Here is a 288358-nt window from a genome sequence, read left to right on the forward strand (position 1 = left end):
CTACAGTTTCTTGGCCATGTCATTTCAGCTCAAGGTTTGCTTCCAAATGAGGATTACCTCAAAGTGATCACAGAAGCTCCGGCGCCTACCGACTCCACTACTCTACGCTGATTCCTGGGCCTCACAGCATGGTATGCTAAATTTGTGGAAAATTATGCATCACTGGTTGAGCCGATGAGAGAATGCCTGCATGATGACACCTTCAGGTGGACTGCATCTGCACAGGTGAGCTTTATTTATTTTTATTTATTTATTCAGTTCATTTCCGACATGGTTGCATTCACAGGAATTCATTTGACATTCAGAGCATCATTGTTTTTTTTTTTTTTTTTTTTTTTTTTTTTTTGTCCTTTTTCATGCCGGAAAGGGCGACGGAAAAAAGCATTATGCTTATCTAGATCCGTCCCCTAATTTGAACACAGATAATTTTACATCCAACCTCGTTTCTTCCCTTTTCCTTTTTTTTTTTTTTTTTTTTTTTTGTGATGAGTTGTCGTCTGCAATTGAAATCTCACCACCATCGGACCAACCTTTAACACAGTAAAGTCTCGCATTGTAAACAGTCCAGCGCTAGCCGTTTTTGACCCTAGCCTCCCTAACATTGTTCCTACTGATGCTTCAGAATATGGTCTGGGTGCTATACTGACTCAGGTGCATCATGATAAGACATAATGCACAGTTGCTTTTGCTTCACGTTCACTCACACCAGCAGAGCAGAAATACTCTGTTGTAGAAAAGGAAGCATTGGCCTGTGTGTGGGCCACTGAAAAATGAAGGACTTTTCTGTGAGCGACAAGATTCACACAGATCACCAGGCCCTGACCATAGTGCTAGCTACAAAAAGACTTGGACGTGCAGGAATGCGTATTACACGGTGGTCTGCCAGACTCCTGTGTTTCACTTATGATGTGGTGCATCATGCTGGTGCACAAATTTTTGCTGCTGACTGGCTTTCTTGGTTTCTTGGCGTGTGTCGTTGTGAGGAGCTTCATTAAATTTGAGTTGCTTACAACGGATGTTGACAAAGTCTTCTCTCCTGGATATAATGAACACTTCACATGTACGTTCTTGCCTTTGACCACAATGAATTTAAAGAAGTGTTTGTATCGCCACCTTAAAAATGCCAACTTTTCATCAGACTGCTCCACACTCGCCATCTCTGCTGCTTCATCAAATCTGTAGTGTGTGTGTGTGTGTGTGACGTGTGTGCTGTGTAAAAACACTGGCTCTGATTGGCTACCATGAAACATGATGCCGCCTTAGCCATTCATAATCGCTCACCTTGTTTTTAACCCACCTCCTCAATACAGCTGCGTATGAAGCCAAAGGTGCTTTCGGATAACAGTTTTTTCAATCAATGCATGTAACGTACCGCATTTAATGTTCAGTAGCGTGAACAGCATTGTAGCGGCGTAAAAAGTAATGAGTTAGATTACTCCGTTACCTAACACCGTTATTTTAAACACCGTTATTCCAAACACTGCTGTTCAATGATGCTGTGTTGCTGATTGTTAGAGAGAAGAAGAAGAAAGTAAAAAGTCCACGTTTCATTCACGAGTCTGCTGCCTGTCTTTTAATATTCCTAACCACGTACATAGCAAAGCGTCACCTGCCAGCGACAGCAACACGCAATAGTCAAGGTGCACGGTGTACCCAGATGCTAGCAGTGGTACACTACTGGACAGCTGAGCTTTTAGCATGGCCATAGACAGCAGCAAGTAGTCAAAGTCAGAGCCCCCTCATGTAGCCTCACACAGAGAAACAGTGTCAACAAATAAGTGCAAATATGAAATTCAGCCACTGCAGAGTTCTGTGCATCCTCTCAACATCACCCTTCTCATTAAAGTAGTAGTGAGTTATAATTCACAGTTTCAGGGTAATTAATATGTTCTATTAATGCTATATATTCAATCAACAAATATTTATTAGATTTCTTTTTACAAAAATAGAGATTTGTTTCTCACTGAAAATGCCAGTAGGCTAATTAATTAAATAAAGCAAACAAGTTATAATACTGAATAAGATTTATTCTTGTGCGCTTACAGATTATTGCTCTTTTTTTTTTTTTATCACATATTGTTTCTCAACAGAATAGGTATCATTCAGAGACAAATTTCACTGTAGGGCTACATTGCATATGACATTACATTTTTATGTTTTTTTAAGTGTGCAGGAGTACAGGGTACATGGATTCACATTAAATATCTGAAGGGGTATGTGACTGTGAAAAGTTTGTGAACCACTGGGATAAAAGGGTTTATAATTGTTATATCAAGAATATTCTAAATGTCAGAATTAAATTAACTTCAAAAACATAAATTATTCGTACATGGCAGACTTTGGCATTGTTTTCCATATCTTGGTATATATTGTGTCTCAACAATAGCCTATAGAGGGTCTCTTTACCGTGTAATCTGCATACATTAGTAATCAGGATGACTACTAAATGTGGCTAACATGATTCTTATTTTATCTTTGTTGTCATAAAAGAGCTGCATATGGATGTAGACCCTGTTGTAAATTCCCCAAATGAATAAACTGCTTCCCACATCACTTGCTCTATATCAGCGAGGCCCATTACATAATCACAGCACAGAGTCCCCTACTCACAGAGCAATTACCCAAGCTTGGTCATTATCACCTCATATCATCATCTGCTTTCTCTACATATCAGCACACACACCACAACTACATATTATTCAGTGTTAGGTCACAGGGTGCATGTGATGCACTAATGATATAAGAACCTATTCATTATAAGTGTAAACGTAATTGGTGTAAGCACTAATAAGCACATCATTGCACCAATCAACAATTGCTGAAGGTTTATGTGATGAAGAGTTCATGTTGATTTGTTTCAGATAAATAAAAAGGAATCTTTAAAAAGCAAAAGAATGTGCATTTAATAATGGAATAAATAAAGTATCTATCTATCTATCTATCTATCTATCTATCTATCTATCTATCTATCTATCTATCTATCTATCTATCTATCTATCTATCTATCTATCTATCTATCTATCTATCTATCTATCTATCTATCTATCTATCTATCATTGTGCATGTGTTTGCAGACAAAGAGGATGGGGAGGGAGGTGATTCAGGGAGGGACTCTGTGGGTGATTGATTGCAGGTGTAATGCATGTGATTAATCACACCTGGTTGTTGACTGGCAGTCTGCAGCAGGCAAACCGAACACATGCCTGCAGAGGAGCTAACCAAAAATCAGTCTAAACTGGGCAATAAAACACTAGCAAAAAGTATTGGGTGTCTTGAACCTTGACCCGAGGGGGCAGTCGGGCTAGAATGATACAGTTTATTGTGGTTTAAGTTGCATTTTGTTAACTGTAGTATATAGAGTTCAGATTAAATTTCACCATTTAGAATCTATAGCATATTGACAAAATACAACTCACAATATTATATATGTATATATATATATATATATATATATTATTTTTTTATAACAGTAAAAAAAAAATTGGTGGGATTTTTAAACTATTTTTGAACATACATTTTTACATGCCAAGCACATTTCTTGTTGTCTTTTCCACTATGAGTATATTTGCACTTTTAGTATCGACTCTCATTTTCTTAGATTAGAATATCTCCGTAAGACTTCCCCTGATCCCCTTACCTTTAAAGTGTCTATTCACAAATTCTTAACTGAGTAGCACAGATGTTGTTTGACACCGTTGATGAATGATATTGATGTTCTTGTGCCAAAAGGATAGTTACGCACTATTACATTAACCCAATCAGCAGTGACACAGCAGCGTTAAATAGCCTGTTGTTCAATTAAAGCTAACATACTGCATGTTTAGATTTTAGTGTATCAGCTGAATTAATTCTATTCAAGCTATTATTTGGTTATGTGAAGCTATAGTGTTGTTAAGGTATTAGAATAAACTGAAGTGTAAAACTTACTAAAACTGGACTTGGTTAGTGAAACCACAGCTTGCCCAATGCCCACTCTCCTTCTTCACCCTCAGAGCTTCAAACAAATGCACAGACTACTCCTGCAGCCTGCCCCCATGTAATGTGGTGCTTTTATTGTGGCGTCTGTCACTATTCTCCGCTCCGTGGTTGGCATCCCACACGTCCAAAAAAAGAATTTCATGCTGGTGGTTCAGTCGCAGATAAAGACCTTCTCATTAGAAAATAAATAAAGGAGAGGAATGATATGTCAACATGTTATTGACACAACTCTGATTCTTTCTCTTTTTTCTTTCACTAATTACTATTCCTCTGCTGTTGGTTGGCTTTAAAGCGTCAGATGCAAAAGTGCTTGTAAACTCAATTAAAAGTTCAATCACACATGGTAACACTAGTTTACAACTGCTGGCAAACTCAGCAGCGTATGAAGGCTCACACCCACCCACATATATAATATATTTATGTACAGTAAAGAATGAGGGTACGACGAGTCGGGAAGGCACATCGTAATGTGCAACTGGATTGTTTTTCAGCATTTGTGTGTCATCAGAGAAAAATTAGTGACGTTTTTAGAACCTCAAGGTGGGTCATTATGTAAAGGGACATCTGAACTGAAAGTCAGGGGTTTTTTAAGGCTGGGTTGAGTATTTACTGATGGAACAGCGAGAGGAATCTAAGTTTCTGTGCTTATCTGCTGAAAGGAGGAAAGTGGGGTACTTTCTTACCTTCATTTTTTTTTCTCCATCTCTGGCAGCAAACTTATCAAAATAATGTGCAGGAAGATCATTTCTGAGGGAACGAAAACTCCAAAAACTGATAAGTTTTCTGACTCCAGGGGGAAGTTTTCATTTTGCCAAGAGTGCAGACAGAGCAGAAGAGAATGTGTGTTTGTGTACTGTACTTGTGTTCTGCTTAAAATGTGACCGCGTAAAGGAGAAGGAAGGAAGATGGAAAAGAATTTTGATTTTCAACGACATTTAGCAAAACCAAAAAGGTTAACGCAGGGGTTTCCAACTTCAAATTACAGATTAAGTATTCATTTTGCACTTTAACTGTGCGACTGTTTTAGCACAATTAAATATAACACACATCACAGAAATAGACATACAGTGCAAGAAGAGATAGAAAGCTCAAAGAGCTTAAATATTGATTATTCTTTTTCTAATTAAAACACCACACACAATCTGAAACAACTGTATTCCATACTTTCACTTTCTCAAATATAAATATAGTTCAAATAAAATGCAGTATAAAAATATTTGAGCTGGTGCTCCTTATCTCACAGTATCAACAGTATGATAAAAAAAAAATTTAAAAAAACACACACACACATTTTAGAAGAAAAAAAAGTATCTGGGGTCACCAGAAATGTTTCATATAAAAAAAGGTTGGGAACCACTGGGTAAACAACTCAACTGTAAAATCAGAGAATGTAGGTTTATCTTTGCCTTGGATATTAATCATTTGTGGGTGTCCATTTAAAGATGACAGATACAACCCTTCCTTAGCATTGGCACCCTGTTCTGGTTTGGCACAGGCTTTAAGAGCAGGAATCTTGCACCCTCATTACACCTCAGCCACTCTAATTACAACCTGCTCAATCCTCTGTTATACTACACCTCACTGTGACAATGACAGCACGTCCTCTTAGAGGCCTGGCCGGTTTTCTGAAACGCAACACAACACCCCTTTAAATAAATGACACTCTGGCTGGAAAGAACATGCAGAAATCATCGGCTAAACCCTGTGATGTGTTGAAGACAAATGTGTCATAATTCAGGTATTTTTGAAAGCATAAATGCCATTTTGGCTTGAATATTTCATGATGAGGGATGCTAAGGATTGCTTAATGTATTCAAATAAACGATGATGAAACTGAGCAGCATTCTTTCTTTCTGGCCCTTCGCTCGGCTCCATGCAGCAGAAATCCATTTAGAAAACATCCAGTGAATTGGTCTGTGAATGTGTTCCATGGTGTCCTATCACACAAACATTATTGTTTGAGATCCTGTGTTATGCTGACAAATCCTCTCGTGGCAGCAATCACCTAAGCGTCTTCCATGAAAGGGATGTACATATTCCTCCACTTATTTCAGAATTTATTGTGTTCGTCACTAATCCAAAGATGGGTTCCACATGTAATACCCACCTTCTAATCATTCTAAGCACTCCCAGGGCTTGTTAAACAAGATCCTGCAGACTGTAATTGTTTTGTCAATTGATGGCATAGAAAAGCAAAGATAGATTAAAGAGCAAGAGGCAGACAAACATTATTTTTGAATAAATCACATCATAAATACCTACAAATACTTAAATGCAAACCTGATGCAACGTAAAAGGGGTATATTTGTATATGTTGCCTTTGCTCCATAGTGAACACCTTGCTGAATGCGGCGTGCTCATTGTCGGGATAACACGCCTGACTTTAGAGCCTCTGTGACAGCCAGCAGCAGCTGCCTACTGTATGTCCTCACTGAACCTAAACATATTACACAGCATAATGCTTTTATGGGACTCCATATTAGGCTGCGCACATGTTAAAGGGTTTATGACGACCATTTAGCATCGCGAGAGCAAAGCTTAACATGGCCATGTCAAGATAACATGCAAGCATCTGTGTTGTTTTCATTGGCTGTCAGCACAGATTTTACAGTGGCTGTGTAAGTGGGAGAAGGGGGTATGTGTGCTTAAGATGCTCCTGAGGATGTCAACTGCACGGGGAGCTTTCAGTGGGGGGGGGGGTGTAGAAACTAGAACAAGAGAGATGCCGAGCTCTCATGTCTTAAGAGATGATTGGAAAGAATAGAGCACGGTGGATAATTTGACTGAAGCAGAAGGGGGGGGGGGATAATGTGAGAGCGACAGCAGATCCTTTCATTTAGTTGGTGTCTGCTAATCAGGAAAAAAAGGAGTGCAGGGGTAAGAGTGGTGTAGCAGAAACTAGGTGGAGCTATTGCTCACATCTGCATCCAGGGCTGAGAAATCAGGGCCAGGAGAAAGGAGGAGGAGGAATAGAAGGGAGGGGTAGGGGTGGTGGGGGGAGACAATGTTGAGGAAATGAATGCAGTGCAGCACTAGGTCAGAGCCTGGGATAAGACCTTGGGGTGGGGGGGAGAAGAGGAAGAGTAGCAGTATGAACTGTGCACCTGTCACACAAGATCTGGAGGGTCTCAGACTTGCTTGCTTATTGCCCAGAAAAAATGTGCAAAAAAAAAAAAAAAACTGTCTGCGTGGTTCATTCTTTATCAAACTGGTGCTCCCTCCCACCCCACCCCACCCTACACCCCTAAAGATGACAACCAACAGAAATTAATCTATAGGGAGATTGTGTTGCTTTAATGCTGAGTTGAAAATTTGCAAACTAAATTGCTCTGTTGGTTTTATATCTCTGCCATCACCCATGTATCATAAAAGCAGAGGTTTTAGTGGGAGATGAGTAATCTGGCTCCAGCACGCCTCTCTGCTGCTGCTCCCCCTCACACCAGCATCGTCAGAAGGCGAGCCAGCTTAGTCAACCCTGTGCTACAGGCCACCAGCATAATTGCTGCATTAATTGGTGTTGTCCAGGCTAGACGGAATATAAGAGATCCCACTGGGGCTAATAATTAATGTTTTTACCCTCTCTTTCTCTCCCTCTGTTCTACCTCCACACACATGCACACACACACACACACACACACACACACACACACACACACACACACACACACACACACACACACACACACACACACACACACACACACACACACACACACACACACACACACACACACACACACACACACACACACACACACTTGGTCCCTCCTAACCTGCCCTCATTTGCTGTGTCATTAGGAAAGAGATTCACTGCCTCGACCAATCCAAGTAGTGATGATAACATCTCACAGGAGTATTTCAGATAAGACTTTGAACAACAATCAGAGGTGAAAGTAACGGATTACAACAAGTACTCACGTTACTGTTATTGAGAAGTTTTTATGAGTATTTTTGTGGGTGTTTTTGTACTTAAGTACATTTTACAAGAAGTAAAGTAATTATTTATATTTCTACAACCATTAAGGAGTAAATTTTATATATATATATATATATAATTTTTTTTTTTTTTTTTTTTTTAATGATCAACGGACATTGTGAAACTACAAAAAAAATGTAGTTTGTTAGTTTGGTTATTTCAGACAACCAGATTGTTGTCTGGTTATCTGATATGACCAGACAACAACCAAATTCATCACATCATAGCCGACCAACCAAATTAAACATAATGCACGATGCAAAAACTGCATTGAATGAAGGTTATTTTCTCAGTTTTAGAGTTCATAAATGTAGCTTAGAGCCTGAGAATTTTTATAATTTTTTTTTTTTTTTAATTTATTGGTGTTATTTAATTTTTTTAAACAATTGTACAATTCGGCTAACCTTATTTATACAAATGCCTTGGTGGAAAATAAATTAAGTTACAATTGTGCAAGATTTCATCTTTTCCTTTTTAAGTTTATACATGAAATGTTTACTGTATGCAAGGGAAGCGTGACAAAATTTAAATGTAGGGGGTTAAACTTTTTACTACTATTTACTATTAAAATCACTATTTAATTTAATTACTTTTTACTTGTACAGTACTTGAGTACAATTCCAATCAAGTAACAGTACTTCTACTTGAGTATAGGATACGTCAGTACTCATTATGTTTATTTAAGGTCTTTAATCTCACTTGTCATGTATTCCTGGATCTTCCATCCAGGCAGACATTGGTCTCTGGCAGGATTGGGGTCAATTGTAATTGCACAATTCATAATTAATTACAATGATGTTGTAATTATAATTGTATTTGTACTTTTAAAAATATGTTGCTGTTGAAATAGCAATTAAATTGTCATTGAGTTTAGATATTTGTAATAGAAATTCTATCAAAATTGGGGAACCATGTTACAGTTCTATGTACAGTTCTACACATATTTATCAAAATATGTTTCACATCAAGCTTTCCCACATTTTAGCATATTAAAAAAAATAATAATCTAGAAATATACTGAAAAAAAAAAAAGGGACAGACGCCCTTACCAAAAATATTAAAACCTGTATTTTCATTGATTAGGAAGCCTAACAAGGTATAACCAATAGATAGGGTAGAAATTAGATGATATGTATTTGTTTTAAGTGTATATTACAGCTGAGTATTAGCACCTGTTATCATAAGATGTGCTAACAGAAAGCTAACACGAGAGGAAAGTTCACTTTTATTAGGTTATTTATTTCAGGCTTAGTGATTGTGATTAATTGTAGTTGAACTTTAGTAGTTGAGAATGTAATTGTAATTAACTTTCTGAGGATCAAAAAATAAATGTAATTGAATTACAATTCAAGCTGGTCAATGTAATTGTAATTAAATATGGGTAATAGAAAATGTAATTGTAACTAACTGAAAAATGTAATACGTCCTCTGTGGAGATGCATGAATGGATAAAACTGTCTGAAAAGTCTGATGGTCATCCTGGCCGTGACAGTTACATATACATAAGTCTTTCTCTCAGGTGAGTAAATCAATAGTGTGGATAGGAGTATGTCAGTATTCACTATATTTTACTTAGGCTTTGTTCTCTAAGCAGATGGCTGCTGTGCTACAGCCCCTCCTGGTGTGAACCTGCTTAAGTTCCTTGTTGTAACCCATAGTGAGTGAGTCTGTGCAAGTGATTTGCCAAAGAGGAGAAAAGCAGTTTTATGAAAGAAGCTCATGGCAGGTTTGCGCAGCTCTCCACTTTCAGGAAACAGATAATTACAGGCTGCATTATGTGCTGCAGTATCATGTAAGAAAGCACAAGTCTGTTATAGCATGTGTTCCTATGGTAAAATGATGATTATACGCTATGATCCTTTCAATGACAGATATGGAGATTTTTTTATTTATTTTTTCTCAGCTGGTAATTAGCACATATCTCTGTGAGGTGCATTTAAACACCATTTAAGAGGGACGGAACGCACATTTGGAAATAGAACGAACAAAACAAACACAAACTGCCATTAAACCTGCGGATTTGTCGTGGCATGAATTCAGTGACCTCCCAGGGTGTTTTTTTTACACTTTGTAATTTACATGGTCTGCCTTTCATTCTGTGCAGGATTAAACACGTTTAGAAGAGGGTTTTTCTTTCTCCTTTTTGTCAGAGTGGTTGATTATAAGTCACTTTACTGTCATTACCTGTGTGGTGCGTATTTGTCATCAGAATGGAAGAAAAATGGAATATAAAGGCTTAATTCATGTCATTTAGGCCATGTAAGAGAAGCTGTTGTGTAAATGTCATCTAATCATCTTACTACACCCTAATTGCAGCTTTATTAAGACCTAAACCATGCGAGGCAAAGGAAAACAACTCCTCAGTAATGACATGCAGGGGAATTGGCCCCAGCATAGCGTTGGACTCACATGCAGCCTGGGATTCAGGACCTTGTAGGCCTCACTTTGTTAACAGTCCTGACAGGCTTTTATTGACCATCTGCTTTAATTACAGGTACCTACACACTCACAGGCTAATGTTGGAGTGTCACATGTGCAAAGGTGCAAATTAGTTTCTACTCCACAAATCCAGCTAATGACAATTAGTGAGCTAACAAGCAGAGTCAGTTTGAATGCTTCAGTCTGTTCTGGAGTGAATTTCATGATTAGATCAGGGAATACAGTTTAGTACATATTACTTTTACCTTTATATGCCTTTCTGAACGTCAATGAAGACGCTCTGCCCCCAAAGCACTACGTTGAGTTAATGATGTGACAAATGTAATAATTATTTTTGGTACAACATTTACCAGTAACGTGTATATATGGTATAAATAAAGACAATACTTTTGTGTGTAACAGGTTTATCTCAGTATTCAGTGGCTATTTACATTGTGCGATTGAAAAATACTAATTATTGCAGTGTTTGTAAATGTAAAGCAGTTTATACAAAAATATACAGCAGAACACAGTTGTTGAGAAATGCATTTACTTTGTTGTTTCCCTCATTTTTGTACATTTTGGTTTTAAAATGAAATCAGTATTATTTAATTTACTAAAGTAAGGCAAGGCAAAAGTAAAGAGCAATTCATGTAATGCACGTTTAATCAATTAAGATTTTAAAACATTAAACAAAGTTTGAAATCAACAATAAAGTGATTAAAAATCTCCCTCTCAGTAGAGAAAAAGAGCTTTTACTTTAGATCTAAAAATGTTCACATTAGATGCTGACCTCAGCTCTGCTGCCAGTTTGTTTCACTTCTTTGCAGCATAACAACTAAAAGCAGCATCACCATATTTGATGTGAATTCTGGGCTCCACTGACCTGTGTCCATAGATCTGAGAGACCTGCTGGGTTCATACCTGACTAACATGTCACTGATGTATTCTGGACCAAACCCATTCACAGATTTATACATCAGCAGCAGAACTTTAAAGTCTATTCTGAGGCTGACTGGGAGCCAGTGTAAAGACTTTAAAACTGTAGTAATGTGTTCTGACCTCTTTGTTCTGGTTAAGACCTGAGCTACAGCATACAGTTGCCTTGACTCACCACTGACCCTGTTTTACAGACATGTCCAAATTATTTTTGGTTTGGTTTTTGATACATATTGATTTATTTGAGTGAGGATTACCAGTACTTGTCGTGAGCTCATCCTGTTGCTAAAGCTTTAGTTTTCTGAATGTGCCAATAATTACATTACCTTACATGTGAATACATGTAGACTTTTGGACTGTCTGCTGCCACCATCATTGGGATGTCAATGGCAAAGTTTTATGAAGCCTGCGAGGCAAATCAAGGCTCTGCATTCCCAGCATGCCTTGTTTTGTATCTCACTGGCAGGTAAATGGGACTGAATGGGGGATTTGTATTTGATTGTGCAAATTCAAGCCACTTTCCACTTTCTGTCAGACCTTTTGAGGTCTCAGAGATATTACATCCAGCCAGAGCTGACAACCTCAGCCCCATAATGCACTTCTCCAACATTTTCCTTCAACATCTGCAGCAGCCCAATACCTCGACACAAGGGAAACCTACAGTATTACTTTTCACATTTCACCCGTGCTCACCTCTGACTCATGGGTGTTACCGGAGCGTACTATAAACTAATCAGCTTTCGGCCCAATATCTTTCCAGTGCGGACAGTTTGCCTGTAATTGTGTGAATGTGGGGCGCGAACACAATGTGATCTCTGTGGTGCTTAAATCAAGCCGTCATTAGTAGCAGAACAGATTGTCTTTTCTTCCATTGGCTCCCCGACAGATAAACAGGCCTGATCGCTGACACATGATCCTTTCGACTAACACTTCCCATCCTGACCAGCTGATGGGAGGAATAGCAATCAGGCTGGAGGTCATGTGCATGACTCCCATAGGCTGGCTGCAAGATGCAAACTTTAAAATACTTAACAGTACTTACTTCGCAATATCGTAAGCCCAGCTTAAGTTGCCAAGAGAATCAGTAGTAAAGAGTTTTATATGTTATATGTTCTTGAATACAAATTTAATTTAATTTAATTTAATTTAATTTAATTTAATGTATTTACATTTAAATTCATTTCATTTAATCAATAAATAACCCTGAAATGGACTGGCGCCCTGTCCAGGGCGTACCCCCGACTAGCATCCAATGAGAGCTGGAGATAGGCACCAGCAGACCCCCACATCCCTGATACATGCAGGTCAGAAAATGGATGGATGAATGGATGGATTGATGAATAAATAAATAAATAAACTTACAACAATTAAAAATAAAATAAAAATAAATAAAAAATGCCTTTAAAAAAAAGTTGTTTTGAGCTACTTTAATTCTTTATTTAGAGCTACTTTAATTCTTTATTTCAATCCTGTATTTATTCCAGCGTCACGTCTCTCCGTGTGATCTCTTCCAGCACGATGCTGGCTCTCCGTCAGGCACCCAACCCAACTGTCATTAATTAGTCTGATAAATTACTTCCAAAACAATGACATGTTTAAATGGCCCAATTTGGCTAAATGAGATATTACATCAAACGCCTGCCGTTTTCCTTCTTTTAGCCCGTTTAAAGAGCCGCTCTGCCTTCCTGAAAGCGTTTTAAAGGTTGCGATTGCCTCCGATGATAAAGCTGTACCTTTTAATGAAATTCTAATTAGTAATTTCATGGACTTTGTTACCAGCCGTATCTGATTAGTGCACATTTTCACAGCCCACTTTAATTAAGCACACTTACAGTATAGTTTCAAACATTCGCCACTTGAAAATGGAGCTCAGCATGTCACAAGAATGACTCTGTAAAGACCAATACTTGCCTTTCCCTTTGTACGTGGCTTAAATACAAAGTCAATGTGTTTGTTGTATCTTTTAATGACACTGCGTGCCTTACCTCTCGTTTCAGTATCAACATGCTTATAATCATGTAATAAGAGCTTGTGATAAGGTTTTCTCTACTATATATATGTTGTTTTTTTTTTTTTCATCGTCCCCCGGTTTTATTTAATATCTAATTTTTGGAAACTCATCTTATTCATTTATTGTTGTTTCAACAGTTATCGTGTCCGCTACTGCTTATTAGACTTTACCGCATTTATAGCCAAAATTCACAGCATAATCATATTACTTTTTTCTTAAAGTAACTAGGCTGCATGTCTCATACATTCCGTTTTGTCACAGCCAATTACACACTGTTCATGTGCTGTTTAGCTTGGGGATTGCTGACCCCTGAGACATAATCTGATTTCACTTTTTCAAATCGCTTTCCACTTTGAGATCTAATCCTGGTTTCACAATACGACCTCTGACCCGAAATATCAATCGGACCTCGGTTGGTATTTAATGCTCATCAGAGCTTGATGTGGAAGTCTTCCCTTCACAGTGGAGTGCTTTTGACAAAGCCTTGGCCCATTTGCCCTGCAGTGGGCCCCTGTGGACCCCAGCGGGTCCCTAACCACACAAGTGTTTCCACAGTGGTGAGACAGTTTCAGACGTACTGACATCCCTATGTTAGGGAACACGGTTATAAAAGAGCACAAAGCGTGACGGACCACCTTGGTCCTACCTCCTCGCCCCATCTCTCGTTTTTAAACATGGAGTCTACCCTGTCAAGTCACATGCCGGAGCTGTAATTTAGGCTAATAATTACCAGACATCACCACAATGAAACATCAGTGTCTGAACTTCTTTGGACCAAACTGAATTTTAATACATTTGGAAAAGGTTGGCCGGAGGCAGGAACCCCGTGCACTGGGAAAGGCGAGCGCACATGTGGAAGCACTTTGGGAAGTGATAAATGATTTGAAATCCACAGCGTCCCCGAAAATGGAAATTAGGGCGAACAGGTGTTAAATGGGAACCACTGGTGAATTTTGAACAGGGGGGAAAGAAACGTCCTAGGCCTTCAGAACCAGATGTGACAAGGCCAGGCCTCGGCATGAGGAGGGCGATGGGTGAGTGGCCATTGCCCGAGGAGTGTGTGTGTGTGTGTGTGTGCGTTTGTGTGTGTGTCTATGTGTGTGTGTGTGTGTGTGTGTGTGCGGAGGCCCTGTGTGACCTCCCCTCCATGAAATAACCAATCACTTGTGTCAGCTGTGCAGCACTTTTACTCTCTGTTGCCACAAATACACGGCTAACTTCACGGTGCATAAATAGAAACAACATCAATGTGGCTATAGCATATCTCGCCTTATAGATAACATGTGTGAAGCCATTGGCTGCTGCGATCTGCTGTACACAGGAGGTGCTCCAGTGAAAGACTTCGATAACAGAAGCCTCAGCTTGCACATTCTCACCACCTCTGGCATTATTTCTAATTTGTATGGGTGTCGTCTTTATCATGGATAATTGCCATAAATTGGAGCTTTATTCACAGTGGGTCAGCAAATGGCCAAGTATAACAGCCACCAAATCAAGTGAGGATTGGAAGACTTATTTTCCCTGCATTCTGCCTTGTTCCCTCTGTGGAAGGGGAACGGGGCAGGAACCTAAATACCTGTGATTTCATTCACATCATGCTGGATCCTGTTCACCTCAGGGAGTCTGTTTAAATGTGATGAGTCATTTACATTGTCAGAGGAATAACAAAATGCCCAATGTTACCGGTGTGACAGAAAACAACCTCAGTGGATCGTATAAGAATGCAGTGTTTTATTTTATTTCACCGTATATATTCTCCAGGTGAACAATAAAGTGTAAGAAAGTGGGCAAAATCTGTTTTTTTTAGGTGAGAGGTGCAAAATTTCAATGTATAGCATCCATAAGTAGAACCATAAATAATGACGGTGTTTTTATTTGTTCGTTTGGTGTTTATTTTTGGTAATATTTAGTTAACCATTAACAAAAGGGATTTCATTCAGTGGGAACAGTTTTTATGACCAGGCAGCAAATCATGTTCAGTCTTGTTCATTTATTTCACTTTGCTTTCACTTTTTTGTGCTATAATGGTGTTAGAAGTGCTTTTAAAAAAAAACAAAAAAAAACAATTTTGATTGTTTTATTAAAAAAAAGGAAAAGACGAAAATTCCATTTTATCATGTACTTACATTCCCTCACACTGTTTGCTCAACGTTCCTAATAAAATGTTTTTGCTCCATTAAAATTGTCAGTCTCACGTTCCCTGATGATTTCATGGAAACTTCCTCACTCTGTGATTTTGTCCACTTGTTTCAGCCCTAAAATCCCCAATAGTTTTTCTCCAGCTGTCAAAACAAAAAGGCATCAACACTGAGTCATTTTACAGAATCTGCGATGCAATATACTGTACATATCACTTCAGCTTGTCTCACATTGACTGGCTTTGCTGAAGATGCTGCTCCACGTCTAAAAATGGACAGCTGTATGAACTGTGAGGGGTATAGACTCCATAGTAATAGAGTGGCATGTTGCCCAGATGGAAGCTAATCCTATCAATACATCTACATAAGCTCACCATTCCAGTAGCTGTGCTGTGCTAAGCACTGCTGTGAGGTGGCAGTAGAGAAACATTGTTTTGCCATGACACTAATATATGGCACTTTAATGGGCTATTGCATTAATGACACCGACAAACTAATTTAGTAGAACCTGTCCTCTGTAAAGCAAGGGAACAAAGAGTAGGAGGGTGGAAATCAATCTGGGCTTTGTGCCTGAGCCACTGACCCGTTCATGCTTTGAAGATTGCTGATGTAAAAAAAAAAAAAAAAAAAAAAAAAAAAAAAAAAAAGGCTGCATCTGAGAAGTTATTTAACTACAAACAGGGCCTACCTTCCTCATTCCAGCTGCATAATCAGGCATAATAAGTGACTGCAAAGGTCCACTTAATGTATTTCTAACACTGGAGACCTGCTAATCCTGTCAGGGGGAATGAAAAAGAGGGAGGAGGGGGGTCGTGTAGAAGCCCAGCCATGGAGCTGAGCATTTAACTCCATAACCATGCAGGCAAATGCCTGGGCGCCTTTCACACAAAAAGAGAAAGAGAGGGAGAGTAAGCCCAGCTTCATATTTCAACCCAAAATGGGGATCCATTTTTCCGCTTTACTGGCCATCGAGGAACAGTGTGAATAACAACTCACTGGGCTGAATCCTCATAAACCTGTGCCATTATCACTGTCTTTATGGGCCTTTAAATATATCAGTGTGGCTCACCTTGGTCATCGTCAGTCATTTAACAACACCTTAATAACCCATTAGTGACATATTGTTTGCATTCTGTTTATTCCATGCAGGCTCTTAATTACAGCAATAAGTGTATTTCATTTAAATTCAACATTGATTGATGGAACAACAAGTTTTACTCCTGTTCAAATACCATTGTGTTGTCAAATGGTAAAAAGCATTATTGCGCGTAACCAGAGGAAACGTGGAGCCTTCAAGCACGGATGCTCTGTGAAAATTGGGAGGCAGAAAACAAACAAGGAGTCCCAAATCAACACACGCACAGAGGCTCATCAGATATCACATTTTCCCCAGCTCTGTTTGTCAAAACACCTTTTATGGTGGTCTTTGAAATTCAGGCGCCCCATTAACAGTTGAAGCATATAATCACGTCTCCGTAATGAGGTATTAATTAAGCGAGGGATATCTATTGGCTCACTAAACAGCCTCATAAACAATTGACAGGAGATTTGTGATTTTTGACTCTGTGACACCATTAAACAAATCAATATTGGGTTTCGCAGACATGCTCTCAGGCTAGCTCTCGCCGCTCTTTGCCAATCAGCTGCTTTGAATACTAATGAGGGAATTAACTGCCTCGTATTCTGCATGTGTCCCATCAAACAGATCCTTATCAAGTGAGTCTCATTTGCATGGAAGAAGACTCTGCTTTGTAGGTAAAGATTTCACAATATGTCACTCATTATGGCAGCCCAACCTACCCCAATTCAATCTGCCATCTTTTCTTTTGTCTCTTATTTAGAAACAGATCCTTAAGCACTGGCGTGATCAACAGCCAAACACACACACACACACACACACACACACAGGCACACACTGTACATTTTCCAGCTCTATTTATATATTTAGTCCTGCAAAGAGGTGCTGATATAACCTAACAACAGTATATTATAGTCACTATTTCTGTTCAGGTTCCCTTCCACCACGCTCACAGCCATACGTCTTTGAAATGACTGCGTGTTTGTTGTCGGCTGGCATCGCGCTCTTCAAGTGCTGCATTAATCTTGTTTGATGAACGTTGTGCTCAGACTTCTTAATGGTGTTTGCTATTCAAATCGCAATGACGTGTTGTTCAGACCTTCAATTCCATTCAGTGTTACATGTCAAAAATGTTGTCAGATATGACGGCTGCCTTTTGTCTAACAGAACACAGCACTTGTGTTCAGAATGGGAGAAGTATTTAGTCTGCTGGGCATTTCTGTTGCTGTAGATAGAGTTTCTTTGACTTATTTTTCGTCATCCTGTAAAATCATGGTTACGATAATAACACATGGCATCCATAGCATGTATTTAAGTACACATTTTTAGGCCGGGCTACCGGACTCAAAACGCCACTCAATTTGTTGTTGTTGTTGTTGTTGTTGTTCTTCTTCTTCTTCTTCTTCTTCTTCTTCTTCTTCTTCTTCTTCTTCTTCTTCTTCTTCTTCTTCTTCTTCTTCTTCTTCTTCTTCTTCTTCTTCTTCTTCTTGTGGTGTACACTAGTTAAAATCGCCACTCCTCTGTTGTTTGTGAAACTTGGTACGTATAATCTATGGATATGTACGCATCGACGCTCAGAGCCCGATTTTCGATTTGGGGCCAAGGAAAGTTGATTTCTCATTCATTTGCGAGTCAAGTATTACGACGGTAACTGGTACCAAATCATTGGCACATACCAATACTGTATATAAATAGGGCCCATTACCTCATAATTGTTACCGGGGGCGCCAGGGAGCCCCCGGAGCCCCCATTTTTCAAATGACTACTCCTCTGTTAATGCTCGTTGAATCGGGCTGTAATTTGACATGGACATTCTATGAGTGGATGCCTCTCGAAGACCTCTTTTTACTCAGTGGAAGGGAGTCATTTGACTGAATTCTCAGGAACATGGTACGTGCTATGTGGCGCGGAGTTGTTCCGCGGGCCTGGCCGTAATTCATCCAAACATGTTTTTATGTAGTTTGGCTTAGATTAGAAATATTATATCCTTTAGTTTGTTTTCATGCAAAGTAAATGCCTTTTCCAAACACCACATGTCATGTCTTATGATTGTCCTGCTCTGTCATTATTAACAACCTTTAACATGAAGCATCTAGCTCAGTTTTTCAACCTTGGGGTCGGGATCCCATTTGGGTTCGCCTGGAGTTTAAATGGAGTTGCCTGAAATGTCTAGTAATTGATTTGAAAAAATATGGATTTTTAAATTATCATTCTTTTTCAAAACACAATCTTAAACAACTGTATTTTATACTTTGACTTTGCCAAATATTACTGGTTCAAATAAAATAGAGTCAAACTAAATACTAATCCTGTCAACTCTGTATTTGTAATAAAGAATAACAAACGCAATGAAAAACTAATTCTAGAAGAAGAAAAAAGTCTTTGGGGTCACCAGAAACTCTTGATATCAAATTGGGGTCATGATCCAAAAAAGGTTGGGGAACCACTGATATAGCTCCTGTAGTTTAATATGTAGTTATCTTATCCACAGCTAATGTGTGTAAAGAAATAAACTATATAAGGAGTTGAAAAAGAGGGTTTGTGGCAGTTTAAATAATGCATTTTGTCTTCTTGGCTGGTATTAATGAAGTAATGTGGATTTAAAACACTGCTAACCCATGAAAGCAAAAGGTGGAACAACATCAAATTCAACCCAAAGTGTCTCTGTCGAGTATGTGTTCACATAAATATGAAGACACTATACAAATCTAAATAAAGCTGGCTTATTTATATGTGCCATTTTACTGTTTTTCTTTTAATGTTAACATTTATTTCTCTTTTTTACAGCTACAAAAATGCTTTACCTAAAAACATGTTATTATTCCTAAAATTTTTGTCCAAACTTTTTTTTTTTTTTTTCTAAATTAATGTCCTGTTTAATGGATAGGTTTTAATTTGTAGACCATCTAACAGAAGAAAAAACATACAGATAATCATTTTCAATATGGGTTGATGATTCTCCACCCTCATTGGATGCTAACGGTTGGTCTTTAGTGATGACTGTAGTAGAATAAAAAGTGCTTTTTTTTTGTTAACCTATCTCTTCAATCACAGGCCAACATGCTGGCTTTGATAAGCTCTTGGGTGCACCATTGTATTGCCTGTGATTCTCAGGGACTCGACACTAAAATGATCAGTAAGCACGATCAAATGTCAAACAGAGCATGAGCTGCTTTCATTGCTGTTCTCTGCAGCATTACATTCTCCAAGTTTAGGTTTCAGCAGGTGAGCCCATGAGGACAGAGCATCTAATTTAATCTATCCAGGGAGCGCTCCCTGCACGGCTCGCCCTGGGAAGATGAGTGACAGGGGATGGCCTGTTGTCTTTGTGCTGTGTGTGTGGCCGGGGGGGGCGGTGAGTTAATGCAGGAGATTGACTCTTAATTGCAGTGAGGAACGCTCATCTTTTCTCATTAATGAAACGGAGCTGAAGCCTGGAGATTTTCTCATTGCACAAACACACTCCTCCAGCGGCCAGGTTAAGTGCTGTTTAGATTATTGGTTCCCCTACAAGCAAACGATGATACGGGAGTTAAAGGATACCTCTGTTTGTGTGTGTGTGTGTGTGTGTGTGTGTGTGTGTGTGTGTGTGTGTGTGTGTGTGTGTGTGTGTGTGTGTGTGTGTGTGTGTGTGTGTGTGTGTGTGTGTGTGTGTGTGCGTGTGTGTGTGTGCGTGTGTGCGTGGCCAGGGGACTGAGAGGGTGTCTCTGAAGTGAGGCAGTCACATGTGTGATGCAGGTCCAGGAGAGGTGGGGCCCTGTCCGAGGGGGTTGGCGATGCCTCTTCACAGAGCCTAACGAGGCAGATGAGAAGGCCATTTATGGGATCATGTTTCATTTGCATTTTGTCCAACCTCCAGATCAAAAGACAGCCTTAATTTGAGGGCCGCACCAGTAGAAGTGTTTCCTGATGGATACAGATGTTGTGGGTGAAACAGAGTGGAGGAGGACTGAAGGGGTCCGTCTGTCTGCTTGTCTGTGAGTCAGGATGGGGGGTTAACCTCCTTTTAAAGAACGACCACCGGCTCCCCATGATGCATAACCGTGAGGGATTAGAGAGCATAAAGCAGCAGACTGTTTGGTGAAGCACTAAAATGTGCTCCTCTGGGGCTCATTGAAAAATGATTGCCGATTAAGTGTTTGAAGTCTGCCAAAGACGAGTGTACGTCTTTAGTGGGAAGACGATGAAACTCTATCTTTCCTGCTTATGCAGACAATTTTTCCTCTCTTTTTCCACTAACTGTACCACGATGTGTGTTCTCTTGTCACGTCTGGAGTTGAGGTTGCCAAACTCATTTCACCTCTTGGACCCCAGCTTGACTGGAAGCCAGACAACCTAAAGTGATAAGAGTGTATTAAGCTGTTACTCTCCAGCGGGAATGTTATTATACTGCCAGAGAGAGGCATTGATTTCCTTATGAGAACAACAGGTTGTAGAAAATAACTTGCAGTCTGCTTAAATGACAGGTAAAACTGAGTTTAGGAAAATGAAATTAGGTTTATGGGAGTAGGCGATAACTCTATTCACACATGATTAAGTGGGTCAGGTCTGTAATAAAAAAAATTTGGAGCACCATATTACTCATCATCTCACAATTTGACTTCCAAGAAAAAACAGGAAAAGCTCAAATGCAAATGCAGCTTTTTGTGTTGTTTTTTTGTGTGTGTGTTTCTTTTGAGTGTAAAGCAGGATCTATAGCACTAGAAAAAAGAGATGTATGACTGCAAGTCATCCATGAAGCTAAGGTCAGTCTACGTGGCCTGCACAAGCATATGGAACTGTGCTTTCTTTGATTAATTGAACCTCTAAGAAGACTAATACTCTGAAGTGGACTGGAGGAAATAATTTGTGCGAGAGACAATGTCGAGAGTGATGACAAACATAGCTTAGTGTTTCCCTGGTTGCACCTCAATTCCCCACAATGTCAGCTTTGAAACTGCGGCACTACCCAGTACATTATCATGTTACACTCATTTGTTTTCATTATCTCATCAAAGCGGATCTGGTAATGCAGCAGTCATTTTCAGCTGTAAGGAGGCCTAGAGAACAAATGTGACTTTGGAGTCACTTTGAGGTTATGCAAACAGTGAGGAATCTGCAGTTTAATAAAAGGTCAGGCTCACATTCTTCTGTTTCTACCTAAAGAAAGCAGCGGCTGAACACCAGAGTGGAAACTATGTTGCCTCATTCGAAACTATTAGTTAAAGCTGCAACACATGATCATTTTTGATTAAACAAATCATTAGTGTACGCCTCATAGATCAATGAATTAACATCATTTACTCCAAAAAAAAAAAAGGAAAAAGGTTGAAATTGCCACTTGAAAGCTTGTTTTGGTCTCTACAAAAAACACGTCTATGCATCTGTTTACCTCGTAAACAGATGCATAGACAGGTTTTTACTTCATTCTTACCCTGATTTCGTTGTTTCTAAGCCAGACAGTGAAGACAGTGATTCTCTAGTTCCTGGTATTATCTGTGATATCAGAATGAAGTAAAAACACTTCCATGCACTCGTCTCCACGACTCCACTTCCCACAATGCAATGTGCGAAAATGTCAACAAACGTAGTGTTTATGATGGAAATGAAAACAAACTTTCAAGCAACAATTTCAACCTTTTACTTCTTGATACACTTGATTTATGAAAAAAAATAGTGTCAAGCAGCTATAAGATTCTTTGTTTTCAGCTTAATTTATAACTACAATGATGTATTTTAATTCCCTATTAAAAAAGTAATCACGTAAATAGCACTTTTTTTATTTTCAGCTGTTGCAAGTTTATTATGGACAAAAACTAGAATTAGTTCAAAAATATATACATTTTAATTAAATGTGCAATATTTATGCAACACACATGTTAAATCATTAATCTATTACCTACTAATGCAACATTAGTGTAAAATTGGTGTATAATAGATATAATATTTATCTTGTCTTCTGATCCTTCAAAGAAAAGTTGGCAGTATAATCCCATTTAATGTGCAAAAGATAATGTCCATATTTAGATCACATTTTTAAAAAAAAAAATATTAGCACAAACACTTGCCATATAAGTACCACTACCAGTTGAGTGCCATGATTAGCAAGAGTCTTATCCTTATCCCATCTTGTCTTTTTATTCGCCAAAATACTGTTAATGTAAAACTGCTTTATTTTATTTATTAAATTGCACAGTGGCGCTACTAAATAAATTTGCTGTACACACAAAAATCAAAGACGTACACAAAATCGAAGTTACAAAATGAATATTCTTCGAGAAAGTCCTAAATCTTGTCCAAAGTTCGTGAGAAAAAATGTGCCTGTGTTATGGATGCTGTAACATTGATTGGCCAAGCACATGCACACACACACACACACACACACACACACACACACACACACACACACACACACACACATGCTGACAATCTGAAATTAAAAGCAGTGTATTTACAAAGCCAACCTTTAGATACAGAGCTAATTTGGATAGAAAGCTGAATGTAGCATGTTAAGTAGCCTCTCATAGAAGCCTGAGGGTGAAGGGTGATGTGAGAAGCTTGCCATTGTGGACAGGTGGAGGTAAACTGAGAGCTGTACCACCCAAGGGGAAGATGAACTTAAGACGTGTCCCTCACTGTCCTGCAGAGGTGGAGGTCAGCAGACAGCCCATGCTGATCGTTCACGATGCCCTAGACAACTGACATGAGGGAGCGGACGCTTCTTTCCTCTGATGAAATGAAGCCACCGTGTAGGCCAGGTCAGACACAATTAGGACTCATAAAGTATAATCAAAATCTCAGATGCTTGCTGCTGTTCTCAGGTGGTCAGGGCAGAACAGAGCGTATCTTTGTGCTGGCAGAGGTTTAACTATTGGATGAAACAGACACCTTGTCCCACTAACTCAGATGTATCTTTGAGTTAAGCTCTTTCACAAGTTAGAGCAACTTAGACCCCAAAACTCCAAAGTAATTAATCTTTCTTCATTTAAAAGTAATTAACTTTCAGAAAAGATGTTTTCTCATTAACTTACAATTGAAGTAATTTCTGCAGTATATGTGACTTTATGTTAATCCCTCTAAATCATCAGAATATTGTGCCTACAAGCCCAGAGGTTGTTTGTTTTGCTCCAGTATTTCTATCTAAGGCAGATTCATTGTTTGTTTATGAAAGTCACTAATTAAGGCAGCTGCTAATTGGTATTTCTGTCATACGAGGCCTCGGGCCAGGATTAACAGCATTTAGCATTGTAGAGTGTTCCTCTTTCAAACAGCTCAGATTAAAAATAAAGACTTTGAAAGATGAGTTCGTGTTAACTCACGTTATGTTTGACATGATTATGTCATTGTTTCAAATTAGTCAGTCATAAGTACTTTGTTAACTTACATCCCTCAGAGAAAAGCCTGTTGCTAACAGTTAGCATGCTAGCAACCAAACACAGAGGCTGTTGTTTTGTTTTATCCTAGGTTTATCTTTTTGTATTTGATGGACAGATGTGCTTTTATCATGAAAACGTTAATATGGAGATGACTAATGTTGTTTCCTGTTCTTCGAGGCTCAAGGCTGACATACATCACTTCTTCTTCTTCTTCTTCTTCAGCGGAACAATTACTTTTCAATCGTCCTTTTGACACAAAAGTTACGGATGATGCCAAAAGGTATTTAAAATGGCCATCGCTTTCTGACACTCATTACTGCAGAATTACATGAACGCGTCAAGCATGAACATATTTCCTGTTTCTGACTTGAACAAAGAGCTACACTATAGCAGAGGAATCCTGGCTTGAGCTTGTATTCGCCTCTGGCTGCACCCATGGGTGACATCTCCACTCCCTGGCTTATTACACCTGCCTGTCAAAGCTGTGGCGGTCAGCCTTTTTACTCACTGAGAAAGTTGATTTGAGCTGTCACCGGGTGCGAAGCTTTGCACAGACTTGCTGACTGAGAGGAAGTTTTCAGTTAAAGATAGAGCTTTTTGAAGTAGATCAAGATAATAAGCCAGACTGAGCAGGTAATAAGTCATTTCAACTGATTCATCATCTCACTCGCCCTGACGTCCTGATATTCACTCTGATAATATCTGCTACAAATTATAGGCTGTGAAAAGATCAACTTTTCAACTGATGTTACAGTAAATGATTTTGCTTATCAATGCTTTTGCTTTATTTTCAACTTCTCCTTATTTTTGATCATTTCAAATGAAGACGATGCTTTCCATTTCAACCATTTTTTAAATAATTGTATTCGTATTTTTAATGAATGGACAAAATAGAGGAAACAAAGTTATGTATTATAGCAAGTTGTCAATTTGAAAAAGTTTAACTTTTCTTAATGGAATAAAACAGTAAAATCGACTAACTAAAATGTATGTGTATTTTAGGGGAGCTTAAAGCTGATATCCAGAGCTTCTGAGAAATCTATGTTTATGTATCATTCTTTTGAAATGCGAAAAAATACCTAACAAGTCTTTTTATTATGGTCTACTGCCGGTGAGCATTTATATACGTTAATGTATATAAGTCCCGCCTTCGTCCATAGACCCCTATACAAATGCAAGAAAGCGCAGACTTTGCCCAGCCAATAGGCTTCGACTTACTGGAGCTGGCCACTGTCAATCAAAGTGAACGCATCATCACAACAGCAAACAGCACTCTGAGCGCGTCATGGAGAAGCACTCCGAAGCCACAGGTAACCATTCCACAATTGCCAAAGTATAAAACTTCAACCAAATACAAAAAAAAAGTCCAGGTACAAAGCTTGTGGATAAACGTCGTCATGACCGCAACCGAATTTATCTCAGAGCTGCTTTTCAAAGGTGGAGGGACTTGTTGCTTTTAAAAGGATTCCGAACGGTAATAAACATGTTTTAATCAAAAGTTATGGCACTCTAACAATAATTGTGTAGTTTTTGTAGTTATGCGACTTTGTTATGTTTTGTAGTGCACCTGCACAAACGTAGAAGCGTAGCTTCTGGTAGATTAGCAGAGGCAGGGGAGGAAGTAGAGCTGTTGAGGGCGGGACGTCGAGATGTTCTCTTAGAAACTCCAGATATCAGCTTTAAGTTTGAAGTGATTGATGTCATTGTATTTCTGTTTCCTGCAGTGAAAGCAGTGGTGTCTTAAAAAGAATTACCTTTGTGTTTTACCTAAAATTTTGTTGCTTTGAATGTAGCCACACTTAACCATACTCTAGTTATTGCCCCCCGCGACCCTGGCTATTAATGCAGCACTAATGACACGTGTGTCATCTCATAGGGGCAGTATCAAGAATGAGCAGTCAACCTTTTTTAGAGCCAAAATGTTAAGGTCAAGGTCAAGGTTGCGTCAAGTGTCAAAAACCAACAAGTTTCATATCTCGAATATTTATCGTACAAGTTCGATGCTTACATTTCTGAAAAGTTCATCTCAAGTGGAGTATTTTATTTGGTTGGAGAGAAGCTGTATGACCTACCAGTAAAAAGATAGGTAAGGGTCAAAGTTCATGACGTCACAACCAAAACAAAAAAAAACTTTTTTCCCTATGACTTGGCCACAAATTGAGATACAGAGCTCAGACTGGTACCATTGATTGAACAACATTTCCTTTCAATGTGTTACCTTGGCCTTTGTTGAAGGTCATATTTAAGGTCAAGGTCAGTCTTCTGTTTTTCCTGCATTATTACTTTCAATTTAATTAGTAAAAAATACTAATTTCTCAACAAATCCAGATACAGGTTGTCATTTTTTCAATTTTCAATTGCCAAGTCTATTTTTGACTTGTTCTAGCAGTAGCTTGGAATGACCAAACATTCACTTTTACCAGACAAACCTGGGTAGTGTAGAGCAGACAGCACCTACTGTAGTGTCCATGGATCAAAGTACTTCCCTGTTATTCATGAGACCAGGGTTTAAACCTTATTTACAGCAGCCAGGACAATTATTGTCAAAATAGTTTTGATATTACTACTATGCTGGTAATATATAAAATATTTTTCTTTAAGTTATTTATTTTTTACTATATAGACTTCAACAGTTAGGCCATTTGATTATGCCTAATCAGCAACAGATCTATTAATGCAACTCCAGCAATTCATCCAAGGTCATTTTTAAGTTTTTCACAGATTATGAAATTGTAGATTACAAACTTTAAAATTATGTAAATATGAGAAATATATGAAAGGATATGTTAATCTGAATGTTTGCTACAGGTTTCTGCAGCTACTGGCAAAAGCATCCTCCAGATTTCACACGTTTACTTTTCCGCTGTGCATTTTAAAAGACAAAATGAATGTTTTTAAATCTCACATATGAGTCTCATTGTGGGTAGTGGGTAGTTTAAAAGTTGGACTTTCATAATGCAAGAAGAAAAAAGTTTTCTCCTCAACGGAAAGGATCGACTTGAATGAACTTTTGACACATTGGTCATGTTACATACAAACACTATGTGGACAGAAGTATTTGGCCACGCCTGTTTTTCAGGTTTGGAGTCACTTATCTCAGTGAAGGACAATCTTAATGCTTCAGCATTCCAAGACATTTTAGACAATGCTATGCTTTCAACTTTGTGTGAACAGTTTGAGGCCCTTTGTTATTCCAACATAAAACACCAGTACCGTACAGACTTGGTTTGACTGGCCCATACAGAGCCCAGGCATCAACCCCTTTAAGATTGTTTGGGATTAACTAGAACACAGGTTGCAGGCCAGGGATTCTCATTCAACATCAGTGCCTGATCTCATAAATATTCTACTTATTGAATGGGCACAAATTCCCAAAGAAGCACTCTGACATCTTCTAGAAAGCCTTTAAAGAAGAGGGAGACCAACGCCATATTGAAGTACATTTGAAGACATTGTCATTACACTTATTCATTTCAGTTATTTTTCAATACAAATATGATAGGTATTTTTTAAACACATTAATAACAAAGACATCATAAAGCAAACTTTGAGTAATGTTTATTTATCAAGTTCCTGTCTCATTTTTCTTTAAATTGAAACAATGTTTTAACTCGTGCTTTGTGAGGTTAATGTGTGCAAAACAAAAACCAAAAAAAGAAGAAAAAAAAACAAATCAGTCTTAGCTTTTGTTTTTTTTTAAGTTGTATGATTTAGTGCAGTCTTCACAAAGCTGTTTTCAGGTCGGACATGTTCACACGTCCCAAAGGAAATCTGTGGATGAATGCATTGTGTGTCTGCAAAGATGGAAAGTGCGCAGAGAGAAAACTTTATTTTTGTTCTCATGCATTCCTCCACCTTTGCTATGTCGTGAGCTATTTTCTGCTCTGCTGCAAACACTAATTGATCGACTTCAATCTCAGCTTTACATTACATGGGCAGATGACATCATTTGATACCAATATCTGGCACTGCTTGCCCAAGCTAATGTTGTTTTGTCAGGTTCACAGCAATGCACTGTCTAGACAAAGGCATATGCACACAGAAATCCAGTGTATAAATGTTTAACCAATCATTATTTTAATTTAAAGATTTTAAGGTTGACTTACCTTTGCATGGATGGTGCCAGTAACTGTTGGATAATGACAGCACAAGTGTTTTTCTAAGGCCTCTGGTGCTTTGGTGTCTTTCAGGATCACATGCTTCAGAGAGCTAAGTCAAGAATAAAGTGAGAATAGTGCGATTGATTAGACAGCTGAAGATCAGGTTTTGCTGTCAGCCCTGGCTTTTCTCGGAGGCTATACTTTGCACTTTGTATTGTTTCAGTTATGAAGCAATGATGGAAGTAATTTTGTGTGCCTTCATCTGTGTGTGTCTGCTCTGACAGTCAGCTCTCTGAGTGAATAATCCTCTCCTAATCCTTCCCCTTTAAAGGAACAACAACAGAATAAATGGTGGATTGTAGCTAGAATTTATTAGCTTTCCTATGTTTTGTAATTTGTTTTGTATTGCAACCTCAAAACTTTTTTACGTTTCAATTCATCTATCATTTATTCGTAGTTTTTGTCATCTGAAATTATAGTTCAAGAACTTTTAAAAACAAAGAATGTATGTTTTCCAACATACCGAAGTCTTTTATTTGAACAAGACAATTAAGGCGCTTTAAAACATCAGTCACTGCTGGTTTTATTGGCATTCATTTCTCCAGGGTAGTACAGCAGCCCCCCAGAGGGGCAACTAAATCAACCTTAAGACCTGAGACGAGTGCTTTAACCCTTTGACTACCTCTCTCTGAACTCCTCCACTCCCCCCTCCCCTCAAAGCTTGTCCTTTGGACATTTACTAATAAACAGCAGGTCAGCACCTGCAGTGGCAGGTGATTTATTTGACCCTGAAGAGCCATGGCGAGCACGCAAGTGGGAAGGGCAGAAAGGTGGGGGTGAAGGAGGGGAAGATCCTCAGCAGAGAAGCAGCTCCTCAGCCCAGAGGCCTGGAAGTTGACGCCCCCACTGTAAAGCACTTACTCCTCATTTCGTTCTGCTTCTCATCTCACTGTTTTCTTTATCCCGCCATAAAGGATGGCAGAATCGTTCCAGTTTATCACCATGAGCTCATAAAAAGCCTGAAGGATATAATAATGACCTGTCTCGCAGGTAAAGTGGGCCTCTGGGACACGTCACTGCGTATGACATCACTAAGTCTGACCACATTGTTCAATAAACTCTTGGGTAAAAACCTGCGTTACCAGTCCCACTTGGTTACCATGTTACTCACCAACGATACATGTATGTTTTCTCACATATGTCCAACAGTTCAAAAATAGCCGACAATGTACAGCACAGGATGTTGTCCATGGACCCAAATGAAGTTGAATTATTGAGTAACAGGAAATTAAAAAATTCCTGCAATGCTGATCCACCACTCAAAGTTTGTCCTTTGCAATCTGGCATGCCCTCTCTGTGAACTCCAACCATTGGTGGTTCTCCTCATTGTTCCACTTGCACCTGAATTACATCAAAGTACAAGAAACCAGAACACCAAAGTATCACCGCTTCACTAAAGCATGAGAAGATTAACAAAACTAAATGACAACTTGTGCATAGTTTAATGAAAGCAATTTGTAAGAATCCTGGTTGTCTGCTTCATCCATTTAAGGTATTTATTTGAGACCATCTTGCCAGAAGCAGATAGCTATCTTGCTGCTAATGCTGCAAATAATACATGGTATAAAGGTCTAAGTGTCCCACTGCTTTAAATCTCTTTTGAATAATTACCCAGAAGTTACATTCAAGATTTGTGCCTCTTAGAAACAGATCCTTTTCAGGAATTACAGGAAAGGAAACAAATCAAATCAAGCCTTCATTTCACTATGTGGGCAGTTTCCTTTACACTGTGAAAACAGCACATGACTAAAATATACTGTTATTGCATGCATGCTTAAGTAGCATAAAGTAAAGGCTTCTATCAGTTTAACAGATGTTCCTTCTTTTCTTTAGTAAATCAGACAAATGGAAAGTTAAACAGCCTGACACAACCTCTGAGTTGGACTGTGTACTTTCATTTGAGTGTTAATATAAATCATATGAATGTATCACACATTCGTCAACAAGTTAGAACTGAGTGAAACTTTAATCAGGTCTGAATGAATGACAAGGAATCCAGGCTTGAACAGACTCAGTAACACCAAGCTTCAGTTTTTGGTGTAAAATATTAACGGAACCTTTTAAAAGTTTAGTTTAATCTCATTTTGAGATAATCCAACCCGTGTTTCCACCAATCAATAGCAAAAAGTGCTGTGAAACAAGGAGTTGTTTGTTCCAATAAAAAGCAGAAATGAGTTGTACAACCTGTCTGTTGTTTTTGGTAAACTTTTACAGCTTTTCCACTAAAGCACACGTCCTCTGTGCAAGTTGGAGGTACGACCCATTGAGAGGCAGATGAGGAGGAGGATGCAACTATTTCAGAGTTATTATCATCACATCATGACACAAAGATTTCTGTATACATGATGATAATGGAGGCCATTATGGAAAGCTCTGGATAAGGTCTGTGGTTTAAAGAAAACCAGTTTACACTCATGGCTAGTGTTGTACTCAAGACCACACTATCTGAGACCAAGACTTGACCAGAATGCACCAAGACCAAGTCAAGACCAAGACCTTTGGAAGTCAAGACCAAGACCATAGAAACTAATTTTACAAATCATGACATAGTTGAACAGTTTAACATAATTCTCCTTTTATTTTAATTTTTTAAATACATTTGACACACAAAAATAAAGTGTCTGCCACTTTTTTAAAACACAACAAAAAAAAAATCAACTAAATTTCTACGAAAATAAATCTGTGTATGTATTTAAAAGTCATTGATAATTACAGAATCTTATTTAAATGTCTGAAAATAAAACATTTATTTGTCAGGTGAATGAGGCCTAAAGTATTTGGAGGTTTCTGACACACAAGGCACTAGAAACCATTTCTAACAAAGTAGAAGTGAAATGTATTATCACATTAAAGGAGTAGAAAAATAGCAGATCAGAGATCAGTTCATGGAAAATCCAGAGTACAGCCAGGCCGAGATAGAGACAAGACCAAGATCGCCAAAATGTGGTCTTGAGATCGATCCTGAGTGCTTCAACACGACTAATGGCTTTACAGGAAATCCCAGTAGAAGATCAATAGGTTCTTTTTTTACTTTTTCATCAAATAATAATAAATATAATAATAATGATATCAAGCCAGTTGCCCTGCTTTTTTCCTAAATTGATGAAAATAGCCCACATCTACCCATGATGAGAAAATGGTGATCTACTTGTGAGGCATTGAAAAGTATTGCAGTGTTTTGACTGTTGTACACATTAGGCAACCTCAGCCTCATTCTGATTCAAGCAAACAATCATTTGCCTAATAAATGCAGTAGAAACAGAAACTCAACACCTCACCCTCTCAGAGCATCTGTGATTGTGTGTGTGTGTTTTGAAGCAAATGTGCACACTTGTATGTTTGCTCTCTGTCACAAACGCGAGGGCTTGAGTGGAGTGTGAGTTGTGTTTGAAAGGTAGTGAACCTGCTGAGGCTCTTTAATTCTCCCTCCTCTTCATCGGCATGAGGGATGGTTCAAAGGGTGACTTTCTGACAGGCCGTGCGATCGCTCTGCCGTCCTTTATCTGCTTCCCCACATTAGCACGTAAATGAGGCCGCACTTTGGGTTTGGGAAGCTGAAGTGTGCTCAATGTAAACAGGAGTTGTACTGTTATCATTATTGGACAGATTTCTGACATCCTAACACCTCTGATTCATTAACATTCAAAAGGCCTGGGATTTCGACACCGCCTCTGTTTATACAGGTTTTTGAATACTTTTGCAGAGCGGATTGTATACAAAGCACTGTATACATAGTATTTCCATCCTGGAGTGGAATTATATGTTCATATTAACATTCTGAGCATTTTGTACATAAATGGTTGTGTGCTTTTGTCATGAGTTTAAAGTGTGTGATTTGATCCTGAGGATGATTCCGAGGAACAGAGGAGAAAGTACAGTTTTAGGGCTTAAGGGACACCAACATGAGTGCAGTGGTGTATTTAATGTGGTTTATGTGTGTGTTGATGTGTAAGCTGGAGCATGCTTTCAGGCCTACAGTGGGGTGACTGCAGGGTCCCCAAACTCCATTGTGATTTGAGCAGCGCTTATCGCATGGGAGAGAACTGGCAGCCTCTTAAAAGGTATTATATGTGCTCTCGTTCTCCTTCCTTCTGTCTGACAGGAGCTCTTGGGATGAAAGGGAAAAGCAGTGGAAAAGGAGACATCGGTTCCCGACATGGGGATGCCTTTGTTTCTATTCTCTCCAACCCAAGTCTCTCCAGGAATCCTAATTTCCACCATTCACCTACCTATGGGCACATAAAAGGGGGGTGGGATTTCCTCAATTGAGACAGCTTGTAACCAGTCTGCAGAAGGGGGGAAGCCACACAAAGCTGGGGAAGGAGAGGATGTAGGAAAAACAGACTTCAAATTGCTTCGAGTGAGTTGTTTTCAAGAACATTATCTCAGAGGTTAATTGGAAACCTGGTTTCTGAATCTCTGAATGAAGGAGTTGAAATTGCAACGGTGATGCACACGACATGAGAAACTCCTCAAATTCAGAAAATTCCTGGGGAATGAAAGCATGCACACTGATGGTGCCTGTGAAAACGTCATAGCCTTGTTTCTCATTATGGTCTTCAAAAGCTGTTTTCTTTTCTGTGAGGGTGTGGTGGGGGTCGGTGATTAGATGCTGATGTCCAAGTTCAGGGAATGCCAGGCTTGGCAGCTGACATCCTTAAGGCGGCTGCTTGGCATCAGAATGAGGGAAGGGGAAAGTCCATGCCAGTCTCTGGGGACTGGGAGGTGTTAACGTCTAATGGCTTTCTCTGCCACAGTCCTGACACCTGCAGGGCTCCCAGGAAAAGGAGAGTGAGGCCTTTTTGAAAAATTAATGGAGCTGAATGCATCTCACAGCAAGGAAAGGGTCGTATTAATCAGCACATTAAGGGCTAGCTCCGGATTGGAAATAATTATTGGAGCAGAGGTGCTAGTGCCAGCTCCTTTCAGGAATGAATTTTAAAAAGGGGTTGAAAAAGCCCTCAGATGTTGGCATTATCTTGCGTGACCAAATTAGGAGCAAATGAGAAAAGTTTATCTGGCATTTTGGAGCATTCAAAGAGCTTAGGCGTCATAAATAATACACAGTGTGTGCGCGTGTGTGTTTGTGTGTGACTGCGTGCAAGCGAGTGTGTGCGGGGGGGTGCACATTGGGGTAAGGGATGCAGACAATGTTAATTATGAGTAAAAGGAATTGTGTCACAAATAGCACAACTTTTGGACTAAAAGTGGGTTTTTATTAATTTCATTTTTTTTTTTACTTCAAAACTAGGTAATTCAAATGGCTTCTTGAAACTATCACACTATTTGTGCAAATGAGAAAGAAACAGAGTGCAAACTGATTATTGTTGACCACCCATGAAAAGCATAAAACAGGAACGAAGGCAGAGAAATGATTGAATAAGGGCCGTGTTTTTCTTTCTTTCAGAAATAATCCTCCATAATTGTGCTCAGGGAGTGATTGATTGGGCATGTGCTCCAGCCTCCGTTAATGTTCTCTGTTCCAACATAATTTGACAGATAATAGCTGCATTCATTAGAACAGAACGGAGGTGACACAAGCCAAGTCTCAGATAACAACTACTCTATATACGGGTAAATATAAATTATGCAGGTTTTTTTTTGTTGTTACATTTTTTGTGCACAAAGGAAAACAATGAATCCCTCACATGGCAGTGAAATTGGTCAAAACTTCACGATAAAATCACTTTTTGATTGTTTTATAAACTTTGTGGTGTTTAAACTGCGTCCGTCATGTATGACTTTTGCAGCTTCTATTGATTAAACCAGTGGTTGCCAAACTGTGGGGTGTGACATCATGAGAACTGCTTTGCTGAATTGCATGCATTAAAAAAAAACAGGACTTCATTATTACAGTTCTAAAATATGTGATAGCACATGTTATTGTCATTATCGATTCTGTCACTGCGTTTGGGTCCTTCTCAACTCTGACATGTGACAAAAGGTTCCATTCTTTACCCATATTGTTGAAATTTTGAAGAATTTTCTAGAAGAAATTTGGGAACCAAACCAAAGTTAAGTTAAATTAAGTTAAGATAGATTAAGTTATGTCAAGTTAACTTAAAGCTTATATCTGGAGTTTCTGATGTTTCTGTTTATGTATGATCCTTTTGAAATGCGAAAAAGCACCTAACTAGTCTTTGATTATGGGCTATTGCCTGTGGTTATTCTTATACATTAATATATTTAAGTCCCTCCTTTGTCCCATAGACCCCTATACAAATGGAAACAATCGCTGAGTGTACCCAGCCAATAGGCTTTGACTTTCTGTTTTTGACACGGTCAATCAAAGTGAATGTGCGTGCTGCGTAAACTGCAGCGTGTCTCAAACAGGTATCACTCCGAGCAGCAGAGCGTCATGGAGGAGCACTTCAAAACTCCAAAATTACCCATTCCATGATTTCTAACGTATAAAACTTCTACTAAAAGACAAAATAAAAATCCAGGTACAAAGTTTGTGGATAAATGTCTTCGTGACCGCAACAGACTTTATCTCAGAGCTGCTTTTCAAAGGGGGAGGGACTTGTTGCTTTTAAAAGGATTCTGAACTAACCAGGATTTGGCGACATTTCTCATGGACAGGTAAAAAACATGTTTTAATCAAAAGTTATGGTTATGTGACTTTGTTATGTTTTGCAATGCGCATGCTCAAACATAGAGGCGTAGCTTCTGGTAGATTGGCAGAGGCAGGGGAGGAAGTAGAGTTGTTGAGATGTTCCTCCTGATAGCAGCTTTAAGTTTGGTTAGGTTAACACAGTTAATTTAAGTGACGTGCACAGGGAATTGTGCATTTGCTAAAGCCTCTACACAGCCACATTATTTACATGTCATATTCTAGTGATTCCAAGGATCCCACGGAGCAGCTATTTGGTGCTTGTGGCTTCTTCACAAGGACTTATGATGAATCATATCTGACTGAACCTCTAGTTAAGTACACAAGATCTTTGATAGAGCTCACAATTCAAGTTAGAATTTTGATTCATTTATCTGATTCTGATGAGAGGCTTCTACATTGAAGGATCCAATCAAACTTAGTGTAGTGTAAGTTCAATACTGCCCAATATCTTTAGAGAAACCTACAGCTTACAAAGAGAATGAGCTTGATAAACATTTACCATGTGTCCCTTATCCTGACTGTTGTCTAAATGGGTTCAAAAGTTTTATGGTCTTTAATTTGGTATATTGTAAAATTATTCCTCACATTGTTGTCCATCCATTCATCCCTCATCTATACACATGTATCCTTCCCTCCTGTGGCTGGACACACCCTGAACAAGTCACATGCCTCATTGTGAGGCAAACACACAATCACACACCCACATGTATGTGATAATATAGAATTAATAAAAGAAAACTATATAAAGCTGTAAAGAAACATGTATTATTTTTTCTTAATAAACATGATCAAATATTTGTGCACATCTTCATACCTACACTTTTTTTCAGCAAACTAAAAATGACCAAACAGATAAGCAGTTATATTTTGCTTCTTTTGTTGGTATGAAGAAAATCGCCTTTGAAGAGAGCTGCCCATCAGCCTCAAAAGCAGCACAGCTAGGAATGCCAAAAGTTTTCTTGACTGTTTGATCTTCAAAGCTCTTCCATCAGATATGCAACCTTTGAGTAGATATCTCAAGTATAGCTGTTATTCTCTTTTAACTACTACAACTAAGGGCCAAGCACTCAGTGGCTAAGTGGAGGGAGCTACGTGAGTGACATCTATCATTTGAACAATCTCTATTGTGCCACTACAACAACAATAGCAAACCTCAGGAGAAACTTCAACACTATCAATGAAGATTGCTTCAGCCTATGTTGATGTATTTTCCTGTTACTTGAACATCACCGTGGTCCCCTGCCATGTAATTACAGAAAGCATAACCAAAGTCAAACCAAAGAAAAACAGGTGCATTTGTAGATACAATCATGTTTGGAAAATAGCCAATTCAAGGGATACAAATTTGATTAAAATACCAGGGGTGATCTATGGAGATAGATATTACTGGAAAGGCCTATAAATTGAAAAAATAAATGGGAAAGAGATCATCCTAATACCCTTGAAATTACACTAATTTTCCACAGTGCTGCTATCACAGATTGACATAGGTTAGAGATTCTACTTGTTTATACCACAGATGAGGAGGTGATTGCCATGCATCGTGCGCCACACTTTGTCTTTTCAGATGGCGTATCAGTGAAATTGTGCTTGTTTAGAGATGTAATTGATAATTCAAAGGTGTAGGGGGAAAAAACAAAGCTGCTTTATACTGAATACTAAATCACTTCCAGCATAGACGTGTATACATGCACATGTGTGTCCTCCAGCCTCTGAGTGTAATGCTTCTACATTTATTAAGTCCAAAAGGATATTTACCACCTGTAAATGCTTACATTTATGCCAAATCCTAATTTGCCCTGATCTGTGTGTGTGATTGTAATTCCCAAACCTTAAACATGGCCCAGTCGCCTCCAGGGCCGAGACAAACCAGCTGGACTGACAGCACTGCTCCAACACACTTTGTTCTGCAGTGCTTTCCTGTATTTCTTATGATAGAAAAATCCAACAAATGTAAAACCATTTGAAAAGAGGACATCAACTGATAATAGAAATAATGGGATTCAAATGTGTAATCTGTAAAAGTGAATTATTGGACAATTTTGGTCAGTTTATAACATCTGGGGTTTGTGAACACATGTGATGCAGGACAGTCAGAGGAGGCGCATTGAGACAGTGTTTAGATGATGTTCACTGCTACTTCCTCTCACACCTTGCATCATCTCCTGGTTACCATATATTACAGTTTAGTTCTTCCATGAGGGCCTATCTATTTATAGGCAATGTGTTTTTGGCACATTATTCAATTCCATTAAAGGGGAGTAGAGCTGGGTGTCTGATTGGTTTAAAACATCTTGCAACCCAGAGCTGAGCTAACACATTGCCGTGGACCAAGCAGCCAAGGTACAGGAAATAGGTTTGAATTTAAAAAAATGTGGGTTTTATTTTCCCTAAAAAAGAAACTTGAACAGAGCATGGTGGTAACACAACCAACAAACCTCCCAACCAACACACAAGGGGAAACGTATGTATTAGGTGATCAGTCCATCAAACACACACACGGGAGAACATAATATACACTAATTAAAATCTAACATAAAGAATTCCCAATCCTCCCTATGAGATCAATAAGCTTGGTTTGGTCCGGTGGGCGTGGGCGTGGGCCTCAGCATAAAAACCAGCTCCGCCCTCTCCACCATCTTTTGCCAGACCAGGAAGACGTTCCACAGGTAACTCAAAGACAAAGAAAATAAGGTTTAACATACATTAACGCTTAACTTTAATGTGTGGCTGTGGCCATCATAGGAATTGGTGAGTAGATGACACTGCACAATAGAGAGAACCCAAACTAGTGTCCTTGGCATTGACTTTTGGGCCCTCTGTCTTAAAACTGATCTTTTTCATTTTTAAAAAAATAAAATAAATTAAGACATGTTTGGGAATGAGAATGAAATCCAAACATCTGCTAAATCTATATTCAAACCAAAAAGTACTTTTGTACCGCATGTGTCTAGTCCATCAATTGAAATGTTCTCTAGAGTTGGGGAACAAGAAATCCTTGAGACATCTCAGTCATTATCATATTATCGTCAAAAAACCTTAGCCAGGAAGACAGAAGGAAAATTGAAATCTCTTATTTGCATTGATCCAAGCGTGCAGATCTTTTTTTCACACAATAGAAATATAATATTAGTATCTGCTCTCCCACATAAAACTCTATTCTTCCTAAACTGGCATAAACAGTTTGTCCGGTAGCTGTTTTCTATCTTTATTTGGCGCTTTTAAACAACACAAACATTTCTATAAAAGATGTGAACAGTCCATAATCATTCATTCTGCTGCTGCTAAAGTTAATCAGAAAATGTTATTTATTACCAAATGGTGATGTGGTAAGTGACTGTTTCCACTCTGTTTGACCAACAACCATAACACAGCTAAATCAAAATGTAAACACACCAACATTTCAGCTCCTAGTTTAAGACCCTGAGTTGTTCCCAGGCCAACCTGGAGATGTCTTACCTGAACCAACTGAAGGGAATGTTTCCATTGCTGCGTCTATGGTTCACCTCCAAATAATGCCAAACAGGAGGCATTTGAATCAGAAGCCCTAATCTAATCTTTTAGCTCTACATAGGCCTTAGAAAGCCTATTTTTACCACATGCAAGGCTCACAAACACCATGGGCCAATGCTTAAGGACAAAGAGCTTGTAAGCTATTCTAAACAAGGAATAGAAGAGTTGACTATTTGACAGTATAAGCTTCTGATCACGTTTATCACTTGGCAAATTCTGGTGTCCACAATAAAGGCTCAAACTTACTAGGGCGGAACAAAGGCGGAGTGTACTCCATGCAGAATGTCAGCACTCATCAGAGTTTTTATTGTCAAACACACCTGGAGCGCACTGCCAGGTGCTTGCCAGTAGTTTCCCTGAAATGCCACATTTCCCACAATCCTTTGCGCTTCTCCGTATTGCTTTGACTTTTCATGGGACGTGTTGTTAAGACGTATTGGGTGAAATGCTGGTAGGTGTTACATTTAATGCAGGTAAATGTGAAAAATACATGCTGAGCAGTGTTTTTGTGACACCATGTATGCAGAGCGGAGTCTGGAAGGTCATAAAATTTGAGCTTTACGCTCACTGGCTTTGCGGACCTCCGCGGAGTCCGCTCCGCGTACGTTCTTACCGTGTATGTTTGAGTCTTTAGGAGTAACAACAGCTTTAAAATAATTTAAGGCTTCAGTGTCCAATGATCATGATCATGAGCAGACTTTCAAATATGGAAATACGGACACATATTTTGAACTTGTGTTTCCCGGGTATTCAAAGCCAAAACTGTTACACTGTTTTTAGTTTCAGCTTTAAATGTGCAATATATCTTTTTTTTTTTTGTAATGAAAAATAATAAGTATCCAGCTGAAGGGGTAAAAACTGTTGTCCTTGTCCAAGCCTGGAATTAAACTTTGTTATAGCAACCAAGGGAAAATCAGTGAGGCCAAGGGGTCTATGGCTGGCACTGCGGCTGCTCTGAGGGTGCTGATGGTGCTGATGGGGCAGAGCGGTGGCAGAGGAGAGCTGTGATAAAGGGCAGCTGCTGGTGATTTAATGAGGGCGCAGGGGGATGCAGACCCCCCCATCCCCCCCACACTGCAGCTCATCATCACCTAATTGCGCCACTATCTCTGCAGAGATTGTGCTATACAACACAATTGGTCTGCCCATCATGAAGCAAAATATCCACTTTTTACAGCAGTTAGTTGTCCACAATCCTGTTGGAAAAGGTGCCTGTTTCAGCTGTCACATGGTTATTTTGTGTGTTGTTTCCTGCTAGCACCACTACTTTGTCCAGTTAGAGCTGGAGGCGGGTTATCAGGTGCAAAGGCCCAGAGGGTGCAAAGATGTGACCAGACCATTATTTCTTTTTTCCCTGACTCTCCTGAGCATGACTGCTGTTCACCACATGCTGCTAAACTGAAGGCCAATGAGAACTCCCACTTTCCTTGTTGTAGTGTTAAGGGTTAAGACAGATCTGCCAGCTCCTTGTGTTATTTAAAGCAGTCCTAATTGGCCCTGGGTGTGAAATGTGATCTATGACTTGCTGGCTCACTTGTTGTTCACAACACTTAGCCATTATAAAGTGGATAGTCCTCGACCTGTTAGCATTACCAGAAATTCAGCTTTATATTTTACATTTAACAAGAGCTGGAAGGTGAATGCTGCACACACAGGCCTGTTCCAGTTTAAAACTCACAAACACTGTATAATTGACAAATAAGGGGGCGGATTCACTAATCGTTTAGGGGTATTAAAACGTGCAAACGTCACTCCACACGCTGATAAGGGGTACAAATCCCAGGGAATCAGGACTGCGCGTGTTCAGCGTGTCACAATGCGCCCACAATTCATTTAGTGCGTTTTCCTCTGATGAATATGTATTGTAGACAGGTCTCATAAGATGGGGGGGGAAATGCAAATAAATTAATGCAGTGGGTGCAATGCAATTTATCAAATCTGGAACTGTTTGCAGTGACTGTTTTCTGCGCTGAAAATAGTACGACCTGTGTCGATTTGCGAAAAAGTATGTTTCTTCTAGAATCCTCAAGGTGGTGCCTGTTTGCTGTGTGCACAGTCTAGCCATGACTTCCTGAAGCAGCCATTTTGTTTGTTGCGTGTTGAAAGAAGCACATGGTGCTCTACAGAATCTATGACCATACTTGCACGTTAACACCTAGCATTATCCTGTTCATTTCTGTGCGTGTATATTTTATCAGTTTGTACATTTACTGCAGTTCATTTTGATATAACTCAAGATGATGGCATTTGCTGTAGCTAGCCATATGAGACCGTCCTTATTCAAATAAGAATGTTGTATATACACCTTTTTGCGGTGACATCATTATCTGGGACATTTGCCGTAGCAACGCCCTGCGCCATTTTAAGAGGGGTTTACATTTGCCGCTAATTACACTATTTACCGCGGACAACACGAAGGATTTACTCAATGTTGTATGAATATTTCAGCTATTTAGAGTCAAAGGCCAAGCACCGATATGAAGGGAAGTTACATCTGGTTGGTTTGGAATCATGTCCATACCAAGCACCTCAAGGTTAAATGGTAAATGGACTTGATTTTATATAGCGCTTTATCCCCACACTGAAGCAGTCTCAAAGCGCTTTACATATCAGCTCATTCACCCAATCACTCTCACATTCACACACCAGTGGGACAGGACTGCCATGCAAGGTGCTTGTCGACCACTGGGAGCAACTTAGGGTTCAGTGTCTTGCCCAAGGACACTTCGACACATAGTCAGGTACTGGGATCTCCAATGGCCTGATATTTACGAGTACCTCATTAACAGCCCTGGAGTCTACACAATGAAGAAGATGGGGACTTACAAAAGCTTGGATGCATATATTTTCTTTAAGTTAGGCTTATCTGTGTTTTTGTGTCTATATAGGCCTGTGTCATCATGATAATTGGCTCATTACACAATGTGGCTATGCTAGGCTAGCGCCGCTAAAAACATAATAATAATAATACAGCCTAAATTAAAACATAAATGGTTATATGAAGCACATTTGTTTATTTAATATACTTACAGTTCATACAAGTCAACGCATTGCATATTTACTGTTAATTTCACGTTGCTTGTCTTCAAGTTAGACATACTAGCCATAAACATTTCAGTCATTACTGAATAAATTACATTTTAAATGTAGGCTAACATACGACCACTTTGATTTTGAGCTCCATCTACGTTTGTTCGCCTCAGTGCTTGGATCCATAATTTCTGTTTCTGGTCTTTTTCTGTCGGTATTCTGTAAAAGGCTATCCTTTCGGCGTGGTTATGACAGCCAAATACTACGCAGGATTTGGGCATTATACGAAAAAAATCAGCCAGACTGCAAAAACTCCACCGTGATATCAGCGGTAAATAGCGGTTGTCAGGCAAATGATTACCACTCTTAAAATGGCAGTGCCCTTTATTTCAGATCTTAGTGAATCTGCCCCTAAGTGTGTAAACGCATATTCATAGATCACCTATAGGCCATCATCCAAACTGAGGTTTATGCCACAGCTGCCCTAATTGAACAGCATTTTTATTAAAATATATTTTTTAATGTTTCTGCAGTGGTTAATACACTAATAATTAGAAGCCTTTTAACTGAAATTAACTTTTTATTGCTTAATTGAATTATTATTGTGAACCAAATTTACTGATTTACAAAAAAAGGAAAACATGAAAAAACACATGATGTCACCTGAACCAGTGATGAATGTAGTCAGGCGCGCTTCACTATCGTGCACGGTCTGCGTGACAAAAATTGCTAGGCTCTTAGGTTAGGATCCAGCCCCCATACGCAACACTCACACAAGCTTACGGACCTGCACGCACGTACACGCCTAAGCGCCTAGCAGTTTTTTCTAAGTGTTTACATGTCACGCAGACAGTGCTCAGTAGTGAAGCGCGCCTGACCACTGTAGCTTCACTCATGCCACACCTGCCACTACCTAACTACTTTAATTAGGTAAGTTTAGTGCAAGTTAGGCAGGCAGGTACACGTGCGATGGATTGGTGCGCATTAATTGGATCCACCCCCCATAACATGCGCACACACATGCACACCAGATTCTTCAGTAGTCTCTGGCAAAGGGGAGCACTTAGCAGCCTCACACATATGAACGCTTCCAGCAGGAACGTCAAAGAGAGCGTGTTTTGCTTGTCAAATATATCAATATGTTAACACAAGTGCACGATTAGCCTGAATTGTTTAGAATACGCACATGAAACAGTGCATTCCATTACATTCCCAGCTGGGAGCTCATTTTCTGAAGGAGAGATGCTTATTCCTCTTGTCTGGATAATAATTTACAGATTTTCTGTTTCACAGAATTTGCTGCTTCAACGACTTGAGCTGATACTCCGGGGGCAAACGAAACAAAATTTTTCCTCACAATATCATATGGTTTGCTTTATGAACAGGTACTTCTCTTTGGGGATTCACCATGTTAAGATATGCAGGCAACTTGGTGTTGTATTGGTTGGTGTTGCTACTCTGTTAGCCTTGAGTATAGGCGTTTCTGGCTATAGGCGCAAATTGCCTATTGCCCAATGTGCCAGCAGGGGGCCCAAAAGCTGAGACCTCAGCCTCATCTTAGGAGAATGAAACGTATGTCTTTATCTAAAATGTGCTTAAAAATATAATATACTGTTGTCATGAGCTGTGACTAGTGTGTTAGAGGTACAATAATCGTTGGACTCGCACATTGTATGACATCAGCTGACAAGCTGGACACTCACAGAAAACGACATAATACATAGAATGGGGGAGCAAAACTGAGTAAGACATATATAGAAAGGTAAGGTGTTTGTTTTTTTGGATTTAGCAGAGATGGAGATTTAAAGCAGAGCTATTCTGCTAGCTAGCATAGCTAGCCTTGTATAAACAGCATTAGTCAGTCCCTTCAAAAAATTTGCAATGTTGCGATTGCAACTATGAAAGAAATTTCAGCCAATCCCTGCACATTTTGCTCAGCCCCACAATTCTATCCAATCGCGTCAACTTTCCACTATTTTGACTAATTTGATTAAATCCATATCCTTCCTCCCAGGTACGTCTACACACCTGCTTTTTAGAATATTACAGATAAACATTTAGCAAGTCAGTTTCCTGATGTGTTGCAAGAAAGAGGAGGTCAATTGTTTAGCTTTACAGACATTTTTCTACATTAAATTTTTCAGGGAATTGCAAAGAAGCAATGATCACAGTCACAACAAATGACCATAACTGAAGCCGTGGCATTCAGAAATATGACCGGCGGTGATGAAAGAAACAGTTAATACTTGCACTACGTTAACACTGCAGGTTTTAATGCACAATTTGGATTTTTTCAAAAAATCTGATATTTTTGTGTGTGATCGTTCATATTACATATTAACCGTGTCTTAAATCAGTTTGGAGTATGAACAGAATGCGATCCTGAAGTGACACACACGCGCATGACCCCACAGGATCGTACGGTGTTCACGGAAGTAAATATGGAGGCGTCCAGTGTCGGACTGTGTGTCCAACAGAAACACTTCATAACTTTGAGGAGAGTGAAAAAGACAATCTTTAACAGATCAGATACGTCACATATGGGCAAAAAGAACAGATTTGGGTCACTTTTGTCTGCAGTGTGAACATAGCCTTAGTGTTAAAATCACCAACTTTTAGTATTACCTGTGTTGTGCGTGTGTGCGAGTGTAACCAGATAGAGAGAGTGAACAGGACTAAAAAATAATTTAAAAAAAATTGTTAAAAGAAAAATAAAGTAATTGTCAAATAAATAAAAGCATCTCTTCATCTATTAGTGGAGAAATTACAAGTTGGTTGTGAATTGTGTGTATTTGTCAAGTGTCTTGAGGTATTAGAATTTAAGACACTATAATCTCCAATAGTCTTTAATGTGGAAACTGATCCGTTTTTGACAGCTAATAATCCGTTTTTATTGCATCACATACAGAATTGTTTGTTTTATAATTTTTAACAGATCTGTGAGGATTGGGTTGTTACCTCTACTGCCGTAAACATTCCCTTTTAAAACTGGCAATCCTGCATTGAAAAGAATCTTACAGGATGAATAGCATCTCTCTATAAAAGCAAGGTGTGTGTGTATGTGTGCGTGTGCGTGTGCGTGTGCGTGTGCGTGCGTGCGTGCGTGCGTGCATGTGTGTGTGTTCCACAAATATCTCTGCGGATCAGGACTAGACTGACCTGAGAGTTTCAACATGGCTGCTGCTTGGTTCGAGGGTGTGCAATGTCGGATTTGTTTGGACGCCCGATCAGTGTTTGGAATAACGGCGTGTTTTTTTTTTTCTGTCACGGGATAATCTAACTCATTACTTTTCATGCCGTTACAACGCCGTTAACCCTACTGAACATTTAATGTGGTGCGGCAGCGTTACATGCATTGATTGAATAAACTGTTATCCGTAAGCACCCCTGGCTTCAAAGCTAATAACAGCTCTGTCCGTGAGATAGAATGTTGTCTTACACAGGGAAGTATTACCTGCCTTCCACTCTGTACCAGCAACCTTTTCAGCTTTGTATACAGAATAATCAGATTCAGAAGACAAGAAGATGAGACAAACACCAAGTTTTCACTCAGACATGCTGCACATATCTGCCCACTCAGGACATGAATTGGCACTTGGTGCCACTGCTACAGTATGTCCAGCATCAGCTGGCAGCCGTGGTGAGAGGAATGATGAGAAGAAGAAAAAAAAGGCAGACTGTGTTTGATTCTAAGTAGGACACTTAGATTACAGCCATTGGATGAGGATTAGGAGGGATGTGTTACAAAGACACCTCCTGAAACACAAAAGTTATGATGTATTGAATATAAAACTACTAGTTACCATTGGCCAATGTCAACTTACAAGATGGATTTTACTGTACAAAAATGAAGGAAGTTGTCATATGAAATATTTATACTTATATTTAATGAAAACAACATGGAGCATTGCCTTGCACTATAGGAACTGCTCTGTATTGCAATGGTTGGTGTCACAGAGCATCATGAATGCATCAACAGATTTCTCAGAGATTAGTCTTTTAAAAGTGTTGTGTTAAGAACTTTAGATCTGTGTGCGTTCATCTGCCTCTATCTGTTTACCCTGAGAAAGAGCGGCTGTTCAACATTAAAATAAAAGTGCTTCTTATGGAGAAACGTATTCATGCTGCAAGGTCAAAATTATAATATTCATGTCGTGACTTATTGTATCTGCTTCATATTATAAGCTTATGTTTCAAATTATGAGATCTTTTGTGTTTCATACATCGGCAAGTGATGCACATAAATGTCAAAATTGCTTACCCCGTTTTACATGCAGTACCAAGAACCACACGGTGAATATGTTTCTATTATGGAAATGTTGAGGGATTCCCTGAGTTGAAATCATTTTCTGTAATATAGTTTGCCTTCTTAAAATCCTCAATATTATTTATATGCCTTGCACTCAGTCACACTTATCCCAGTAATCTTAATTTTCCTGAAGGAACAATGGCATAATAATGCAATTCCTTATTTGGGTAACAGAAAATAACCAAATATGGCAGCTGATCAGCAGCAACTTGTAAAATGTCAGAATGTAATTTGTTTAGCTGATTGAATCCGCAGTAAGTTATTGTTGCAGTGGTGGCCTATTGTAGAAGAAGGTTGAGTGTTGGAGGTCTGACCACTACGGGGTTGCTGCATTTAGTGCTTTGAAATCAAGCCACTTCAAGAACTTCATACCACAGTAAAATCAATGTTTATAGTGTATTTGTGATGAATGTATGTATTACTAACAAGTAGCATATCTTTAAAATATAATAATTGAGATTGTGTAAGCAATATTTTCATTTTTTGGTGTCATTTGTCAAAAATTTTACAAAAACAAAGAATTGAATTTAAATAAATGTGGAGGTGTTGCTGCTCTTTTTGTGTAGGAAAGTTTTCGAGTTCATTTTTGTGTTTTGATCTAATCAATAAATTAATTTTTGTGACCTAAATTACTTTTACAGATTAGCCTTTACTTGTAATAACTGTTTTGGGATTAGTGTGTAGGTGACAATTCCAGTTCATATATTGAAAGCACAGAGACGATTAACTCAAAGCTTCTTCACAGCTCAACATTTGTTTTTGAGACCTTTGAGTTGTTTTCATTTGGAAAGGATGAGAAGACAAACCGGCCTCATCTCTATCCGGTGACTAAACGCGTGTGGTGAGGGACTAGTGAAAGCAGAAATGGAGTGAAGCTCCTGCTGCCGTGGCCCCCATCACTCCTCCTGACTAAAGGAGCAGTGAGTGAGTCGTAACTTCTGGCAGCTCCTCACAGGTGTGGGTGATCTTTCATCTTCACTCATCCTCCTCCTCTGCTTTGGAGTCCCTATCTCTGGCCTCCATCAAAAGTGAACGTGCTGCCCCAGGTTCAGATTAACAGAGCAAAGGTCCACCCCCTCCTCCTGCCCCTTTCCACCTCAACTCACACATCTACAACAGGGGAAATTAGGGCTAGTTTAGCAGATCTTAGAGCGCCACTAAACGCCGCCTCAGATTGCTCTGCACTTACCTTTGCCTTGGGCCAAACGCAGCTTCCCTACCCTAACCCAACTCCCCTTTCACACACATGCACACACATGCACACACACACACACAGTGTCTCCTCCCTTTAGTGTGTCCAGTGTAAATCTATAACTATTTGTGAACCGTTCTCTGCAGGCTCAATAGGTTATATTACTCCAGACTTTTGATATGTCACAATGTTTGTTTTCTAGTTTTCCTGTAAAATAAACTGAAAGTTAATGTTTCTTTTAATTATGAATGGAGACGGATAGCTTGTTGTGTTTACAATGAACAGTAAGAGCACCACTTAAAGCTTATTATCCTCAGTTCATCTTGAGCTAAAAGACTTGGTGACAGATTTACCAGGTAGGTCATTACAACGAAGTTACACCGGACGTACAAAGCAACAGTTTAAAGCCAAAGTTAGATCTCAGCAGACACCTAACCTTTAAAGATGTTACTCTCACGATAATTATGCGTGATCAACCATTGTGGCAACAGAGTGAAAGCCTATGTATGGGTGAGACCTGTCATTTGTCTTTCTTGTCAGTTTCCTGTTTTCCTGAGCAACTCCCTTGACCTGGATGGCAGCCCTGAAGAGCACTTTCCCTTTTCTTGTTCTGCACATGCAGGGCCAACAGAAAAGGAGGGAGGTTGGGTGGTGGAGGTGGCGTAGGTGGGGGTCTAACTTAATCTGACCCATTGCTCAGGTCAGTGAGCTGCTTACAGGGTCTATCCAAACATAGGAGCTTGTTTTGCTAAAGCTGTGGAAAGCAGAAGTACCCTCTTAAATCAATGCTTTACTTAGAGCTGTGCACATCCAAGGTTGTTATGCGTGAAACCACAGGAGGCACAGCTGGCACACAACCAGCAGTGTGCGCCTTATCCTGATACTCTCCCGGCCAAAAGAAGAAATGGTTTTCTTTGTGCAAGGCTAAAATATTTTATATATATATATATATATATATATATATATATATATTAAAAACTGTTTTGCTGCATTTCACTCCAACAACTCCCTCTGCAACAATCACTTTAAGTTCATTCAAATGCAACAGCATTATTTGGGTTTTCCACTATGTGAGCTCTTCCTATGACAGAAAAGAATGGTTGTCTAAAATGCATCCAGCTGTGTGTACTCTGTGTACTTATCTTTTTCTCTGGACATATTTTCACCCAAAAAAGTTCAGCCTCCTGATCTAATCATCAAGCTGCTGAGAGCGCAGACTTAGCGTGGATGTTTGCGGTGCTCATACAGTTAGACGTTTTTTAACTCGGCTGTTTTTTTTGGTATCACATGATCTAACTTGGAATGTTTGGAAACAGAGAGATTTATTGGTCCTCTACGACTGAGAATATTCAAAAGCACAACCTTTCCCCTTCGCTGCTGGATGTTTTTAATAGTGGGGGTTAGGCACACTTCAGAGGTGAATTGTTATTTAGGTTGAATTTTATGAGCCACCTAAAGGCGCTTCTGTTCTCAAACACACCCTCAGTGAGGTGGGGCGGCAACAAAGTCGTTGAGCCTGAATCTGTAAGGAAAAGAATCCACATTAACTGGCGTCTGCTCCGCAGGTGTAACGTAAACACCCCAATTAAGGTGTTCTCCACCTATGTAAAGTCACTCTGTCAACATTCATCGTGAAATCACATCAGTAGCACCATTGTTACATCATGCTGTAAATGTACAACAAAACTTTTTAGTCAATCTTTATACAGACTGAATTCAGCAGCATTTATCATACACACAATAGCTGTTACTGAGTTACTACACTGGGACGTTGTGAAAACACCAGAGAGAGTGCTAAAGTATTAAATGTTTATTACTGAAAATTGTAGCTCCCCAGCTGTAGGAGAGTATAACTCACAATGCATAAAACCTAAAAACAAAACTTGTGTTCTTCTGGATCAAGTTGGAAATGCAAGAAGCTTTTTATCTATGTTGATGCTTTTACTTTGAAAAACAGAGCAGCAGTGTTGACTTCCTCATCCTTTCCCTTCATGAACTCATGTTCATTTATGGTCCACCTTGATTATTAGCAGCTCATCTTCAGTCCAGTCTCCAAGCCTGAAATGTTCCAAATGACGACCCTTTCCTGTTAGAAGACTGAAATACACTGTTTTATCCTCTGTGTTCAATCCTACATGGTATTTAGCAATAACAAAGGTTTTGACAATATATCTCGACCACTACCACACCATTGTATTTACTGGTAAACGGCTCTTCTTGACTATAAACAAAGGCTTCAGTGCACCATAATTGTTCTTGGGGTCCAATGCAAAGTCCAGTCTCAGTAGCTTAATTATCTTTCTAATTTGTATGAGCACTAACTATATCCTCTAAGGGATAATTATATATCTTTTGTGTGAGCAAGCCTAATGAGGTTCGCTTAAGTCTTTATTTACATGCAGTAAGGCTTCAGACCCACTATTGAAAGGAACAAAACACCTGATGAAGAACTTGGTCCAAGGGATGGAGATCGGGTCACTGTAGCCGTGTTGTAAATGGCATACTAACATACTACTAATACTAACATTAGTACTGTATATAGTGCTTTCATATTAGATAGTATGCAAAGATTTAGTAAATGAAAGATACCCAGATGTATACTATATTGGGACAAGTCTGCACGGTGGGCACACTAGTCATACTCACCCGCCCCATGATGCATTGCGAGCAGACATTCAGTGAACGTAAAATCGTCCTTGAACGGACTTCAAGCTAAAAATCAAACATCCCTTTTTCAATACAAAAGCATCTTGTCTCCCATTAGTTTTTAGCTCTTTTGTCAATAGGGCTCTTGTTTTGAAGTTAAACAGAAGTTTCGTCACTAGCTTAATAGCGGGCAATATGGAATCTCCGAACAGTCGGAATGATATTTGTATACGCGAGTTTGATGGATAAAATGACCACATGTTTATATTGGTCACTTTCTGGCTTAAAAAACGCTTTCAGAACTTTCAACCCCGGGGAATCAATTGCGATATTTAGCCTCTGAGTGCTTCCGATTTTTGTTGTTGTGCATATATAGTATGTATAACATACTATATATGTATAACAACAAGACCAGGGGTGTCAAACTGTTTTTAGTTCAGGGGCCAAATACGGACCAGATTCCTCTCCAGTGAGCCACAGATTATAGGCGGTAAAACGAGCAATTTTATCACTCTTTTGCCCTAGTTAGCACTTCCACATATAATAGTATTTAAAGTATGTAAGGCACTGACAATATCCAAGTACCATAATAAGTGACAGATATCGGTCCCTGCGAGATCTTACATTTTCTGTATTTTGTCATCAATTTTTATTTAATTTAGGGAAATTCTGGGGAATCATTTGTGGAAAATGTATTTTGGAAAAGTTTAAAAGTACTTACAACAATTTGAGAATGGAAATGACTGCCATGATGTGATATAGGCATGGGCAAACTTTAAACCCTGTAAAAGAATTCTACAGTTCCATTGAATTTGTGTAATTGGAGGTACTGAGATGTATACATCTAAATTAGTTGATGATTTACACAATGAGTCATGTTTTTGCTGTCATTTTTACTTTCTCCTGCGGGCCAAATTGGGAGCTTTAAAGGGCCAGATTTGGCCCCCGGGCCTGAATCTGTGAAATGTGTGTAGTAGACAGTATATACTCATTGACTTTGTAGTGTATAGTATGTTAGTGTGGCATTTCGAACACAGCCTGTGACTCTAGCCACGAGGACAGAAAGGATGATGGTTAATCAGAATAGAGCGCTCATCAATGTCTACAAACTGACCTGTTTGAGATAGGAATCAAAGTGTGCTCTTATCAGATCAGTGTAGCCTCACTATCGTTCACCATGTTGCTTCTGGCATTCTGAAAGTCAGTGAAGTGAATCGTGTTCTGCAGGTATTGATAAGGCTGATTAGATCTTTGCTTGTCGTCAGAATTCCTTTACGTCCTGTGATCATTGGCTGTTTACCTTTCAATGAACCATTATTTCTTCTTCTTCTTCTTCTTCTTCTTCTTCTTCTTCTTCTTCTTCTTCTTCTTCTTCTTCTTCTTCTTCTTCTTCTTCTTCTTCTTCTTCTTCTTCTTCTTCTTCTTCTTCTTCTTCTTCTTCTTCTTCTTCTTCTTCTTCTTTTCTTCTTCTTCTTCTTCTTCTTCTTCTTCTTCTTCTTCTTCTTCTTCTTCTTCTTCTTCTTCTTCTTCTTCTTCTTCTTCTTCTTCTTCTTCTTCTTCTTCTTCTTCTTCTTCTTCAATAATCAAGTCTGCGTTGTTGGATTTAACCTCCACATTTTTCACTTGCTCAACACTTTGCTTGTTTTTACCACAGGTTAGGAAGGGAAACCATCTTCTGTGTCGTGAGGGATTTATTAGTGTGAAAAAAGATAATTGCTATGCATAGGTTATTTGGGCCTGATTTACAGCCACTAATATTTAAGATTCCTCAGGCCATTTTTCTGCTTTTTTCATCCTCAGCTCTGCCTGTGGCTTGAAGAGGAGGAGAGAGGTCATATTGAACGATGAAGGATGGGCTGGGCAAAGCCTCCACTCAGAGCAATCTAGCCGAAGACTAATGTGTGAGGAAGTAGCCCCACATAAAAAGACCTCATCCACGTACGGTTTGCCTGGAGCAGACAAACACCTGCTCTATTTAACCTGTAATGAGTCTGCAAGAGAGGGCAGTGTCGTCTGTTCATGTCCTGAAGAAAAAACAAACATAAAAAACCAGTAGAATCTGGCTCTAGAGAATCATTGCTTTGAATCTCTTCCTATACGTGTAAAAAAATTAAAAAAAAAAACATCTGCAATTAATGCAGCAAAAACGTACATTGTCCTAACAAAGGTCATACTTTAATAATATTTAGGATAATACTTAAAATAAAGGTAATTTTCTGGAAGGGAGTTGGTTGCAGGCAAAACAGGAAATGAAGGGTTCTAGGCCTGTCTCCCCAGGCTGATCCTGCAGCTAACCGGGAGGCAGCAGGGGCTTCATCACCAGCGTTTCAGATGTGAGGTCATGGGTTGAAAGCCCAGGTGTTGTGCCTGGACACTTCCCAGTCGAAACACTGTTAAAAAAAAAAAAGGCTTTGGAGAATGCAGAGGTTAATGTAAGATCAAAGAGATTTACCTTAGGATGGACTCGCTTCACTATACCTATCAAAACCCTTCAAACATCGCCTGATAGGGGATGTTACTCACTTATTTAGCATTACTCTGCTGGAAAAGAAGTTTTGAAAGAGTATTGTTGTGTCATTAGGTTATGCATTCCTGAGAAGAAAAGAAAGTCCCGGTATTTCCAATTTTTAGCAAGTGTATCATCAACATGTCAACCATTTGGGATTAATGTAAGCTTACTTAAAAGTAGCAAAACAGACATACAGCTGTGTGTACTGTGCACCATATGCATCCAGATGTTTCTGTTAGATTTAATCATTTACAAGATAAAAGTATAAACAAAGTTATTTGATAATTGTTCAAGCAATGAATGCACCCAATGGCAAAAATCCATTTTTGTGACTTCCTGTTTGCATTTACAAGTAAAAGCTTTCATTTCTAACTTAAAGCTCCAGAATACTTTATACACTGCAGCCATGGACGGTTTCTGGATCAATTTAATGTTACTAAATGTCAGGAATGTCAAATAAAGGTGAGTGGTTGATAGGACGTAGTTTAGGGCTCCGTCACAAAGATCAGACGGAGGCCAGATGTTGGCAGCTGAAAATCTAGTTTCAATCATTCCAAAATCCAACATGATAAAGAACAGACTCTACCAACACAATATCATTCTGTATTAAAAGAAACCCCAAACAGTTGCCTGAATTTGAAAAACCTAAAGAAGCAACAGCTATTGATGGTGATGGGATAAAAGGTAATGATGCAAACGGAGAATCTCACTCACAAAAAGCACTTACATTCTAAAGTAGGGATGAGCAATTTTTTTTTTTTTTTTAAGGATTTTTTTTGGCTCTAGTGGCCTTTATATGACAGTTGCTTGACAGGAAGGGGGTGAGAGAGAGCAGGGAATGACACGCAGGAAAGGGTCCCAGGCCGGGAATCGAACCTGGACCCAAAACAGCAAAACAGACATACAGCTGTGTGTACTGTGCACCATATGCATCCAGATGTTTCTGTTAGATTTAATCATTTACAAGATAAAAGTATAAACAAAGTTATTTGATAATTGTTCAAGCAATGAATGCACCCAATGGCAAAAATCCATTTTTGTGACTTCCTGTTTGCATTTACAAGTAAAAGCTTTCATTTCTAACTTAAAGCTCCAGAATACTTTATACACTGCAGCCATGGACGGTTTCTGGATCAATTTAATGTTACTAAATGTCAGGAATGTCAAATAAAGGTGAGTGGTTGATAGGACGTAGTTTAGGGCTCCGTCACAAAGATCAGACGGAGGCCAGATGTTGGCAGCTGAAAATCTAGTTTCAATCATTCCAAAATCCAACATGATAAAGAACAGACTCTACCAACACAATATCATTCTGTATTAAAAGAAACCCCAAACAGTTGCCTGAATTTGAAAAACCTAAAGAAGCAACAGCTATTGATGGTGATGGGATAAAAGGTAATGATGCAAACGGAGAATCTCACTCACAAAAAGCACTTACATTCTAAAGTAGGGATGAGCAATTTTTTTTTTTTTTTTAAGGATTTTTTTGGCTCTAGTGGCCTTTATATGACAGTTGCTTGACAGGAAGGGGGTGAGAGAGAGCAGGGAATGACACGCAGGAAAGGGTCCCAGGCCGGGAATCGAACCTGGACCCAAAACAGCAAAACAGACATACAGCTGTGTGTACTGTGCACCATATGCATCCAGATGTTTCTGTTAGATTTAATCATTTACAAGATAAAAGTATAAACAAAGTTATTTGATAATTGTTCAAGCAATGAATGCACCCAATGGCAAAAATCCATTTTTGTGACTTCCTGTTTGCATTTACAAGTAAAGCTTTCATTTCTAACTTAAAGCTCCAGAATACTTTATACACTGCAGCCATGGACGGTTTCTGGATCAATTTAATGTTACTAAATGTCAGGAATGTCAAATAAAGGTGAGTGGTTGATAGGACGTAGTTTAGGGCTCCGTCACAAAGATCAGACGGAGGCCAGATGTTGGCAGCTGAAAATCTAGTTTCAATCATTCCAAAATCCAACATGATAAAGAACAGACTCTACCAACACAATATCATTCTGTATTAAAAGAAACCCCAAACAGTTGCCTGAATTTGAAAAACCTAAAGAAGCAACAGCTATTGATGGTGATGGGATAAAAGGTAATGATGCAAACGGAGAATCTCACTCACAAAAAGCACTTACATTCTAAAGTAGGGATGAGCAATTTTTTTTTTTTTTTTAAGGATTTTTTTGGCTCTAGTGGCCTTTATATGACAGTTGCTTGACAGGAAGGGGGTGAGAGAGAGCAGGGAATGACACGCAGGAAAGGGTCCCAGGCCGGGAATCGAACCTGGACCCACTGCAGGTGAGGAACTACAGCCTCCGTACATGGGGCGGGCGCTCAACCCACTGAGCTACACACCGCCCTGGGATGAGCAATTTTATCACATTTAGAATAATGACCAAGCAAAAAAAAAAAACAAGGCTTTTGTCTTTGTTGTCCTCTTGCGTGTTTTGTTGTTGTTTCCTTAAAGCTGATGACCAGTATTTCTGAGAAATATGTTTTATGTATGGTTCTTTATACATTAATGTACATAAGTCCCTCCTTCGTCCTATAGACCCCTATACAAATGGAAACAATCACAGAGTGCACCCAGCCAATAGGCTTCAACTTCCTCTTTTTGAGAAAGTCAATCAAAGTGAATGTAGAACTGTGCACGGAAACAAGGTCGCGCGTCACAACAGCAAAAAGGTAAATATGATTTTGGCACTTACCTGACCCATAGACCTATATCAATGCGACCCGATGCGATCTTGTTAAGTTCCGCGACGTGCTTGCCGAAAAGTAGCGGCGTGGCCTCTGGTAGATTGGGAGAGGCAGGGGGAGGAAGTGAGGCTGTTGAGGGCGGGACATCGAGACCTTTCTCAGAAACTCCGTGTATCAGCTTTAATTTTCAGTTATTTTGCATGTTTTTTTGGAGTCATTTTGAATATTCATCTGTCTTTTTAGGAATTTATGTTGTCACTTAGTGTATTTCACTGGTCACTATTTGTATTTATGTTATTGTTTTGTTTGTTCTTGTTCCTTTATTGTTTTGTGTATTTATTTTTTTTGTCACTTGGTGTAATTCTTTTGCCATTTTGTGTGTCTTTGGAGTTATGTTGAGTGTTTTTGGAGTTATGTTGAATGTTTTTGTCGACATTTTGTACATTTTGTTGTCGTGGGAATTGCAATTTTTTCAGGAGATTTGTTTTTGTGCCTTGCTGAACATATGGAGCACGAATTATATTTATTTGTGTTTGTGTTTGCATAATGTGTCTTTTTTATGAGAAGAATAGTCACAATTTGTACCTTTTTTAATAATGGACCCATTTTGTTGTGATGAGGGTCCCTTCATTCTTCAAAGGGGGGGCACAACAGATAAAGTTTGGGATCCACTGACCTAATGGAGAATGAGCATCACATGAGAGAGCTGAGATGTGACCAAATAAAGCACTTGCTCAACCATTCACAGTGACAACACAGGAGGAAAGAAATCCCCAAGAATACAATGACAGGGCATGAAATAAATAACTTACACAGACTAAAAATAAATAAGAACACAAGGCAATAAACAGAACCCAATAGAAATTGTAGCATGACTCATTTATGTAGGGTAAATGAAGTGATACCACTGGACTCAAACCCACAACCTTTAAACTGTAAGTCTTCTTGTCCCTGCTTTCATCCACTGCTCAGTAAATAACTCAAATTTACAAATCCCGACCAAAATTCTACACAATACATTACACATACACTGTATAGTAAAAACAAAACACAGGTCAATGTAAGTGAATTAACTAAAAAAAGAACCTGCACGTTGGAACCCAAAATACGTGCTTCTGTTTGTCAGAACAGAGAACACACAGGCATTGTTTAGTCAGTGTTGAAAAATCAACAAAAAAGTGTGTCAAATGTACTGTGAAAACCAAAATAAACTGTGATCAGTGTTGATAGTGTTGTCTCTAGTTATAACTGCTGCCTGATCTCCTTTTGCTGTTTACAATTGAGCATAAAATATTATTCAAAACATTGTTAATATTTGTTGTATTGTGTTGCATTTTGGTGAGTGTAGCGCTATCCCCACTTTTACGTTTAAAGCTGATAAGGACCGCCATAACAAAAGTGTACTTAACATCAACACTTAGTCCAAACCACAAATCCTAACCACTAGGAGGTCCAAGGGTACCTTGTATACACAATCAACTTTTATATCTCTTCCACTTAGAGTCACATGTACCAGCCTCTGCACTGCCTTTAATTCTCCTCACCAAGCCAAACAGAAGCAGGCTTGTCTTGGGGAGTTCAATCAGGATAGAATTCCCAACCATAATTATACGTGAGATTTTGATTGACACATTGCCATGAATCTGACGATACGATACAATTCATGATTTGCACGTCACGATACGATACATCCCGATACTAAACAATACGATATACATCGCAATATCAATAATTACAAACTTCACCTTTACTAGCACGAATGGGTATAAATTACAATTTGTTTTTATTTTTCTAAACTTCCAAGAACAAGTAAATGGTAACTAACTGTAATTCAGCTGCCAATATTAAAAACAAGTGGTATGATTATCAAACCGTTAAATTCCATTTTTCAAAAAAGCGATCAACTTCCAGCTAAAATGCATTGAGGAAAGAGGTAGTTTAACAAGGTCTGATGTGGTTCACTGACACCTAGTGGCCGCGCGTTTACTTGCTATGCATGTTAGCGCCAATAAATATATTTTTTTCATTAAAAAACATGAATAAAATAATCTATTTGGACATTTTTTGGATTGATACGGTAATCGCGCTGTGAAATATTGCGATATATCGCCGAATCGATTTTTTCTCACACCCTTAATATGTATGGTGTTAAACTCTTGTAGTTTGAGCTAAGTTAAAGGTGCAGTCCGAAATGTTAGAAAGTTAGCATGATTTGAGCTTGTAAGACCTTCTCTAAGCCCCACCCCCTCCTCCCCCTCTCAAACGCTCCAGTCGGGGCTCAATGCCACACCCCCACACTTGAACGTGCATCTGATGTAAAAAATACATTTAAAAAATAGATACAGATACTGAGCTTTCCAACAGAAAGACAGCAGAAGAGGGACAGAGAAGGGCGTGGCCAGGGTGCGATTTGAGATGGCAGGGGTTGGTCAGAGTTTTTACAGGATTCCAGCTGCTGCAGAGGTCTGATTTATTTCCTTCTATTTTTTGAATATATAATGTATTAACTGCTCTAAAGATGGAAAGACCATTTCACCCAGAATGACAAAAAAAGGTTTCTGAACAGGATTGGGAACTCTGTCATTAATTTGCTGTGAAATAAAGAGCGCTCATCAGTGAAAGTGAACCAATATTAAGGGGATAGAAAAAATGTGTGTGCCTGGAGAATGGTTATGAACATGCTGCTGCGTCCTTTTCATTCCCAGTTCATTGATTTAATTTCTCATCCTTAAGAGATGTCACTTTGTCTGAAAATGTGCATATGTGACTCTTAATAATGCTAATCCCTTTGCCTGTGCAGAAATCTCATAGAGGGATAATCTGAGATAAATATTGTTAATTGAGGCCAGGTGAACTTTCTTTATCAGCCGCACAGTCAACCAATCTGAAGCAAATGTGATAATTAGAACGGAGATGTCTTCTCTGAGAACAGAGCGCGGTCCTGTCTCGCAGTCATTTGCCGGAAATTTTATCTGATTTCACAACGCATCAGGAATCTATGATAAATTAGCCAGGTTGGAAATGCACTACTGTGCCTTAAGAATGTGTGTAAACATAATCATTTGAGAGCATTCATAGCCGACATATTTTGAACATTTAGCTCATTTTTCTTTCATTTTAGACAAATTCATGTAAAACAGCACGTTATACGTATATCATTGCTAAAAATGTGTAAACATCTAAATGTAAAAGTGAAATGTTAAATCTGTCGCCAAGTGTAAACTAAATTATACAAAGTGGGCAGGTCAGCGCTTTGGGGTCTTTGGAATGTGGGTGGGACCTCATGATCGACAAGCTCTGACCTGCCCACTGTGTATTATTTCTAAACATTTAGCTTAACACTTGGCGACTGATTTAACATTTTGATATAAACTTAATATTTAAATTTAAGATTTAGATTTAACATTTAGATTTAGATTTAGATTTAGATTTAATATTTACATTTAGATTTATTTTTTATGTGTACAGATTTTTAACAACAATATAGAACATGCTGTCTTACATGAATTTCTTTCTCAAATGAAAGAAAAGTGAGCTAAATGTTCAAAATATGTCGGCTATGAAAAAGTGAGCGCGTTTTTACATGTCGTTCCTTGCCCGATGAGCTATGAAAGCGAGTTCTCTTTGGCCGTACATGCAGCCTGTGCTCCGCTAGCCTGACCACCATTAACACCCCTGAGAAACCACGTCCTAATTACTCATTCAGCCTGACAGAATCCCCTTAATTACAAACTTCATTAGCCTACAGGACTTTGTTTTTCTCCAGGAAAGGAGGGAGCGTGGGGACAGCTTAGGGCCAAGGTGCAGAAGAGGCCAGGGGATATGTGCTTTAGCACTTTATTCCTCCTTATTCTAAAAGAGACGTTAGGACCTCAGTCAGAGATCTAATTAGAATCATGGTGTGAATCAGACACCTTTTAACAAGCCTCTGGAGCCCCCCTAAAAGGACAGTGAGAGAGGCACAGAGAATTAAATGGACCAACTACTGCCTTTCATGTGTGAAGTGGTCTGATTTACCGTGTCCTCGCATCCAAATAGAAAATAACCTGCAGCACTATAACAAACCCCGCTTCCACTCTTCCTCCTTGCATATAAACACATAGAAAAGCCTCGGGGGGGGGGACAAAAGCTCCCGCAGTAATTGGACTTGAAAAGACATATACTGCCATTACTTTGTTTATATACTCCATATTCCACATTGTGTTGCACCTGTTTATTCAACCTGCTGAGAATCAGCAGGCTATAATAAAAAAAAAACGTGTCACATGGCTTCAAAGTCTAACTGCAACTCATTTCGGTGAGTTACATGCATTTAGACTTCATACGTTCAGACTGCATGTAATTACATGGTGGAAGGCGCTTCAGCCATGGCGAGCTTCAGCAGCAGGTGAAGCACGGGGCACTTCTCAGTGGTCGCAGTGCATAATGGGGTGCATTAGGAAGCCCTGGAACCTCCATGACAGCAGCTTGGACTTCAAAGTGTCACACTGTGTTCAGAGCATCTGCTGCATCTGAAGAAGTAATTACTTCACCGTAAGCTAATATAATTCATTAGTAATAAGTTTGGCTTGTTATCATTTAGAGGGTGGTTCAGGAAATCCACACGAGATGCTCAGACAGCGTTAGCATCCCTGCAATAGCTAAGCTGTGAGCTTTGGGGAGAAAAATGACTGAAGAGGAGTGAATGATCAGCAGGTGTAATGAACACGTTGGTTTCTCTGCGACGGTGAGAAGTTGTTCATTGGCCAAAAATAGATGTCACAACCTGAATTACAGCTACCAATCATTTACAGCGCCTGTCGAGCAGCGTGTCGAATGTGCAGGCACACTGAAACCAGAGTTTATGCTCACGAGAGAAAAAACTGACGGCCTTTTCTTGGCTCACAATGTTGCTTAAGCATGTCTGTGTTTGGATGTCAGACACTTCAGCACGCCGTATTTTTCCTAACACGTTTCCCGCACATGGCTGCACTGTTTTACGACAGAAGATTCACGGACATCTGCCAAGAGCGGAAAAAAAGAGCAACTGACAAAAAGCTTCTCATTTTCCAGCATCACTTTACTCGTAATGCTTTTTTTTAGATTGTGTTTACCCGTTATTCACATGCAGAAGAATTCAGCGAGGTGTTTGTGAAATACAATCAGACATGCAATCATAGAGATTCTAGACAACCAATGCCACAACCAGTTTATTTAAACTAACCGCAGACTGTTTTGTCCAACAGTAAAGAGAGGAGAGTGCTGACATACGCAGCAGCTGCCCACAAATACATATGCACACATACGAGAGCAATGCACACAAGCCTCATGGAAAATCTTGTTTGTGATTGTGAATAAGTCATCTTCTTCCCTCCACCGTCTGAGAGGTTTTCTGACAGCACTGACCAATGAGGAGCGACCCTGCGTGCACACGGGAAAAGTTCAGGGGAAGCTAATGAGAGTTGGCGGAAGAGTTGGATCACCACGCATGAAGATGGCGAGCAGCTGAAAGATTATGAAGACCACGAGTGTCAAATAATTCCCCCCTGTGTGTTATGAAAGCTGGCTGTTGTAAATTAGGCTTCACAGAGCAGAAAGTGGTCTGGTCAGTGTTACTTGTCATTCTCGAGTGAAAGATGGAGAGAAATCTCTGAAAAGTGCATATTCCAAGCTAAATCATTTAAAGCTGCGCTCTGTATATTAGGTTAGTGGGAGAGCTCCTTGGAATAGCTAAAAACCTGTGATTTGACATGTCTTATTCTAACTTTCTGGAACAAATGTTTTGGACACTGGACGTTTGCTTTTGATGTGAGAAATGATGCCAGCTGGCTCACTATTGGACCAAACGTCATCATGTGTCATGTGACCACCTTTCTGTGTAACCCTAAAAACATAAAGATCAGACGTTCTGACAGTGTGAACGTTAGAACCTTAACTAATCAAATAACCAAGAGAGTCATACCAAACGATGACGGCATATTAGGGCCACATTAAAAGAAAACTAAATCTGGCCTCTATGAGATTAAAGTGGTAAAGTTTCCAGGACAACGTTGTACTTTTATGAGAATAAAGTCGTATCTTAATAACATTGTGATTTTATGAGATTTAAGTCATAATATTTCAAGATTAGAGTCGTAATATTTAGAGAATAAAGTAGGAATCTTATTAGAATAAAATTGAATTTGATCTTGTCTGTATTTAGTGAGATTATTATATTCATCTTTAGGTTTCACTCATAGTGAAATACTGAAACTTTTGGCCCATCATCACCACACTGACAAAAGAACCTTTATTCTGGAGGAGGAACTGGCAGGAAGTGGTCGACTTGAGGGCTGGGAATTCTGAGCGTTATACCATTACCAGTTTTTTTAGATACGGCTTTATTCTCATAATATTACAACTTTAATCTTGTAGTACTTTTATTTTAATGCGGCCCTAGTACGTGTCATACCAAATAATCTGACAATTTCTGTACTACGGTATTTTTGCTTCTTATTCAGGTTTTTCATACTAGATTTTGTGAACTTGCTCAATTTCTTCAGAATCCATTCATATTTTTAGTGTAATTATCAGGTGTGTGAAGGTTTTCTTCCTACATTGAATGAGCTGGAACTTAATTGAGAAATTAGCCAACAATTGCCGTAGTTACATGTTGTGTTACTGCAGTTAGCGCCACGTCTCAGTTTGTAATGTCAATGACTGATTGCTGCTCTTTGGAAAATGCTGTTGAATGTCAACAATTTTTAACCATCTTATGCAACAAAGGCAACCATTTAAAAAAAATAAAAACTGATACTGATACTTAGGGTTAGACGTGGCTTTTTGTGTTATTTATAAAGTGTTATTTTTCACCATTATTTGCTTTTACATACTCTTATATAAGCCATTGTCATCATGATCAGAATAAATACATTCAATCATTTATTAATTTATTATTTCTCATGCTTATTTTAACCACTAATAAAATGAATTTATGGCTTTTCACAACTGATTTGTATTGATATTCTCAAATTAACTCCTTGTGTGCTTTGCTTGGAACAGCACTAAATTATAGATTTTCATTTGCTGTTGAGTATGTGGGGTTTTTGGGTCAAATCTTCCCTCTTTTTCATCAAATATCAAATCCCAAGAACTAACAAACTGATTATCATCATCAGACAAGGATTTGGTTTATCTTTGTGTTGAAAATGATCAATCAAATGTTGCCATAGTCAGCCATGGGAAACTTTATGCTTGTATTTTAGGTGGGGGCAGATTTTAATGTCCCACGAGCTACCAAAAGGGGGAGACACTAGGAATCCCAGAAGGTGCAAACCAGGTCCAATAGAGCAGGTGCCCAGAACTTCACCAGTATATTCATGAACCCACAAACCAGAGGTTATACAGTATATTGGATTTCATTTCTAACTGTAGCCACATTTCCCTCTTCTCAAATGCAGCCAATAAATATGAAAATAAATGAATGGAAAGCCTTGACAAAAAAGCCTTAGATCTAAAGTCAAACTCATTTTATTTGAGGGGCCAAATATGGACAACTTTGATCTAAAATGGGCCGCAGAGGTTGGGAATCAAACAATTTCAACATTAGTGCTCCGTGGAATTTCCATATATAAATGAATTAAAAACAGTAGAGTATATCAGGCACCTACAATATCCAAGCAATAGGTGACAGGTAGTGACTATATTTATTTAATTTGAGGAAAATATTGTCAAATAATTTTAGGATTGAGCAGAATTTTGGAAAAAATTAGGTTTCTTTCAACAGTTTGAGAGTAAAAAATTACTCCCATAATGTTGTAAAAGCATGGAAACACTTAAAAACCCTGCAAATATTGGAGAGTTTCACTGAATTTGTGACAAATTCAATGAAACGCCACTTGAATAAGTTCTACTTCGAAATGAATTGGTTGAAATGCATGTTTCATTTAAAGTGTATTATTTTTGCATGAATGCCAATATCTATGTTTGGATATGATACAACAATTTTAAATTACTCCAAATTTTTGCTTAATTTCAATAAAAAATTTTGCATGGAAATTTTCTATTTTTTTAATATTGCCAAAATTCCCCGATTTGACTTCCCGTGGAAACTTGCAGATATGTTACACCACTTTGCACCCTTACTGATACATCCACAACTAAATTATTTAGTAATTTACACGAAGAGTCAAGTTTTCGCAGTCATTTTATATTTTGTCCTGCGGGCCGATTAGGATGCTTTAAACGGCCGGATTTTGCCCCCAGGCCTTGAGTTTGACACGTGCTGTAAATCCATCCAACTGCTCTAAAGCAGGAGGTTTAAAATGTGGAAAACCGTCAGAAGTATCTGCACGTTGTGTCATGATACAGACCAGTGCTGATGATGATATGGGGGGGGAACACATGCAGCAGGTCAACAGACAAAATAAGTTCAACAGGCACATGTGATATATTTAGTGAGCGCTTTGTTTGTTTTATTTAGGGAGAGAATTGAAGATTTTCAAACTGCTGCAGGGAGCCCTGAGGTATTTTATCAGGTGTACAGTCCGCCATGTGTTACACATTAGTGTTGCTGGGAGAGGAACGATGGCTGCAGATACTACAACCTATAAAATGTTTGGAGCTTGAAACTTCAGACGATGGGAGGTCGACAATTGCTCTCTCCTGAGCTGCTGGATTTGAGGGAAACACTTATATGCAAATGAAACCATGTCAAATTGCAGCTTAAATTGCCTCCATGATAGAAAAGAAATGCTGGGAGTGAGTGGGATCCCAGCAACTCATATAAGGAACAATAATGCACTGGAAATTGCTGTTTACGACTGCAGCCAATGTAAGTAAAAGGAGGAAAAGTCCCTAAATGTGATGGACTTGCTAAAGCTTCCAAAGACTAAGATGCATAAGGTGTGTAAACACTGGGGATGAGGGATTATGGGATAGGAGAGGGCATGAGGTAAAAAAAGGGGGGGGGGGGCATCTGCATGTGCAGGTGGAAAAGTTTAGTGTTTCTAAATGGAGGAGCAGGATGAATATTTCATTGTGGGCCAGTCATTTGTCACTTGTAGGTCTGTGACATGTCTTGATCATATGATGTCCACGCGGTGGTGAGCCAATCCTGTGCTGTGTGAACCCTGGTTCTGTCAGAGCTGCTTGTAATGTGGCCCCTTCATCCATTAACATCACACTTTATTGCCATGCCTTCAGTCTGCCTGTACCGCAATCTGGCCTGGTTTTCAATATTTTCAAAGCAAAATTATAAAAGCAGAGAGTTTGGTGTTGTAATGGTTACCTTTTTTTCTGTTTGTCATAATCTTTGGGTTTGACCAATTTAGACTATTTGTATTAGCTAGAGCAGGGGTGTCAAACTCATTTTAGTTCAGGGGCCAAATATGGACCAATTTGAGCATATAAGTGGGCCACAAAATGTGTTTTTTGTGGGAAAAAATGCATATTCAACATTATTAATGCCTTGGTTTGCACTTTCACGATATATAAATGATAAAGTATTCGAGTATATCCCTGTAGGATCTTCACTTAAATATACCTGATTTTGGTCATTTATGGACATTTTGTGGAATAATTTGAGAAAATTCTGCAAGATTTTAAAAAAATTATGATTAAAAATGACGACCGTTGTGTGATATAAGAACTGGAAAACACTCTGCAAATAATTGAATTTTAGTATTTGGAAAGGCTGAGATATCTACAAATGAATTAGTTGGTAATTTACAAAATGTTTTATGTTTTTGTTTTTTTCTTTTTAACATTACTTTCTCGAGCAGACCAGATTTGGGCCCCGGGCCTTGAGTTTGACACACATTAGAGGGATTGGTTCGGTCAGCGTATAGGCCGAGTGGCCTTTAAGACAAGCTTGTAAAACTCCCATTTACCATAATTGACATTATTTTTACAATAATTGTAATTGTTGCTGATAGTTTTGGGTTAAATATATGCACAGTTATCTGTAAATAAACAAATCGGAAATGTATATACTTTTTTTTTAAACCAAATAATTCCTTCAAAAAAAATATCCAAAGTTTTTGAGTTTATTTTTTAAATTGTGTGTTGTCTTCAATTGCTTAAAAAAAAAATCATAAAATTTTTTAACGTTTATTACAAGAAGCTAGCAAAAAAAAATCTATTATACTCAGTATACCTCTACTAAAATATTTTAAATATATGTATTTGTATGCAAATAAAATGAGTATGGTTTGCGCTTTATTTATTTTTTTTGTTTGTTTTTTTTAAAACATTAATTCACAACTGAAAAATACACCCCATTACTACAGTGTACTGTGTATATATAATACTGTGTGTGTGTGTGTGTGTGTGTGTATATATATATATATAACGAACACCTAAAAAATGAATAAGTATTTAACCTAAGAAGTTTTTAAAATAAAGCCTCAAACGGATTAATTTAGAGGATTTTGTCGTGTTGCGTTCACGGCCCGGTGGGGGTGTGTGTGTGTGTGTGTGTGTGTGTGTGTGTGTGTGTGTGTGTGTGTGTGTGTGTGTGTGTGTGTGTGTGTGTGTGTGTGTGTGTGTGTGTGTGTGTGTGTGTGTGTGTGTGTGTGTGTGTGTGTGTGTGTACCCGGCGGCTGATTGCAATAATATGCTGCGTTTGGGAAACACAATCATCAGAGCATCAAGGCTGCAAACCGTCCTCATCGTTATTAATATTGAAGACAGAAACCGAATCCAAGGCTGAGATGTTTAATTTATTATTGTGTAATCTATTTGAAGTGTGATTGGATGGTAATTGCTCATTAGTGTTTGTATATTTATCGCTGCACCTTATGTCGAGGCCAAGGGAATTGTGAAGGCTTCATTCTCTCGTTTCAAGGATCAATTTCAGAGGCAATTTGGGAAACAGGGCAGATCAAATTAGGCCTGGGGTGGCTTTGGTGTCCCGGCCTGTGGGTGGGGGGGCACTGCCACCACACACACACACACACACACACACACACACACACACACACACACACACACACTTTACTTAAGCCACTTCTCCTAACTTAGGAAACAGCAGCTCGATCAATTATTGACTTTGTGCTTTAAACAGAAACCCATGTCCACCTCATCCCTCCCTCTGCTACTATTCACATTAGTGGTGTCAGCGGACGTAATTATAGCGACTAATGGCAGATTAGAGGTTTTGGGTCAGTGGGGTCATTTGATAGGACTCACTACTCTTTTCAGTGACGGATAATCATTTCACCTCGTACAATAAATGTTTAATGTATCGAACAATGTGTGAAAAACGGTATGTGAGGAATGTTAAGGTGGATACTTCAATTGTTCGTGTAAAGTGGACAGAGTAAGTTTTTTTTGTTTTTTTTTTACAAGGCCACAGTTTGTGCCTGGGGCCCATGGGTTCAGATCAGCGGGTCACCGAAAGGGCCCGCGGCAGGTCCTTGAACGCACCGTGTGAGGATTCGACACGTGCGGGCCTCAAAATGTTTGAAGTGCACATATATATTCATGGTACCTCTGCATTAAACTGTGCATTAAACTGTTAAAGAATGTAAAACAAATAAAATAAAATAAAAAAACACAATATCCATTTATTTAAAATGCGTGTCCTATAATTATCAATAAGGAGCATATTAAAATTAAATCATACAATTTCACTAAACGGTTTTTCAGTGCAAAATTTAAGGCAAACGAATAAAATCTAAATACTAATACATTGTTTTCAGAGCGTGTGTTGAATGCCTTACAAGCACTGAATTAAATTAAATTAACTTTAATTTAATTAGATAAAATAAATAAAAATGAAGTCTAAAAGTGTCACCAAAATCAACTGTGTTAAATGAGTTTTGTCCACAATGGCACACACTGAAAAACAGGGGCTGGGGGAGCAAACAGGGGGGGTTCGTGCGCCAAATTTGTTTGCAGCGGATCAAGGCTCACCGCCTCCACTGCACTTTCTTTATCTTAATTCCAACTTGAAAAGATATAATTATCTAGTTTGAACAGGACTGCTATCAAATCCTTCTTTATAGGCAGGGTGGGGAAAAGCTCGAGTGGATTGTGAAGCTCTGAGCCGCTCCGTGTTGCCCGAGATAGGGAGTAATGAAGTTGTGGAGTCCGGAGATACAAAGGGCATTAACCTCATTAGCATGAAACCTTTTCTTCTAACTATTGTGGGACCCTTTCATTCCTCTAATCCCCCCTATTTCAAAGCTGGGTTTGTAATAAAGCTTTTAGGTTTTTTTTTTTTTTCTTCTTTTTCAAAGCTAATAGTATTCTCTAAAGATTTTTATTGCTGTTATAATCTATGGACCGATTAGGAATTCCCTATATGACATGCCCTCCAACCTAAACCTGGAAAACTGCTTTCTGTACTTTAGGAAACAATTAAACACGCACCTGGCTCACACAAAGAGGATTTAAAATAAATAAATATACATTTATTTTTAAAAGAACTCTTGCCTTTTTATTTTGTCTGATTATTACTATTGTTATTTTTCATTTGTGTATTTGTTTGTTTGAAATGAGTAAATAGACTTCTTTCCCTCAGTCCAAAGCAGCAGCTTGCAGCAAAGATGGAGCCCACAAGACAAGATATGAAACAAAGATCCCATTTTGCAGCACATTGCAACCTTCTCTTATCGCAACGCGAGGGGTAGTCAGATTGTACTAAATTATGTCCAACCAAACCCCTTGGATCCGTGGATTAAGAGATTAAAGTGGACCACTGGGCAATGCATCCCCTTTCCCCCCCTCCCTCATATTACTCGCATGATAATTGCCCAGACTGATTTGCACTTTCACAAAAGCTTGTGGGGACTCTTTGTAGCAGAGGCTGCTGCTGCAGCCCCGGACCAATAAAGCCAGTGCAGCCTGAGACTGGGAGGACGACACATGACACGCTGCGGTGCGCATGCCCTGCGCTCTCCTCCATGCGTAAAACCTCTCTCTGTCACATTAAAGTCCAAAACCTTCCACATAAACAGCACAGAACAGGATCGCACATACCCAAAGGTCTCCATTTTGCAATTAAAACCCTGCACTACAGCGCGCAACATCGTGATAAAACTTTATTGACAAAATATTGACAAATACATACTTCTTGGAAGTATACTTTGTGTTAAAATTGTAGCAAACTTAACACAAACACAAAAAATTATTTACATTCTGTAAAAGAAGGTCGAGCAGAAACAATAGTTTTAGCATTTCTGTACATGGAATACGCTCAGTGCTTTTTCTCTGGTTTTTTTTTTTTTTTTTTTTTTTTTTTTTTTTTTAGTCCTTCGTGGAAACGTTCAGTGTTGAGTACAGCGACACAATTAGGTAAAGCTTTCTGGGTTAAGGGGACTCAGCCCTGATGACACCATGCCCCCCCTGGATGTAATTCAGATTTTTAAAAATGTTGGTTTTTCAGCCATCCAAATAATGCAACTTTTGTTTCCATTTTTTTTCTCTTCTTTTTTTAAAAACACTATAACGCAGCACTGCTACTTCAAATGTCGTCACGATCACTTTTACACGAGAATCATGAATTAAAGACTGCACAATCTGTAAAAAAAAAAAAAAAAAAAAAAAAAAAAAAAAACTTAAAAAAGAAAAAAGTACGACATCTCTAGGGTGGAAACTAGAGAGAAAAACGAAATTGATGTGTTTTTTCTTTCTTTCTTTCTTTCTTTCTTTCTTTCTTTCTTCTTCTTCTTGGTTTGTGGAAAAATAGTCAAATTAAATTAAAAAAAAAAAAAAAAAAACAGCTACCCAAAAACTATATCATGCATTTCAAGTTTTACAAAAGCAGTTTGGTGTTTTTTTGGTATTTGGAGAGGAAAGTTGTGTTTTTAGTTTTAAAAAGAAAGAAAGAAAAATGTCGAAGTGCAAAACGTCCAATGTGAATTTGGTGGTGGGTGGAGGGGTTCAGCTAAGCGGACTGAGCTTGTGTCAGCCTCATTTTCCTGGAGGTTTTTTTTTTTTTTTTTTTTTTTTTTTTTTTGGACTGACGGACCTCTGACAGACACACAGACAGCAGGTCCAGTCGGGTTTCTCTCACCCACAGCTGCCGATCTTCAGAGATGTGAAATGTGACATTGGCTTTGTTGTACCCTCACGGCCTCTCCACGTCCTCCTTCATCCAGACGCTCAAATATAGTCTTTGTCTCCGCGTTGCGCTTTTATTTTTTAATCGTCCGACGTGACGTCAATTTCCTCCGGACTCGACTGTTTCGTCGCAAGTCTCCACCGGTTTATGTGATGCGATCCTTTCTTCTTCTGCTGAGACTCCGAGCCCTCCTCCTCCAGCTTCTGTCGCTTAAACTTCGTCCTCCGGTTCTGAAACCACACTTTGACCTGAGTGAGATGAAGAAAAGACTGGTATCAGTATCACCAGAAAAAAACCAGTACATTTACCACAGTACAAAACACACTGCATGGGACAGCAGGTGGTCAGTGGGACAAAGGGTGCAAAAAAGGTTCAGCGCTCACAATTTGTCCCATAATCAAATGAAAATTAAAATAACAATAATGCACTAATTTTGCAACTTTTAAGAATAACACAATAAATCACAAGCTTTAATTTAGTAGGGTTAAGACAATTAAAAAGTCAATATAAAGTAAAGTGTTGGTTATGGAATGTATATTCTGAATAATAATAATAATAATAATAATAATAATAATAATAATAATAATAATAATAATAATAATAATCAACAAAAATAAATTTGCACAATTTGTATTTTTATTTTTAAGTCAACACTTCATTAATCGAGCGTCACGTCTGTTATTTATTTATTTATTTATTTATGGTGAGATTTTCTGACAACGTGTGTGTTACAGAAATAAAGCATGTGTCACATATCTGACATATCTGTAGCCTATATCGTCGCTCGGTATAATCGGTGCTGCTGTCGATAATAAATGATCAGCCCTTGCTTTGTCGCTCCTTTCAGCTCCTAAACAGCGACTGAGGTGCGTTTAATAAGCCTTCAGTGCGCTAATTGAAGTAGGTGATGGTTCATTTCTCCCTTTAGCTGCTCCAAAGGAGGCAGCGGACAAAAGACAGCGGCCGATGGGCTCAAACGGCACCTTTAAATATAGGATTCGGGGAACCCCCCCTCCTGCCTTTGTGCTGCCTGTCCCATAAAATTGTTAACTGGTTAATTTAGCCCCTGGTTTAAAAAGCACATCCCCCCCCCTTCCTGAAAACAAAGTAATTCAACCCCTCCTGAAACGAGGTTAGGCCTGTACAATGAGTGTGGATTTGATCCAACCTTAAGCCTCTGCCATTGAGCACAGTGTGAAGTATTTAAAGGCTGCTTATTTCGAATTATAGCGCAGTTATACGGTGCGTAAATACGCACGGTGGCACAAAACAAAGACAGGACTGAGGGAGGGGAAAACTGTACCCTACATGTAATAATATCAGCACCCACATGTGAAACTAAATATGGCCATTAATGAAAGACTTAAAGATAAAAACCCAACACCAGTGGAGTCAGAAAAGCGCAGGTGGAGTTCAGGTAAAAACTTCCTCACCTGAGTTTCTGTGAGGCTAAGGCTGTGTGCGAGCTGTTTCCTCTCGGCTCCCACCACGTAATGGTTTTTCTCAAAGGCGTGCTCAAGCCGCAGGAGCTGCGAGGGGGAGAAGGCTGTCCGGATCCGTTTGGGCTTTCTGGCCAGCGCGTTGTGCAAAAGGAAACTCTCTGGACTCGTTTCATTACCTGCAAAACGGACAGAACATGGATATCCTCAGTATTTAAATGATATATCACCTGTCAGGCCTTTACACACACACACACACACACACACACACACACACACACACACACACACACACACACACACACACACACACACACACACACACACACACACACACACACACCTGAGAAACAAAGAGGCCTGAGCACAACGATTAAAAACACAGTCTGCTGAGGCCGAGAATTAAAAAAAAAAAAAAAAAAAAAACAGTCTGAAGAGGCCATCATCAAAATCATTGCAAAAATATAATTAATTTTTTCCTTTTTATTATTTGTTATTTTCAGTGTCTCCGAATTAAAATGGGAATAAAACAAAGAAAATGATTGACCTTAAAATAATCATCTAATAATAACTATATCTAACTATTTTAATTTATCCCCTAAAATGTCATAAACTTAATTATGAATAACGTTTTTAACCATTTCATTATTTGAACTGACATTACACGAATTGAAACATTTTTTTTCATTCTTTTAAAAAAGTTTCAAGGCCAGAAAAAAAAAAAAAACTACTAAAAGCAGAATCGAAATAAACAACAAAAAAACATTTCAATTATAATTTAGGTTTGAGTCTCTAAATAAGCTTTGCATATTAGCACAGCGGAAAATTGCATTTTTGTGATTAAAAATACAATTTCTAGAAAGTTATAAAAATATTTATAGCTACAAATAACGCTTATTATTTAGGCTTATACCGGTAGGCCACAGCTTAACGGTCTACAAGCTTGTTAGAAACTAAATACTTCAAGGCTTTCAAATTATTTCATTATTTGAATTAAAGTAAAAATAATTCCCTTGAACATCAAAGTGAAATATTTATTGAAATAATAGTTTGGGTTTGGAATTTAAATGCGTTTATTTAGCTTTGTTTTGTTTTTTTCTGTCCATAATGAAAACCCCTGTGCGTAATGGCTGCCATGGAACTTACCTTGAAATCTGTGTCCCAAGTACCTATATCTGTGTAATAACCAGGGGTAGAACGACGACGGGTCTCTTTGCTGGCTGGCAAAAAGCGGGTGAGGACCGTGAGAAGAAGAAAGCGGGTGAGCGGCTAGCGCGTGCGGAGGGGCCACCGGGTGCACGGGGACGGCGGAGTTCTGCTGATGAGAGACCGCCTCAGCGAACACCAAGTCCGGGTTAGAGTAGACACCCCTGCCGCCGGAGTGGAAGCCGTTGAGAAACGGGTTCATCTGGCCCGAGTTTGCATAGCTGAGAGCGGCTGGCCTGATGGGCTCCTCGGAGCGGGACACCGGTACCGGATTATCCTTCGCCACTAAAGACTCTATCGTAAAACACCTCTTGGGTGTGGGTTGAAACATGGTCAGATATAGTCCAGATTCCCCCAGTTTAAGGTCAAAGTCGTCGCGTGCTCTTTTCTAAAAAATAAAAAATAGTCCACAGCCAAAAGTTAGTGCAGCGCTGTCACCCAAAAAAAAGTGGGTAATTTAAAAAAAAGTGTCTCTGCTACTCCCGGACTAATCCATGGATGTGATCGCTTTCCTCGGCGGGTTGGCGGGGTTATTGGCGCGGGCAGGTTTGTTAGTTCATGAGCCTTAATTAGCGCTGGAGCTCCACAAACAGCTTCCTCTGAAGAGTGGAATGGCACATGGTGATGTGATTGGCCGCCGCTGCTGCTGCTGCTAAAGCTGCTGCTGCTAAAGCTGGTGGAGAGCAAGACGCTTAAAAAGTGCGTCAATGGAGGGAATAAGGGGAGAGGCGGACTCAAACACACTCTCTCTCTCACACACACACGCACACACGCGGTGTGTGTGTGTGTGTGTGTGTGTGTGTGTGTGTGTGTGTGTGTGTGTGTGTGTGTGTGTGTGTGTGTGTGTGTGTGTGTGTGTGTGTTCTATAGCAGCAAATTACTTTTAATTAAGCACAATATTGTTGCGCAAACATGAAATCAGCGTTTTGGAGTCTTTACACACACCAATGTCACTTTACGCACACCATGATGTCACTTTACGCACACCATACTATCACTTTACGCACACCAAAATGTCACTTTACGCACACCAAAATGTCACTTTACGCACACAATAATGTCACTTTACGCACACCATAATATCACTTTACGCACACCATAATATCACTTTACGCACACCATAATATCACATTAATGTGTGCCTGGTGTATTCCTGTTTTTTCCACATTTTTCAGTTTTTGTGGGATAATTTAGTTTTGTTTTGTTTTTTGTTCAGAATTATTTCCCATACACATATTGTATAGATTCAGTGGTTTTTATTGGACACTTCAGTGCATGAGGTTACCCGCACAGTGCGCGCACAGGGGGCCTCCGACAGAGGAGCCACATGCAGTCACATCACATCCCTGTGCAGGGTTACAGTTTATAGAGGAATTTATTGATGCAGCCATGGAACGTGAAAATACCAGATTTTTAGTTTTACTGGTAATCTCTTCCTTTATAGCTGAAGTAGTTTTCTTGTTCTTTATTATTATTATTATTATTATTATTATTATTATTATTATTATTATTATTATTATTATTATTATTATTATTATGACAAAAGTTTTTATTTCGGTATTTCTCTGTAGAATTAAAAAAAACAAAAAAAAAACAGTTTAATATAAGAATTAGCCGTCTATTATATTATAACATATTAGGCTATGTTTTTTTTTATTTTATTGATGCCATTAGCCACGTCAAGTCATCAAGAATGTGGTATATTTTTAATGAATTTAAATGTAACAAGCAATGAGCATAAGTTATTAGTTATTACTAATAATAATAATCTCTATTATTACTTATAATAATAATAATAATAATAATAATAATAATAATAATAATAATAATAACCAGTTTCCCTTTTGCTTGTTGCACAGACTGATTTATTTCTAAGTTCACATTGACTTCAGTTTAATTTACGCGGACGTGTGTCTGTATTAAAAGCGTCCACAGGTCCACCAGCTGCTTTCTGTTTTTAACACTGAGTGCTTGTTTATGTCAGCCTGAGTTTAAACCCTCCCAACTCGTGAATTTGTCGTGGATTTTCGATCCTTTTGGTAATATTTTACTGACCTCTAGCGGCTGCTGAAGGAAGTGACAGACCGATGGATTCTCTGTGATTGGCTCGGAAATGTTTCCTGGAACAAATGTTCATTGTGATAGAATAACATTTACTGAAGTAAGGGTTTTTGCTGAATTTTGGAAGATGTTCCTGTGTGTGTGTGTTTCCCACAGTCCAAAACATGGGAAATTGATTGGAGTCTAAAATGCCTGTGGATGAATGGTGGTATGTTTGTGTTCACACTATAGCAGGGGTGTCAAATTTATTTTAGTTCAGGGGCCAAATACGAACAAATTTGATCTCAAGGAGACCACAGAGGTGGGGAATGGAACCATTTCCACACTAGTGCTACTTTACATTTCCATGTATAAATGATATAAATGTTGGGGACAGATTTCTGTCCCCAATCTAAATGTGTTCAATACAAAAAAAATTTAAAAAAAAAAAAAAACAGGCAAAATATTAGCCAATTCTATCATTGTATATGGGGTCTACCAAGCCAGTGAAAACACAAAACAATAACAAACAGGAAAAAATATGCATTATTTTGTTTTCCTGAAGAACATAAGAAAACAAAAATCATGCTAATTGTGTCAATGCCTTATTAAGCTTCATTATCCAAAGCAAAATATATAATTTATTCCAGCAAAAAAAAAAAAAAAAATTACCCAAATGCTTTATTAAATATAAAAATCACTGATAATGGGGCATATGTAAAAATGTCAACCTTGATGACGACCACATAAATATAAACTGATTTACCAATTATTTGGCAAGGCTCCCTATTTTATTCATTGCAACATTATTAGACTAAGGACAGATTGCAGGGTTTGATGCACCCTAGTATGTAGTATATAAGGCACCGACAATATCCAACCATTAGGTGACAGGTACGGACTATGTGTATTACATCTGGGGATATCTTGTCAAATATTTAGAGGATTGAGTAGGATTTCTTTAAAAATGAGGTTTTAGTTCTACTTCCAAATAAATCTGTTGAAATTTTTTTTTTCAGTATTATTTTGCAATGAAACCAATATTTGTTTTGATATAATAGTGATTTCAAATTACTCCCAAATTCTGCTTAATTTCAAGAAATAATTTCTATGAAAAGTTTATTTTTTTAAATATCCAAAGTCTAGAGGTTAAGCAACCATGGAAACGTACCAGATATTTTACACCAACAACTAAATTATTTGGTAATTTACCATTTTCTCAGCCACTTTTACTTTCCTCTGCAGGCCAATTTGGATAAAAGGCCATATTTGGCCCCCCGACCTTGACACGTGCACAATAAGTGACAGGAGTAGAGATCATTTTATATAATCTCAACTATGACCCCAGATCAGCCGAGTTACATTTCTTTCATCAAGCTCAAAAATACTTCCCAGTGGTCACTAATTCCACCAAATAAAATAACGTGAAAAAATAGTTTCCAACTTTTTTGGTTTTTAGATTTATTTTTGCAACGGCAAGTTAAAAAAAATAAATAAATAAAATTTTTAAAAAAAATCATTGTTATTTTTAAATCATGTGAACATAAACACTTAACCTTGAAATAAAGCTCCTCCTCCCTACAAACCAGTTTGCTAAGTATATTAGAAAAGGTCCATTTACTTTTGACATTTTTTATTGTATTTATGAATTTATGTACTGGTGAACATCAAATGAATGTACAACTGTTGAGCAACCAGCAATCTTTATTAATAAAGGCTTTATCTGTACACATGCAACCTGGGCTGATGCCTCGACTGCAGCAAGATAGAAGCACACTTAAGGAGATCAGGAGAGATCAATGAATACTCTAAGCATGCACATAAAATGAATCAGTAGGATGTTTGGATGGATGAAGAGCAGACATCACTGCTACAACACGAGGTGAGACTCATGTGCTGTGAGAACACGGAGCAGAAATATCAAAAGAGGCAGTTGGTGATACAGATTGCATTGAATGTTAGAGCAGGTTGATAGATCCTGATACAGCAACACTCCTGACCACTGGGGTGCAGCAGTACTGAGTGAGGGGGGGCTCTGTAGCCCACATGAGGTTATTGATGGTTTGGATTAGAGGATAAAAAGTGAAAGCTAGAGTTTTAGATGAAGATAAATGCAACAAGGGAATTTTCTTTCTTACAAATTAAATTTAAAGAAACAACACACAGGCATCCGAACGCATGTAGCCATAACAATAATGTTGAAAAGTGGCTGAACTTTTTAACCAATTTTAGGAGGGAAGAGATAGAGGTCAGCGGCGGACAGTGGTCCAGCCATCATCATCCGTCTCGTTCTTGCGTCGAGGAACTTCTTTGTCGGTGTTCCAAACCCTCTCTCTACCTCCATCCTGCTCTGAATCCCTGTCCCGTTCCTGGGGTCGCTCTCTTTCCCGCTCTTCACGTTTCTCTTCACCTCCAAAACGCCAAGAACTGCCTGCAATTAGCACAAGAATGAGGACGATAATATTGGAGATTTTACAGGCTTCATAAATGGGTACATTGATTTGGTAAATAATAATGTAGTAACACTGGCCCCTGGTGGCAAATGTAAAAACTGCAGAAAAAGCATCCAGATGAGGAAAAGCAGCAGCATGTATGCACATGTGATAGTGGGATAAAGTTCATCTAAATCAGGGGTGTCAAACTAATTTTAGTTCAGGGGCCGAATACGGATTGATTTGATCTTAAGTGGGCGATAAATTATAGGCGGAATAAACAATTGTATCTTCCTTGTGCCCCAGTGCACTTCCACGTATTTAAAGTATGTAAGGCACCGACAATATCAAGCAACAAGTGACAGATGGCCTATGCAGGATCCTAAATTTCCTTGATTTTGTGACCAATTTTTATGTAATTTAGGAAAAGTTTGGGGAATAATTTGAAGTAAATTGTAAGACTTTGAAAAAATTCAGAGTACTTGCAACAATTTCAAGTATAAAATGATTGTCAGCCTGTGATGTAGGTTTGAAAAACTGAGTTCTGGAAGAAAATAAATGTGCCAGTTCATTGAAATGTATATTTGGAGGTTCTGAAATATCTACATCTGAATGAGTTTATGATTTACTCATGTTTTTGCTGTCATTTTTTACTTTCTCCTACAGGCCAAATTGGGAGCTTTAAAGGGCCAGATTTGGCCCCCAGGCCTTGAGTTAGACACACTAAACCCTAATCTTTAAGATATATCTAAAACAAATTGCTTACCCTCATCTCGGTCTCTTGGTGGTGGTCTTTGTTCACGATCATCTCGACGCCGTTCGACGCCACGGTCTCTGCGTTCGTCCTCGCCACGATCACGTCGTGGGTCGCGGTCACGACGGTCGTCGCGGTCACGACGGTCGTCACGATCCGTGCTCTCTTTGCTGCGAGAATCCCGCCAGCCGGAGTCCGTACCTCCTCTCCTCCAGGGGTTCTCCTCTCTGTGAACAAGTGTAACAATAACCAGGATTCAGCCTCTGAGGTCATCGTTTAATCAGTAATTGTAGTCGGGACGATAAAACCCACTTGACTGGACGACGCTCCTTGAAACGGTCTCCAGATCTGTCGTCTTCCTCTCCATCGCTACCGTCCTGGGTGCCACCATGTGGGGGCCCCCAGCTGTCCTCTCTAGCCTTCTCTCGCTCACGCCAACCCCCTGCAACAGGACACAGTACAAAATAATATGAAATACACTATTACTTATGTTTTTTAAACTTGCAAAAACAAGTAAATGATAACTAACAAGTACCAATATAAAAAACAAGTGGTGTGTTTATCAAACTGTCAAATTACATTTTTCAATGTACACCTAGTGACCTTTACGTGCTATACTTAAGTTAATGCAATTAAATGGTTTTTAAAAAGACATGATTTAAAACATTAATTTAAAATTTTTTTGGATCAGTAAGATAATCTTGCAGTGGAATATTGTGATATATCTCCACATAGATTTTTTTTTTTCTTACAGGTCTGTCCTTCATGAGCTGCAGACTTACCAGGTCGGCCCAGAGGCTTCCAGGGCTTAGCGTCATCTCCGCCGCGGCGTGGCCCATCATCATCTCCTCCTCCTCTCCTTGGAAACCAGTCGTCATCAGCACCACGTCTGGAGCCCCTCGAATCATCCATGCCTCGGCGGGAACCTCTGTCGTCATCAAAGCCACGTCTGGGGCCGCGGTCATCATCAAAGCCTCGTCGTGGGCCACGATCTTCATCCATGCCCCTCCTTGGCCCGCGGTCACTGTCAAACCCTCTGCGTGGTCCACGATCATCTTCCAATCCTCTGCGTGGTCCACGATCGTCATCAAAGCCACGACGAGGAGCACGATCATCATCAAAGCCACGACGAGGGGCACGATCATCGTCAAAGCCACGACGAGGGGCACGATCATCGTCAAAGCCACGGCGAGGGGCCCTTTCATCTCCACCACGACGAGGGCCTTCTGAGCGTCTGACGGAACCATCTTTGTCCTCCTGCTCATCTTCTCTGCCTTCCTGTCGCCACTCCCTGTGAGGAGCAGCTTTAGGGTTAGAGAAGCCAAGCAAAAAGAGACAAAAACTAAAGACACTGCCACGCACTTGTCCGGCACTGCACGGCGCCATTCTGATTCTCCCTCTGTGCGCTTCCTCCATCCTCCTCCTCCTCCTCCCCCACCTCCTTCTTCTTTCTCAACAGGTTCCTGTAAAAGCAGAGCAAACTAAGGCACACGTCCTACATGCTTCAAATACTATACAGGCTGATTGACCCATTTTGTCTCAAAGTACCAAAAGAAAGAAGTAGACAAATCACCTACTCTAAATGGCCTCTAAGTATTTATTTATTTACAGGAGCCCCGACTGCATGTTAGGCTTTTTTAAAATTCCCTTCCACTCGCCATTAAAACTTAAGTCAACATATAAAGTTTTATGATGAGCAAGAATTTTCTGATTTTTTCTGTGAATAATTTTTATCCGACCCTCTCTCACAATAACATTCGTCCACTCAATAATACATCTTGTGACGTTTTAATGATGGGTTATCTTGTTGCACGATATGTCATCTCACCTTTACTCAATAATAACTCTTAGTTAAGAATTCGTGTCAGAAATTACTTTGAAAGCATTTATTTTAACTTCAATCTAATGTTTAGTTACACGTCATCAATTTCCTTGAACATTATTCCTAAAAAGACCAGCAACGTTACAGTGGACAGATTTCGACATTGCACTAACCGTATAACAAGAAATCAAACTCTGAAAATGCTTGTTGGTGTAGCATTAAGATGTCACTATTAGTAATTTTTACTACAAATCTGCACATGGCTTCAGCAGAACAAGGAAGAAACCTTCAAACAGGGAAATCGACGCTGCCATTTTAACAATTTTTAACCTCATAGAATCAGGAGGAGTTACGTGAATGGAACACTTCAGTAATCATTACGTTACAGTAGGTGAAACATGTCGCCCTCCACAAGCATGCGTTTAAAGTACTTTTTACATCGTTGGCAGCTTCCTCTCATTCCTACTAAAGGTTACATAAAGCAGTCTATCAGTTGAGTTCTTTGTCATGTGAGGTGAGTATCCCTTTAAATGGAAGAGACAAACCTTAATGTGACCACTTCAATCAGCCTCCTTCATACCTTGGGTTTTTCTTCAGGAGGAACTCTCCTCTCCTCCTCCCGGCGTCGTTCTCGCTCCTCGATCTCCTGCTGACGAGCACGCTGCTTTCTCTCCTGCTCCTCCAGCTTACGCAGGCGGTCCTGGTACTCCCTCTCTTCTTCTTCTCGCTGCTCTTGTTCCAAGCGCTCACGCTCTTCTCGCTCTGTGAAAGAAAGCATTTCTGTTCCATCAAATATTCCCATTCCTAATTGTGAACCACAGTCTTGAGACTCAGTGCTCATATGAAAATGGCTCCAAGAATCACACGTGGTCTCACTGCTTTACCCTGCTTCAGCTGCTCCTCATGGATGCGTTGGGCTTCCTCTTCTTTCTGGCGGTAGTAAGCGTTGCGCTTGTCCTCCTTGCGCTGCCTCTTCCTGTCTTCCAGGCGTTGCTTCCTCTCTTCAACCAGACGCTCCTGGAATGCTTTTAGTTTTTCCTGCAGGAAAAAAAACGAGCATGACTGTGCTGCTCCTCTGATGGCAGCAATAACTCTACTGAATGATCATACCTCATAGATGAAGCTACGGGCAGCGGTTATTTTAGAGAGGAAGTTTTCTTTGTCTTCCATCATCCTCGACATGCGCTTCTTATGCTCCAGAGCCTTCTCACGCTCCACTTTCATGTTGCTGATCTACAAGGACACAAAGTTACACTGAAACTGTGGACCTTCTGGAAGGCAAATGATTAGTTCTTGGTTTGTGTAACCTTTGAGTTTTCTTACCCTTTCCTCCTCCTGAAGCTCCCAGAGCTCCATATCTTTGACACGCTGTTCCTCATAAGCTTTTTTAATGAGAGGGATCTCCTCCAGACGCTTTGCCCTCTCAAAGTAATCGATCTGAAAGAAACAGAAGGAAAAAAAAATTAAATTTTGTTTAGTTTTCCATTTAGTTAGTATTGGAATATGAATCATTAACTCATTTACCTTTTTCTCTTGGTTCTTTAGACGTTCCTGAAGTTCTTTCTTCTCCTTCTCCAGCTGTTCCACCTGTTTCGCCATGATGAAGTCTGGATCCAGTTCCTCTAGATCCTACACAAAAAGCACTCCGAATTACATCCAGAATCAAGTATTAGCTCTGGTAACCCAGTTCAATGTTGGAGCCAAATTAAATATTACTAATTAAAAAATAAAAGATTCATGAGACTTTTAGTTTTTATAATTTGGCAAAGAATTTTTGTTAGGGAGACTTTTTTTAATCCCATTTATGCTAAAATACAACTATGGACAAATAGTTTTAACAGTACTTTGTATTTTATGCACATGTCAGCACATACTGAAGATGATTATGGATGTAGGTGATCCTGCATTATTTACTGGGCCAGGGGAGTGCAATGTGTCTCCCCTCCTGCAATTCCCTCACAAATAATAAAATACAAATACATAAAATCTGTGCTCATTATTAACATACATCGTTTTTGTAATAGAACGTTTTTATAACTTGCAATTATTTTGAAATTGTGTAAACAGTAGTGTATATGTAAATTAGTGTAGAAAACTTGAGTAAAGTAAAAGAGCCCTTGGAGGGAAAATATGAACTTGAACTCATTCGTCAGCAAGTCACACCTCAATATCGATATCCTTGAAAGCTTTGGCTCCAAGTTCAGTTTTCTTGATTTGTTCCAGTCGCTCACGGACCGTCTTCTTCTTGATTTGCTCGTGCTCCTGCATGATGCGCTCCTTCTCGCGCTCCTTGGCCTCGAGCTCCAGACGTTCCTGCTCTGCCTTGCGCACCTTCTGCATCTCAGCCTCCCGCTGCTCCATCTCCTCCTTCTCTCTCTGGATGTTCAGGCTCTCCAGGCGTTCCTTGCGCTCCTCGATGGTCTGTCTACGAGCCAGGATCCGCTGGTGATCCTTGCGGGCATTTTTCTGATAAGCAGCGATGGCCAACTGGCTCTGCTCCTCACGCTCTTGCTGAAAGGTTTAAAGAACATAAAGTGATGGTAACTTTAGCAAATGTCGAGATAAAAAATTGTTAAAGCCTGAAATGTATTACGTCTTGTTTAATTGTTAAAGTCAACATCAGGCAGAACTAACCAGTATGGAGGCAGGCCTGATGATGTGGATAGCTTTGGCCAGAGAAGCCGACATGGCAGTGAGCTGGTTCCTGATTTGCTCTGATGGCATGTTTTGCAGGAAGGGCCCAACAGGAGCATCCTCTTTGGTTGAGTAGTTTAGATCAGAACCAAAGCTTAGAGTTCGGGAGGAGTGATCAATTCGGACCTTAAAACAAAATCCAAATGTTAACTCACTGCAAAGACTGTTTCTTACTGTTTTAACTCACTCAGTGCCATTGACGAGATAACTCGTCATTTGCGTTTTTTTCACAGTTACTAGAAAACTCCCTGGTGGAGGTCCCTCATCAATATCTAAGCTGTAATGTCATGTAGTGACCAACTGGTGCCCTGAAGGTGGCAGCACTGCACCTTTAGATGAGAGATTAGCCACTGATGCCACCATTAGCTGGGGGGGAGAAGCAGGAACGAGTGGGATTTTGGCGCTACGGGGTGATATAGTGAAGTATCCAGCAGCTCACAGCACCACATACTAACGATTATTGATAATGTTGCAATCATGAGATAAAACCATCAACTAACCGAGCCAAAACCGTCATTGCTGCGTGTCGGGAGGAAGAGGAAATTACATCTGTGTGATCGACGGGGGGTGGGTGGGCCTCAACTGTGAGTCAGATAGCAAAATAATAGGTGACATGTAGGTGGTATCAGCGCACCTTTAGATGCAGAGCTCAGATGAAGAGGAAATGAGTTTACGAGACAAAAAATGGCGCCACGAGAGATGATATCGATGATCCCACCAGCGCACACCCGACCAGAGCATGTGTGGAACTTTAGTCGACTATTGGAGAGCGTGGCGATGAGATAAAACGATTAAAAAAACAGTGCAAGCAGTGACACTCGGCATGTATGGGAGGAAGAGGAAGTTGCGTGTATGCAGACTGATGGGAGAGAAACGCCAAAAAACAGTAAGAAATCCATTCAACTATGACCCAGATAGCAAAATAATAATAATTTTCTCAACAAAAGCCCTGTATCAGTGGGGTTTTTTTGTTTTATATAAGGAAACAATGAATTGTCAAAAAAAAAAAAAGCTTTAAAGTCACTGACAGGGTTTTCTCAGCTTTTTGCTCTGACACTGAGGATTTGTGTAAAACAAAAACTAAAATATGATGAAAGTAAAGGCTTCAATCTTTCAGAATCTGTTTTCAGATCTCATATTGTCATAATACAAAGTATTCTATGGGCCTTTAAAAATCAGTCAAAATGCTCAAAAACGGCTGGCACTGATGGGGGTAGAAATTCTGAAAATGGCTGGCACTGAATGAGTTAATTACCACTCGTTACTATAGAAACTACCTACCTGCAGGTCACAGTGCCGTGCGGCATCCACAATGGAGCGCTCCAGCTGGAAAGCATCCACGAACGGGACAAGGGAGGCCAAACGGCTAAACTCGATGCTTTGATAAATCTGAGCAACCTTCAACCAGAGAAGAATGTAGAAAGATTAGCAGTGAAATCATTACAAAGTAGAGAGGATCAATAAAAGTGAGAACTACCTGCTGTAGGAGCCTCAGGATGGTGTTACCCTGCAGGTGTGGAACGTATTGCTGCAGATCAGACTCCTTCTCAGCCTGATCTCGTACCCAGTTCAGCACCTAAAAACAAGAGATCATAGTTGAGTAAAATATTAGAAATAAGTATGATAATAACGCTTCCTTTTTCCAGTGTCACATCACCGGATCATTTACCTTCGTCACTCTTCCACTGAGCTTCAGAGGATGAAAGTCTACTTCAAGCCAGTTGTACAGTTCTTTCACTTCAGGGACAATATACTGCAGGAGGTTGAATCTCACCTAAAATGCAAATCAGGCAATAAAACCAATCACCGTCTTTACACCAGTACACTAACAGTGAAGCAGGCTTTCCCAACCACTGGCTCCCACTATCAGGCTTTGGAATGCTTCTGGGTTTAAAGTTTAGGTTTTCCAACATATTTTGTCATTAAAAAATGCATAAGCACAAAATCAAGCAATTATAATCAAATGAGACTGAAAATTAGTTTTCTATGAGAAATAGAAACTCGCTGCCACCACTGAGGGACTAAAAGATTGCAACTGAATTTTTTTTTTTAATCCCAAAGTAAAGTATTAATGTGTGATAAGATTAAATGTTCGCTTTCTTTAAACTACAAACATGTTAATAAACACCATGAGTCTGGAAAAGGTTGAATAAATACCATGTCATTGATGAGAGACTGGCGAGTCGGGGGCGATTGCAGACCCAAAAGTGTGGCCAGCCTGCGATGTTTCTCCACAATGATGCCGTCCATGTCAAGCAGGCGGGCAATGTCGGTACGCTCAGGGGTGATGGGAATAGACAGTGTTGCCAGTAGGACTCTAGTGGACATCCTGACCATCAAAAAAGAAACATGTTAATGATTTTATTTATTTTATGTAGTGCTTGATCCTGTTCAGGGTGTCAGCTCCAGCTCTCAGTGGGTGCTGTGTGGGGGGGTACACCCTGGACAGGATGCCAGTCCATTCCATGGTAAGCAAAGCACAAATACACAACCACCTACATTCCCATTCACTTCTACAGGCAATCTTGAGACTCCAATTAACTCAAAATACAGATTTTTGAATTGTGGAAGGATTCAGAGCACTCAGAAAACTGAAGAATGTTCTACCTCTGCATCTCATCTTGGGTCAGATTCTTTCTCATCTCCCTGGACAAATGGTAGAGTCGATGGAGAGTGCAGGCATGGAACAGAGCATTCCCAGATTTCCAGAACACAGTGGACACCTTGTTGTAGTAGTTGGCCATCAGCTGTGGTTTGGGGGGCTTCTTGGAAAGAGCAAACAGCCCATGGATGTCCTCGACGGCTTTGAAAGCCTCCTGATCAAACACATGACAAAAAGTGCATCAGTGCTGTGCTTGATTATCTTAATGCCAAAAAACAGAATACAAAAAGAAACATGCAAAATTATATTTCAGAATATACAGATTTAAAATGACTAATCCAGTATTTATATTTTCTTAGCGACTCAAGTCACTAACCTGCCAGAGCTCCATGCTGATGGCACTGTCCAGCTGCACCAGGCGTGTCTCCAGGTGCATGGACTGGCTCTCTGGGTTGTTGAGGTTTATGGCTGTGCTTTGGTTGTGGTGACGCTGAATCTGGCCCAGATGCATGCGCAGATTGTCGCACAGTTTACGGAATTCTGCCTTCCGGGTGTACTGGAGGCAAAACTTGAAAGCTGCAGAAACAGTGAATGTATATTTTCTCAGAATTGGATGGAACGCGTTTTGTCTTTGACTCCTGACTCAGAGCTCAAGTTGTTTTTTTCCTTCTCATCTAATCAAGAGTTTAACTGAAGCTTAAAACAAAAGTTCAGTTTCAATAATGCGTTGGGAGGTTTTGAAGCAAAGAAAAGTCATCTTAATTTGCAATAAACACAATACCTTCATACTGATTAAAACCTTAGTTCACTACCTTGTTGAGCAATGTCATGGTACAAGCGCTCCACTTTGGAGTTGTTCCTCAGCAGGTCCAGGCACTGACGATAGGATTCCCACAGGAACTTCACCCAGGGAGTGAGAAGCAGGCGATCAGTTCGATCCTGTGTGTCCTCTCCACTCACAGCGCTCAGCAGCACACTGAAGTTACAACAAACATGCTCAATCAATAACAGCTGTAAAACTTTGTCAATTTAAAAGTGTGAAAAAAAAAAACATTTCATCATTAAAAATGCAAATGCAGACTTACCTCTCTGGGGTCTGTATATTATCCAAATCCTCAATGTCTAATACCATCTGCTGGGATTCCCCCTTGGCCGTCTCTGTCTTCTCCTCCGCCAGCTTCAGGTAAGCCCTGACCACATCCTCTAGAGATTTGATGTTCACCTGCAATTACAATATTTTACATTAGTCTTTTCCTCAAAAACAGGTTATGATGTGCAGGCATCCAGATGTGACCAATCCACACCTGCTGACAGATGTTCTTGTACTGGTAGAGACCCTCTTTAGCCAGGTGGCTCTTGCGGAGGTCCACGCAAAGCTCCAGGTATTTGAGCATAATGGGTTCGTGGATCTTCTGCCATGTTCGATGCTTCTTACTCTTGATGACATCATAGAGGACATCCAGAGCTGGCTGCTTCTTGCCAACCTCCAGGAACTCTGCAAAGGTAAAGAGATCACAGGTCACCAGATTGTAAAAAAACAATAAGCGGTCCCCACCTTCTTCCAAAGGATGTTGACTTGTACATGGTTAAAGTCGACAGCTTTCTCATCGACAGAGCATTGAACAACATAATAAATCTGTTATTATTAATAATAATGTTGATGATTACATGGCTGCTCTGCATAATTAGGCAGTCAAACCTTCACTGCATTGTATTTAGAAAATCAATACTGGGAAGCAGAACCGCTAATTATAATCGGCACCCAAACAAAAATAAATTTGTTGGGCTCTCATTCAGTGATATTTTGTCTGCAGAATCATTTATAAGAATAAAATAGATGACACAAATATTAGAAATTGGGGAAAAGTATTATTTTTTACAGTTCTTTGTAGATCGTAATAAAATTTTAACTTCTTATAAAGAGAACTTTTAGAATATTTTAGTTTTTAACTTTAAAAATAGGGGAAATGCATCATTTTTATTGGTTTTAGAAGTGGAAATTTGTTGTTTATGCAACATTGGACAGAATCCTTGTCAGCTGTAGTTTACTGTTAGTCACCAGCCAATAACACATCATCTTTATATTTAGCCTAAATGACAGGAAACACTAATAAATGGAATAAGTTCTTTATTGCTGCAGACACACAATAGTAAGTCAACACATAAACTAGACATGCAACAATCCTCAATAATGTATTGAACCATTCAGTACAGCATCAACAGTACAATACTGACTTGTAAACTACATTTTTATTTTATTGTGTGCTTGACTAGGTTCCGCGCATTGTACTTCTCTCTAAATTGGCTTTGACTGCGTGCCTGAGTGTGCCTGTGAGTCAATGCTCAGGGAAGAAATAAAACACGCCAAGTGAGTTACTAGCCAATCACAATGAGCTTAAGTTTGGCGAGGCTGACAACGTTATTTATTTTCAGCATGGCCAATAGTGAGAAGCCACTACAGCTTGGGAAGCGTGAGAACATTTTGCTTTCTCTGTAAATATTGTTTGACACATACGGTCGATTTAAATAGAAACACTTCCAACATGACTTCACATCTGTGGCGCCATTGCCCAGCAACATCATTGAAGCAAGGCGATCAAACATCAACCAAAAAGCAACAGTCCTGCATCAGTGCCTTTGTTCATTATATATTCATCACCATAGATTTTCAGCCATTATTTGAAACGTTTAATTAAAAAATTCAATTTAAGTTTACTGAAGTACAGGTTTATTTATTGAAAGCGGTGAATTTTAGTTTATTTTAATTTTGAATTAATATTTCTCTAGTTTGTATATGGGCTGCAGGGGTTAAGCACTTATTCTTTGGAAGTGTCATTTTATTTTCTATGTATTTCATAAAGTTGTGTTTATTTTACAGTATATTGCACAATACACCACATTCAGGGATGTGTATTCATTTTGTTTTGCTTCAAATTAAAATAAAAGGTTTAAAAAGGAAAAAAACAACTATTTTTCTTAATCTCTTGCTGTTCTTTAAAATGTACTTAAAACACTTAACACTGGAAACACTTTACGGGACCAGGCCATCAGAACTGAACCATGACAAAAAAAACTTATTGAACTGGGGGCTGACTATTAGTGATAGACCGGCCGTGTATCTGCATCGGCTGATGCGGGCTGCTGCGTTCGCCGATCCGCATTATTTACAGAGAGCAGAAATATTTTTTACTTGTTCTACATCACCTGTTTTCACTATATGTTCAAAAAAATTCTTGTTGTTCTACCTCACCTTTGTTAATTTTTTAAAACTTTTTTTTTTTAATAAATTGAGACTTGTACCATTTGTTAGCATCATTGTGTAATTTTCATGATGTAAATTGAGCAAAAGTAGAAAACTGGAAGTCCGTATCGGACAACGGCTAAGGCTGATGGGGGGGGGGAAAAAAAAAGGTATCGGCATCAGCCCTAAAAATTGGTCTATCCCTAGATTGTATTGTTGCATCTCTAGAATAAAGTGAATGAAACAAAATAAATATTTATATCAGTATTCTCACCAGGAATTTTTCACAGCATACTGAAATCGTGTAGTGCACGAACAAGCACCACTGGCATGGAAAAATTAGAAATTTATAACTGTTTGAGGGCCAAATTTAGTGTAAAAGCCCCAATACGCTACTGAAAAAGAAGCGTACGGGGCGACATCACCTAATAGGGGAGCAAAATTACAAGTCGGGGCCTCTACGCTCAACAGCACTGGCGAGAACCCTGGATATTATAATATATATGGATATACTAATATTATATATTGATATACTAATATTATACACAAACATCTACGTGGTGAGCTTCCAAAGCAAAATGATCCAATAGTAACACATACACATGTTGTATATTTAGTGATTTAACCTTCTCCTTGTTTACTCACCTGGTTGATGATAAATACAAAGTTTTATTCTGTTTATTGATTTACTATTTGAATGTTTATGTTGTTGCTTTTCTATATTGAGCTGCCAATGGTGGAATTAGAGCATTCTCGCTCATAAATATTGTAGCAACAGCTCTTAAATACAGCAGTAAACTTTTGTGATGCTTTTTATCCGACAATGTGAGTCCTGCTGTGAGTGTTCCCAACATTCCCACTGCAGCTGAAAGTAAGTAAGATCCAGTAGCTACAGGTTAAAACAGGATGAGGTAGCAGCTGATAACTTTGATCAAACCCCCAGGTTCACTTATACTTAACATTCAAATGAAATGTTAGACATAACAGTTTAGGAAAACAACAAAACAGCATTTCAAGATCTGCCAAGTTAGATTATCACTACCCAGAAATTTAAAAGTAAGTCAAGATTAAACCAATACCATTTCTTTTACAGCTCTAAATTAAGGTTTCACAGGGTACCTTTAATTTGCAGTTATTTAGGAGATTAAAAAAACTCTGATGTGATTTTCTTGAAAACATTTTGTTTGCCTCAGTCCATGCAATACATTAAGTGCACGATTAGGCCCATTATTGAGCAGGTAAAACCCGGTTTCGAGCAGAGCTGGCTTAAGCCATGTATCTCTGCCCCAACACTACTGAATGTGATGAAGTGTCATCAAACATCTCTAGTCTGCTAACAGCCTCTCGTACGTGATAAATACGGACATATTACACATGCTGGATATGGTTTGAAGGCCCCAAAGTCCGGGTAAGGACAGCCCTGTTAAAGCGTGTAGTAGCCGAATAGATATCTAGACATTTACAGATCCCACTAAAGATCAAAACTTAAAAAAAAACTTAACGACAACACATGTTTTAAAAGAACAATACCCTATACATTTATAAGTGTACAAAGGCCCGGTCAATACATGCTAACATGCTAACAAGGCCTCCACGCCTTTCACATTAACCTAGCAGCTAATCTCCGCTAGCGGTTAGCATGCTTGTGAGACCGCTAAGATAACCCTAAGTGTTTTTCTACTCACCGTTCGCTCGTTTGAGAGCATTCTCTGGCCGCTGGAAGTACGCCGGCATGTTGGTGGCGTTTTATCACTTCTCCTTATGGGATGACTTTACAGAAAAGCTCCTGATTTTCACCAGTCCATCCACGCCACGCACTCTCCGCCGCTGAGAGACCTCGTGAGCGGCGCGAAGAGGGTTGCCAGGTCAGACAGGACTCCGTCATCCTCCAGCTGCGGTCACGTCATCAACAGACTGGGGGCGATATACCAGGGGTCTGCAACCTGCGGCTCTGGAGCCTCATGTGGCTCTTTGACTCTTTTGCAATGGCTCCCTAAAGCTTTCAAAAATATTGAAATCAATAATTATTTTCTTACAGAGGGTATTAATGATTAATGATTTTGAAACCAAATAAAATCACGATATAACGATTTGTCAACCTGCAAAAACTCACTTCACGTCCTGAAACATCTACAGACCATTAACTTTTTCCTGCACCTGTGGTTAACTTTAAGTTTTAAATCCCTGGCAAGATAACTAAATCTACTAAAAGTCTATCCTGGACGTAAATATACATTTGAATTGTGTGGGGACAGATTGATTTAACTGCCAACATGCCGGCTAAATATGCATGCTTGATATGTGGCAAGAAATTAGTAATCAGCATGTGTTGACTGACATGTGTTGTCAAATTCAAGTTATTTTTGTAGGCCTTCAAATACATTATCTAAAAAAAAATTAATTTGTTTTCAAAACATTATTCAATATAATTTTAACTGTATAGAAATGTATACACTGTTGTTTTCATTAGAAAGGTTTTTTTTTTTTTTTTTTCCGGCTCTGACAATATGACAAAATGGCTCTTTTGAGAGTAAAGGTTGCAGACCACCGCGATATACCAACGCAGCGTCTCTCCCAGCATTATTCATAACTGGGAAACAAAGTAAATCACAAAATGGATAACAAAAATAAAAATCATAAAAAGCAAATCACAATATGACTCCAGAAAAACACAATGGGCCTACAAAATACACAAAACTACAATAAAAACACACAAAGGATAACATAAATGCACAAAATGACTCCAGAAACACACAAAGCGTCTACAAAATATATAAAATTACAATAAAAACACACATAGGACAACATAAATGCATAAAATGACTCCAGAAACACTCAGGACGCCTACAAAATACACAAAACTACAATAAAACACAAAAAATACAACGTGAATGCACAAAATGACTGCAGAAACACACAAGATGCCTAAAAAAATACACAAAACGACAATAAAAACAGACAAAGGATAATATATATGCACAAAATGACACCAGAAACACACAAAATGACTCCAGAAACACACGAAGCACCCTACAAGACACACAACACTACAACAAAAACACATAAATGCATAAAATGACTCCAGAATCACACAAGGCACCCTACAAAATACACAAAGTGACAATAAAAACACACAAAGTACAACATAAATGCACAAAATGACACCAGAAACACATAAAATGACACCAGAAAAACACAAGGCGCCTACAAACTACACCAAACTACAATAAAAACACACAAAGAACAACATAATTGCACAAAATGACTCCAGAAATGCCTACAAAATACAAAAAGCGACATTAAAAACAACAAAGGACAACATAAATGCACAAAACATAAATGCACAAAATTACTCCAGAAACACACGACACCTACAAAGTACACAAAACTACAATATAATAGACAAAAGGATGACATAAATGCATAAAATGACTCATCAGACTCATACAAGAACACATAGCAGGACAGAAAAATACACAAAATGACAGAACAATATATAAGACAATAACAAAAATTACAGAAAAGGACTCGTACAGCAAACAGGAAAAAAAAAAATGCACAACATGACTCCAAAAAAACACATTACAAGAACAGCAGGAAAATATAAAAATGAAAGGGGAAAAAAAATAATACAAAATTACAACAAAAACTCAGAAATCCTTTATTGTTTCCTGTATTATGGTTCAGATTGGTCATTATTCTAAATGCTGTCATGAATGTTAATGATGTGGCCCTCGAATCAGACAATCACATTTTTGTGGCCCCGCTGTGTTAAAAGTTGCTTATCGCTGATTCAGCACAAGACAAACACAATATGAGACTTATTATTATTATTATTATTATTATTACTTTGACTGTGTATTTGGAGAGCACAACTTACTGTGCGACTAAAGGAAGTAGGTTGTTTCACAAAAACAGTTTTGTTAGTGGTTTTATGCTTTTTTATTTTATATTTTTTATTTTAAGTAAGCTGTGTTACAATGTCACAACATTAAAGTTTTAACATTATTGTTCCCCAATTTGAACACTTTCACATGTACACAATGAACTTTAAATTTCCCATGATGAAACATTCATTTCCACTTTGAGCGTTATTGTCACTCTGGAGGAATTTGATGCTCTGGCAGTTTGGGTTTGGCCCGTGTGCTTTGTGTTTGACATGTGTGAGTTAGATAAACAATGACTGTGTGAGTTCAAGCAGTGATGTTGAAAGAAAAGGCCCGTGTTACTCTGTGCAGGGTCAATTTACATCTGGGGTCCCACACTTTGTAGTGGCAGGAACCATCCTCCTCCTCATCACTGCTAACTTTAAATACAGCCTTTAGAATCCTCAAGCTCAATGCCTTCAGCTTTATTTTTCAGTTAAATTAGTACAAATGTAAATATTATTTTTAACAGATAAAGTGAAGAAAGTAAAAGAATGATAGACAGATATGGGACAGCTCTGTCACTATAATTGTATTGAATAGATGCAGTGAGTAAATACTTTGTTAAGATCTTTATTTTACATTATTAGACCATTTCATGAATTAAGTTAAAATACTTTGCTTTTACTCAACCATTTCCAGAATTGTTTATCACCTCTTTATGTTTCAACAGTGATTTAGTATGAAGGGAAAATTTCATGAATGCACACAGTTTAAAAATATAAAGTGTGGAAGGAGTATAAAATATTGAGAAAACATTCTAAGTACCTCATTCTTTACTGCGGTCAGTGAGTTCAAATGTGGATTTCTAACAAACCTGGCAACTCAGCTGCGTCACCGTTCCAGTACGCGCTTTTCCAATGGTGTGTTTAAGGACATCTCTTAAAAAAAGAAGAAAAAAAATTCATGTCACGAAATTTCAGTTCATTAGAGAAGAAAATATGCTATATGTTCACCTAGTAAAAATTAATTAAAGTTATCAATAACGTAAATCAGCCTAGTCAAAACTTTAGATAGAGTTGAATATATGTTGGACTCGAGTTTCAACAGGCAAAAGGACATTTCGCCTCGTCATCTTCTCCGTGGATGTTTAGAGCCTAACCAAACAGAGGGCGTAAGGCAATGTTAACCATAGATAATATCACGTTATCTATGGACAGATGTAACGTAATGTAATTCACACCAGTGTTACTCCAAAAGGACATTTCTTGAACCTTAAACTAGTTTAGTCAAAATGACGTTAAATATAACACAGTATTTGTATTGATGTACCCCAGAGACAATGATTGGAAAGTGATATATTTTTGCACGGGCAGAATTATGTTATTTTTCAAGGCGGAAATTAATTGCAGATATTTCTAACCAAACTAATTAGACTTTCTAAATTCCGATATATTGAATGCACCGGCATTTAGCGCAATGGAAGCGTGCTCTGATTGGCTGAGCCGGGCGTCTCCCAGACCCAGAACCCGGAAGAGACGAAAGACGACTGGAAGCTTGTTGACATCTGTCACACAGCTGGACTTGTGGCCACTTTTAATGTGTCAACTTTTTCCTGCTACACCTTTAGACGTCCACACATTCTGCGGGTGTTTCCACAGGTATTTATTCCTCTGCTGTTGGTTCTTTGGGGAAGCTGTCCGCACCTTGTCTCAACATTAACTCTGTAAGTGGGATCTGTTGCAGGTGATGGAAGATGGCATCTCCTGAGACACAGCTCATATCCAGTGTGGGGTTAATCGGTAAGTTTAGAGTGGTTATTTAGCTTTTGAGTTGTGTTTTTATGCAAAGCTGCATCTGAAGTGGCAGCTGCATCACATGACATTGCTGTGACTCGTAAAGTCTTCCTTATTGGTTGATCATCCTCAGTGTTTAACCTCATGATCAAGTGAAGCTAAAGTAGATATACAGAGATTAGAATGATACAGTGCCTACACTTTTTTAAAGGTGAAAACCAGCAAGTCAAACTGTCTAATAATAAAAATAAATAACAACAACCCCTAAGCCTTCATTAAAAACAAACTAACATATTATTTAGTTTGTGAAACACTAAATCAATGTAAACACTGGTCACAGATGTTTTCAGAATACCATTCTTACATTTTGAGTAGAAATAAAATAAATCAGTGCACACCTGATATCATTTAATGCATAATATAATTTTCCAATCAATGCTTTACGATATGACAGCCGTGAACAGAACAATTAGCTCCTATAGATGGTAATAGACCCCTTAATGACGTGGCTGGAGGCAAAAACAGTTAACGCCACTGGCTAAAGACTGTGGAGGCTAGTAATTTTAAAGCTTTGTTGTGTGTTTGTGTGCCATAATAGGAGAAATAACATTAGTGGACGTAAATTAAAGTTTTATAGGACTCCAGTGGATTCTCATGCTCAGAAAAAATGAACACAATTGTGGTTTTGCCTCCAGGCTAAGCCCCGCCCAACAAAATACTTCACAATGTTTACAAATAATCAAAGGGTCTATACAGCAGGTTCCTTGCTGATTATATCAACTGTGATGATGGTCATGGTCTAATATAAATCTACCTTTTTATTAATAAAACATGCGGTTCAGGGGTTATCTAGGACTGGAATAGATGAGCGCCTTTGACAAAATGAATAAAAACACAAAATGCCCTCAACTGGTTACAGTCTTATCTCACTAACAGAAAACAATTCATCTTCATTAACAACTGTTCCCCCTCCACTGCCCCCTTGTCCCAAGGAGTCCCCCATGGCTCTGTGCTTGGTCCTCTCCTCTTCACCATCTACCTCCTCCCCCTCGGTCAAATCATTTGTCGTCATGGTCTCTGTTTTCACTGTTACACCGATGATGTCCAATTATACATCTCCACCAAGTCTATCACCCCTGAAACCCACTCCACACTGTCAAATTGTCTATCTGATATCAAAACATGGCTCCAAGAAAACTTCCTGATCTTAAACAGTAACAAATCCAACATACATACATGGTCCAAACTCTCTCTGTGTCTTGAAAAGTGCTTTTAAATAAAATGTATTATTATTATTGTTATGATTATAAAATAAACCCTAATCAACAATGCTGCCAACATACACTTACACTGTTCAACTGTGTATTTGTGTTATGATCTGGGTCAGGTAAGTGCTGGGCCGACATCATCATGACTTGGGTCGGATTTCTTCTTCTGAAACCTGGTTTTGAGGGAGAATTCAATTTCCATTCCATTCATCTGTGTTTTCTCAAACTCACCTGTTTTCTGGAGTTTTAGCCCTCTGACAAGTCAATGTAATGACACTTCTAAAAACAGGCTGTTTTGGGGTCTTCTTGCATATACATGAGTGGGCGTGTCTGTAGACACAGACTTCATGCCTCGCTCTGAGAGGGTGATCACCAGAGCTATTTTTGTTGCTATCCACACACTCTTGTTATTGTTTTCACCCAAAAAACTGCACATTACAGTAAAACACATGGCTGTTTAAGAGGCTATTGTGATTGTGAGTCTGACAAACACTGCTCCTTGGTGTGTTTATCACATCAGCAGCGGAGTCAGTCATCTGTTTCAAACACTCACCAGAGCTGCTACGTTGCTTTCTTGTCATCCACAGGAATAGTCCATTTAAGACGATAATTCACCGTTTTGTTCTACCGCTGCGTCGCATTGGGTCACAAACACGTCAGATCATGTTAAAGCTTGATATGAGGCAATATAACCGCTACTAAAAATGGAACTGATTCTGAGCATTCATACTGCTACACTAGATAATCTATATACTGAACGTATAAATATATTATCTGTGGATAAAGGGACTAGTGGTTAAGGGGAGAAGGCTTGTAATCGTAGGCTCACTAGTTCTAATCTCCCTGGTCCATCACTGTGGGATGTTGATCAGTCCCTTATATTAACCCTAACTGCTCCCTGGGTGCTACACTGTGGCTGCCCACTGCTCCTCAGGGAGGGGTTAAATACAGAAAACACATTTTGTGTATATAGCTTCATATATACAGTATGACAATAAAGTATAACAAATTTTCTATATTAAATCGCAGTGTTTGTTTTAGCTGTGAGGTATAGTTTGAGAGGGAGGAGCTCACATTCTTATAGGGTAGGAGGAGCCAGGATTGTCAGGAGGAGGAGTTTCCATGGTGTGACGTCACAACGTGAGAAAATTCCAACTCACCCGTTTGGAGCTGACTTTTTACAAATTGTGGAATAACACGGGAGGGAGGAAACATAACTTTTGGAATGTATATCACTGTAGCAAAACCACTGCCCCTTTAAGAGCTAATATTCGTAAGGTGATGTTAATCTAAATGTTATATTATTTCCTTTAACCTTACAAAGCCATTGACATTTTACCAGAGGTCCAACCTGGTGGTATCTGCATCCCTATGGGTTGTGACCTATGCATGGTACTGTTTCTCTCTCTCTCTCCAGAGAAAGATGTGAATGGAGACACGCTGTGGGTCTGGTGCTATCCATCCGTCAGCTCTGAACTGAGGCAGGTTCTGCTCAGCAAGTGCTGCCTGACCCAGGAGGGGAAGGATTTCCACACCTTTGTGTTTGGGCAGTTCTGTCGGACCTGGTACTACATCACCACAGTGGAGGTACAGGAACCTACAGCTCTGAACAAGGTACCTAGATTTTTTTTTAATTTTTTGAAGGTTTCAAGAATAACATTTAATATTTCCAGGTTTTAGCTGCAGGTTTAGAATTAATCAGTTTTCTGAGACAATCAGTATTTATGTAAAAAAAGTTACTTATGAGCAAGAAAAACGTTTCGAGGCAAAACTTTGCAGTGCAGCAGAATCCGTGTCAGCATCCTCACAGTGACACTGAGGCATTTTTCAGATCCATTTGAATGGTTTGTTATCTGATCTGTTTGCCATGGAAGTGAACCAAAGCTTGCACATATCTTTTACCCTGGACTGATGTCCTATTGGTGACTTTAAGGGGTATGATAACAGAAATGTGTCCAAGTTTAAAAAGAGCTTTGTTTTGTTAATTCATTGAAAACATAATTTAATCACAGGTGTACCTCTTCCTTTCAAGGTGACTCATTTTTCAATAGTTGTTACTGCAAAAGATTTCAACCCTGAGAAGTACGCTGCACTGGGTCGGATACTCTGCAGGTAAGTATGTGAGCCCACTTCTACATGTAATAGATTACACCTCCAGCACTACTCATTGGCTTGGTTGATATACTTTTCAGGATGTACATCAAACATGGCAGCCCAGTGAAGATGATGGAGGCCTACATCACCGTCCTCACCAAAGGAGTCTGTCAGAGTGATGAAAATGGCTCGTTTGTCATTAAAGACTACGACGTACGGAAGGCCTACCTGGCCGGTTCGATCAAAGGTGAGCATTGTCAGCACATCGGCCTCAGTTCATACAGGGATGTTAAAGGGATGCTTTTTAACCTTTAAGACACTCATCTTTCATATACTAAAATGTGTCCATAGTTATTTTTCACGAGGGAAAGCAGAATGAGTTTAGGTTGAGTTTATAAGAAAGTATATTACCACGAGATCAGTTTTTATTGGTTTACAGATTTGACCCATTGGTCTAGTGTTTTTCAAGCTTGAGGTCAAATTAAAACAGCACATGCAATCTCAAACAACTATATTCTATACTTTCACTTTCCCAAATATAAATATAGTTAAAATATAATGCAGTAGGGATGGGCGATATAGAGTAAAAGAAATGTATCTCGATAAGTTCTGGTATTTATCACGGTAACGATAAAAATTACGATAAATAAAAAACAATGGGCTATATGCACGCTTACAAAGACCTACAAAGAACTTTTGGTTCTGTATTCTGACAAATGACTATAGTTTTCACATCAATCTTACACAATCTTACACAACTCAACAATAGCAGTGAATAGCAGAGGACATCTTAAACATTTGCATAAGCTTCTGGCCTTTCACTGACAAACTGTTTTTCCCGTTTATTCAGAGTTGCTCCTGTTGTATGTTTAGCTAGGTGCTAATGCGACAGCTATGTTTTGATAGCATTTGTTACCCTGTATAAATCTAATGTCCTCATCTGAGGCAGCAAACCGTTCCAAGCCAAACTTGTTGTTGATGGTCATCTCATTCATCTGTCTCCGGACCGCAGCGTTCTCCGTACGGAGCTCCTCTATAACTGAGGGCTGAGTCCAATGCACCCGGCTCAGCACAGGAACAGTAGTCGTGGTCAGGACATGGTACGTCCATTTCCTCCTCTGGGTTCTCAGAGAGAGTTAAGTCGCTTTCTTCACTCCAAATACCAGGACGAGGGGCAGGAAGGGAATAATTATTCCATTTAAAAAGAACAGGGACAGCTCCACCTCTTAAACGCCGACACCCTTGTGGATTTGACGGCTCCTTCATGTCAGCTGGCAAAAAATTACAACTACAGACCCGAGTGTGATTAGTTATCAAAAAATTATCTCTCCGGATGTTGATGACCCACTTTTTTTGCAGTTCATCCTCGTGTGGGATTGTTAAAAAACTGAAAGCAGAATTACATCTAGCTGAAGCTGTACACCTAGGGACGCAACAGTGGTATCTTGATATGCTGTCTTCTCTTGTTAGGAAGGTTAACTTTGTCCTTTAGGATGTCATTGTGTAGACACACAACCGCACAAACAGGCACAATAAAACTAAACTGTGAAAAACACGTTTCAAAAGTGTGACGGCTCAATGTTTTGACTGTCCAAAAGCTAGCGTGGCGGTAACAGGAAAGACGTAATCGGTCTTATTTTCAACCGGAAATATGTCACGTCTCACTGTGCATATATCCCATAAATACAAACATAATACAATTCCCAACTTAAAGTGTAAACAGGTTCCTTACAAACACAAATAAAATGTAATACATCAACACTAGAATCTGCATTTACAGCTACAATAGCTGCTGACTCAATGAGATCATTGGCTGCTAAGTTATGGAATATATTTGTGCATGTGGGTCACTGTATTAGTGTTATTGTATGCATATCATTTATTCCCTAATTTATAATGACTCTTTTAAGAACGAAGCACAGCGGAGCTCTAGTTAACAGCGCTCCAGAGAATAAGTTGTTAACTAAAAACTTTTGGGGGAATTCTTGGCTAAATTGAGGCCAAATCATCTCATATGACATTATTTTACCAGTGAGAATGTTTTTGATTAAACATTGTAAACGATAACGTATTGCATATTCTTATAAAGCAGTATAAAAATATCTGAGCTGGCGCATCTTGTCACTTTGTGCACTAATTCTTGCTTTTCTCAATTTGTAACACAGTGTAACTGACATGTTAAAATATAATTCTTGAGGAAAAGATGTCTCTGGGGTCACCAGAAATGTGTTTCCTAAAAATGGGTTCACGACCTAAAAAAGGTTGAGAACCACTGCATTAGTCCAACATGTGGTGTTTGAATGGGTTGATGTGATGTTGATGTAAACACATTTTCTTTCTCAGATGTGGTGTCTCAATTTGGGATGGAGACCATCATCCTGTACACGGCCCTGATGCTGAAGAAAAGGATAGTCGTTCATCATCCTCGTATTGAAGTGCTGTTAGAATTTACAAGGTGATGCCATGTTTGGTTTTAAAAAAAACAAATCCTATGAATATGTGTATTATGTGTAGTCTGTGATGGTAACTCCTCCTGTTTTCCTTCAGAGTTCTGCCAGCTCTAACGTGGCACAGGAAAGACTGGTCCATCCTGCACCCGTACGTTCACCTAACTGAGGTTGAAGAGGTGGATTTAAAGAAAAGTTCTGGTGAGGCTACATTATGGTTTGTTTGGTCAAAAACCAGAACACCTTTATGCACACACTCCATTGGAGATTAGTCACTATCTGTGCTGAATGAGCCAATCATGTATCAATATTTTTCTCTTTTCCACAGGGTACATTGCAGGATTCACAGATCCAGAAGTGAGCAATAGATCAGACTTGTTTGATGTGTTTGTGAACCTCCCAGAAAGCGTCATCACCATATCCCAGAATGCTAAAGGTAGAATGTGTTTAAAGAAAAAAAGATGTTTATTATAACACTTTGGCTGCGTTCGAAATCGCATACTAACATACTACACATTACAAACTCAATGGGTATATACTATATACTATATAATATAAGTATGGTTAGGATGATGAGCGTTTTCCACTAAAGTATACTTCCAAGTTTCCCAAGATGCATTTTGAACCTACAACAACAAAAATCTGAATGACACTGAGACTAAATATCTCTATTAATTCTCCATCTTTGAAAGTTCTGAAAGAATTTTAGGTGAGAAAGTGACCAAGTAGAATATCAACATGTGGTCATTTGATCCATAAAACTCACAGAAACACATTTTGAAGACTCGCCTTTGTGCTACTTCTGTGGAACTTCAAAACAAGAGCCCTATTTACAGAAGAAGAAGAATAGATGCTTTTGTTTTGAAAAGAGGATGTTTGATTTTTTTTTTTTTTTTCCTGAAGCTGGTTCAGGACAGTTTTACGTTCCACTCACAATGCATCATGAGGCCTTTGAGTATGAGTAGTGTGCCCACCATGCATACTTAAAAAAGGACCCGATATAGTATACATCTGGGTATACATACTATCTAATGTGAATGCACTACATATTCATTTTGACCGTAGACTTAGTATGAGTAGTACGAGTAGTATGTTAGTATGTGATTTCAAACACAGGCTTGGATTCCCACACACTGATGATTGGTGTATCACTGCAGAAGCCATGGCGATGGGCAAACTCCACAAGGACATTGGTCAACTCATCATCCAATCAGCAGAGGACTCTGAGCGGTCAGACAGTCAGGTAATCAAGGTGAGACCATTAACAGCTGTGTGTGTACAACAAACGGTCTGATATGTAACCACGTGTCGCGTTGATGTTTATTCCCAGGATTTATCCGTTAAAACCAGAGAGATCCTCACCAACCTGGTCGCTCTGGCAGACGAGTGCGAGGACTCCAAAATCACTCTGGAGTCTCTTAAGAAGCGTCATTTTCCCCCGGCAACGGAGAACTTCCTCTTTCATTTGGCTGCTGCGGAGCAGCTCCTACAGATATAAGCCTGTGTGCAGATGTTCAATGCTGCACATCAGGCAGGAAAAGATCCACAGTTGCCAAAAAATAACTAAGCACACGGTGATGGAAAAATGCCTTACTTCAGCAGAAATTCTTGCAGTAAATTTTTAATTATACACTGATCTTGCCTTATTTTTAACCCACGGCATAGTTATGCTCTCCTTACTCTATGGTGTATAGGTAGAATTAACATAAGTGTTTAAAATCGTTGCAGTCTTTGGAATGTTTTAATATGTTAGATTTCTAAATACAGGATTTTTTAAATTAAAACATTTGTGCAAGGTGATGAATTAAAGTATTTTATAGCTGCACAGGCATCAATCATTTATATCAAGGCAGGGACCTCACTCCATTACAAAGTTAACCCCCACTGCAATAGTCGATTGACAGAACTGTGAAAAACTCCTGCATGTTAAGTATTCCTCTAAAAATACAGCCTGTGTGTAAACTTGAGTCATCCAGCAGATGTATTGTCACTAAACTCTTTCCACTAAGCAGATGCTCTGTAATCAATAAAGATTTTGTGTTGGAATAAAAGCCAAGAAGAAATTAATTCTTTAATATCTACAGTCTTAAATAAGCTTTCTGAAACAATGAAGTCATCTCTGTGCTTTAGGTAAGAAATGTGGATACAGGATTAAACAATTGCAAACAAAGCCTCCTCACAGCTTCTAAGCTGCTTATAAATGTCCTATTCAGAATAAATGTGATTCATTTATTAAGTAAATAATGTGTTGCACGCTGATGAGTCAAAAATATGAAGCTGTGTTGATTCTGGTCCTTTCTGTGACTTAGAGCAGCAGTTCTCAACTTTTGGGGTTGCAAGATACTGGGAGGGGGTCGCCAGATGCCTTCAAGAAACAAAAAATATTTTTTGAACAATTTGAGCCCATTTTTGCTTATTTTTACCCTTTTTCTGCAACTACACCAAACTTGCCATATTTTAACTTATTTTCATCACTTTTTCTTGCTATATTGTTGCTTCTTTTAATGCATTTTGCTACATTAATCCCATTACTGCCACTTCATCAAATTTAAGCAGTTCTAGCTTCACGTTTCATAGGAAAACCTCCAAACATCCCAAACTGAGTGTGAAGCACTGAGCGGTCAGCATCAGTGAAGCTCACACCATAATATTATTCCACAGTTTGTCTAATCAAATAAATGGAATTTCATGTCTGTGCATTTTATGAATGAAATCAGCATTAATACAAACTAGGTGTGCTGTCTGGTTTTACAAATGTCTAACCCCTAAACCTTAGCAAATGATGAAAGAATGCTCACAACTCCACATGGCTCTTTATTACTTTGTGAGAAAAAAGTTGATCTAATTGAAGAAAAAAGTAGTTTAGTACTGGTTTGGAACAGGAAATCTGTCCTTTTATTGTGCTACATTCTTGCTGTCTATGATGTAGCTGTTGTGTTGCTGCTCGTCACAGTCCTCTGTGGTACAATAACTTTTCACCCAGAGCCCCGCCCTGCAGCTCCGCCTCTACGTTTTCTCTCTGGATCTGAAAGACAGGGTCAGGGTCAGCGGAGGTCATGGTAAAGACAACACCATCAGTGATGTGTGCAGCACAGAATCTCACCGTTCCTACTTGTGGAAACAGACTGAAGGAAACGGGGATCATCAGGCCCAGGACGAACGCTACAGTGATGTGACGGTAACTAGTCAAGTTCCTCTGGAAGGGCCTCCAACTGTGAACGAGACTCTTTAGGTTGGTGTTTGTTGCACAGAAATCAATGTATTTGTGTGTGACCTGTTTAAAAGCAGAAACATCAGGTTGGGAACAGCAGCAGTGGTACCAAACAGAACCGCTCTGGACAGCGCTGTGTTCTTCACGGCCTGTGGGAACAAACACACACTCAGCACTGCCACGTTTCAGTAAAGACAATGGCTGTGTACCAAATCACCTACTAACGTACTCCATACTCAATGAGTGTATACTGTCTACTATATACTATTAGTATGATTAGGATGATGAGTGTTCCCACTAAAATATACTTCCAAGTTTCCCAAGATGCATTTCGAACCTACAACGACAAAAACCTGAATCACACTGAGACTAATAATCTCCATTAATTCACCACCTTTAAAAGTTCTGATGTCATTTATAGCGAGAAAGTGACTAAGTAGAATATCAACATGTGGTCATTTGATCCATAAAACTCACGTAAACACATTTCCCGCTGACATTTCAGAGATTTTGGGAGATCCGACATTGTGCTACTGACTAAACTTACAGTTAACTTCAAAACAACAGCTCTATTTACAAAAGTGTTAAAAAAAAACTAATGAAAGTCAGGAAGAGAAGCTTTTGTTTTGAAACAGGGACGTTTGATTTTTAGTTTGAAGCTGGTCCCAGGACGATTTTACGTTCGGGTCTCAATGCATCATGGGGAGGTTGAGTATGACTAGTGTGCCCACCGTGCATACTTAAAAAAAACGTCCCGATATAGTATACATCTGGGTACTTCCTGCATACTCAATCTTTCCAGATACTATCTAATATGGATGCACTACATGCTCGTTTTGACGTCACACTTGGTTAGTATGACATTTTGAACACAGCCAATCAACCTTTGTCTCTCGTTTACCAACCTGCTCTCCTGCTGCTTTAGAGACCCCCACAGGTTTGCCATTGTCATCAAACACTTGGATCCCAGTGTCCATCTCCTCATGTCGGATGGTTAACAAGTTAAAGAATGCCAATCCAGCTGGAGAGATACAGGACAAATACAGCAACACAATGAATGTTTAAAAAAATCGATCCACTCTGTACTCGTTAAAGTTGTGTAGGGCTGAACCAAAACTCATATCGATATCTCTTCTCAAAATGGCGATATAAGATATAAATCTCGATAATTTTAATTCAAATAACCAGAAAGACAATTCTGGGTTAAATTTGCTGATGCAAAACAAACAGTTGTACAAAATGTGCCACTTTTGGCTTTTTCTCCTATAAAGGACAGCATGTGTGAGTGAGTTTTGTAGTGTGGCTTAGTTTAGGGGAGGGTCTGTGTTAGGACTCAGAAATCCATCGAACTGTGCTTCTAATGCTGTTCTGAGAAGTAGAGAAAGCAGTGACTCCTAAAACAAGTGTTTTAAAACAAAATAAGCTATAAAAAATATAAAAATATCTATAAAAGCGATATTGTATCTTTCTATATTATTATAATAGAAAACGCGATACATCTTGAATCTTGATATATCGCCCAGCTCTGAAATTGTGCACTTTATATTATATTCATACACTATAGCCTCCCTGTCCATCGATTTACCCCCAACTGACCCTGAACCTAGTCCCTGGACCACAGTTTGAGTATTAGTTCAGCCAGCGAACATCATAAGAAATTTACCTGAGAGAGGTATTGGCAATAAGAACCGACAGAAAGTCTTGATCGGTGGACTCGTCACCCGCAGCCGGTTAATAAATATTTGAGGAAGAGCCTGAAACAATAGATAGGAGACATTTTAGTCATACTGGGCTTATTGTGGTGGTTCTCAAACTGGGGGACGTGATGTCATGACAGGAGACGGTGCAGTGCTATAATGACCTGCTGAACCTTGATCATGAAAAATGAGCTTTATTACTGTTCTAAAATATGTGATTTGAAAAAGAAATGTCCTATGTTGGGTGCTGAGAGTTTTTCATTCTTCATAGGGGGGTAGACCACTGACCTGTTCCTATATTAATCACCACTTGAATAATTCTAAGGTGCTTTGTCAGCTACTTTGTGCCACTGACGTGTGTCACTCCATCTACATTAACTGTGATCAGCCACAGTGAGTGTGTGTACCCTATTACCCACCCCTGCACATGTGCTCACAGACACTGTTCCTGCCATCAGGAGCTGGTGATTCAGTGTTGTCCTTGGCCCTTCCTGAAAAAGCACACACGCACACGCGCACACGCACACACACTGAGAAAGGGAGAGCACAAGGTGAAGGATTCAGATGAACAACAAACATTACCTTCTCTAATGACCGGTTCCTGTTGATGTGGTTGAAACCTGCCATGTAACTCTGCACCAAAAACTGAAAACAGATGTTTCAGGGTTAAAGACTTTTATTTATTTATTTTTAACTTTGGTAAATCAATTTGTTTCTTACCTGCCAAAATAAAGCAGGTTTGACAGTTCTATGAGGCAAAAAGCTGGCAACAACCTATAAAAACCCACACAAAAAAAGAATGTAATTACTTAGTGAAGAAACAAATACACAAAAATGATTTAGAAGTAAAGAGGAAAAGTCCTACCAGGGTTCCTGAAACTGGAAAGACAGCTAGGAAGAAAAACAACAGACAGATTAATGAAAATTAACACACAAACAAACAGTCCTGCAGAAGTTCTCTGTCCTCCAGGTCAGGATAAATCAGCTATAGGGAAATAAATAATGGATGCAGGAATATAAATTTATCTTACGTCCTAAAATATTTATTTAGTTTTTTAATATATCTAACCTATTGTTGAATCCATCAAAAACTGACAAACAAAAAACATTTCAGTGAATGATCTTTTGAAACCAACTCCTGTGTAAAAGAAAGTGAGATTTGTAGGATAAAGGTTGAATAAAGCACTTGTAAATAAAATGCTCATTTTCAGTCCACAATAAGTCTAAGCTATTTAACCGGTAACTATCTTGGATACTTGTTGTTTCCCTAGATATTCTAAAAAATTATATATATACAGTATATATATATATTGTCTTTTTTTATTTTTATAAAAATGCTATTATATCAATTAAAACTCTAAATGATTTTACCTGGAGGACGAAAAGGAAGTGGGAGAACTTCACCAGAACCAGCATGGACAGATGACTGTAAACACAGAGTAGATAAGATGAGGACAATAACCCCCCCCCCCCCCCACACACACACACACACACACACACACAATTAAATCTAATCAGATGATCAACTTTACGAAGTAAAAAAGAAATAAAGAGTACGTGTGAAATGAAACCCCTCAAAAAAAAAAAAAAAAAAAATAGATGAATGCAGAGTTTTTAAAGCTGCGGTATGACAGTTTCTGTTCACAGTGCTGTAAGCAGGTGATCTCATTCATCTTTCAGCCTTAAAATAACTACAATTATCACATCTCACACACAGATTAAAGCCATTTGTGCTACATGTTCTCTGCTCAGCCTTTTCACTCAAGGATGAATGAGGTGTTAATACATGTGGTGTGATCTGAAGAAGGAATAGTTTGTGTGTTGTTTCTTACAAGTGAGAGGCTCAGAGCAGATGTATCCTAGGAAAGAAAGAAGGACAGAGAGACAAGATAAAGTGAAACACACTGAGGAACCTTTGTTTTACAGAATGATGAACGCTGAGCTACCAACACACACCTCCTCACTCAGCTTCTCTCCACTTCTAAGGAGAGTGTTGGCTTTTTGAATCTCAGCCTGGAGGAGAGCAGGATGACAGAGTAAATACAGGGCATTGATCTGATGGCTTCACAGCATCTGATAAGTTCATCTTACATCAGAGGAAAGCAACAGGGTTGGATCCAGGAGGTCCAACCAGATCTTCAGTCGCCTGAAGAAAGACTGTAAACATATAATCAATCGAGACGTTTTACCACAAAGCTACAAATATCATAATGGTAAATAAAGCATCAAAAAGAGAGTTACCTCCTCCTGGCTTTTCCAATGCAAAAGATTAGGATCCATTAGAATCAGCGGGTGTGTTTACAGCCTATAGATATAAATATATATAAAACATTTATATAAAACAAGATTGTATTATTGCATTCTGCTTTGCACTGTATCTCTACAATACGTGAATCCCATGCTTTTGAGGTCAAGTTGTATTCACTTCCGTTTACAACCACGTGTTCGGTGTAGGCGTGTCTGCTGCCTTTATGGACAAAAGATATGTCGTATTTTATAAAACTCTCCATCCTTGGTGTTTCATTTAGGCACGTGCGGCTTGGCTGAGCACTCGACATATTTTTGTGTTGTATTACACAATGACAATACAATTAGTATATAATCATACATTTCAAAATGGGCGAGTTTTCTCCTGTAAATAACTAAGTCTGTTTCCTTTAGAGAAAGGTTTAAAAGGAAAAAAAATCTGATATTAAGCCTAACACCTGAAGGCAGCGTCTAGGAAATTACGGCGTCACGTAGGGGAAAATTTAAGTGCTTTCGGTAATCTTTTTCTCTCTTAAAAACTATTTGTCACAATGTGTTACAAATTTCCTTAAAATATCTTATTCATAAGTAACTTTATTTTTTAGGCTCTGTCCGTGCGTCGTGTGTTTATGTAAATGACGCAGTGACGTGCTCCACCAAACACCAAAATGGCAGCCGCCGTTGGGAGAGCACTCAGGACCTCTGTAAGTGAAACTTCACCTCACACTCACTTACAATGGCTGTCTTCTGTTAATATTCTCAGTTTAGGGCTCCTTTACTTGTTTATAATGAATATTTAGCTGCAGGTGTTTGTTTTGTGGCGTCCGTAAACTAAACCCTGGTCATGTTTGTGCGCGTGTGCAAATTTGAAATAATTCCAACATCCGGTCCGTGACCTTTCTGTTCGACTCGAGACAAACACTATTATTTATAGAATTATAGCCCCTAAAGTTGTTATTATTATGCAAGGAGCATTTATTATTTACACTGTGCCTGTGTTAATCTAACTTATTTCTTAATGAAACTCAGAATTTGTAATCTTTATTTAAATTTGTACTGTTAACTGTTAAAGAAACTTGAATTGTTTAATCATATTTTTCAAAAAATAATTTGTACTTAACTATGTTACTATTAAGAATATTTTGTCATTCTATAGGCCAATTTTAAATTAGTTCAATAAAAAAAGAAACCATTGCAATGCTTAAATAGTAAATAAACTAAGTGAATGATGTATACGTGTTCCAAATAATAGATAATAGACAGTTTGTAGTTTGTCCACATGCAGGACAGGGCTTACATGAGCAATATTGAGTCATAATAATAACAACAAATGAAAGGGTCAGGTATGACATATTAAATACTCAGGTGTGCACTAGGGGTGAGTATTGGCAAGGTTGTTGCAATACGATACATATCACGATACTTGGGTCACAATACAATATTATTGCGATATGTTGCGATATTCTACCCAGTTAATATCAAAATTAAATGTAAAGATGAAAAATCAAGTTGCTGTATATGTTCATCAGAAGATATTGATCATTTTAACAGGTTATTTATTATTTATTAGTGTTTTTGTGCATTTTCACTGAAAAAAAGAAAATGAAGTGTTACACACTGCCATCATAAAATAAAGTGCAACAAGTTTATTTTCACTGAAGTGTGTGTGCGTGCGTGTGTGTCCTCCTAGTAGTTGGATAAAGACTGTGTGTTATCTCTATCAGGGTGTGGGGATTTTAGGTTCACTCCTAAACTGACGCACAATGTGCAACATTGGCTTCTTACTAGGGATGTCTCGATACAGCTTTTTCATTTACAATATGATACCAATATTGCAGCCTTGCGTATCGGCCGATACCGATATTGATCCGATATCAACATGAATCATACATACTTGTATGACTTTTTTTCAATTTATTTATTTTTATAAAAAATACAATTATTACTTATTTTGTAGTGTGGAATGTTAGAAAAGATTTTATCAAGTGATGTTACTCAAACAGAGAACAATAGTCAGCAACAGTAGGTATGAGAAAAACTGACCCATTTATTATTAACCAATTGGTTACATCATTTTTAACCTTCAACATAATATCTACAGTATTCCAAAATGTAATAAAATAAATAAAAAATGAATTGCAAAAGAAAAGAAATCGGATATTTGAATCCGATATGTTTTCAGGCTGATGTTGGACCGATATCTGATATCGGATCGGGACACCCCTACTTCTTACTAATCACTGAGGAGCTCTTTGGTGTTTCAGAGACATACTGTACTGGGTCACTTCCTAAAAGCAGCAAAATAAATGTTTAAAAGGTAAACATGATGGACTCGTATCATGTGTAGTCCCTGTGTCCAGGTATCAGTGTTAATCTTTATTATTTTATTTATAATAACCTATACTAACAGCTGTAACTGTCAGTGTTTGGTCAACACTTAAAGTTGTTTTCAGTGAATGAATAAATCCATCCTGTCCACTTGTCTTTTCTAGGCAACGTTTGCAGCAGCAGGACTGAAAGCTGCTACAGCCAATCAGAATGGAGCTTTGAAGGTCCTCAATGCTCCTGCACTTCAGAGATGCTGCTTCTCCACCAGTACGTGTTTCAGCCCATTTCAGTATCGCCCTCCTCTCGTTCTGCTTAAAGATTAACTAAATCCTTTTAGCTGACCTGTCTCTAGGGGAAATTAAAAAAGAAAAGGCTTTGATTGAAGGCAGGACTTCTGGAGCAGTTAAGACACGCCCAGTCTATACTATAGAATCTCCAAAGAATAAGACCTGCCTACTCAATACTCACTATATCTCTCTATTCACAATTCTCTCAATCCAACTTACTCACCACAGTCCACAGGTACTAGTTTTTATTAGAGGGGCGGGGCCCTCTGTGATGTAAGAAGCCACCTAAATGTTACAAACCACCATTCTAATGAAGTCATTTCCCCCTGGGATTATTAAAGTATTTCTGATTCTCAACCAATAGCAAAATGTAATTGTAATAGCCTGGTTTCAACCTATAGAGGGCAGTAATTCTGACACTCTTACAACAAAATACACCAAATTGAAATACTTGGACTAAAATGTCAAAAATTGGACTAGGATCAATCAGCAACTCTACATCATACCTCAAAACATGGGGTTTAGTTACTCTTTAAGTGGACACAGTTTCTCCTGGTCCTGTCATGTTTGAGGAGCAGACCCCAGACATCACTGCACATGAAGCAAGTTATTCATCAAAGTCTGTGGTCATCATTACAGATTGATCACAAAAACACATCATTAGTGCAACAGTTCTCAGGGATTCTCAGACATTTGGAGGAAATGAAGAAAAAGCCAGAGATTTTCACTACATTTGGTTGTTGAATAAAGAGGATTTCTATCAATTGGGAAATATATCAACATTTATTTTATTCTTGCTTTATTATTCAAGCAACAAAAACAATTTACTGTACCCAATGAATGAGTTATCACAGCCTGAACCCACCAGGGGTCAGACAGCACCCAGTACCCAGTGTGTTCACCATTGGCATCATGTGAAGCAGTACATCTCCAGTGAATAGAGTTAACCAGACTGTCAATAGGGACACGTTGTCCCATTCCTCCTGCTGCACAACTCGGACCTGACGCTCCTTTCTTGGAACCCCAACACATTGTTTGACCTGCTGATGCAGAACATCCCGAAGGTGTTCGTGACCATTCCCAGTACTGGCAGTCTCTCTGAAACCACTTCTAAACTGGCTGATGGTGGAATTATACACATTTAAGTGTGTTTATTTTACGTGGCCGTCACATATATCCCAGCTTCCATCATGCCACTGATACACTCCCTCATGACTTGTGAGAGCTGTGGCATTGTGACTAGTTTACAAAAGTGCACATTTTAGGGTGATCTTTTATTGACCCAGATGCAATAAGTGTCTGTGTATTGGTCACGCTGCTTGACCAACTCTGTGTTATGCTCTATGCAGCTCAGGGGTGGAATATTTAATAAGTGAGTAATCTCACAGGGAGTGGTCACTGGGAAGTGGGTCACCAGAATTGAGTACAACAAAGAATTCATTGCACCAATAAAACACTATTGAGTGTATTTCACTGTTGATCCATTTTTTTGGTTTGTTCGTTTATATTTGTGTTCAGTATGTGAAGGGATAGAAGAATGAGGGGCTACATTTAAAATGTCCCTCCTCCAAAATGAGTTTGCTGAGTATTTTTAAGTCTCTGATGTAAGAGATTCCCAAATATAAATGTTTTATTCTCCCTTTATCGCCACTAATAATGTGTGGAATGCGTGCCTTTACTGTACATTAGGGCTGTGCAAAAAATTGATTTAATCGAATCAAATTTGTACATAAAAAATTATTTTTTATTTTGCAGATTCGAGTTAAAAAAATGTAATTTTTTTTTTCCCACCAGTTTTTTCTGACTTTTTTGTGTTCCGTACTTGTGGGTTACCATAGCGCGATGTGAGCCAGAGACCTTTTTGTTTACATGTGTTTACCATTTGAGTAGGCTATATGTGTGCTACAGGCATGTTTAGTTTTTTATTCACACTATGCTGAGATGCTACATGAATAGTTAAGTTTTTTTTTTCCCGGCAAAATGGCCCAGCCCTACTTTACATATTCAGATTGTTTCTCTTTCTGCATCTTGGTAACTGTCTTATGTCACATAAGAATACAGCAACACAGATGTAAGGGGAGAACATGTGTGTACAGTATGAAAGTGAACTGTAATGTGTGCTTAATGATTCCATCAGGCTCTTCCAGATGGGCGGCCGCTGTCACACAACCTGCTCCTGCTTTCAAAGCTACTGCTGTCCTCAACGGAGAGTTCAAAGACGTGAGCCTGGACGACTTCAAGGGCAAATACCTCGTCCTTTTCTTTTACCCTCTGGATTTGTGCGTGTGCTTTCATCAGCATTCAAGTCCAAATGTGCCTTTACTCACCCTAACCTGTGGGTTTGTGTTGTTTGTGACCCTGCAGCACGTTCGTGTGTCCTACAGAGATCATCTCATTCAGTGACAAAGCCAGCGAGTTCCACGATATCAACTGTGAGGTGGTGGGGGTCTCTGTGGACTCTCACTTCACTCACCTCGCCTGGACTAACACTCCTCGCAAGGTTCTGCCCTCCTTTGCTTTCCTACATACACAGATGATGAGGTTCAGCTTCATTTGTGTTTGACTTTGTGGGTTACGTAAATGACTCCCTGAAAAGATTTTCTATGTTTCTTGTTTTTTTAAGAATGTCCAAATGTTTCCTTTGCTTGTGTTTATCCTTATTTAGTGTTTTTTTTTGTTTTCTTTTTCAGATTGGAGGATTAGGAAAGATCCACATCCCTCTTCTGTCAGACCTCACCAAGCAGATCTCCACAGACTATGGGGTGCTACTGGGGAATTCAGGCATCGCACTGAGGTGAGCTCATCATTTATAATACCTCAACTCTAGGGGTGTAAGATACACTCAAACGATTCCATTCTAATTCAGATATTTAAAAGAAACTCAAATCAAAGATTGTGATGGAATTAATGCACTTCTTTTCAGTTTGAATACATAGAGATCATATGTTGGAGAAAAAAAAAACTGGATTAGTCAAAATACAGATAGTTCTTCTTTTGTTTGTATAGTCAAGAATCTTTAAAACTAATTTCTTCCCATAATCTTCCTACAAACCATTTGAACTGTTTGAACTCTTAAACCAAAATAAACTGTACATGCCTTAATTTATCAGAATGCAAAGTTAAACAAGAATATATATTTAAAACAAAAAACATAAAACATTTTGAAATTATACATACAGTGAAAAAATATTATTTTTTTTCTTAAAGAGCAGCTTCTGTTCCTGGCTTGGAATTTACATATTTTTCTTACAGTGTGTCTCATGCAAACAAAAACTAGGTGAGAAAATACATAATGCTAAGAAGGTGCTACAAAATTGATGGAAGAAAAGTCACAATTACACCAGTATAATGCACCAAAAGCCACTATATAGCATAATTTTTGCAAAATTTTCCAGGGGGGGATATTGGCAGCAACTTGCCCTGAGTTTTAGCCTTCTACTGGTTTTTTTCCCTGGACATCTGAGGATATATCCTTATATTCCTACTAAAAACTATTAACATGGTAGAAATACAGTTTTCATTTGTTTTGTTCTTGGAGTCCTCCAACGTTTCTCCTAAGCTACACTCTGTCCTGGTGTGTTTCAGAGGTCTGTTCATCATTGATCCTCATAGTGTGGTGAAGCACATGAGTGTCAACGACCTTCCTGTGGGACGCTCTGTTGAAGAAACCCTTCGATTGGTGAAGGCTTTCCAGTTTGTAGAGACTCATGGAGAGGTTTGTCCAGCCAGCTGGACCCCAAAGTCCCCCACGGTGAATAGAACAACACTTCCTAAACTGCTGCCAGAGATTAAACGTATACAAAATAAGTGGAGTTAACTTTTTATATAAATGAGTTCAAGACATCGTGATGCATTGTTCACAATCAGGAAAATATTGTGTAATCTTTGTTCATGTCCAGCTGTATATTTGTATCAGCTTGAATGATATTCTACAAGTTTAGGGTGAATTACTAAGAGGCAGATTTTGTAGCTAAAACTAATCATCAAAAATGAGCTTGAATTGCTCCAGCTTTGACTCTTGTACTGAAATCTAAATGAATGTCACAGAAAGTTTACTTTCACAGGTAGTGAGTTCCTTTTTGGATTCTCATGCAGTTTGTGTTCACAGTGGAATGTCTGGGGAAAACGTTGCTCTAAAATGTGTTTATGCATCTGACATTTACAGGGAGGGAGGGGGGAGGCTGTTAGAAGTTGAAGTTGTATAACGGTTTATATTTTCAGATCAAACCGACTCCAGAGGGCTCCAAGGAGTACTTTGAAAAAGTCAACTGAGTTCAACTTCAGGCTGCGGCAATCAATAGTGCAACCCTCGAGAGGACTCTGCACTTATTTTACATCCTTGATGTCTTCTCACTTCAATTAAATCCAGTAAAATAATAAAATTGTTAAACAAAATGGGTGAATTATTACATTTTGTTTGCAATACACATTCATTAATTGTAATGTAGCAAACATGTTATTCAGTAATCAGGACCAGACGTATGAAACCCTGTACATAAACGTGTTTATTTTCTCTTTACAGCAAGTTAATATGCAGGTTCAAACTGTTGCTCAGACATTGGTACACAGCATGAGGTGCCAAAATCAACTTTAGTGGGGAAGTAAGGGGAGAAAGGCATCGCCACTTCTGATACAATTAAAGTACTGTATTTACAAAGAATGGAGGAGCGTGGGAAACACGTTGCAGCACTGTGTGGTCATGAAAACATCAAAAGTGCTTATGAGCTTCATTTTGTACAGTACGTTTGCCTCTGACATTCACACTGGATGCTTTAGGTCAGGCAACAGAATGCGAGTGGAACTGGCTTAACCAGGAGATGTGGAGCCTTTTTAAAGCTTTAAATCATAATTAATCAAAAATAAAACCAAAAAGTGAAGCATTTAATAGCAGGTCAAAATGTATATCTTACATTTGGTGCCTCAAAACCAAACCTGCCCACATTAAATGAAGACAGATTTGATAATAAGATGGTTTGGTAAAAACATGCAATTTCAGGCAAGCTGTAACAGCGCCAGCGACCCCAGCTCCAGCACCGAACAGAAAAAACAAAACAAAAACCCTTAAGCTTTAACTCAAAGATCTGCTTAAAAAAACATCCTGTAGTAAATCTGTACAAAGAAAATACATTTGGGATCTACATCTAAAGGTAGATTATTACGGTTATATACACTCCCCCCATCCATATATTATTTTTACAAGTAGACTTCATTCAAACCCAAACATTAAGAAAACCAAAGACAGAACAGGGACACGGGATTACGTCAAACATCCATTTAAAAATATGTTGTTGCACCTCACCTGTTCAGTCCCTCTGGTCTGTTCACTAAACCACAGCAGGACTAAAATCTCATGGACTGGATGGATTGCTACTGTAACAGGGAATTTAAATCAGCAAACTGGGGGAGGAGCTTTCTGTGATAACATCTTTTGTTGTAGAAGTCAAAGGGAAACTTGTTTAAGGATAATGATTAGTGGAATACAAAATAGAAACCAAGTCAGAACACAAACCCAAACCTCCAACATTCTGATGTGACAGAACAAAGCATTTCATCACTCAGGCCTCTTCACTGAAGAGAGCTACACTATTCCTTCAATGAACATTGATGATCTCAGGTCTTCAGTAGGACGGGGCCGGAAAAAAAGCAGCCATGCCACCCTTGAACAATAGCTCCAACGGCAGTTAGAAAACAACGGATAAAAACAGAACCTTGTGTGATTGAGATCACTCCCGCAGATTTCCTCCTGTTTGCTTTGAGTTGCAATGTTGAAATTCATTCAGAAAATGGAAAAAGAAACTACAGAGTAGAAAGTGAGATTTCTCTCAATCTCTTTGCAAGAAAGAAAAGTAATAAAGAATGACTTGTGCCCGCCCTCTGCCAAAGGTACACGGAGGTCAACACATTTGCATCCCTGTGTTGCTGCTGCGCTTCTTAGTCAATTTTCACATTTGTGTAGATCTTCCTCACAAAGGCACTAGTTCCCATGTATCCAACAGCACCTGGGGAGAATAAATGAGTTAGTAAAAGTAGGACAATATCTTTTTTCAATAGGTTGTCATGACGACCATATGTTGGCTGTGTAGTTTTATGCCGCATTCGATTGCACTCAGAACTCAGATAAATCTGACGGAACAAATCAAAGAAGTGCAATAAAACGGCCCTTGAGCTCAGAACCCCGACTCGGGAACTCGGGCAGGATCCAAGCACCTCGAGTCGGTCGGAATGACATTTTAGAGAAATGGCGGCGCCCACGTTGGTAAATGGACTTGACTTGATTTTATATAGCGCTTTATCACCACACTGAAGCAGTCTCAAAGCGCTTTACATATCAGCTCATTCACCCAATCACTCTCACATTCACACACCAGTGGGACAGGACTGCCATGCAAGGCGCTAGTCGACCACTGGGAGCAACTTAGGGTTCAGTGTCTTGCCCAAGGACACTTCGACACATAGTCAGGTACTGGGATCGAACCCCCAACCTCTCGATCAGAAGACGACCCACTACCACCTGAGCCATGGTCGCCACGTTAGATGTAAACGGTCACTTTCTCCTCCACTTTTACTTTTATGTGGCATTTAAACTGGCATGTGTTACTAAAAGTGCAGAAAAACTCTGTAGTGGTATTTCCATCCCTACTTTGTAGGGTAAGTAATGATACCTGTATAGTTCAATGCACTCTCTACAGCAGTGATTCTCAACTGGTGGGTCGCAGACAGCTGGTCAAAAATAAATAAATACTTAATGTCTCATGTTGGGTTGGACTTGTCTTTTATTTTGACAGGCCTCTTGTGAAATGCTTGTTGCAAAGGCAAATATATAGATTTATGTTTAAAAAAAAGATTATATGGATTAAGGAGATTAAATTTGGCTGGTTGAATTTTAAAAAAGAAAAGTGGGTCACCATTTAATGACAGTGGCAAAATTGGGTCGCAGGGTGGGACCAGTTGAGAACCACTGCTCTATAGTCTATGGTTCTATGAAGCATGCAGGATTCACCCAGCTGGTGCGTTCAAGTCTTACTTAAAGTGCAGGACGTTTCTCTCTCTCTCTTACACAAGGACGTAATATATTTCCCCAGCAAGCATTTTTGCTCCTCAAAAAATATAAAAACAAACAGCTTGCTATGGCCAGCCATATTTTCCGAGCTTACAGAATAAAATGCACTAATCTCGAAGTTCGGAACTAACGACCCAGATCTTTCTGGGTTCCAAGTGCAAATGAACGCAACATTAATCTGGCATAAATTGTCAGTCTGGCAGTAGGACTAGAATTGTTTTTAAGTTAAGTTTTACTTGAATGGTTTTTTAATATTCAGTTTGAAACTTCAAAAACTACAGTGCTCCAAGATTTTTTATTTCTTCAATAGGATAATAAATAAAATGATGTATTTTTTAACTATCATATTGATCTTGTGAACCCATTATCTTGCATCATATTCTGTTGTAAACTCAGTTTTTGTTTCACACCTCTCTATTAATGACCTGCACTGTGCAGATAAATAAACACAGGACACGAACATTGACTAATGAAAGCATAAGCAGCTCAGGAGTGAAGCTACTTAGTGCAGGTGAAGATTTTCTACTTTAGGGTTATTTTATCAAGCAAAAACACAAGGATTAAGTATCACACAGAACAAAATGCCTTGCATACAGGCTTAAATATATAGCATATTAGAGGTGAGCCATCTAAGGAACCTCACGATTCAATAAGATTCAGGGTGCTACGATTTAATGATTATCACAATATTTTATGCTTTTTTTTGTCTTACTTTGTGGCTACTTCATACTTTTAAACAAGAGATGTGTCAGTATCCATTGGGGTGTCTTCGAGGGCTGGTGATCCACCAGGTTTTCAATGTGTCCCAGTTCAAACACAACTAAGAGGCTCGTTAGCTGCTTCAGGAGTTCAGAAGTGTTGGAGCAGGGAGACACTGAAAGCCTAGTGGACATCCAGTCCTCAAGGACCCAAACACATGCATCTTCATTACATTTTATTTATGTCAAATCACCAAATTCAACAGTATTCACATTACAAAAGAAAAATAGGAGCTTTTTCAGCTAATTCAATCTGACTCTGTCTTACTCAGTAAAAATAAATAAAGACTTCCAAACATAATTATAAATCCCACAATAAACTAAACATGTTGCTATGCACAATCAAAGCAGCTTGAAAAATATAAAACCTACAACATCAGCTCTTAAGACACTTGTGGAATTTGGCGTTTTAAATAAAAGGTGGATGAATAAAGGAACACAATTAATTATTAAATCATACCACAGTATGTAAATGCAAATGTACATCTACTTATCATCAATACTGGCTTCAGTCTCAGGATTTTAAACTTTTAAGTTCTTGTTAGAAAAAGAGTTGGTCAACATGTTAACATGCTCCACTGTGCAGTTACTACATCTACTGTGGTAGAGAACACCCTTACCACTGAGACACTGGTGCCAGGAATGCACAGATACCTCTTTGCCAAATTTGAAATCATCGAATATATCACTTGATTCTCTCAAACACTTTAATCTGGATCAGTGAATCTCACACACAGTAACTGTAGCCAGAGGCTCAAACATACTGCGGTGGACAAGTCTGCACGGTCATAAAATCTAAGCTTTGCCCTTTAATGGGCTGCCGGGCACAGAGTGGAGTCTGCTCTTCTAATAAACTTAAGCAGTATTTAAACCTCAATAGTTAAGTCACTTAATATTAGGGATGAAACAATTCAGTCAGCCCACGGTTCAATACGTACCGAGAATTTTTGGTAACAGTTCATTGTTCGGTTGTGATGGCCCAGGCCGTTAAAGTGTTTTAAGTACATTTTAAAGAACAGCAAGTGATTACTATAAACTGTCCTATTTTACTTAAAAGCAAAACAAAATCCGTACACATTCCTATGTACAGGGTATTGTTTGATGTAATATAAAATAACACTTCCAAAGGACAAGTGCTTAACCCTGGGGGCCCATATACAAACTGGGGAAATATTCATTCAAGAATAAAATAAAAAGAAATCATTAATTTCCATAAATAAACCTATACTAAACTTAAACTGGCCATTTAATTTTTAACATTGATCCAGCATGTTAAAAGGATAACAGAAGTTCACTCCAAACACCGAAAACGGCTGCAATGTAATCAATGTTTACAGTAATTTTTTCATCCACTGTTTTATCTTCCTTGTCATTACACTGGACAATGGAAGTGAAATGTTCCCACGACACTGACTTTAAAGACAGCAGCGCTTCCTTGTAGCCGTTGCTGTCCCTCACTGCTAACCAAGCTAAAAGTATTCACTCACATGGCAGGGTTTCATAATCCCTGCGTGTTGACTCACAGGCACACAGAAAACACCAATTTAGAGAGAGACAAGCGCGGAGCCCATACGCCAAACCGTAAAAACCGTGCTTTACAAGTCAGTATTGAACCGTGGATGCCATACCGAGCGGTTCAATATAATATTGAAAATTGTTGCATGCCTACTTGATATTATATGTGACTTTGAGAAAATATCAGCATTATTAGTTTGACTTGAAGCCAGGACTCACCACACATGATTCCCAGAGCAGTGCTGAACACAGCCATGTACCCAAAATAGAAGGACGTCTGGAACAGGCCGTACATCCTGAAACACCACAAGAAACCACTTTAGTTTTCTAGAAATCAAAAGAAATTGGGAACCATGATGAGATTTTTCTTGCGACTCACTTAGTTTTGAAGAAATAGTAGTAAAAGGAGTACATGTAAACATAGACAGCAGTGGATGCAGCAGACAGGAAGCTCGTCCACTGCCTGAAAAACACAAATCAGCTAAACTTAAAAATCTCTCTACACACAATATAAATAAAATCTCGATGTGAAAATGTTTGCCTTTATGATATGTCAGACAAAAGGTCAGCTCACCATCTATAGTCCTCAGCATTGAGCAGGAAGTATGTACACACTATGGTGACGCACACAGTCACGATGCACAGGATCACCAGCACCAGCATCATAAAGCCGTACACATAGTAGATCTTATATGCCCAAAAAGACGTGAAGATGAAATACCTGAGAGGGAAAAACAACATGTTGTAGGCTGCACTGATGTTTTCCTACAACCAACCAGAGTATTGGTATCACTGCTTACATTTCTATGAAAATGGACCCAAATGGAAGGATTCCTCCGAGGCATACGATGACAGCCGGCTCCATGAACCTGACACGAACAACAACAGATTGCTATGAGTGCACCTGAACTGCTGCAGGGTAAAGGAAAGCATGGAGAACTGTGTGATGAATTACAAGGAGTGAAGACAAACAGCCTTCTACAATGACCTTCAGTCTAAAATAGCTGCTGCTGTTGGTAGCTGGCCATGGTGCTGGGCTGTAGGCAGCAATAAAACCAACACTTTATTGCTTTGCACATTTTCTACAGGCTGAAAAAGAACCTGAGATTTAACCCTGACACAAGGACCTGGAGCAGGAACTATTCAGATTTCATCTAATTCAGATTCATCATTGCTCCCCGATCAGTACTAAAGAAATGTTTCACACAAACTGCTGATTAGAAACAAGTTCATTAACAAAAAGAGGAAAAAAGGGCATCCAGCCACAGAAGGGAAAGAAACTTAATGAATATATGAGAATGCTTTGAAGTAGTCAAATTAAGAGGACGCCTTTATAGCAAATTACAATTTTAATGTAGTGCATCTTTTCTCACGTTGAATCTTAACAGATACAAAAATGTGACAACAGTTGGTACTGCTTACTGCTGCTACACTCACATGAGACTAGTAAACAACACATGCTTGATCAAAAATATCAGATGTTTTGTTTACTTCTCACATTTATGTGTGTGTATATATATAATTATTTTCTTTTAATTAGTTTCTTTGACTAAAACTACAACCTTTGGCCATTGGTTGACCGGCACGTCAAACTGTAATGCAGTTGTTCTCTACCTCTTTTGGATCATGATCCCATTTTGATATCACACATTACTGGCGACCCCAAAGACATCTTTTCTTTAATCCTAAAATTAGTTTATCATGTTTGTTATCAAAGAGTAGTGCATGACAAGAGACAAGATATGCCAGCTCATATCTTTATACTGCATTTTATTTGAACTATATATTTGAGAAAGTAAAATTATAGAACAGTTGAAAAGAGCTTTTAAAAACAAAAAATTCTGATCAGTATTTTATTTTATTTTTTTTTAATCAACTAATCGACATTCCAGGCAACCCAACAAGGTAGTTGGACGCTTGTCACCAGCGTCAAAATGCACTGGACGCGCGTCCAAACAAGTTGGGAAGAGAGCGCATATAGGGGGCTCCTCTGTTGCCGGTGGTGTTCATACAATAGATGATATTGTGGCGATCAGTTACGTTCATAATTCACCCAGTGACTGTGAAGTGGTGGGGAACATTGGGTTGAGAAGGTGGTGTTTCCGGTTGGATGTATTTTGGTGTGACTCATTGTGTGCACTGTGATGTCAGAAGGCTATAGAGAAGTGTGGTTGGAATAGAGAATAAAGTTTAGAGTTCCTTGCTGAACACACTGCCTTCGATTCTCGTTCATCGCTTCTACATTATCGAGAGAGTGGCTTGACTTTATTTGATAAATAAAGCCAGACAACGTCATCAAAGGGCGTCTCGGCGCCGTTTCTGGATTCACTAGAGCTGCGCACAGACGATAGTAGCTTTCAGCGCTACTTCTGTCTCTCCCGTGCCCAGTTTGACGACCTGCTGACCCACATCAGCGCTCGCATCTCCTACCAGGACACCAACTCAAGGCACTCTATTCCAGCAGAACACCTGTCCACCTGTCTTCGGTTAGTGTTTTTTATTCGCATTATTCTGAATACATCACGGTTGGGGAAAGCTCCTGATTGGTCGATGTGCCGCGATATGCCCCAAAAGTTCAACAATCCTAACTCAAGCGTTGGCCGCACGTCAAAAGCTTGAAATCTCAAAACGCACAGCACAAACTTAACCAGGAGTGCATGAAAATAAAAAAAAGGTAACAAAAGCGGTCAGCGTTCAGCCTCTGTCATGTTTACAGACGACTGCGACGCATCCATTTAGTGTTTCATTCATTCTGTCGCTGCAGTTTCTGAAATGTGACTCTGGGACATCAGAGTCGGTCGTAACAGACACAGACAGAACACGGAACATTCAGCCATGGGATGACGACTAGCCTACACTTTAAAGTGTAGCTGTGGGTCGGATAGCAGCTAATCACTACATTAAAAGAATCACGGAACGTGAATATTGTGTGATATTACAGCCAATATTGTGACGATTCTTTACAAAAACAAAGTGAATAGTCAGAGATTTGATTTCCTCCTATTTTACTTATTGATATATTGCTTCATTAGTCATTTTGTATGAACAACCAATATAGAGGAATTAGACTTATTTCCTTTAATACCGTTTTCCACAAAGCCAGAGAAGGCCACGGAACAACGGATCTTAAAAGCATATTATGCAGCACATTAATTGTGTTTGTCACTTAAAGTTTGATTACTAATGAAGGATTAGATAATTTAAGGATATTACACTGATTATTTTGTCCTCTTTGATCACTTATTTGAACAGCTCTCTGCTCTCTTGACCTAATGAAGCATTTTTTAGACCTTTATCTTTCAGTGTCAGCAGAATTTAAATAGATAACAAAATTGGGCAAAGGAGCTTTTAGCTTTGAATGGGCATAACTAAATAAAACCAATTACAATGCCTGAGAGTAATCATAAGATTCCAATATATTTTGCAAAACACATTTACAAATAGGACTATATTAATAGTATGTTCTTTTACTTTTTGTAAGTTGAACTTTCACTTCTGACTCGTTTTATTTACATTCAACCACCTGAGGAGGCTTGAACTGGTGCAGGTACGTCTGAGAAATGTGAGAGCATTTCAGTACAATAATGTGAACATAAAATTAATCTATGAACTATTGTTCAGAATAACTATTAATGACACCATGTACAGGAGAATTTAGTGATGGTATCAGCAGCTTTGGGAGTGTGATTTATATACAGTGATATGTCCCACTGCCCCTACCATACATACCATTTCTTCTCTGGGATGGGTCGGGGCACGGCGTTCACTCGGCAGGGAAAGTTTGGCTGGCCTGACAGATTCCTGCCCAGTATAGTCCCAACCAGGTTTAGTGGCAGAATGACAAAGAAACAAATACAGCAGACGGCGACCTGTAGAGAAGAAAGAGAAAGAACAAAGTCTGTTATAGTCACGTGGTTTACAATAAGAGATTTAACGCATCTAAACGGTCCTTTGCACTGTTCTTAGATAATCTTTAATAAATGTCTGCTAGAATCAGAGTGCTGAAGGTTTTATTTAGATGACTTCACTTCATACCTATGAATGATTGATCCCAAGTCCAGCAAAAACACAATTGATTATAATTTCACAAAATAAAGTTCCTATTCAACAGAATAAATACTATATGGCACAAAATATATCTGTGGTTGCCAATAACATCACACTTATTTGCTAATATATTTTAAATGTCCTTAATAGAAAACCAAGCCTAGTTACGTTAACCCCGTCTACACTTAGGTCTGTAAATCATGTTTTCATTTGCTGCTTTAAATAATGATAAACATTGTTAGAATCGCACAAAAACTCTAACTTTTTTATTGAGCAAAAATGCTATAATTAAGAATACAATGATGAAATCTATTCTATTTACTTAAGTTTTGTACTATGACAAATTGTCAATAATAACGACTTAATTATTTTTCTAAATTATAGGGGTATCCTGATCCGATATTGATATCGATCCAATATCAGTCAGAAAAAGAATATCGGATTTTATAGGAATGCATTTAAAATCTCCGATATATATTGTTTTTTTACGATTTATTTTTTTAATATCTTCTATTTTATTTTTTAATTTCTTTTAATCAATCATAGAATAGTTTATTCTAAACAAGCCTTAACATTCCACACTACAAAGTAAGTAATAAAAGTATGTATGATTCGTGCTGATATCGCATCGGATTGATATTGGTATCGGCCATTACCCAAGTCGGCAATATCGTATCGGAAGTGAAAAAGTTGTATCGCGACATCCCGAGTAAATGGGTAAAAAAAAGAAAAACTTATCTAATCAGTTTCGACTGTAATTCTAATAAATCCCTATATTCTATTGGAAGAGTGTTAAAAATAGGTAAAAACAACTGGTTAATGTATTTATTTGTAAAGAACAGTGGTTAATTGAGAGACGTTGAAGAAAGCCTCCTGAGGCATTAAACCTTCACTGCTTGGCAGACTTGTGCAAACAATAGCTATTACTTTCTTAATTTAGTTCAGACTTTCTTCTCTTTGTGGTTATGGACCATTAAAAGGACGAACATAAAAAAAAGTCTGCAGGCACATTAATTACAGAGATAAGGGAGCCGTTGCAGAGAAATGTCCCCATTTGCACGTCACTTTACCCAATTCTATTTTGTTTCTGTTTCATCGGCTTTTACTGATTTGAAGCCATCAAACGTCCTTAAATCGTGCTAAACATGTGGAATACATTTTCTTAAGGTCATTTTTAGTGAAAAATATCCTATAAATGTGCGATATTCAATTCAACTTTATTTGTATTGCACAAATTACAACAAAGTCATCTCAAAGCGTTTGACAAAATATAGTTTACATTAACAAGCATTTAGCGACAGTGGGAAGAAAAATCTCCCTCTTTTTTATAGGAAAAAATCTCCAGCGGAACCAGGTTAAGGAGCAGCCATCCGCTTCGACTGGTTGGGTTAGATATTGTCCCAAAACATTTCTGTGATGGTCCATCATCACTTTATATTCAGTTAGAATTATTTTACCTCCTATTTACAGGAAAAAAACATTGCATGTAAATGCATGATATGGTGACAGAACACGCAATATATATGGATATATTCCATGTCATTTTGCAATCTTCACTTGATTTTTTTTTAATAAATAAATAAATTTCCATTTCCTTCTATAATTTCCATCCAGTTTCCACAATCATGGAAATCAGAGCAAACCCATTCTGTCCCCTGAATTGCAGTTTTACAACACCAACTAATGTAACCGTATTTGACTATTAGAAAAAATGATTAATCTGATAATCTTATCACTTTATCTATCAAGAGTGCATGGCTTTATTCTGCCTGATGTCCTTCCTGCTGCAAGTTGGAAATCAAACCTAGACACGATATAACGCAGCGTGTGATTGTCTGGGCTATTATTACCTTTCCCCAGCAACACATACATGACACTTCTGACTGTCACCCAATGGAAGTCAGCCGTAGTTTAAAGCACTACCACTTATGAACTACTGACACCCTGGGACTGAGGCCTGGGCATTGCTAAAGAAGAAAGAAGCAGACGTTTTTGATTTCATGTGTTCACATGTGATGTGATGTCAGAGCCACAAAACAAATGGTTTCATTCAAAAACCATTTATTGTGCATTTTCATTGACAAAAAATCCATAAAACCATTAAACATTGTACTTAAAAAGTACATACCAGAAGCAAGTTTATTTTTTAAACAAGTTAAGATTTGTTTGCAAGAAATAAAACAATGTCTAATTCTTACATGTTATGCAAAATAAAAATACTATGACTAAAATGTCAAGAGTTTGACAAGAACCAATCAACAACACTACTTCAAACCCAAATATATATATTTTTTTCAGCAGAAAAAACTCACCATAGTACCAAAGGGGATGGCTCTGGAGGCGTGGTAGTAGATAGCTATGAAGTTGATGAAGAAAGCAGTGCCACACACCATGGCGGGGATCAGAAAGGCCCCAATAAACATCTGTTTGATCCATCTCCTTCCTGTATTCAGAACAACATTCACAATATGAAGTAGTGTGTTGTTTGGAACAGCCAATGAAGTGTTAAACAATTGTTCCTACCTCCTTGTTTTGCATACAAACTACCCCCAAAGTATCCATTGACAGGAGAGGTTGCAGCGTACACGAAAATGGCTGTGCTCAGCATGGATCCTCTCCTGGAGATGAAAAAATAAATAAAAGAACAATTAACTAGTTAAAACAGATGATTCTCGAAGCTTCAACTTTATTAGTTTTTTTATATATTTAATTAAAAATGATTCCTTCCAATTTGAGTACTGTTGCAAGCTGAATTTTTAAAGAATATAATTCAAACTAATGTTAACTTTCACTCACTCAGTGTACAGATCTTCCACCATTGCCACAATGATAACGATGAGGGAAACTGAGAAGATCTGGCAGCCGGAGCCAATGAGGGACGAGAAAATCAATGGGTGGCTTGATGGCCTGAACACATCTCCATGTACCTGCTTCCACCCATATTCATCTCCAAGGTCTCTGTCCTGTTGAGAAACACCAATAAAAGAACACTTAAAAAAATTGACCCAAGAGATCAATATTTTAGGGGGTGTGGGGGTACATTATCAATTGAAATGTGCTGCCAATTTAAGTTGGTCATTAAATCAATAATTTATTCGGGCTTATGTGTAGTGAACATTTGGACTTTAGGTACTCTGAAATCCAAACAGTAGGGCCTGGAAAATGTAACTGTGGCTGGTAAACAAAACGATTTCCTTTATTTAGTTTGACTCAAATACTGAACAATGATCAGAGGATGTTTTGGAGACAATTGAAACATTTGCAGATGTTTTGGACCAGGAAATTATCAGTTGCGTCCAGTAACTCTAGTCAAGAACTATGCACACAGGTGTGATGTCATAGCTTTCAGCTCTCAAAGCAGGAATGCTAAGAGGGTGATTGCTAGGAGATCAGAACAATTAAGATCTCATATTTTAAGAAAAAAGGGTTTTGTCTAGACAAGTTTCCCCAGTCAGAACACCTTTATCCATTAACTTACCATGTCATCCATCTCCTCTTCCTTGCTGTACCTTGCATAGTCCTTTCTGAGTGTTCTCATGAGGATCATGGACACAAGACCCACCAAGAAAATTACCATCATGAAAGAATTGAAAATCGAAAACCAGTGAATCTGAAAGAAAAAGTGTTAAACTATTAAAATCCATTTAAAACTACAACGTCTTTAGAGCTTCTCTCATTACAATTAGTTACTATAAAGTCGTTAAAGGCCACGAAAAAATAGTTCCAGTCAAAACTTGTCTCTGTTTTCAGAGAATCCACAGCCCCACAAAGAGCTGCGTCATGTGTAGATCAATGCACATACCATAAATCCAAATTAACTAATGACTTAGAAAATAAACTCCCCAAATTTGGTGTAAAAACATGCAATACACTTCATTTTAATACTAAGCATTATGCTGGCTTCGTGCCACAAATGTGAGCGGAGTAAACAAGTCAGTTTAATGTTATTGGAATGCTCAAGTACATTAAAACTACAAAAGCACAAAACTCAACTCACATTTTCAGAAAGTTAAAAAGAAAAAGAGTTGATAGTTAGAAAGCTATGTTATGGTTTCATTTATTCAGACAACCTTTTTTCAGGAAATTTGATCTCCTGACATTTTTCTACTGTCAGTCTTCCTGGCAGTAGAAAAACATGTCAAGAGATTAAATTTCCTGAAAAAAAGTTGTCTGAATAAATAAAACCATAACATATTGTTTCAAAAAAGATGACAAAATGAACTTGCTGGAATTCTTGTCAGACATTAACAGTAGCACAACCAACCAGCTCACCCTGTGCTGGAAAAAGGAAGGATCGAGGTACTTGTCAAATCTGTCCTCAAACTTTACATCCGACTTCTTCCACTTGACCTATGACAAAGAAATTTCTCATTTGTAAAAATAAACACAACAAAACAGCCATAATAAACCCAAGGAATTAACTTTATTAGAAAACTAGGTATTGATTATAACGCTCTACCGCAGGCGCCTGTGGGTACTTACTGAATAAGACATTGAGATTCTCGTGTTTGGCACAAGTCGAACTTTGCCTTCACTGGTCAGATTCACATCAACGATCCTATTGCCATTGAAGCCAATCTCCAGCTTCTTATAGGTCCACAGGTAATGATCTTCTCCATTTTCATCCGCCTCACCAACAATTCCTTCGATAAAAACATTGACATATTTTCAGGTTTTTATGTAAATACAGAAATGTGAACAACTAATACAAAGCCATGCAAAACCTTTGGTTTTGATTTGCTACTGAATAGTAGAAAATCTTGTGATGTGTGCATGATCAGTAAATCTGTGATCTACCTCACAGACTTCTGTGAGCATACAATTAACCTAAATGGTGATGGGTAGCTCATCTGAGCCACTGCTTTTCAGTCTAAACTAGTTTTAATGCAAAAGGAAAAGCCAGCGTAGTCAGAGAAGACTTGATCAAGGCAGGCATCATCCCGTTCCCCTGGATGTACCAATTCTACTCAAATGAGAAAAGACTCTTTTCTGCTTGAGTCATTTTTCAAAGAATTATAAAACAATAGAAACATTTTTTACAAACCATTTATATTCTTTATATCTTGCCATCTTTTCTTGGCTTCTTCTGAAAAGAAGGTATTGAAACCCTGAAGCCACCCACCGAATTTGGTTTTCCTAGCTTAAACTGTTTCTGAAAAAAGCTGACCCCCTTAACTCAGACAGATGGACGCACGGAGCTTAAACCTATATCCCCTTTTACATTTTGTGGCGGGCGATAATAACTCCAGGTTGCAACATTTGCTGTAATAACAAAATGTTTATTTGACTCTTCCACCAACACAAAATTCCATTTTACACGTTGCCCCTCTACCCATCCATTTTATTTTCCCCACTCAAGCTTGCGAGCGGAAATCTCTAATTTAAACAGGGCCGTCTTCACCACTTTTGCCCATCATCAACTGCATTGGCAAACTTTGTAAATCACGTGCAACAGGCCAACACAATGCGTGTGCAATATATTGACGTATGCACCCACATTTGCTGTTTTTATTTGTGATGTTAGAAAATCAGGCCCAGTTAGCACACTGAAGCAACTACAATACCAGCAAAGGTCAAAGTCCCCATTGATTCATTGTGATCAAACCAGTAAGTATTATACAGCTGAGTAAAGAGCATATTTGATTTCTATATTTAAGCAGCTGTGGGAGTGGTACCACTGTACACCTTTGGGACTGGTCATGCAAATAGTTTTTAAAGGACACTCCGTAATGGCCAAAACGCATTATTGGTGTTAAAAATCAAATATCATATGGTAAATTAAACAGTAGACGCTCCGTCAACCTAATAAGTTTTAAACACTAATGATCTAATAAATATTTAAAGGAAATGTTTCTAAAACATTTAAATAATAATAATTGTATTCTAGTGTGGCTTAATTGTACATAAAACAAGCTGACTCAGATACACAGTAAGATGATTCAATGAGTGCATATTGGTAAATAAACCAGCACATGATGAACAGATAAACCAGCGAAAAGACACTGGATTGACAGGGCTCGAGACTGCGACCAAAATGGTCGCATATGTGAGTATATTTTCAGTGTGTGCGAGTGAAAATTTTATCTGGTCGCATCCGTGCAAGTGCGTATGGGTGACTTTATTTTGGACGGAGCGGCTGAACGCTCCATCAGGTCCCTGTGTAGTCAGTGGTTAATTGATGCTGAGATTTCCCATGGCCAAGAAGGCATCATGGTTACGTGCAGTTTTCTCTGCCAATGTGTGTTTTTGTTTACATGTGTTCTGAGTGCTGATTGGCTGGGAGGCTGGGAAAAGGGCAGGCGAAAGCGGGGAAAAGAGTGAACTATTCTGTTCCCACGGTAGTGTGTGTATGACGGTGTAAGACAGTTCTTTGTGTGTTTGATTGTTTATTTTTGGCGTGTTACTATCATTACTATCATGTGGGGAGTGGTGGCCTAGTGGTTAAGGACGCTGGGCTTGTAATCGGAGGGTTGCCGGTTCAAGCCTCACCGGGGCTGTCACTGTGGGATGTTGAGCAAGTCTCTTAACCCCGAACTGCTCCCCAGGCGCCGCAAAATGGCTGCCGACTGCTCCTCAGGGATGGGTTAAGTGCAGAAGACAAATTCCAATAATGTACTAACATTGCATGGCCAATTAAAGGCGAAAGCCCGATTTAAAAAAAGAAAGCCCGATTTAAAGCCTGTAAAACTGGCTTTACAGGCTTTAACCATTGGTGGTTAATTTAACCACCAATGTGCAGGTTAAACGTGCATGTTTTATATGTGGCAAGAAATGAGCAATTAGCATGTGTTGACCACATGACCATGTGTTATCAAATTCAAGTTACTTTTCAAATACATTAACCCAAAAATTTTTTTCTTTGTATAACATTGTGTTCATGTAAACTGAGATGTATAAGAATTTGAAGATGATACTGTTTTATTTCTTGATGTCAATTTTTTTAATTTTATTTTAAACTGTTAAGTTTCTATTTACATGGTCAATATAAATCAAACATTATTCTATATATTTTTAACTGTATCTAATTTAAAACACTGTATTGTCTTCATTGAGAAGGTATTTTTCAGCTCCAAGATTATTTTAATCCAGGTGAGATGAGGTTAAATGGTTCCTTGTAGAGTAAAGGTTGCAGACTCCTGACCAGGGGAAGAGGATTAGGAGACCCCACTATAAGAGCTGGACCCTCTGAATTGAATTCCATGGGGTGAAGCAATGCCGATCTTAAGTTGGTTATGCTACTGTTAAGTTAATTCAAGTTTTCTGCAAAAATAAATAAACAGAATACATGTAACCTGTTGTTATGCTTTGCTGTTATTTAAAAAAAATAAATTACATCTTCTTTTAAAATTATATAAAATAAATGAACTGTTATTTCAGCCACTGCTTGTTGCAGAAAAACTTAATATTGACACAAAATTTTTTTTGCAAATATCTCAAGTCAGTGTCAATCTTTACTTCATACAAAACTACGGTACGCCAGTTAAGTCAACTATTCATCAGCATGCGTGGCTATGCTCTATGCCCGCCAGTTTTTACTGAAACCAGACTGATACACACCTCCCTCTGGAGCCATCACGTAGAGTCCGGGCAGTGTCTGAATACGGACACGATCACTTCTGTACAAACCCAACGTGGTTATTTGGCAATTTTATGCTGTTTATTGTTTCTATTCTATCACAAACGGGTTGATTTTTACTGTCCGGAGTGTTTCAGCGCACTCTGTGTGTTTTTGACACCTTTATACAATTTATTAATTCCTACTATTAAAAACTGGCTGAGATATCTTACATATTAAACCTTATTGTACCGTATATTCGCTTTTCCCCACCATAAATGCATACAAGCCAGCACCGCTCACCGCTCCACAAACTTCCATTTATTACCGGTATTTGATTTGTATATACAACAATAAATATATAAATAAATAACAAATATTCAACAGATGTATGACTTCTGCTGTCGCTCACCCCCAAGCAATTTCCCTCCACGATCAGACACTGTCCTGTATACGGACCATGACGACTCCGTCCTGAGTTATTAAAGCTGTAAGCTTTACCGTTCCACACATTAGCCAAAGCTTGTTTCTGTACGTTCAGTTCACCGTGATGTTCAGTGGCTGATACAGGTCAGTCATTGTGCTGTAGGTGTGACTGTCAGTAATATTCTGTCTCCCAACACCTGCTTTCACTGGACATGTGTGACTGACTGAAAAACCCACATAGAGTACACCACCACATTGGCCACATCCTCAAGTTTTCCTTTAAAGGAAAAAAACAGCATCATATACGCCGCAAAATACGTTACAAAGCCAACAATGATTGAACAAGCTCATTGCTGCATACATACAAAGTCTAATTTGTCCAACAATAGAATGAGCAAAGCCTGATGTAGCTGTTGTCAAAAACGTTTGTGATCAGAAGATTAGCGAAGGAATGTAATTGTTATTAAAGGATGCCTGCAGTGGAAATGAATAGAACATAAAATGTGTGAAACAAAATATTTGCACATTTATTACCAAAAATATTACTTATATATAAAACAAACAAACATGATAGTCCCTTAAAATAAAGTGCACATAGAACATAACAGAAAATTTCAGTGTCATGGAAAATGCTGAATAAGCCTGAAGTCATTCAGACAGAAAACTATTGCTCTAGTTTTCTAAACTACTCTTGTTTACTATTACCACAATCATCACTAGGCATGTCCCAATACAACTTTTCACTTCCGATACAATACCGATATTGTAGCCTTGAGGATTGGCTGATACCGATATTGATTAGGAAGTAGTGGCTCCAATCAAAAACTAAGAGAAAACCAAACAGACAGAAAACACCTTGGAGGAGGAATGAGATAATGCAGAATTTGAGCTAAAATGGAGATCAACCAAAACTCCAAATTCATCTAGAACTATACAAAATAAATCTGCGAAAAATTGAATGATGCAGCAATGTCAACAACTCTTGCACGTTGTTTTCTGTAATTGAAAAACTCACCCCCCCCCCCCAAGATCAGACAGCCCCCTGAAATACTGTCAGCTGGAAAATGCAATGACTTTGCTGTATATTTCAAATGAAAAAAATTAATCAATAACATCAGAACAAACCAGCAAAATAACAAAAAGCTTCAACCACTGAGGGATGAGTCAACTACAATGTTAGAGTTTATTACAGTGAAAACAAAAACAATAGAGGAAACTGAAGCTGAATTCATCAACGTGTTGCCTTGACACAATACCCTCAAACTTGTTTAAAACTGTTGTAAAGTCAATTGTCACTGATTTGTGTCAGATAATTAACTGCTCATTCCAATCAGGCACCGTACCGAAATCCTTGAAAGTAGCTGCTGTGAAACCTCTGTTAAAAAAGAGAAGACTGGATGCCTCTATACTGGCTAACTATAGACCAATCAGCAACCTTCCAAAAATGGCCAAGATCATTGAGAAGGTGGTCTTCAACCAATTAAGTCAATTCTTAACAATCAAAAAAATATTTGATAAATTTCAGTCAGGTTTTCGTTCTCATCACAGCACTGAAACTGTTCTTATCAAAGTGATCAATGACATAAGGTTGAACACTGATTCCGGAAAAGTATCTGTTCTCATTCCATTGGATATAAGTGCTGCATTTAACACTGTAGATCATACAATTTTGTTGTACAGATTGCAAACATGGGTTGTACTAAATGGAAAAGTAATGCAATGGTTTAAGTCCTACTTTGAGGAGCAAAGTTATTTTGTAAGCATTGGAAACTTTGAATTTGACAGATTATCAATGTCCTGTGGGGTTCCTCAGGGCTCTATTCTTGGACCCCTTCTGCTTAGCCTTTATATGCTTCCTTTAGGACACATTTTACACAACTGTAAGGTTGATTATCAGAGCTACACAGATGACACACAACTATATCTATCACTGAACCCAGATGACTATGGTCCCATTGAGGTGTTGTGTGACTGCTTAGAAAAAGTAAACTGCTGGATGAGTGAAAACGTCCAAGATGGTGAATGTCTTTGGCAACAAGAAAAAGAGGACTGCTATCAGTAAAGTATCTTGAGTCTCAATCTTTAAAAGCCGAAGACCAAGTCAAAAACCTTGGTGTTCTGATTGACTCAGATCTTACATTCTGCAGTCAGATCAAATCTATCACAAAAACAGCCTTCTACCACCTAAAGAACATCTCCAGAGTGAAAGGTTTAATGACTCAGAAAGATCAGGAAGAAACTGGTCCATGCTTTATCTCCAGCAGACTGGACTATTGTAATGGTCTTCTGACAGGAATCCCCCAAAAGTGCATCAACATCTACAGCTGGTTTCAGAACGCTGCAGCTCGGGTCTTAACCAGAACAAAGAGGTCAGAGCACATTACTCCAGTTTAAAGTCTTTACACTGGCTCCCAGTCAGCCTCAGAATAGACTTTAAAGTTCTGCTGCTGGTGTATAAATCTGTGAATGGGTTTGGTCCAGAATACATCAGTGACATGTTAGTCAGGCATGAACTTAGCAGGTCTCTCAAATCTATGGACAGTGGAGACCAGAGCTCATAGTAAACATGGTGATGCTGCTTTAGTGTTATGCTGCAAAGAAGTGGAACAAACTGCCAGCAGAGCTGAAGTCAGCATCTAATGTGAACATTTTTAAATCAAAATTAAAGGCACTTTTTTTTCTCTACTGCATATGATTGAGAGGGAGATTTTTTGGTCATGTTGTTGTGTTTTTTGATGATTCAAATGTTCTTATTGATTTTAACAGTTGAATGTTTATCATGTGAAGCACATTGAGTTGCCTTGTGTATGAAATGTGCTATATAAATAAATTTGCCCTGCCTTGCCTAGTGTAGACCGATTATCGGCTGATTTTTGCGTTTTTTGGCGTGTATCGGCATTGGCCGATGCAGGCTGCTGCGTTTGTCGTTCCACATTATTTACAGAGAGCAGAAAATATTTTTACTTGTACTCCATAACCTTTGTTAATTTCAATAAAGTGTTGGATGTGTTGCTGGTGGGCGGGGCTTGCCTCAGATGCACGTATTATGCGAATGGGGACATTTTTGATCCTGCGGACCCTGAGGTACGTTTCGTACAGCAGATGTGTCCGGTTGCCACAGAAGACGCATTCGATGTGAACACAGCATAAGGCTGATAGGAAAAATAAAAAATGTAAAAATCGGTATCGTTAAAGGCCCTAAAAAATTCATATCGTTCTATCGCTAATATTGATAAGTCAACACAAATCATACATACTTTTTTACTTACTTTTGTAGTGTGGAATGTTAGAAAATGCTTGATCAAGTGATGTTACTCAAACAGAGAACAATAGTCAACAATTCAAGTTCACTTCAGTTATTTTTACTGTCAGTATATGGTGGGAACGACTTCTGAGGGTGCGCTGAGCGGAGTGACCGGGGGAGAACATGCCGAGCAGGGTGATAAAGCCTACGCGCAGCGATTCCACCCAAAATCAGCTGCAGTCTGCGTGAGAGGCTTCTCTACACAAAATTGGATGAAGTCAGATATCAGGGCCTTATACTGTGGAAGACCTTATCAGAATTGGCATCGAGGGGCCAGAAATGATGCACTATGATGCCAGGCCAGATGTTCCAGCTGTGATTCTCCCAGGGGAAGAGGGTTTAGGAGACCCCACTATAAGAGCTAGCCCTTCTGAATTGAATTCCATGGGGTGTTGAAGCAATGCAGATGCGAAGTTGGTTTTGATACGGTTAAGTTAATTCAAGTGCAGCATTTCTGCAAAATAAAAAAACAGAATAAATGTAACCTGTTATGCTTTGCTTGTTATGTAAAACATTGTGTTACATCTTCTTTTAGAATTATATAAAAGAAATGACCTGTTATTTCAGCCACTGCTTGTGTTTTTTTAAATGCATTTAGAGAATAAAATTAAACAGGTTTCCAGCAACCCATCCACCCCAACCACTCCCCCATACATTCATACTATAATCACAACCACAACAATCCACACATTCATAGTGTTGTGACAGGAATGCAAAATAGAAATAAAAAAGTTACACAACGCAAACAAAAATCTATAACATAACAGAATAAAAAAACAATATAAAATCAATAACACTAATTAAAAATTAATAAACAAAATACAACACAATTACCAAAAACATTTATAACATAACAAAAGGCACACCTTTAAGAAAGTAAACCAAATAACTATATCTCTAAGTCAAGTAGGCAAACATTCCATTTCTTTTCATGCTCCGTTATTCTGTTGTTATTTGTTGCCATAACTGTTTCTAGCATAAACTGATGACCAACTCTATTCTTAAAGTGTTTTATACATACATTGATATAAGTTTTAGCTTTAAAATACACATTTTACCCAACAGGATAGTCATATTCAAAAAGTGTGTACATTTGCCTTCAAAAAACACAAAATATTCTGTGGTGTGATTCGCAAAACAATATCCGTAGACCTTAACCATGACTGTACACTGACCCAAAACTTAGCCAAACATAAAACAAATGCATCAGCCACTGCTTGTCGCAGAAAAACGTAATATTGCGAGTCACTGTCAATCTTTACTTCATACAAAACTAAGGTCCCCCCCCCCCAAAAAAAGAAAAAAATATTTTGCCTTTGCCTTGAAATGATGCTTGAATGCATACAATTGAACCAGAATAGCAATACTCAATTGGGGTTTCCCCTAATTATTATAGCATAGCGTACCTGTTAGTTTATTTTTCAGAGGCCAAACCCTGTAGTAAATTTTAAAAACTATTAATTTAATTAACCATTATTTTACAATATTTGAGGTAAATCAGTTAAAGCCACATGCAAATGTCACACAGGGACACTTTAAGTGTAGAGAACAATGTCATCATTTATAAAACAAATAATGTGCATTTGTGCACTTTTTAAAATAACAGCTGACCAAAGTGCTGTACAGTTTTTTTTTAAAATTATTACAATTACCTATCAATTATTTATTTATTGTTACTGACAATTGTGAATTTATCAGATACTATAATAATTTAACAGTTACCACTACTAACACACGCGCACTGTAAACGATGGCCTTCTGAGGACTGTCCCTTTAAGGGCCCCATGGTAACGTAAAGTCAGAGTTGAGTCAGATCTGCCTTCTTCCTGGGTTGTATTGAGCACATGGACAGAGTTTAATGTTACTTTTCTGTTACCGTCCCGTCTGAAACGACATATAAGCAGTGTTTGAACTTCTCCTGCACACAATAAATGTGCAGTGTGACGGTAATGAGTTGTTTTGAGTCCTGTTCACAACGTTATCGACCTGTGGACTCCTCCAGATCTCTATAGCGTGCGCGCACACGCAAATCATTTCCAAATTATTAAACAATTATTTTTATTTTTTTACTAAACTATTCGTTCAACTGTCTCATAATGTTTCTGCTGAGGTGAGTGAGAGGAGCAGGGGGGTGTTTTCGTCAGCGTGTGTGTGTTGAGTTTCACTCAGGGACAAAGCAGGAGACAGGTGGGGCGTGGTTAAGATAAAAAGAGGAGAAAAAGGCATACTGGTAACTCTACAGAAGAAACTTCTAATGTTACGTGAATTATATCAATATTACGATACAGTCCTATGCTATATCTCTTAAATAAATATATCGATAATTATAAAAAACTCAGTATATCGCCCAGCCTTAGTAGAGCCCTGCTACAGATAACACAAGGATGTGTGTTGGAAATACTTCAAACATGTTTGCCAATAGTCCGTAGTCAGCTGCTCTGTTTACAAATGTGACAGAGAAGGCACGGCACGACACAGGTGAATAGAAGAGAGTGAACTTATAGAGAAATTAGTCTGGGAGGACTCCATTGAAGCAATTTAGAGAAGGAAAATCTGCTAGAGAAATGTGGCCACCGTGTTATTTTCTACAAAGACTTTTAAAGACATTAGCCTGACTAATCCTCTATTTTATATACATTGACTACATGTACCTTTTATGTAAACATTGAGCCCGACATAGATAGGACACCATCTACCCTAATGATACAAACTAAAGTCTGAGTGTTATAATTATAGGATCCACAAAGCAATAACTTTGAGGGAAATATACTGTATTTTTTTCTCTATTTCAAATATGTGCTGTTTTAAACTAATTACACTCAACAAAATCATTTTGTCCTGGTGAATGTTTCAAACTTGAATTGCCTGGATAAATGCAGTGTCAGGTATCTCCTTATGAGAGGACCGCTTAACTGAATTTACAACATCTCTTTTCTTTGATCACCAATATAAATGTTCAGTTTCTAAACAGTATAACTTTAAATTTATGAGCCCTGTTCATGGCACTAATAACCCCTTATGTGTTTAAAACTGCTTTTTTTAATTGTTCAATACAAGAGCAGCTTTACTTACCCCAGATGGGCAGGTCATCAATGTACATTTGGTACCAGTAGTGGTTCTTGATGGCATAGACGAACGCATCACGCTTTGCCTTGTCCAAGTCTATTTCACAGTAAGTTGTCTGCATAACTTCTTCTGTATGGACCAAAAAAAAAGTATGTCTCAACAAATAAAAAATACTATTCAGATATTCATTTTAATGCAGCAGCTCATTAAGCAATGTCGTCATTGCTCTCAAATACCTTTGAACTTTATGTCTAGTCCGCTGAATTCCAGCTCCACTCCCTGCAGAGCCTCACCGAGGGTTTCATGGTAGTGACTGATTGTCTTTTTGGAGCCCGCACAAAAGGGCAATGAGAAATACTTGTAGGTCTCCTGTCGGTTGTGGTAAGGCCCCACCGTGTTCATCCATAAAACTACCTCCTCCTTATCTGTGTACTGCAGAGGATGGAAAGGAGAAACCGCTTTATTCAGTGAGAAAGCTTGCACTAGTTCTACAAGTCTGGCTGGTTCCATTCTAACACAGTGAAATTGTCCACAGAGGTATTTCAGTCACGGTGAAATTTCTTTCAACACAACAATGACTTTGTATTACTATTATTGACAGTGAAGGGGTAGCTGTTGTACCTTAAATGCTACAACTCACTCCATTGGATTTACATCTCCAATTCTATTTAATTTGGTAAAAAGCTTATGTTGTACTTTTTAAAACTGTAACATATCAGCAGGTTTAGAGCAGTATATACACTTCACACATTTCAGAGACAAAATAAGGAAGTGTCTATTGATACAGAAAGGTATCAATTGCCCCCGGGACTATGGGTACGTTTTCACTGTGTCAGGATGGCCGAGTGGGTTTGAATCCTGTTTTTGTCATATATATTTTTTCATTTTAACATTATTTAACACTGAAAATTCCACCTTTAAAAATACATATACAAAAAAAAAAAAGAAAAATTTTAGGGTATTTCCTGGGTTAGGGTTAAAATAAAAGGGTTAGCGGGGTAGATAAAAATAAATATGAGCTAAAATAAAACTGACGGAACTTTAAGTCACGTGGTGCACCTATCACTTAACCTAAACTGGCCAATAAGTATTCATACATTTGCCTATCAATAGCCACGGCCACAAAATAATCCCTAAACTGGAGTGAAAATAAATGAACAGCAAATTAAGTTGCACATCATAACTGTATTACCAGGTAACTAACAGATAGTGTGGGCGATAAGTCTACAAAAAGCGTACAGGTAGTCTTAAAATGAATTATGTAGTTAACATATCCAATCCTTACTGACGCCCTCAGTTTAGACAGTATTATCAATAACATTATAATTTGATAAACATCCCGATTTTAAAACAAACTGTCTTTAGTTAAACATCTTGTACTTTTCCTCAGATCTCGGCCTTCCTCACACTTAAACCTAATGTAGGTGAGGTCCACCCACTTTTAATGACAGGTGACTTATTACTACATTGCGACCTGACAGGATGTAGCTTAGCCCTCTGTGCACACATTAATGGGGCTCTGTCAGTTTAGCTTTAAAACACACAATGACTGAAGCCACTTTAATACCTCACTGTTGTCTTAATGATACTAAGGCCACCTCACATTGATGTGACTGTAGGAAAACTTGCGGATACCTCTGCTATTTAATAAAAAAACATTTGGTATCGTAACCTAACTCAAAGTTATCATTCATTAGCTCTGATTGTACAGTTTAGGATATAGCTAAATACCGCTAGCTAGCTGCTAAGTGCTGTGCTGCTTCCGCCGGTAACTAAACGCCGTGCTAACGAGCTAGCATGGTAACGTTAGCTACAACCACTGAGGCCGATAAAGCAGAGACACATTTTTGAGCTAATTCAGCTACTGTTATTTTGAAAGTTCGCCAAGTGTCAAATAATAAACCAAAAGACCGAACAGTTGTCTCTGTCATGTATCTGAATGTGCTTTGCAGCATGTAGCTAAAGTTAGCTGCAGGTTCGAGTGAGCTAAACGTCCATTATTTCCACGGCTCCTTTTTCATCATCGGCCTCTTTCGAACGTTGTCTTACCGTGTGGTCGTGCTCGTCTCCGCTGACAGGTGTTAAACAGCCCAGTATAACCAGAAGCGTCACCGCTGCCAACTTCCACCGAGGGGACCCCATCATTTTCGGTAAGAAGAAAGATTGGGGATGTTAGCTTCACAGGGCTATCCCACCTTCTTCCTGGTTGTGTGACAGAGGCAGTTTTAGGGATGCTCTCGTACGCATATGGCGTAAGGGCTTCGTAAGCGTCAATCGGACGCTCTCTGGATTGGTTGTTTGCGGTCACGTGTGCTATCCCGTCCAATCAGCATACAAAGCGATAGGCTCATCGGTGAACTCAACAACGGTGTCAGGGCAGCGTCCTGAAACCTTCAAGCCACGTCACCGACTACCACGACAGGAGTTTTAGTTTGAACAGAGGTGCAGCAGAAACACGATCACCGTGCAGAACAAGCTTTGTATTTACTGGATAAAGCCTCTATATACGCACAACTCCATCAGAACAAATTCATACTGAATACGCGAGAATAGGTAAAAGCAGCATCTCTTAAGGCCATTCATTGTTTAGTTTTTACCCTAAGGGTAATGTAGCTTACAGACACAATCTAGCATTAATTAAGTGATGTAATCTTTAAAGACAATGTAAATTATTTATTTAAAAGCTATGACTTTGTACTGTTACGGATACTTTGGTTAAATGATCAAACTTGTGATTATTTAAGTTCGGTTAAAAACAAGTCATGTGTAGTGTAAATTTTGTCGACTAACATTTTTTTTTGTCATAGTTTTTTCAACTACATTTTTTTTAGTGACAATTACTAATCAAACAAATAAATGTGAATTAAAACGAAATAAAAATGTATTGATATTTTCCTTAACTAATGAAAACGTATAATTTTGTCACATGGGACAAAATCCAATCAGAACTCATGTGATCTTATGCATTGATTACATCACTTATGTCTGTGTGTATTTGCAAACGTTATCATCCCATATCAGTTAATAAATGGCAATTGAATTTTATTTATTTTTCAAAATTGCATAAACTCGTCGACTTTATCTGTAACGGATTTAGGCGACAACAATCCTAATGTCATTTAGTTCAATTCAACTTTATTTATTTTGCACTAATTAAGTCATCTCAATTGCGCTATCAAAATATACAATTCATAATAAAGAGGACAAAAATCCCAACAAATCCACATGAACAAGCATAAGCGACAGGGGGAAGAAAAACCTCCCTTCTAACAGGTCTCTAAACTATAACCAAAACAGTCCTGATGACTACATTTTCACAAAAACAAAGTTGCATTTTAGTCAAAAGACAAAGACTAAATGACATTTCGCTGCTATCTTTAGATCTAATCCCAGTATGGACCATTAACTCTCTTTAAAACACACAAAATGATTATTTTCAAAAGACAATAAAATCTAAAAATTTGCACATTTGGCAACTTTGTAGCAAATATCTTTTTATTCTTTGAAACCGAACAACAGTCAATGTCTGAAAAGTATAAAAAAAAGTATAAAATCTGGAGTATAATTGTCAAACAATCAAAACTGGTTAGAGTAAAAATACTAATTTGTGCAATCAATGGAGTATAAAGTACAAATATCAGATTCATTACAATCAAAATTCTGCATTTAATAAAACAATCAAATATCAAGCAAAATCGTGCTTTAAGTGGTTCTTCTTCTTCTTGTTCTCTTCTCTCTTGTTCTTCTTCTTGTTCTTCTTCTTGTTCTTCTTCTTCTTCTTCTTCCACGTTTACAATGACATCACAAACTCCCTGTAGAAAAGACAGAGTTTGGAATGTTCAAAAAGATAAGACAGATCAGCCAAGTATCAGTTGGTTAATATTGGTCTAAAGCGTTCCTCACTTTATGATGCTAGGCAACCGGGGGTCTCTGTATAAACCATTGTGTATATATCCCAGGGATCCCATCAAATATTACCAGCTTCACTCGCTCAGCATTCTGGGCTTTCACTGCTACATCACGCATCTGAGAGGGGAAAGAAAGTTACTCAGACTGGAAACCTTGCCATAATGGATTTCTGTAAATCACATAAAAACTCAGCATTGATTAAAATATTGTTTCCTTCAGTTAATAGGTCTAATGCAATAGGTATACTTAGTATGTTTGTTTCTTTTTCATTTTTTGTGGTAAAGCTATTTTAAGTGTCATGATAGGGTTTATTAAACGCTTCATGCATGCAAATTAGGAGTGTGACAATATCTCGATACGGAGATATATCGCAATATTTTTTCGCAGAATTGATTATTGATATGCTCGCGCTAAATATCAATTTAAAAAATAACATTTTTTGGGGGGGATTTAAGATTTATTTTATTATTTTATTACGTTTTTCTGCTTTTTCACTAAAATGTGCAGGTAGGTCTTCACAGACATTTTGTCACTGTAACCATTTTTTTAGTTTACTGGAAAATTGCACTATAATGGTGTCACTGGTAAGAAAGACCCTATTTTTGGTTCATAGAAAGCACTATTAGAGATACTTATTCGTTTACATTGGTATGTTGACACTTATTTACAGAAATGTTGCACTAAAATAGTGTCACTGTTCATTATAGTCTTTCAGAGATATAAAATTAAAATTGTATTTTTTCACTTATTTTTTATTTTTTTTCTTGTTATGTCATAGATTATCGTAGATTGATTTCTGACCAATATATTGATAATCGCAGTATCGTCATATTGTGAGATAATCGTTATTGCGAGGTTTGTATCATGTATGGTATCGTGAGATAACCAGAGGTTCCCACCCCTAACGTAAATATGGATGTAGTGGTTTTTTTTTTTAAGTACACTATTCATTTTCTTAAGTAAAGATGTAAACTATTTTGAAAACTTAAGAAAATGGATGGATCAGTAGCTTAAACGGACCTATATTTAATCTTTAAATGCAAGCCGAAAAATATTCAAATTCTCAATTTCTTTGAATGACAAAATTGTGCAATTTAACCTGAGATAACGAAAGTTACACTTACAACTTGTTAACATTTTATTTAAATCCCAAACAAAAAGAAGACAGTGGTTTCATGCAACGGATGTAAAATATTTCAAACAAAAAGTGCATTTAAAAAAAAAAGTATATCAACAAACTTCGTGCATATACTGCCTTGAAAAAAATACAAGACTTTGACCAATTAAAATAAATAAATAATAAGATTAAAAAATATATATATGTTTTTTTTTTTTTTTTTGCGCAGGAAAATGACGACTTTCCAAAAATATGTTAGCGATTTGAGAACCTCTGTGACAGGTAGTTTCTCTTGAGATAAGAGTGACAAAATAAAAATGTAGCAGCTGGTATAATGTTAAATACATTACAATTAAATGCAATATTATAATCTGCAACAGTTAATATTTTATTTTCCCTTGCCGCATTTGGATTTGTGTTTGCCAGCAACTCTTGAAGGCGTCTGTTTAACCGAACACAGCTTATATTGGTATTTAATTACACAGTAAAGCACCCATAAGTCGTGGGTTCATATGGAGCGTGAATACGTGGGCAGTTTGGATTAAAAGCCTTTTGGTTCATCTATTTAATTTTGATAAGTTAAACTCCACCATGTATGTTTACACAAGGTCTTAAACTTGTTTTGGTCTTCCTCTAATTAGAGCATGTGTTAAAATCTCTGACACACACACACACACACACACACACACACACACACACACACACACACACACACACACACACACAATTGATGTTGAATCAGGATAAGCTGCAGAAATACCTGCTGAACAAAATGAAGAGGAGCGATGTAGTCATCCTCTGAATGGAGAAAAAGAATGGGGCTCTTCATCTTCTTCAGACTGTATAAAAACAACAAATCCAAAAGAATTAAGCGGTTTTTTTCACAATGATTGCCATCATTTACTAATGAACTGCTGTTTAAAACACACTTACTTTGCTTCAGTGGGAAAGACAACCTTATTTTCTGCCCAAGGCTCTCGGAAAACATAACCAATCCCTGGATATGTCCAGTAATACTGTACATAGAAGGAGACATAGAAAAAGAAAGTGACGTAGAATATGTAGAGGTGTGACATGCATTTAATACAGTAAAAGTAGAAAGTTTACCCAAATGAAAGGATGAATATTCAACTTTTGACGAGCACTGTTAAATGCACCCTCCAGGATGACACCATCGAAAACCTCACCTGAAAAAACAAGGTGAAATTTGGGTTAAAATAAGATTCAAAAATTTTTTTTTAAAATTAAATCTGTTTGTTGAATTTGGCTGAGCGTTAAACCAACCTTGTTCTATTAGTTTGACTGCAGTGTTTGTGGAAACTCTGCAAACAGAAAGGCAGGAGGTACAGACCATCTATACGTCATATACAGGTCACCTCCACTAATACTTTTCTTTATTTGCTTTGATTCAATAACAATTTCTGTTCTGGCAAACCAAGATTCTAACAATTTTATTGAAATATATACTGTGTATATTTCTCAAGTAATTAATTTGGCCGATATATGGACTTTATGTTTCAAGATCAGCCATCGGCCAAAAAAAAAAAAATTATGATAATGTTTTTTTTTTTTTTTTTTACCATCACCAGCCCTCCCTAAGGAAGGGTGAGAAACACTTTATTATAGGGAGGATATAAAAAGAGAGGACAGTGTTACACCTAAGTGAGGGGGAAGGGAACAGGGACGAGAAACTCAAGGTAGAAAATGGACAGGGTGGGGAAGAGTTGATTAATTTAAAGTGAGAGTGAGATGTGATGTTGTAGTTGTGCATTTTGTGACAAGTGTGAAGCTTAGGTATAACGATGGTGGCTGTGAACAGAGGGAAGGAGTGAGTGGTTATACCTAAAGCAGGTATTTAGTTTAAACCGACTACTTACGCATTGTATATTGTTGCTACTTACCCGTCCTGTACTTTTTGTTTTACTTGGTTGTATACGGGTATATTTAAAGTTCAATAAATGTTAAGAGTTCTATTTAGTGTTGTGTTCAAGACAACACTATCCGAGACCAAGACTTGCCCGAGACCAGAATGCACCGAGACCAAGACAAGACCAAGACTTCCGGGAGCCGAGACCGAGTCAAGACCAGACCGAGACAAGCCTAGACCGAGACCATAAACCTTTTTTTAAAATTCAAAAATATATATAAATAAACTAAAATGATGACAAGGTTCGAGAGTTAAAAAACATCTCTGTTTAGTTTTAGTTTCTTTTTAATACATTTGACGGACAAAAAAGGTGCCTGCAAAAAATTAACTAAAATATTAAAACTACTACTGCTAGTGATAAATTCATAATTTTTCTACATATTATTATTATTATTATTATTATTATTATATTTTTATGTCAGCTGAATGTACAGCAAGTGTTTTAAAAGCATTTCTGCCAAGAAATAACATGGCTGGGTCACCTACACACCGCAGAGTGTTTCCTCTTTGCTGTGCTTTTACAAATGTATTATTAGTGGTTCGTGAAACCAAATTTCACAACAAGTTAGCGGACACGTTTAGCTCCCGCCTCTCTCTCCTGCTTGTGTGTGTGTGTGTGTGTGTGTCACACACGTCACTCAGTCACATTAATGAAGGTTGCGGTCATTATACGGGGTGGATTACATAATGAATAAAGGATTGTTTTTTCCCGTTCTTCTCCGTGTTATTATCACATTATAAAAAAGTTTAAAAATAGCAGGAATTAGTGCTGGTCTCGAACGGTCTTGAGGGAAAATCCCGAGTCCGAGACCTTTAAAATTTGGTCTCAAGACCGGTCTTGACTACTACAACATTGGTGTATTTAATTTCTAATATATACATTTACATCATATGAGTGTTTCAATTGTCTTTCATAATCAATGTGTTTTTTTAAAAAAAGTGTATAGCGGCCTCAAATACGGCTTCCAAAATTGGCTTTAGATATCGGCCATCGGCCTTTAAAAATCCCATATCGGTCGACCTCTAGTTCAATCTTATTCTTTTAAAAAAAAAAACCACTGATATTGTGGGTGAAATGTTGAACTGATTTAACGTGTGTAAAATCGTGTTCTGTCTTTTTTTCTAAATGGAAAAGCACTGCTGCACTCATCTGTATTAATTTAAAAGTGCTATACAAAACATTTCTAATTGGATTACTTAGGTTAAAAAAATGATCAAACACACAACGAGCCTAAAGTTACACTGGACAATTCACACACCCTTTCACTTCCATTTAAAGACTTGATTTAACCTGACATAAATAAATGTATTAGGACAGATGGAGGGAGGCTGAGAAAGAACCTGGAGAAAAGTCACTGAAACAAGGAGAGAACATGCAAACTCCACACAAAAAGGTCACAGGTGTCTTTTTTGCAGGGATGCAGAAGCGTTAACAACTACTGTACACCACAATGCAAAACTTAAACTCAATTTAAGTGAAATAGATTAATTATAAATACATGTATTGTTCAAAGTAAGATACAAACATATTTTGATAGTGATTTAGGCCATACTTGTTTGTTTGCTTGTTGAATACAAGTAATTTGTAATCTCACATCATCAGAATCAACTTTAATGGCCATGTAATGTATGTTACACACACGAGGAATTTGACTTGGTGAACTGTGCTCTCTTTAACAATGTAAACATTAAATAATAACAATCAAGTAGAAAAAACATAAACAGTAGGATAATATAACAACATAATAATAATAATAATAATAATAATAATAATAGTGCATAATATTAACCCAATCAACCAACATTACTGCTATTTGTGTTAGTGTTGTCGTCATACTGACCCTGTCCCCAGAGAGTGACCCCAGATGATGACCAGGCTGTTTCCACTGCGAGCTTTGACCCACTTGTACAAGAAGAGGACATCTGTGGTGAAACCGGCTTCAGTGGGTTCTCCAGTTGAGTCTCCAAACCCTGCAACAGTTTCACACATCAGCTTCAGATGATCCACCTCACTGCCACTAGGTGGCACTCACTAAGAGGATAAACACAGCACAGGCTGAACTAAACATGGCCTGATGTAGTAGTGGCTGCTCTACAGCAAACAAATGATCAAGCACAACTACATTAGTGACGTGAAATCAATGCAAGAGTGTTTTTGTATTACAATCAGTGTAAAGGCAAAGAAGCGCGCAGAGGCAAATATGCTGAAAAGACGAGTCATAAATCTCTGCGTGCACCAACCTCTGTAGTCAGGCACCAGCACATGGTAGCCCAGCGCGCTCAATACCTGTTGACACATGGTGCACATGATTATTTAACAGAATGGCTAAACCAAGGCTTTAGTGTCAGTGCTTTTAAAGATGAATTTGTTTGGTGTTGGTGATAACTCACTTTTGCCACTCCCACACGATGAGGTGCTGCTCTGTTTGAATGATTAAAAAGAAATGTGTCGATAACCTGCTGTATCCACTTCCAATATAGTGATGTGAATCTGTTGACTATCTACAGCTTAAGCAGCCAGTACCTTGTGCCTGTGTTCCCGTGAAGATATATGAAAACTGGACTTCCACTGTCTAAAGCCTTTTGGTACCATGCCAAGTCCTTCCCTTGTGCTTCTTCCCATTGACTTGCAGGAACTGTGTGCCTGTAAGGAAAAAAAAAAACATCTTAGAAAATATAAATAATAATGGGGTCGCTCTCCTCAGTCTTAACCCTTGAATAACTCAGGCAGAAGACTATGTTATACTCTCACTCACCAAACACCGAGGGAAATTCCTTCTTCTGATGTTAAGTACATGTTGATGGTGTGATTAAGGGAGAGATCAGCAGGTCGGCTCAGGTCTACAAAGAACGGCACCCTGACTACAAATAGAGAAAAGGTGGTTTGGAGTTTTTTGTTAAGATTTATGAGGACTGGAAAAGGCAGCCAATGTGCTTTCTTACTTCTGTGAGCGTAAACAAAGTGCTGGACTAATTGTGGGAGGATTTTCAGAGACACCGGCACCAGAATAAGGAGAATAAAAAGGCTCCAAAAAGCTTTCTTCAGCCACGGACGAGACCTGAAGAAAGCAGAAAAACAGAAAAAAAGCAATAAACATGGTAACTGTGACATTTGGGGGGCATTAGTAGTTCTTTTCCATAAAACAAAAAGGTGAGATCTAGTATAACTTATCTTATTTACTGCAACCCTAAGCAGGAGGCGGGCTATGTTGAGTGACAGGGGTTATTGCAATGGTAATAATTATTGGTAAAAGCAAGGATATAAATGGAGGACGTGAGCACTTCTTTAACAACCCTACTACCAGGGGGCTCTTCAGCAACCAGGCTGAAAATTTCAGTTAAATATTGAAATGTGTCCATAAGTTTAAAACTTAAAAGCAAGATTGTCCTAAATATTCCAAACAGTACAATGATTAGGGAAGTTGCGGAAAAATTACTTGCAAAAAATGTTCTAAACAATAAAGGGAAGTGATCTCAATAGTAAAATTGCACAAAACCATTTCTAAGAACCTGTTGTAATAACACATTTGGAATATAAGGCTTAACCAGACTCTATATCATCTCAAATGAATTAAATCAAAATGGCAGAACTAAAAAGAGAAGTTTCCCTAAAACTAATGAACATCAGGAAGTACAAAAATGTACTTTTAAGTTACCATGTCCAAAAAACAAGAACAATCTTAGACTTATTTGGTCTTATCTGATATTTAAAAGAAGGGTGCAGTTGTAACAATGTGTTTTTAGATTAAAACAATAATTTAACTTGTGAAAAAATGTACAGTTTATTTGAACCCACAGTTCTCCTGGTAAATTGTGTGTTTCAGAGCAAGGAGTTTTGCCTATTTCTACACACAAAGGGTGCTTCTCTCTGCATTCTAGATGATGACAGACTGTACTACTTTAGGGTTAATACATTCTGGTGTCTATAGAAAAATCGATCATGCAGAATTTACAACTTCACAATTCATATCAAACAAAAAGATTGAATTGACTTTATTTAAAAAACATATTCGTATGATAAGACGAACTGAATAATAACTAATACAGCAGTAGAAGACATTCACAGGGCCAACACATTTCTAAAGACAGCATAATACACATTTGTGCAGATCTTTGCTCTCCTTTGCTCTAAAGTGAGAAGGAGCACAATCAGTTAGGGAGAGAACCAGGCCAAATGTGCTGTGATTTACTACTAGGCTGTCCTTATTTAATGTGTACTGTACCTGTGTGAGCCGTAATTTGAAACCAAGTTATGCTTAGGGTCGTTCCTTGGCTTAATGCAAGTAGCTAAAACGTTATTGATATCTCGATCCGATATTGATATCAGATATCAGTCCGTTATCAGCAAAAAAGGAGTATCGACCTGCATCTAAAATCTCTGATAAAAGCAGTCCGTTCCACATTCCGCTCCAGCACTTCTAATAAATGGGTCAGTTTTTCTCATACCTATTGTTGCTGACTATTGTTCTTTGTTTGAGTTACATCACTTGATCAAGCCCTTTTTAACATTCCACACAACAACAGAAGTAATACAGGGCTCGACACTAACTTTTCCAGTGGTGGCACTGGTGCGATTAACTTTCTCAGTTGGTCGCACCAGCACAGAATTTGGTAGCACCAATTTTTGTTTTTTCAAGCCATGCATGCTGATGAATAGTTGACTTACCTGGCGTACCGTAGTTGAAGTAAAGATTGACAGTGACTCGAGATATGATAATTGCAAAATGTTTTAATGTTTTAGTGTCAATATCGAGTTTTCAAGCAGTGTCTGAAATAACAGGTCATTTCTTTTACATCATTTTAAAAGATGTAACAAAAATGTTTTAAATACCAGCAAAGCATAACAACAGGTTACATGTTTTTTTATTTTTATATTGCAGAAAGGCTGTACTTGAATTAACTTAAACAGTAACATAACCAACTTAGCATCTGCATTGCTTCACGCCATGGATTTCAATTCTGAGAGGCTCTTAAAGTGGGGTCTCCTAACCCTCTTTCCCTGGGAGAACCACAGCTGAACATCTGGCCTGGCATCATAGTGCATCAGTACTGGCCCCTCATTGCTGATTCTGATGAGGTCCTCCTCTTTGGTGTGGAATCGTGTATGCGCTGCGCGTGTACGCTCTCCGCTCAGCGCGCACACTGGAAAAATAGTCGCATTTGCGACCAATTTAGTCGTAGTCTCGAGCCCTGTAATAGACGTATGTTTAATTTGCTCTGATATCGTATTGGATCAAAATCGTATCAGCCAGTCACTAGTTTTTACATAAAGTTTTTTTCCCTAGTATGACATATATGCAAACTGACTTTTTAAAATTTTTTAAAGGAAACTAAAGCTCCATTTACAGAAGCAGAAGCATTACACTTCTCTCTAGCATTGATGATGTATTTAAAATTAAACAAACAGTTAAATGCAGACCATCAGACATGCACCTGGATCAGAGGAACAGACACTTTAACTGTGATGGTGTGTGTGTGTGTGTGTGTGTGTTTGCCTGCTTTACATAGAAAAAGCAGACTGCAGCAGCATGCTTGTCTGGCTCAGACTAGTGTCTGAAAGCCTCTGCACGTAAACGACTCGTTCAAGCGCGTTCTGCTGCTCAAATGATGGCAGAGCGTGTCGGCTAACACTGTACACGTCTCACTCTTAACGTCTCCTTGTGTTTGTTGTTTGATAAGTGTAAAATATGCAACCAATCAGAAGCTGTCTGAGAGAGGAAAAACAAATGTACTTTCATTCTCTGCTCATCTCTCGACACTTCTCAAAGCCAATGTTCGCAGACGTTTCTGACAGTGATGTATTTTGCTTTCCGGTACGTTCATGTGATGACGTTTACATCACAGCACTGTGCAAAGCTGTTAACACCGGCCTGTCTTTGTCTTTCTTTAACCAGCTGACACCGGTTTGTCATCTCATAACTTGGGTTGTATGGTCAAACTATGCTGGCTGTGTATGATGTTTTCAAAGCAACAGATGAGTTTTAAGTCCTCATCTGATGCCACTGAAATACTTTGGACTGGGTCATTGTTCTGGTAATACCAGAAGGCAAAGAGAAGCTCCTGTCTCTACAATGACCAGTGTTTCTACAGCCATGTCACATTGTGCCATGAAAATAACTACATTATGTATATATATATATATATATATATATATATATATATTTCGGAATGCTTTATTACAATTTCCTACACTCAGTCTTAATTGATCAAAAACACAACTGAATTAATGAGGAATTGAATCAGAATTTGCATCAAACCAAATCATACTTTAAATAAGTCCCTTAGAGCTGCTTAGATTTAACACAATACAAGACAAGCATTAGTTTATAGTCAGTGAGTATTTACTTCCACCAGCAAGGCTTGTCTGCCCTTTTTATTAAAGCTGATGTCAGAAGTTTCTGAGAAACGCCTCAATGTCCCGCTCTAAACAGCTCCACTTCCTCCTACTGCCTCTCCAAATCTACCAGGAGCCATGCCCCTACTTTTCTGCATATGCATCGTGGAACATAATGAAGTTGCATCGGGTCGCATTGATATGGGTCTATATCATCATATTTACCTGTTTGCTGTTGTGACGCGCGGCCTTTTCCGGCCTTTGCCGTTTCCGTGCACAGTTCCGCATTCACTTTGATTGACAGTCTCTGCAATTGTTTCCATTTGTATAATAATGTATATGAAATATTTCATATTCATATACATCATATACATATACGTCAGTAGACCTTTTACTATGGTCTACTGACATCCTCAGTAGACCATAGTAAAAGACTAGTTAGGTATTTTTTTGCATTTCAAAAGAATGATACATAAACACAGATTTCTCAGAAACTCCGGGCATCAGCTTTAAGGGTGTAAGAAATCGATTCGGTGATATATAGCAATTCTTCACCGCGCGATCATCTTATCGATCCAAAAAAAATAAATGTCCAAATTGATTTTTTTTTATCATGTTTTTTAACAAAAAAAACATCTAATTGCACTAACATATACAATGCATAGCACGTAAACGCCCTGTCACTAGGTGTCAGTGAACAATATTAGACCTTGTTAAACTACCTCACTGCTCAATGCATTTTAGCGTGGAAGTTGATTGCACTTTATTTTCATAAAACATCCTGGGCACTTTTATAGACGTAGGATACGTTTTTTTCTTTTTAACTGAACAGAATTAGAATCTGTTGTAGAAGCAAAAGTTAAACTTTATTGAAAAATTGAATTTGACAGTTAGTCATACCACTTGTTTTTGATATTGGTCTTGAATTAAGTTAGTTAATTAAGTCAGTCACCATTTACTTGTTCTTGCCAGTTTAAAAACATAAAATAAATTGCCTTTCATATAATTTTGTACTTGTAAAGGTGAAATTTGTAATTATCGATATGGCAATATATCGTGATGTATATCGTATTGTTTAGTATTGGGATGTATTGTAGTGTGACATGCAAATCATATCATATTGTGGGGTGGTAGTCGCCCCGATGGTATCTCTCATTGTGTTCTTGGGCAAGGCACTTCACCATCATTGCTTAGTATGAATGTAGTGTGTGAGTGAGTGTTTGTAGTGGTCACAGGGGCCGATGGCGCACTATGGCAGCCTCGCTTTCGTCAGTCTGCCTCAGGGCAGCTGTGGTTATAATAGTAGCTTACCACCACTAAGTGTGGAGTGAAAGAATAATGCCTTATTTCTGTAAAGCGCTTTGAGTGTCTATGATAAAGCGCAATATTAAATCCAAAGCATTATTATTATTATTATCATTATTATCATATTGTCAAATTCATACAATGCACACCCCTACTTTTTATGCTAAATGATGTTCCTCACACCCCGAGTTTGAACGTTGGTAAAACTATGGTTTCTGTCCAGACTCATAAATGAAAATACTCTTTCGCCTCTTTTCCTTTTTGCATCTCAGCCAAAGTTTGGGATGACAGCCCAAGGGTGAAATGCATCAGGTGTGTGAAGAGGAACATAAGGTTATATCGATGACTTTGTGCTGTAAAATAAACTGATGTGTTAGATTTTCAATCAGTTTAGCTGTGTTACACAGCCTTACTATGGAGGAGAATCCTACATTATCTAATCAGAAAAGCTGGCTGGCATTGAGTCCTCTGCTTATTGCCACTTAATGAACAATACATTCCTCCTCCTCAATTATCCATCAAATCTAGCAGAAGAGCACTTTAGCATCTCTCTAGTACACACGTGACTTTTTCCTCAAGCTGTCACAGCATCCAGAGAAAAACAGCTTAGTTTCATCTTTTAGATTTAAAAAAAAACAATTAAATTACACAACATAAATTACATACTACAACCTTATGTGGACACTTACTGTAATGAACTCATTAATTTGGTCAATACAGATGTATGTATGTATAAAGCTTAAGTGTTTTGACAATCTTACAGAAACATGATTCATGATTCCTGTCCAATATGTACATAGATGTTAAGTTTCAGATGCTGTACAACCCCCATTGTTGCGTCAAATCTGCATATGCCACAGATAAACTTACTTTTATGATGAATTGTTTAAGGTACAATTACATTAGATCTTTCTTTAATGCAAAAGGAAGACCAGGAGACCTTTTAATCTCACATAACAATGTTAGTGGAGTTTCCTAAATCCCCCATTAAAGGTTTAAATGACTCTAGTTGGCGTCTGTCCTGAAAGTACAAAGAAGGATTTGCACTGACCACCTACAACTGCAGAACTACAAGAAATTTAGTTGAATGCTTGATTTTTTAAACAGCTAAAATAAAATATTTTACTTATATACATTTGTTACAAATAAGAACTCTGATAAAAAAGAAAAAAGAAGTAAGATTTAAGTACCAGATTTTAGGGGTGTCCCGATCCGATATTGATATTGGATATCGGTCCGATATTAGCCTGAAAACGAATATTGGATATTTCAAATTTCCGAATTTTCCGATTTTAAAATTTAATTTAATTTTTTATTATTTATGATGGAGCCATTTCTTCATTTTATTGAATTGTAGAATACTGTAGATATTATGTTGAAGGTTAAAAATTATGTCACCAATTGGTTAATAATAAACTGTTGCTAACTATTGATCTCTGTTTGAGTAACATCACTTGATCAAGCCTTTTCTAACATTCCACACAACAAAATAAGTAATTATAATTTTTTGTTAAAGAAAACAGAGAGAGAAAAAAAAGTATGTATGATTTATTCTGATATCAGATCAATATCGGCATCATATCGGAAATGAAAAAGTTGCACCGGGACATCTCTACCACATTTTTACCTGTTTAAAGGACAAAAGACACTAAAAGTCATGTTGATACTAAATGCAAAAACACATCGTAAATAGTTCGTCCTCAAAATATTTTACAATATTATGTCCATCTTCACATTCAATTTTGCATTTAACTCTTAATTTACACACATCTCTGGTCTGATTTTCAGAGCATGACCAAATATGGATTGTGACGCAATTGGGAGGATCATACAAGGCTTCCTTCAGCTTCATCTCAGCCTGACGACCCCTACAGAGTTAGATAGTATCATCATTATTATCATTACACCAACTACTCTCAGACGCCTCCATACTGTGTAGCACTTATGTAATTAGACTTTTGTGAATGGCGTTTCTATATTTAAACTGAGCCTGATGCTCCTACAGCTGACAGCAGAGCTGCTGTTTGCTTGTGTGGAGAGTTTATTAAACAACTGTGGTAGGGGTGTTGCTGCCGGGCATAAAGCTCAACTGGGGTTCAGGCCCCCGGCCACTACTACATCCTCTTTCAAACACACACACACACACACACACAGCCCAAAGCAAGAAAAAATCATAGATTTTCATGCCATCCAAGGCAGTGTAACATGTGGGCGGATCACCACTCCACACACAGTAAGAGAGACAATCATACACAGACAATCATCATTAAATATAACTGTATGACTCCAATTAACCTCAGATAGAAATCATTACAATAAAGCCAGAATATAAAGTATATGAAAGCTCTATTCAAATGATGCTGTTAAATAATGAACTATTGCTTTTCAGCGTGGGATGAGATAGGGCTGTGCAAATAATCAAAATTAGATTACAATTTTGATTATTACACCAAACAATCACAAAATTAAAATAATCCAGAAAAAAATATTTAAAAAAACATATATATACAGTATATATAAATATTAATAAATTGTACGTTTTATTTGTTAAATAAAACAAACTTCCACAAATGTTGCATATATACAAAGAATAAAGCTAGGCACACTCCAATTATTAATACTAACTTTGAGTTTTTTAATCCATGCGCATGCGAGCTCCTCTGCCCCGCCCCAAAGCTAAAGCTAGCCTAGCCTGCAGGACAACATGTGGAAAGTTGTTGCTAGTGGTTTTGAAACATGGTAGTAAAAATGCTTGGTAAACAAGCAAGTCAATTTCTCTTACACTTTGGGTTTGATGATGAAAATCTAGAGCCGACATAAGCAACTGGCGGCCCGGGGGCCACATGCGGCCCTCGGTCTATTTTATGCGGCCCCAAAATCATATACAGATCACAAATTTAAGGATATTTCACTTAACTTTGACATGGAATAAAAACAATTTTCCATAAGTAGTCCATGATTCATATTTTGAGTAACTTAGCACTTCTGACAGAGGATTACTCAAAAAGTACACAGTAAAAGTACTCAATATTATTCATGCAAGTAGACTATGAAGTGCTAAGTTAATCAAAATATGAATCATGGACTACTTATGGAAAATTATCTTTTTATTCCACGTCAAAGTTGGGTGAATTATACTTAAATGTGTGATCTGTATATGATTTTGACAGAGGATTACTCAAAAAGTACACAGTAAAAGTACTCAATATTATTCATGCAAGTAGTCTATGAAGTGCTAAGTTAATCAAAATATGAATCATGAACTACTTATGGGAAAAAAGTTTGTTATTTTATGTCAAAGTTGGGTGAAATATACTTTATTGTTTTTTCTCTTTCAGCAGTTCTGCAGGGCGGGCTCATTGTGATTACCGTAATTGTTCGTATATTCGCGCACAAGAAAACAACGCGCGGCTGATTGGACCAGGCAAACGCGAACCACGGCTGGCTTGACCGCAGTCACTGATCAGTGATCAATAACTTCACCTGTCCTGACATGCTGGGCATATCAAGCAGTGAAAGGTTAGCACAATGGATGCACTGCGTCTGTTATTGTCTAGTAAAGATGAAACATTAGAGAAAGTGGTGCAGTAACTGTAAATAATGGTGAGGCAGTAACTCACGGAGCCTTAACTTTCTTCGGGCCTCTGGGCGGGTTTTGGACTCCACTGCTGTCCAAGGATGATTCATTGTGTTTACCAATCCTTCTCTTCATCTTTTAAAATCCACAGAACTTTCCTAAAGTCTTTTACGGTCTGTCTGGAATTATTCGGACTTTGAACATGTTTGATAAAGGTAAAACCATTGACTATAGTGGAAGGAGGTTCTTTAAGGTAGTACCACAGTGGTTTAGTTATTATTACCAGTCAGAATTAAAGAACAATGTGTTGCCACCTTAAAAAATGGAACAGCGTACTAAGTAGGCTAAACCCCAGCGAGCTGAATCTAAAGATGCTTGAAAGTTGTTGGTTTTTCAGCTGTTTTATGATGATATTATCTTTTTTATTATTTATTTTATCGTGATTTATATATAGTAAGGTTTTATTTCCCAAACTACTGAGGATGTTATTATAGATGGGTCAAATATCAACTCCAGCTTAAAAGCAGAGCCATCACTATAATATTATAACTGATTACTTAAAGAAGTGGATTGTTTTAATAATTTTTTTAATTGCAATTTTTGCACGTTTATATTTATAAGTAAAAGTCACTTTGGAGTTCTTACAGTTCTTCTGCTGTGTAAAGTTGCATTAACAACAGCACACAGTGTTTGGAACATGCACCCAGAACCAGTGGTGGCTCCTGACAAATTTCTCAGGGGGGTGGGGGGGGGGTAACTGTTCTTATGATGACTAAGGTACAGGGAAAAGTTACATCCAGGAGTGTTCAACCAATAAAATTAACTTGAAAATCAACAGAGAGATAAACTGTGAATCAGATTACCTTCAAATATCTTTGAACATGGACGGATTAATTTGCTTTACCAAAGGGGACTACATTTGAGTCAAAATCATTGACAGTATTTATTTAGTTCTTTAAAGTAGTTCTTTTAATTACAAATAGTTTATATAAATCCAAATAAAGGGGTCGTGCATTCAAGTTGCTCAACAATGCACAAACAATAGTGTATTTGCAGAAACAAAATACAGTATATGTACAGATTGCCATATCGGTAACAACATTTGAAAGATTTTGTGCAGCTTAACTCTCTTTAAGTGCAAATGAAAGTGCACGCATTCAACAGTGAGCTATAATGCTGCATTCACACCGGATGCGCCACAAAACGTTCGTGCTACCAGATTACATTCAAAGTCAATGGATAAACTTTGTATGTCCATCCATTGACATACAATGGTGGTTTATGTTTGTGAGAGGAGAAAAGTTTCACTGCCTCACCGAGTTGGATGTGTCGCTGGTGGGCGGTGCTTCGCTTCAAACGCGCATATGAAGCAAATGGGGTCAAAACCTGCAGAACATTTTTCTGCGGCAGACGTGTCCGGTACTGTAGAAGACGCGTTTGGTGTGAACGCGCACTTACAGTTATGGTGTGGTGCTGAGCGAACAGGTGCTCTGACCCCCTCTGTCAGATTCAAAGAATCTGGTAACTATATAGCCACAAATATTTTATTGTTGTGGGCAACTTGAAGCTCCAGATGCCACTGTAGCTGCCAAAGCAGTCACAGAAATCGGCGAAATTAGACTCAATGCAGCAAGCTAGCGGACACGCGTGCCCTAGCATGGCTACCAGCCCGGACAATGTGCTGTTTGCTATCCAAGCAATGAAGAGCGACTTCGTGCTAAGATTTGACAGGCTTTTTGAAGCAATCCAGGGGGTACAGGCTGAACTGAAAGTGGTGATGGTGCTTATAATTGGAGCTGAAAACAGAATCAGTGCTAGGACAACATTACATCTCTGCTAAACCAAAACACATCCATGAAAACGGTCATTGAGGAGCTGGTAAATAAGGTGGACGACTTGGAAAACCGCAGTTGCTGCTCAAACCTCTGTCTCATGGGCCTCCCGGAAGGGAAAGAAGGGACTGATTTGTGCACTTTTCTGGAGCAGCGGCTGCCCGAGGCGCTGGGCGCAGCTAACTGTCCTCCTCAACTGCTTAATGAAGCTGAAATGCGACCGGCGGCACAACCTCGAGGGTTAATAATGAAACTCCTGAACAGTGCTTGGAATAACGGCGTTTAAAATAACGGCGTTATGTAACAGCGTTTGTTTTTCAGTAACGGGGTAATCAAACTAATTACTTTTTACGCCGTTACAACGCCGTTATCGTTACTGAACGTTAAATGCAGTGCGTTACATGCATTGATTGAATAAACTGTTATCCGAAAGCAAGCCTGGCTTCTTACTCAGCTGTTGTGAGGAGGTGGGTTAAAAACAAGGTGAGCGATTATGATTGGCTAAGGCGACGTGCCAGCACACGCGACACACACACAACCACTACAGATTTGATGAAGCAGCAGAGATGGTGAGCGTGGAGCAGTCCGATGAAAAGTTGTAATTTTTAAGATGGAGATACAAACACTACTTTAAATTAATTGTGGTCAAAGGCAAGAACGTACATGTGAAGTGTTCATTATATCCAGGAGAGAGGACTTTGTCGACATCTATTGTAAGCAACTCAAATTTAATGAAACACCTCACGACACACTCATCTAAAAAATATGAATTATTTGACATAGAGCAACTTTTTTTTTTTATTTAACAGTAATGCAAATAGTTACTTTCCTTGGTAATGAGTTACTTTTATTATAGAGTAATTCAGTTACTAACGCAGTTACTTTTTTGAACAAGTAGTGAGTAACTATAACTAATTACTTTTTTAAAGTAACGTTCCCAACGCTGGTCCTGAACTACATTGACAAAACACAAATTATGCGGGCTGCGAGGATGAAGGAACATCTACTTCTCGACAACCAAAGGAATATGCTCTTTCCAGACTTTTCTGCCGACCTACAGAAGCAAAGAAAGGCTTTTGACCAAGTGAATAAGGAGCTAGCATCTCTCTCCATTCCGGACCTCCAGTATGGGGTTGTTCACCCAACGCAGTCTCACTCCCAACTCGTCACATATCGACATAATAATGCCAAGGGTACCCCTTCGGCGCCACTATGTGACACTAAGGGTTCGTAAGCTTTTTTTCACCACAACTTTTCAAAATAAGATTCCTAACCCTAACCTAACCTAACCCTAACCATAAGTTAAGGGTAAATTTCTCACTACAAATCTCATAAAAATAATTGTTTCCACGGGCCTACCCCAAATAAGTGACGCAAAGGTACCCTCTCGAACATCGATATGTGACGAGTTGGGAGTGAAAATTTGTTGTTCACCCGGCGACGCTGCTCATTACACATGACAGAAGACGCCACTCTTTTGACACGGCAGCAGCAGCGGAGAAGTTTATACAGAAATTATGGGACGACAATCGTGAACCTGCAGGCAACTGAGGCAGTATGAGAGTCGCTCCTTTTTCATTAACACTTGGAACGTGAATAGGTTTATTATTAATGTTTGGTGGCTGTACGACACTAATTACATTACTTTCTTAGCACAGTGATTACTGTATTATGTGTTACCTACACACAACCAGTGGTATTAAGTACAGATTAAATTCTGATTTATTTTGGTTATAATGATTGTTGGACGGAGATGTTTGGGATAGAGGGTTGTCACTGTGGCTGCCAAGCTTGCTGTTCCTCATGACATCAGCGTGTGTGGACCAGCGTAGCCCTATGGCTGGGCTCCTTAGTGGGCTCTTTAGGATGTTTTCTTTGGGGTGGGTGGGTGTATTTCAGTTTGGAAAGTGCACTCAGTAGTGTCTCCAGGTTTTTCCTTGTTATTAGTGTGTTCCTCTATTTTTCTTTTATCTTGTTACTTTCTAAATTAGCAGCAGCCTCTTTAAGTTTAATCATCTTGAAATGATTTGTATTTCTACTTATGACCGGAACGTGAGAGGACTAATTAAAATCGTTAAATTAAAACAAGTTATGAGCAGGATTCGAGAGTTAAATTCAGGAGACACATTTAACTGCTGAGGATGTGATCAGGGTGAGAAGAAGATGGTCAGGTCAGGTGTTTTCTTCTTCCTTTAGCTCACATTCATGAGGGGTAGTCACTCTCATACATAAGTCAGTTCCTCTTGAGCTAATAAATGTAACTAAAGATTGTGCTGGCAGATATCTTAGTGTTCAATGTCGAATTATTTCAGGTGTCAGGTTAAATTTAGTAAATGTCTATGGGACAAACAATGATAACTCAGCATTTTACAGAAATCTTTTCCTGTCATTGGCTGCCCTGCCTGGTCATCTTATTATCCGGGGTGATTTCAATTGTGTGTTGCAGCCAGAGTTGGACAGATCCACAGGGATAGACACCTCACACCCACAGACAAGAAAAGAGCTGCTTCAGTGTATGGACATTTTTCATTTAATTGATGTGTGGAGAAGTAAGCACCCAAACCAGTTAACTTTCTCATGCTACTCTGGTTCCTACCAGACCTTTTCCAGAATCAATTATTACCTAGTTTCAGCAGGCTTATTATCCCTGAATAGTAATTGTTGGCATGATAGTATAATAATCTCAGATCATGCCTCAATTTCATTCCTGTTAAAATGTCCAAACATTGTATGTCATCCTCCTAGATGGCGGCTCCAGACAACTTGGCTTAGAGACCCTGAATTTATAGAATTTCTTGAAACACAAATAGTGGCAAGCCTTTAAAGCTTTTTTGAGAGGTCAAATGATACGTTTTACAAGTTTCAAACACAAAACTTACAGGGTGGAGCTGGAGCAGCTCAATAAATCAGAAAAACTGAAACTGAAATTCACCAAAATCCTTGCCAGCAGTTAATTGTAGAACTACATGAACGGAGAGCTAGATATAATGTTCTATCTGCAAAGGAAACAAAAAGTCTGATGAGGCTAAAACAGTCCTATTATGAACAAGGCTGAGAAGCTACTGGCTTGGTGAACATTTAATGGAGACACAACTTCTGACCCAAAAGAAATCAATTATACTTTCCCAGAATTTTACCATTCCTTATATAGCTCTGAGTATTCAGATTCAGCCTCACATTAACAAAAATAATTTTTGGACCAACTAGAATTTAATCCCCTAGAGAAGAAATTCTGGGCTCACTAGAGCTTGACCTCGGGACACAGGAAGTGTCTGAGGCTATAAGTAGCTTGAACTGGGGGAAAAGTCCCGGACCTGATGAAATTTCTGTGGAAATGTATAAAATGTGTAAGTCTAAACTAATACTACCTCTGCTAGATATGTACTGTCAGTACTGAGAACCATTTGATAAAGGATCCTTCCTCCCGTGCTCAACACTGCTGTTATAACATTATTACTTAAACCTGGAAAGTCCTCAACTCAGTGTAGATCGTATAGGCCAATATCTGTTCTGTCTCTGGACTCAGAAAAAGCCTTTGACAGAATAGAATGACAAAACACTTTTGAAGTTCTTAAGAGTTTTTTTTTCAGGCAAATTTCTCAGATGGGTGCAGCTTTTCTACTCTAACCCAGAAGCTGACATTTTTACCAACGGGTTCACATCAACCCCATTTAAGCTCAAATGAAGAACAAGAAGGGGTTGTCCCCTGTCTCCTCTTTTATTCACTCTGGCTGTTGAGCCACTAGCTATGTTTATTTGTAAACATGTTTGTATATCAGGAATAAAAGTGGGTGGTATGGAGCATCGAATCGCCTTTTATGCTGATGATGTAATGTTATTTTGCTCAAACCGGCAACAAACTTTACCTGCATTACTTGACTTATTACACACCTTCGGTACATTTTCAGGATACAAAAGGAACAAAAATAAATCTGTAATATTGTTTTTGGCGTAAAATGAAAGGCTTAACCCTCCGATTTCAACCCCATTTGTGGTATCGAAGCAAGAATTTACTTATCTACTGTAGGTGCTAAAATCACTCCCACTATTAACAAAATTATTCAAGCAAATTATAACCCCCTTAAAGAGGCAGTAGTGCAGCTTATAAACAGGTGAAACAACAAACCATATCCTTAATTGGACGCATCAATATTTGAAAAATGACAATTTTGCCAAAATTTTTGTACTTCTTTCAAGCAATACCTCTTTCTCCACAACCCTCCTTTTCCAAGTGCTAAAAAAAAAACAAAAAACAAACGTCCAAGACGTTTAATGACGGAGGCAAACTTCAATTACCAAATCTGTTCTCAGGTTAGAGCGGCTATGTTCTATTTTGTTAATAATGAACCCCCATCGTGGGTTGTTATGTTATCCCAGTCAATTACAATTCCTATTAACTTATATATGTACTCTGAGGATAGGAAAAACCTATCCACAGAAAAACAAACTTTCCTTCTTGAGGGAGACCATATTGGTATGGTACAGTGTTCTTGCTCACATAGGGGAGGAAAAACCGTGATCTCATTTTACATCACTTTTTGGTAACGATAACTTTCGACCAGGCAGGGCAGACCCTGGATTTTAATTTTGGGCTGATGAGAGTGCAACGAAAGTGTCAGACCTGTACAAGAATAATAAATTAATGTCATTTCAGGAACTTCAAGTAACTTACAATATTCCTAAAAAGCACTTTTTCAAATATCTTCAGCTCAGGAGTTTTATAATGTCTCGGCAAAATAATAGCCTATAGCTTCCATGTTTAACTACCCTTGAGAATATTATTTTAAATAATCTTCATTCTAAGGGACAGTTGTCTTTACTGTATAACTTGTTCATAAATGAGTGCAAAGAATCCTCAGAAAACATTTTGGAAAAGTGATTTACAGACCAATTTAACAGATGAGGAGGGGTCAGTTGCTTGTTCCTTAGTTCAAACTCAAAAAGTTAATACACACTCCAAATTATTACAGTATGAATGGATTACCAGACAGTACATCAAACGCCAGCCAAGCTGCCTCTCTTTAACTAAATGTGGTGTCTACAAGGGGTCTTTGTTTCATTGCATGTGGGAGTGACCATTAGTTATATGCTTCTGGGATAAGGTGTTGGATCTGTGCAGACAAATTATTAGTGAAAAGGTGCCTCTTAACTCTAAACTGTGTATTTTTTTATATCTATCCTGAAATTTTCTTACTCTTAAACAATGTCAATTATTGACTCAATGTATCTTTCCTGGAGGCAAAACGATGCATCGCTCGCTGGTGAAAGGAAACAGAAATCTGTGGTGTCTCTCTGTGCAGGTTTAAAGGAATGACTCTCTTTCTGGCTCTTGAAAGGATAAGCATTTTTTCAAAAAACAAACTTGACACATTTTCGAAGATCTGGACTATTTTCTACAACTTCCTGGAGAGTAATGACATACATAATGAGGTTTGGACTGATGAACAGACTTGATTGTTAGTAGAGATGCTGTTGTTAATTGTTTTGGTTTGTTTTTCTCTCTTTTCTTTTTTGGTTCTTATAATGTGTGTATTGAATTGCTGTAGATTGTTCTTTTCTTATAAAATACAATGAAGAGATGGTAAATACAAAAAACAGTGAACTATAAATACAAATATAATATCTGGCCAATTGTATAGATTTGCAAAAACAAACATATTGCCTGAAAGCAGCATTTCAATGAAAATATAACTATTAAAAACCAACATCATCAGTTACATCACAGACATTTTTAACACCTCACTGGAGACATGCACCGTACCAGCCTGTTTTAAGGCCTCCACCATCGTTCCTGTCCCTAAAAAGCTGAGGATCACAGGACTTAATGACTACAGACCCATCGCTCTGACATCTGTGGTCATGAAGTCCTTTGAACGCCTCATGCTCTCCCACATCAAGGACATCACCGACCCCCACCTGGACCCCCTGCAGTTTGCCTATAGATCCAACAGGTCAGTAGACGATGCTGTAAACCTGGCTCTCCACTTCATCCTCCAGCACCTGGACTCCCCAGGCTCCTACGCCAGGATCCTGTTTGTGGACTTCAGCTCTGCTTTTAATACAATAATCCCAGCTCTCCTTCAGGACAAGCTTTCCCAGCTGAATGTGCCAGACTCCACCTGCAGGTGGATCACAGACTTCCTGTCTGACAGGAAGCAGCACGTGAAGCTGGGAAAAACCATCTCTGCTCCCCGGACCATCAGCACTGGATCTCCTCAGGGCTGTGTTCTTTCTCCTCTGCTCTTCTCCCTGTACACCAACAGCTGCACCTCCTCTCACCAGTCGGTCAAACTCCTGAAGTTTGCAGACGACACGACCATCATCGGTCTCATCGCTGATGGAGACGAGTCCGACTACAGGTGGGAGACAGACCGGCTGGTGTCCTGGTGCAGCCAGAACAACCTGGAGCTCAATGCTTTAAAGACAGTGGAGATGATAGCAGACTTCAGGAAGAACCCAGCCCCCCTCACCCCCCTCACCCTGGGAGACTCTACAGTGAGCTCTGTAGAGTACTTCTGCTTCCTGGGGACCATCATCACTCAGGACCTCAAGTGGGAGCTGAACATCAGCTCCCTTATCAAAAAAGCTCAGCAGAGGATGTACTTTCTGCGGCAGCTGAAGAAGTTCAGTCTGCCAACAAAGATGATGGTGAACTTCTACAGCTCCATCATCCAGTCTATCCTCTGCTCCTCCATCACCATCTGGTACGCTGCAACTACGGCCAAGGACAAGGCCAGACTGCAGCGTATCATCCACTCTGCAGAGAAGGTCATCGGCTGCAATCTGCCCTCCCTCCAGGACCTGTACGCCTCCAGGATTTTGAGGCGTGCAGGAAAGATTGTGGCCGACCCCTCCCACCCCGGTCATAAACTGTTTCAATCTCTCCCTTCTGGTAGGAGGTTTCGGTCCATCAGGACCAGAACCTCCAGACACAAAAACAGCTTCTTTCCCTCTGCCACCATCCACATGAACACACCCCAAGTCACCCACTCAGCCTTTAGTAACTCCGTAAGTTGATCATTTAAACCGTAAAATCGGTGCTGTTAATGATATGCTGTAAACATACGGGTGGAGAGGAAGTGATCAGCCCTCTCTCTCCCCTTTCACCGAGAGCTTCACAGCCTGCTAGCCAGGTTTTCTGCTCATATGTGACTAGCGAGGTGCCGTGGCTTAACCACGCCGGCTATGCTCACGTTAGGTATGACGAAAGCAGGTTAGGGCGAGCCCTCCCTGAACGTATATGGAATGCATTCTAACGACTGAAATGAGAAAAAAATGATTTTACATGAGAGTCTATGAGCGCAATTGACTGAGGTCGCCCAAAAGGGGCGGTAATTCATGGCGCACAGCCCTGCACTGATTGGACAATGACATAGAAAAAGCCCTTTTTCCCATTTGATAGGGCATCACCTGATCGCCCTTATGAACAAACTGCCCATGCTCAGAACTAAAAGTGGTTGTAAAAAAACAAAACAAAAAACCCTAAAAATGGTAAAAAGTCGCAGTGAGGAAGATTTTTCTGAACAATCGCAACACGAGCAATCTTCCAGTTATCCTGTTGTGTACGTGTTATAAGGTGATTTGTGTACAAATTGCTGTGCTTTTGGGGTGTATAGTTTGACAAAGTGTGATATTTTCAGTAGTTCATTGACTTTTTTTGTTTTTAAAACGACAATATGTTCTGTTCTGCAAGAAATTGCATTAATTGTGTTATTTCTTGGAGCACCCATTTGTTGTGTTGTAAATTTTGCTCCAGTTTGAACATGTTGTAACTTCTTCACCAGTATTTCAGACCAGTAGTGTGCAGAGCTTCATCTGCCCAGGGGCCTGCTGAAGTGGGACCAACACGACCATCTACAGATTGGCCACGTATGGCTCAGTCACATCCTTTTTCCAGCCCATATAGGCCACTACAGGTGGAGCCATATGTTGTAGATTACCCACTTTGTTAGATCCCTCTTCCAGCCCAGATGGGTCAACAGAGGTGATGCCACTCTGGAAACTGGTCACGGCCCACTTGGAACCCAAACCACTGTTCCTTTGGCCCTACCTAAGGCCCAGAGAGGCAGACCTGGGCCTGCATGAGATACCAATAAATTGTCCCAACAAGCCCCATGTCTGTATAGTGGGCATAAAACTGGTTCATTTTGTTAATGTTATATTTAGCATTGTTCGTTTTCTGCCCTGGGCTCAGCATTGATACTAAGTGCCCTAATTGTTGTGTGATGCCTGGGAGGAGAAGTTCTGAAGTTGACTGATAGAGTCTGCTGTGATAAGTGTGAAAGTATAAAGGATGTAAAATAAAGTAGTTGGTTGTGAACACATCACCATGTAAACGTGTTTCCTGGCAGCTCTGCTCCACTGATATAATACCATCTACCTACAACCTAGATAGCTCCCACTTGAACTCAGACAGTGGGCAAAACCCAATTCACCGGTTCCTTATCGTGGTTAAGGAGGTTTAAAAGGCGCTTTCTGCAAGTTTGAATGTGTTCTTAGAGCAGAGGCTGCTTTTATAATGTAATTGTATAGGTATAGGAAGAACAACAAGCCACTTTGAACCTCAAAGGGCCAGACCAGAAAATATAACACACACACACACACACACACACAAAGTAAGGAAACATAAATATAATTTACAGTTTTTCCTTTGGTTTTACTGCAAGGTAAAGGAAACACTTTAAAAGTTATGATTTTAGGTTGTGTAACTGCAAGAACATGGCTTTCAAAACAATTTATCAGGTGTCCTTAAACTGCACATACAAAAGCTAAAAAGAAAAGGTTTAATCAATCAAGTTATTCACTGGGAAAAGTCAGGGAAGATGAAACTCTGTCATGACCCAGGATTTGTGTATTGTGTGTTAGTTTTGTGTTTGGTTATGAATTTGAATCTGTCTTTTGGAATACTTTAGTGTGTACATACAACGAAGCTAGATAAATATATCTTGGATATCTCTCCGTTAGCCAGCTTCACCTGAACAAACATTGAAGTTTTCAGCAACTGACCAATCCCAAACACAGAGAAACCCTGCAGAGCAGCGTACATTAAGTACCATGGAGGAACAGACAATTATTATTAAAAATATAAAGAATTAAAATCCATAATCCAGGCCAAAACCAACACTGTTGCAGCAGAAAAGGCAGGAAGGAAAGACGGAATTAGGCAGAAAGCTGCCGACACTGTTAAAACGTAAAATCATGAGATTGTACAATATTAATTTATTGGATATTTAACGGATAGCCCTCTGATCAGCCAGTTTCACTTTATTACAGCACAGATGTGTTTCTATTCCTGTAGTCTGCCTCAATTTCCAAGATAACTGATTGGTCAGGGGGCGGTGCTCCGATACTCGCAGTTCTGAGCCAGGGCAAAACCCACTCCAAACCAGGTTGGCCATTCAGCATAAGCTACCAAGGTGTTTTACCCCGGTAAGAAGTTAACAAGCTCAAGTACAGGACACACGGAATAAATGCTGGAAATTGCGATAAAAGGAAATCCAGCTTCGTAGTACAAGCCCTTTGAGTCAGGGTTCCTGTATGTGTCTGCGTCAAGTCCAACAATCTGCAACTTTAACCCATCAGCCACTTTGTGTCACTGAATTTTGCATCGACATCTCCATGTTGTAGGAACTTCACAGCCATACAAACTCATATTCACTCAGTAAAAACACCAAAGTACATCGTAACGTAACCTTAGTCTTTTCAGATGGACCAATTTATAATCGCCACACTTTGCTGAGAGCTTCTCTCATATGGTTTGATATGTTGTGAATGTTTATTAGCTGGTAAATAAAAATCAGAGTAACATCCCTGGGTTATTGCATGAAGTTTGACATGGTTTGAATTAATTGACAGCCTGTTCACTGCACCAACCTGTTATTGCACCAACATACGGGATGGAGGAAGATCTACAATTTCGCACAGCTCCTGTTAACGCGGAATGAATGCCTTGGATTGAAAAGGGCACTTGAGATGACCACTTAGATGACAAAAGCAATGAAAAGAGCAGCAGAAGAAGGAGCACCCTGCAGAGTAAACACTGATCTTTAGGTTTCTCAGCAGCAAATGGCCTTTTGAAGATCTGTTAGCAATATAAGTAAAAAGAAAGCTGAAATTGGCTCCTTTAAGAGTTGTGGTTCTTGGGTTGAATGAAACAGCCGGCAGAGAGGCGGCTAGATGAAGGTGAGTCTTCTGAAAGGTCATGAGTCAGGTACACACCAAACGCCACCTGGAAAGTCACAGAAATAGATTGCATATTGCTTTCAATGATGTGGACATAAAATGAAACATTTAGATGATTCGTTTAGGCAGACCTTTCCATTGCGGTAGTTAGACAGGGACATGAGCGGCTCTTTTGTTTTGGTTCCTGTTTCCTGGTCGACTCCAACCATCTGACACCTTCCACATTTACCTAGAACCTTTGGGTTAATCACACAGGAAGCACATGTGCTTTAGAAATTGTTTTTTTTTTTTTTTACACCTTTGAGAAAATTGTTGTGTCTTAGCTCACTGTGAACTGAGTGCTGCCGATAATCAAGTGTGACCAATTATCTTCCTCAAATGGTTCTCCTCCAGCAATGACTAAATTGGCTCGGAAGCGGCTAATGACATTCTGTGTGTCAAGGTGCTGATGGCTCTCCAAACTGTCCTGCCTGATAGAGAGGAAGACAAACAAGAAAACTGGACGTCTTTTTTTTTTTTTTGCTGCTTAGCCTGAATAATAAACTACTGTATAAATGTGCAAGTCTTGATTATTTTGCTGGAGCAGTGCACATTCTGAATAATGTGTTTTAGGTTCTAACCTGCTGCTTATTAGATTCCGAATGAGCTCCACACTGGCACGGTTGATCATGAGATACTGAGCCTCATTCACCAGGGAGAGGAAAACGGAGGCAGCAGCTAGATGGAAAAAATAAAAAAACATTCCCCCAGTTATTTTTTAAAATCCAGGGAAATAATCAGATTGGCAGTTTTACAAGGCTGAAATCTAAAATAATGCTTGATTTAAGTGGAACTGTGAGATTTAAGGACAATTCTGTGGCTGAGTTAATTACTGTATCGTTAGGTTGATATTTTTCATTTGTTTGTTTTCCCTAATGTTTTTAATTCCCAGTTTTACAACAAAACAAAGCTTAAAAAGTGCTAACATAATTACTATTTAATGATGAAGTCATTTGCTTGTAATACTAAACAGAAAAAATGCTTTAAGTGGTTTAAAGCTGTGCTTGATTAATGTCAGATTTGTCAAAAAAAGTGCTCAAAAAATAATTCAGTTTGATATATATCATTGTTGTTCAAATAAGTAAAACCATTTAGAGCTTATTAAATGAAAGAGTTTGCAATAAAGTACTTAATGATGCCAAATGGTTTCTGAGATACAAAAAGAAAGACTAAAAGCAGGGATGTCAAATTTTTCTCCAGTGAGCATTACATTAACATTATATGGCCAATTTAAGAGAGGCCCAATCATTATCCCTCATTTATATAATGCTATCATCATAGCTCATTTACTGTTTTCCAAATGCATGGATAATCTTATATCAATGGTCAGGGCACATAAAAATACATAAATGGGCCAGATTCAGACCACATCTTTTATTGGAAAATATGTGACATTAAACGTTTGCACAGTGCGTTTCAGTCTACTTTTTAGTTATCTGCCTGGACGGGTACTTGCAAAATGCACCAAGAGAATGGCTTGGAAGTTACGCAAAGATATTTTTAGAGACAGAAGGCAGACTTCTGCATGCACGCCTCTAGAATCCGAGTCTGAGAAACTTAATAGAGTGACCAAAAACACTGACAGAACAAGACTTTAGGGAAAGAATAGGCAGTATACAGACTTGTCAGGGATCACAAGTTTAGGACAAAAGGTGTGGGAGACTTTGGGGGTACTGGTGTCTTCCCTGACTGACAATGTGCAAAGTGGGAAGACTTCAGACTCCAATTAGCAAACTGTGAAAAACAACTATTCAGAGTAATCCTAAACTCACTCAGGGAGAACCTGCAAACTCCAAACAGAGCTTGCAATGTTAAAGTTCACAAGCTCTTCCCTGAACTCCCAAACGTTATAACTATGCAACTTTTTTCTAAATAATTTTAAATTAAGATTGATGTTAATAGTCAAAAATACTTTAAAACAACTGAATTCATCCCACTGTTGGAGACTTTCAGCAATGATATGCAGCAGTGCCAGTCATGCTTTTTTTTTTTGCTACACTGACAGAAAAAGAAGTCACACCATAAAGACACTCCTCGTGAGATTGAGTTCACTTTTCTCTGCTCTTAAGCTGTAGCATATGGTTTCCTAGGGAGAGGTCGAACCCTGAGAGAATCACCTTGATGATGCCATCGGGGGTATTTCATGCAGGGTTTTGGAGCCAAATATTTAAAAGAAAGCTTTCAAACCTGTAAAAGCCAGGGGTGGTAAAAAGTCTGGGAGGATTACATGAAAAGATGTATCCACTGCTTTATGGGAAATAAAAGATGATGGAATGTGGATTTTTTTGGAGCTTAACTCACATTGCAGATAAAAGGCCACTCGGGGAACATTGCAAAATGCTGATTCAAAATGGGTAATCAGAAAAGGGGACATTTAACGTGATCGTATTGCTTCATTTGATCTGCCCAAATTTTCCATTACAACCTTTAAATCACAATTTGAAGGATAGATTCTTGTTTTACACCTGTCTCACAGAATTAATGGGATGAGTTGAGCTACAACAAATGGACCAGACAGGCAGCAGATAGCCTCAGATATCTATTAATGGCTAATACAAATGTATTGCTATTTTACAACAGATAGTGTAATGTTTCCATATTATTGTTTTAGTAAGTATTATTGTTAATTCACTCACCTAAACTAGGGGTGTTGAAAAATAAATCGCAATATCACGTCGCGAGATTCTCGGATTGATTCTGAATGCACCCATATCAAATTTTTTTTATTAACTTTTATTTTATTTTTATTTTATTTTTTATTTAACCAGGAAAGTCTTTTTCACTACAGGAGACATTATAACTGCACAAAGAAGTGTGCTGAAACCCGGGCATGTTCACCAGCTTGTGTTTTTTCAATAAAATCTAAAAAGAAAGTACTAATTTTCTGCATTTATTTGTTGTTCTAGGCATATACCTCAGTTAAGTTGCACTAAAGTCTCGTTGCACCTTATACTTTTAATATCGGGATATATCGTATCGTGACCTATGCATCGGGAAATATTGAATTGTATCGTCAGATGCCAGGCAATACACACCCCTATCCTAACCTCTGAATGTTTCCCGCATGGTAGCCAATATTATTAAGTAAAATGCAGAGGATATACACTGTGTGTATTTGTGAAAATGCAACATATAACATCATTATACTGCAATTTCTGGTTTGAGGAAAGTCCTGAAACCAGACTCCAAGCAGCAGGTTGGAGTAGCTTATTAGTAGAAGGTCCATTTTAATTAAACTCAAATTACTAACAAAGTACAGAGCAAACTCTGAAAAGCAGAAACTAAAATAGGACAGGATTTGTGAGAAAAACAAACATTAATTTTCAGTCTTTTAATGCTAATGAGTGATGAAGTCTTCAAATCCAAAATTATGAGCCCACACATGCGCCAGTTTGGCAGATGGCTGCAGTGACCCTAGCGGCCATCGTGTCATTATGGAGTCTTATTTCTTGATCCTGCCCTATACTCCTTTAAAAAGGTTCAACAAAGTACAAATCAAAAGAGTCCGTCAACTAAAAGAACCTCACAGGAAGGAAATGTAACGCTTGAATAAATGAGCAACGCAAACTAAGAAATGAAGACAGAACCAAACACAGGTAAACATTCCGGACAGACACAATGCACCGAAAAACACCTTAAAGAGTAACTAAACCCCAAAACCACTTTTTTTCTACTGAATAAATGTATTTGGGTATGAAGTAGTCCAACTCTCAACATTTTAGACAAAGTATTTCAATTTGCCGTATTTAGTTGTAAAATGTCTGAGTGACTGCCCTCTATGGGTCTATACACGGCTATTACAATTTAATTTTGCTATTGGCTGAGAACAAGATCATGTGATGTTTTGGGACCATCTTGCGTCATAAACAAGCACCGTTAGCCCCGCCCCTTTTATAAAAACTAGCACCTGTGGCCTCTACAATCTGTGGTGAATAGGTTGGATTGAGAGGAGAGTGAATAGAGAGGTATATTGAGCAATGAGTAGCTAGTTAGCATAGCATCAATTGTTCATTGGAGATTTTATAGTATAAACTGGGTGTGTCTGAACTGCTCCAGGAGCCCCGCCCATAATCAAGGACTTTTTTGAATTTCCCTCCCAGTGGCAGGTCAGGAGAAAGAAGGGGTTTAGTTACGCTTTAAGTAATGTAGGGAAAGCAATAAGGAGATGATGAACACCTGAGTGAAGACAAGAGGGAGGAGTCCACACACTCTTTAACACAAACATTAGGACAAGACTGGTTATGTGTTGAAACTATTATATACAGAGACCAATAAAACCCAAACACAACATGCAAGCTTTAAAGAGTAACTACAGCAATTTAAAGTCCAAATGACACAGACTCTACCATGGATTAAACCTTTGATCATCAACAGACCAAATAAATAAACAGAAACTCAACAGGTTTGCTGTTAGCGGGCTATAAAACTGAACATAACAAACCATGTACTACACAGGTAACAGGAAGTATACTGTTTTTAAAGGAAAATGTCTGATTGCTAGATTTATGACATCAGTAGTATAATGCCTTATCAATGCTTTAGACAAAACTGTTAAATATGAGGTTTAGTCCAACTAGGTATTCTAAGGAAGTGTGCCAGAGAACACTTTTTTAATTATTGTTGTTTGTAATTTGTTGGCTTTGCAACTATTTATTTTCTCAGAAATTAAGAGGAAAACGCTATCAATGGAACAAAACAAAAACATATTTTACTTGTTTGGCAGCCCATCTGTCTATTAGACCTATTTTTGGCAGTGGGAGGAAAAAAACAGAGAAAACTCATACAGATGCAAGGGTCTGTCTGTGAGGCGACAGGGATGATTACTGTTCTATCGAGTCAGCCACATGGGCATTAATGAATTTTAATCTGTGAGAGGCTTTGTTCTTCCTTATACACTTTTGCCAGGACAAGAAAATATTGCATATGGAATCAGCATTACAGTATCTTCTTGCTTTTGTTGTGGTCTATTTTTGAGGCAAACATCTTGCAGATCTCTATCACCATCAGACGGAATGCCACACATCTGTATTACTTAGAAGGAATTTGATAGACACAATAAACAAAGCCATCTAAGGCAGGTGAGATGCTTGGATCTATACCCCCGCTGGACCTCTTCTTCTTCATTTCCCGGGTGAAATCTGCCTTTTGTCTTATCAGACGGCATGGCTGTCCCAGAAAGGCCGAGAGCCAGGATGCAGCTTCCTCCCCGCAGTCGACAGTCTCCACCCTGAAGGGAAAGAGAAGGATTACACTCACGGAGCCCCTGGGGAAATCTACTGAGTTTGATCGCTGCCAGCTATTTAGTTGTGACATCAAATCCAAAAAAACCTTTAGATTAATAGCCTTTTAAAAACTTGTCATGAGGGGATCTGTCAGACAAGACTAAATATCATCACCTTTTTCATTGTTTATTTCAGCTCTATAAAAAGTGGTAAGCAGCAGGAACATCAAAAGAATAGGTGTGACAGAGGACAATAGAGTGCCATGAAATAAGGTAAGGTGGCATAAAAACCAGTGAGGGGCGAATGAAAAAGATGGTACAAATCATCTGTCATGCTATTTCCTGCTTCTGCTTCTGCTCTCAGACCGCTCTGACACCTCACCTGTCACCACAAACTTTATTGTGACACACTTGATAGCCTGTGTGACACTGAATGTCCTTCTCCAGGGGTATTGATATTGTATCCATTCCTGTAGGGCGATAAAAGGTACGACTCAAAGATCTGTTCACAATTTTATTAAACAGAAGATCCACATGATTGATTGAGCTTTCAGTAGCCAAACAGAGTAAATACTCCCGTTTTTAATCTGGGTGCAGGAATGAATAAAGAGTGAGAGGATGTTTGCACAATAGCTACGAACCTTTTACATTTTTATATTTATGAGCATTTCTGCAACTTCTGTCACTTTTAAGCCCTTGCAGTAAAACTTCAGAATAATTTTTCGATTTTGTCATTAGACGCTTGTTCAATATCCATTGTTATTTATAACACCTTCACAAAGAGGTTGTTTTTTACAACACAAGATTTAACTATGTCAACTTTTCTCCACAACTGTGGCTTTATGTTCTTATACATACAAAACAATCCCAGTAAATAAAATGATCTCATTGTTATCTTATCTTATATACATCTATATATGTGACGCACCACTAGAAAAGCATAAACAAAGCGGCTAGGGGTCATTTTATGGTGTTTATAGATTCTGAAAGTGGGATTTCTAAGCTTTCTGGTGATGTCATACACATGGAAATCCAGGAATATTTGATTAAGTTAGGGCTATTTGAATGTTGACAGTTTCCAAAGTAGTTTGTGAGAAATCAGGTCTCAAAGTTTCTCAAAGCGTTGTCACAAGCTGTGCATGTGCATTACTTTGCATTCAAGGGCACATGTCACCAGTTTGGACACCATCTTATTCCATGAAAAAAAAATCATGTCGATACCCAGTCATAAAAGCTCCAAACAGTGCTCATTTTGTCCATTATCTTTCATTTAACATTGTATCAGCAGTTTCTGGTCCAGGAAGTGGAATGAGCTGGTTTGCATTTACTGCAGGAAGAGCGTAAATAAAAGATACAGTAAAGTTTAAAATGTCAGCCAATAGTAGTTGGAGATAATAAATGGCATAAAGTTGCCAAACCACCACATTAGGTTTGTTTAGAGATTTTGCACCAGATTCTGAGGCTAGTAGAGCGCACAATAAGAAGAACTGACGGAAGAAGCGATGAATCATCCTAATTACAGTAAAAAGTGACCATAAAAAGCTGTAAAAGCACTGATATGCAGATGTGGGGCAGTGAGGAAGTGACTTCATGCGTACATGGAAACTCATCACTCACAAGTGTATCTGAACGGGAGTAGCCCGCCTACTTGCACATTCTGATTGGCTGATTCGTTTGACGGGCATCCTCATCAACCAATAGTGTGACCTATTCCCCGGTACGGCCATTACGCAGATTGTTCCAGGAATATTGTAACATTCCTGGAAAGCTGCCAATACAGCAGTGTGCACTTTATCCCAGAAAATATGTTAGATACTTAGGTAGTAGGGGTGTGTATTGCCTGGCATCTGGCGATACGATTCCTTTCCTGATATATAGGTCACGATACATTATATTGTATCTGATATTAGAATATAAGGCGATTATTGCAATTTTTTTTAAATATATGACTTAAGAACAACTAATCTGTAAATGTGTACACCTTCATGAGAACATTATGTATGAAATATATTTTATTGGCATATTTTACACTATGCACTTCTTTGTGCTGCTACAATGTCTCCTGCAGTGGAAGACTTTCCTGGTTAAATAAAGGTGAAAAAAAAAGTTTTTTTTTTTTTCATTAATAAAAATCGATATGGATGCATTTAGAATTGATACGAGAATCGCACAACGTAGTATCGCAATATATCGCCGAATCGTTTTTTTTCAACACCCCATTAGGTAGACATTTGTTTGACTTCAATGTGTAGTTTATTGGCTATAATAGAAGCATGAGATGATAATTAGCTGTGAATTCTCATCCTCTGAAACAAAGAAGCTGCTCTTCCACACACAGTTAAGCATTTTATAACATATGATAATGTTATTTGAAGCATATAGGGCTTCCTTTATGAAGGCTCAAACATACTCGGGCAGACATCTGTGAAGCATAGTCCGCTAGGCCAATTAACTGCAAAGCTCAGATTTTACAATCGCGCCAAGTCGTTCGTGTACTTGGTGTCACACAAAACACTGCTGGGCATTGTATCGACCCGCATTAAACGTAACACCAACTGGCATTTCACCTGCCTGGTGAAACAGAGCAGGAGAGGTGAACACGGGCTAAGAGGAGAGGCTGGCAGATGAGCTACGAAAGTAGTGACACCTTAAAAACAGTGTTAAGGATTATGGAAAATGTAGGATTTTAATGGAAACTACTGCGCTCGAATATGTAAGCTTTGAGGAGTGCGGACAGTGCGAACTTCAACTAGCATGTTTTGGAAACCAAAATCACAATTTTATTAGAAAATAAAGTTTTTTTGTGTGTTTTCCCAGCTTCTGTGAGGCCGACTTGCTCCTTCTTTTCTTATTCCATCTCAGAGATGTATAAAGGAAGCTAATATTGAAAAAAAAATACGTTGATTTTATCTTTGTGTGGCTTTCTGCTGAATAGCTAATATTGGTATTTAACTTATGTATAATTCATGCTGATTTCGGATCGATATCGGTATCATATTGGAAATGAAAAAGTTGTATCGGGTCATCTCTAATACACTATGTAATTTTTTAATTTTACGACATGCTGAAAGCAAGAACAATTCTGGCTCTCAGACCATAGAATAACTTTTTAAGATCTTAATTATGCATACTGAAATAAGACCAAAATATTCTACATCAGAGTCATATATACTCAGGAAAACTTAATATTCATATTAATAGATTAAAAACATAATCAAGATTTAAATGTTGGTTTATTTGTGTAACTTCTATGTTTGTATTCCTAAATGTAGAAATAAGAATGTATCTAGATATATGTTCCCTTTCAGTCGATTCACTCGGTACAACACATACAGTATGGGATATCACGCGGGGGCGTGATATCCCATACTGTATGTGTTGTACCGAGTGAATCGACTGAAAGGGAACAGAAGTTATAGACATAACATTTTGTTTTCCATTAACAAGAACTAAAAGTGAGTGTAGTTGCAGAACTGCCCTTATATTCACAGGGTTCTAATGATGGACCACCTGACCTGATGCCTGCAGGAGCAGCCTGTTGGAGGGGATAAGAACCTGGGGATGAATGAGACATAAGCGTGGCTCTCTCTTCTGACTCATGCAAACACCGTTTCCATTCACTACCATCCAGCATCTGTCATACTGCAAGCCTTGTGGGCTCAGCAGCCAGTCATGGACCTGCATAAAAAGCAGGAGCCAAATCAGAAAGTAGCGACTAAAGAAGATAAAACACAGAAGAGAAGTAAGGGATGGCTACCTCAAAGGCCCCACATGATTTGATGGGATAAATGTAGATGTTGGTTAGAGTGTACGCCGTCTCTTTGCTGCTCAAGTGTCTTAGTACAAATCCCTTCAGTGATGCTTCGATGGGCTTCACTGCTACTTTATTCTCTTCCCTGTTTGTCTGCTTCAATGGAGGAATTTCTTTGGAGCTCTGTGATGTAGCCGAGGCTGCTTTCAGCTCGTGTAGCCTCTCTGGGTCTAGAGTGACGGGTTTCTCCACAAAACACTCACACACAAACTGAAGGAAATTTTGACAGTCTTCAAACGTTGACATGTAGCCAAAGGACACCCGGACAGATCCGGTCGGCTGGCCTTCCACCAAGTCGATGCTGTCTCCACAAACATGGCCGGCCTTGAGTAAACACACATGGACAAAGAAACAAAACAAAAAAAAAAAAATCCCCCCAAAAAACTAATTTGACTTGGCTGCCCTTTGAAAGCTTTCATAATGTACTTTTTCCTCCATCCCTCACCTGAAGGTTTCTTTTCACCTGCTCATCACTGATCCCGAGGAAATACTGACAGGCCCCGGTGTTGCAGAAGCAACCTGTTCGCACATGAATATTATACAGACAGGCAATTCGGTCCACCTGTGAATGAGTAGCTGTAAATTTGCCAGCACTGTGCATGATCACGCTGTAATTAAACCACAGTGAAAGTGAACCAAACCATAATTAATACACGCACCTGTGAAAACCCAATTATCTGTCCATTAGGATCCAGCAGGTTGAAGTTCAGGATTGCTCCCTGTGTGATTGGACTCTCAAACTGGCCTTCAGCATATATTTGAGCCACTGGTTTCCCGTTACCATGGCGAAGACTTGACAGCAGGGAGTAGGTGTATCGTGCCAAGCCAAACGTGTGCTGCTGGATGTTGTGCATGCTCCCTGAACCCACAGCAATAACAGGTTATGACTATCAATACTAAATACATATGTTTTCAGTCATTTATCTTTTAGATCATTTCAAAACAGACATTCAGTCTGCATACATACAAGGATCAAAGCACTTTCATTATACAATAAAGCTCCTATCCATGATGATTTTTGGTTATACAAAATCATAGTGTGTGCCCCATAGATCAATGAATCAAAGATCATTTACCCCAAAAAGAAAGGAAAAAAAAGGTTAAATGTGCCACTTGAAAGTTTGGGTAAAGCTTTACTTGAAGTTTTATACATAAAGCTGACAGTACACTGTCATTATTATGACATGACACCTGTTATTAACATGAATAAGGTGTCATGAAGGCAGTCGTTCGTTACCCTAAAACTTCAAGTAAAGTGTGACCAAAGTGTGTTTTATTCTTCACCCTAAACACTGTTTGTTGACATTTTGGCACATTGCATTGTGGGATGTTGAGTCCTGTAAACCGACACATAAAAGTGTATTTGTTGGGGCTAGATCAATAAATGAATCTAATTAATTAGAGACTTTGTAATTAATTATTCTTGATTAAGCTAAATTAATCGCATAACAATATTTGAAACGAGAAGAAACGTTTAACCAATTTAAATGGTATTTGGTATATGACTGAATCAATGAAAACAATAAATGAGCTTAAAAAACATTATTATTTTCATCACTGAGTGCTAACATATAATGTGCAACATGATTAAATACTATGATTGCATTGTTCACAAAGTTCAAACTTATATTTAAGTACAGTATATTCATGCTTTTCTAAAACAATTTTTTTGTGTATTAAAATCAAAAACAGCACTTAGTACAGAACATTCCAGAGAAGTGGAAAAGGAACAACTGATGAAACTGAACAATTTAGTTTGAAATAGTTTTTCTACATAGCAGTTGATAAGTTGGTCAGACCAGAGCCGTATAGATAGAGACTGGTGACAACGGAAGTCCAAAATGCTTGACCGTCACATGATTCCTTTAAGACAGAATTTTGTCCAGGAAGTTAGAGGCGGGCCATTCGAATCCATTGATTCCTAGTGACATAACTGGGATTTTCGGTAATTTGTCGCCAATAACTGAATTGAGTTACAATATTTATACAGTACATGTATGTATGTTTATGTAGTTCCATAAATAGTGTTTTTCCCTAATGTAATTTTGTATTAATGATTAGTGTAAACAGCTAATTTACCTGCTTTTTTGACGGAGTTAAAGCCAACATTAATTTGGTTTAAAAATGCGTTAATATGTATTATATAGAGTTTGTAATGCTTTGAATTTTCTTTTAATCGTGAGTCATTTTGTCTGTTTTTATGGTATTTCCTTATTTTTATGTGTTTTTGGAGTTATTTTCTGTGTTTTTGTTGTAATTTTGTGTGCTTGTGTTGTTATTTTGTGAGTTTTTGGAGCCATTTTTTGTGTTTTTGTTTTTATTTTGTGAATTTCTTTGAGTCAAGTCGTCTGTATATTTGAGGGAGCTTAATAATTGATGTCATCATTTAGATTATTTCATATTCCGACACCCTGAACTGAAATGCACCTTTCTTTTGTAACTGTTCTCAATTTTGTGTTTTTTAAATATCTGCTTTCCTCACTATAGAAGCTAGCTTAGCTGCTTTTTTGACTTAATTAAGGCCAACATTAATTTGGTTTAAAAATGTGTTCATATCTATTGCATACAGTATGCATCGCTTTGAATTTAATTTAATTTTCTTAAAAAACATTAAAAAACACCCCACATTAATGGGTTTAGATATGCTGATAATAATAATAATAATAATAATAATAATAATAATAATAATAATAATAATAATAATAATAATAATAATAATAATAATAATAATAATATCCAATATCTTAAAGTTTAAAGGTGCATCACAAACTGTCTCATCTGCTGTAGCTTCAATGCGCTACAATGGTAAACTGCTCACTTCAGTTGTCGCAACTCTCTGTCTATATGGCTCTGGGTCAGACGACGCTCCGCTTCTAGCCCCGCCCACATCCTCTACCACAGTGGGTTGACTGTCCACTACAATTATTTATCCAGTGAGTTTGTAATTTGTCAGTCATTGACTTATTCATTTTGACTCTGAACCCCGTCATCTTGTCCAGTGTGGACTGGCAACACGTGTTAGAGCTAGCACTGTCTACGTATCCATGCTAGGTGTCCGTGCTAGCTGCAACATGTTTAGCATTGAGGTGGTAGCAGAGTGTAGAAGAACTTTGGTGATCGGCAAACTCTTTCTGGCACAATTTGCACACAACTGCTGGGCTTTTTATTTTCCGTCCGGTGTTTTTATAAACTAAAATGAATGCACATGAAGCACAACGACTTCTCCTCCGGTTGTTCCGTAGTCAGTATTAAGGGTATACCAGGAACTCATTAAATGAGAAACAAAAGTGATTAACTGCGTTATTTTTTTGTGAGTTATTTTTCTGTAATTAATGAATGATAATTTATGTATTTAAGTCCCAGCTCTAGTTGGTAGTGACAGTGATTCTCTTGACACCATTTTTGTTCTAGTTTGTTCGTATTAAACACTTCTATGCACCCGTCTCAACAACTCTACATCCCATAATGCAATGCTTGAAAATATCAGTAGATGGAATGTTTATGATGGAGATGAAAACAAACATTTAAGCTGCAATTTCAACCCTTTACATCTTTTTTTGAGTATAGGATCTTTGATTTAATTATACATATTTTTTGTGGGTAGAAGCTTTAAAGAATATTGTTTTTTAAAGATGCACTACTGGGGATTTTAATGTCATAAAGTCATAAAATGAATCATCATTTTCCTGGAATAAACACCACATTTACTACATTACCCATCTATAATTACCTGTGATCCTGTGCAGAGCTTCAAACCCATGATTTAAAGCAATGATGTCCAGAAAATTGACCGTTCCATCTTCAAATCTAAAATAGTGGTTATACACCAGAGTAAATATTGAAGGGACCATGAGTTTTCCAGAGAATGCACACTTGCACAGCACTTTTACCTTTCCGAGATGTTTTCCGCCTGCACATAATAATCTTCTTTGGCGAGGTAAGCTGCTGCTGTGCCTCCTCCAAAATAAGTCTTTTTTAGAATACCTGCTGCATTTTTATGAACAAGCAGAGCTCCCAGACCTGTGGGGAAGCCAAATATCTTGTAGAAAGAAATGGGGATGAAATCAGCAGGGCAGTCTCGTAGGTTCAGTGGGGAGCAGGAGACGAAGGAGGCTGCATCGAGGAGCACAAACCAGCGTCCTGGATGGTCGCACGCTGGGTACAGGCTTCTCGTCTGGATACCCCTCACATGGCTGAGGGGGTACTTCCTTCCAGAGAAGTTGCTCTGAGCTGGGTAGCAGAAAAGGTGAGGAGATTGAGAAGTATCATCTTCATCTTTAGGCTCACATCTGGGCTTGTTCTCCAGCTGTAGAGGAAGGACAGGCAAAGCAGTAACTCCCAAGCTGGAAGTCAATCCTCTGATGCCAACGACTGAGGTGTGGCTGTCAGTCAGGTAACAGAAGAGACTCCCTGGATCGCTCTCAGGCCTCCATGGAAAACTTTCCGCAACTAATTTAAGAGCAGCTGTACAACCAGAAGTGAAAATCACAGAGTACTCCTCAGGGGTCGTGTTAAAATGCTGCAAAACCCTGCAAGGAAAATAAATAGATAAATCAAAAAACGTGTTTTTACTCATTTAATTCAACAATGCACCGTGAAAAGGAGATTCTGGGCTAATTATATTGTTCTGTAGAGCACAGCCTACAACCATTACCTGTATCGAACTCTATCTATAGTGTCATGTGTCAACATGCTGCTGGGGCTGTGGCTGTGAGGGTTTCCTATAAGGAAAATAAACACATAAATGTCTTGGATTTATTTTCTTTTTAATATACACTTGGGAAATTTTATTGATATATATATATATATATATATATATACTTTTCTCACCATACACATTGCTGGAAATATCTCTGCAGTGGTCCCTGACCAGAGATTCAGGGAACAGAGTAGCAGCAGCATGGTCCAGATATGTTATCCCTGTTACAGCAGAGGAGCAGCTTTGTAATAAAGCAAACAAACAGTCCTGTCCTGTCAGTGAACACGATCATTACCTTTAATCCGACTGAACTCCTGTTCGATCACGTCTGGGAAGTTTTCTCCGTATCCGTAGTGACTCCAGAGCTCTTGGAAAGTTGTAAAGTTACAAAGTTGCTGGAAATCCATCGATCGCTTTGTAGCGCAGCAGCAGCAGCAGCAGCAGCAGCAACACACAGTGGGATCAAGCCCGGAACAACTGAAGGCATTTTACCACCACTCTGCAGCCATGTAAACATTAACGGGCTTCGGTTTAAAGTCCGATCATCATCAGCTGGGCTCGTCCTTCCTTTGTAGTCCTGAACATGTGACCCTGGCATAAAGTGCGCCTAATTTCCTCTGAAGGACAGAAAGGAATGGAACACACTGTATATCATCACAGTAACATAATCAGCTGACCGTGTGTGACCTCAGATAATAATAATAATAATAATAATAATAATAATAATAATAATAATAATAATAATAATAATAATAATAATTATTATTATTATTATTATTATTATTAATTTGTCATGTATTTGTATTTAGTCTGCGGGTTAGATATTCTATCTGTATTTGTCAGTAAATAAAATAAAATACACAAAGCACAAAATTAAAACACTTATCCATGAAGGCTTTAATCTATGTTCAGTTTTAAAATAAATAAAGTTAATTAATAAAATATAATATAATAATAATAATAATAATAATAATAATAATAATAATAATAATAATAATAATAATAATAATTATTATTATTATTATTATTTTGTATTTTTATTTTATTATATTTTATTATATATTTTTTATTTTTTTAGACGAAATACAAATACATGACAGGTTAATACTAAACTATTTTATTACGATCCCTAAATATTATAAAAAACCAGACAAAACCCCTACAGGACATTCACAAAAATGTTCCAGCTTTCTTTGAAAAAATAAAATAAAAAATTGTGTAATATTTTTAAGTTGTTTAATTATTATTATTATTATTATTATTATTATTATTATTATTATTATTATTATTATTATTATAAACACAACTATACAATAGGTGACATAAACAGAGCAAGACGCTTGAGTTATGCATACATAACATCTTCTACATTTGTAATTTATACAGATATAAAATAAATTAGGAAAAAAAATCCAATATACAATCCAATTTACAGTTCAAATTCAATATAAATCTTCACAGATTTAGAATTGGTGCAGTGCTGAGGATAAAAAATAATTTGAATACTACAAATGTATGTTTCTGGTTGAAAAAATGTATAATATTGGGATCAGGTTTATCACAAAGGATTTTTTTTCTCATAAATTGCCAAATTAACATCTTTAGTATTTAATTGTATGTCCATATTAAGCTTTCTATTCACAAACATATGTTATTCCAGATCATGGTTCAGTGTATCGTGAATAGCAAATTGATGTCGCTCTAGTTTCAGTCTGTGATGTTGAGTAATGTAACAAAATATGTAATTTTTGCTGTTTTCTGTTTGTGATGATAAATTATTATAGGCAGTGGCTATCCGTACAGCGTCCGTATCAATATACCAACAATCTATCCGTACGCAGCGCCCCTCATTGGCCTGTTTACTTCACGTGACTAAGACAAAACCTAACCATAAACCTAACCCTAACCCTAAAAATTGTTGCGATATAGGGTTATAACCTAACCCTAACCCTAACCCAAGATGCTACCAGTGACATGCCATCAGAGAAGGCAAGGTAGGCAGTGCCTACCCAAAGGTGAATTAATTATTTGTTTTAATTATAATATAATTATAATTATTTTCCATTTCCAATAGCCTACAGTACCTATAAGTTTGAAAGTGTCCACATTTTGTGAGTTTCATAGCCCAAATTACTAAACAGCGCTATTTCCTGGAGCGGTTGCCGTCTCACTCTGCTGTAAGGCGGGAGGAGGCAACGCCCCCTCCCAAAAGCACACGGCTGCTCTGCCTCTGTTCCCATAGCGTGTTTTATGGGTTTGCGCGTGCGCAGTCAGTTCCCCAAGATGATAATGATTTACGTCCAAAGGCAGCTCTTTACGCTGCCTTTGGACTTAACCGCGCTATGCTAAATGCTATACGTAAGATCACAGTGCATTAGTGAATTGATCCCATGTGACCGTTGCTGCTACATTCTCTACCTAATGGGCGGGATAACACTACAGTCAGGATGACAGCGCAAGAGACGATAGAGAAACGTTCTTTTGAGGAAAAACAACAGCTTTTAAAAGATGGGAGACCAACACCTGAGTTACCAGACCTTCAGCAAAGGTAAAGTCAGAAAATGTTTCATACTTTTCAGAGTGAATGGAACAAAAGGAAGGATTGGCTTTGTGGATGTGCCTCACTGAGGCACATCCACGTTGTTGTTGTTGTCTTTTTCTCTGTGTTTCTGGGTTTCCAACACAAACAACAGATGTGCTGCCATGTCATGAGATATATCTTGTTGGGATAGTATGGAGGCTATATTAAATAATTGTTTATGTTTCTTTAATGGTGTTTTAAGACATTGATTTTGTTAGATGGCTAAATGCTTGTTCATGTGAATCTTATTGGGTTTTTTCTTTCTTATTATGAATTTTATATTTTGATAAGCGCATTGAGATGACTTTGTTGTAAATTGCGCTATACAAATAAAGTTGATTTGAAATGAATTAACACTTGTGGTCACGGCACATCACTGGATGCTACGTACGTGTAATACATATCTTTTAGCAGAAAATTAACAGAAAAATAAATAAACAATCAAAACATGAGATTAAATAAACATCATTTGGGGATAAACTTGATAATCAGATGCGGAGTAGAATTGAATTGTTCGTATAACCCCATTAAATGTAATGGATACTTGTCAAATTTACATAATCTTTTAGTCAATGAAAGATTCTCCGACCACACCATTTGATCCAAAAGGTTCTTTATCTAAGACAAAGGATGTAACAACAAACAAAAGGCGATGCAACACTAATCCACCCTTCTATCGTCTGTGCTGGCTTTATCCATTCTTAGATCAAACAGAGCTGAAGCCTACCCCAACCATCACAGTGTGAAAGACAGCACACACACACACACACACACACACACACACACACACACACACACACACACACACACACACACACACACACACACACACACACACACACACACACACACACACACACACACACACACACACACAGCGAGTGAACACTGTAGCTTGTATTGTATAGTTGTTTGAATAAAGCAGGATGATGGAACTAGTACTTTCCAATAAAATGTGTGTTCGCGGGTTACCTATTTGTACAGCTTGCCTGATTATATTTGTTGTTTGCTTTGACATAATGCTCATACTTTCATTCCTGTATCTGTGCTGCAATACTTTGCAATATGGCAACTACACCGAGTTCATCATGTTTACAAGATTAGAAACTCCTCTCAGCAAAACAAAACCATGGTGATTAATACTGTTTAAAGAAATAAACAGAAATATACAGAAAACCCTTTGACCTCTTTGTCTTTGATAATGACATACTGTATTATCTACCTGATGATGGAAGATTGTTGCAAATGGAAGTTATAAGGTAATTTTTATTCATCATTATTGATTGTTGGTTATTATTCAGTATTAGATAAATAAAAAAAGAAGCAATTTACAGTTAAACATTTATTATGAACTGAAACTAATTCCACCAACAGGTTGGACTATTCACCACAGAGTGAGCCTTAGTACATTCAATCTAGCCTGAACCATATTCTCTCAAAAAACAAGGTGCATGAAGTAAGATAATGACCACTATTGATCGGCACTCCAAACATCATTAGGAATATTGATTACTCCAGACAAATCCCAAGTAATGATCTATTTATGCAACTCGAGCAGACTGAACTGCTACTATAGCAAATGAGCCAAAACACAAAGAGAGATGCATGCAGTCGTTAGCCGTTTCAATAATAAAAATGTTTCAGCAACATGCTTATTTTGTCAGGAATACATGAAAAAACAAGAATTCCCTCTTGTACCAACTCTGTAAATGATTTTGCCAACAAGTCTCAGTAATGACTGCACAGTAATCCTATTGCATTCAATTCCTAACTCCATAATCTCATTGGCACACAATGTACATAGGAGAGGAAATTAGTCACAAGTGATTGGCATAAAATGCCTGATCAACCCATGGTCTGAAAGGACTGAAATAACTGTCACATTGCCCGTCACATGCTTCGTTCTTCACACTTCACAGCTTTACTTTTTTTCATTTCCTGGTTGTGTTTGCAGTTTGTAGATGAAAAGACACACTGTTGTAGACATTAGTGAACTTTATCTGACCCCCATTTCCCAACCTGTGACCGTGTCTCATTTATGGAAAAAGTCCCATAAAAATAGAGCATGTCCACAGAACAGTGCTAAAGGGATTCCCCTCCTCCGTCTGCTCCCATAAGAGTACTTTATTAAGTGAATATAACATGTGATGCTTAGATTTTGTGATAGCCAGTCATGAGGCTCACAGCAGCCATCATTGTCTCCGTGCAACGCACTGAGGAGTAATTAAATATGCCACTTATGCTTCACTGATTCATTTCCCTCACAGTTTTAGAGTTCAGCTGAATATGTTCTCTGTGCAGAAGGGCTGTATTGTATCCAGTATGGCCTCATTACGGGGGCATAAGGGCTTGGTGTGGGGGAGGGCAGAGGCCGTGAGGGGAAGAAGCACCCCATGAAGACATTGTGTTTAACATCACTAAATACCCCAAAAACCACATTGTCTTTCCCATTCCGCAATTAGTCGGTTTGCCTGTACAAAGCGGTTATTTTATACAGGGTGGTTTATTTTTAGAGAAAATCTTGCCCTGTGCATGCAGGAAGCTCCCTGGAAATCTAATGAAGGACACAGCAGTCATGCAGTGTTGTTTGTCACAAAGCAACATCGCCTCACAAAGCTTCTCCTCACTATCTCTCAGATTTTGAAGACCGCAAGTGGCAAGGCCAGGGAATTTCTTTTTTTCTTCCTGTGGTGCTGTAACTGTAGCTGGTCGAGTCTTTGCTGGACAGCATCAACCCAAGGAGGCGCTTTGCTCTGCCCTCAGGCCTCTTCGGCTCGTGGATCTCTTCGTGCAGGGGAACGTCTCTGTGGTGGTTATGACAGGGAGAATTAGGGAAGAGATGTAGGTTCACTTGCCCTGTGTAGGGGCTTATCTTGGGCTAAGCTGAGTGACTAAGAGCAGATCCAGCCTCCGCTCCAGCCGGTGTGAGGGCACAGGAAGCCATCTGTCCACTCTGTGAATAACTGACAACAAAGGGGGCAAACATTGAACACGGACAACAACTGGATGTTTTAAAGACAACAGACATCAAATATGTAAGGTAAGTGTTTTACTGAAGAATATTTGAATATTACACAAATATTACTTAGGTATGATGACATATGTTGTTTACTGATTATTCCTAATGAATACAGGAGTACAAAGGCTTAGCTGGAGACCGAAGTTAAAGTTGATGGTCCCAAACGTTTAATGGAGCCAAAACACTGAGGCTGTTTTAATGCTTCACTCCTGACATCCATTAGATAATTTGAGATGGATGTTTTTCTGCTCTCTGCTGTGCTGTTGATGCATTTTGTTGTGTCGCTCTTCAGAAATTGCTTGGGCCGGAATTAATTAACATATTAAGCCAGACATGGAATGAATCACCAATAATGTAACCTTTGTGTGGATAAGGGCCTATTATAGTTGGATATGCACTGACTCACAATTGGCCTGATGTAGAAAGTAGGTAATTTCTGTAAATCCATTAACATATATTCAATGACAAAATATATATTTTAAGATTTATCTAAAGCAATTTCAGAGCACCATTGCCTGTAACGACCACATAATTAAGAATTTACTTATCAAAACACTAGGATATTTCCTATTTTTGTCTAAAAAATGTTGTATTTTTCTTAGAAAAAACATTCTAAATAATGCACCATACACTGTTTTCCAAAAGGATTAATGCCTATTATTATTATGGTCTAAAGCTTGCTTCCGCCTGTCAGTGTTGAGGGAGCTTAGTTCTTGTAGATTATCTGTTTCATCATGTCTACACTGTGGGTGCTCCTATTCAATGGTGTTTGGTTGGGAAGTCTTGAGTGGGCGCTGACGTGCTAGAGGTGACAGAAATAGGTCAAAATGGTCTTAGCATTACCCAAACAAATCCTGGCCTATTGGATTAGACAGCGATGTTGCTGTTTTATTTGATGCATTCACAGTAACTTCACAATGGTACACAGACGCGAGAATAGCAGAGTCCCTCGTTAGCAAAGAGGCACCCGCTGTTTATTCATGACTACGTCTTTTAGCTCAAGCTGGCGATATCAACATGGGAACAAACTAAAACAATATGATTTAGTAAATTGTCGCAGCAGCTGGGAATTGGTTATCATCAAAGACTGTGTCACATTTCAACCACAATTGCTTAAAACATGTTAGCCTTTCATTGGGAGTTCGAGACACAAAAGCTGTTGTATTGGCCACGTGTTTAAAATGGGTTCTCTGGGAGAGCCAGAGGTCATGTATTGAAGCGTTGGACTGGGAAATACAAGCTATTTTAAGGAAACTGTTATCTTATCTCAGCTTTGTTTAAAGACTGGAAACAGTGAAGAAGATAGCCCCTGGCTTTTGTCAAAGGTCATGCAATTTGTGGCTGGCAGCAGCATCTCTTCACCTGAATGAAGAAATAAAAAACACCACGAGAACAAACAAGGCCACTTTAATGTGGCATCTGAGCTAAACAAAGTCTTTTCGATTCAGATGTTCTATCAGAGTTGTTACATACTGTTCTCTCCACACAATCAATTTCAAGGTAAATCGTTAGCAAAATGTCACACGGTTTGTTCAAAGAGCCATTGGATAAAAAGGTTTAAACCCTTTAGGATTGAAGTAAACTGGATTAACGGGAAACACCTCATGCACGCTAACAAATGTCAGCGTGTTTCCTCCAATTCAACTACACCCCATTTGACCATTAACATCCCCACTATTGATCTTCAATGGATCACTTCAAAAATTCTATAATAACTATTTGCTTATAAGACTTATAGCTGTTAGTTTATGACTGAGCAAGTACAAGGCAGTGTTTACATAACTCAGATTATGAAATACACTTATGACTTGAACAGATGTTCAAGTCAAACTGAAATGATAGACTATTTTATGGATTTCTTCTTTGGAACAAAGGTCTGCCATGGCTTTTATCTGGCATGGGTGTATTTGGTAAAAGCGACAAAGGAAGCACCTAATTAATCACTGTAAACTGTTGATAAAGAGGCAGTAGGTAAACCAACCAGTGTGTGATTATTAGCATAAAGAAGTTATTCTCCCGATAGCGTAAATCTGTATATTAGCCTCTGATCCTACAAGTTAATGTTATGATTGTGTTTTGCATTATATTATTTTCTCCTTTAACAAATCCTAATAATTGACAAGGAAGGTTTAGGTGCTAAAATACTAAAGGGATCTTTAGGTTTTTAGATCTATATCTCCAAACCTGACAGTCCAGGTGGCCCATGTGTCATTCTGTAGTGAGTTTAAACCTTAATTTTTTTTTAATTTTTCACTAGCAGTATGCAGGAGGAGATACTGTATGTAATGGGTCAGAAATAATTACTTTATTTGACTTTTGTCTGGAGAGAGAATTATGTAAAAACATTTCCAACTCTATTTCCAGCTTAGCGTTTGAAGGGTGAAATATGTGCAGCATGGAGCTACTCACGAATCAATCACATTTGAAGTAGACCATTGAGAAACAATTCTAACAAGAAGATACATGAAGTTCAAGAGAAAATTGAAGGATCTCTTCCCAAAGCCATAATGATGAAATCCAAACAGTGACCTTGGACCTTTGGAGTCTTAGAAACCTCTCTCTGTCTGCTTTAGAGCAATAAGCTCCTTTTCTTTACGACTTCAAGATATTTTCTGTTTGCTCTGCAAATGCAACAAATTGGATACAGAGCAGACTTTGTGTGGAGCGTGATATCAAGAGACACGTCTGATCTCTCTCTCTCTCTCTCTCCCACATGCACACACTAACCCCCACCACCACTTGTTTCTCAGGCCTTTTGTATTTTAGGATTAAGATTGCACCTAGCGATAGCTTTATATTTCCCCGCACACAACCGCACGTCAAGACAAACAATAACCTCTTCAGAGACCATCAGTAATTCGATAAATTCCTGAAAAGGGAACTGTGGCTCTTTTTGCTATCGTATAAGTGACTACAATCAGCATTCACTAATAGTGCACAACATCTGGAAATGGAGGTCTCTTATCGTTCCTCTCCTTCACTGAAGAAATATCATTGGCTACAGTTTTACATTATTACGTGCTACCTCTAATCCCACATCCCTAAACAAGGATGACAGCCTCAATGGAGTTTCTAATAGTGTTTGTCTTGGTTTGTTTCATTTATTATACCCTGTAGTAGACTGGTAAAACCAGTGTCCAGAGTATGTCCTGCCGTTCACCTCAGTAAAGTTTAGGCTTTTGTCACATGAACAGACTTTTTTTAGAAAAGATGCTCATGGTAATTATATTTTTTATTTATACAATGTTCCAAAACAGATCCAACACAAAACATCCATAAATAACTGCTTAGTGTCTGTAAATAATGCAAAGGTAAATAATAATATGCTGTGTTGGTAATCATTACTTTGGGGTTTCACGTTACTTTTATTCTATTCTATAATATTCTGTGCTATTCTATGACCGGGGTTCCCAAAGTGTGGTACGCAAATTGTCATAATAATGATAAATAAAAACTGTGTGACAACATTGGAAACTATAGAATATAAATAAAGCAGCAGTCAGGAGCCTCCATGCATTGCCACAAATTACACACATTGGCCCCTCTAAGACTACCCTTCAGTGGTGAGAAAATTCATTACATTGCCCATTATTGATTTACACCTGTGACTGACTGTTGCTCATTCCATCGTGCACGACTAACCAATGTAAATTAATACGTGGTTAAAACAGATAAAATGTATTACTGATACATGTTCAATCAACAAATGTTTGGTAGATTCCTTTATCCTAAAAAAAAGATTTGATGCTCACTGAAAATGCCAGTAGGTTAATTAATTAAGCAAGTGATAATTCTAAGTAAGATGTTTCCTTGCGTGCTTACAGATTATATATACATATATATAAATTTCACTGTAGGAATACATTGTATATGACGTTATATAAATTATGTTTTTTTTAAGTGTGCAGGAGTACGGGGTACAAAAGGTTATGTGACTGTGAAAAGTTTGGGAACCACTGAACTATTCTATTATTTTCTATTCTATTCTTTTCTATTCAGTCATTTCAGGTTACAGTGTGCAGTTGCATAAATTTGAAGGAATAAAAAAGAAACAGCCATAATTCAGTTCTATACACCACTTTCTAAAGACGAGAGCACTATAGTTGTACACTCTTTTGTTATTTTTGCAGAGGGATTTATCCAGAATCAGAGATGTCTGACAAGGAGGAAATGGCTTTGGACGGGAGTCTGAATGTTACCCTGACTTTAAGGCTGCTGATGCACGGAAAGGTATAAATATTTATGTTTCATATTATTTTAATACTTTAATAGCATGATGGTGTAGTTGTAGCCTATAATGTTGATTAAAATAATCCTGTTTCGAATGAGAAAATTATGTGATGTCATGTATGTATGTTTTCATTCACAGGAAGTTGGCAGCATAATTGGGAAGGTAGGGTTGTTTTAAAATTCATCACCGCTCATCGATTGTGTGTTTTCCCTCTGGGTTGTCTTGTAGCATTGTCCATCAAAAACTAATCAAGCCCACATCTTTTCTAAACACTTTCAGAAAGGAGAAACAGTGAAAAAAATGAGGGAGGAGGTCAGTATTTGTTTTTTGCATCCATTAAAAACTGGAAACAATAATAGCAACTTAATCATTATGCTGTGCTTCCAGAGTCGTGCTCGGATCAACATATCTGAAGGGTTGTCACCTGAAAGAATAGTCACGATCACAGGACCCACAGAGGGCATCTTCAGAGCTTTCTCAATGATTGCACAGAAATTTGAGGAGGTATGGGACGTGCACACTTTGTTTCAACTGTTTCAAACAATGGTGCACCGCTCAAAAAATAAAAAAAGACAGTGAGAAACAAAACAACAGTTTCCGCTCCATCCTCAGTCCTGCAAAAGAATGGTCACAACATTCGGCGTTAAACATTCAAAACTAGAATACCTATCACATCAACATATATTTGTGAATTTTCCCTCAGGACATTACTGCAGCAATGACAAACAGCAACGTAACAAGTAAGCCACCTGTGACACTTCGTCTGGTGTTTCCAGGGAGCCAGTGTGGCTCACTCATTGGTAAAGGAGGCTCAAAGATCAAAGAGATCAGAGAGGTGAGAGTCCCTTTTTTCTTGGTTTCCTCTGCAGAAAGTTATTCTACTGCACTCAAACAGGGACAGAAATTCCTGTCCCTGCTGTTCACCTCAAGCATTAGCAACCTTTTCTGGCTAAAAAACACAAAACATGTTTTGGTTACTGCTCACACGGGTCGCTGATTATTCCAGAAGGATCAGCAGAAGCCGAATACTCACATTGGATGAAACATTATTGTTTGTTTATCTCCTGAAATATTGGTGCATCAGGGTTGGGGTCCATATAATAAGGCAAGACCTGTATTTGCAAGGCTAACACGTATTTGGCAATTGAAAATGGAAACTGTAAAATTTGTGGAAAAGAAATTGATATCATAAAACTGGTTTAAAGTACACATTTCTGAATTGTAAGAATTGTTTATGTGAAAGACATCGTAGTGTGTGTATTTTGTTGTTGAGAAATGTCCCTTAATTATGTTGATTTTAATAATTAAATTGAAAATAATAATTTAGGAAAAACAGAAAACCGACCTTGACCTTAAATATTGAGTGAAGGTTAAGTTCACACATTGAAAGTAAATGTTCAATGGTATTATTCTGAGCACTGCATTTCAATTTGTGGCCATGTTATAGGGGAAAAAGTGCATATATATATATATATATATATATATATATATATATATATATATATATATATATATATATATATTGATTCTTGTTTAGGGCTGGACAGTCATCATGTGTATCAAATATGAGGCTTTGTGAATGTTGTCTATGAGAGTTATAGCAGTTTTTCTATTATGGCGTGCAAAATGGCACCAGTCGAAAAAAAACCCAGTATGAAAGGGAAAACCAGTTAAAAATCACTCTCAGTGAATTTGATGCAAATCCATTGAAATATAGCCAAGATACACCATTTAGAATGTGATGGCGAAGGATTATCCAGTGACATTATAGGCCCCTCCCACTGATCGCAGACAGTTTTTTCTTCATCAGCGACCTGCTCCCATCTCATAAGATTCATCCAACACTATTTTGAAGTCAACACGACTTATCGTCTTTCCACTAGAGCTGTTAGCATCGGACGCCACTAAAAGTGGCGCCATCTGAGAACGTAAAGCATGATGGATATTTTTCACATTGATTCTTGTTTAGGGCTGGACAGTCATCACGTGTATCAAATATGATGCTGTTTGACTGTTGTATATGGGAGTTATAGTGGTTTTTCTATTGTGGTGTGCTTCATGAACTTTGACCCCTACTCCTTGTTTAACTAAAAATAACAATAATAATAATAACTCCAACGATTACAATGTATTTGGCAATTTTCAATGAAAGATAATATTTATTTGTGTATTTTACAGCTGATATGAGACGTGGGTCAAAACTGCCCCGTTATAAGAGATGCTAACAGAAAGCTAATACAAGTTTAATGGGGTTAGTTATTTCAGGCTTGGTAATTGTGATTAATTACATTTGAACTTTAGTAATTGAGAACTTCATTGTAAATGACTTTCAGCAGGAAAATAATAATTGTAATTTTATTTGTAATTGGAAAAAACTGCTGATCACTGTAATTGTAATTGAGTTGTAATTGAACATGGGTATTTGAAGACGTAATTGTAACTGAAAAATGTAATTGACCCATTGGTTTATTGCTTGCCACTGCTGCCTGTATGTCGGAAAGTGTTTTGAAGTATTCTTTTTCCAGCAATAAATGGGCTCTTGTTTCCTCTGTTGTTTACTAATGTAAAGACCACAGGGGCCCAGGTTCAGGTGGCTGGAGACATGCTGCCGGACTCCACGGAAAGAGCTGTCACAATCTCAGGCACTCCACAGGCCATCACTCAGTGTGTGAGACACATCTGTTCCGTAATGCTGGAGGTGAGCCCTGTCAAGAACCGGATGATATTAGGGTTTACCAGCACTCTAGGCCTTCAATATGTCACAGTTATTTTGGACATGGTTTTTGGGGCTTTTTAGTTTGAAAAGCCAGTGACGCTGCATCTCAGCCAGAAAATCATTGCTCAATTCCACCCAGACCCTGTACTTTTTTAGAGCAGGGACTGCTTAAAATAGTGTTTCTCAATCTTGCGTTTGTGACCCCATGTGGCTTCGTCTGGAATTAAAATAGGGTCATCTGAAATGTCTAGTAATTGGTAAAAAAAAAAAAAGACTTCGATAAAAACAGATTAAAATTCTATTTTGAAAATTTTTTGAATATTTATTTTTCAAGTACACAACACACAATAAATATTAAAAAACAGTTTCATATACTTAAACTTTCTCAAAGATAAATCAAGTTCAAATAAAATACAGTTTAGAAATATCTGAGGTGGCACAATTGGATGGTTAGATGGATGGTGGATGTATGAATGGTTGGATCATGGATGATGGATGGATTGATGAATGGATCGCTGGAAGGATGGATGGATGGATGGATGGATGGATAAATGGATGATAGATGGATGGATGGATGGATGGATGGATGGCTGGATGGATAGATGGATGGTTGGATGGATTGTGAATGGATCGCTGGAAGGATGATTGATGGATTGATTGATGGATGAATGGATTGATGAATGGATCGCTGGATGGGTGGATGAATGGATGAATGGATGGATGGATGGATGATTGATGATGGATGATGGATGATGGATGATGGATGATGGATGATGGATGAATGGATGAATGGATGAATCGATGGATCGATGGATTGATGAATGTATCACTGGATGAAAGATGGACGGATTAATGGATAGATGGATGGATTGATGAATGGATGGATGGATGGATGGATGGATGGATGGGTGGATAGATAGATGGATGGATAGATGGATAGATGGATAGATGGATGAATGAATGCATGAATGAATGAATGAATGAATGAATGAATAGATCGATAAATTGATGAATGGGTGGATGGATGGATGGATGGATGAATGGGTGGATGGATGGTTTGCTTGAAGATTGCAGGATGAATGAATGGATGGATCGATGGATGAATGAATGAATGAATGAATGGATGGATGGATGGATGAATTCATAGATGGATGGATGGATGAATGGATGGATGGATGGATGGATGGATGGATGAATTGATGGATGGATGGATGGACTTGAGGGTGTAGCCTTGCTTGACCCCATGAGTGATTTGATTTTTTTTTTTACTATTGTTTGAAGCAGTTTTTCTCTATAATCTCTCATGTAATACTTGGTGTGTTCATTGCCTTTAAATACCCTGTTTGGTGAATATTTATTCAACTACACAAGGCTGAAGTGTTTTTCCAACTTTATCGTTTCATATTAGATTTTAACAACCTCTTCACCCTTTTGTATTTTGTCCAAAACACACATCGACTCCTTTTTTTAAAAAAAGATACACTCTGGATTGCATTGGTGGTGTCCTTGCTCAAAACTTTTCATCAGTTGAATAGTGCAAGCCCTTTTTTTTTTAACTAGTACTAGTCCATCATTTTTTTCTCTTCTTGCACTTTCTGTTAGTCTCCACCCAAAGGAGCAACAATTCCCTACCGCCCCAAGGTCATACCTGCTGGAGCGCATGCAGTATTAGCGCCGCAGCACTCTGCACAAGTAAGTAACCACTTTACTGATCTTCAACAAGGATGTAGACAATTAAACAGAGGACATCAACAGAATATCAGAGTTGCATTGATCATTAGGCAGAAATGTACCACCATATGCACAATGAAGTAAACATACAGGAAAAAATAAATCAATCTTATTTTAATGAATGTATGGTAATAAACCAAGAATGATGTCAAACTTTGTTCAGAGGCTATAAAGCGTTAGCAATGTCATATCAGAATGTAAACACACTACAGAGCCATGCCAGCTGCTGGTCAGAATGTGCTGTGATATTCCAGGCATCTGCTTCTGTCATTGATTTTACAGCCAGGCTTAAAAAGTATGGAAGCATATGTCTACCATAATTCAATTTAAAATGGATTAACAGAAATGCTTTTTCATTTTCAGAATAGAGCTGCATTTTTTTTTATCTCATAAATAAAATGAATAATAAATAATCCAAACTGCATTTTCATTTTCTTCTTCAAGGTTGCTCTATTTTGTAACTTAATTAAAAATGATAAGGAAATTACATTTAAGTTTTAATTTTTAATAAATGGCCCAGCAAATACGTAACGTGTATAAATTAATATCATTGGTATATGCGTCAGGATTAACGACTTATGAGTCAAATAATGCAGCCACAACCCAATGCTTTAGTCTTTCTGCTAATGCATTTTCTTTTTCAAATTTTCCATTTCAAATTGAATGTTGGTACCTATTTGCTGGGCCATCTTTTGAAAATTAAAACTTAAATGTAATTTCCTTTATCATTTTAATTAAGTTACAAAATGAGCAACCTTGAAGAAGAAAATGAAAAAACAGTTTGGTCTATTTATTATTCATTTTATTTACGAGTTAAAAAATGCAGCTTATGAAAATGAAAAAAGCATTTCTGTTAATTCATTTTAAATTGAATTATGGTACAGATATGCTTCCATATAAAAAGGGGTCAAAATAAAACCAATTCAAATTATGTTTTGAATAAATTTCATCAGATCCATATACCGTACACTAAAGCTATGGAAACTAGGACGGGAATAGATTTTTCAAGAGTGGCAATTTCATTTTTTCATGTTGAAGCATGTACAGTATGTACGGCCCACTTATGTAACATGTTTCTTTTACCCTTCCAGGCTTTTGCAATTCCAGGGCAATATGCTTTTGCAGCACATCAAGATGTAAGTATTTAAGAGATCTGAGTGAGTGGTTGATAACTTTAAAAAATTTCAATCTCCTTACCCTGCCTTTCCAAAAAAACCCTTTTGTACTGCATAAAGTCCACTTCACAAACCAGATCTGTTGACATTACTAACACTAACCCTCTCTAGCAGCATGCATAGACTTAAATGGAAATGATTATCTTAGGATTCAATGATCAGTTGTAGCTTTGTAGGCAGAGATGTGACTGTATTTGAGAAGCCAGCATGCTTTCTGAATGAAATGGACACCATCTGTGATGTTTGTGAACTTCAGATTGGCTCTTGTATTGTAGCTGTCAGCTCCTCTGAAATAATCCAGTTTGATTGGTTAGCTCTAACTTCCTTCCTACCCTGCAGTTGACCAAGCTTCACCAGTTGGCTATGCAGCATATCCCCCTCCCCTCCCTTGGGCAGAGCAACCCTACCTTCCCTGGTACGTACCCACGGCTCCCGGGGGGGAAGTCCATCTATCCCTCTGTCTTCACTCCTCTTCGACTCACACCATCACCCCCTGTCACCTCAGCGATGATAAAGGATGTCTCCTTTTCTCAAAGCTTCCTCAACTTCTCACAGGTTTCTCTAAGTAGACGGTGGCTTGATAGAAATCTGCATAAAGCAAAACATGAACTCTCATGTTTTATATTAGAATAACAAATGATCCCAAAAAACATTTTTTTCACCTTGGCTCACATCTATGTCAACAATATTTCCAAAGATATTTTGTGAAATATGTGTAATTCAGAGATTGTGAGTCCAGACAGCAGCCTTCCTTCAGGGGAAAATGTGAAAAATTACAGAAATATTTACAAGTTAGTAAATATTTAACAATTTCTAGTGAAATATTCAGTTTTCCTCTCCAGAAATCAAATCCTAATCTTTTTACCCAAACCTCTACCTCTGCAATATTTCTCCCCCATATCTATCATTTTCTTGGTCAGACCATTCCCGACATAATCAAACCCCTCCACTCAAATCATCTGCCACAATGAGCTAAAGCTGGCACAACAGTTTGACCTTGGATGGCAATGCTGTTTTAATGAAAGCATTGCTAATGAAAACTAGATTTTCTGTTCATAGCTGTATGAGATTTGTGAATAGCTTGTGTGTTATGTGTACAAACTTATAGTTTATTAAGTATTCTTGTCTGTCTAGAAAGATGTTTTGCTGTATGCCATATTAATACTCTCTGGTGTGCAATAGTGATAAACTGTAAAAACTAGGGCAACTTGTCTTTACATTAAAGTGGAAGCCATTAGTACCATCATGTTACTAGCCCTCCTTGTCCTACTTTGCAGGATTGGATGCATCAGCCCCCACAAGTTCACATGAGATGGCAATACCTAATGATGTAAGTAGTACATTGTGTTTGTTCTGCCAGAAAAAATAAACTCACACAGGTAATCTGCATGTTTGTTATTCAGATAAAACTTCTAAGGTAGACAAATAAAAATGTTGACATTTTTGGGCTATAGATGTTCCTGCTGCACACAAAAAAGGTCATTTGTGTGCTTTTTGCTGACATAGAATATTGCATACATTTACACATTATTGTAATGTAATGACTATTAATAGATATTGCACTAAAAAAATGCTGCTTTCAATAAAAGGCTGTTTGAAGAGGCACTGCAGAAGTCGATTAGCTAGTCTGCTTCAGGCAATATTAGCTTCAACGATTCTGAATCGGGTCAGAAACCATGTAACCATGTATGGTGTTAAAAGTCATGGTGCTTTTAAGCTGAGGTCTGCAACTCTGGTTTTAGAGGGCTGCTGACACACGTGTGAAGTGAGGGAAGCCTAACAACCATCCTGCAGGACTGGTATCCGGCAGGTTTTAGATGTTACGCTACTTTAATACAAACCTAATTTAATCATTGCAGCATCTTTGTGACCCTGAAAAAAGGAGCAAGTGGGTCAGAAAATGGATGGATGGGTGGACGGATATCTATATCTCTGTGCTGCACAAAGCCCTAAACTATATTTTACAATTATATGTAAATCAGATAAGAACTACCATAGACAAGAGCATTCAGAGAACGCAAACCTCCACATAGCGCAAAATATACTCTTTGCCAGATATTGGCAGTTGTTTGGAATAATTTTTTTAGCAAAAATTCATGTACACATATGCGCATGCGCACATATGCATGCTCAAATATGCACGCGCATGTACAATCTCAGTACGATGCAATCCCAGCACATGACACCGGATCATGGTACAATAATCATTCACACTTTAAAGGCTTGAATCAAATTTATTATTGAAAAAAAGCAATGAAATGTGCAATCTAGATTAAACTTAGTAGGGTAATTGAGGAAACAATGACTGAGTTGAATTTCATATAGAAAGGTTAATTACGAACCGAGAAATACATTTTTGAAATTTTGTCAATGATGAGAAGAATATTTTGATTTTTGAAGCTGATCATAAATGAGTATGGTATGTTGATCCGTATCCCCTCTATAATTTAAGGGAATCTTCCATGGCACAAGGTTTATCTTTGGTTAAAATTTGGTCAAAATCTGTAATCTGCAACCAGACAAACAAACAAAAATATTCCTTGGTGTAGATAATAACTGTCACATGTAAGACCTGCAGGACTGTAACCCATCTGAAAGGAGCTGCTCCAGGAGGTGTGATGAAGCTACAGGGTGAAGAAAAAGCCCCTGACCAAGCTGGACACTTTCCTCAGTTCCTTATACATTTATGTCTCGTTAGTGCAGGTTGGAGTTGAGAGTTTGAATGTTCCCCATAAGGGAGACGTGACTTCCTCGAGTTGTGCTGTTACCAAGCAACTGCGGGAACCACTGGAAAGCGACTGCGACCATAGATATGGCAGATTGTAGCCCCACCTCAAACCATTATTTAAGATGTGCTCGTGGTACGAGGGGGGCTGACAGGTGGTGTCACCCTTTCAAAAAACAAGCTCCTCTTCGCACCAACAGCAACATTTTTCCTGAATTGTAAAACTGTTTCACAGAGAATCAAAGTCAGAGCAGCAGCGTGAGCTTGTATTTCACCGACTTAATGAATCATGGTAATGTTCATGTCATGTTTTAAATTCATACAATTATACAGCAGGAGTAGGTTTTTAAGCACAGTGAAGGGAGCCGTGTGGATTGCCTCCAGATGAAGTTTTCATCTACAGTATATTTGGTGCAAAGAATATGAGCTGTGAAGTTATTTACAAGTTTGTTCTCCTCTCTCTTAGTTTATTGGCTGCATAATTGGAAGACAAGGCAGCAAAATCAATGAAATTCGCCAGGTCTCTGGAGCTCACATCAAAATTGCCAGTGCTACTGATGGCTCAGCCATGCGCCAAGTCACGATCACGGGCTCGCCAGCCAGTATCGGCGTGGCTCAGTATCTCATCAACGCCAGGTAAGACATCATGGAGCTAGGGCAGCGTTGTTCAACAGAGGGTTCATATCACACTATGGCAGACTGATCACAGACAGTGGCTGGACTCGCCTCAGCTCTGTGCTTATGGCTCTCCATTAAAACCGTGATTGTCTGCGTTTTAACACATTTCTTCTCTGACTCTTATGTTTTCTCCTCTCTCACTCCCCTCTCCCCTCTCTCACCCATCCCCTCCTTTATCATCTTTTAACCCTTTGCCATCTCGACCACCCTTGACCATGACTTGCAGCTTAGAGATGGCTAAATACACCATGCAGGCTGCTTCCTCCGTGACCCCAGTTGATCTCAACATGAGCTTCTCTCAGTCCGCCCCCACTGCCTCCACATCTGCTACCTCTATGGCCGTCCTGGCGGCAGCCACCCCAGCACCCACCGCCATTAACGTCCACTCACCCTCCACCCTATCAGCCATACAAACCCCACACTACGCCGTTCCTGTTTCCAGCCTGCTTGGCATGAAAACGCTCCCCTTCCTGGCTGTCCACCCAGCAGCCCCTTCAGGTTTAACACAGGGTTTGTCTGCTTACACTCCAAAAATGCCCAACTCTGGTGTCAAGAAATCAGAGCGGCAGAAGTTTGCTCCATACTGACACCTGTTCTTTCAAATCTTTTCAGTGACACACAACGGTTTTGCTACATTATTTAAAAAAATACTAACTACCCGCATGTAGAAGGTTCTTGACATAGGAGAAAACCCAGGGGTGGGGGACCATGTATCTTGTCACCAAGTTGGATGTAAATACTTGGTGGTACATACAGTATAAGGGAATAAAAGTAAAATGTTTTGTAGGTAGAATGGCATACACTCACTTTGTAAGCCTAACCTTTGTTTCCGATAGTTAAATGAATACCAAACATGTCCTCATTAATTGAAAGTGGCATTGGAGCAGCTTTCTAACTTTGTATTATCTAATGGACATGCATAGCAGATATGTGAGGAACTGAGGCTGATATTGATATCTAAGGAAGAATATTTTTCTAATGGATTGAATTTTCAGGGCTTTACAGGAATACTCACTCTGTTTACCATGATGTAAATGCTCTCTTAGTTTTCTACCAGAGTAACTAGTTATTTTTTACCTGACAGAATGATTTAGCATTCAAAGGCATGGTAATCTGCAGGTGGCAGGCCGTTAAAAGGTTTGTCTTGTACAATAGAAGTGAATGTGTAAAGTATTTTTGGTTTAAAAGGTATTACCGCATTCCTCTGTCATTTCTTTCCTTTTTCTTTCACCGTAGGCTCTCATCAGTGCTAACAGGCTTGGGTGTTCAGTAGTAGTGTTGCACTGTTGTGGTTCTGATGGGATTGTTTTACAAACCACATTGGATTTTCGTGGATTTCAGTCTACACAGTAATCCTATAGAGCAGGACTGGCCCAACGAACTCATTTATAGCTTGTGTTCAAATCAGCCTGTTTCCTTGTTCACCCTCCTCGCCTGAACGCGAGGACCGCCTCACATGTCAGCCTCCAAAATGTGTGCTGATCAATTTCTTTTGAGATAAAAATGTTTTATTCATGTGTTCCTTATGTGCTTCTTCACACCCCACAACACTCACTAATCCCCCTCTCACAGTGCAGATCTGTATTATTTGTTGATGAAATGACTTTGGAATAAATGAGACTTTTAATGAATGTGTTGTTTTGTTTGGATATTTCTGACTGATTTTTATGATGCCAAAATGCAAACACTGACTCTGGGGTTTAATTGTATACATCACGCATTACTGCTTGGCTCAATAAATAGGCTCTATCTCAGAATAATGAAGCCGTTTAATATATTACGCTTCAAAGAAAACAGCCATTGTATTATACCTAAAAGACTGTGTGAGAAGGAATGTGCAAACCTACCCATGATGCTTGACTTCCTGCAGTTTTATCTTTATGTTTTTCTTTTCCTTGACCAGACAATGTGCCTCTGTGGCCTGCTTATGGAAAACATTGCAACACAGCAAAAGGGTTCATTAACAGCAGAGCCGGCTTTAGGTCATTCTGGGCCCTAGGCAAGAGTGGACCCCAAATAAAAATAGATAATATCTGTTTTTTATTTAAGTCTATACACAGTGTGTACACATTAATATTCATCCTAAATATCAAGATAAAATGATGCAATTCTGCAACACAACAAACCATTGAAAAAAAAAAATACAACCAAGTTTAAAAATTAGAATTATACACTATACAATAAAACACCTCCAGGTATAGTGCAAATGTCCTGAAGGAACAACAACAACAACAACAACAACAATGATGCAAAACCCAAAAGCAATGCAAAACAGTGCAATCAAAAGCAAAAATAAAATATAAAAGTTTCAGTGCAAGGAAATATCTACTTTCCTGTTTGGTTTTACTAGTCAGAAACAAAAATCTTAAAACCAAAGAACACAATGTGCAAACAACACAATAGAATTTTATAGAATAGAACAAGAATTAAAATAAAATAAATACAAATATGCATAAATATGGGCAGAAGATCAGCTGCTATAGTTGCAGATTTTTTATATTAATATTTAATGAAGAGAAAACATGTACAATGATTTTAAATGGTGTGTTTCACGTTTATTATACCTTTTAAAATTATTATTATTATTTGGGAGTGGGTGCAATTTGGCGCCCCTCCAGCAGATACAGCCCTAGGCAGCCGCCTGTGTTGCCTGTCGGGAAGGCCGGCCCTGATTAACAGCATAGAGAGGGCTTGGAAGGTGAACAGTAGGGGTGTCAAGCTAATTTTAGTTTAGGGGCCAAATACGGAGCAGTTTATCTTAAGTGGGCCTCAGATTTTAGGCAGGAAAATTAGTAATTCAACCATTATTGTGCTCTAGTTTGCACTTTCAAGTATAAATAAATTAAAAATTATGTACGGCATGATAATATCAAAGCAATAAGTGACAGATATCAACTCTTGCAGGATCTTCACTTTCAATTTATTTGATTTTGTGGCAAATTTATATGTAATTTGGGAAAATTTTGTGTAATAATTTGAAGAAAATTGTTGCATTTTGGGAAAATTGATAGTTCTTTTAATAATTTGAGATTGAAAATGACTGCCATCATGTGATATAAGCATGAGGAAAATGTGAGCCCTGCTAATATTGTGGAGTTTTGTATTTGTGTATCATTTTGGAGATATCTACAACCGAATGAATTGTTAATTTATACAATGATTCTTTACTTGCTGCTGCAAAGTTGATTTGGCCCTCAGGCCTTGAGTTTGACACGTGTGGTGTACAGAAACACTTCTGCATAAACTCATATAGAGTGGTACAGATGCACTTTGTTGATAGAGAAGGCCGCAGAGCTCCTGGCTCAAACAATATGTTTCCTTTTGCACTGAGCAGGAACAAAAGACATGCATACATCTGAGCTATAACCTGATAGTAAATATTCAACACAAGCTATAATCAAATTGTCACGGGTCCCAGAAAGAGCAAGTTTTAACCTCCAGGTGTCTGCTCGAGCTTGCCACTAATGGGCTGGCGGCACAGCTGCATCTGTTGGTTTTTCGGTGGGACCTCTTTACCCCACCATCCTCAGTAAGTCATGCTTCACCTCATCTCTGGGTTTGAAACCCAAAGGGTGGGCACTATTGTTCCATCTGAACTGTAGACTTTGGTTAGCGAGCCCTTTACACAGCCTGGCTGGAAAAACTGAAGTGGACCTAATCAATAGTTAATGGGGGCAGAAATGTAATGACAGTGAACGAGGACATTTTAACCCCAGGGAAGGTGTGGCTGTAGAGAATGGTGCTGCGTGTATGATGATGTGTGTGTCCAGGGCAGTTAGGAGTTCAGTGCCAGCTTGTAATGCTATAATAATGATTTCCTTTTGCAAACTGACAGGAGTGAGGAAAAGAGCAATTTGAAATTGTGCAGTTTTAAAATGCATTATATTTAATCAAATTATGGTCAAAACAATTGTCTTTTAGGTGCATATTGATCACTGAGTTTGGTGTAACGTGTCCAACGTGTATTTTTTCACTCTCCTTAGATGTTTTTCCCTGTAAATATTTCCACAACGTGTCAACTTGTCATCTTACATCTAGACATAATATCTAGAAATACAAAACCTTCTCATCTTTTCCAGTACTGATGCAATATATCTGTGGCTTTATTACAAAGGCTGTGTGGATTTGCTGTGATATGAGTTTATATAATCCATATATTTTTCTAGGATATTATTCTGTGTGTTGAGTTTATTCGGGGATCATCCACCCTAATTCTATTTTGTTATCATCACCTTAACTCCATGGGTCGTCGCTTGTTTTCACAGACCTTGACACTGACCGTATTAGGTTCAGGTTTAAATTCTACCCCAAAGAAGAGAAAAGGTTGAAAAGCAATGAATTAATTATCACAAGTTCTAGGACAGATATTTAATTCCGTCAGTTGGGTCGACAAAGAACAGAAATAAAATATCCCTAAAGGTAAATCCAAGGGGGATAGTGAAAGTGCAGCCAAAAATCCTTTTGAGTTAAAGAACATAGGGTGCTGTACATAAAACAATAATGATGGCTTAATATTTAAAAATAGTGGATTTAGCTGAATGAACAGCTCACAATCAAATACCATCTCGACTTCTACCGGTATACTAGTTTGTTCGATCGTTCGTTCAATCGTTCGTTCGTTCCTTCGTTCATTCGTGGGCTAACTCCAGTAAACAACACAATGAACATATTATTGGACTTTTGGAAGAAACCAGTCCCTAAGAAACCCAGTAAGCATGGGGAGAACATGCAAACTTCTTGCATTGACAGTCACTAGGAGGTTGCATATGTAAACTGCTTTTTGACTGATTTTCTCCTCCCAGCTTCACACTTGGGGACAACAAACATTCCTCTTTAAGCTTGAAACAGGTTGGCACTGTGTGCTTTTCACAAAGCTCAGACAGAGGGTATGTCAACAAATGTTCGCTATGCTGCACTGCAGTTCTCTTGAGAGTTTACGTCAATGAGGATTTGTTATTGACCCTCCCTTTGTACAAGGACAAAGTTCTCTGGTTTCTTAAAATATATATTGCCATTTGTTCACTTCTAATTATGTTTTCAAGATGAGAAACCAGAGAAAAATCCACACAAGCACAGAAAAAACATGCAAACTCCATAGCCTGAGAGAAAGGTCCGCTGGTCTGCCTCTGGAAATGAACCAGTAAACAGTGTTATTGCCCAATGCTTCCCAACCTTTTCTGTTGCGTGTACCCCTCAGCCTCTCCTCAAATGAAAAGTACCTCCTTCACTCAATTACTAACCCCTTATTTTATTTAGAACTCTTTTCTGCAGCAGAGCAACATGCTTAACGAGGTCAACTTATACAGTTTTCTCTGATTAGGAACCGATTTATTGCCATTTCCATTCAATTTGAACCTGTTTACCCCGTAACATCCCACAAACAAATATAATCGTCTTGGGAGATGCTACTAGTAAAACTAAGCATTAAACCTTTTCCTAATGTGCATTCATACATATATTTACTTAAATATTTGGTAGTTTGATAATCCTCAACATGTTAGGAAGGATTTTGTAGGACGCCATTTTGAACTGGGGGAAAACAATCTGTCCGCCTCCTGTTTGTCCGATGACAAAAACGTTTTTAATTCAATACAGTAGTGATTTATTTATATCCCGTTATGGCAACAAATATCAAGAAACACTGCCAGAAGAGACCAGGGGACGATATAATGATTAGTTATCAGTACTAGGGGTATCTGAGTGTCCATATAAAGTCCGATGAACAATGCAAAACATTGGCCCAATTTCACCTACCCAGATCTTTACAATTACCCAATAAATGAACCCTGTGGAGTACCCGCACGGTAAAAATCCTGCGGTAAAATCCTCACATGCCATTAATTAATCACAGTGTACTTTATAACGGAGCTACAATGGATATAAATACAACATATTGGGATCTCAAAAGAAAACTAAAGCCAAAGAGATACCCCTAAAATTCTGAATCTTAATTTCAGATCTTAACTGTTCACTTACCAGGTTATGAAATGTAGAGAGCACACGTAGGAATGGGACATTTTTGGAGACCAGTTTTTACCCATCGTTTTTTTTTTCTTTTAGGATGATATGAAAAATGATATGTGTATTACAAGTTTAAGTTTTGGATTTGAAAATAAGGGAAATTTTCAGGCGACCACTACGATGCGAACCACCCGCCCAACCAAGCTCCAGTATCCCTTATATTAAGATATGTGTACAAGAAATCTAAAATACCCACTTGTCGGACCACTTACTAAATACAATTATGTGATTATAATTTGAAATGCTGTGAACATTCCTACTTGGGCTGGGCAATATGGACCAAAACTCATATCTCATATATTTTCTCAAAATGGTGATATACGATATAAATCTAGATAATTTTATCAAATAAAGTCTGACCAGAAAGACAATTCTGGGTTAAATTGGCTGATGCAAAATGCTACACAGGGACATTTATTAACTAACCGCTGCACAATATGTGCACTCAGAAATCCATGTAACTGAGCTTTACATGTAGTTCTGAGAAGCCCAGCCCTAATTCCTAAATTATAAAACAGCCTAAAGAAAAATTTAAACGCGTATATGAAGCACATTTGTTTATTTAATATACTTACAATTTATATACAAGTCAACACGTTGCATATTTACTGTTAATTTCACATTGATTGTCTTTAAGTTAGACATTAACATTTTATTTTTACTATATATTTTATTATAATTTCTCATGCTCACTCATGTGGTTCTCTGTATTCACTAGTGACTTATTAGACACATTTATTACAGACTTTACATCCTTTAACATTTTATAAAGCAGTTTATATTTGTGGAGCTTGTGATTGGCTGGTTTTTCATGGTGACTTACGTGGTTCCTTTCGCTGTGGTAAACATTAAAATCTCAGTTATTAATCTAACAGAACGTGTAACTGTGTCCCATCCTACTGCTCTTTAGGAAAATAAACTCTCTGTCACAGTTTACAACGTATTTACACGAGTTCTTTGTTTTTTTTTTTTGCCAGAACGTCTTCATTCATCATCTCTCTTCTGAGTTGTTTCCCGGTTTGTTTCCGCAGCTGTCGGCACTAATCTCGCGAGGCTAGTGACGGTGTTCAGTTTAGTAAGGCACCTTTTAATTATTATTACATTAAAATACGCGATATTTAAATAAAATACTAATACGGGAAGATGGCGGGAATGAGGGGTATATACGGGAGTTTCCCGGCTAAAACGGGATATTTTACAGGTATGGTATTATTTTTTACATTGGACGAACAGCCAAATACCCAACTGCCCTTCAGCATGATGAAACCTTTTCTGTTACAACGGGAGTCAATAAGTTGTTAACGTTGTTTTACCCCAAAACAAATATGGCGACTGGCGTTGCTAGGCAGAAACATCAGAACATACCCGAGTGCCCGACTTCCCTGACCACTTCAGGGCCCCTCAAATAGTGGACGCTTTTAAGAAAAGACTTTAAACTCACCTTTTTACGCAAGCTTATTTTAACAGTTAATGCCTCTTTTTAGTCCTGTCTCTTTTTTAACAGTAAATGCTTGTTTTTAGTCCTGTCTTTTGATACATGTTGTGTTGTATTATTTTAATCTTGTAGCACTTTGAGATTTGGTATCAAATGTAAAATGTATTATAATTATTATTCCCTAATACCCCTTAAAAGGACACGTACCCCAGGTTGGGAACCACTGTAAGGTGAAAAAAGGGAAGTGAACACAAACAAAGCTAAAGTCATTGTGCACTGTTGGATATTCATTGACTCTGAGCTTGCAGTGTATATGAAGCATCCAACCATGGTGTCTTACTTTGAGCTGATCTATGGACCAATGCAGGTACACCATGAGCAGGTCGCCAGTCCATCATAGAGCCATGTAAAGACAGTTGTATGTCACCTCAGTGCAGTGTGAATAAATCCTGTCATTTACCTTTAACAGTGAAGGTACACATTAATATGAGTTGATTAGTTTAGGGCGTTAATTACAGCTGTGTATGAACCCAGTTAACCGACCCTAAAAGCACCCAATGGGCGCCTAATTAACCATCTCTGCTGCTTGTCGTTATTACTATTATTTCAAATGCGCCCCCTCGTGGCCAATCACATCTGTTGTCGTCCGCTCGCGCTGGGCTCTGTCACACACTCACGCGGTCAGTCCTCGCGCTCTCTCCACAGCTGAGGATCGGAGCGCTCGCGCTCTGTCACTCTCGCTGACTGTGAGTAAAGTTGGATCCGCGGACCTGTGAGTGTCCTCCGGGGGAAGCTGTGCCTCTGACCCGCTCCACAACGACACTTTCCGTCATTTGTTGCTGTCTTTGCTGCGCTGTGTTGGAGAGGCAGCGCGCACGCGGACAAAGGGATCTCAGGTGAATTGAGTCAATCCTGTTGCTTTTAGGTGCAGCTCATTTTGTCAGATTATTATTATTATTATTATTATTATTATTATTATTATTATTATTTATTTTCTTTTTTTTATTTGGTGCATGCTAGTGCACTACTTGTTTTGACAACTTAGTACTGATGCTGTTATGTCGTTTGCGTGTTTTGCATTGATTGGAGGATGACCAATAAACAGCATCCATGACAACATTCGATGCAAAGACTCAGAGAGGTGTATTGGTCATTGATAACACCTGTAGAGACTGTGTTTGTATATTCATGTGAACCAAGTGGCTTTACACACCAGTCAATTACAATCCATCCCAGTGACATGTTTGAACAAACTATGATGATGATGGGGTATCTTTCACATGTGTGTTGAATCATATCTGCCTGTCCATGGATGGATGCTGCGGGCAGATTTATTCATGTCTTTATTGAAATGTCACTCCTGCTCTAGGAAAGTCAAGCAGGCTGTTCACCCATCATTGTCACATCACAGCCACCCTGATTTTCCTTTTCATGGGAGTAGAAAGACATGATGCTGATGTAAGACAGACAGCCCTTCTGGCTCACAGGGTTTCCTGGCAGGCTCTTTGCACGGGCTAACATTCACCTTGTTCCCAATGCACATTATCCTAAAACTATATGACAGTTTTGCAAGGGCTGTTGGTTTTTTGCATTGCGTGTTCAAGGCAAACTTTCCTTTGATTTGGGTCACTCTTGAGATTTACAGTCATTGGATAAAATTCAATTAGACAAGCCTGCAGCAATCTTTACTCACTGGTGGATGGTTGAATACTCTTGAATCCTTTTTTTCTTCTTCTCTCGCTCTAATTGGATTTCATCATTTCACCCTGTTTATGTGTGTAACAAGTCTTAACAAAAAAACCCTATCATTAATTCGATACTTCCTCAGTCCTGTCAGATCTCACTATAGCAATCACTGGCTGAAGATTTAAAAAAAAAAAAAAAAAAAAAATCTTTATCATAATCTTAAGAATACAAAACATTTTTCCTTCTATGTGGTGCTGCTGATTCGGTGTTATGAGGAGAATCTGCAGTATGCAATCAATGAAGTGCACACAGCGGTGAAGGCATATTGTCTCCATATTAATTCCAACCCAAGGAGACAGCTTTTTCTCTCAATAACATGCACGTCGACATGGGCAAGAGCTTCATTCTGTTAGGCACCAGAATGTGACGTGTGCGGGTTTTTCCATTTTCCTTATCAGAACAACATTGTCTACAAACACTAGCCCAGCCTAGAATGAACTTACATCAAACCAGGAGAACTTGCATCATTAGACTAGTCTTGGCAAAATTAGAAACACTTTTTCACAGCTCAGTAAAATATCCCACTATCTACGTATATAATGTAACATGCACTTCTAAGGTTTACATAGGTTTGCTGGAGCCTATAACTCGGGCCAAGACAGGTTGTACCTAGACTAGTTTAGGATTCCAGTCACAAATTGAAACAAATATGTTAATGTTAGGACGCATTGGTTTTCCGAAAATAGGACATTTTAACTGAAAGGAGGATAAATCCAACAAATTATACGAACAAATACAAACTAACTAACTAACCAACCAGAAGAGATGCATTTGGGGCCATTATTGAAACAAAACTATTTGTGTGTGTGTGTTTTTGTGTAGAATTACAATTTGTAAAAAAAGTTGTTGGTGCGTAATCAATTCTGCGCATCCGAAACTGTGGCTCTCTTGGCGGTAGAGGCCAAATTGGGCATACGGTAGGCGAAACGCACACTTTTTGGAAACTGTAAAAAAAACCTATTAAAAAGGAGATGGGGTAGCCCCGGTAGAGCAGGGGTGTCAAACTTATTTTAGTTCAAGGGCCAAACACAAGTTAGTTTTGATTTTGAGTGAGCTGCAGATTTTAGGCAGAAAAACGAGCAATTTCAACATTAATTTTCCCAAGTTTGTACACAAATTATGTGATATAATATCTGGAAAAAAATGTCCTTTGAACAATTTAAAATTTAAAATGACCGGAGAAACAATGACTGTGAAACAAGTTCTGATGAACTACAGCCGGGCCCGTGGAACGTCTCCGCGCCAAATAGCACGTACCATGTTCCCGAGAATTCAGTCAAATGACTCGGTTCCACCAAGTAAAACACATGAAATTGTGCGACGTAAAATTGTAATCTACGTTGAATTGCCTTTGAAACGATATATCACATGACTATGTTTTCATAAATTTAGAAATTACCGAAAAATACGACACAAGACTTTGACGGTCTAAACAAGGTGAGGAAGGGGAGCAGTGAGTCTGAAGCATTAATGATCTATGGTCATATCCATATATCCATCTCTGTGTGCAGAGAACCTCTTTTTATCTCTTTCTCTCTCTCTTCTCTCTCTCTCTCACACACACATACACACACACACAACTGGAGCCTTTTGTTAATCTCCGCTGTGTTTTCTGTCCACATTTACTGCAGCTATGATCTCTGCGTGTGTGTTTGCACCTCCTTCTCAGTTTCAGATTTCATGAATCGCATTGCTCTCCCTGCATAACTTTATTTGCATCTCCCCCCATCATATTTTTGCTCCCCCTGGGAGAGCCGCCTACGATACATATTCATTGGAGGGAAATGCGCGAAATAGAATGAGGCCGCATTCTGGCACGCTGAAGACGCACAGTCCTGATTCCCTGGATGTAGCCTGGTATAGGCAGGAGTTAGGTCATCCAACAAACAGACAGTATCCAAAAAAAGTAAAACAAAAAGATTGGCAATGGAGACAGCACTTACTCACCAAACACACACATTGGAAAGACTGGGAGTGTAACAAATACAGGAGTCCTGATCCACAAACAGGAATGAGGCTTAAGCACACGGAAAAGTAAAGACATAACTGACACATTACTGACCAACAAAACACAAAAGTACAAAAGACGATTGAATTAAAGTCAGGAGTTTGAACCATTTCATTTCATGACTGACTATATTAAAATAATTAATTTAACAGACTCAGATCATCATAACACTGGAAGTAGAAAAACAGAACCCACAATGCTTAGCAGGAAATCCCCAGAACATATACAAAAGTAAACCAAATAGATAACGTATACATTTATTAATCAAACTTAAAATATATTCCACTCACCCAAGAAAAACCAGAGGTCATGACAGATGAGCTGTAGTTACAGAGACACTGCCTTTTCTGAGTTGGAAATTCAACCTGTGACAAAAGAATAGGGAAACATAAAAGTGTTAAAATATAACCTAAAATGAACTACATCAGAAAATCTATCTTTATCATTCTAAGACTTTTCAAAGTAACAAAACTCAGATAGTTTTTTTCCAATAATGTTAGTGTTTTCTCATAAACCGCATGGCCCACTAACACTTTTTAAAGAATGCTGGTTGGTTAATACTTGTGCTTTATTCACCTTTAATTAATTAATATAAAAATAACCCAAGAGACCAAGAGAGAACATTTTTTTTTTTTTGTCACCTCAATATTTTTTCAAGTAACTAATGTAAACAAACATGCTAACGAGGACTGGGCGATATGGACCAAAACTCATATCTTGATATTTTTTTCCTTAAAATGGCGATATACGATATAAATCTCTTTTTACATCAAATAAAGTCTGACCAGAAATATTATTCTATGGTAACTTTGATGATGCCACACAGGCACATTTATTAACAAACAGCTGCACAATATAGACGAGATATAGACATTGTGGTATACTTTGTTGGGCGGGGCTTAGCCTGGTGGCAAAACCACAATTGTCATTTTTTTTTTCTGAGCATGAGTGTCCGCTGGAATCCTATAAAACTGTAATTTTTGTCCACTAACATTATTCCTCCTATTCTCGCACCCAAACTCACAAGACAACATTCTAAAGCTGTAACCTTACTAGCCTCCACAGTCTTTAGCCAGCAGCGTTTCCTGATTTTGCCTCCAGCTAAAATTGTGACGTTACTCATGACGTGGGCCATTAAGGGGTCTATGTGCCAGTTTAGTCTTTTTACTCTAAGGACAGCACGTGTGAGTGAGTTCTGTAGTGTGGCTTGTTTGGAAGAAAGTTTAGGTTAGGACATACTCAGTAATTTATCTTACTGAGCTGTTCTGAGAAGTAGTAAAAGCATCGACCCCTAAAACAAGTGTCTTAAACAAAATAAGCTATAAAATAACAGGCAATATTGTAATTATCTATATCAGCAAAATAGAAAACACGATATATCTTAAATCATGATCTATCACCCAGCTCTAATGCTAACATGCTAGCCCCACTCAGAGAGAGCTGAGCCCACCCAGGGATGGTGCTGCTTCTATTCCGGGTCCTTCTGGCCAGGGGTCCAGTCCCTGCTGGCTCTGGCCGTCTGCTGGGTGTGTTCCTTGGCTCCTGCGCGAGGGTCTCGGGTGGGGGGCTTTCTGGGCCTTCCCTTTGGGGGGTTGGGTGAGGGGGTGTGGGTGTAGGTGTGGGGGTGGATGTTGACGGGGGTCTTGGGGTTGGGAGTTGGGGTTGGTGGCGGGGTGCGCTGGGTCCTCGGCTGCTTGGGGCTTTCTTTGGTGTGTATATGGGGGGCGGTGGCTTCCTCTCGGCTTGGGATCTTGGGGGCATCTGGGGGGATGCTCGGCCGGGGGTGGTGGCCTAGGGCTCCTTGGCCCCCGCTGTTTCTGCTGGCCTGGCTGCATCTTCAGTTCCGGGGGCAGTGCTTGGGTTTGCAGTAGCGGTTCTTGCACATACATTGGTCTACGATGCACTGGCATGCCTTGGGCTTTGGGATAAAACTCGTACTGGGCCTAACTTTAGACAAGCTGATCCCAAATACCTGTTTTAGGTATTACCACTCACTCCTTCCCTCTGCCCACAGCCACCACCATTATAGTTAAGCTTCATGCTTGTCACCAGACTGGATTGAGTACATAACACAATAAGCACAATTATACACAACTACAACTTCACATCTCACGCTCACTTTACAATAACCAACTCTTCCCCACTCTTTCATTTTCTACCTTGAATCACTCCTTCCTGCCCCCCCCCACCCCTTCATCCAGGTGTAACACTTCCCTCTCTATTTATATTCTCCCTTTAATAAAATATTTATTACCCTTCCTTAGGGAGGGCTGGTGATGGTCACAATTATGAAATTCTATATATATATATATATATATATGTATATTATTTTTTTTAATTATGATTTTTTCGTTATTTATTTTTTTTTATAGCAAAGGGCGCTATTTATTTACAATTTGAAATTCAGGAAGCATTTTGGCTTCCCCAAGACAAAATGTCAAAGAAAGAACATGTGAAATCCAAGGTAAGAGGGGCACAGAGAAACTAGAGAGAGAATGAAAGCCATAGTTTGTTTATTTCTATTATTTCTTTGATATGGGATTTGTTTTAAAGTCCAATTGTTAAGGCACAAAATACATTTTCAGTCACACTTTTAAGAAGAAAAGGAACTATTATGCAGTTTTGCATAGTTTACTGGAGAGGCAGAATTTAAATGAATAGGCTTCTTCTTCATTTGTTCTATTTATTTATTCATTCTTAGTTAAATTGCATTGTTTTGCATAGTTTATCAAGGGATTCTTTTGACAATAAAAGATAAAAAAAATAGTATAGTATTTTTATTTTTATTTTTGAAGAAAAAAAAATCCAGTCCTCATTTGTCTATAGTCTCATTTTGTAAAAGAAATCGTAAGAGAATCTTATCGTGAACCCAGTATTGAGAATAGAGAGGGTGTTTTGAGGGGGGCGAGCCATAACATGACTGCCAGCCCTACTGTTCTTAGTCAATCCCTTGTCAATTCGATCAGTAATCCAATTGTAGGGATGTCCCGATACAACTTTTTCACTTCCGATATGAAACCAATATTGCAGCCTTGCGTATCGGTCGATACCGATATTGATCCGATACGATATCAGCACGAATCATACATACTTTTATTACTTATTTTGTAGTGTGGAATGTTAGAAAAGGCTTGATTAAGTGTTACTCAAACAGAGAACAATAGTCAGCAACAGTAGGCTACTTTGTTGGAGTGTGAACCACGATCAATTATAGATAGAAGTGCTCGAGTGGAAAATTTTATCGGAGAGCTTATATCGGTGATTTTAGATGCAGTCCGATAAAATCCGATATTCGTTTTCTGACTGATATTGATATCGGATATAGGTCCGATATCAATATCGGATCGGGACACCTCTATCCAATAGTGTGGTCATTTCCTGTGAAACAAACTATCCACTCCTCTTAAAGTTCCATGGTGAAATCCATCTGAGAGCGTTTGGCTCCTCTCGCCTAAACCTCAGTTTGCAGTACGTGAGCGACCGACTGTGATTGGTTAGATTTGCAATGTATCGCTATATCAGTTGATAAATCTAGGTCATTCCATCCATGGAAAGTTAGGGCAGACTAATAATGCTATATTTTAACCGTACCTCTCAGCAATAACAGTCTAATATGAATTTGTTTAAGTCCAGCCTTTTAATATGTCTGTGTGTGTGGCTGCTGAAATAAGGCTGTTGGAGGAGTGCAGCGATCAAAAGCAGGAGTGATGAGTATAAAAGGAAAGTAGAAATAAAATTTCTTTTTAAAAAAACACCTGGAAATTAATTACATATTGTTTAAAATGCCTCGTGGCTAAGGCTGTCAGACCATAAACAAGTTAATGTACTTTAAAGAAGGTGTCCTATTAGAATAATTATATTTTTAAAAATAATTTTAGTCGTGTTACTTTTCAACTTATAGGAAAGTCTTTGTGCTGGTCATGTATGTTTGACATTCTTGCTTCAAAACAGACAGACAGACAGGCAGACAGACATTGTTTGGTTATTAGGCCAACACTGCCCGTACAAATATATACATATATGTCAACGTGACAGTCTGAACTGAATAAATGGTGGCTGATTTTCAGACATTTGCTTAAAGATTTTTGTTTTTGTGATTTAGATGAATATCAAACATTTGCCTGGGTGTAGAATATTCCTGGGGGTAATAATGCTGTCTTTGTACCTCTTTGTATTATCACATCATCAACCTCTTTGTTCTTTCTGGATGACATTAAAGAAGTAAACAAAACCAAGGGCAGCATTTTACTCTACTGACACCTACTGTCTTATTGATGCTGGGCCAATTCAATTTATATGAATGCTATCATCTAATCATTCAAGATGGGAGCCGAGACTGAATTCTCTTATCTGGCAGTTGTTGTTCTGTGTAATGAAACCCACAATCATTTATGAGTCATGAATCAATAGGACAAGAAGCATCATTGGAGTTTGAACTGAAGGCCAGCTCAGTGGTGCGTCTTAGTGGTCATTGGTCAACCAGTTTGTGTCTAGCTGATGCTGAAATGTGAAAGGGCTCAGCTGATATCACACATCATTAGAAAGCATTAATTCATGCAATGTTAGATGTAGACAGATCTTGCTTATTTTAGTGGAAACAATTCAATGTCCGACCACTTCATATAGGGCAGCCCCGCCCTACACCCAGAACATGCTGTACTTAGGGCATCATCTTCTATGTGGGGGCCCCATTTTGTACATATGCGCTTCGTGATTTATGGAGATTGATTTAACATTCACAGGAAGGTGATAAAAGAGAGCTGCAATGTGACTGCACATTCATTCATTGCACTGACCAATCAGAGGCGAGCACTTGCTGAGCGGCAGAACGTGAAGTTGTCGACATTCTTCAGGACAGTATGGACAGCTGAGGGAAAGTTATTAGACAATGTATCCTTGATTTCAAGAATGTCAAAAACACATTAGTTCACTAGTGAGCAGCAAAAACTCATCATATTATTATTATCTAGTCAATCATTGATTAAAGTCTCTAGTTAACCAGTGATACAAATATATGTTACTTGAAGACTGAAACATGCTCACTAGTTTAGGTCTTTTTTTGCACTTAGGTGAACCCAACTTGTTTACTAGTGAACTAGTAGAAATAAGATGTATCTACTAGTTAAGCCGTTTGCAGCAGCACTAATGAACTAGGGATGATTAAAGTGTGTACTAACTTACTTGTGTAGGGAAAATAAGGCACTAGTTAACTAGTTCCAGAAAAAAATAATGATAAGTTGGGAAAAGTGTGCACTGACTGAGGCTTCCTATTGGCTGCTCAGTTCAAAATGAAACATGACAACCAATGAAAACTCAGGATTTTAGTAATAGTTTGCTGTAAAAGGTGCACTTGCATGTTTAGTTCTATTTGTGACTCAGATTTGTTTTTGTTATTTCAAATTATTTCTATTCAATATTTATTAGGGATGCACCGAAATGAAAATTTGTGACCAAAGCCAAATAAAATATAAACGCATGGCTGAATACCGAATATCGAATGCGGTTGTTACGTTTTTCACAATTTTTTTTGATAGTGCATAAATAGCCCATAATACATTTTTAGACATGTTTTTTAAAGAAAGTAAATGTTTATTGAATATTCTGACATTTTTTAAATATTCCAGTAGCCTTAGCTTTTCAAAAAAAGCACAACAAAGTTTTTCATTTATATTAGCCTTTCAAACATAACAAAACATGCACTCCAAAAAAACCTAAGGTGCATCAAAGGGGAGGTATGATGAAAAAATCACTTTCTAATGGTTTTGCTACAGTGACATACATCCCTTTAGCCTCATTCAGAGGGACAAATTTGAAAAAGTTCTGTTTCCTCCCTCCCTTGTAATTCCACATTTTGTAAAAAGTCAGCTTTAAACGGGCGAGTTGGATTTTGCCCACTTTGGTAGGTGATGTCACCTAACATGCCTCCTAGAATGTAAGCTCCTCCCTCTCCAACTATTTAACAGCTGAAACAAACACTGCGGTTTAATATAGAATATATATTATACTTTATTGCCATATATGTAAACTACTGGATGCCCAAACTGCACTACTTTTTCCGCTGCTGATCGTGTTGGGAGTCACTGCTTGGAGCCACGGACCCATTGTTTACACACATCAGCTGTTAGCACTCCATGCTAATGCTACACCAGCCTATGCAGCAGGACCCAACATCGCTTGTAAACTGTGGAGGAAACGATGGGGATGTTTACGGATTCGAGGCTCACAGCGCTAACAACGGACTTGGTTGTTGAATTGGATGGCTTCCAACTGTTACGCGGTGACAGATGACAGAGAGTGGTGTTTGTGTGTGGAAAGGAGGAGCACACACTTTTCTGACTCATAATCACTGCACGTTGTTTGATTGCGTCACATGCTACTATACGGCCTTGCATTTAACTCACTAAACCAAGGGCCGAATGTGGCTTCTTTTACAATATTAGGCCGAATATATTCAGTTACCGATTATTTGGTGCATCCCTAACATTAAGTAGTCAATCATTGATTAAAGTCTCGAGTTAACCAGTGATACAATTATATGTTGCCGTATTTTTCGGACTATAAGGCACACTTAAAATCCTTTAATTTTCTCAAAAATCGACAGTGCGCCTTATAATCAGGTGCGCCTTATGTATGAAATGTTATTGTTAATGAGTTGAATAAAGTTTGACTTATCTGACTATTTTATTTCGCTTAATGCGTCTTAATAATAATAATAATATTAATAATAACAAACCGGTGTGCCTTATAATCCGGTGCGCCTTATAGCCTTATAAAGCTCACTAGCTAAAAAGGTTTAAGGTAGTGAATTAGTAAACGTGCTCACTAGTCAAAGTCTTTTTTTGCCCCTAGTGAACTAGGTGAACCCAACATGTTTACTAGTGAATTAGTAGAAGTAAGATGTATCTACTAGTTAAGCTGTTTGCAGCAGCACTAATCAACCAATTAAAACTCAGGATTTTGTTCTTATCCCCCCTGCTTCATTTGCTCTATAGTAATAGACACTTGCATGTTTATTTCTATTTGTGACTCAGATTTGTTTTTGTTAGTTCAGTTTGAAATGATTTCTATTTGTGACGGTCAAAGGGTTGACCTTTTATTTTGAAAGAACTTTCTGATAATTGTTTCCTTGTTCCTTCTTTGCAGGAGTTTGGGTGGGGTTTTGGTAATCAGGTCCACCTGTGGCTCTTTAAAAGGGCCTGATTGAGACCTGCTCTGTCTTTGCTCCACTCCTGCCGCGGCCCGCGGCCATCCATGCTGTTGTTAGTTTAGTTGATTTATCCACACAGCCACTCACTACACGCACTTCAACACTATTGTATTCATACTGATTTACACATCCACGTTATTTTTGTTCAATAATATATTGCTAAACCCTGTGCTTTTGTGTGGTCTCCCTTCTTTGTTGCTTCTCTTCAAGCCAGAGTGGTAACATATTCAATATTTATTTATTTATCTTTTAAATGTTGCTTATGTTTTTCATAGAGCCAAATTACTGTATCTGTACTTACAGGCAGTACATTATTTAATACTGGTAAGGGTTGTAAAGTTAAATGGATGTTGTTATATGATAATTTTGTACTATGATATATTAGGGGTGAGGTGAGTTGTGGGCCCCGGTATCCAAACTTGCTTAGGACCCCAGTTTGGTCAGGGGCAGCCCTGACTTCATAGTCATGAACACATTTCCTGTACATTAATAAAATGGTTACTAAAATCAATATGAGAAATATATTACAAAGTGAAGGCATGTTTTAAAGTTAGGCGTCATGTAAATTTCCCCTCTGGGGATCAATAAAGGTGTATTCTATTCTATTTTATAAGGAGTTGGTCAGAATCAGAATCAGAATCAACTTTATTGGCCAGGGGTGTATGAATACACACGAGGAATTTCTTTTGGTGACCTGTGCTCTCTCAGGTATTGTAACATTAAATAATAACAATCAACTAGAATAAAGAAAAATAAAGATAGGAGGTTTAGGCCACTATGGGTTTTGCATTTGATGTTTCAAATTTAGTTTTTGTTTTTCACTACTGTCATTATGTAGATGTAGTTAGAATGTAGCATGTATGCTTGTTAAAGGGCCCATGTTATGCTAAATTCACTTTTCTGTGCTTTAAACATCATAAAGGTGCTATTTGGGTTTCATACACATGCCCAAAGTGTTTTTTCATTGAGTCCCTCAATTGTTGGTTAGAGGATGATTTGCTCCTTTCTTACTGCAGGGTGAGCCCAAACACCTCGCTCCAATTTGATGACACGTTCCCACTTTGATAATGAATTTGATGCGGCACTGAGCTGGAGAAGCCGCGCCTCCAGGAAGCTCTCTGTCATGATTGACATGTAAACAGACATGCCGGCGAAGGTGAGCATTTCAGCGTCCTTCGCGCAGTGCTATGTATGTATTTTCTACAGTCTATGTATGTACCGGTGAACGCCCCGCCCCCACGCTCTGTCTATTGTTTATAAAGCAGCATGAGCTCGGCTATGGAGTGGGTGGGAGGAGGGCGGGTCGTCCTCTGGCCCTACGTCACTGTGCGGGGAGGAGGAAGTCAGTGTCCCGTCAATAGACACGCCCACTCATAAATATGCATAAGTAGGCCGCAAATCAGCCTATTTGTGTAGAGTTGCTCAGAAAGTGACTTTTCAGAGGCTAAAACTCTGGAAAACAGGCAAGTTTTTTAAAAATAAACCTCAAATACTATGTTTTTGTGGTTCTTAGAACTAATGGAGATGAGTGAGAAATATAAGCATGAAATGAAACCTTTAAGCTAAATATGTGGCTATCCTAGCATTTAGCACAGTGTAGTATAATCCCACCAACTAATGTAGAAGCAACTAAACAGAGTGACAATGGTGTCGTTTTTAATGAAAAGTAAAGTGATGAACTGTTGGCTTTACAGAGATAATTATTTGGAGCTGCCAAGTCTTAACTAGAGAGTTTGTTTACACTTAATGAGCTACCTTTGTGGTTATGAATGACGTGTCCAAATGTGTCACTCGTGTAAATGTAATTAACATGGTTTGCTTATGTATTGTCTAACATAGTCTTTAGTTTAAAGTTTAGTTTAGGTCTTTGATCAACTGCAGCATCTGTGTTACAGAGCTACTGAGTTTGGTTCTAAATTACTCTATAGAACCATTATGGCAATTTTAGTGCATAATAGGATCACCACACCCTAATTAACACCTATAATGTGTGTATGTGTTGGCGAGATTGCCCGCAACACAAGCACTTCTGCATAAAGAACAGATGCTGTATTGTGTCTGTTCCACCATTTGTTGTTGTGGTTGTTGTTTCCTCCACACTGCCAGAAAGTCTCTGCACTGATTTAAGCAAGAGCAGTCAAGCAAAGAAGAAAGTGGAATTCTTTGCAGAGCTGCAGGGCAAAGATAAATCCATGACCTTTCCATAAATGAATTATATGCGACGCTGTCACTAGATGAAAAAGTTTCTGGAACCAGAAGAGTGGCGAGAGTAGGAGTCTTTGTATTTTCACGGACATACATCAGTTGGTATTAGTTGTAATTGTTGTCCCCAATGCAGTGTTGTGAACAAAATGATGGAAAACAGTTATTAAAATTATGATTTTCATAGATATATAAATTTGGTGCAGAGAATGCATTTGTTTACATGAACAGGTTCTTTAAACATTGAACAAAGAACATTTTGAAGCACATGTGCACCAATCAGTTTGACTACTATCAGATAAACTGAATAAGACCAATTATCTTTTGTCACTACAGAATTTATTATGCAGCAAGTAAGCATTTTTCCCTCAAATATGTTTTTTTCTGGGACAGTATAATTGAAAATTACACTGCAGGAGTCAGAAACCATTAATAGCTGTGAGTCAGTAACAGTATCATGGAGGCTCATTGATGATCAACAGCTGGTTTATGTGAGCCAGCCCATCAGAAAAACAGCAGTAGCTTAAAATGCTGAAGATGGTAAAGTTGACTTTGAGACCCCGTCCACACGTAGCCGGGTATCTCCTAAAACAAATATTATTTTCTATGGTTTGGCCTGTCATCCACACGAAAACGCAGGATAAAGTCATTAAGAACGGGACTTTTGGAAAACTCCGACGAGAAGATTTGGGACAACTCCGATTTTGCGTTTGCGTGTGGACAGTTTTAAGATTCCAAATATCACGGGGACTGTGCTGGTGGTGTTGGTGTGGGGTAGCGGTGCCAGGTTGGGGGTGCTTGGGGGGGGACAGTGTTGTATCATGCGGGCCTATGCTTGGGCTGCTCGATTATAGAAAAAATATTAATCATGATTATTTTAGTCATAATTCAAATCACGATTATTCAAATGATTATTTATCCACCAAAAAGTTGTTTATTTTTTGTACATAAAAACATGAAATATATTCTTTAAACACGAATAAAATTCCTCAAACACTAAAATAAAAATCAAATGTTCACTTTTGCACAAAACAAAACACTTTTTGCACCTGATGTGTCTCTGCTCTAGGTCTTCATCATCAAACCCAAAGTGTTCCCATATCAGAGAATTTGACTTATCTTGCTTGTTTACCAAGTGTTTTTGCTCTGTTTCAAGACCACTAGCTACAACTTTCCTTGTGTTAGCCTGCAGGCTAGCTTTAGCCTGGGGAGGAGCTTGCATGTGCATGGATTAAACAACTCAAAGTTAGTATTAATAACATTTGTGTGCCAAGCTTTATTATTTGTAGATGTCTGAAATAGTGGGTTTGTTTATATATGTATGTGTTTTTTTTTTTAAATAATTTTTTCTTGATTATGTTGTTTTTGTAATAGTTGGGTGTAATAATCAAAATCGTAATCGACTTTTCATTAAATGAGCAGCCCGAGTGCTGGTCCTGGTGTGGGCGTGGGTTTCTCTGCTGTACATAAAGCTGCCAACAACAAAGTTGTTGTGGATTGCACATTTATGCAGTTTTGTGTTGATGGAATATTTTAATAAAAACGATGACGTAACTTTTTTTTAAAAAATCGAGGATGGTGGATATACGTTTATAAAAATACACAGCTACGTGTGGACAAACCTTAGGGACAGAATGCAAAGTGCTTTTTTTTGTTTCTTATTGGAATGCACTGCCACAGAACAGTCCTGATGCTATTGACCACAGCAAAATAGGCAGAAGAGCATAAGCCTCACTGACAAAGACATGCAAACACGTTTCAGTTCAATTCAGTGGTTCATAACTTTATTACAGTTCTATTATATGTGATTGCACATTTTCCTGTAAGAAGAATACAGTAGCAAGACTTTTTCCATAAAGGTTACTTTTTAGCCATTTTCTTTTGAAGTTTGGTGCTGAAAATCTTTCAGAAAAAGTTTGGGAACCACGGACTGGCGCCCTGTCCAGGGTGTACCCCCGCCCAGTGGCGGAGCTATAGGCGTGGGTCGGGAGGGCGGCACGCCCTCGGGTGCCCGGATAGGAGTAGGACTTCAGGGAGCCGGGCCCCTACCACGGCTCAGGGGAGATGGAATATAACTTGTGTCCAGGGTATGGGCACTCACCCATCATGCAGATTTATACAGGGGTTATATAAACCCATTTTGTGTGACGTATGCATATTAAATTAGGTGCATGCGCGTGCAGGCTTGGTGCAAAGGACTGCTGAGGCAATGGTGCACGGGAGCAGACGGAGCGTTATCACTGTCTGGATCCAGTAAAAAAGTGACCATTACCAGCTGTAAATGGACTGATATGCAGACATAGGACAGTGAGGAGTAGACTTAACGTAAAGATGGAAACTCATCCGTTGAATAATTCATCCTGCCGCTTATAAAACGTTAATTAACAGATATTTGAGGCGATACAACAATCATTTTGTAATATTTGTTTGGCTAAATTTTCATATTTTAGTGTTGGATATGCAGGACAACAAAGTTTGATCCATGTCATCCCTATGGCCACTTAATAATTCTAAATTACATGTGCTTCTAATTGATACAACAGCAGATACATCTTGGTGCAAGATGTATCTTCTCTTTTGGCAGGAAAAAAACGGGTGGGAGCGGGGGGGCTCCACACTATCATGTGGATGGTAATAATAGTTTGGCTCTTTGATGTAAATTTGCCAGAGGTACAAAGCAATAGTTTGGCGAGAAATTACAAACACTGTCAAATGACTTAACTGCTGTCAAACCTGTGCTGTCCATGATAGCATGCAGCCATTCAGTGCCCACGTCTTTTCAATTTAACCTGAACTGAAAATATTATGGAGTGAGTCTTTGATGTATTCTAGAGCTCAGCTAAATGTCAAATTCTGAAGGGATTTCTCACATTACAAATCACAGATATTAAAATATGGAATCCTAACCCAAAACAATGCCAGCGTCTAACAGGAAATATGCATAATTTAAGGTAAATACAAAACTGAATCGTCTAAATAATACATGAAAGCATGAAAACAATATTATGTATTATTAAAGCATTTCTCTCGATGCTAAAAGCTATTATCTGTAAAAAACAAAAACAAAAAAAAACAAACAAACAAATCATATAGGTTTGCACCATATAAGCCAAAAACTCACAAAAATAAACACAGACATGTACGCAGTCTAAAATATACTCCTTTAGTCATAAGCTAGGATTTGTAGACTGCACCAAATGTAAAATAATGTTGGGATTTCAACCACTTAGCCGAGCACACTCGTGTGCCCTGTGCAGCTAGAAATCATGAGCTCAGTCTCCGGCCGTGCTGCTCGGCGCGTCCCTGGGGTCCACTGTGCCGCGTGCCCGTCTGCGCCACCTAACCTCTCCGGTGGCCCGCCATGTGGACGGGCCGGGGTCACACCAGACAGGACTCCTAAATGAACACTTCACTCCCAGCTGGTCTGGCTCACTCACTCGGTGCACCACACATCCATACCCAACCCTTGGGGGGCTGGATGGTGGGGCTGGCGCCACCTGTGCTACTGAGTAGTGGCACGGGGGTGGCATTCCCACCTCAGTTTGCCCTACCAATCCCTCCAATTTTAATCACACCTCAACCCACCACCCCCCAGAGGGTGCGACCACCACTTCCACCCTCCGGAACTATAAAGAAAAAAAAAGTAGAAAAAATTAATAAATAAAATGAAATAAAAAAAATAGAAATCATAAGCTCAGGAAGTTTCAGTTTTCTGCAAACTGCGTTATATAAATTTGTTTATTATTGGGGATTGGCAGAATATTTATACAACCCTCTCTGACATTACATTTCACAAAACTTTAACTCGTGTCAGAATGCTTTTCCCACAGTGTGGCCATACCTTAGACACATTTCCACATGCCTAAACTCTAAACACAATACAGAACCAAGCAGTCAAGGCCTAAAGACTACAGTAATGGGTCCATCGTTACCCATTTTGAGTATTATGCATAGAGGCAATGAGAGAAAGAGGTAGAAGGGAACAATACACAGCAGTTACTGCTGCAGATGTCTGGCACAGAAAGATGTTAATGTGATGAGGGCGAGATTTGATGAGCAAACCCAAAAACAGACGAGAGGATCTGTAGCTTAAAGGGCCCATGTTACGCTAAATACACTTTTCTGTGCTTTAAACATCATAAAAGTGCTATATGGGCTTCATACAAAGTGTTTTTTTCATTGATACCCTCAATCGTTAGTTAGAGGTTGATTTGCTCCTTTCTTACTGCAGGGTGAGCCCAAACACCTCGCTCCAATTTGATGACACATTCCCACTTTGATAATGAATTTGACGCGGCACTGAGCTGGAGAAGCCGCGCCTCCAGGAAGCTCTCTGCAGTGATTGACATGTAAACAGACACGCCCACAATGGTGAGCATTTCAGCATCCTTCACACAGTGCTATGTATGTATTTTGCGGTGAACACCCAGCCTCCACACTCTGTCTCGTGTTTATCAGCATGAGCTACGGAGTGAGTGGGTGGGAGGAGGGATGGCCGTCCTCTGGCCCTACGTCACCATGCGGGGAGGAGGAAGTCAGTGTCCCATCTATAGACACGCCCACTCATGAATATGCATAAGTAGGCCGCAAATCAGCCTGTTTGTGTAGAATTGCTCAGAAAGTGACTTTTTCGAGGCTAAAACTCTGGAAAACAGGTGAGCTTGGGAAAATGAACCTCAAATACTATGTTTTTGGGGTTCTTAGAACTAATGGAGATGGGTGAAACATAGCATGACATGGGACCTTTAATCCCATCTTAACTCACTGTTCTGCTACTTACTGTGCAGAGTTGGATTTTGTTGCATTGTTTTACTCTTGCATTACATACTGTGTTTTTTTTTTTTTTTTTGCATGCTTTATTTAGTGTTGAATTGACACTTATTTACAGTATTTTGTCATAGTTTTGTAAATAGTTAATACTTTGGTAAATATGTTTGGTTTGCACTTAGAAGAGGTATTTTTACAGAAATAATTTAAAAGCAGTTAGTGTATCGCAACAGTGAGATATTTGTTGACACCGACAAAGTAAAATTAATCGTACAAACTAGGGGTGTCCCGATCCGATATTGATATTGAATATTGGTCCGATATAAGCAGAAAACGAATATCGACTGCATCTAAAATCCTATCTGTAAGCGCTCTGATAAGTTTTTGTTGTTTTTGTCCCCGCCCTCAGTTGTTCCCACCATATACTGAAGGGAACTTGAATTGTTGACTATTGTTCTCTGTTTGAGTAACATCACTTGATCAAGCATTTTCTAACATTCCACACTACAAAATAAGTAATTAAAGTATGTATGACTCGTGCTGATATCGGACTGATATCGGTATCGGTCAATACTCAAGACTGCAATATCGGTATTGTATCGGAAGTGAAAAAGTTGTATCGGGACATCCCTCGTACAAATAAACACAACATAACTATTTTAAGGGAACTGCTAGCATGGTGTGAAATGTGAATGTAACCAACATGCTGATTGGGAATCAAGCAACTGTACATTCCTTCTCATCTCTGTGGTCTTATTGTTCACAATTGATTGTGTGTAGTGTACCTAAAGGGCCACATGAGCTCATTGTAGCAGGTAGTGGAACACTTTATTAATTCATTCTAAAGATATTGCAATTTAAATTGTATTTTTATTAGCCTGTTTTAAACATTGTTGTTGTGTGTGGGGGTTTCCTTAATTTTAAACTATCCAGTGGGAAAGAGAAAGTAGAAATTGGACAATGAGCGAGGGAGGGTCTCCCCCATGATATTTGAATATTTTACAAGCTTTCTGCCTGGTGCAATGACTCTTGACCTCTGTATGTGGCCATGGGACGAACTATTTCACTACTTTGCTGTAATGACCACTCTGATATAGATGCATTTTGACTTTTTTACTGCTTCCATAGCATTTTATTTGCTTCTTATTTCATTTCTAATATAGAACTTTAATAAATTGAACACACAGCACTTGTGTCTGTCTACTGTGAATCAGATTGTATGGAGGTTTGAGGTACTTCTAAATTTCAAAGAAGAATTTATTCACTGAACTTTCCACCGATTTTCAAACAGTTTGATTTGTTAAAACGTTATAACAGATATTAGCTTTACATGTTCTTTAAAAAATATATATATATATATTTACTGTATATGTTGGTTATGCTATTCAAATACAAATTATTCTGACATAACTGATTATATGACTGATAAAAAATGTAATAGAGTGGTGATAAAAACAATATAATTTATAGCCATAATGTTATTAATTGGGATACAACTTTTTAACTTCTGATACGATACCAATATTGTAGCTTTGATTATTGGGTGATGACGATATCGATCCGATGCGATATCAGCACGAATCTTACATAATTTTATTACGTATTTTGTAGTGTGGAATGTTAGACAAGGCTTGATCAAGTGAACAATAGTCGACAATTCAAGTTCCCTTTAGTTATTTTTTACTGTTAGTATATGTTGGGAACAACTGAGGGCGTTGACAAAAACAACAAAAACTTATCAGTGCGCTTATATCTGAGATTTTAGATGCAGTTTGATAAAATACGATATTAGTTTTCTGGCTAATATCGGACCGAAAGGCGATATCAATATCGGATCGGGACACCCCTAGTTATTAAATAACACATTAAATACTGATTTGAAAATAAGTATTTTGCGGTGAACACCCAGCCTCCACACTCTGTCTCGTGTTTATCAGCATGAGCTACGGAGTGAGTGGGTGGGAGGAGGGATGGCCGTCCTCTGGCCCTACGTCACCGTGCGGGGAGGAGGAAGTCAGTGTCCCGTCTATAGACACGCCCACTCATGAATATGCATAAGTAGGCCGCAAATCAGCCTGTTTGTGTAGAATTGCTCAGAAAGTGACTTTTTCGAGGCTAAAACTCTGGAAAACAGGTGAGCTTGGGAAAATGAACCTCAAATACTATGTTTTTGGGGTTCTTAGAACTAATGGAGATGGGTGAAACATAGCATGACATGGGACCTTTAATCCCATCTTAACTCACTGTGATAAGGTTCAATACAGGACAACATGTGAGTTAGTTTGATGTGACTACGGTGTTTGAATGGTCACTGAATGGTCGATATAAATGTTTTTAGCTTTGTTGATGAGCCATATGCTGACTCACTGATTGGTTGAAATTAAATGTTGCCCCCCCTGGGCCAACATTTGAAAAGGCTTGATTTATGGCCTTATGCATTATTTTAATCAGCTGAGGTATTTGACAGTTTTTCAGATGACAAATGTATCGAGCAAAGACAAATAAACAGACGAAAACCAATTATTCCTAAGCACTATTGGAGTAAACTCAATCATCATTTGAATTGAGTTATAGTGCTGGGACCTCACTGTTTGAATCTGAATAGAATGAAAGTAACAAGTTGTTAGTTTTGTTGATGGAGATCAGTGTGCAGCCTTTAGTTGTTAACATACTGTATTCCAGAGTTCAACCAGCCCACCCAGAGCTGTGTGTTTGACTGAAAGCAGAGTGGCAGTGGCAGTGTTAGCGTGACAGCTCCTAACAGCTGTGAAGGTGGAGAGGTGAGACAGGGAAAAGCCAAATGAGGTCCTTTTACTAATGAGGCTCTGTCTCCCTCTCCCTCAGCTGCAGCAGCATTATCGGTATGCACCTCATTCTGCTTCCTCTCCGTTCCACAGCGGTTCCAAGGATTCTGCCTCCGACATAGCAATTCAGCTAAAACACTACTCAAATACCACAGTTGTGCCAGCAGTCAATTTCAGCCCTTTTCCATCAGAATGAAGCAGAATTCATGAATATCAAAATCCAAGACTTAAAACATATGCGGAGACTTTAAGGTTTGCCTTGAGCCAAAAAGTCATCTTTGCTTGTTATCCTGCCAGTAAATCTCCTCTATGGATTAACACAAATCGAACTGTATTTGCTTTGTGTTAGGAAATAGAAAAACGTTATCCTTCGTTCGTTTTTGGCTACTCATTCTGGATCTGAATCACTCTGTTGCAAGCAATATTCGAGAGATTCTCAAAGTTCTATCAACATAATGTAATTTTTAAATACAAAATCCAAATGTTTGAAATCTGTAGACGAGAACAAAGCAGGGCCACAAAACTGAACACATGGACTCGGTGTGAAGGAAATGAATGGAAGGCATAAAACATTGTAGCAAGTATGTGTATTATTTCAGGGCACTGCAGTAAATCAAGTTAGTGGAGAAAAAAACAAAACTTTCCAAGCTTTTGGAAAATGTTTGTTCTGTGTAACATCTGCACTTGACAGTGAGGAATTAGATATTGCTATAGATATGCTATAGACCAGTGATTTGCAAACTTTTTTTGGCTCAAGTACCCCCTTTTGTCCAACTGCAACATTTTTCTCAGAATACTATGAAAAAACAACTATAAAAACAACTATATAGCGGAATGAATGAGTGATAACACACATTTGTAAGTAAGTGGAATAAAACAGTATTTTGTGCCTCCTGAATAGATTTATTTCTATAGTTTTTATCATTTCCGGTCATCTCCCACCTTGCGTTGGACCAAGGATTCAAATCAAGATCATTTCCATCATCATTATAATGATAATGATCATTATTAACTAAAAATAAACATTGCTTACCCCCGTTTGAGAAATGCTGCTCTCGACTGTTGGAACATTGTTCTGCACAAGCAAAAGTTTTCTTTTTATAATAATATTTTTATTATCGTTTGTAAATTTTCTTTCCACATGATGTTGTGTTCAGTTTTATTCCTTGTACACGTGTGTTTTTTTTTTTTTTGTTTGAAAGAATCTGATGTCTCCATCTGTAATGGGAGTAGCAGAGTAGATGTGTAGAACCAGTTTCCCTCTTAGTTTCCCTCACTGCAGGGGCCGATTGATGTACGGAAGTGTTGCAGTGTGAGACACTATTGATTGCCTATCACAGGGCTGTGAAACCAACCACAGATTCTACAGGCTTGCTTGACACCCAGTGGGATTTTTCTTTGATATACAGCAGGATTAGGAGGTTTTCCTGAATTCTGTGCACTGTTCTGAAGGATAAATGACGGAATTGTCTCACCTTTGTTAAAAAGTGGCAACATTCTGAGCACATAACCCACTTTAATTTTCTCCTTCCAGATGGACTGGCTCACACCTGAGATGTGAAGTGTGTTATGTGAGCCAAGGTGTTTTCCCACCTCGCTGGTGGTGGGGAGAGATGCTGCACTCTGTTGCCATGACAGCAGAAGTTCTCTTTGTTCTCGGGTACCTGATGAGCATCGGTCACTGTAATCCTATTGCGACCCTCCCGGCAAGCCGCGAGCGTCTGGAAAAGGCATTGGCCCAAGCAAAAGAGGACAAGCAGCTGAACAAGCAAAGTCAGGATGAGCCGCTGTGGTACGCCGCTCAACAGCGACCGCAAGAAATCAATAATCTGGGACCAAGCAGGACTGCACTGAGCCCTCCAAGGCCAAACAGCAGCATGCAGCCAAAAATAACAAAAGCTGAACAGTCCCAGGAGCAGTGGAGTGAACAGGACAGTCTTAACCAGATAGATGAGGGCCCCACCAGTGACGCCACTCTCTCCCTGGAGTCCATCGATGAGTATGCCTACCCAGACTACAGGGGGAAAGGCTGCATGGATGAGAATGGCTTTGTGTTTGCCATTGGCGAGCAGTTCACCCCAGGCCCTTCAACATGTCCTTGCCTCTGCACGGATGAAGGCCCTTTGTGCACCCAACCAGAATGTCCCAAGGTTCACCCTCGCTGCATTAAAGTGGACACTAGTCAATGCTGCCCACAGTGTAAGGAGAAGAAGAACTACTGCGAGTTTCGGGACAAGATCTATGCCTCGCTAGAAGAGTTCAAGGTGAGTGCATAAAGCTGCAGTATGTAATTTTTTGGCTTCATTTGGTCAAAAAATTATAATCACCTTTGAGCATATTGTAATTCAAAGTGTTCTGAGTTTATAGGCAAGGCAAGGCAAGGCAAGGCAAGGCAAATTTATTTATATAGCGCATTTCATACTCAAGGCAACTCAATGTGCTTTACATGATAAAACATTCAATTGTTTAAAATCAATAAGAACATTTAAATCAATAAGAACAATTAAAATCATCAGTAAAATCAATTAAAATCATCAGTAAAATCAATTAAAATCATCAGTAAAATCAGTTAAAATCATCAGTAAAATCATCATTACATCAACAACATGACAAAAAATCTCTCTCTCAATCATATGCAGTAGAGAAAAAAAGTGCCTAGAATTCTACAACTTATCTTGGCCCTGTATAAGAGCTTTAGAAATCCAGAAGCGTGACGTGACTTTTCAGCCATTAAGAGATCTTTTGGGCTGTCACTAATGGCTGCCTTAAGTTGATGTGCGTTCACAACCTCTGTAGTAAAAGTGCAATGACACACATCCCAGCAGGAGAAGTCCCCATTGTGGCGTTAGGCACAACGGTTGCACGGTTGATAACGAGATATAATTTTTGGTTTATATCCACCAGCCTTACTAAGTAAATAAATAGACTAAGTACAAACTACAAGTATAATATGACTCAGTTTAGTCTCATAATGGTAAATGATTAAGTTGATTTTAGTATCCATTAGTGAAATCCATTTATTAGTTTTTGGTACAGAGAAAGGTAAATAGTAAAGCCATTTATTTTTACTTACGTTAGCAATACAATAGTGAGCAAAGTTCTGATCTCCTTCAGCATAAATCCTTTTCACTAAGCAGCTTTGCTCCTCACCTGCAACACGTCACACATAGAGAAGTAATGAGACATTGGAATGAAGTTGATTTCTATGAGCAAACTTAAAGCTGCAGTATGTACATTTTTTTTGGCTTCATTTGGTCAAAAATCCATAATCATCTTTGGGAATATTGTAATTCAAAGTGTTCTGAATGGACTTCAATTGGCCCAGAGAAAGAGCTTTGGAAATCCACAAGCGTGAAGCAACTTTTCAGCCAATCAGAGATCTTTTTACAAACAGAGTGCTTCATGAGCTGTTTTGGGGTGTTACAATTGGAACTTGTATTTCCAGACATTTAATGCAGGACTAGATGACAATGATTTTTCTGATTACAATCTGTGTTATATTCACATTGTTCATATGCTCAGCCTCAATCTCTTCCCAGGTGGCACTCATGTTTTTTTATTCCACCTCCTTCCAATGGCAGGTCTTTGTCAGGTATCTGCTCAGGAAAATCTACATGACAGCATATCATGCACGTGTCTAGGCTGCGCACGTCAGCGTCAGCCCATTTTGCAGCTGAGGAGGGAGATACTTTGAAACTAAGCAACGGGCAGCTTTTTATGCTTGATTGCTACATTGTGTGGCATTGTGTTAAGTGCTATCTCACTGCGTTTTTCACAGTGGAGTGCTGTGCGGAGGCGCAGGCCTCTGCAATATGCAGCAACTCTGGCAAAATTAACCTTTGCACTTTATGTATGCTGCATGAAGCTGCTTGTATGAAGTTCAAAGGTTAATTTTATCTAGCTTGTAAGAGCTTGATGTAATTTCAACTGTATATAGTAGTGTAATTCCTAGCCCTTAATTGGTAGACAAACTGGAGTACTTCAATAACCAAGAGTATTTTCCAGTTATCTCCTCACACCAAGGAAACAGCAAGCATCTGTCTTTAGTTCCTCATTCCTATTGATTTCTCAATATCCCCGACTGGATAGTGAAGTTCAATTTTCAGCTCAACCCTATCTAAAATGAGATGCTGATTGGCAATGAAGTGAAAGAAGATAGAAACATCCTTCTAAACCTATCCACTAGACACTGACCACACACGGAAGAAAAGGAGAAGAAATGAGAAGAAAGCTGTTCTTCTTAATAGTGTTAGCTGCTGTTCCTCCTTTGCTGTCCTCTTTAGGTATCTCCATGTGAGAAGTGCCGCTGTGAGCCCAGCGGTGAGGTGTTGTGCTCCGTGGCAGCCTGTCCACAGACAGAGTGCGTGGACCCGGAGTACGAACCAGACCAGTGCTGTCCCATCTGTAAGAGTGGTGAGTAAGGGGTCTTCTTGTTTTTTTCAAGGGCACCTCATCCAAAAATATGAAGGCAATGAACTCTGCATTATTTTTGCTGATGCCTAGCACTGCAGTGTGTGCAAAATTTCATTCACAACAAAACAATGGATCATGAGCCCTAGTCCCTTTAGTGTACATCTTTATCTTGTGTGTCATTTTCTGTTAGAATTATGTTTACGAAGGTTCCATTGACAAAAGCTGCAGCTTAAGCTCCAGTTTTTCTGTGACCGTCGTTCCGTGCAGATTTAAGATAGGTTTGCATTTCCTGCTGCTTCAGGGTTTTCAGCGTATGATCCTGTTGTTTGAAGAGGTTTGACCTGTTTAAGAGAAAGGAATTCTCCGACTCAGAGTCGATTATCCAAAGTTGTTTCGAATGATTCCAGACAGCATGTCCTAGATTATGTCCCCTTGTTTTCTTCCGCTGACTCTAATGCGACATGGCAACATCAGCAACACTGCTTCCTTCAGCAAAAACAGTGATGACTTGCGATATGTATCAGTGACTTGCGATCCCGCAGTGCTTTCCGTTAAAGACTATAGCAAACAATTGGTAAACAGAAAATACATTCTGCTGTGTACAAAATTGCTTTGTCAGTATGAGCGTGCTGTTTGTTTATGACACAACTGCTATTACCATTTTGATTGAAACTGCAAGCAGACAGCTCTTCTGCCTTTGCTTCTCCTTGTTAAAGTTAGGACACTTTCTACACATTAAGATCCTGAGAAATATACAGCGTCAAAAAACACACACACACTGACACTCACACAGACACACATTGCATTAAAAAAAAAACTTGTTATCACTTCACCATCAGTTGAAGTTATTCTTTGTTGAAACAATCAAATCTCCAAGGTGTGAAACTATTTTAAGGAAACAAAAAGAGCACATCTTGTATGACAAGTTGTGGTTTTATTTTTAATTAAAGAAATGCTAAATACAACACACACAAAAAAAACATTTAGCAAAATGTAATACATGTTCTGCTTTTCTAGTTTCAAGGATACTAAAAGCTTGTTTTGTTTACCCAAAGAGAAAAGAGAAAACAAATTGTTATAAGGTATTTGACATTGTTCATAGCACTTTCTGATCCTCCCTTGTTAGCTTTTCCTATCATTGTGAAGTAGAGTTAACCAAGCTTTGAATTGTTCACCCACGTATCGTTCACCTACTGAAAAACATAACTCACAGTCTGAGCGTAGCAAAATTATGGATGGAATCATTCTCTGAACTCAGAGCTTTGATATAAAAGGAAAAATGTCAGGTTGACAAGATGCATTGTGGGTATTATACATAATATTCAGGGTTCAGGCCAACTTGATTTGTAAGGATAATTGTTACAGATTTCACAAGGTTGGTTCACACTTAAGCTTTGTGGGTTATTAAGGGCCAGGCAGTGCTGCTGGGAAGCTATTGTTATTCTGCATGCCTTTCTTTCTTTCTTTCTTTCTTGTTCTCCTCCTTCTTCTTCTTCTTCTGAGGAATTCATACTTCCCATGCCCCAACAATAACCAAATTTAACACAAAAGTCCAGTCCCGTGCGAGATTGCTGCAAAAACATCCCTAAAGGTGGCATTACAACAAAATTTTGAAAATTCACAACAAATCAACCATATGTGCTACAGATTTACAACTTTCAACAAGATGTAGCGCCAATACCAAAGAAACTTTTGTATACTAAGGCTGCTCGATTATAGAAAAAAAAAATCACAATTATTGTAATCATAATTTTAATCACGATTATTTAAACAATTATTTGTCAACCAAAAAGCTTGCATGTGCGTGGATTAAACAACTCTAAGTTAGTATTAATAACATGTGTGTGCCAAACTTTATTATTTGTAGATGTCTGAAATAGTGGGTTTGTTTTATTTAGCAAATAAAAGTCTCTAGAGACTGCAGAACCCGATACACTAACCTGAGCACTGCCTAGATTGAGAAAGAAAGCCTACGACTCAATGCCACATACTTGGATCATTGAATGCTTGGAGCTATACAACATAAACCGGACTTTAAGAGCCTTCATTGCAAACTCGATGAGGTTGTGGAAAGCCACCCTTGAGGCCAATGGCAAGACACGTTTCCATCAAATGTGGCATATACCAAGGAGACGCCCTGTCCCCACTGCTGGTCTGCATAAGCCTGAACCCCCTCAGCCAAATAATCAACAAGACTGGCTATGAATTATTTTTGTAATCGTTGGGTGTAATAATCAAAATCGTAATTGAATTTTGATTAATTGAGCAGCCCTATTGTATACTTATGTATACAAATTATGAAGTCCATCAAATCCTTAAAAAAAACTGTAAAACTTGTTAAACCTCTCTCCTTCCACAGTCTTTGCTCAATTGACACTACACTTTCTACAGCGCATCTTCAGACTCTCCAACAGAAACAAGCAAATTCTTGCTAAATACATTTTCAATGTTCTTGAAAAAAATGTCTAAATTTTAGTGTCATGGCACAGTAGATGATGTTTGGGAAGAATATTTTTTGTTCTCCATTATTTACTTATGCCATCAACTGGTGTCATTGCAAAAATGGCATTTTACAACATTTTTCCACTTATGGAGCCAATAAATCATTGTTAAAAACAAATTAGCAACATCTCCATGGTGTCTAGATGCCATATGTGTGTTTTTAAGTTTTCATTTTAATAACTCAGCTGTTTTTAATCTGCCTTTATAGGCTAACAGCTGTTGTCTTGTTTTGCCTAAAATTTCCTGGCCCTCATTTTACATCCATCTACAGTGTGTTTTTCCTGTAATCTACAGAAATCCAGTCTGTTAAAGGACACACGGGGAAAAACAAATCCACATCTATGGGCACTTAAGAGACCCCAAGCAGGCACATCTCACCTGTGGAGGATGTGACACATGAAAACATAAAAACAAAAATGTATTCGCCTCACTTTTTACAGATGGATTTATTGTTGGAAACGTACTGGACTAAATGGAAAAGTAATGCAATGGTTTAAGTCATACTTGGAGGAGCGAAGCTATTTTGTAAGCATTGGAAACTTTGAATCTGACAGATTACCAATGTCCTGTGGGGTTCCTCAGGGATCTGTTCTTGGACCCCTTCTGTTTAACCTTTACATGCTTCCTTTAGGACAAATTTTACAGAACTGTAAGGTTGATTATCAGAGCTATGCAGATGACACACAACTATATCTATCACTGAACCCAGATGACCATGGTCCCATTGAGGTGTTGTGTGACTGTTTAGAAAAAGTAAACTGCTGGATGAGTGAAAACTTCCTTCAACTAAACCATGAAAAGACGGAGGTGATTATCTTTGGTAACAAGGAAAAGAGGACTGCTGTCAGCAATTATCTTGAGTCTCGATCTTTAAAAGCTAAAGACCAAGTCAAAAACCTTGGTGTTCTGATTGACTCAGATCTTACATTCAGCAGTCAGATCAAATCTATCACAAAAACATTCTTCTACCACCTAAAGAACATCTCCAGAGTGAAAGGTTTAATGGCTCAGAAAGACCAGGAGAAACTGGTCCATGCTTTTATCTCCAGCAGACTGGACTATTGTAATGGTCTTCTGACAGGAATCCCCCAAAAGAGCATCAAACAGCTACAGCTGGTTCAGAACGCTGCAGCTCGGGTCTTAACCAGAACAAAGAGGTCAGAGCACATTACTCCAGTTTTAAAGTCTTTACACTGGCTCCCAGTCAGCCTCAGAATAGACTTTAAAGTTCTGCTGCTGGTGTATAAATCTGTGAATGGGTTTGGTCCAGAATACATCAGTGACATGTTAGTCAGGTATGAACCCAGCAGGTCTCTCAGATCTATGGACACAGATCAGATAGTGGAGCCCAGAGTTCACAGTAAACATGGTGATGCTGCTTTTAGTTGTTATGCTGCAAAGAAGTGGAACAAACTGCCAGCGGAGCTGAAGTCAGCATCCAATGTGAACATTTTTAAATCAAAGTTAAAGGCACTTTTTTTCTCTACTGCATATGATTGAGAGAGAGATTTTTTGTCATGTTGTTAATGTAATGATGATTTTACTGATGATTTTAATTGATTTTACTGATGATTTTAAATGTTCTTATTGATTTAAATGTTCTTATTGATTTTAAACAATTGAATGTTTTATCATGTAAAGCACATTGAGTTGCCTTGAGTATGAAATGCGCTATATAAATAAATTTGCCTTGCCTTGCCTTGCCTTGCCTGGTCTAGTTAGATTGATTGAATCACATCACTAAGAAAGTAAACAAAGAGTTAACAACAGTGAGTAAAGTGTAAGTAAAGTGACAAAAAATTAGTAACAGGTGGCAAAAATGGTCCAAAAGTGACCAGAAACGAGTGAAAAGTGACTAAAATGGGCCAAAAGCAGTCAAGAGTGGCCAAAAAATGTACAAATAGGAAACAGGTGGTATGTAATGGCAAAAGGTAGCTTAAATGAGCAAAATGTGCCAAACAATTGTGAAAAAGGCAAAAAATGTGGAACAAAAAGAGACAAAATATAGGGGGAAAAAGGAAACAAGTATCATTTATTGGGTAAAAGGTATAGCTTATTTGGATGAAAAGTAGCAAAAGAAATGGTTGAAGTATCAACAAAAATTGGATAAAAGTGTAAAAAAGGGAAAAAATGGGAAAAAGGGACATTTATTGGCAAAAGGAAGCTAAAATCTGAAAAAAACTAAAAAGTGTCAAATTCTTTGGAAAAGGGGGGAAAGTTGGACAAAGGATGTTGCCAAAATGGCCAAAAAAAAAGGTAAAAAGGTGTTAAAAAGTTTCCCCCTTTTAAGGTTTTCTGGGGAAATAATAATTAAAATTAAGACATAAAGAGCCACATATTATGTATAACTGACTTAATAACAGCTTTATTGTGGTTTTAGCAAATAAATTCAGTAAACTAAAATGGGAGTCGACGGTAGCCCCTTAGAACACGCTCACTTTTGAAATCGCTGCTCCACCCCTCACTCCAAGGAACTTAACATGCATGTTTTGGGATTGTGAGAGGAAAATCTACACAAGCATGGAATAGAATACAGGCTTTTTTGCTCTGAGGTAGATGTGTTAACCACTATACGTTTTATCATAAATTTAGGTTCCACATCAGAAAGTTGTTGTAAGCTAAGGATGCTCCATCCTGTCTGAAGAGCCTCCATGCTGCATATTTTAGATGTCTTCCGGCTCCATCACTTGATTGTTCCTAAATTATAATTTGCACAGTACTCCTACCTTCTCCGCTGGAGTTTTCAGCAGAAGCCAGAAGCCATGTAAACCCATTAGAATTAGGATGTGGGAACAACATCATACTTTCAAATGTGATGTTGAAAATTTTGGAAATAAAATGGAGAATGGATATGACCCCCGTTTGTATGGCTATCAAATCTATCACATTAAAAAACATTTTTTTGTGAATTTTACCAATATGCAAGCCTTGCAGTGTGTTAGTAAACATAAAATCTAAATTAATTAATTGAATAATTATAATAATTAAAGAAATTTGAAATATTAGACACTTGTTTTTTTCTCTTTTCTTTTTAAAGAAAGCTGGAACATTTTTGTGCCTGTCCTGTACGGGTTTTGTTTTTACAATATTTAGGGATCGTAATAAAATAGTTTGGCATTGACCCGTCATGTATTTGTTTAGTCTGCGGGTTAGATATTCTATCTGTCTTTGTAAGTAGCAAAGCATTTTATCCACCACCTTGAGTAAAACAGCTGATTATTTATTTACTTGTATTTCCACTCTTTCTTGTGCTTTCATTAGTAGTGGTCTTTATCTTACAAGTACACTATCGCCATCTACTCGAGCCCTATCACAGAACGCTAACTCACAACAAACCAATAACATCCAAAGGATCACATGTAAGTCTTCATTTGACAGATTTGAATTGATTAACTAAAGGGAGCGCCAACCTCAGTCAGTGCCAAATATCCTCTTTGCCAGATATTCACAGTTATCTGGATCAGTGAACAGATAACTTATTCCTTTCATGTTTTCCATAATGAATTATCATAATAGCTTGAATAATGTGTCATCTTAAACAGAACATTTTAACAGATACGACTACTTATTGATCCACAGGCCTTCGTCTCAAGTTTAGGAATTCCCACAGCTGGGTCCTCTCTTCACAGGGTCTCTCCAGGCGGTGTCTGCCTTGCGGGGCCTGGGGGTGCCTCTTCTGTTCGGGTATTGCGTTGTGCTTGTCTTGTCTCCTGGTTGCCTTGGGTGCGATCCCCGCGGTGTGCTGGCCCGGGGCGGCCTGCTGCGCCACTGTGGGAGGTGGGTCCGCTGGGGAGGTGCTGGCGTCTGTCCCGGGGTTGCATGGCACTTAGGGATGATGCCATTTGCTGGGGGGTGGAGCTTGCTGTTCTGTTGGTTTGGGTTGCCTGGTGGGTCCTGGTGGGTCTGTTCTGCTATCTACTGGCCAATGGGTGGGTCTGGGCGCCTTTGGCTGGGGGCTGCTATACCACACCAGGTGTGTGCCGTTGGTGTGCCTAGTTCTCGTGGTGACAGCATGTGCAGACAAAGGAAAAGAAAAAAAAAACCTACAGCTCCCAAAGAAAAATTGGTACTCATGGTGTGTCCCTGGATCCATTAATATTTGCTTGCTGTAACCTAAGGAAATGCACATTTCTTTTTAGTGCATATTTTTTCACTGTATCCCCAGTTTTTTTTTTCTTATGCATATATTGATCATGCTGAGAATGCTTTGTGTGAGTTTGGGCACTGGTCCATGTATTTCCCCTCATGAAATGCCTTCTCCATTTGCAGGGTTGTGTTAGCAGGCACGTCATCATAGGAGACGAATGTTGCTGCTGTACAATTTGTAGGAGATGGAGAAGAACATAAATTAGCATTCATAAGTCCTCCAAAATCCATGGGCGTCTTCACCGAGAGGAATTCTAGATTTAAGATGGAATCAGTCACAATTACCATGAGATTACCACACATTACCTTTCAATAAAGACAGCTCGCTATGATGAGAAAAAGACAAATCACCTGACTAACATTGTCACAGTGTCACATCCAGCCTTTTAGGATGTTCCAGTAAACTGTATTACACACATTTAAAGTGCATCACTCAGCTGGTAAGAATGGTCTTAACAGTGATTAATAAATAATTGTATATATTATCTATAATGAAAAAAATTGAAATATTCAAACCAAGACCTTTGAAACACAATAATGTAGAACAGCTACCAGGGTTATGAGAATAAATAATTCTGAAGCTATATACTGTATACATATACTAGTCTAGAGGGAAGCACAATCTCCAACAATGGACTGGGTGTGTTATAAAATCTCAGAGCTCCTAATGGGCAGAAATGTTGGTGACAGGCTTGATGGAAGATGGAGAAAACTGCTGGTTGTGGAAGTAATATTTCACTACTGTCAATTCTCATTTTAGCCTCTTTAAAGCAATTACAACCAGAGGCAATATGTGTGTATCCGCGGAAGACCCAATCTGACATTTCATGTGCGCTCCTTTGTGTGAGTCAATGAATCACAAGCATTTAATGGGTCATCGACATAAACCATGATGTCATCACGTAAACCACTGGCTTAAAAAGGACAATTTATGAAAAAATATCTAAAATGATCTGTCACTGTCGTAGAAGAAAGATACACATGTCAGGAAAACATGTATTCAGATGGCTAAACCTTATATATTCCATGTTTTCCTTTTTTATTTTTCAGTGACAATTCTTCTTTTTTAGGTCCCCAAATGCACAGGTAGTTAAAGGGCCCATGTTACGCTAAATACACTTTTCTGTGCTTTAAACATGATAAAAGTGCTATATGGGTTTCATACACATGCCCAAAGTGTTTTTTTCATTGATTCCCTCAATCGTTAGAGAGGATGATTTGCTCCTTTCTTACTGCAGGGTGAGCCCAAACACCTCGCTCCAATTTGATGATGCGTTCCCACTTTGATGACGAATTTGACGCGGCACTGAGCTGGAGAAGCCGCGCCTCCAGGAAGCTCTCTGTCATGATTGACATGTAAACAGACACGCCCACAAAGGTGAGCATTTCAGCGTCCTTCACACAGTGCTATGTATGTATTTTCTACAGTCTATGTATGCACGCTCTGTCTTCTGTTTATAAAGCAGCATGAGCTCGACAACGGAGTGGGTGGGAGGAGGGCAGACCGTCCTCCGGCCCTATGTCACCGTGCGGGGAGGAGGAAGTCAGTGTCCCGTCTATAGACACGCCCACTCATGAATATGCATAAGTAGGCCGCAAATCAGCCGGTTTGTGTAGAATTGCTCAGAAAGTGACTTTTCAGAGAACTCTGGAAAACAGGCGAGTTTGTGAAAATAAACCTCAAATACTATGTTTTTGTGGTTCTCAGAACTAATGGAGATGGGTGAAAAATAGCATAATAGGGGACCTTTAAAGTGTTTACTAGCTTGATGACGTGCATATGACGGAAAGCCTTCGCGTAAGCGAACCCACTAGCTACCTAGCCAGATAGTAGCACTAGACAATTTATGCAAGCAAAACAGGACCTTAAAAGAAAAGTACACATATGTTTTTAATGACATTGGTTTTCCTAATACAGATCTTCTTTTAGCTAAGTCTAATATTATTTTTGGGTTTGGATTTATCTTTTTAAAGTTAGATATCAATATGGTCTGAATTCACTCATTGTGCACTCCCAGGATCTTTTAAAATAAAAACATTACCTTGCTAGTAAGTTTTTATTTAAGATAACTTAAAGGGGACATATCATGCTAAATCCACTTTTTTAGGCCTTAAATGCATTTTGTTGCTCCGTAGATATCTTTATATTCTGTTTTGGTCATATTTTTCAATCTGTTTTGATTTTTCGATTCTTTATGTTTTTTGAACAATAACGTCACAGTATTTGCAGCGGAACTGCCAAATTAGGACATCGACTCCAGGCAACACTTCGAGCAATCCGCCATTTTTATTTCTCGCTTTTATTTTGTAGTCCAAGCTCAAGGATGCCGAAGTTACGAGAGGATAAATCAAAATGTTTGGTTGTTGGATGTAGTAACCCACGCGCTTCATTACACCGTCTCCCAGCATCAGAACCTTTTCAAAGTGCCTGGTTGAGTTTTATTTTTCACGGAAATGTACCCACATCTGTGGGTAAGGTCATTTTTGTGTGTGCGAAGCACTTCAAGGATGACTGCTTCAGCAACCTCCACCAGTATAAAGAAGGATTTGCCGAAAGACTTTGTCTGATTGAGGGTTCAATTCCTTCTATCTTTGGAGACGACGAACAGAGCACTTCAGTAAGCTGTAAATAATGCTAAAAAGTGTGATGATAAGACGTCCCTGTCATTGTTTTGTTAGCATTAGCAGTTGCACCGTCTTCATATGTTAGCGCTGTGTGCTCGTTTTAGATCCTTGATGATATGGCCTACGTGATTTAATTTAAGTCTAAAGTTTTCATTAGTCATTTCATTTTGCTGTTTTTGTCTCCGAAAAGACTGGATTAAAATGCATTTTGTGACGTTAGCTCGGCGCTAGCGTTCGCTCGGTGCTTGTGTTAGCTCACTTGTTAGGGTTCTGCAGGTTCATCATCTTCATTTTCATCTCGTTCCGCCAGGTCCGACTCTGGCTCGAACATGTAAGGCTGGATGGACAAGTCTTCCATTGTTGACATTTTGTAAATAACGTGTGAATGAAAAGTTTATGCGCCGCTACATAGCCGTATCTCTTCTATCAAACTACAAAAACGGCCGAACAGGGTGGAGTTGAACCGAGTGTCACCTCTGCAACCTGGAGAGGGGGCGGGGTATGAAGTGTCTCATTTGCATTTAAAGAGACCGCACCAAAACGAGTTGCTCTCAGAAGCACATCAGAAAAGGGGTAGAAGAGGGGTGGAGCTATAATAATGAGGAATTCAGACACAAGCATTGCAGTTCCACTTTATATAGACCACAACTGTATGATTTATATGTAAAAAGGAAGGATTTAAAACCATGATATGTCCCCTTTAAAGTTTAACACTGTGCTTTATGTGGGATACGTTTAATAAATGTCTTTAATGTCCTGCAGTCCATTTATGGTACCATTGAATTAGTGATGCACCAAAATCCCGGGAACTGAAAATGTTCTCACCAAAAAACGCCAGCAGAAACTGGACGTTGTAAAGATGCGTCTGGAAACCGGCCAACTTGTCTGCATACTCGAGGAGCGGTTGTATTTCAATACATCTGAGCACTAAGGTGTCTTCTGGGTACAGTTGATGGGGCACATAAGTGGGATTTATTTTTCAGTTTCAGGTCGACACTGTAGTTACATCACGTGTCGCCCTAGTTAACACGGACAACACGGCAGCCTGATGCATAGCTGCACATCAGCAGTAGAATCTGGTTTTAGTTAGTCAGTGCACATTTCACAGAGATGCTACATCACGACGATACTTCATCCACGTTATAAAGATCATTACTTGGATGAGATTAAACCAGTGCGCACAAGAATTGATGCACAGTGTAATCAAAGCACACAGAGACGCACACGCACTGGTACTTCATTACACTTTGAGGCGGATTCACTAAGATCTGAAATAAAGGGTAGTAAACCAGGTGCGTCCCTAAATTCATTGGTGGCACTGTTTGTTCACCTGATGTGGAGAATTTACTAACATTGCGGCACTAAGAATGTGCAATATATCATCGTTCACGACATATTGTCAAAAACATTCTCACCGGTAAGAATATGTAATCCCACGATAGAAACTATAAATGCCCATGTCGGAAATTAGCGAGGGCCACGGGCCATTTGTCCCTCCATTTAGCCAAGAATGCCTATAAAAACCTTGTTCCATGGGCCAAAATTGCCTCCATTGTCAACAACTTATTATTCTCTGGAGCAGAGCGCTGTTCACGGCAGTTCCGCCGCGGAGCCTCCGTGGTGTACTCCACTCCTCAGCTCTCACACACACAGACGTCGGTGCTCATCTCTGCTACCTGAAGCTGCCGAGCTGCGATACATCATGGACCGCTACTTGGTTAAGACCAGACAACCATCCAACAAAGTGAATCAGTCCAAGTTCCTCCATCAGATCCACCCAAAGTTCCACAAACACGGTGACAGAGATGAACCCGCAGCATTGATTATGAACTGGAAACTCAACTAAAGCTATGCTAAGCTAAGCTAACCCACCGACACACAGACTAACGCTAACGCTAACCACTCCATATAAGGAATAGACCAAATGAAAAGATTAAAAGAACACGTCTTCCTGTCATAAAGCCACAGAGAGCCATCAATTTGTTTATGGTCAGATTTAACACTTTTAGGGAAAGATAAAAGCTAAAATGTCACACGTCGTGTGAAATGTTAGCATAATTACTAATGTCACTATTCATCCGTCCCAACTTGTGAAACGCAAAACTTTTTTTATTATATTTCACATGTTCACAGACAACGCTGGTCCCATTAGACTTATGTAACTATTGAGATTATTACACCAAAATATACTGAATGATTAAATCATCAGATAGATCTGGTTTAATTATAGGACATCAGAGATATTTATCTTTATCTAACTCATTATAAGATAAATGAAACTACATTCAGCAGCAGTAAAAACACTAATGGAGTTATTTTTGCTTTTCATGTGCTTTTTCTTTTTGAAAATAATTCCAACACTAATAGAGTGACCCACGTGCACTAATATATTCCATAAACTATCAGCTCATGAGCTAGTTTGTAAGGAACCTGTTTACACTTTAAGATGGGAATTGTTTTATTTATTTATAGTTTTTATTTATCATGATGTTTATCGTTATCGTGATAAATATCAGAACTTATCGGGATAATCTTTTTAGTGTATATCGCCCGTCCCTATTTGACACTAATAGATGCGCGTATAGACGTGGTAGTGTTGTGTTCAAGACCGCACTATCCGAGACCAAGACTTGCCCGAGACCAGAATGCACCGAGACCAAGACAAGACCAAGACTTTCGGGAGCCGAGACCGAGTCAAGACCAAGACCGAGACAAGCCGAGACCAAGACCAAGACCAAGACCATAAACATTTTTTTTTCAATTTAAAAAAATATATAAATAAATAAAATTATGACAAGGTTCAACAGTTAAATAACATTCTCTCTTTAATTTTAGTTTATTTTAAATACATTTGACGGACAAAAAAGGTGCCTGCAAAAAATTAACTAAAATATTAAAACTACTACTGCTACTGATAAATTCACAATTATTCTACATATTTGAAAACAAGATTTTTATGTCTGCTGAATGTACAGCAAGTGTTTAAAAGCATTTCTGCCAAGAAATAATGATTCTTGATTCTGATTCTTTCAGTTGTTCAGGTTTAACAGGTCACAGATTTCACAAGATAATTTTTTAGTTTGAAAAAGCCTTTACACAGGCCATTTTTATTAATTTACTTAGTTGATATAGTTTAATTTGGTTGCTGTAATATAACTAGGATATTCAATTAACAAAGGTTTCCAACTGTAACTGTAAAAGTGAAACTTTCTGAAATAAAACTAAAAACAAGTTGTCATCAGTGTAAAAAACATAGAGCTACAGGTAGATGTGAAACTAAATAAAACAAACTCAACCCCTGGAACAGTCATGTGACAAATTAATCAATTGTTCTTGTTGAGAATTATTATTATTATTCTGGAAACAGAAACTATAAAAATTAATTATATTGTGAACCTGTTTATATTGTGGGGAACATATTGTATACATACATGTAATTGGAGTCTAAAGACACAAAAAAAACACCACTTTAAAAGATAATAGACTAATATAAAACCTCTTTACAGTTATTTGACTCATTCTGTGATGCGCGGCGATGACGCGCTGGTGACGACATAATCCAAGATGGCGGCGGCCCGGACTACAGCCGATATTATGTAATAAAGCCTTAAAAGACATGGATATAATGAAAAGAGTGGATGGACAGATGCATAAACATGCAGACTTTCACACGGACACACAAGGACTTATTAAACACACACGGACTTATTAAACACACACGGACCTCAGTAAACACGGGAAAAGGAACAGGCTTCACCGCTCGGCTGGCACTAGGACCCAGAAGCAGAGTAAGTGCGTCACCTATCCAGCCTTCACAGGCTGTAATATCATCAGTTTATCATTTTACCTGTTATTAGAGCTACTGTTTTTACCAGGGAGATAATATTTATTACTGCTGATTGTTTTCTGGAGTTTTAATGGGATTTTTACCGGTGATTAGTTCATTTCTCCCTTGCGCTCCGCGGTCCAAACTGACACCGCAGCCACACACACACACACACGCACACACACACACACGCACACACACACACACAGTCACATTAAGGAAGGTTGCGGTCATTATACGGGGTGGATTAAATAATGAATAAAGGATTGTTTTATCCCGTTCTTCTCCGTGTTATTATCACATTATAAAAAAGGTTAAAAATAGCAGGAATTAGTGCTGGTCTCGAACGGTCTTGACGGAAAATCCCGAGTCCGGGCAGCCCGAGTCCAAGACAAGACCGAGTCAAAATGCTTCAGAGACCGAGACAAGACCAAGACCTTTAAAATTTGGTCTCGAGACCGGTCTTGACCACCCCAACACTAAGACGTGGTTGAGACCGCCCTATTTAAATAAACATTTTGCTCGTTTAATGTGGAGAGGTGAGTGCACAGAAGCACAAAATAACATTTGAAGAAGTGAAATTGGAGGCAGGTGGACTCTGTCTGCTACACAAACATTCAATAATGTAGAAAACAAAATAAACAAATTAAAATGCTGTTTAATAAACTTAATAAAACCTAATGTTATTTTTCCCCTAAATTTAATGTGGCTGCTCTGTCAGGACTGTAACTTTGGAAAACATCATCCAGCAGGTCTGACCTCCTAAGCAGCGCTGTGTCACGCATACTCTCTTGTGAACGTTGTTCCATCGCTGCGTAAATTGCACAGCTGATCATCTGATTCTGGCCTGACATCAATGCGACACAAAACATGGAGAGAAAGACACAGGAGCTCACTTGAGTAGTGCGTCCGGAGCGACATCCATGGAGCTCAGCGCACAGCGACCCTCAGCATCACAGCGGACACACACATACCGGACTCCACGGACTGCCTGAGGCTTCCAGCTGTTTCTCTCCCCAACACACACTTACTCTGCATTTTTCATTCAGTGGCTGTTAATATTGCCTATTTTTTATTTGAATAATTTTCTTATACTAGAAAGGTTAACTGGAGTCTTTTTTTTCCCTCTCTGCTGTGTTTTGTGTCAACATTCAGTGGAGATATGATCTCTCACAGGTGAGTTTGCACCTGAATGTGGGTCGTACTATTTTCAGCGCAGAAAACAGTCACCGTAAGCAGTTCCTGGTTTGATTAATTGCATTGTGCCAACTGCATTCATTTATTTGCATTTCCCCCTCCCATTTTTTTGCGCCCCTGATGAGATTCGCCTACTTTATTCTTCAGAGGGAAAGGCGTTAAATGGATTGTGACATGCTGAACACGCGCAGTCCTGATTCCCTGGGGTTTGTACCCCTTATTAAAGCGTGGCGTGACGTTTGCACACGTTTTAAATAACACCCCTAAACCTTTAGTGAATCCACCCCTTTGTGTTTTAATGAGAGAACGGATTTAATTTGACTCTCTTTTAGCAGTTCAGTCAGTTATAGGCCTGTACATTATTATTTAATGTATGAGTGGGGAGAAGTTATACATTTATTTTTTTATTTTATATTGTGCACTGTTGGAATTTTCATACTTTGAATTGATTTATTCTTTGAAGCATTAATAATAATTTATACAATTGCAATGTTTTAATTTTAGAACACATTTATACCCATAAATGCAATGGTAATAATAATAATTTGGATAATAATTTATTTTGGTGTTTTGATTTTCTGCCTTGGTTTTTTCATTTTCTGTTTTCGGTTTCGGCCAAGAATTTTAGTTTCGGTGCATCCCTACTTTATATTAATTCAACTGATCAGGGCATTTCTAAAGTCAGCAGGGTCTCTTCTGTAGTAATGATTCAATCATTAAAGTGTCATGCACCAAAACCAACCGGCAGGCACTTAACATTATTATCATTTTTTTTTTGCTTTTTCCTATTTTGGCTGCAATAAAACCCATGTGTCACATTAATGGTAATTGAAGTGTTTGGGGACATTCTGTATTTCATTTAAAAAAACGTCCTTTATATTTAAAAAGGTGAAGAGCTAAATTACCAAAGTGACCCTTGAAACAGGTACATGTTTTCTCTCTCGCCTTTGTTTAAAATCAGAAGCTTTAAACAAAATTGGAAAGCAAAGGCAAAACCTGTTCTCGAGCATGTTTTTGTATATCAACCCTGCAGTTCTGAATCTGCTTTGAGGGCTGTGCCACTGATTTGTTCTTCCTCTGTGTCTCCTGCTGGTGTTTTCACACAGTCATTTAGTTGTGAATCCCAGAGCTCAAGCTGTTAATCAAGCCCAGTCGAGGATCTGTGTGTTAAGCAATCTCCTGTTGGACGAATAACATCTCTGGGTGAGGTTTTTTTTAAACTTGGCTGCTTGAGGTTAATGCGTGTGAAATGTTTAAAAACACGGGGTGTAAACATGGCTTCCAACCATGCATCGTTTCAGCGAGACTGTGAAGACTGTTGGCCATTTTCCACCTGCAGAAAATAAATAGATCTCTCTGTCAGGGCCTAATCAAAAAACTTGTTTAGTTGAGGATTTAATTGCGACATAATTGCATGTGCTTTGTCAGTTCATTTCACACAAGGCTTGACACTATTAATTAAACTTAATAAACAACATGTAAAAAATTACCTGCACCGGGTGTAGTCTATAAAACACATGGAGGGTATTTTGATTGGATGCAAACTGATGATAACGTTGACATTGTTTTCCTTTCAACTCCTGTCTGTATCGCAGTCACATGTCACATTAGACTTTATTCTTTCTTTATGTTGGATTCAGACGCTGTGATATAAAATAATGGAGATCATTGACTTTCATCTCCCAGCGTGCCACTATTCATCACATAGTGTCCAGTATGAGACAGCAGTGGCTGCATGTGGGAAATCAGAGTGATATTGAGATACAGAGGTTACTGGAGATTTTTGGTGAAATGTTTCTCTTGTCCTTCTGTTTTTCCTACCTGCAGATGTTTTGAGGCGAGGGCAGATGTTAGGACCTCCCAGAATATTTGACTAGGTGAAGGTGTCACATCAAAGCTCAGCTTATGATCAGGGAAAATAGCAAAACAACATCCAGATGTGTGCGGAAGTGTAAACAGGAAAGAACAGCTGTGTTGCTGTTGATAATGTTGTTAATGAGAAAAAGCTTAAGAAATCTGATTATGTCTGATTAATAACATTATAAAACTAACAGCTTCATTTAGTGTTTAAAATGAGTTAAAATACAGAATTTTGTAAAACATGAAAAAAATCTCTATAAATTCCAATTATATACAAAACAAAAAAGTTTCCTCTATTTAGCACGCGCTAGTTATCATTTCCCCTCCATTTTCTTTACCCTCCACTATTGATAGGAAAATAAATCACAGTAAAATATTTTGCTTTTGATAAGTTACATCAATTATGCACAGGCATTACCCTGGCCTTTTAAAGCATAAAAAATCAATACCTATAGTGAAGCACTGTGTCTCAGATGTGATATTCAGCCTGTGTTCGAAGAGGCACCAGAGGACGAGCCAGGGGAGGTAGATGAAAGTGAGAGCTATCGCTAACATCCACCTCAGACAGTTGGTCATGAATATCAAAGAACAGCTGTGAATGGAGGAAGCGTCTCGTCTTTTTCACTCATTACCCTAAAGCCCTGGAACACATTGTAATTTAGTGGGTTTGTAAAGCTATTGCTTTGTGATGTACAGTTTTTAAGGAAACTTAAAATTAATTAATCAAAAGAACGCTGAGGTGACACAATCCAAAAGGACAGTTTGGTGTATTTCTTTTGCTTGCAATTTTTATTTTGGTGTTTTTGTTTTCTTGTCATAAGCTTGTAAGCAAAGACAAAGACGCCTTTAAAGGTTTTCTTCAGCCGATCACCTTTTAACACTCAGAAGAAAAATAAATGGACTGCAGGGAAAGAGGCATTTACAACGCGGCTGCATGCGCTCCCTCCGCTTGTCCTTTGCTCTTGTCAGGTATCGCCTTGGTAACGCATGAGGAAACAAGTGTGGCTCTTAAAGCCTTGGACATTAGGGTCAACACTAATCTGGGGGGACGTGATAAACAGTCTGAACCAGTGCCAAAATCTCTCGAGCCAGAGCTGCACGAGACACAGGCGTCTACGTGCCAGAGGGGGTTGAGACTCAGTTAACTTCAGGGGACATGATTCATTGAGGTTCTTTTAGGATTTGGCAGGTGTTTGGTGGAGAGGAACAAATCAGAAAACACATAAGTGGAAAATGAGTTGTTTATTTCGATGCAAAAGAAAGTGGGTTGTACATTTAGAGCAGCTCCATCCCTGTCTGCAGCCTGCACAGATAAGGAACAGTGAAGCACAAAGAGCTGTGATCTCAGTCAGTGGATGCAAACACAACACTCCTTAGTTTCCAATAATTACAAATTCACTCATCAGGCAGTTCTCCCCATGCACAAGCAGAATTGGATAACAATGTTGGCGTTACTTCTACTACTAATAATAATTTTGCTCAATAAACACAGGTTTCACATTTTGTCTGTAAATGATTAAAAAGCCTAATCTTTAATTTGATCACGTGATTGTTATTACAGATGCCAGTAACTTAGAGTACGTTCACACCGACAAAATCTAGAGCAGATTAAACAGGCAAATTCTAGAGCGATTTCTTCTGCCGGTCTCGGAGCTTTTACATTCAAAGTCTAGAGGACAAAAAACAGGAAGTGTGGGAGATGACGTGGAGCGCACAGCATTGTGGGTGGTCAGGAGAAATGGCAAAGGTGCAAAACGGGGCTTAAAACCAACTTGTTGCTGCTCCATTGGCCACATTTACATGGGAGCTTTAATTATTCTTTAAAACGGAATAATAGTGAATTCCTCTTAAACCTGACCTTGTAAACACTTAATTCCTAAAGCTAATTTAATTCTGAATTAAAGTAAATTCCGAATTAAGTGGCTGGTTTATTCCATTTTAATACTGAATTAGATAATTCCTCTTTCTTGTAAACACTTAACTTGGTTAAAGCCGCTTTAAGTTAATTCAGATCGTTTTTGCGCTTGCGCTTGCGACTTGCGGCGATGACGCGCTGGTAACGACTTAATCCAGGATGGCGGCGGGCCAGACTCCAGCCTAGACTATTTAATAAGAGCCTTAAAAGACATAGATATAATGAAAAGAGTGGATGGACAGAGGCATAAACATGCAGACTTTCACATGGACACACTCGGACTTACTAAACACACACGGACCTCGATAAACGGAACAGGCTTTACCGGACGGCAGGCACTAGGACCCGGAGGCGTAAATGCATTCACAGGCTGTATTATCACCAGTTTATCATTTTACCAGTTGTTAGAGCTACTATCTTTACCAGGGAGCTAACATTTATTCCTGGTGATTGTTTTCCAGAGGATTACTGGGCGTTTTACCGGTGATAAGTTCCTAGCTCTCTTTCTCGCTGCTGTCCAAACTGAAACCGTGTGTTATTGTCGAGCTTCTGCTTCAAAACTACAATGAAAATAAAGGTGAAAACAGTTCTCATGTGGTCTTCTGTGTTACAGCCGACAATAAAAGGTTTGTTGTGTGTTTTTCCTGATAGACGTGATACGTCACATTCTTCCCCTGTCCAATCAGAGCCTTCCCAACCTCCAGACCTAAAGCAGAATTAACTAAAGTGGAATAAACCAGTTTTCTATGTAAACCTCGTTTGGGAATTACCATTTCCATGTAAACACGAAGCAGAACACTTTATTTCCGAATAATTTAATTCGGAATAAATAATTCCGAATTAAATTAATTAAAAAACATCATGTAACCATGGCCACTGTTCAATGTTGTGAAAGAACAAATGGAGAAGGCACAAGTTTCTGCGCACTCTTAAGTGCTCGCTTAGACCCATTGATGAGAGGATCTCCTTTGCGTTTTTCTGCCTAGAGAAGTCTCTACTTCACTAATGGTAGTAGTGGTTAGCTCATACAACTGCACCAAAGGCTGTTTGGAGCAGATTGGAAGTTGTGCTATGAACAAAAATGGAGCCAAACCAAAGTGCTAAAATTATGAAAGAATCTATTTGCACGATTGACGTACGGACAACGCCCAGTGGTCTTGGTAGCTTTACATATCAGCTCATTCACCCATTCACTCTCACATTCACACACCAGTGGGACAGGACTGCCATGCAAGGCGCTAGTCGACCACTGGGAGCAACTTAGGGTTCAGTGTCTTGCCCAAAGACACTTCGACACATAATCAGGTACTGGGATCGAACCCCCAACCTCTCGATCAGAAGACAACCCTCTACCACCTGAGCCACGGTCGCCCTATATTGCCCAATATCGCAACAGTTGTTAGGGTTAGGGTTAGATTTTAAGGTTAGGTTTAGTCTTACTCATGTGACCTAAACTGGCCAATGACTGACCTATTACATGACTTAAAGTGGCCAAATAGGGGCTCTGCGTACGGATATAATGTTGGTATAATGGTACGGCAACCGTATGGATAGCAACTGCCTAAAATTATCATCTGTCCTCCACCCAGTCTGAATGAGTTCAGGAAAGCAAATTAAAGGTCCCATATCATGCTATTTTTCAACCATTTTCATGTGTTCTAAGAACCCCAAAAACATAGTATTTGAGGTTTATTTTCCCAAACTCTCCTGTTTTCCAGAAGTTTAGCCTCTGAAAAGTCACTTGCTGAGCAATTCAACACAAACAGGCTGATTTGCGGGCGACTTATGCATTTTCATGAGTGGGCGTGTCTATTGACGGGACACTGACTTCCTCCTCTCCGTGACTGAATGAGTTAAGTTATTTCGTAACGCGTTATTTTAACGCGTTACTATTGCCAAACCAGTAATCAGACTAAGGTTTCTTGTTCGAATCACTGTGAGCTACTATTTAAGTCATTTTCCTTACTTATAAGTTTACTTACTGGATTCATATTTCAGCAAAACATGAACAAAATACACATTCAACAAAATATGTCAGGTTAAAAAAGGCTGTCTTTATTTTATTTATTGTTTTAGAGTATCTATGGTAAGTGAAGTTAAAAAAAAAAAGACTTTATTTAATTTTGTATAGCTCTCATTGGGCGCGAGGCGGGGAAAACCCAATCAAGCACCGTGAGGCAAACACTTTCAGAATTAGATTAACAAATGCGAAAACACATTCACCACTGGATTTGTTTGATTTTATGATTAAATTCCATGTGCTGCTTTCTCCAAACAAAAATATCTGTTACTACAAAAATTTCTTTTTGTGATTATGAGTGTCTCCTTTAATTGTGGCAGAAGCAGCCTGCCTCACGTTGTGGTTTTTCACTATGATATTATGATCACTCAGCCAGGATAAATGTGCATCATCCTACACAGATTATCTTGCTAATGGAAAACATTATGTTGGTGACACACAGAGAGACAATAAATTGCTCTAGTTTTGCGGCATGGCAACAATTTGTAGGAGATTTTGCAAATAAAACTTGTTTCTGTTTAAACAGGAAATGTGAAAATTCAACAATGTATCAAAGGATTAGTGTTGGCCGTAAAGAAGATGATGGACCCGTGGATGGATGGATGGATGGATGGATAGATTGGTGGATGGATGGATGGATGGATCATGTGTGAGCAGCGATTGACAGCATCCTTTAGTTGTTCAATTTAAAATTTGATTAAAAATTGAAAGGTTAGCATGTATTTTTATCAACTCTATGGAGTCCAGGCTATAAATGGCCGGTTTTTTGACTACTTTTGATTTTACCTTTCGTAATTTCCAGATTGTAAGCCGCTACTTTTTTCTCAAGTAATGACACTGCTAAATTGTGGATTTTTCCCGGTTTTATACAGTAAGCTTCATGTCGCCATAAAATTGAGCTCCGTCACATTAGACCAGGTGGAACAAAGAAATTGTTATCATTAAATTGTTCTTGCTCGCACTGAATCACTGCTTCATCATAGCAACAACACGGAGAAATGTTGGATTAAGTAAAAATCAGCCATTTTACAATGGAGAGATAAACAGCATAAAGTTGTTAAATCACCACGTTAGGTTTGTTAAGGATTGATCGGTGCTCTGGACTCTGAGGCTGATGGAGACGCTTCCGTAAGGAGGACGGACAGACGGAGCAGAGATCAAAACAGCCTGGATACAGGCTGGTACAGGCCGGTAAGAAAAGCAGACGAAGCGGTGTATCAGTCTAGTTCCAGTAAAAAGTGACCATAAAAAGCTATAAATGGACTGATATGTAGACGTGGGGCAGTGAGAAGGAGACTTCATGTAGTGAAGGAAACTTATCAGTTGAAACACGGACATTTCCGTGAAACCTAACTTGAGTACAGCAGCCCGCCTACCTGCCCATTCTGATTTGCCGAGTTGTCTGAAGGGCACCCTCATCAGCCAATAGGGTGCGGCCTTTGTTAGGCTGTGGCATTTGTGTTGTTTTTTCTTAGAAACCATAAAAACAGAGTAGCTTGCCTTGTTTGGTACAATCAAAAAAACACGCACTTCCTTTTTACTTGAGGCAGTGTGCTGGATCAAAAGGTCCAAAAATGCTATGAAGAAAAGAAGGTCCGCACAACTGCGTAGTTAGCTCCCAATTTCAGTTTTTAATATACACCAAAAAACGTGACGTTTCGGGCTAACTGTCATATCTGATGAAGGGTGGTCAGCCCGAAACGTCAGGTTTTTTGGTGTATATTAAAAACTGAAATTGGGAGCTAACTACGCAGTTGTGCGGACCTTCTTTTCTTCTTGCCTTGTTTGGTGTCATTCTTTTCAGCATAGCTTCAGCTGTACGAACACAATGGAAACACCAAATCCAAGTAGAAATAAATTGATCTTTTTGCTGTAATATGTTTAATGAACTGATTTGATGAATATATATTTGATGAAATGTGGTTTATTTTTACAGTTTTATGAAAAGTTTTCCATCAGTTTGCATTTATTGGCTGAGTTTTATTTGTAACTAGCTCATAGATTTCCCGTCTCTTATAAGCGTTGTTAAAAGCCCATTTTGTTATGTCATAATTGCAATAGAAAAAGGTTGTACAAAATTGATGATAATGGTCAGTCACATTATAGATGATTATAGCAGTATAGCAGCTGGCTAATTGGATGGTTGCTTATTTCTGCATGTTCAGTGGTGTTTTATTAATTTTTCCATGTGTACAAGTCATTGTTAAAGTCACTGGATGAGCATGGCCAAAAAAAGAGAGCAATCCGAGGTTGTTTTAGAGCTTTTTTTTAGAGGAATGTTTTGGTTCAGGCTGTTACCTGGACGTTGCTGTGAAGGCTGGTGATCCTTTGTACCTCAGCCTGTGTGTAGGTCGCGCTATTAGCTGCTGAGGAGCAGTTCAGCGATGAAGTTATTACAGGACACACACCTAAAAACAGTCTAGCTCCACTGGTAGCTTAGTTGAGGCAACTGAACTTGAAAACATTTCACCTCTCATCCAGAAGTCTTTTTCAGTTATAAACTGAAACTAGTTGTGATTCTGGGATTTGATTAGCATTTTTATCCTGCATTCATAATGCAAATGTACTCAAGAAATACATTAAGATGAAAGAGACGTTTCTCCTTTCCATCACCTTTATATTTGTTACTCTACAGGTTCAAATGTTTCATAAGTGCAGTGTGTGATTATTCTTCCTTGTTTTCCATCCATTATCTGACTATGCTACTAAGCCAAAATCCACGGGTGCTAATGGTGATCTCTCTCTCTCAACGTCTAACATGCTGCAGTGACAGTTTGAGTCCAACTGTTCATGCACATTTACAGTCCATTTGTCTCCTCCTCTCCGGGTGCAACGGAAAAGATCTTGTGCAGCCTGATGTTCCTCTAACATCTTCTTCTGCCTCGGTGACAGGCAGAGAGATAAGATATATCACATTAATGAAGTCATGACAAAGACGGTGGGTGCGATCGAAATGGCAGATAATGGGGTGACAGAATTGAGTTAGCACAGTGATGCTGAATCCTTGCATTAATTACTGTAAATGTTACACAATACCGATGATTAATTCCCTCCCATCTGAAGTAAATCTGATTCATAACATGCAGGGCAGGATTATAGCACATATTCATTTCTCTAACTCAATTATTAGTGATAAATCAGTATTGATGAGTGTTCAGGGACATAGGATGACTAGTTATTCAGATAAGCGTGTGCATCTGAAAAACACATGTGTTCAGGGTGACATTTTGACAGGCCTTGGCCAATTGTTTATATTGATTAATGTGCCATCACGTTCCTCCCGCATGCTGTCGACCAATGAAAAGCTGAAAGACTCTCCGGTATCAGCATCATAATTAAACTACAGAGAGGCTCCTGCCTTGTTAGGTGAAGGGAAATAGACATTGTTATGCTACACCAGGATGGTTTGCATTTTTGCTGTGCGTTCAAGAGATAATAGATGATTTACGAGCATTATCCCCCCCCCATAATCCGCTGGGTGACCACAGAGGCACATTCTCGAAATCAAACCATTCTCAACTAATTTAGTTGGAAAATTTATCACGCTGTGATACACGGACGGCATTTATGTTTTTGTGTTGTATCTTTGGCAGGTAATTCTTTTTTTTTTCATAGCAGATGGAGGAAGCACGAACTCAAGCTGGAAGCGCAGTTGTTTTCCAAGTCTCCCCGCTCAGTTTTTAGCAGCAGCCACCTGATATGAAAATTTCAATTAGTGGGAGCCAATTTCCTGCCGAAATGTTGTGGAAAAACGGCCCTTTGGGGAGCACTTAAAAACTATATTAAAGCAGCACTTAATTTACATTTTATATGCACATTTGATGAGAAAAATGGCTGCCTTCAGCAAGACATATGTTTCACTTTTTGGTGTTGCCCGACGAAGGGCTTGGTAACAACATGTATTTGAAATGAGACATCTATTGAGACTGCTTAAAGAGAAGCTGGGGTGAGATATCTGAATCCTAGGAAATAACTGCAGAAAGAAATGCACAACGTGGCTTCTTAACAGTTGCGTGTAATGACTGTAATTTCCAGAAATCCCTTCCCTGATGGGAGTTCAGATTTAGAGATTGAAAATGCTTCTGTATATAAACTATGAGCGGTCACACACAGGTCTGTGGACCATGGTAATGACAGTCAGTGGGAAATCTGTGTTACTGCCAGCAGGTGATGGAGTTGGAAACGTAGCAGGAAGAGAAAAGAAGTATTTTCCATCACCACAGTCTCACATTTCACACAATTACGATTGTTCCTTCTTCTGAATTTGCTTTGCATTTTTCAGAATCTTAAAATGCCCATTTTTGATACAATTTAGAGGATTTTACGACACAAACTAATAATTGAAGCTGTTTTGATGCAGTTTTTAAAGGAATAAAAGCTGAACTCGGTGTAAAAATGACGTGCGAAGCCCTACTGAATGAATTCCAAAACATCATCTGTGCAAAATAAGAAAACGTTTAACGTCAGTAATGTAAAGGTGCTATTTTCATTTTTCAATAATTATGTTGTCTTAAACAACAGCTGTTGCCACAGTTGTAGAACAGGCTGATTATCCATGGAATCAAACAGTTGTAAGAACAACAAAGTGTTTTTTAATTAGCGACTCGAGTTAGCATTAGCTTGATCTATATTATGTATAAATTTACTGAAACACATCATAAAGACTAAAAATGTATACACGTTGATTTATCACAAAGAACGTTTTGTACGTTGAGTACGTTGAGTAGTCTGCATTAGGGAAACCCAAACCACATTTCTTTCCACCACTAGATTGCTGTAGCATCATAAACTATGGGGTGGCCATGGTAAATTTGCACATGCTAAAATAAACAGCAACTTTTTGCCACATTTAGCAGCAAACCATGTTTAAAAAATTCATGGGAATTTGTTAATGTTACTTTTTTAATAGATTTACAGCAATTAACATTTAGATTTAGATTTAACATTTCAATTTAAATGTAACATTTAAATTTAATATTTAACATTTAGATTTAGATTTAATACTTAACATTTAGATTTAACATAGGCATATTTTCATGAGAAAAAAAAATATTACACATTTTTTAAACATTTTTTATATGTGTAGAAAAGCACCCCATAATAAACAACATAAATAACACAAGGCTTGAGGCAGAGCAGCACATGTTGGTTTTTTAATATATGTGGAAAAACTGGTACCAATGTCAACTGATATTACATTTAATAGAAAAAATCTGACGATAATGTCAGTAAGCCAATATTATCGCCCATACATAACTGATCTTCATGAATTTTCTGTTTCTCATATTATTGTTGTCTGCTGGTGCCTATCCCAGCTTTTGTAATATAAGTAGCAGCTGTTATCTTTGCCGTAGGGTTTTTGTTACTAACTACAGTTTGTGAAAGAGATAAAAATCAAATTGAAATAAAACAAGCACCGTATATTAGTAGATACCAATTAAGCACTAATACAGATACTGGTAATGAGTCTGCTAAGGTTTGTACTCAAACTTGTAAAAAATATCATGTTCCACAGTCTGATACATTGCTACTTCATTTTAGTTTTACCATTCAGCTTTCATTTATCAGTTCAACAACTGTGCAGTTTGGCAGCTGCTGTGTGGAGGTATTTCAAAAGGACTTTTTCAAGCAAAAGTACCAGGTAACTTCACATTACATGAAAAATCCACAGAAAGCTGAGTACCTGAAGTGTGTTGATGCAGCTTTAAACTGGAACGGCAAAAAGCGTAGTAAGTTTAGTCAAAGTGGTAGTGGGGAAAACAAAGGGGAAAAATCTGCAAAAGTTGACCAAGCATGAGATACCATTGTCTGTCAACCAATCTAACATGGTTTTCCTTTTATAAATTAAATAAATAAATAAAAAACACCTCTGTTAATGTGTGTCTCATCATCATCCAAACCAGGAGGAAGATTCAAAGAATCTATAAATCTCAAAAAGGGAGCCCAGGTAGAATAAAACGATTTGACTGTCAGTGAAAACCTAATTTTTTCAAGTTTCAGATTGTAAAGCACTTCACCAACCCAGCAGACATGTGAGGGGGGACGAGGGAGAATCCAATTCAGCAAAATTAGTCTTTGGGCCAGCAGAGACGGAAAGGCTAAAGCACGCTTCAGTGCCTTAGGTACATTCGGAACAGTGGTAGTTGCACAACATTTAACCTGTTGCATGATGAGCCTTCACTGGTATTTTAACAAGAGGCCTTGCGTTAGCCATCAGTGGCTTGACACAGATTTCAAAGTGTAGAATCCTTATTTTTCTGTTTACTGCCATTATAAGACAGACGGCAAGAACAATATTCAAATTAAGGTTGTGTTTACTTAAAATTATTGTTGAAAAAGAAAAAAAATGAACACTGTAACTCCAATAAGGTATTTATGCTGCAAACCATGAAAAGTGTATTTATATAAAGCACTCCTGTCCTATACCATATGCACCAATGATAGATATTGTGAGTACTCATAATTGTACTGGAAAAAATTATTTTAGTGCATCCTACCATTATATTGTTTTTCTAAACAGACTTTGCTTTTTAAAATGGATGGAGGTCTCCAATGTATTCTATTGAAATGCAACTTTTTTGTGTACAACATTCTTTTGGTCACAGAATATGCTCATGAATCTCCCACAGTGAATGTACATAACAAGCAAGATTCTGCTTATTTTGACACAGAAAATAAATTGTTTTTTGACTGTGATTTGTTTATTTTTCAAAATACTGCCTCTCCAAGTGTAAAAAAAAAACATCCTTCAACATTACTTCCTTTGCAGAAACACCCAACACACATCTTTATAAATAGGGGTGGATCCGTTTTTAAAACTCTCCAAACTGTCTTTTACCTTTAACGCACTGGAGATCTGAACCGTTTGACGAAGCAGTCACGCTGAACCGTCAACCTTAATGACATCTCTGGATGGCTTGACGCATGAATAAATGTGTAACAGGAAAAACATGCATCAGGGTGCGGCAGGAGGAAGCTAGTCTGCCTCTGTAAAGAGGAAGCCGTTTGAAAATATACAAATAACACTGTGTCCTCTGTCAGCAAAGCAGGGCCTGTTGTGTTTTTCCTCCCTCTCAAAATACTGTGGTTGCTTTGCTGGCAATTCTCTGAACAAGCTTGTTTTTTCTGAGTGTTTAAAAGTCACGTTTGATCGTGTGTTATCTTGACCTGCAAGAGACAATGATTAAATAAATTAACCTGAAACAAAGAATGAGGCACTCACACCATGATGAATGAAGAATAACTCAAAAAGCAGAAGTAAATGAATAAACAAGACAAACTGCTCCAAAAGGGACATGAACCATTGGGAGGGCAAGACAACAAAGTCATTCAGACGTGACAGTATGCACTTATGCTCAAGGTTATGTATGCTGTCGTGGCGACTGCAGGAAGTTTGATAAAGTATTGACCAATGCGGTGGTTAGTATGCAGCTACAATTTTTAAAACCTCTCATGTACAAAGAAAACAATGTAGTCATATTTGACTGGAAAGAAAAAAGCATCAATGAAAGACCAAATTTAAAACAAGATTAAAGCTGATTATGTTGATTGAATTAATTTTTGTCTATGATCTGAAGATAATTCTTAAAGCGACAAAAATGACACGTACTGCATATTTTACAGTACGTGTCATTTTTACAGACAAATTAGTAAAGAGCTGCTCATTCAGTCTCTGAAGTCTTTTTTTTTCTTTTTTTTTGACTGACTGCATTCAGTTACACTAAGATGCCATTAAAGTGTTTTAAAGTAACAAGATGAGACAAATGACTGAGTTGATATCTATATGTAAATGTTGTCATTGAAACAGATGCTGAATCTTAAAGTACCAAGAGGGACGATGGGAAGTAAAGTCCTGTCCTACTTTCAAACTAGCACGTGTCCCTTTGGCCTAATGTTGCAGAGAAATTCTACTTAAAGCCTTCCCTATATCATACTGTATTCCCAGATGAATGTCTGTATGGGATTTGGCAAATTTTCTTTCCTCTTGTATTGTCGTACATCATAGTAGAGCTCCTATCAAAACATTTAATGAATTATTTAATTGAAAAAGACTATACACAAATAGTAACAATCTTTCTCTCCAATCCTTCTTTTACCTGAATAAACCTGAACATTTACTTCATGTACAAGTGAAAACCACAAGTGTGGTGCACTGACACTAAGCTAGTTTTGGGGGCGGGGCGACGGTAGGTTTGAGAGATTTGGAGCGACTGGTTTTGTGCTGCAATTCGACCAAAACACAACCACGAATGAAAGAAGGTGAGATCAAACAAAAGGGGAAGTTGGCTACACTGCATTCAGTTACACTGAAAAAAGAAATTAGTTGGACCAACTTAATTTATTGTTTCAATTGGTAACAACTAAATGAGTTAAGTTCTTTGAAATTAAAGGGGTAGTATTATGAAAAATTCACTTAATAATGGTTTTGCTACAGTAATATATTTATAGCTTTTTATGGTCACTTTTTACTGGAAACAGACCAATACACGCTTCATCCACTTTTTTTCTTACCGTGAACTACCGCAAAGCGATCACAGCGAGTCAGACTCTGAGTAAGGATACAGACACGATCGCTTCTGAACAAATCCAACGTGGTGATTTGGTAACTTCATGCTGTTATGCTACTATTACAGACTGGCTGACTTTTACTGTAGACGGAGCAGAGCTGGGACCAAAGTAACAAAGGCTACCATCAGTAACACACTACGCCGCCAGGGACTCAAATCCTGCAGTGCCAGCTGTGTCCCCCTGCTTAAGCCAGTACATGTACGGGCCCTTCTGAAGTTTGCTAGAGAGCATTTGGATGATCCAGAAGAGGATTGGGTGAATGTCATATAGTCAGATTAAACCAAAATAGAACTTTTTGGTAAAAACTCACCTCCTCGTGTTTGAAGGAGAAAGAACACCATACCTACTGTAAAGCATGGAGGTTGTAACATCATGCTTTGGGGCTGTTTCTCTGCTAAGGGACCTGGACGACTGATCTATGTAAAGGAAAGAATGAATGGGGCCATGTATAGTCAGATTTTGAGTGAAAACCTACTTCCATCGGCAAGGGCATTGAAGATGAAATGTGACTGGGTCTTTCAACACAACAATGATCCCAAACACACCGCCCGGACAACGAAGGAGTGGCTTCGTAAGAAGCATTTCAAGGTCCTGGAGTGGCCTAGCCAGTCTCCAGATCGCAACCCCATAGAAAATCTTTGGAGGGAGTTGAAAGTCTGTGTTGTGGGGAATGGAGGAATGGGCCAAAATACCAGCAACAGTGTGTGAAAACCTTGTGAAGACTTACAGAAAATATTTGACCTCTGTCATTGCCAACAAAGGGTACATTACAAAGTATTGAGATTAACTTTTGTTATTGACCAAATACATATTTACAATCCATAATTTGCAAATAAATTCATTAAAAATTCTAAATGTGATTTTCTGGATTTTTTTTTCTTCTCCTATTGTCTCTCATAGTTGAGGTATTCCTATGATGAAAATTACAGGCCTCTCTCATCTTTTTAGGTGGGAGAACTTGCACAATTGGTGGCTGACTAAATACTTTTTTGCCCCACTGTACAGTAAGTAAAATTAGTAAGTAATCAAAAACAGCCAGGTATACCCTGGACTCCAGAGGGTTAATAAGTTAGATTAACATAATCGATTTAATTGACACGGACGTCATTATTTATTTGTTCTCAAATCAATATTTTGCGTCAGTCCAACTTAGAATGAAAGCAAGCCAACTTAAAGTTTCCATTTTTCCAACTCAGTAATTTTAACCATTGGGCTCCCACTCCACTTCTAACCTGATGCTATGGTGTAAAGAAAATTACGATTTGTAGTAACCTTAACATGACATTTTAGTTTGCTTGATAACTAGAATTACAATTTTCCATTGGAAGAAAATATAAAGAAAACTGAAAATAGCAGGTAATAGACTGCATACCCTGTGTTGTCAGAATTTTTGCTTGTTTTGCATCCAGAAAGAATGTATCATTCTCCTACCTCTAAAGCTGTCTTCTCTGTCTTCACCCTGACTTGGTTATAGTGGCTTATTTGTGTTTTTAAGATTATAAGATAGATGAGTTTAATAAACACCTTTCACAGGCTAGTGTGCAGTTTTTACCCTGAAGGTAGAAAACATCTTCATCCTGTTGACAGATAAACAGATATTACAAAAGGATTTATAACTCTTGTTCCCCAGGACTTCTATGATTGAAATGGTAACTGTTTGATAGAAATCCTTCAAGCGGCACAAAACAACAGGGCTTTGAAGGATGTCCAGTCCTTAAGCTGCACTCTTACGCTCTGTGTACGTCCTTGGTCGTCTTGGTGCCGATAGCTCAGACAAAAAACACTTTTTTCCAAGGCTCAGCTTACAATGATGTGTTTTTAGTTTACTATCATTCACCTAATAATTGAATTGAATTAGAAAGCAACATCAGCATGTTTACTGCTCTGTTGTGTATTACATTCAGGGTTGGGGTCCATTACATTTTTAAATTACAATGACATCTTCACTTATCTGTGTTAAATTACAACTCAATTATGATTACTTTGACCAGCATTTTTTTCCAATTACAATTGTAATTACAATTATTATGTTTCCCCTGATTGTCAACTACAATGATGTTCTCAATTATTAAAGTTCAGTCACAATGAATCACAATTACTGAGCCTTTAATGATTAACTTCTGAAAACTGAATGTTCCTCTTGTGTTAGCTTTCTGTTAGCATCTCTTATGATAACGAGTTAGTTTTGACCCATGTCCTAAATCAGCTGTAAAATACACAAACAAAAACAAAAATCTATCATCTAATTTGCATGTTTATCATCTCTTGGTTACTTTTTTTTTTTTTTCTTGTCTGCACATGCTGTCAAAGGTCAACACCACAGGAAGTGCAATCATTATGAGACAGCAATGCATATTTTGTTATTGCAATAAAATACATTGATTTATTTGGTTACTTTTTAGGTTTCCTAATAATTAAAATATTAGTTTTGATATTTCGGTGTGGGTGTCTGAGCCTTTTTGCTGTCAGTGTTCACTTAGATTTAAAAAAGTGTTAATATAGTGAAATGATTCTCAAGAGAACTGACATGTAAAGTTGACATGAAACATAGTTTAATAGAGTTTTTCTAGAATTTCCACGCCAATTACAATTACAAAGTCAATTACCTCAACTCAGTTACATTTCAATTATGATTACAACAGCAATGTCATAATTAGAATTAATTACCAGTTACGCAATTACAATTATAATTGACTCCAAAAACAACAAAAATAGTTCCACAAGTGGAGAGCGCACACACGCTACGTTCACATTGCAGGCAAACTCAACCCAAATCTGATCTTTTTGCCCATATGCCACCTGTATCCGATCTGTTAAAGAGAGTCTGAACAACACAAATCTGATTTTAATGTCTCCGCATTGTTAAAGCCGCTGACATCTCTATCCCACCACTGTTGTCTCCGACTCCGCATCCCAACATTCCGCTGTACAGATGTAGCAGCGTCACAGCAAACAGCTAGAGTGATAAACCTGGCTCTCTTCTTTTTCACTCTCCTTAAAGTTATGAAGTGCTGACTTCTATGTCTGGGTGGGCGATATGAGAAAAAAATCATTTCACAATTTTTTCTTTGTAAAATCACAATCACGATTTTATCACAATTTTTTCCATTAAAATTATTGAGACTATTTTAAAGTTATTTACCAATAAAACAAACCAATTCACCTACTTAAATTATTTTTCATTTTTTTAATAGTTTTACAAGAAAAACAATAATGGGTCAAAGTCAGTGGAGCCACAAAGACCCTTTTATTGATCACTAGCAGCACAATATCAACATTTTGTGTCACTTGTGACTTTTTCCTTCATTAAGGCTGAAATGTGATTAAATTATGTAGTGTTGCTTCTTTCAGGGCAGCTCTGGCAGCTCTAAGCGCTTAATAATTTGTAATGTCTGTAATGCTGACTAGCAAAAGGTGTGATTTGGCAGAGAAAAAACCTTTGGATGTGCTGTGTATGGACCACAGACATATGACGCAGACATGGCACCGTAAGGGTTCAAATGTGACCTACAGACGGTTCTATGATCTCCGTGATTTAGGAGATCATCGTCATGTTTTAATCCATAACGATCTAATATCGTCAGATCGCACAGCCTTATCTCAGCATAATATACAGTCCTACACTGGACGCCTCCATATCGTCTCAGTGTGTTGTTGCCCAATATCAGCACTCGTCCAATCAAATCACTAGGTTTGATTGGACGATCAAACCTAGTGAAACAGTTTCCTGAATGTGATTTACTTTAAAAACTACTTTCAACAACTCAGAGCTGCCCTGAAAAAAGCAACACTACATAATTTAATCACATTTCAGCCTTAATGAAGGAAAAAGTCACAAGTGACACAAAATGTTGATATTGTGCTGCTAGTCATTAATAAAAGGGTCTTTGTGGCAATTTTCTCCACTGACTTTGACAAATTATTGCTTTTCTTGTAAAACTATTGAAAAAATAAATAAATAAATAAATAAAAATGGTTTATATCGCCTATGGCCATTTTGAGGAAAAATATAGAGATATGAATATTGGTCGATATCACCCAGGCCTAATGTAACCAAAGCAGTAACATTTTATCTTGTAAAGGATATTATTGTCTAAACTGTGTGAAATGAGGCGTTCAAACACTGCTTAAAGTAGGATTTTATTAATATGAGTGTATTACCTCAATAACAAATAGAAATCACTAGATCTATCTGCTGCCTTGTTATGGAGCAAGTGTTGCTAATGCTAATGCTACACTACTTTAGTTAAACAAAGTAAAAAGACTGTGTGTGACTAAAATAACTTGTCAGCCTTTTTGTTTGATGTTTATTGTTCTTGGAACCAGTTTGATGAATTGCTTACATACAATTTTAAAAAAAAATTGAAAATTACCTTGTGCTAAATTATCTTTTATTTCTTTTTTCCATTTAGGGCGATGGTTTTAAGTAGGGTGATTTGGTTTGTTTTATTGGTAAATAACTTTAAAATATTCTTAGTGATTTGAATGAAAAAAATCGTGATAAAATCCTGATCTTGATTTCACAAAGAAAAAATTGTGACATGACTTTTTCCCATATCGCCCACCCGTAGTTGGAACTAACTGTTGTATAATCCTTTTTATTTTTTGTCGTGTCACCAACAGGGCCAAACTGCTACGCAGACACAGCAGTGATACCCGCAGGCAGAGAGGTGAAGATCAATGAATGCACAATCTGCTACTGCACATACGAAGAGGGCACGTGGCAGATCGAGCATCAGGCCACCTGCAGTAAGAACGAGTGCCAGCGGAGCTAGAGACTGGCACAGTGTGATGGAGAGGCATTGGCACGCAACACCAGCGCCAACTTGCATGTACACACTGTCCGCCTTTCACCCAACCTATCGGACATCAGGGTCAAACAGACGCCCTGAAGCGTTTCAGCGTTTCTACTCTAGTGTAACTGACAAACAAGCCTTTCTGAAAGTTTGTCATTTAAACAAAGAAGATCTATTTATCTTTCTATTAAATTATTTATGAATATATTCCAATTATTGGGTCCATATTGCTGAACTTGTGACAAAGTATTTTTTATAGCCTCTGTATTTTACTAAGCAATGTATTGGACCAGAAGTTACTCGATCTACAGAATGTATAGAACACACACAGTTGTCTTTGGAGGTGCAAACCTCAATGTCTGGACTTGCGGTGTCATCTGACCAATCCTGACGTCCGTCCCTCTACCACCAAAGTGCAGACTTTGCGAAATCCATTTTTGCAAAGATAGATGAAGATCTGCAGAGATAAAAACAGCATTAAGATAAATTGCGAGGATTCAAAAAGACTTGACTGTTTCCTGATTTTTAAACAAATCTTTTTTGGATGTTGAGATGTGCTTTGATTTGAAAGTGATTTTTTTTGTAGATATATCTTGTGTGTTTATGTTTAAATTAACTGCCAGTACGTGCACAATAAAAGTCTGAATTATATCTCTTTTCCGCTTTAGCTTGTTTGGGTTCCTTTTACGGGTTCACAAATGAACAAAGATTTATCAAATAATTATTTGCACCATCAAATGAAACTCAGATGGGATAATGGGCCCCAGTTTGCTATTCTGATGTCTGTTTCAGATCCCACAAGTAACCTCTCTCCTCAGTTATTAACATAATGTAATCCTATGATGATAAGTGATTGTTTAAAAGCCACAGGTCAGTTTTTAATGAGCTGTCAGGAGGATGTTATGTCAGTAAGTACAGAGCAGTTTCTTTTCCATCAGTTCTAAGCGTTGTTGTGTGCACTGCACATGCTGGAGGCTAGAATTTTGTCTTCATAGATGAACTCTGAACTCTCACCATGGGAACCATTCAATATAATTCCTCTTAATTGCTTAATTTTATTTTTGGTTGTTTTTTTTTCTTTGAGGCCAATAAGTGATGAGGGTGTTTTCATTGGTCCATCAACCAGCAAATCAAATAATGATAAATAATTCAGGTGCAAGTTAAGAGCACTGCAATGCACAATCAGATAAACAAATGCAAATCTGTTTATCTCACTCTTATAGCACTGTAAAGATACCCTTTGAAAAGCTTTAGACCCCAGATTGGCAACCTTTATCATAGTGGGGCCACACAACTGTGATTGTCTGATCCAAGGGCCACATTATCAACATTCATGTAGGCATTTGGAATAATGACCAATATGAGCATTAATAAAGGAAAGAACAAAGGATATGTAACTGTTGTAAATGTTTTTGTGTGTTTTTGGAGTATTTTTGTGTATTTTATGTTTTATTTTTGTGTAATTTTGCTGTTTTTTTATGTTATTCTGTGCTATTACTTTTGGGGGCTAGAAAAAAATTAGACATGTGGCCCCCATGCCAATTTATCACAGCAGGGCCACAAAAATGTGATTAAACCTGATCTGAGGGCTACTTTATTAACATTTATGTCAGCATTAGAATAAGGAGCAATCATTGATCCGAGGGCCACATTTTCAACATTCATGTAGGCATTTAGAAAAATGACCAATATGAGCATTAATACACGAAAGAACAAAGGATTTGTAATTGTTGTAATTTTTGTGTGTTTTTGGAGTATTTTTGTGTATTTTTTGTTGTTTTATTTTTGTGTAATTTTGCTGTTTTTGTATTTTTTCTGTAATTCTGTGCTATTACTTTTGGGGGCTACAAAAAATGTGATTAAACCTGATCTGAGGGCGACTTACTCAACAGCAATAAAATAAGGAGCAATCAGAGCATTAACACAAGAAACCAAAAAAAAGTTGGTGTGTTTTTGTTCTCATTTTGTATATTTTTCTGTCATTTTTGTATATTTTTGCTGTCGTGTTGTGTATTTTCGTTGCCGTTTTGTGTAATTTGTTGTCCTTTTGTGTATTTTTCGCTGGAAGTTTTTGAAGTTATTTTGTGTGTTTTTGGTTTCTTTTGGAGGCGGCACAAAATTAGACAGTGGGCCGTATGTGGCCCCCAGGCCACCCATATCTGCTTTACACCAGTTGTTCCCAAACAGGGGTACGTTTATCGCTAGGGGTACAGGAGCACATTGCAGAGGGTACACTCTGAAAGATTTAACAATTGATTTAAAATAATCGAGAAATTATATCTAACTCTTTTTTAGGCTATTTTTAGACAAATTCACCACAAACTAACAGTATTGCTCAATAAAATACTGTATTTTCTTGTGAAACATCTGACAATAGGAGGCAATAATTAGCTACATTTTACAAAGGAGACTGTATTTACTTACTATTGAAGTTCAAGACACATTTAGGAGTTTAGGAGGGCTTGCTGTTCCACAAATAAAAAAGCATATGAACTTATGGAAAGGGTACTTATGATATGAAGGGTGGGGGGGGGTACTGTTTTAGACCGTCTCACAAAAAGGCTTAGATTGAGAGGTTGAGAGGAATGGATGTTACATCTCCTGCAGTGAGACGTGCCTGCTGGACAGCCAAAAGGATGGAGCCTTGTACATGTTACACACAGGCTTCTCACGGAGCAGCAGGGGAGCACATCTCTATTGACGCCTTCTCGCCGGCCTTTAACTGTATTCCTGTGATGGCAACGGTTTTCTCAGGCCAAACTTATTCTGTCAAGACAGCTGAACGTGTGCTCATGCATACAAGTGATAAATGATCAAGAGAATATTCCCTTAATCTTCCAACCCTTTCATCAGAACACTCTTCCTGTTGTTACCATGTCCCCCTTTATATTCTGTCATTTCCTCAATACTACTCCTCTCAGTCTAATTTCCAGCAGCTATACCTGCTGTGGGTTGGATAATGGTTCCTACTGGGGGAACTATTAGTCACCCCATCTGCTCTGCCAAGGTCATTAACATTCATAGCAAGTTGGCAGAGTGCATAAAACGCATACAGTCATACATGATCACGCGTGCATATGAGTGAACAATGGAATGGAAAATGATTTGGAAGTCTTCTGATCAGAAGCCAGGCATCCTTAATCTCATTAATTAAATTAAATTAATTAAATTAAATTAAAATTAAATCGGGCTTTCGCCTTTAATTGGCCATGTAATGTTAGTACATTATTGGAATTTGTCTTCTGCACTTAACCCATCCCTGAGGAGCAGTCGGCAGCCATTTTGCGGCGCCTGGGGAGCAGTTCGGGGTTAAGGGACTTGCTCAACATCCCACAGTGACGGCCCCGGTGAGGCTTGAACCGGCAACCCTCCGATTACAAGCCCAGCGTCCTTAACCACTAGGCCACCACTCCCTTAACCACTAGGCCACCACTCACTCTCATGAAGCGACACTTACACTGAAATGAAATTCCAGGAGAGATCCACATGATGGTCCAAAGTCATGACAGGCATTAATTGAGCACATCTGTTTGAAAAACCAAAGGAGCTTTAGTTGGGTCCCCTCAGTGTTCTAACTATGTAATTAGGCCTCTGCCCTGTTCCAGACATTGTGTTCTGCTTCACTGAGATAAAATGTGTTTATATTACACTTTGTGATGAAATTCATTTTTCATTCATAGCAATCGTCCTGTTCTGTCGCTTGAAATTAAGGGATTGCAAAATTAAACTTCTGGTCAACTAAAAAAAAGGGTAAAAGCTTAATCAGTGTGCAAATAACAGGTTTGAGTAAAGCACATGAATGAGGCAGGTTCTAAAGAGGGAATTGTAGAAAATGTGTTGACCTGAGCAACAGGTGACAGAATCCCCAGAGTCTGTTTTGAGGGTTTGCTGTGAAAGCAGCATTGAATCCCATTAGCAAACTACTCCCAAATATAATACGTTACCCCAGAGTGGAATTAAATTACAGGTGCAGCAGAGTCCTCTACAAATAATGGGATGTTGCCATGATTATCATAGATGGGGGAAAAATTTGCCCCTCACACTTCAGTTGGATTCAGGTCAGTGATTCAGATGTTATCTGGTTGTGTTTTCTTTTCATTTGGTAGAATTTATTCATAATGTTAACCTTTTTAAAAGTTTACTCTCTGTATTGTGACGGTTTTGAATGAAATGAGACTGAGTCAAGTTGAAGGGTTAAAGGTCAAATGCGGACACAGGGTTTATTTGGTCAAAAGGTTTTTTGGGGCAAACTGGTCTGGGATTCAAAGGTTTCAGTGTGTGTGTCCAATGAAACTGTAGCTGTTTTTGTATGCTGCTGATAACGCTAAGCATAACCATGACAAAGTCTCTTAGAAGAGACCTTGGCGAATGTTATCAGTACGATAGTATCTAGCCAGGTTAAGGCTGGGATACACTGTGCAATTTTTTTGACTCGTTGTACTCAGCTCCAGCTCTAACTGTGCGAGTCATGTGCAGAGCCAGAATGTGCGCAGCTGTACGAACCGACACTCTGACACATTCTGATTGCTCACACTGTACGTTTATACACGACACGTCGGGGTCTTGTTTCCGGAAATGCAACGTACAAATTAGAAGAAGAAGAAGAACTCTGAGGCGTCGCCATTAAAACAGACAAAGAAGAAGAACCCGGAAGTGGAGAGACACTCTCAAATCTCAGCAAAAAGAGCTTTAAAAAAGAAAAGATGGCGATGTGATGGACCAGGAGCTGGATGGACAGATGTTGTCAGTACAGTCCGTCAGTTTTACAGCTGTCCTACTGTGTTCCGCATGCGCAGTGTGAGAGTTTAAAGTAAGCCGGTCCGTGGCACTGCTTCAACTGTGAAATACCCTCACAACGAGCAACTGCATTTCGTTTGATTTCCTTACAACCATAAGCTGATCGGGAGCTGGTCGTGAGGTGTTAATCGCTTCTCGTGACCCCATGTATACTACACGATGGTGTTGTGTTCAAGACCACACTATTAGAGACCAAGACTGCACCGAGACCAAGACGAGACCAAGACTTCCAGGAGCCGAGACCGAGTCAAGACCAAGACCGAGACAAGCCGAGACCAAGACCAAGGCCAAGACCATAAACATTTTTTTTTTTTTAAATATGTAAATAAATAAAATTATGACAAGGTTCGACAGTTAAATAACATTCTCTCTTTAATTTTAGTTTCTCTTAAATACATTTGACGGACAAAAAAGGTGCCTGCAAGAAATATTAAAACTACTACTGCTACTGATAAATTCACAATTATTCTACATATTTGAAAACAAGATTTTTATGTCAGCTGAATGTACAGCAAGTGTTTAAAAGTATTTCTGCCAAGAAATAACATGGCTGGTCACCTACACACCGCAGAGTGTTTCCTCTTTGCTGTGCTTTTACAAATGTATTATTAGTGGTTCGTGAAACCAAATTTCACAACCAACAAGTTAGCGGACACGTGTAGCTCCCGCCTCTCTCTCCTGCTTGTGTGTGTGTGTGTGTGTGTGTGTGTGTGTGTGTGTGTGTGTGTGTGTGTGTGTGTGTGTGTGTGTGTGTGTGTGTGTGTGTGTGTGTCACACAGGTCAATCAGTCACATTAAGAAAGGTTGCGGTCATTATACGGGGTGGATTAAAGAATGAATAAAGGATTCTTTTATCCAGTTCTTCTCCATGTTATTATCACATTATAAAAAAGTTTAAAAATAGCAGGAATTAGTGCTGGTCTTGAGTCCGAGACAAGACCGAGTTAAAATGCTTCCCAATCCAAGACGAGACCGAGACCTTTAAAATTTGGTCTCAAGACTGGTCTCAACTACTACAACACTACGACGCGATGCACGACACACAATCTAGCAGAAATTCGCTACGATCCCAAAAATAGACACGCGAGACGAAAATCGGCTCAAAACGGGCCAAAAAACACACAATGTATGCCAGCCTTTAGGGCAGTTTGACCAGGAGAGATTCTGTAATCACATATCAGTCTGTTTCAGCTCTTTATACCACTGTTATTTTCTACAGAAATAAAGGCTGGATAACAACATGCGGAATTGTTTAATATACACAGTGAATTTCAAAAAGCAAAAATGTGGTGTGACTATTTCTTTTCCATGACAAATGTTATCAACAGGAAGAAAATTGGACCCCTAGCGCATGCTTGCCTTTTTATTTTTCTCTGATTTCCCTTTTCTGTCAGTAATTTGAATATAATTAAAAAGCTCAGATGTGAGCGAAGCAGAATGTGTTTATACCAGTTTGCATAAATTAGTTAATACTTTCTGATATTTTAATTGTGATTTGTGTCTTTTGTTTTGAGGCAGAGTCTTTAAAGAGACTTTAAAAGATATGAAATGTTTTGTTGTTGTTCCCCTCACAACCCCAATCAGGATGTAAGGAAAGTTAACTTTGGTAAATGATTCTGTAACAAAGCTTCTTACACAAAAATAATATACAATATTTTTTTGTTTATTTCCCTTTTAAATGGTGCCACATACATAAGAACCATGTATTTGTGGGAGTAGCAGCAGAGCTGAGTATGTGTGCATTACATCAATGAAAATCTACTCTGCCAAACAGTTTATTCGGCCATTGACTCTTGTTTGGTGTTGGACGATTGAAGTCTGAAGAAACAACACATATTGGCAGTTTAAGAAAAAAAACCCAAACAGGAGCCTCAGCAGTTTATTTAGTTTAGTTTAGTTTATTTGAGCGATTCACATCCATAATTTTTACAAAACACAAGATACATCATTAAACTGTAGTGAAAGCTCAAAAGCTTATAGGCGCCTACTAGGAATGTGCGATATTTTATCGTTTATGATTTATCGTCAAAAGCATTCTCACCAGTATGAATATGTCATCCCACGATATAAAAAATAAATTCTTATGTTGGAAATTAGCGAGAGCCACGGGCCATTTGTCCCTCAATTTTTGCCAAGAATGCCCCTAAAAACGTTGTTCCACAGGACAAAACTGCCTCTGTTTGTTGTCAGTGACTTATTATTCTCTGGAGCGGAACCCTGTTTACGGCAGCTCTGCGGCGGAGCCTCCATGGTGTGCATCGCCAACGCCCCCTCACACACCGCCATCTGTGTGTGTGAGGTTCTCGTCACGGCTACCTGAAGCTGCCGTGCCGCGATGCATCATGGACCGTTACTTGGTTGAAACCATCGAACAAAGGGAACCAAGTCAAGTTCCTCCGTCAGATCCACTTAAAGTTCCACAAACACAGTGACAGAGATGAACCTGTAGCAACGATCAACTAAAGCTAACTATGCTAAGCTAACCCACCGACACACAGAGCTAATGCTAACCACTCCATATAAGGAGTAGACCAAGTAAAAAGATTAAAAGAACACGTCTTACTGTCCTGAAGCTACAGAGAGCAACAGATTTGTTTATGGTCAGATTTAACACCTGGAAGGATAAAAGCTAATCATGTCACACGACATGTAAAATAAAAGTTAGCATAAATACTACTGCCACTATTCATCCGTCCCAACTTGTGAAACTCAGTTTTTTTTAAAAATTATATTTCATGTGTTCACAAGACAATGCTTGTCCCATTACACTAATGTAACTATTGAGATTAAAACAGCTAAATATACTGAATGATTAAATCATCAGATAGATCTGTTTTTAATTATAGGAAATCAGAGAGATATTTATCTTTATGTAACTCGTTATAAGATAAATTAAACAAGATTCATCAGCAGTAAAAACACTAATGGAGTTATTTTTCATGTGGTTTTTTGTTTTTTTTAGAAAATAATTTGATTTCAAGTGAGGAAATAAATGAATTACATACAATAACACTAACAGTGTGACCCACGTGCACTTATATATGCCATAAAATATCAGCAGTGAGTCAGCACCTATTGTAACCTTTTTAAATGTGTTTAGTGTTGAAGTATTCCGATTTATTTTTGTTTGTAAGGAACCTGTTTACACTAAGTTGTGAATTTTTTTTATTTATTTATAGTTGTTATTTAACGTGATTTTTATTGTTATCATGATAAATACCAGAAATTATCGGTATTTTTTTTTTTTACTCAATATCGCCCATCCCTAGCGCCTACCCCATATATAAGCGTGTTGAAGAACCATCACAGCCACAACAATCTGGCTCCTGCTCCTCATACTGGTCACCAGCGCGAACACACTCTACAGTGGGATGGAATCTTCAAGCAGTGTTAATTTTGTTGAACATTTGACTACTTATGACTACAAGTGACAATAACAAGACTATGATTAAAATAAATAAAGTTGGACAAAAACTAAGTCAAAATATATTTATTTATTCATCAACTACCAAAAACAAAATTATAATTTTGTCACATGGGACGAAATCTAATCAAAGGTTATGTGGTCATGTGGTCTACTATATCTGTAATAGATTTAGTCGATTAAAATCTTAATGGTTAGTCTAAAGCTAGACTATAACTGAATTAGTTCGAAGGACTGAATTCAAATTTAAACTAAGTTGCCCTTTGGTCAAAAGACTATGACTAAAACTAAATAAAAAGTTGCTGTCAAAATGAACACTGGACTCAAGTCAGCCAACGTGGTTGTGTTGGTCACTGTGGCACATAAGTGCGTCCAAAGGGAAATAAACAGGCTTTCCAACTGTATAAGATTTATTGCCAAGAAACATTGTTACAGTGTTAAAGCAAAGAATCATCTAACAGAAACAAATGTCCTTACGTTTTGGGCTAAGTTAGATATTTATAAGAAATCACAATTTCCTTTTAACTCTTCTCAAAGAGCCTCATCGTGTGATATTGGAGCGTCAAATACCAAAAACCTTATGCTGAATGTCAGTTCAGATAACAGAGAACATCCTCTTGAGCTTCTATCTCAGACCAATCCAATATGAACTTGTGTAGTGGGGTAAGTGATCAAACTTTGACACTGAACTTTAACACTTTACTGAAGTTTTTCACATAAGGCTGACAATACGCTGTCATCATAATGACATGACACGTGTCATTAGCATGAGGTGTCATGAAGGCTGTCACTGGCCACATTTACATGGAAGCTTTAATTCCTCTTTAAAGCGGAATAAAAGTTAATTCCTCTTTAACCTGACCTTGTAAACACTTAATTTCTACTGCTAATTTAATTCCAAATTAAAGTTAATTCCAAATTAGGTGGCTGGTTTATTCCGTTTTTAATTCCGAATTAAATAATTCCTCTTTCTTGTAAACAGTTAACAAAACATAAAGCTGCTTTAAGTTAATTCCGGTTGTTTTGCACGTGCGTGACTTGCGGCGATGACGCGTTTGGTGACAACATAATCCAACATGGCCGCCCGGACTAGAGCCAACATATTAATAATAAGAGCCTTAAAAGACATAGATCTAATGAAAAGAGTGGATGGACGGAGGCATAAATGTGCGGAAATTAACAGACACATGGACTTATCACACACACATGGAGATCAGCAAATATTTATTCCTGGTTATTGTTATCTGGAGTTTTACTGGCCTTTATTTACTGGTGATTAGGTCCTATATCTCTATAAGCTGTTGCTTCAAAACTACAATCAAAATAAAGGTGAACACGGTTCTCATGTGTGGTCTTCTGTGTTACAGCCAACAATAATTTGTTGTGTGTTTTTCCCGAAGGACGTGATATGTCATGTTCGCCCCCTGTCCAATCAGAGCCTTTCCAACCAGACCTAAAGCGGAATTATCTGAAGCCGATTTTCCATGTTTTCCATGTAAACCTCACTTCGGGAATTACCATTTTCATGTAAACACAAAGCAGAACACTTTAATTCTGATGATTTAATTCAGAATAACTAATTCCGAATTAAAAAACATCATGTAACCGTGGCAATTAAGTGTCATTCATTACACTTCCACCTCCACCCCACACCTCTCTACGGGTAGGAGGGGAGGAGGCTGGAATCTGGAAGTGGTTCAAACAGTTCTCTTAACCCTCACATGACACATCATTTTATGACAGGGTGTCCAAACAGGCACAGAATGGAGAAGGTGCACCCATCCCCCACTTCTGATCCCTATCCTATCCTTGCTAGACCACATAGTTACAATATCACAAACCTTTTTGATGAGTGACTCAATGAAGAGAGAAACATAAATGACAAGCGTCAGCCTTTGATTCCTAATTATAACTGGGAGAGGCTCAGAACTCACTGTGGGGTCTCATCGAGAAAACACATTCCTTTACCTAACCCTAACCCCAACCCTACCAAACCCCACTACATCCCTCCACCTAACCCAAAAAATGCCAACATAGCTCCAATGGTGACATAATTTAGCGAACAAAATGAATGACAGCCTTCGTGACACCTTATTCATGTTAATAACAGATAATGAGAGCATAATGTCAGCCTTATGTATAAAACTAAAGCGTTATCATTTTGTCTAAATATAAAGAAAGTTTTTTATGTTTTGGTTCCTTCAGCTCTTGGTCTCAGTGAGATTATGATTTAACAGAGGGGGACACACTCAATATTTGCGTCAGTAGAAAATAAGAAAGGGTTCCGGTTGCCCGCTTGCATTTGTATCAGTCGCTGCTGTGAACTTTAGAAAGTGATATCTTCACAAAGCTGAGGCTCATGGGAATTATCTGCCATGGCGCACTCACATAAAGAAGTCACTCACATGCAGCTGTAATGATCTACCTTCATGGACTTCACATTTATGTGAAGTGGATAAGTCTGCAGGATCGTGGTTTGTGTTGCACATCTATCTTGGAACAGGACAAGCTTGATGACAGCTGAAAGTTATAAATATTTCATGCACATTTGTGCTATTTATTTTCAATTCCAGAAGAAGTGCCGGGTCCTTTACTGAAATTATTTCCAATAAAATATGCTTCTTATCTATGACTGCCTGTTGGCTTCCTGCACAATGTGGGACCATTAACTTCAAAGCGGTTCATCAGTAGATTTGTGATTGTTCTTTCAGAGTTTGGCCTTTTCAATTTTTCCAGCCGTCCTTTTCTCCGATAGAAAATGTGTTCCTTGGGATCCCACAGCACACAGCAGTGAACATTAATTTCACTGGACAGCAGCTAAATGCTGGAGAAATGCTCTGAATATTCTATTTTCACTTTCTGAAATGATTTCTAAGCGCATCAACTGAAATCTATTAAATCGCGCTTTGAATGGTTTGACACCTCTGCGAGTCCTCCTCGGAGCCACATGTAGCATTCCCATGTGATTACGACGCTCCTTGATCAATCCCAGTGAATCACTTTATGTTTGAGCACCACGATTCTCAAGAGTCTGGGGCCTGAAATTGTCTTTTATAGATCTGGTATTATATCTCCCTCTCCTCTGCCATTAGCTAGATATTCACATTCTCCCTCTCACCTCTCTACCAGGCCCTGCTTCCACAGGGTAGTAGTGACACTGACAATTGGCCGCGTTGCGTTATGTTCCCTTTCACACAACTGCAGGCAAACATCGCTCACACATAAGCTTTCATTAAACACAACAAGGTCTTAAAATAACATTTCACCAGATTCAAATGCTCAATCTGACACCGGTGGAGAGCGAATCTCCAATTTTCTTCAAATAAGCCGAGTTGCAGTGGAAAAGGCAGGATTAACCTGACCCCTTCAATCACAGGCTGTTACAGGGCGAGGAGGTGAGTGATAAGGTTTCAGAGAAGTGTTTGAGAATTTCATCCACAACAAGCAACGCACGACGATGTGACCTGTGTGCTGAACATCATTTAAAAAAAGGGGTTTGTGCTTGTGTAGTTTGTGTGTGTGTGTGTGTAGCTGTCAGACTACTGATATTATTGTTTAGCTTTAGGCTTTCTCAAAGAAAGCCACCTATTGCATGTTTATATGGAGCCTCTAGAATACAAAATGCTTTTGCAACACATTTCGTCATTGTAAGGTAAATCATTACATTCACAGTGAATGTTTTGAGCCACATGTTCACATGCTGCTCTGTAAGCCCTCAGGACATTTGTTGTGTATCGAAACCATAATGTCAGAAAAAATATGAAGGCAAGATATGTTATATGTACGATTTATTTTTGATTTGTTCGTCCAACAAGCATAAAAAGTCTGATCGTCGAGCAGAGAGGTAAAAGAGGTTCACACTGCAGACGACCGCACTGAGATTTTTATTCTATGTTTAAGGATCAAAAGCAGCTAATTCAACCTGTCAGAGGGAATGGAAACACCCAGGGAGTGCAACGTCCTGAAAGTGTAATAATGGAAACTACGGTCTCGAGGGAGTCGATCTTTCAGAGAAACAGAGTAAGTCCATTACCCATAGTATGTCTTTGCCTAATGCAGTGCCCTGTTTGTTATTAAAATACTGAAGCCGGGTATTATGCACAACTGAAAAGAAGTCTTTAAACAGAACAAAAGAAGAAATGATGCAACACCATCCTGTTGGACTAAAGCACTGTAAGCATAATAAAAACCTTTTCATGGACAAAAAGTGGGTTTCATTTGTGTTTGGTGTATTTTATATTTAAAAGCCTGACAGTGACACAATAATTTTGATTAGATTACATGTAAAACAAAGAAAAATAATATTCACACACACTTTTCCTATTTATTTGTGTGGATTTACCCTAAAATTGCCTTTTACTTTGGCCCCACAACTCATTATGAGATTGAAAACTCGAGTTCTTGGAGAAAAACCTATTAATGCACAAGGAGAACATGCAAACTCCCTCCTGAGGGGCTTGTCTGTGCTCTGAGGCTGCAATACGTTTGTCCTTTTACTCCAAAAAGTCATAAAGAAGCCCATTAAAGGAATTGAAGTGTCCAGACCTCTTTTTATTTCACCTTCGCATAGCTGTCAAAGCTGTCTGGTCAAAGACCATAAATAAATTTTAAGATCTAATTTAGAAGTTAGCAATCCTGCTTCTCAGTCAGAGTTTTTTTTTGCTTTCATTGGTGGATGGATGTTTTGATGGATGGATGAATGGATGGATGGATGTCTTTGAGCCATTTTCCATTCTATGTTGATGATTGTTGCTTTCCTACTGCTTTCATTTGACTAAAATGACAAAATATGCTTTTACTGGATTCCGACTAACTTTCTACAACAATGTTGAGACAAAAGAAAAACGAATGTCAAAGTAATAATGAAACATGTCATGGATTATTTTCTGTCACAGTCTGTCAGTTTTTGTGTTATTTCATTATTATGTCTGCCTGTGGGACTTGTTTTTGCTGGATATGAGTGAGGTTTTCTGTCGGTTGCATTGTTTTAGTTTGTAGATTTAAGCTCTAGGTGTTTATCCTCAAGGTTTGTTTTTGACTCTCCCAGTCTTGTCAGTTTGTGTAATAAAAGAGTGACAAATCTTAACACAAATCTTTAGAAAGTCTTACGTAATATATTCAGGTAAGGGTAAATATTGCTTTCTTTGTTGTGTTTAAGCTGGTTTGCTAAGTATTTGCCTGATTTATTAGTGTAATCAAAGTGTTTGTGTTGTAATTGCAGTAAAATTATTTTTTTAATTCTTTTTTTGATAGAATGTGTTTGATCCACAAAGGTTCAGTTTGATCTACTGCTTATTATTCCTCAGTACATTGTTTAGTGTTTTGTTTTTGTTTCCTTCTGATTATAGTCTTTCCAGTTTCCCAGAGTAAGAATGGAGATTCATGGAGTTGTTATCAAAAAGTCCTCCCATTTCTCTGTAATTTGATCAAATTCACTATCATTAAGTAGAGAAGTGTTAAAGCACCATAGTGAGGATGATTTCAGGTTAGAGTCACGCTGCAGGGTGAGGACACAGGGTCATGATCACTAATAATAATAATAAGATGCATTCTAGAATAAGTTTTATTTAGGAAAAAAGTCAGTCTGTGAGAAGGAATTCTGCACAGGGGAGAAGTATTCCCTTTTAGTTTGAATATTCAGAAGCTATATGTCTTTTATTCCAGAATCTTCCATGTAATCCATTAACAGTTTAGCTGATTGATATAGTTTTGCATGAGAACACTTACCGTACTATGAAGCGGATTCACTAAAGGTTTAGGGGTATTAAAATGTGTGCAAACGTCACTCCACGTGTTAATAAGCCGTACAAACCTGGGGAATCAGGAGTCCGCTGCTGCTGCCCTCAATCCATTTAGCGCGTTTCCCTCCGATGAAAATATGTATAGTAGGCGGAGCTCCCAGGGGGAGCAAAAATATGGGCGAAGGACATGTAAATAAATTAATGCAGGGAAAGCAATGCGATTAATCAAATCTGGAACTGTTTGCGGTGATTGTTTTAGCACAGAAAAATACTACGACTGAAAAGCAGGTGCAAAACTCACACTCAGTTGACCGAAAACACAGGGTTGATGAAAAAAGGCTCCAGTTGTGTGTGTGTGTTTGAGAGAGAGAGAGAGAAAAGCAGGACATGCAGCGCTGGCGGCTGTGGTGCAGATGATTGTTGTGCGCAGAGATGGATTCATAGACATGACCATGGATTGTCATATCTTCAGATGCACTGCTCCAGTTTCTCTTTTTTTCTCTATGTTTTGACCGTCAAAGTCTTGTGTCGTGTTGATATCAGGCCAGAATGAGCAGATGAGATGCATAATTTACTCAGTGGTGATCACTGATGGCACAGTGGTCACATATGAGAGTGTGCGTGGCACAGCGCTGCTCGGACCTACTGGATTATGGTCAGTAGATCATAGATTCAAATAATGCAGACTGATTGATAGACTTCCTGCATTAACTCAGATCAATGGGAGATCAATAGGACAGTCTCTGTCCAAATCTGCCTATTTTTCGTGGACTGATCAGAGCACAGTTACAGGTCCTGAAAGAGCAATCACATTAAATTAGGGGGAAAAATTATCATTAGTTTTTATAGTTGTTGTTTAAAAAAACTTTTTGTTTATTTAGTTTTCTACATTATTAAACGTTTGTGCAATAGACAGAGAAGTCCATCTGCCTCAAATTGAACTTCCTCAAATGTCAGTGCTTGTGCGCACTGACGTCTCCACATTTAACGAGCAAAATGGTCATTTAAATAGGGGCGGTCTGCACCAGTTCTGCTGATGCACTCATCATTGCTACAATTTTAGTGAATTCCATGCAGCAGGTGAGGAAACTGCGTCACTAAAGGATTTAGGGGAGAAACTGAATTACCACCCTTTAGTTCAGACCTTAGTGAATCCGCCCCTAAATCTGTCAATGATGGGTTAAGCGCCAGACTGAAGTCACACCAGTGATTGAAGATGAGTCAGCAGAAAGGTCTGTCAACTCTGAGATAACTGTGGAAGAAATTAGGATTATGGTTTAAGGAGCTCAGAGATTCAGAATTGTGTAATATCTCTTTAAAATTATCACCTGGATTATGATTTATCTAATCTCTGTGTCTGTGGTGGAGCTGATTAGCTTAAAGTATAATCTTTTATTGGGGAGAACAGACACCTCCCGCTGATGATTGTTGTAACTCACTGACAATATTTTGTTGAATTTAATCTGATCGGGATTTTCCTTCTGATTTAAGTAGATGTGTTACCTGGAAAAAAGAAAAAATTTCAGAGTGAAGTGAGACATAGAAGAGAGTGGAGTTCACACTTTGTAAATATAGGCAAAGCAAGAAAGCTGTGAAGATGCGAGCGTTTGTGAGAGATATAAATACATAATGGCTGTGTTCGATATCGCATACTAACGTACTACACACTACAAACTCAATGCATTTATAATAATTTGCCACCTTTAAAATTTCTGAAAGAATTTTAAGCGAGAAAGTGACCAAGTAGAATATGAACATGTGGTCATTTGATCCATAAAACACGCAGAAACACATTTCATGACCACAATTCAGAGATTTTCGGAGACCCGCCTTTGTTCTACTGACTAAACTTCTGGTTAACTTCAAAACAATAAGAGCCCTATTGACAAAAGTGTTAAAAACTATGGAAGCCAAGAAGAGATGCTTTTGTTTTGAAATGATGTTTGCCTTTTAGCTTGAAGCTCGTCCCAGGACGATTTTACATTCCGCTCGCAATGCATCATGGGGCAGTTGAGTATGATTAGTCATCCCACTGTTCATACTTCAAAAATATTCCGATATAGTATACATCCGGGTATTTCTAATACATGGTCACCCCAATCTGCCCATGAATTGGAACGCACTACATTCTCATTTTGACGTCAGACTAAGTATGCGTAGTTTGTTAGTATTTGATTTTGAACCCAGTTAATGTCCTATCTCCAGTTTAAGCACCTCCAGCTCCTCCCCTCCTGTTGCTCCTCAGCTCAACAGCCTCACTATTTTCACCTGTGTGTGATTACCCTCACCTGTGCCTCTGCTTTTTCCCTAGTATTTAACCCAGTTTCTCCTTCTCATCTGTACGAGATTGTCATGTTTTCCACTGTGCATACTTTTGAGCATTTACGATGGATTGCCGCACCGTGTTCGACCGTGCTCTGTTTTCTGGATTTACTAACATGTCTGTTCCACAGGAAACTGTGCTTGTTTGACTCCCGTGTACAGAACCTCTAGCTTTCCATTTAAGGAACTGAACTCCCTTACACCTGTGTCTGCTTTTTGGTTCTTTGCCTTCCTGTTTGACACATAATTAAACAAGAACACTCAGAGAGTGAAAACCACCGCCGAGGTTGAATCAGCTCACCAAATTTAAATTAAATCTTTTAAAAACCTTTTGAGATATCCTGCTCACAAACATTAAAGCTAAGGTAGGTGATTTTCTACAGATACACTTTTTAGGTTTTTGGTTGACATTGTCTTTTAGTCCTGTTAGAACACATTTCACATTTATAATGGTAAAGTTTATTGTTTACTTACTACTGAATGAGACGACAGTTTCTAAACAATACAAGCGATGAGCTGAGGTCTGCTTCTGCAGCAGCTTTGCGCATGAATGTGAGTAAGACGAAGCACTGGGGGAGGGGGATAAAGGCGGAGCCGTTGGGGGGGCTATGTTCTAAATCATGCTAGCTTTTGAAAATCGCCTACCCTACCTTTAACAGACAGATAAATGCTGGTAAAAACAATACCTCCTTGGTGGAGATAATAGAGTATACTGTCCTCAGTCAACCCCATCGAGTGTGGAACAGAGATTGCTGTCTAAGCCTTCTCAGCCATTATCAGTGTCTGACCTCATAAATGCTCTAAACTATTGGTCACAAATTCCCAGGAAAACACTCCAATATATCATCATACAAAGCCTTCTACGCTGTTTGTTTTGAAGCTTGTTTTTTTTTTTTCTTTTTAAAATGGAAAGTATTTCTAAATGTCTGCAGAAATGCCTCATCTGTATCGCTGACTTATTTACTTGATAATGCATTATGTTAATTTGATTGTATGTTTATCTCCCATAGTTAATTGCGCTTCAGGTATTGAAGCTCATGAATGTACTTCCTGCTGAACCCATTCACCACTCTGACGATGTTTCTGACTCACCCATTCAGTGAGCGAATAAATCAAGCTATTTTTGCCCCTCACCATCCATATCATGTTCAGCAAAGGTCCTTCTGTCAAGCCAGCACCCCAACCCCAACTTACTCCTGATTTACAGCTGCTTGTAGATCAGCAAGAGTCGATGTATTCATCACTGAAAGTGACATTGCATTTTGCTGACTCTCCCCCAGGGAATGTTAGCATTAAACGTCATGCTAATGTAGCATCATGATAGCCTCTGTGTGTGTGTGTGTGTGTGTGTGTGTGTGTGTGTGTGTGTGTGTGTGTAAAGCACTTTCCCCTCCCACCTCCCCTCATGAAAAATATTCAGAGGCATATTCATTACATCGTTCAGCTAACTGGATGTGATATGAAGCACTGAGGAGCCCCCGGCCTCTCTCTAATACATGGTCACCCCTTTAATCCACAACATCCGAATCTCCGCTCCACATTCATAATTTTTCTAAAATGAGGAGAGTACCACACACACACACACACACACACACACACACACACACACACACACACACACACACACACACACACACACACACACACACACACACACACACACACACACAGAGAGAGACAGATTTCACTGTCATTGCCTGTTTGCCCCCTGCTGATGCATGCATGGTTAAGACAGTAATCAATTCACTCCCATCTCAGTGTGATGAATATTAAGAGTTGTGTGTTTACGGCACTGTGCCATAAATACAAGCACGCATTCATCACTTTAAATAACATACGGACACAATCCCACCCGTGGAGGCTCAATACATCACACAGAGCAATGGAGTTCATTGTGCAAACTCTGTTGCACATCATGTACAAAAACAGCTGCATAGAATGTCGGTTAGCCTGTAATGAAATATAGCTCTGCTGCTATCCTTTGGGCACATAATGTATCAAAGCCTTATGCAGAAATAATATGAAAAATTGTTCACATTATTGTCCGTCAGTCATGCATTCGTGTTCCTGTCTGTCCTCTCCAGCCCTGGTTGTTCCATGCATCACCTCCTAGCACAGCCTGTCTGATCCTAAGATCAGAAATGTTTTTAATGGCCATGTACAGTTTTAAGGACAGTACAAGGAATTTGTCTTGGTAGTTGGTGCACAAAACAAACAAACAAAAAAAAAAAAAAAAGAAAGAAAAAAAACAAAGAACAACCCAGCAACAATAATAATAATAATAATAATGATAAATATAAAGGATGAGGGATAAATAAAGGATAGATTGAGAATAAAGGATAAATATATATATATATATATATATATATATATATATATATATAAGATGGCAGCTCGGGTCACCCTCAGCCTCCTACCATCTGATTAACAAAAATAACACCCTGCCCTGAGCAGCATCAGAGCATATTTTCTTTTCTTCAGACAGCCATCACTATACAGTGGTGACTAAACTTTGATGAGCAGCAAGAGCAGCAGCTGCAGAAAATACACCAAGTTATTCTCAGACCAATGATGTCCAAATGAGAGGAAAGCAAAGGTGAAAGTGACTCACGTCACTTTTTTGAGTATATTTCTAAATCACTCATTTTAGTTGTACTTAAAGAGTAACTAAACCCCCAGACCACTTTTTTTTCTACTGAATGCAAATGTATTTGTGTATTAAATACATTTTCTGGTCCAGCTCTCAACATGTTAGTCAAAGTATTTCAGTTTGGCATTTTTTGTAGTAAAATGTCAGAGTGACTGCACTCTATGGGTTGAAACCCTGCTATTACACTTGATTTTTGCTATTGGCTGAGAACAAGATCATGTGACGTTTTAAGACCATCTTGCGTCACAAACAAGCAATGTAAGCCCCGCCCCTTTTATACAAACTAGCACCTATGGGCTCTACAATCTGTGGTGAGTAGGTTGGATTGAGAGAAAAGTGAACAGAGAGGTATAGAGAGTAATGAGTAGCGAGTTAACATAGCATAGATTGTTCTTTGTAGATTTAATAGTATAGACTGGGCGTGTCCAGGAGCCCCGCCCGTAATCACGACATTTTTTTTTAAATTTCTCTCCTAGCGGCAGGTCAGGAATAGGAAGGGGTTGAGTTACTTAGTTTAGTTCCATTATAAAATAAGTAAAGTAATTGGTTACATTTCTACACTCGTTATTCTACACAACCGTTACTGGGCAAACTATTATTTTTTTGTTTCAAAATGATCAACAGACGTGAAACTACAAAAAACAAAACGACCAGACCACAATCAAATGCATCACATCATAGCCGACCGACCAGATTAAACGTAATGCACGCCACCAAAAAAGCATTGAATGCCAGTTATTTTCTCTGTTTTTAGATTTAATAAATCTAACTACACTCATAAGAGCCTAAGAATTTTTTTAAATTTTGAATTGAATTAATTTGTGTTATTTTATTTAAAAAAAACAATTGTACATTTTGACAAACCTTTAATTTTATACAGGTGCCTTTGTGGGAAAGATTTGGTCTTTTCCTTTTAAGTTCATATACAAGATTTATTACCAAAAATAAATCATCTGGTGAAAGTAACTAGTAATGTTTTCTTTGAGTACTATTTAATTGAGCTACTTTTTACTTGTGCTTGAGTATTTTATGTGTGACTAACTTGTACTTATACTTGTACTTGAGTACAATTTCAATCAAGTAACCTTACTTCTACTTGAGTAGGATGTATCAGTACTCTTTACATCTCTGGGAAAAGGTGGGATTTAAATGATTTCTGAATGTGGAGGAGTCTGGGAAATGCCAGATGAAGTGTAGGATGACCTTTCTCTAGTCTATTTAGGCACCAGCTTGCTAGGAAATGCTTTAGAGTCTACAGAGATGGCAGAGTTTGCAAAGATCTGGCCAGCAGCTCTCAACAGGTTTTGTCACCCTGTTTTTGGACTCTGATTGTACAATAAATGTCAAAATATTTGCAAGTCAGTTGTCCCAAAGAGTTCGTCTACACCACCTTTTTTGTCATCACCATCCACACCACAATATGCAACACAGACAAGCTGATTAATGACGCAGGAAACAAGAGGTGTTGTAATGACAATAACCTCTCACACCACAAACATTACAGAGCTTGCAAAATGGGCTGTAGGGCTGTAATGTGATAATAATAATTCAATAAATCATACAGACCTCTTGTTCAGCTTCATTAGAAATGGATGATATTACAGGACACGGCCACATGGAGATGCACACAGATGCAACAAATGCTAGGTTTTCTATCTGTGTGATTTCAAAGGAAGTCCACATTACATATCACAAGTGTCATTTGTGCTTTCTCCTTGTGGAGGAGCAGTGTGTGGGTGTCGGACAGAATCACCACTCAATGATCAGTATAACTCTAATTAGCTTATTTTTAACTCATCCTTCCAACAGCTTCTGGGTGTTTACATGCTCTACCAACAGCCCGAGTAAAAAAAAAAAAAAAAAAATCATCTATCAGCAGACATTAACATCATCACCGCTGACACATTAACACAAGTCCTCTCCCAAGAAAAGGGGGTCACCAAGTCACAATCTCACAAGTTTGTACACGGCTGCAGCATTATGTTCATCTCATAGCCTACATTGGAATTCAAACATCACTCCAATGCTCATGTAGATAAATGCCATTTCATACTGTATTTACATTTTGCTATTGTACTGTTAAGATTATATTCTTTTTCATACTAAACCTTATATTTAATTTTTTTACTCTAGTGTTGCATAATGTGTTGAACAGAGTTTGGGTCATTTATAATTGTAATTGTGAAATTGATAATTAAATACAAGTATGACGCAATTATTACTGTAATTGTAATTTACATTTTTTTTAATGTTGTGACTGTAATTGAATTGTAATTAAGTTCCGATAATTGACTTTGTAATTGTAATTGAAATGAAAATTCAATTACAATTACAAATTACAGTTTAAATAAATGCAAATCTAGGGAACCATGTTAGAGTTCTGACTTACAGCTAACAATTATTGAAATGAGTTTCCTATCAACTTTTCCCACTGTCAGTTCTCTTGATGATAATTTCAACATTAAAAATAATGATAAAATTTAGGAGTATGCAGACAGAAAAAACACTTAAAATACAAAATAATATAATGTCATATACAATGTAGCCCTACAGTGAAAATTGTCTTTGAGATTTATCTACCCTGTTGAGGAAGAATATATAACTAAAATAATTGCATCTCCTGAAGAAAATACTAGTGAGGATGCAGGTATTGGCCTGGGTCATTAGCATTAGCCTATCATAAGCATTAGCTAGCATTAGTTTACATTAGCATTAGCCTAGCATTAACATTATCATTTGCTAGCTTTAACATTAGCTAACATATGCATTAGCTAGCATTGTAATTAACATTAGCCTAGCATCAGTATCAATATGACATTAGCCTAATATTAACATTAATTAGCATTAATTAGCATTGACTTTAGCCTAGCATTTACGTTAACATGAAAATTTGCGAGCATTAATTTTAGCCTAGCATTTGCATTATGATTAGCTAGCATTAACATTCACATAGCATTAGCATCAACATAGCATTAGCCTAATATTAGCATTAGCTAGCATTAATTTTAGCCTAGCATTAATATTAGCATTAGCATTAACATAGCATTAGTCTAGCATTAGAATCAATATAGTATTAGCCTCACATTAGCCTAACATTAGCATTAGCCTAATATTATCATTAGCTAGCATTTGCTTAGCATTAGCCTAGCATTAATACTAGTACCCCCATAACAATTTGCGTACCCCACTTTGGGAACCTAGGAATTAGATGATAGATCATATTTTTACTGTATTTTACAACTGATTTAAGACATGGGTCAAAACTGATTCGTTATCATAAGAGATGTTAACAGAAAGCTATCACAAGAGGAAGGTTATATTCTATGGATTTATTTATTAAAGGCTCAGTAATTGTAAATAATTGTAATTGAACTTTAGTAATATTCTTAATAACACATGGATAATTGAAGGCATAATTGTGATTGAAAAATGTAATTGACCCCAACCCTGGTGTTGAATGACTTTTAACTCAATAAAAAGATATCCAAAAAGAAAGTGTTTGATGTTGTTTTGAAAAAGGGAAACCTAACTGTTCAAAGAAAGCCAACTAAGCTAAAATGAGGCTGCAATGCAATTCTGAGAAATAAAAGTCAAACCATTTTATTTTCAAATTCTGGAGGTCAAAAGCTTAACTGATCGTCTATGTTCTCCCACCCTTGAAAAGTCGACCTTGACAAAAATGAACAGTTAACCTTCCTTCAATAGCATGCAGGCTTTTTCTTTCTTATTTCAAACGAGTGATGAATATCTGCCTTTGGCTTTACATTTTTTTTTTTGTCATGCCCCATTAACAAGTCATCTACTTTTCTTATTATCTGCTATATTATATTGCATACATCATTTTTCTTTACATGCTAATATTTAAATGTTAATATTCATTCTTTTTTTTACTGTGGTAAATTATTGATTGTAGACCAGCAGCAATGCATAGTGAATTCACCAGATATTACTTTGAAAATCAACGTACTGTGCAGGTAGAAATAAATAAAACATTTTAGGAAAACATCAACTTGTACAAGCAATGATGTAATAATGTATATTTTGTGGCCAAGATTAAAAAATAACAATAAAAAAAATCATATTTCCCAATGTCTTGTGAATTACTGCTTAATGTGGCTTAATGGATAATCATCAGTATAATATATAATGAAGGTATCAGTAGTTATCTTAATTAAAGTATTTTTCAATTGCTAACAAGCATTTGTTGAAACTGAAGTCACATGTTCAAAACTCTAAACACAGTGTGCTTTTCCATCAGGCCTCTCAGCTCAACAGTTGTTCTCATCCCCGAAAGTGTTTCTCACCAACAAAACACTTCATACGCCTGAAAAGAAGCTCAATCAACCACAACACAGGCAATAAACTCACACATTGTCATTCTGAGCCCACTGAACTACAAAATACTAACAACAAAGAGCATTACATAAAATAGATCTTATCTTTTGTATTAGTTGAGCAAAAGATACTAATATCTTTTAGTATTGAATAAAGTTCTCGGCTTAACTAGTCCAGGACACTCTGATGGACTATCCTTCTATCCTATCCTGTTTGTCCTTCTGTTCACTAACCACAACCAGTGGCTGCCACCTCTGAACCTGGTTCCACTGGAGATTTCTTCCTATAAAAAAAGACAGAGTTTTTTTCTTCCCACTGTCGCTAAATGCTTGTTCATGTGGATCTTGTTGGGTTCTTTCTTTCTTACTATGAACTCTATGTTCTGTTCAGCGCTTTGAGATGACTTTGTTATATT

General features: G+C 38.4%; 10 protein-coding genes across 13 annotated transcripts; 4 read left to right on the plus strand and 6 right to left on the minus strand.

Moving 5' to 3' along the window:
- Positions 1-68470: 68470 nt before the first annotated feature.
- On the minus strand, positions 68471-71927 carry emx2 (empty spiracles homeobox 2). The gene is made up of 3 exons (XM_028468179.1): positions 71192-71927; positions 70040-70224; positions 68471-68854 (listed from the first exon to the last, which is right to left on the minus strand). Exons 1-3 carry the CDS (start codon positions 71580-71582, stop codon positions 68687-68689), a joined length of 744 nt encoding a protein of 247 aa, XP_028323980.1. The 5' UTR covers positions 71583-71927; the 3' UTR covers positions 68471-68686.
- A 3579-nt stretch (positions 71928-75506) lies between these two features.
- eif3s10 (eukaryotic translation initiation factor 3, subunit 10 (theta)) lies at positions 75507-88708 on the minus strand. Of its 2 annotated transcripts, none has more exons than XM_028468178.1 (22): positions 88522-88708; positions 84900-85090; positions 84681-84817; positions 84408-84571; positions 83972-84171; positions 83601-83809; positions 83151-83322; positions 82663-82767; positions 82471-82569; positions 82275-82391; positions 80934-81119; positions 80463-80810; positions 79824-79928; positions 79623-79736; positions 79410-79532; positions 79184-79337; positions 78880-79061; positions 77840-77940; positions 77260-77768; positions 76790-76919; positions 76490-76704; positions 75507-75722 (listed from the first exon to the last, which is right to left on the minus strand). In XM_028468178.1, exons 1-22 carry the CDS (start codon positions 88568-88570, stop codon positions 75541-75543), a joined length of 3792 nt encoding a protein of 1263 aa, XP_028323979.1. In that variant the 5' UTR covers positions 88571-88708; the 3' UTR covers positions 75507-75540. The 2 variants fall into 2 exon arrangements, with proteins under 2 accessions (XP_028323979.1, XP_028323978.1); XM_028468177.1 differs by having other exon boundaries at positions 76790-76922.
- A 3515-nt stretch (positions 88709-92223) lies between these two features.
- Positions 92224-100315, plus strand: dennd10 (DENN domain containing 10). 2 transcript variants are annotated; one of them, XM_028468688.1, is made up of 10 exons: positions 92224-92363; positions 92449-92504; positions 95184-95380; positions 95799-95878; positions 95959-96107; positions 98204-98315; positions 98408-98508; positions 98636-98743; positions 99465-99550; positions 99638-100315. In XM_028468688.1, the coding sequence occupies exons 2-10, from the start codon at positions 92459-92461 to the stop codon at positions 99803-99805; spliced, it is 1047 nt and encodes a 348-aa protein (XP_028324489.1). In that variant the 5' UTR covers positions 92224-92363; positions 92449-92458; the 3' UTR covers positions 99806-100315. The 2 variants fall into 2 exon arrangements, with proteins under 2 accessions (XP_028324489.1, XP_028324488.1); XM_028468687.1 differs by having other exon boundaries at positions 99465-99559; positions 99638-100312.
- Positions 100316-101101: 786 nt separating this feature from the next.
- sfxn4 (sideroflexin 4) lies at positions 101102-105794 on the minus strand. Its single transcript, XM_028467791.1, has 14 exons — positions 105457-105794; positions 105307-105372; positions 105172-105228; positions 105048-105074; positions 104587-104641; positions 104081-104106; positions 103936-103989; positions 103798-103860; positions 103635-103706; positions 103182-103272; positions 102424-102539; positions 101582-101667; positions 101411-101519; positions 101102-101332 (listed from the first exon to the last, which is right to left on the minus strand). The coding sequence occupies exons 1-14, from the start codon at positions 105493-105495 to the stop codon at positions 101255-101257; spliced, it is 939 nt and encodes a 312-aa protein (XP_028323592.1). The 5' UTR covers positions 105496-105794; the 3' UTR covers positions 101102-101254.
- A 127-nt stretch (positions 105795-105921) lies between these two features.
- On the plus strand, positions 105922-112472 carry prdx3 (peroxiredoxin 3). Its single transcript, XM_028467792.1, has 8 exons — positions 105922-105978; positions 106068-106166; positions 107955-108057; positions 110215-110356; positions 110442-110577; positions 110768-110871; positions 111663-111828; positions 112299-112472. Exons 2-8 carry the CDS (start codon positions 106131-106133, stop codon positions 112347-112349), a joined length of 738 nt encoding a protein of 245 aa, XP_028323593.1. The 5' UTR covers positions 105922-105978; positions 106068-106130; the 3' UTR covers positions 112350-112472.
- A 92-nt stretch (positions 112473-112564) lies between these two features.
- On the minus strand, positions 112565-138071 carry tm9sf3 (transmembrane 9 superfamily member 3). Its single transcript, XM_028467788.1, has 15 exons — positions 137858-138071; positions 136045-136240; positions 135815-135937; positions 125940-126100; positions 125730-125807; positions 124936-125067; positions 124254-124420; positions 123981-124075; positions 123770-123900; positions 121140-121279; positions 118211-118279; positions 117985-118131; positions 117790-117873; positions 117630-117706; positions 112565-114076 (listed from the first exon to the last, which is right to left on the minus strand). Exons 1-15 carry the CDS (start codon positions 137951-137953, stop codon positions 114009-114011), a joined length of 1764 nt encoding a protein of 587 aa, XP_028323589.1. The 5' UTR covers positions 137954-138071; the 3' UTR covers positions 112565-114008.
- An 850-nt stretch (positions 138072-138921) lies between these two features.
- LOC114476808 (monoacylglycerol lipase ABHD12) lies at positions 138922-154224 on the minus strand. Its single transcript, XM_074783829.1, is given in 14 exon segments — positions 138922-139620; positions 139712-139773; positions 139775-139834; positions 141595-141673; positions 141768-141850; positions 141942-142021; positions 142119-142156; positions 144603-144732; positions 145003-145048; positions 145153-145183; positions 145286-145405; positions 145518-145623; positions 145705-145820; positions 154021-154224. Coding segments are annotated over 14 exon segments (1065 nt in total). The 5' UTR covers positions 154113-154224; the 3' UTR covers positions 138922-139598.
- A 10787-nt stretch (positions 154225-165011) lies between these two features.
- Positions 165012-180216, minus strand: mocos (molybdenum cofactor sulfurase). The gene is made up of 15 exons (XM_028469566.1): positions 180057-180216; positions 179893-179982; positions 179717-179783; positions 178953-179591; positions 178793-178869; positions 175722-175921; positions 175508-175624; positions 175009-175386; positions 174767-174929; positions 171634-171721; positions 171130-171257; positions 166612-166708; positions 166320-166461; positions 166123-166227; positions 165012-166037 (listed from the first exon to the last, which is right to left on the minus strand). Exons 1-15 carry the CDS (start codon positions 180166-180168, stop codon positions 165933-165935), a joined length of 2508 nt encoding a protein of 835 aa, XP_028325367.1. The 5' UTR covers positions 180169-180216; the 3' UTR covers positions 165012-165932.
- A 4827-nt stretch (positions 180217-185043) lies between these two features.
- LOC114476607 (poly(rC)-binding protein 3) lies at positions 185044-199378 on the plus strand. Its single transcript, XM_028468374.1, has 13 exons — positions 185044-185382; positions 189492-189591; positions 189731-189754; positions 189872-189904; positions 189980-190096; positions 190296-190427; positions 192162-192290; positions 193911-194000; positions 195131-195175; positions 195554-195629; positions 196492-196544; positions 198406-198575; positions 198844-199378. The coding sequence occupies exons 2-13, from the start codon at positions 189514-189516 to the stop codon at positions 199202-199204; spliced, it is 1308 nt and encodes a 435-aa protein (XP_028324175.1). The 5' UTR covers positions 185044-185382; positions 189492-189513; the 3' UTR covers positions 199205-199378.
- A 7393-nt stretch (positions 199379-206771) lies between these two features.
- vwc2 (von Willebrand factor C domain containing 2) lies at positions 206772-265357 on the plus strand. 2 transcript variants are annotated; one of them, XM_028468711.1, is made up of 4 exons: positions 206772-206969; positions 228342-229071; positions 231091-231220; positions 264503-265357. In XM_028468711.1, exons 2-4 carry the CDS (start codon positions 228421-228423, stop codon positions 264652-264654), a joined length of 933 nt encoding a protein of 310 aa, XP_028324512.1. In that variant the 5' UTR covers positions 206772-206969; positions 228342-228420; the 3' UTR covers positions 264655-265357. The 2 variants fall into 2 exon arrangements, with proteins under 2 accessions (XP_028324512.1, XP_028324514.1); XM_028468713.1 differs by lacking the exon at positions 264503-265357 and adding an exon at positions 234017-234149.
- Positions 265358-288358: the final 23001 nt, after the last annotated feature.

This window comes from Gouania willdenowi, chromosome 15, assembly GCF_900634775.1.
Source record: "Gouania willdenowi chromosome 15, fGouWil2.1, whole genome shotgun sequence".
Taxonomy (NCBI): Eukaryota; Metazoa; Chordata; class Actinopteri; order Blenniiformes; family Gobiesocidae; genus Gouania; species Gouania willdenowi.

What these genes read in the sequence shown, in the direction of transcription:
- emx2 (XM_028468179.1), bottom strand. Translation starts at nt 71,582, where the DNA reads ATGTTTCAACCCACACCCAAGAGGTGTTTTACGATAGAGTCTTTAGTG. An exon ending in CTTGGGACACAGATTTCAAG is followed by an intron (nt 70,225 to 71,191) that starts GTAAGTTCCATG and finishes TCCGTTTTGCAG; the next exon opens with GTAATGAAACGAGTCCAGAG. An exon ending in TTAGCCTCACAGAAACTCAG is followed by an intron (nt 68,855 to 70,039) that starts GTGAGGAAGTTT and finishes CATCTCACTCAG; the next exon opens with GTCAAAGTGTGGTTTCAGAA.
- eif3s10 (XM_028468177.1), bottom strand. Translation starts at nt 88,570, where the DNA reads ATGCCGGCGTACTTCCAGCGGCCAGAGAATGCTCTCAAACGAGCGAAC. An exon ending in TGCTCTCAAACGAGCGAACG is followed by an intron (nt 85,091 to 88,521) that starts GTGAGTAGAAAA and finishes TTACCTTTGCAG; the next exon opens with AGTTCCTGGAGGTTGGCAAG. An exon ending in TCCTGAGGCTCCTACAGCAG is followed by an intron (nt 82,392 to 82,470) that starts GTAGTTCTCACT and finishes CTCTGGTTGAAG; the next exon opens with GTTGCTCAGATTTATCAAAG.
- dennd10 (XM_028468687.1), top strand. Translation starts at nt 92,459, where the DNA reads ATGGCATCTCCTGAGACACAGCTCATATCCAGTGTGGGGTTAATCG. An exon ending in CTGGGTCGGATACTCTGCAG is followed by an intron (nt 95,879 to 95,958) that starts GTAAGTATGTGA and finishes TATACTTTTCAG; the next exon opens with GATGTACATCAAACATGGCA. An exon ending in GGATTTAAAGAAAAGTTCTG is followed by an intron (nt 98,509 to 98,635) that starts GTGAGGCTACAT and finishes TCTTTTCCACAG; the next exon opens with GGTACATTGCAGGATTCACA.
- sfxn4 (XM_028467791.1), bottom strand. Translation starts at nt 105,495, where the DNA reads ATGGATCCTAATCTTTTGCATTGGAAAAGCCAGGAGGAG. An exon ending in AACCTGCTTTATTTTGGCAG is followed by an intron (nt 103,861 to 103,935) that starts GTAAGAAACAAA and finishes ATCTGTTTTCAG; the next exon opens with TTTTTGGTGCAGAGTTACAT. An exon ending in ATGTTTCTGCTTTTAAACAG is followed by an intron (nt 101,520 to 101,581) that starts GTCACACACAAA and finishes TCTCGTTCACAG; the next exon opens with TTGGAGGCCCTTCCAGAGGA.
- prdx3 (XM_028467792.1), top strand. Translation starts at nt 106,131, where the DNA reads ATGGCAGCCGCCGTTGGGAGAGCACTCAGGACCTCT. An exon ending in GGAGAGCACTCAGGACCTCT is followed by an intron (nt 106,167 to 107,954) that starts GTAAGTGAAACT and finishes TGTCTTTTCTAG; the next exon opens with GCAACGTTTGCAGCAGCAGG. An exon ending in AATTCAGGCATCGCACTGAG is followed by an intron (nt 110,872 to 111,662) that starts GTGAGCTCATCA and finishes GGTGTGTTTCAG; the next exon opens with AGGTCTGTTCATCATTGATC.
- tm9sf3 (XM_028467788.1), bottom strand. Translation starts at nt 137,953, where the DNA reads ATGATGGGGTCCCCTCGGTGGAAGTTGGCAGCGGTGACGCTTCTGGTT. An exon ending in CCATCCCCTTTGGTACTATG is followed by an intron (nt 121,280 to 123,769) that starts GTGAGTTTTTTC and finishes TCTTCTCTACAG; the next exon opens with GTCGCCGTCTGCTGTATTTG. An exon ending in TACTATTTCTTCAAAACTAA is followed by an intron (nt 117,707 to 117,789) that starts GTGAGTCGCAAG and finishes GTGGTGTTTCAG; the next exon opens with GATGTACGGCCTGTTCCAGA.
- mocos (XM_028469566.1), bottom strand. Translation starts at nt 180,168, where the DNA reads ATGGATTTCCAGCAACTTTGTAACTTTACAACTTTCCAAGAGCTCTGG. An exon ending in AGGTGAAAAGAAACCTTCAG is followed by an intron (nt 175,387 to 175,507) that starts GTGAGGGATGGA and finishes TGTTTACTCAAG; the next exon opens with GCCGGCCATGTTTGTGGAGA. An exon ending in AATAAAGTTTGTGGTGACAG is followed by an intron (nt 171,258 to 171,633) that starts GTGAGGTGTCAG and finishes CTTTCCCTTCAG; the next exon opens with GGTGGAGACTGTCGACTGCG.
- LOC114476607 (XM_028468374.1), top strand. Translation starts at nt 189,514, where the DNA reads ATGTCTGACAAGGAGGAAATGGCTTTGGACGGGAGTCTGAATGTTACC. An exon ending in CGCCGCAGCACTCTGCACAA is followed by an intron (nt 194,001 to 195,130) that starts GTAAGTAACCAC and finishes TTACCCTTCCAG; the next exon opens with GCTTTTGCAATTCCAGGGCA. An exon ending in CTTTTGCAGCACATCAAGAT is followed by an intron (nt 195,176 to 195,553) that starts GTAAGTATTTAA and finishes CCTACCCTGCAG; the next exon opens with TTGACCAAGCTTCACCAGTT.
- vwc2 (XM_028468711.1), top strand. Translation starts at nt 228,421, where the DNA reads ATGCTGCACTCTGTTGCCATGACAGCAGAAGTTCTCTTTGTTCTCGGG. An exon ending in CCTCGCTAGAAGAGTTCAAG is followed by an intron (nt 229,072 to 231,090) that starts GTGAGTGCATAA and finishes TGTCCTCTTTAG; the next exon opens with GTATCTCCATGTGAGAAGTG. An exon ending in CTGTCCCATCTGTAAGAGTG is followed by an intron (nt 231,221 to 264,502) that starts GTGAGTAAGGGG and finishes TGTCACCAACAG; the next exon opens with GGCCAAACTGCTACGCAGAC.